This window comes from Balaenoptera musculus, chromosome 15, assembly GCF_009873245.2.
Source record: "Balaenoptera musculus isolate JJ_BM4_2016_0621 chromosome 15, mBalMus1.pri.v3, whole genome shotgun sequence".
Taxonomy (NCBI): Eukaryota; Metazoa; Chordata; class Mammalia; order Artiodactyla; family Balaenopteridae; genus Balaenoptera; species Balaenoptera musculus.
In genome coordinates, this window is record NC_045799.1 from 12,401,287 (window position 1) to 12,654,842 (window position 253,556).

At 50.1% G+C, this 253,556-nt stretch overlaps 1 protein-coding gene across 2 annotated transcripts; it reads left to right on the forward strand.

Moving 5' to 3' along the window:
• Nucleotides 1-19,741: 19,741 nt before the first annotated feature.
• On the forward strand, nt 19,742-212,618 carry PREX1 (phosphatidylinositol-3,4,5-trisphosphate dependent Rac exchange factor 1). 2 transcript variants are annotated; one of them, XM_036826534.1, is made up of 40 exons: nt 19,742-20,072; nt 99,032-99,103; nt 104,880-105,002; nt 113,913-114,017; nt 120,478-120,579; nt 137,348-137,509; nt 144,875-145,008; nt 150,762-150,880; nt 152,408-152,557; nt 154,743-154,890; nt 161,872-161,972; nt 162,510-162,613; nt 162,806-162,855; nt 165,116-165,191; nt 173,065-173,137; nt 177,740-177,882; nt 179,592-179,684; nt 180,621-180,769; nt 182,508-182,593; nt 184,391-184,527; nt 185,226-185,337; nt 188,609-188,796; nt 189,086-189,247; nt 189,919-190,129; nt 190,570-190,846; nt 193,444-193,650; nt 195,009-195,097; nt 196,389-196,471; nt 196,632-196,722; nt 198,736-198,864; nt 200,507-200,548; nt 201,757-201,974; nt 203,882-203,981; nt 205,744-205,887; nt 205,980-206,094; nt 207,555-207,621; nt 208,908-209,080; nt 209,517-209,619; nt 209,878-209,945; nt 211,730-212,618. In XM_036826534.1, the coding sequence occupies exons 1-40, from the start codon at nt 19,860-19,862 to the stop codon at nt 211,770-211,772; spliced, it is 4,962 nt and encodes a 1,653-aa protein (XP_036682429.1). In that variant the 5' UTR covers nt 19,742-19,859; the 3' UTR covers nt 211,773-212,618. The 2 variants fall into 2 exon arrangements, with proteins under 2 accessions (XP_036682429.1, XP_036682430.1); XM_036826535.1 differs by lacking the exon at nt 120,478-120,579.
• Nucleotides 212,619-253,556: the final 40,938 nt, after the last annotated feature.

Below are 253,556 nucleotides of genomic sequence, written 5' to 3' on the forward strand. Positions count from 1 at the left end.
AAAGGAGGTGGGGAGAAGACAGCAGACTCTGGATATTTGCATTTTGAAGGTGGAGCTATAGAATTTGCTGACCTTTAGGATGTGGGGTGTGAGACATTTAGATCTTAGTGTGAAAACTTCCTAGATGTAATTGACGGCAACCAAGTCAAAATCGAAAATATCTCGTTCTGGGTCACTAAAGCCTTGCATAGGCTGCTAGTCTGCAGTCTTTCTTCTAAACCAGGCCTGCCTTCCATGTTTTAAGTCTTTCATTATGACTTTAGCTTTTTCATGTTCCTGTGTCCTTTTCCAAACTAGATTGGAATCCACCCTTAATTAAGGGTGGGGGCTGTGCTCTTTATTTCTTGGTGTCTCATAATGAAATTAGTGAATGTGGGGGGGGGGGGCTTGAGGCACCTTTTCCCTCCCCATGGTTATCTGTTCCATAGAAATTCGTGGAACATCCAACTACAGCAGGAACTTTCTGAGAGGGTCAGGCCCTGAATATACCAGCCCTGGCGCTGTTCCTCTCAGACCCTGTAGTCATGGCTCTTGAAATAATTTTTTCCCCTTAAACCTGCTCAGATCTTCTACACTTAAAAATCAAGACATGTGTTTCTCCTTCCAGATACAGTCCAGGCTGACCAGATTTCTCTGAAGGGCGCTGGTGCTCCTGACCAAGTCCTTCCCCACCAGCACAGGCCCTGGCCCTGGCCCTCTGAAGCTGGCTTCTGCCCCAACATCCCTCTCAGAGGTCACTGCTGACTTTCCCCACTGCCTGGCTGCGACAGCTGCTTCTAGGTCTTCCCTGAACGCACCTCTGGGGCTTTTGTTGCCAGTGAACAAACAGCCCTTGCTTCTGGAAACTCCACTGGTTCCTGTAACTCCCTGGATCCCCTCCCCCTTGGACCTCCACTCCCAGGCCTCTCCTCTCTCCTCTGGAATACATGCCCTGAGTCAGTGGATGGAAAAGCCAATGTCTACAGGCCAGGAAGGTGAAGGAAATGACTGAAGTGAGCCACAGGTGTTCTTTTAAACACAAACACTTGTTGGTTGTTAAATAGTAACAGTGGAGGACACTTACTGAATATTTAACAAGTGCCCATCCCAGCTCTAAGCGCTTTATATGCGTGTTGATTCTCATAACAACCCTTGGAGGTGGCTATGTTTATTATTCCCATTTTTCAGATTGGAAACTGAGGCACAGAGAGGTTGAATAACTTAACTTGTCTGAGGTCATACAACTTGATGGTGACAGAGCCATAATCTGAACCCAGGGCATCTGACTCCGGGGTGTGGGAACATAATCACCCTCCAGCACGACTCTTATGCTACCTTCTCCCCACCACCCCCAATTTGCCAAATAAAAGAAATTCTATCCATTTACCATTAATTTCCCCCCATTCCTCAAGTTGACAATGTGTTGATCTCCTTAGAGTATCTGGTGGTAGAAATCCTGCCTCTTTGGCCAATTTTACTAAAATTTACACTGCATAGACCCTCCGACCCCCCTGTTTCCTTCTGGGATACTGTTCTAGAGAAATACTGTGCCCAAGGGGGCAAGCCCAGGATGTTCATGGCAGCAGTGCTCCTAACAATGAAAAATCAGAAGCAACCTAAGTGCCCATGCACAGGGGAATGAAAAAGAAAATTTGCATATTCCTGTCACAGAATACATGCAGCAGGTTAAGGAAGGAAATAGATTGGTAAGTGCTGACCTAGAAAGAGCTATGACTTACAGAGGGGAAAGAAAACGAGATTCCAGAACAATACTTACACTATCCTTGCTTTCCATAGATATTTTATGGAGTATCCGCTCTCTGCCTGACACTGTTCCAGGCACTTGGAATACAGCAGTGAACAAAACAAACTCCTTACCTTAGCTGAGGTAACATCCTATCTAGGGAGAGAGTAGAGGCAGGGAATAAATTGTATGCTGGGGGTGGTAAACACAAGGAAGAAATATATAACGGAAGATGGTTTCCCATTTTTGTAAAAAGAATCACCACAAAATAATACGATGTGTTTTCTATGGGTATTTATTTATGTATATAAATGCACAGGAAAAGGTCTGCAAGGAAGCACCCCAAACTGCTGATAGTGTTATTCTGGGGGGAGTGGCGGGTGCCTGGTGATTGCCCAAAGGCGCTTTAGCTTTACGGGAGAATATACCCATGTATTCTCTGTGTGATGAAAAATTCATAATAGTAAGCAACTGGAAGCCTCATACTGTGCTGGTGGAAATATAAAATGGTACAACCACTTTGGAAAGCTGTTGGCAATTTCTTCTTTTTTTAAAAAAATTATTTATTTTATTTATTTTATTTTTGGCTGCGTTGGGTCTTTGTTGCTGCACGCGGGCTTTCTCTAGTTGTGGTGAGCGGGGGCTACTCCTCGTTGCGGTGCGCGGGCTTCTCATTGTGGTGGCTTCTCTTGTTGCGGAGCACGGGCTCTAGGCGCACAGGCTTCAGTAGTTGTGGTGTGCAGGCTCAGTAGTTGTGGCTCGCGGGCTCTAGAACTCAGGCTCAGTAGTTGTGGCGCACGGGCTTAGTTGCTCCGCGGCATGTGGGATCTTCCCGGACCAAGGCTCGAACCCGTGTTCCCTGCATTGGCAGGTGGATTCCTAACCACTGCGTCACCAGGGAAGCCCCTGGTGGCAATTTCTGATAAAAGTTAAGCATGTGACTCAGCAATTCCACTCCTAAGCATTTGCTTAAGAAAAATTAAAACCTATGTCCATACAGATGTGTGTCCACCAATGTTTAGAGTGGCTTTATTCATAATAGCCCCAAAGTGGAGACAACACAAAAGACCATCACAGGGTGGCTAGACCAACACGTTGTACGTCCACACATTAAAACATTACTCAGCAATAAAAAGGAACAAGCTATTGATACATGAACGGATCTAAAAGCATTATACTGAGTGAAAGAAGCCAGGCATTTTGCCTGTTGTATAATGATTCCAATTATACAACAGGCAAAACTAATCTATGGTGATAGAAATCAGAAGGATGGTTGCCTGTGGAGGTTGTGAGTTGACTGGAAGGGGACCTGAGGGGACTTTCTGTGATGATAGGAATGTTCTAGATCTTGATTGGAGGGTGTACATGGTGTAGGGATTTGTCAAGATTCATTGAATCATTCACTTCAGATCTGTGCATTTCACTGTAACGAATTTCACCTTAATATTAATAATAGAATAACCACCAAAGCCTGGTGAGGAATACTCTGACGTGTTAAGAATGTTTATTTCTAAATGGTGAAAATATAGGTGATTTTCATTTTCTTCATTTGCTCATCTGGGGTTTTCCAAAGTTCCAGCAAAGCACATAAAATCCTTTAGTGATCCGAAAAAAAAAGTAAAGGACGTGGCCCATACATTTACATAAAAAAAGAACATATGTCTCTTTTGTGCATATTTTATTTGTTTAGTCATTTTGAGGATTTTTTTTTTTTGAGGATTTTTTTTTTTTTTTTAAAGAAGGAAAGAAAGAGGGAGGAGGGCGAGAATAGGGATCCTTTCAGTCCTGTTATTTTATTTTCAACAAAAATTAACTGGCGGACTTCCCTGGTGACGCAGTGGTTAAGAATCCGCCTGCCAATGCAGGGGACACGGGTTCCAGCCCTGATCCGGGAAGACCCCACATGACACGGAGTAACTAAGCCCGTGCGCCACAACTACTGAAGCTCGTGTACCTAGAGCCTGGGCTCCACAGGTGAAGCCACCGCAATGAGAAGCCCACGCACAGCAACGAAGAGTAGCCCCCGCTCCCCGCAACTAGAGAAAGCCCCCGCGCAGCAACGAAGAACCAATACAGCCAAAAATAAATAAATTTATTTTTAAAAATTAACTGGAAAGCAGCAATATTCAGTGCAGATTACTGTGGAAAACGAGAATAATTCAGGGCAATAGATTCTGCAATCAAGAAGCTTACAGTTGTGCTGAATCCTCTCTGCCTTTAAAAAAAGCAGTTGAAAAAGGCCGGCTCCTCCCTGAAGCCTTCCTTGCTTTCTCCCTCAATCCTCCGCCTCTGCACGACTCATCTTACCTCCACCTTGACCCTGGAGGACAGGGTGCTTTCCTTTTTTCTGAATCCTCAGAGCCTAGTGCTGTGCTCTGCACGAGGTGGGTTCTCTGCTCAGGCTCTGTGCACTTCATATTTTTAGAAAGCCCCAGAGCAGGAGCCAGGCGTGGGTAGGTCCCTAGCTTTTCACACTTTCACCCCACACTGAACCCATCCCGGGCTGAGGAGGAACCGAGAGGTTGACCTTCTATCCCCTCGGGGTTGGGGACAGATACTTAGGGGACTCCCAGACGCTTCATAGAAACAACTGCCTCGCCTTGAAAGGTCAAGCTGGTCACCTCCGCCCCGCTTTCTCCCCCTTTCTGGCTTCCTTGAGATGCCTGGGTGGCTGGAGGCTGTAACCTGCGGCAGACAGCAGTGTCAAGCGCGTGTCTTGCTCTCCTCCGGCCCCCTGGCCTCCCCCCGGGAGCTCAGGCCCATGGCCGGGCTGGGACAGGGTGTGCTCGCAATCTTTGGCCGACAAACAACCGGGCCACTCGGGTGGTTTTCTGCCTCCGGTAACAATAGAAGTTTTGCTGAGGCCCAGGGAGCGTCTACAAAGTGCTCTCCTCCGAGAGCGAGGCGCTGCGAGCGGCCCGGCTGGCTTTTTGGCGGCTTTTTATCTTTGGATCCAGGCGAAGCCACTGGAGGGGCAGGGCAAGACCAAGGTCGGAGTCAGTAGTAGCAGCGTTGGGCTGTTCTCAAAAAGGGAGGTGATCATGTGAGATGAACAAGTTGAGGTGCTGCAGGATAACGAGGTTTGGGGTGGGGTGGAGACCTCCATCCATAAAGTGGGCAGGGAGGACACCAGGGGCCAGTGACCTGTCTTCCAGCCAGAGCCCTATTGAAAGTCCTGCTGGAGAAGGGAATCAGAAGGTACAGACAGGATACTGTGCACTCCCTGAGAAAGTTCCTTCCTTTTTGTCTTGACATCACATATATATTATATATATATATTTTTTAAAATTTTTGGCTGCATTTGGGTCTTCATTGCTGCGTGCGGGCTTTCTCTAGTTGTGGTGAGAGGGAGCTACTCTTCATAGGGGTGCGTGGGCTTCTCATTGCGGTGGCTTCTCATTGCGGAGCACCGGCTCTAGGCGTGCAGGCTTCAGTAGTTGCGGGGCATGGGCTCAGTAGTGGTGACACATGGGCTTAGTTGCTCTGCGGCATGTGGGGTCTTCCCAGACCAGGGATCGAACCAGTGTCCCCGGCATTGGCAGGCGGATTCTCAACCACTATGCCACCAGGGAAGTCCAACATTACATATTTTTAAGTTTTTTCTTTATTTTTACTTTATTTTTTATTTTGGCCGGCACCGGGCAGCATGCAGGAGCTTATTTCCCTGACCAAAAATCCAACCCATGGGACATCCAACCCATGTCCCCTGTAGTGGAAGCGTGGAGTACTAACCACTGAACCGCCAGGGAATTCCCATATCTTGACGTTATATTCTTGATCCATCCTCTTCTCTTGTCTCCAGTACTGCCCGCCAAGACCAAGCCAGGCAAGCCCCTCTCATCATATACACCATAGCCTCTAGCTAGGCTCCCTGTTTCCTATAGTCCAGGCTCTGATTTACTCACTGTGTGATCCTCGGCAAGTCACTTTACCTCTTTGTGCCTCGGTTTCTTCATCTATAAAATGGCATCATAATCATTCTCATTGTTATGAGGACACAATGAGTTAATATATGGAAATTGCTTAGAACAGTTCCCGGCACACAGTAGGTATTACAAAAGGGTTGGTTATGGGACTTCCCTGGTGGCACAGTGGTTAAGACTCCCCGCTCCCAATGCAGGGGGCCCAGGTTCAATTCATGGTCAGGGAACTAGATCCCACATGCATGCTGCAACGAAGAGTTCGCATGCTACAACTAAGACCCAACACAACCAAATAAATAAATATTAAAAAAACAAAAAACAAAAACCCAAAAGGGTTGGTTATGATCATTTTTTATTATTACAGGCTATTCTCCACCCAACAGTGTGACCATTTAAAAACCTGAGACAGGGGCTTCCCTGGTGGCGCAGTGGTTGAGAATCTGCCTGCCAATGCAAGGGACACGGGTTCGAGCCCTGGTCTGGGAAGATCCCACATGCCGCGGAGCAACTAGGCCCGTGAGCCACAACTACTGAGCCTGCACGTCTGGAGCTTGTGCTCCACAACAAGAGAGGCTGCGACAGTGAGAGGCCCGCGCACCGCGATGAAGAGTGGCCCCCGCTCGCCGCAACTAGAGAAAACCCTCGCACAGAAACGAAGACCCAACATAGCCAAAAATCAATCAATCAATAAATTAATTAATTAAAAACAAAAACAAAAACAAAAACCTGAGTCAGGTCATATCACACCCTTGTTTAAACCCCTGCCCTGGCTGCCCACTGTGCTTAGCATAAAGTCCATGCATGCATGGACTGTCTCCGCATTGCTAATCTGACTTCAACTCCTACTACTGTTCTCATTACTCATTGTTCTGGCCTCCTTACTACCCCTGGAATGTTCCAAGTGTGGTCCAGCCTCAGGGCCTTTGCACTTGCCATTTTCTTCTGCCTAGGAAGCTCTTCTCATGCTTTGCAGAGCTGGTTCTGGCTCAGCATTCAGATCTCAACTTAACTATTACTTCCTTAAGAGAGTCTTCCTGAATCACCCTATCTAGGTATGTACTTTCCTGTATTTTTCTGTGAAAATACCTCGTTTATTTCTTAGCTATCATTGACTATGTGTTTGTTTGTTTAATGTCTCTCTCCCCTGACTAGAATATAAACTTCACAAGTGGTGAAACTTTGTCTTATTCACTGTTTTTCCCCCTACATCTAGCATAATGCCTAGTATATAGTAGGTGCTCAGTAAATATGATTTGGTTAAATGAATGAATGCAGAAATGAGAAAAGGATTTAGAGTCTCATGAGAGAGACTATACATGGAGATGCCATCCATCTAATGGAGAGTGGATAAGGTCTTTTGGCAACCGCGGCAGAAAATTGGTTCAAGTTGGGACATGTTTTTGAGGTGCCTGTAGGATTGCTTGGAAAGATGTTCCCTCTGCACCTCACACATGGGTCTGGAGTGATCCTAGAGCTACGTTTTTTGAAGTTTCACCATATATGGGGCATATCCATCAGGATAATTTTTTTCTACAACTTAGTGAAGAGCCAACTCCAGGTGGTTTAAACAATGTGTCCAGAGGTAAGGCAGTCCCGGGATTGGTTAATTCAGTGACTCAACAGCAGCATCAAGGGTCCAGGTCCTTTCCACCCATCACGATGGCACAGTCTCTCCTCATGGGTCCAGGATGGCTGCCATGGCTCCAGACATGGAGTCTTCGTGCAACATCCACAGGACAGAAGAACAGAAGAGATCCTTTTCTTTTCCTGAGTCCTGTTCTAAGAGAGAGGAAGGGACTTCCCTGGTGGTCCAGTGGTTAAAACTCTGCTTTCCCAATGCTGAGATCAGATTAATTCAAAAGGCTTCCTGAAGGGATGGGGGTGTTATGGCAGGATCTTTTTTTTTTTTTTTAATTATTTTTTTTTAACATCTTTATTGGATTATAATTGCTTTTGTGGCAGGATCTTAAAAGAAGGAAAAGGTATTGGTAGGAGAATGTATAAGCTGTGGCCACCTCAGTACTCCATGGGCCACATCCTCAATCAGATGCCAAATCAATTATTATTTTTTTCTTTCTGTTTTTTTATTTGTTGAATGCTGAAGAGACTGGGGAAAAGGAGTCCTGGTTAGTGTGACTTGACAGGTTTTGTTGTTAGCGCTGAAATCATTAGCCCCCTGCCAACAGCACCCAGATTCTGCTGGTCTGCAGGCTGGAGATACATACACAATAATGCATTTTAAAACATTCTCCAACAGGAGCTGTGACTCATACACATTTCTGCTGGGATGAATAAAAATACCGGGAGTGAAAGATGGATTAGTCACTGGAACACGGTTTGCTTTTGAGAACTGAGTCCCCCACAGTTGCCCTTGTTCCTTATTAGCTTTTGAAATTTGGAAACTGAACCCCTAAACTGGTGCCTTCCAGACATGTGGGATGAAGCCTGGTTGGGTGGGTGTGGGGTTTGAGGGGCCGAGGGTGGGCTCAATGGAGCAGGACTGGATGCCGCTGGTGCAACGGTTTGGTCCTATAGATGGTTTCCAGTTGGCTCCTGTTCTGATTGGCCTTTGCCTGGGTTGTTCATTAGGACCACCTCTAAATCAATGCCGTTCGTTCTTTCATTCATTTCCTCCTTTATTCATTCCATCCGTCCTTTGCAAGCAAGGTAGTGTGTTAGTCCAAAAGGGACTGAAGAAAGGAACTTACCAAAGAGCTAAGACCAGGAAACATGACGTAAATGTCTACATAGAGATTTAGAGAAAGGAGAGATCTTTTTTGTCTAGCTCAAGGATTGGCAAACTGCAGCCTGCAGGCTATTGTTTGTATAAATAAAGTTTTATTGGAACACAGCCACACCCATTCATTTACATATTGTCTCTGGCTGCTGTTAGCGCTATGGCAGAATTGAGTAGTTGTGACACAGACTTTAAGACCGTGAAAGCCTAAAATATTTACTGTCTGGCCCTTTACAGAACAAGTTTGCCAGCTCCTGATGTTGGGTCAGTGATTTGCAGTTTTAAACAACAGAACCCACTGTAGAATTTTATGAATGGTTATAGGGAGCTCACAGAATCTCAAGGGTGCCCAGGAAGTCAGTCTTGGCAGCCAGGCCCCCAAGAACGATGCCCAAACCACTCTGTGGGACGGCTCCAGTGATGACACTGACACCCCAACTAGCAATTCTGATTCCGGGTGACTGAAAACCAAAACTTCTGCAGTCACTGTCCCCCAAAGATTGACGCCTCTGCCATTGCTTTGGTCAGGAGTAAGCAAAATGCATACAGACCCTATGGCTCAGCAATTCCATTTCTGGTTGACAACCTAAAATATACTTGCTCACAATTACAAATGGAAATATATATGAGCATGTTTGTTATAGCATTGCTTCAAAGAGTTTGTAGTAGTTTCAATAGTAGGAAATGAATAAGTAGAATATAGTTTTATCGGTTAGGGTTAATATTAACTATAATAAATAGACCATAAAGTATGTGAAGTCTCAGACCCCATGGACATTTCATTATTTGCTCACATAAGGTGCTCTAAGGTGAACGTTACTGATCAGTGGTCTGTCTCCCCTCGGTGCAGACATTCAGACCCGTACTGAGGGTGGCTCTGCCACCTTCAACACATGGTTTCCAAGGTCACTCTGGGGTCATCATCCCAATCAGTTTAGAAGGGAAAAGAGCATGGAGGAAAGGACATGGGAGAGGTTCCATGGGCCAGGACTGGAAGCCATGCATGGTATCTGCCGGCATCTAAAGCTCCGTTATGTAGCTCCACCTACCTGCAAAGGATATTGGGAAATGTAGTCCTTCAGTGTGTCCTGGAAGAGGAGGAAACCACATTTGGGGAACAGCCAGCAGTCTACCACTGTGATACATGCACATAATGGAATACTAAGCAATAGTCAGAAGTAATGAGTTATATTTACAAAGAGCAACAAGGAATGATCTCAAAAAAACATGATGCTGCGTGAAAAAAGTAACACAGCATGAATGCATAACTGTACCATTTATGAAAAAATTTAAAAACAATCATAAAACAACACTTTATCTCTTTATATATTTTTTTACTATGTCGATTTGGATACACATATATCCAAACAAATATATGGCAGATGGGTAGAAAGAACACATTTTAAATATACCCTGGTGGGTGTCCCTGGGTAGGGGGGGGGAGGAGGAGTAGAGATGGGTGATGAAGGCAAAAATAAGTGAAAATAAAACAAAGTAGAGGCCATATTCTGATGTCACTGATGGTGTGCCATGGCCTGAGGAGTGTTATTAACTAATCGTGTGCATTTGAGGTCCAAATTAAAAAAAAAAAGCCGAGGAAGCTTTTTAAATGTATTAAATGTATAATGTATTAAATGTATTAAATGAATACAATGTATTCATTGTATTTAATACAATGTATTAAAGAATAAAAGTAATATATATTCATTGTAGAAAATTTGGGAAATATAAGTGTAAAGAAGAAAATAGGGAATTTCCTGGTGGTCCAGTGGTTGGGACTCCATGCTTCCACTGCAGGGGACTCGGGTTCGACCCCTGGCTGGGGAGCTAAGATCTTGCATGCTGCGGGGAGTGGCCAAAAAAAAAAAGAAGAAAACAGATACCCGTAATTCCACTGCCCAGATGTAACTACTCTTGTTATTTTTGTACATTTCCTTCTTGTCTTTTTTTGTATGAATATGTAATATATATTGACAATATTAGGATCACAGTCTATATGTAATTTATTCCACGCTTTTCCTCCCCATTTATCCATGTATCATGACCATTTTTCTATTCCATTAAATATACTCTGATAGCAGACTTTTAAAGGGCTAAATAATTTTCCACATTGTGGGTATACCATAATGTATGTAACTATTTACCTATTAGTGGGAATTTAGGTCCTTTCAAATCTGAGCTATTATAAGTAACACTGCAGTGAACATCTTTGTGAATTAAAGTTTGTGTGAGTGTGTGATTATTTCTGTGGTTCAGATTCCCTGAATGAGAATAACTTGGTCAAAGGGTATGAATATAGATGTGTACGCTTAATTTTAAGGCTTTTGATGCATTTTTTAGGTTGAGAAATGGAGAACACAGAGAGAAAAGTGTAGAAGACACACATGTAAATCATAATAAATTATTATAAAGTGAACCTTTGTGAAATCACAACCTAGGGTAAGAAACACAACACAGCCAGGCCCTTAATGCCTCTGTACAGCTCATCCAAATCCCAGACCCCTGCTCCCTAGTCTGGGAGAAAAGCACTGCCCTGACTTGTACAGTAAATGCTACACTCTTTTCTTTATAGCTTTGCCATCCAAGTGTGCACCTCTAAGTACTGTAGTTTAATATTTTCTGCTTTTGAGCACTGTATAAATGGAATCATACATAATGTGCTTTTTTATATCTGGCTTCATTGGCTCCATATTATATATATTTTTAAGGTTCTCATTAGTTATCTATTTTATACATAGTAGTGTATATATATCAATCCCAATCTCCCGATTCACCCCCCCTTACCCCCCGGTATCCAATACGTTTGTTCTCTACATCTGCGTCTCTATTTCTGCTTTGCAAATAAGTTTATCTGTACCATTTTTCTAGATTCCACATATACGCGATATTATGATATTTGTTTTTCTCTTTCTGAGTTATTTCACTCTGTATGACAGTCTCTAGGTCCATCCATGTCTCTGCAGATGGCATATTAAGTTTTAAAAATTCATCCACATGCTGTTGCATGGAGCTATAAGGAAGTCTTTCTCTGCCACAACTTTTCTTTTCTCTGAAGCTGTGTATGTTTTTTTCTCTGCTTCAGTTTCACATTTCTGAGGACCTAAATTTGGGTGGTAGGGAAAGAAATTCCTTTCATTTGTATAGGGCTCTTCATTTTTTTTCAAGCATTTTGGGGTCTGTAAGATTTCATTGTGTCCTCACATTCCCTTGGAGAGCTGGCGGAGCAGGATTCTTAACGTCCCCATTTAACAGATGAGGAAACTAGACTCAGGACCATGAAGGAATTGACTGAGCTGAGACGGAACCTGACTGTTGCTCCATTTCTCGAGGTCATGGGAGACCCCATCACTATGTCCAGTCTTCCTAGGAAAGCCAGGGAATCTCAACAAATTGGAAATGGACTCTCTGTAACATCTGTTCTGGCTGCCCCAGCTCTGAATGCTGGTGGGGGCCAGGCCTCTGTCCTTGTCCTCTTCTCCATCCACATGCCCTCCCTGGGTGATCTCCCCCAATCCTGTGGCTTTTAACTATTACTTATGTCCTGACCATGCCTACATTCTTATTTCCAGGCTGACCTCCCTCCTGAACCTTGGGATTGCGTCTCTGACTGCCCACCCGACATCTCCACCAGGCTATGGAATTTGCAGTCTCCCATGATCAAAACCAAATTCTCCATCTTCTCCCCCAAACCTGCCCCTCCCACCACCTCCCTCATCCTGGTTAATTCCAAGCCCATCCTTTCAGTTGCTCAGGCCAAAAACCTCGGAGTCAAGTTGAACTCTGTCTCTCTTACCCCCAGCACTTCAGCAAACCTATAGGTTCTAGCTTTTTTTTTTTTTTGTAAGCTCTCTTTTTTTTTTTTTTTTTTAAATTTTTTTTGGCTGCGTTGGGTCTTCGTTGCTGCGTGCGGGCTTTCTTTACTTGCAGTGAGCGGGGACTACTCTTCGCTGCGGTGCACGGGCCTCTCACCGCGGTGGCCTCTCCCGTTGCGGAGCACCGGCTCTAGGCGCGCAGGCTTCAGTAGTTGTGGCATGAGGGCTCAGCAGTTGTGGCCCACGGCCTCCAAGCCCTTGCACTTGCTGTTCCCTCTGCCTGGAACACATGCAGCGCCTGCTCCCTCACCTCTTTCTTCCAGTTCTTTGCTAAAATGTCACCTTCTTAGCGAGGACTTCTCTCCCCCTCCCCCCTCCCCCTGGGAGATGCTCTTGCCCAGCACTCCCTGTCATTCTTCCCGCTTTGTTTTTCTCCATAGTCCTCACCACGATCTGGCAGACTTTGTGTTAGACGTATTAGGGTCTTAACTGGCCGTCTCTTTTGCCACTAGAGTGTCAGCTCCAGGAGGGCGAGGACTCCGACATGTTTTGTTTGCTATTCTCAGTGCCTAGAGCAGTGCCAGGCACTCACAGTGAGCTTTCTCCCAGCCTGGAGTCCAAACATGAGTACTGAGATATTCATTCATTCATTCATTCATTTGTTCAATTAATATTTAGGTGTGCCTGGCATTCTTCTATGATGAGGGAAACAAGATTCTCATAGTCCTCTGGCAACACCAGAGAGGTGGCTTGGCATGGATTTAGGGTCAGACACACCTGGGTGACAAAGCTCTGGCCAATCGGGTGAGAGTGATGTGTGAAACTTCCGGCTTGGGGGTGTTTAAAGAACCAGGCCTCCCCTTCTCTTCTCCCTTTCTCTTTCTGCTGGTTGGAATGTGGCGCCAGAGCAGCCATCTTGGAGCACACAGTGGATTCCACATGTTAAGGAAGTTGGAAAGAACCTGGGCCCTGAAACCTTGAGGCCTCCATACCTGCCTTCGGTTGTTTATGCCTGGGCTATAACATGAGAGAGAAACAACGTCTGTTTTAAAAAATTCATTACTATTTGGGTCTTGTCACAATGTCTATCTTTATCCTAACTAATATAGCCACCTTGATCAGGCTCCTTTCTGAGCCTCAGTTTTCTCATCTGTAAAAAAGGGACAGTAATAACTACCACAAAGGGCAGTTGTGAAAATTTGATGTCACTTCTTAATAGTGCCTGGTACATAGTGAGTGCTCAAAAAATGGTAACAGTTGGTATTAGAACTTTCTCTCTTTCAACGAAGGCTCCAAGCATGGAATTTGCCCAGGAAATTTGGAAGGCAGGCTGCAGTATAAATGGCATTGGAGAGGGTGTGGCTGTTTGTGTTTCTGCTGGCTAAAGAGGAAACCATAAGTTTTCAGTAAAAGTTACTACTGGGATTGCCAGGTGTCTGAAATTGGACTGGGCAGCCCTATTTTTGAGCTTTCAGTCCAGGAAACAACCTGAAAAAAAAAATAACCCAGACATATAAATGTGTGTCCAGTATGTCTGTTAAAACCATCTGGCATCCCTCGCTGCAGAATTTCAAGATACACCATCCAGGTCAATTTCCAGGCTGACTAAGTTGTAGAATTTACCCTTTATGCACCAATCTCTTTCTGAACCTTTTTCTTAACTTTTACCCCCAATCTAGGCTTCATGTTACAAATCTTAGATCTTTGCTTCATTGGGAAAGCAATATGGTGGAGAGCAGTCCTCTCTGGGGCATCTGCATTTTAAGAGAGAAGTAGGAAGTGGGCAATGCTTATTTCAAAGGATTGGGTGACCATAATCATCCAAACAGGGATGTTATTAATAATAGCTATCCTGAGACAACAGGTACAAACTGGGACTGTCCCATGCAAACTGGGGTGTTTGGTCATCCTATGAACAGAAGATTCAGGTCATCCTAGTGGGGAGGAATCTAGCGGAAGGGAAGCATGTCAATTACAATGCTTTTTGTTTCAAATAATGGAAACTTAACTGGCTTAAACAATAAGGAGATTTTATTATCTTATAATACAAGAAATGCAGAGGTAGGATGGCTCTACAGTTGGTTAATTTAGGAGCTCACTGACATCAAAGATCCAGGTTCTTTCCATCTGTCATTTTTGCCATCTTCAGCTGGTCAGCAGTGTCCTCCCTCATGGTGTCAAGATGGCTGCCACACCTCCAAACATCATGGCCTCACCCAATTATAATAGCTAACACTCAATTGAATATCAGGCAGCATCCTAAGCACTTTGGAGCTATTAAGTGTTTTAATCCGCACAATTGCCCTGTGAGGTAGGAACTCTTATTGGCCCCATTTTACAGATAGATACATCAAAGCCGGAAGAGATTAAGTCACTTGCACAAAGTAACACAATGGGAAATGGTGGGGCTGGGATTTGAACCCAGGCAGCTGGTCTCTAGAGCTACAATAATGTCCAAAGGCTGGAAAAAAAGAAGGTACCATGTCAGTGGCCAAGCCAGGACTGGAACCAAGGGTCCTAAGCATTTCTTCTCTCTTTCCTCCGGGCTATATTTCCAATGCTTTCTGGCGGGAATGTGATTTGGCAAAGCTCTGGGGCCCTGGCTTAATCTGATATCTATTATGTTCGAATCAGACCTTGAACCAGAGCCTTCTGGAGATATCTGCTTCTAAGAGCAAGGCTTTCTTTGGAGAAGTTTTGACTTGGGGAGTTGGGGGTGGCTCCACCAAGAGTAGCAGGAAGAGAATTGTATTTTGGTCTGAAGAAATGAACCCCGGCCTGCATGTCCATCCTTGCGTCGGCTGTCCAGCTGTTCTCTCCAATACCAAGGGTGGAGACGCCGCTCTCCTCTTCTCAGAAAGCTGCTCTTGGTGCTTGGAATGGGGAAAAGATTATCTGGGCAGCTGGCCTGGCTTACTGAGAACTTATTTGCATTTGAGAAATGATTGGCTGTCCTGGGCAGTCCGATAACTCAGTACTCACCTGGCTTGTTCAACTTGGGATGGAAAAAACAACCCCTTGTTTTCCCTTGCTTTATCTTAATTATTATTATCATTTTAAAAAGCAGAGCTTGGGAAGGGGGCGCCTTCAAATCCTGAGCCTGCAGAATCTGAGAGAGTCTCATCAGAGAATAAGGAACTATCTGTCTAATGTTTCCAAGCAGCATTAACTTCTTCCTCACAACTGTGAAACTTATGCAACAGAAACGAAATGGTATTTCCCGCTATTTGCAAAGTACGTGGTAACAGAAACTCTAAAATTGTCCCTGTAGAAGAGAATTTCCCTATCATTACCATTGCTTTTTTTTTCTTGCTGAACTGAGAGCCTTTTTTTTTCTCCTCCTTTCTCTCTGTTCTTTTGGTGAATGTTTCCCAGCTATAGCCTATTTTAGGCCCTGCCCTGGAGATAGACAGGGATCTAAGGGCTCCCCACTGAAGATCCTGGAGGGTAGGGATGGAAGTGATGATGAAAAAGGGAGGAGAGGTCAGGCTGACACAGGGATAGATAAAGGAAATCTCCCTGAGCTTTTGATTCCTTAGTCATGTTCGGTTCAGTGAGTTGCTCTGTGCCAGGATTAGCTGGGAGGCAGCCAGCCCTGGACCAAGGGAGTCCCCATTGATCACACCAGCGCTGAGGTCTCTATCTGAGTAATGAGACCTGGGTAGGCAGTGACCTGAGGCAGAGGCCTGGAGGTGCCACCAAACAACTCTGGAGAAGCTGAAAGTATCCGTTTATTTGCTTGTTTATTTTATTTTTTAATAAATTTATTTATTTTATTTATTTATTTTTGGCTGCGTTGGGTCTTGTTGCTGCGCGCAGGCTTTCTCTAGTTGCAGCGAGCGGGGCTACTCTTCGTTGCGGTGCGCAGGCTTCTCATTGCGGTGGCTTCTCTTGTTGCGGAGCATGGACTCTAGGCGCGCAGGCTTCAGTAGTTGCGGCTCGTGGGCTCAGTAGTTGTGGCTCGCAGGCTCTAGAGCGCAGGCTCAGTAGTTGTGGTGCACGGGCTTAGTTGCTCTGTGGCATGTGGGATCTTCCCGGATCAGGGCTCGAACCCGTGTCCCCTGCGTTGGCAGGCGGATTCTTAACCACTGCGCCACCAGGGAAGTCCCTGTTTGCTTGTTTATTGATTGATTGTTGATTTGGTTACTGTTTTTCTCCTCCTGCTCTGGGTTGAAAGCACCAGGAGGGCAGGAACCTTACCTGCTGTGGTCACCGCTGTATCCCAGCCTGGCGCATAGTAGGCCTTCAATAAACACTCATTGAATGAATGACAGAAGGAACTTGCTGTCTTTAATTCATCACTGTCTGCTCCCCCTGCTGGAATGATGTCAGCTCCAGGAGGGCCTGAATGGTGTTAGTCTTGTTCACTTCTGCAGTCCCAGAACCTCACCCCATGCCCGGCACATAGTAGGTGCTTGTGGCAGACGCTTCTCTCTTAACAACAGAAGCCCAAGTTGCTCAGGCAGCCATGTCCCAGGAGATGGAGCAGGACTATTCTAAGTTGATGGTGACAACCCTGCTCTTGGTCAGGGGGTATTTAAAGGTGGCCACGTGACCCAGTCTGCCTGTGAAGTGTAAGGGAGAGTTTGCTTGCTGCGGGCTTTGGGGAAAGTTTTCTCCCTCTGATAAGAGAGAGGCACAGAGGAGCGCCCCCTTTACCCTCTTCTTTCCTGCTTTGGAGTTGTGTTAGCAGGTGGTGTGGCCAGTGCAGCAGCCATCTTGTGTCTCTGAGGCCCCAAACTTCGGGAGAAAAGCCACCCTGATGAGGATAGCAGGGTGGCAGGTGCCTTGATCCTTGATGATGTCACCAAGTGCTCAACCAGCCTGAGGAGCCAACCTCCTCTGGACCTCTTGTTAAATAAATGACGTCCTATGGTTTAACCCATCAGTAGCCCGTTTTTCTCCTCCTTGCAGCCAAATGCATCCCAATGGATTCAGCACTCAGTCCACAAGTTGACTAAATAAACGCCTTCACTTCCAGAGCGCTTACTGTCTGCTCTAAGCACTTCCCATGTACTAACTCAGGAATCTTTGCAACAACCTCACGACGTTGGTACAGTTACGATCCTCAGTTCACAAGTGATGAAAACGAGAGCTTAAGTAATTTATTAAAAGTTGTATTACCTTTCACTAGGGATGGGATGGTGGGGGAGAAGTATCCCAGAGGAATCTGAGGGAGTAAAAGAATGTAGAAGAGATGGGGTGGGCCAGAGGTGGGCTCCACGCACGGAAACGCGGGAACGTTAGGCTGGTCTTCTTGGCAGGGCGGGTCAATTCTTGGGTGAAGCATGGGATCTGTGTGTGTGTGTGTGTGTAATGAATATCTCTGAAGCTGAAGCTAATCTTTCTTGGTCACGGCTGGGAAGGGGGCTAACATTTGTTGAAAGCCTAATATGTGCTGGCTATCTGTGTCAGGTACTTTGTATCAGTGGTTCTCAACTGGGGGTGATTCTGTCCCTCTGGGGATGTTTGGCAATGTCTGGAGACGCTTTTGGTTGTCACATCTGGGGAGGGAGTGCTCCTGGCATCTAGTGGGTACAGTATGCCTCTAAATGTCCTACAATGCACCGGATGGTCCCTCACAACTAAGAATTATCTGGCCCCAAATGTCAATATTCTGAGGTTGAGAAACACTGCTTTACATACATTTTTCTCTTACAAAGATTCCCATTTTACAGAACAGGCAACAGGTTCAGAGAGGTGAAGTGTTTTGACCAAGGTCACCCCAGCCAGTTAGATTTGGAACTGGGAAACAAATGCAAGCCAGTTTCATTCCACAGCCAGGGTGCTCCCACTATGCTCTCCCCTTGTGGTCGATAGGATTAATTTAAGGACAAGGCAGCTGAGGGTCAGAGAGCTGCTGTGACCAGTTGAAGGTCACAGAGCAGAGTTACTCCAGAGCCCTCTTTCTGAGAACCTCGGGAGCCAATCACCTTTCGGACACAATTGATTCCACTACCCAAACCTGGCAGGTTCATCTACCTCACACGCTTGACTACCTGTGCAGGGGAACTTCAGTCACCCAAGGCCCAGGTCAAATGTCATCTTGTCCAAGATCACAAAGAAACAGAGCTCTGAGAGGGCAGAAGACACCCCACTCTCTCCTTGTGTCCTTATGCACTTGCAGTATTTACCCAGAGGCCATTGGGTGAATAATCCTGGGTGTTCGGAACAGCCTAAAGGATGATTACAGTCTACAGGGGGATATTACATGAATCGGTCAATCCACTGCAGAGACACAATCTCTGGCCCTTGAACAGGGGCAGGTTAGGAACTGTGTAGACGGTATGGAGAGTGGGGCTGGGCTAAGAGGGCTGTTCATACATGCAATATTAATTAATAATAAACATTTATAGAGAAATTTCTAGGTGCTGGGCACTGTTCCAAGAACCCCTATAGGTACCATGATTATTCCCACTGTAATGATAACACTGAGGCTCTTGATGTAAGGATACCAGGGCAAGGTCACCCGAGGAAACTAGCAAGTGTGGGAGCTGGGATTTTAACCTGAACAGGCCCCAGAGGGATCTTCCCTTCACACCGTCTAGTGCGGCAGGTAAAGACATTTGTCTAGCAGTTTGCTGATTATCAAGGTCACACAGAGCAGCCTAGACTAGAAGCCGGGTTTCCAAAGACCTTATGGGGGCTGGGGGTGTATGGAAGGAGGCACGGGCAGAGCAGCTGCCACTTGATTAGTGACTGGAGAGCAGATAATAATTTCCTCTGGGAAAGGTTGGAAAGGGCAGGCTCATCTCATGGGGGGCACAGAAGTTATAAAGAAAGAAAAAAGGAGAAGAAGGAAGGAAAGAAAAAGGAAGGGGAAAGAGAAAAGAGGGGGTAAGAGAGAGAACGAGAGAGCCGTGCGTCTTCCTTCCCAAGGTCGTGGCAGCGCCCGAGGGCACCCAAAGGCCTGGGTGTCCCAAAGGCAGGGGCTGGGGTCACCGCTTTCTTCCCGGGGCCGGCGGGGGCGCGCGTGGTGGGGAGGGCTTGCTCCTGAGCGGCTCCGCTGCCAGCTTTTCCAACCGGGTGTTGACTCAGCCCGAGCGGCGGCAGCCGGCGGCCGGACCTGCGTGTTTGTGCTGCGTGCGGTGGGTGTCGCGTGTGTCGGGGTGGGAGTGGCGTAGCCCGCGGCGGACGGGGGGGCGCCACGCGTCCGGGCGCGGAGTTGGTGCGTTGGCCGCGGCGGGCGCGCTGCTTCGGACTCTCGGGGCTCCGCGGGGCCCCTCGCGGAAGATTCTCGCCCAAGAGCCCCCGGCGCCCAGCTCAGGCCGAGCCGAGCTTCCGACGTAGCAGCCCAGCGCCGCGGCGCGTCTCCAAAGGGCCCAGTGCGCGCGCGGAGCGCCTCTGCGGCCCGAGCGCGGCGTGGCACTTGGCAGACGCTCCCTTGGCGGCGGGGGGAGGCGGCGGCCTGGCCGGCCGTCTGGGAGCCCCGAGGGCCGGCCCCCTCCCGCCCCTCGTCCAGCCTCCGCGCGCTGCCTCCGCCCTCGGCCCGGGCCGCCCGCCCCCAGTCCCGCCTGCTCGCCCGCCGCGCCATGCGCCGGGCCCGCCGCTGAGCCCGGCCCGCCGGCGCGCCCCGTCCGGGATGGGGTGCCTGGACGCCTGAGTCGCCGCTCGGCGCGACCTCCGCGCGGGGGAAGGAGCCGGTGCCGCGCGGCCGCGCTAGGATGGAGGTGCCCGGCGGCAGCGATCCCAGCGGCGACGGGGCTGGGGACGGTGCCCACCTGGACCCCCGGGCACCCGGCGCCGCTGCGCCCATCTCCGGCCAGTGCGCGGCAGCCCGGGAGTCGGAGCGCCAGCTGCGCCTCCGCCTCTGCGTCCTCAACGAGATCTTGGGCACCGAGAGGGACTACGTGGGCACCTTGCGCTTCTTGCAGTCGGTGAGTGTAGACCGGGGAGCGCGGGGACAGCCTCCGCTCCGGCCGCCAGCCCCGCTGCGGAGCGCAGGGGCCTCCGGCGCGGGGTGGTCCCCACAACCTGTGGCCACGGCCCCCGGGCGGCGCGAGAATCGCCTCAGACGTGGGGAGGGCGGCCTCCTCCAGAGCTGGGCTGTCGCCTCCCTGGCCGGCCCCGACCCGGGGTCTCCCTCACTCCGTTTCTCCCCACGGCACGCTGCCCTTTTGTCTTTTTCTTTCCCCCTCTCCGCCTTTCAAATAGTTTTAAAATTAGTTACATCCGTGAGGCAGGGTCTCTGGGAGCCAGGCGCCGGGAGCTTGGGTTTCTGCGTTTTTTTTCCCGGGGATTTCTTCGCCACCTAGTGCATCACAGACTACTCATCTAGGACGGACCCTAGAAATCCTAGAGCCCAGAGTCCCTAAGCGCCCAGTAGAGTAGGATAAAACCCAAAGCCCGGAGTAGGGACAGAGTCGACAAAACCCTGGGGTAGGACCCCTCTTTCCCACGCACACGCTTTTGCTGGAGCTTGGGGACAGTGGGTTTCGAACTCACGACTCCGAGGTTCAGTCCCATCCTCCCCATCCCCAACTCCAAGTTGCAAAACCACAGCGTCAGATTCTGTAAAATAACTGAGCGCTTATTATGTGCCAGGAGCCTACGTTTGTCATGAGAAGGTTGAACCTTCACAAGTGGCCCATGAAGTAGGGACGAATATTTCCCTCATTTATTAGATGGGAGAGTTTAGCTCCAGAGAGGTTGAGTAACTTGCCCAGAATCAAACGACTGGTTAATTGGGGATACCGGATTTTGAACCAGGGCAGTCCCAGCCAGTGCTCCAAACCCCTATTCTCGGCTGCATTTCTTTTTTTGTTTCTTCTTCTTCTTTTTTTTTTTCTCTGTGAGAGGGAGGAAGGGGCCACTTCCCTACTCTCCTAGGAAGTGAGAAAAGTGGCTAGGGGGTGGGAGTGGGGTGAGCCTTGCTGGAAATTAGGAGACTCTGAGGTCTTTAATCTCCAAACCTCCTGCTGGGACCTCATTTACTCCCTTCTCTGCTCTAGGAAGTCTTTTAATCCTGGTTCAGGAAGGGCTGGTTGGGGGGGGGCGGGGGCGGATGGTGTTTCCTTCAGAAACCCCAGAGCCAGGCTCTACAGCTCCCAGTCTCGGGGGGAAAGAGGGAGACTCTGGCATCCTCTGGGGTCCCCCGTGGCTTGGGGGTGCAGCTGAGGCTGTGTGAGGTCCGAGTTTTAACTCAAGGAGGACAGAGCCCTTCTCTCTGTGAAAAGAGGTGTGTGTGTTGAGGGGTGGATGGGCGGGGAGGAGAGTTGTGCAGAGGCATTGAAAACCATTTGGCTAAAGGACCCTTCTAGAAAGGCCTGTGAGAATGAGGCAGGGTTGGCCTTTCTTTCCCATCTCTCCCTCTCTCACAGTTAAAAAAAAAAAAAAAGAAAAGAAAAGAAAAGAAAAGAATCTGCTCAGTTTGAAGCTGGCAGTTTCTGAATTAAAGATGTAGACAGCTCTGGTATCTCTGAGCAACGTCAGATTCTAGGGAACTCCTCACTTCTCCTTCTAGCCACTCCCTGCTTCTCAGTCTGGAAGGGAAAGAGGAAAGACAAGCCGATTTTTATATTAATAGGAAAGAAAATATACGTCTTCCTCCCACATCCTTGCTCTGGATGGTGTGGTGCCTTTCAGAACAGATAGAGATGGCATTTGGGTTAACTGTGGTTTGAAATTGTCCATGTGTAGAGTCTGAGGAAGCTGGAATGATGGAAATTGATTGGAATCAACCATCCTTATTATTAAAGAAACAGGAAAAAAAAGATTTCTCTACTTCCATATTATCTCCTTGACACTTTGAATTTGCTGAGCTCATCAGTTTTGTGGGTTTTTTTTTTGTATTGACCTGTCAGTTTTGAGATGAGCTGGTTCCGACTTGGACGTCTTGGATCACTCGTGCACATGTCCTGGCCTCAGTTTCCCCACTTGTCAAATGAGGGAAGGGGAATCCAGGCTTTCTTTCTGCCTTGTCCTTTTGGGTGTCCCCAAGCTGGTGCCTTGGGGACACCTGGTTGTGTAACCTGACTAGCGGTACCTCGTTTGTGAGCTGTAGGAGACCTCTCTTGTTTGGCTCCATCAGAAACGGTCCCTAAACAACCCCAGATCTTTCAGTTTTGAAAACCCAGGGCTTAGAGCTTCACCAACTGCTAATTACCAAGGCTTTCCATGGCAGCGAGGCTGGCAGCTTGCAGGCTGTGATTCTCTCCTGTCTTCCCACTCTCTCCTCCCAGCCTTTATACTTACTAAGGGCTTGTTCCCGCTCGGAAGAATGCTGGGTAATCCCTCCCTGCTTTTAATTCCATGTGGCAGAGGCAGGTCTCGTAGGGTTGCCCTGGCCTCCTTGTGTCCCTTGTTTTAAGGTCCTGTTGCCAGTAGAAATGAAGCCTTTGAGGTAGACTGAGCATTGTGCGAAATGCAGAAAAGCCAGTTCTAAGTTCCTGCTCTAGAGGAGGGCCAGGTTCTAGTCAAGGGTGGTGAAATGGGTGTTTACAGAAATCCAAGTATGAGGCTGGGCTCGAGCCAGACTGCTTGGGGTCGGGTCCTGGGGCTGTGTGACCTTAGGCAAGTGGCTTGACCTTTCTGATCCTCACTTTCCTCATCTGTGAAGTGGAGAATGATAATAGATCTTATAGGGTTTTTAAGAGGATAAGTGAGTTATATAAATATATATAAAGCACTTAGAACAGTGCCTAGCAGGTAGTAAGGCATTTCTAAATATTAGTTATTATCATTAATTGTTATATGATAATTAAATATTACAGATGATTAAGATTATAGGATTCTAGCATCTAGCAAGCAGGAGTAGTCAGGGAGGGCTGCCTGGAGGAAGTGAGATATGAGTCAGCACTGAAAGGAGGACAGGAACTCTGAGTGAATTTCCTTTTGACCATCTGCACTCCGGAACCAGTGGTTTTGTTTGGTTCCAGGCCTGGGGCTCTCTGGTTCCTCTAGAATCTCCCCATCATTGCCCACCTCCTTCAGGAACTGGATTGCACCTCCTCCCCTATCTCCGATGGGGACTGATGACTTTGGTGCCGTATTTTGTGTGTTTATTGAAGAGTCATGGAAAGGCAAGGACAGCCCTCTTGTATGGATGCTGGATTTCTCTTGGGGGACCCCATAGAGATTGTGGGAGAAAATGCCCCAGGTTTTGGCTGAACCTTGGATCTCAACATCTAGAAGCCCTGGCTGTGTTGGGTGCACCGTGTATTTTTTTTTTTTTTTTTGAAGATGAGTGGGTACCAAGGGGTAAGGGGTTAGGAGAGATGCACAGGTAGAGCACAAAGGATTTTTTTTTCTTTTTTTCAAAGGAATTCCTTTATTTATTTTTTTATTATTTATTTATTTATTTATTTATTTTTGGCTGTGTTGGGTCTTCGTTTCTGTGCAAGGGCTTTCTCTAGTTGCGGCAAGTGGGGGCCACTCTTCATTGCGTTGTGCGGGCCTCTCTTGTTGCGGAGCACAAGCTCCAGACGCTCAGGCTCAGTAGTTGTGGCTCACGGGCCTAGTTGCTCCGCGGCATGTGGGATCTTCCCAGACCAGGGCTCGAACCCGTGTCCCCTGCATTGGCAGGCAGACTCTCAACTACCGCACCACCAGGGAAGCCCGCACCGTGTATACTCTTGGGCAGTGTTAATAATGATAATAACAGTGACAGTCATTACTGTGTAGGAGCTGACACTGATTCATTGTTTACCCTTCTATCAATTCATTTGATCTTTCCAACACCCCTACGAAGGAAGTGCTGTCCTTATCCGCATTGGCAGATGAGGAAACTGAGGCATAGATAGTTTAAGTGAGCTGCCCTGGGTCATGGAGACAGCTGCCCACCCCAGAACTCATGTCCCTAGCCACTTCGCAGACTACATCTGGCTTATAAAGGGCTTGACACTTGCCTTATTAGGGTGGCAAAACTGGGATTCGAACCCAGGTCTCTGTGACCCTTACCCTCTGCCTCTGCTTCCTCTGGTTACTTCCCCTCTGTGACTCCTGTTCTCTCTTCCGCACAGCGGGCAGAACTTAGAAGAATGGAAACGTCAGGCTGCTGGGTTCCTCCTTTGCACTCCGTGTCTGTTCATGGCGTGAGGGTTGAATGTGGGGCTCTGGAGCCAGGCTGCTGGTGTTCAAATCCTGGCTTTACTCTGCACCGCCTGTAGATGGCCCCGGGCAGGTCACCAGCCTACTCTGTGCCTCAGTTTCCCCATCTGTACAATGGGCATAGTACAGCACCTGCTGCATCATAGGGGTGTTGTTGAATCCTCAATGAGCCTGAGGTTAACGCTCTTAGCACTGTGCCAGGCACAAGTAGGTGCCCAGAATGCTCTGGTGGCTTTTTGGAGGATGTGCAGCAATGGGGGGCAGTTGAGGTTGTCTCTTTGGGGCTCAAAGTCTTCCCCCTTAAAGAGAGGCCGGGTGAGCCTTGAACCCACTTGCCTCTTGGTTGGATTGGTTTGGGGTCTCTGCCTGCAAGGGGGGTGGGGGGTCTGTCGTCAGGGGTAGGTGCCAGTGGGTCCCCTGATGGGTGAGCCATCCAGCCTGGGCGGATGAGCTGAGAGACTCCTGCATGGGGAGTGAGTGGTCAGCAGCCTCCCCCGAAGGGCTCCCCTTGCCTGAGGACAGAGACCTGTCACTCTCAGGCACCCAGAGGGTCTGCCTGAGCTGGCTGGGCCAGGGTCCCTGAGGATCAGGGGGTGTGGGCAGAAAGCTCCCAGAATATTTTCTGTGGTTCTGCTTTTTGGGGTTAGGAGACAAAAGCTTTTCTTTTCATTGGAGCTCTGCTTGCCAAAACAAGAAACTGTGGTTTTGTGTTGTCACTACTTTTTTTTTTTTTTTTTTTAAGATTTTGTAGTCCTAGTCTGACACTAGGGAGCAGTGCTGGGGAGTGGAGACGGGGGGGGGGGGGGCTACGTTTTAAATTCCGCGGTCACTGAAACAGAATGACCTAACCAGTGATGTGGGGGGTTTTCACAAGCTTGTGTTGTGCAAAGTAGGATGCTAAGAAGTTCCGCCTTGGGAAAAAAAGCACTAACCATAATATGATGTACGTTGTATGTATAACATTACAGGAGTTTGGAGAAAAAGATGGAAAGATGTATATCTTGTGAAGAAAGGCAAGCAGAAAGATGAAAAAGGAAAAAACGTTCTAAGAAAGGCTGTTTGTAATGCCCTTTCCACGTAAAATTATGCATATGTATGAGAATATATTTTTTACAAATCGCCGATGGAAGGAATTGTATTTTCAGCATGATTATTAGATGAATGCACAGCAATAGTAATAATAATTTTGCTAACACTTACGTAGTGCTAGATGTTTGTAAGCCCCGTATAAAGCATTCTCTGTGTATCAGCTCAAAAGTTCCAGGTATTATTGTGCTTACCATTTTACAAATGGAACAAAGGCACAGAGAGGCCAAGTCAGTTTCCCAAGGTCACACAGCCTGACCCAGCTGGGATTCAAACCCAAGTAGTCTGGCTGCATAGCCCCCATTCTTTACCGCTACCCTTAACTGCCCCAACATGGTGCTGTGTTCATGACCCAAATGACTGTCTTTGTGAGGCCTCTGGGCTGCCCAGGTGGGCGAGAATTAAGCCAAAAGGTCCAAATTATCTGAGCTTCAGGATGCTAGAGGGCCAGGACCAGGCCACTTTGTATTGGGCTGAACATTTTCAGGAAGCAAGTGAAAATTTTGTGCTGATAAAACCTAAGCATCAGCAAGAGTTAGATGAGGCCCATCTTTTGTGTATTGCAAACAGAGCTACGTAGAGGTAAAGCCATAAAGAAATTAGACTGTTTTTCTCAGTGTGTATGTGTATAGGGAGCACCTGCTGCATATTCCGGGCAGTGTTTTAGGCCACAAAGATGCAGCCGTCAACAGGGCAAACGTGGTCCTTGTCCTTATGAGAAAGATAACTCAGGGATGCTGGAACTCGTGCATTGGAATGCGAGTGCTCTTCAAATAAGCATCCCGGACACCCATTCACTATTATTCTGGTGTTTGCTCTTGTGACCATTTCTCTGTCACTTTAAGAAGAGATGGATGGGGTTGGTGTCCCTGGCTTCTGGAGGCTTCAAGGGGCATCTCTTTCTTAGAGAGTATCCCCCTTTATCAGGCCAGCGAGCAGAAGAGCTGTTGGGCTTGGGGCCACACCCTCAGATTAAGAAACCCACATCCTTTCTGCTTTATAGCTGCTCCTCTCTTAAAGCTTTTGCAAGAGTTGAGTCTTTGAAGTAAGCCATGCCTTGCTGCAGAACTTTACCTCCCAGATTTCTGTGATTTCTCTTCTTTTTTCCAATAGACACAGGTTCTCTGGCTGGAACCCTAGTGAGAGGTGGGCAACCAGAGTATGGTGTCCCACTGGCTTTGTTTCGCAGGCACCAGGTGAGGTCAGAGCTGGTTCTTGCCCCAGAATTTAGGAGACAAAGAACTTGTGAGCAAGCCAGGGGGTGGAGGGTCTGAGAGCCCCCCTGGAGGGACCCCCTGCAGAAGTTGCGGCCCCAAGGGGGAGGTGAGCCCTGGTGAAGGGTGGCGACTCTGCAGCTGGTCAGGGTTCCAACCCGAGAGTTCTGGGGGGAGAGGGCTTGGGGGCCTTCTCTGGCGATTTGTGTTTTAGCCTGGATTCAACATCCTCAAACAGGTTCTACAGGGGGCATTTCCAGCCCTGCTACCTGGTCTGGGGTGAATCCCTCCATCTTCCAACCTTCGGCACTATTGACATACTGGGCGGGATTATTCTTTGTCGTGGGGTTGTCCTGTCATTGCAGGATGTTTAATAGCAGCCTTGGCTTCTACCCACTAGATGCCAGTAGCGTCCCCTTCCCCCAGTTGGGACAATCAGAAATGTCTCTAAACATTGCCACATGTCCCCTGGGGACAAAATAGCCCCGGGCTGGGAATCACTGGCTAAAACCTCCTTTGACCACCAGCTCTGCTTTCAGACCATTTTAGGGCATTTACAGGCCTACATAGCCATGTATAGCATTGATGTGGATGTGTAAATGTGTATGTGTTTACATACATGGCATGGTACGGTTTGTTCTTTTCACTCCGCAGTGTGTCTTGGGTTCATGGTTAAGAGCACAGACTCTACAGACGAATGGCCTGGGTTTGAAACCCAGCCCTGTGACCTTGGACAAGTCCTTTTGCCGCTACGAGCCCTGGTTTCCCCATCTGTAAGATGGTCGTAGCCCTCCTAGGGTGGCTGCCAGGATTGAGTGTAGTCATGCATGCACCTGGCACAGCTGAGTGCTGAGGGACGGTCGGCCTCCCGGAAGTACTCGCCGCAGAAGGAAGCCCTGAGGAGGGAGGGAAGCCCTCCAGCCTCCCAGCCGAGTGTGGACTTTTAGGTTTATTTGTATTTTCTCGGCTCCTGGAGGACCAGAAGAGGATCTGCCTGCCCGCCCCTCTTTTGTCTTGTGGTCAGACACACAATCTGTGTTTACCCGCCTGGTTCCTTCCCCAGGGTGGAGCTGACAGCCGATCCCTTGTTTCTGGGCCAGGGGAGGTGAGGCTATTTCAGGCTGGCGGGACTAGGGCCACTGAAGGTTGGTAGAGGCAGGTGGCCAGTTGCCACGGAGATCTGAGGTCTTTCCTCCCCTCGCTGGAGAGGGTGGGTGGCTTCTGCAAGGGGCTACTCCCAGGAGGGGTGAGGCCAGGGTCAGAGTGGGGCGTGGGCAGTCAGTGCTTTCATTCACAAATTCACTTGTTCACTCAATAAACGGACGTTAAGCACCTACTAAGTGCCAGACACTGGGCTAGGTGTCGGCATGTGGCCAGTACAAGATGGACAAGGTTCTTGCCCTCATAGAATCTTCGGACAGTACAAAAAGAGGTCACTTGGGAAAGTGACAAGAGGTGTAATAATGATAAACTAGTCCACTGAGGCCCTGCTGTGTGCCAGGTACTATGTGAATTATCTCTCTGAACCCTTGCAATAACCCTCTGAAGTAGAGACCGTCATTATACCTATTTTGCAGGTGGGGAAACTAAGGCCCAGAGAGGTTGAGTGACTTGCTCAAGTCCACACAATTTGAGAGTAGGTGCACCAAGGAGGAAATAAAATGGGGATATGTTGGTGACAGGGACGGTGGCATCTATTGAGATGGGGTGGTCAAGGGAGGCCTCTCTGAAGAGATGGCATCTGAGCTGAGTCCTGTGACAGAGAAGGAACCAGCTGTGGAAAGAGTCGAGAGAAGTGTGTTCCAGGTAGAGGGAATGGCATGTGCCAAGGCCCTGAGGCAGGACCATGTTTGGCTTGTTTGAGGAATAGCAAGAGGCCAGGGTGACTGGAGGGGAGGTGAGGTTGGCATGGGCAGCGGGAGCCTGGTGGCATGGGCCTCACATACATGGTGAGAGGTTTGGGTTTGAGTCTTAGTGGGCTGAGGAGCCCCTGGGGGGTGAGATGGCTTCCTGCTTCCCGGGAGGGAGGGGGCACCCCTTGTTTTCTGTTCAAGAAACTGATTTGTATGATTAAAAACTGTTAGGTGGCACCTTGGACTCCACCCTCCACTCACAGCCGTCATAACAGCACTTTACCTGGTGTCAGCTCTCACCTCTGCCCTTGGGGGAAATGTCTTTTTCAGACCCACTTCACAGATGAGGAAAACTGAGGCACACAGGGTAACTTGCCCAGGGACACACCATCTGGAACTGGCCATTGCCTCCTCTGCTCTCACCCTTGCCTCCCACGGTCTGTTCACCATACACAGCCTGAGGAGTCTAGTTAGCACTTAAGTTAGGTCATGCCGCTGTGCCGCTCAAAGCCCTCCTGTGGCTGCCACCGCCCTCAGAGTAAAAGCCACGTCCTTAGAGTGGCCTGGAAGGTCCTGCATGATCTGCCCCTGTCACTTCTCCCATCCCTCTCCTAGTCATCTTTTTTTCTCATACAGTTTTTTTCCTTTAATTGAGATGTGATTCACACACGGTAAAATTTACCCCCTAAAGCGTACAATTCTGTGGTTTGGGGTGTATTCACAAGTTGTGCAATCATCACCGCCATCTAATTCCAGAATCTCCTGTTGCTCTCAGTCCCTCCCTCACTTCCCTCCAGCCACATTGGCCCTTTCTCAGATGCACCTGGCATGTTCCTGCCTCAAGGTCTTCTCACTTGTTCTTTCTGGAATGCTCTTCCTCCAGTATCCCTGTGGCTCACTCCTTCAGGCCTCTGCTCAAACGTCATGGTCTCCATGAGGTCTTTTCTGCCCCCCCCCCCCCCCCACTTCTAATTCGAAATTGTACTCCACCCCCACTCACCACTTCCTGTCTCCTTTTCTCTGGGTGGTTTTTAATTTACTGTCTCTCTCCAGCACCAAGAACAATGCCTAGCACATAGTAGGTCCTCATGAAATATTTGTTGAATGAAGGGAAAAAAAAGCCTCTCCTCTGTATACATGTTTATATATTTTTTTAAATAATGTGATTATCTTGATTTATATAACTGCTAAATATTTTTGTGTGGACTTTTGGGGCCCAGGGTCTGGCCCAGACTGTCTGGGTCTGAATTGTGTCTCTGCCCCTCAGTGGTTGTGTGGCCCTAGGCAAGGAGCTTCCCCTCTCTGGGCCTCAGTTTCCTCATCTGTAAATGGGTTGGGACACTTTGCTCAGTGTCTGGGACATGGCCAGGCTCCAGTCAATGGTGGTCGTTCTTTCATTAAAATTATTGTTATGTTTTACATTCTTAGTATTTCCCTATTTTTTGTACAAGGACAGTTACAGGGTCTCATCTTGAAAAAAGTGCCTCAGATCATTCCTGGGGCTTGAAATAAGCAACTGAATTCATTTTGACCAAGTGGCCCCTTGGTCCGGACTCCTGGTCTCTGTACTCTGAAGGCAGCTGGGAACAAGGGCATCTCTGGGATGACTGGCATTTGGAGCTAGAAGAGATTAGCCATCTCCTTCCCTAAGGAACCCACTTAAGGATAGAAAAAAAATGGTCAACTTCTCAAAAATGCGTTAAGGCCCCCCCATCCCCCGACTCTGAAATCCCTCCACAGACTTGAGTAGACATGGAATAAACCATTCCCTACTTCCTGGGTGAGGCTGTTACACATCCTGCTTCCTTTGTAGTCTCACAGTTGTGCAGATGAAGAAACTGAGGCCCAGAAATGTGAGGCCACTTGCCCAGGATCACAAGAGAGGACGTATCCGTTATCTATTGCCGTGTAACAAATTACTCCACAGTTAGTAGTTTGAAGCAGCCCTGTTGATAATCACCTTGTAGTTTCTGTGGTCAGAATTCCGGGCATGATGTAATTGGGTTTCCTGCTCCAGGTCTCACGAGGCTGCAGTCATGGTATTGGCCAGGACTGTGGTCTTGTCTGAGTCTTGGGGGCCTCTGCTTAGGTTCTTGGTCGAATTTAGTTTCTTGTGGCTGTAGGACTGAAGTCCCCATTTTCCTGCAGGCTATTTGCTTGTGATGACTCTCACCTCCTAGAGGCTGCCCTCAGGTCCTTGTCATGTGCCCCCATCTCAGGCTTCTGCTTACCACCACGGTAGGTGGTGGATTTGAACTCAGATTGATTCCAAAGTTCATGTTCTTGACCACTGTGTGTTTTTTTTTCCTTCTCTGGCCTGGTCCAGGATGGACCCTAAGTGAGGTGCATTGATTGGTTGGTGGAGTCATTGGGTTCATTTTGAGCGAGATGGCTTAAGTGGGATGTCGGTGGGATGCCACTTCCCTCCCTGGCAGGACCTGGTCTCTCTAACACAGACTCCTGGTATGTCTTGAAGTGATTTGCTGATTGGGTTGTTGAGAATAAGCCCGGAGCATCTGCTCCCCTAGGTCCCCTCCCCACTCCTAGTGGGGGTTTAGGCTCAGACCTGGCCATGGGGCAGGTGTCTGATGGCTCCCTCCTTTAGGAGACATTTGTGTCATATGTTGTCACCCTAAGGGTGGGATAGGGATTGCGGCAGCCATGCTGGTTGGTATTGATTTCTAAATATTGGGGCTTTTTCAGATAACTTATTATTTAGTGACTTTTAATTTAATTCTGTTGTGCTCAGAGGATATGCTCTGTGGATTTCCAGCCCTTTGAAATGCTGGTTTACGACCCAGCATACGTCTGCCTTAGTGACCATTCCCTGTGCACTGGAAAAGAATGTGTGTAGGCAGACCTCAGAGATATTGCGGGTTTGGTTCTAGACCACCGTAATAAAGTGAATATTCCAATTCAGGGAATCACACTAAATTTTTGGTTTCCCAGTGCATATAAAAGTTATGTTTACACTATACTGTAGTCTATTAAGTATGCAATAACATTATGTCTAAAAAAAAAGTACATACCTTAATTAAAAAATATTTATTGCTAAAAAATGCCAAAACAATTGCAATAGTAACATCAAAGATCACTGATCACAGGTCACCATAACAAATATAATAATAATGAAAAGGTTTGAAATATTGTAAGAATTACTAAAAGTGACCGAGAGACATGAAGTAAGCAAATACTGTTGGAAAAATGGTGCCTACAGTCTTGTTCGACACAGGATTGCCACAAACCATCAATTTGTAAAAAACACAATATTTGCGAAGCATGATAAAGTGAAGCGTGATAAAATGAGGTCTGCCTGGACTCCTCTGTTGTTGGGTAGAATGTTCAACAAATGTCATTTAGATCAGGGTGGTTTATAGTGTTGTTCAGGTCTTCTGTGTCCTTACCGACTTTTGGTCCCCTTGTTCTACCAGTTACTGGTAGAAGTCTCCAACTATGGTTGTAGGTCTGTGTATCTCTTCCTTGAATTCTTTCAGTTTTACTTTAAAGTCCTTTTGTTGGAACATACACATTTATGATTATGTCTTCCTGATGAATTGAGTCTTTTATCATCATGAAATACTGCTCTTCACCCCGATAATGCTCATTGTCTTGAAGTCTCTTTAGTCTGATATTAATATAGCCATGCCAGCTCACTTATGCTTTCTGCTTTCCATCTCTTTCCTGTTAGCCTCTTTGTGTCTTTATATTTCAAGTCCATCTCTTATAGGCATCACAGAACTGAATCTTGCTTTTTTATCCATACTGACAGTCTCTGCCTTTTAATTAGACTATTTACCTCACATACATTTAATGTAATTATTGACAGGGTTGGGTTTAGGTCTAATATCCTGCCATTTCATTCTGGTTTGTTTGATGAGGCAATGGCAATCAAAAAGGATCTCCTTCTTCCCCATCCCCATTGCACTAAAGGTAAGGGGAGCAGGAAATTGAGGTTGATTGAATCCAGACTCCTTGCTGTGGCTTACAAAGCCTCTGTGATCTGGACTGTGCTCACCATGCCAACCTCATCCGTCCCTGCATTCACTATGTCCTGGTCCCATCAGCTTTCTTTCTGTTCTTGAACTTGCTAGGCTGGTGAACCTTTTCATTTGCTGTTCCTCTTGCCTGCATCACCTTTAACTGTGCCATGCATCAGGGGTCCTTCCCTCTTGTTCAGCTGTAACTCCAGTGTCACTTCCTCAGACAGCCTTCAAGTCACAGTCTCTGTATCACCACACCTGTTTTCTTCTTGGTCACTGTCACTCCCTGAAATAATCTTGTCTGTTTACTTGATTAGTGTCTGTCTACTCCACTAGGATATAAGTCATATGGTCTGCTGTGTTCACTGACACCCCTCCAGCACCTAGCACATAATGGGCACTCTGTTAGTGTGGGTCGAGGGAGTGAATGTGTGAGTGAAAGGGATCGAATGGGGTGCACTCTGTGGCAGAGGCCCTCCTGGTGCCTGCCACCAGGCCTCTCTGGTTCCTTGACTTTGGGGAGCATGGACCCCAGCGTGGGGAGTGGCTGCAGGCTGGCATCCTTGATCTCCTACCCTTACCACGCTGGGAGGGCAGAGGGAGCTCTGTGTGGTCCCAGCCACTAGCTGATGGCTGGCCAGGCTGTCGATTGGGTGGTCTTTTAAGGTTTATTTCCCCTCGATCACAAAGGTAATAAATACAGTGGGGGCGTGTGTGTCAAAAGCCCATTCCCTTATGTCCGTTCAATTACAGGCTCTCTCTTACGGAACCAAGTATGATAAAATGATGTTTTATGTATGTACCTGGCTGTATATGTTATACGTTTCTACATATGTTCGGGGGTCTAGACGTAGAACTCCAGTGTGCTGTATTTGTGGACATTTTAATGCATTTTTTCAAAGTTAATTTTTTGGTAACTTTTTATTTTGACATTTCAAGAATATAGAGCACCCTGTATACCTTTCACCTAAATTCACCAATTGGCCCTGGGCTACATTTGTTTTAAAATTCTCCCCTCGTCTTTCCCTTCCTTCCCACTTCCCATGCCCTCTACATACACACATATGTGTGCATACACACACACACACACACACACATTATTATTATTACTTTGATCCATTTGAGAGTAATTGCAGACGTGATGTCCCTAAATAATTCAGCATGTATCTCCTAAGAACACGGACATTCTCTAACATAACCACAAGACCCTGAACAAAATCAGGAAATGTAACACTGATAGTAAATTATACAATCCATGGGAATTCCCTGGCTGTCCAGTGGTTGGGACTCCATGCTTTCACCACCGAGGGCCCAGGTTCAGTTCCTGGTTGGGGAACTAAGATCCCACCAGCCATGCAGTACAGCGGAAAAAAAAAAAATTTATACAATCTGCAATCTATATTCAAATTTCACCTATTTTCCCAAAAATGTTCTTTATACCTCCCCTCCCCTCCTTCCCCATCCCCAGTCCAGGGTCCAATCCTGGATCATGCATCATATTTCGTTGCCTTCTTTGGCAATTTTGACTGTGTGTGACTTTTAGCCTTGTGTGGGTAGTAGGAACTCTCCACTAAGATGTGGCTCTGCCAGTGCTTGTCCCAGGCCACTACTTACCTGCTCTGTGGCGTTGGGCAAATGCCTCTTGGGCCTCAGTTTCTTCGGCTATAAAGAGGGGAAATCTCTGTTTCTCCCCCGTAGGCTTCTTCTCGTCCACACATTTCATTGAGTGTCTACTGAGTGCCTGGCTTTGTTGTAGATGCTGGTGAGTCAGCAGTCACAGGGCAGGCAAACATCTGGGCCCCCGGGGGGGGGGCGGCTGACAGGAGAAGGTTAGGTGGAGTAAAATAGTAGGTGCTGGGCACAGAGCTGGCTTCCAGGGACGCCCTCCACGCATTGGCCGTTTTTGCTGTCTCTGCTCTTTGTAGAACATTTGGAAAATAAAGACAAGCAAAAAGATCTCACCCTTCCAAACAGTCACTTCACCTTTTGGTACATTTCCTGCTTGCTCTTTGCGTTCTGTTCGAGCTGAGGTGTGATCACACCGCACACACGATGTTTCGTCTTACTTCTCTTGCCCCTTCTGTGCAGCTCCTCGTGTCCCTGCCAAGCACTCTTCATCACTAAGCCTTTAATGGCTTCGTAGTGAAACGTGGGGCTCTGGATCCGCTCTGTCCAGGTCGAGTTGTTAGGGAACTGTTGACTGAAACCGCCCACCTTGGCCAAGCCTGCTCGCCTGAGCTGTCTCACAACCGGAGGTCCCGATAAGTAGCACGGTGCCGCTGTGGAAAACTAACCGGAAGAATTTGGGAGGGGCCTGAAGAGGGAGGAGACAACCAACCTCCCAGAGTACTTCGCGCTGGAATCCATTTTGGCTGAGAGATGCGTGCGCGCCGAGGAAGGACCCAGACTCAGACTATGGGCCACGCAAGGTAACTGGCCAGAGACAACCCGGAAACTAACCCCATTACCATAAAACCTGAGACTGCGAACCACGTGACAGAGCAGTTCTCCTGGGGTCCCTGACCCTGCTGCTCTCTGCCCAGGCGCCCCTTTCCAGTAAAGTCTCTTGCTTTGTCAGCACGTGTGTCTCCTCGGACAGTTCATTTCCAGTTGTAGACAAGAGCCCACTCTCGGGCCCTGGAAGGGGTCCCCCATCCTGCAACAAAATCCTGGCTACTTACCGGCTGTGTAATGTGGTCAAGCTGCGTTACCTGGGTATGCCTCACTTCCGGAAATAGTGCTCACCTCTTAGATTGATGGGGAATTAGATGAATTAAGATCCGGAAGATCTGTAAGCTCTCAAAACAGTGCCTGGCACATGGTAAGTACTCCGTATTCATTAGCTATAATTATAATAATTATTATAATAACATAATATACTAATAAAATTATTATCAGTTAACCATTCCTTTTATATTGGGCGTTTACATAGATTTCAGCTTTTCACAATTACAGAGTACATGCGTCTTTGTTCAAGTTGCCAGTTCTTTTATTGATTCAGTAACTGGGGGCTGAAGAAACTTTGGTTTAGAGCCTTTTGGTATTTTTTAAAAAATTTTTTAAATTTTTGGCTGCGTTGGGTCTTCGTTGCTGCACATGGGCTTCCTCTAGTTGCGATGAGTGGGGGCTACTCTACGTTGCGGTGCGTGGGCTTCTCATTGCAGTGGCTTCTCTTGTTGCGGAGCACGGGCTCTAGGCACGCGAGCTTCAGTAGTTGTGGCACATGGGCTCCGTAGTTGTGGCTCGCGGGCTCTAGGGCGCAGGCTCAGTAGTTGTGGCGCACAGGCTTAGTTGCTCCGTGGCACGTGGGATCTTCCTGGACCAGGGCTCGAACCCATATCCCTTGAATTGGCAGGTGGATTCTTAACCAGTGTGCCACCAGGGGAGCCCCGGGCCTTTTGGTCTTTACTAACCCAAAGAAATCATTGGCACCTAGAATCCTAGAATCGGGTTGTAAGAGCTGAGAGAGACCATGACATCATCTCACCCATTCATTTCATTTTTCCAGAAGGGGAAACTGAGGCCCAGAACTGTTCAGTGACTTGGTCCAGGCTTACCAGTTGAGTTTGTGGGTGAGATGGAACTTGAAATTGAAAGCAGACTCCTATCCCATGATTGTTCTGCTTTTGTCCAACAGCCCAGATGCTTGGAGGGCAGAGAGGGAGCTTTAAGCTGTGTCCAGACGAGTTGGAGAAATCTTGTGTGCCTAGAGGATGCCTTTGGGAAACTTTATTTTCAGATTCTGTAACTTTAGTGACCATAAATGGTATGTGTGTGTCTGTGTGTCTGTGCCTGTCTGTCTGTCTTACTATCATTCATCCTCCATGGGTCCATGGCACCATGAGTTCCAAACTGGGGGTCCTCAAGCCAGCGCAGGCCCGTAAATAGGTTTTGTCAGGCCTGTACAGTGTTTTAAAATTTTTTAATTGGTTGCCAGCATTGAAAAATCAAGAAATTTCATACAAAAATTTATATTTCTGATTTCTTAAATAATCAGAAGACCTGCCCACATCAAGCTTGCATGCCTGCAGGCCAACACTTGGCTGGAGCTGAACAGCAGCTGCCTTCTTTAGACAGGGCTTGCAGTCTTCAGTTTGCCACAGTCTCCACCCTTCTGTAATGTCCCTGACATTGAAACCAAATATTGGTTGCCATTTATCATTGTGCTTGCTCTGCTTTTTTTTGTTTTTTTTGTTTTTTTTAAAATACAGTTAAGAGGACGTTGGAATATTTTTTCCAGCCGTTGTTTCTATCAAATGGAAAACTGAAAGCCAGACCAAGAGGGTTACATATTTTAAGAAACAAAGGAGGGGCAGGTTTCCCGTTGGAAGAAGGATGTGTTTAATAAGCAAAAAAAGTGCTTTTTTGTTAAAAGGATGTGACTTTCATTGTCATTACGAAGGACACCCATCCAGTCCCCCCTCCTCCCCACTTAGGCAGCTGAGTTTGAGATACATCTTGGTAGTTTGTGGGTGGTCCTTCTATTCTCTGAGGTGAGTAGAGGGGGAGAAGGTGGTTGTCTCTTAGAGGGTGATTCTCTTATCCTGACTTCATTTCCTGTGGCCTGTGGGCAATCATTCTCTTTTCTTTTTTGCAACATCAGCTGTTGAACTGGAGGTTGCCACATTCATCTGTCCTATTTCCTGAATCTTGTTCTGTACTTATGCTCCTTTGGGAGATCCTGGGGTGCAAATCCCAGAGAGGAAGCAGTGAGCTCCTACAAGGGTGTTAGGGGGTCCCTCAGCTACTGTCTGGGGCCTCCTCTTGGACTTCAGGACCCTGGTACCATGCCAGTCAGGCTTGGTGTCTTCCTGCACTTGTGCAGCCCCGTGGAAACCTCTCCCCTGCTTTGTTTCTCCCAAATCTAGAAGGTTTTAAAACAACAATAACTATAATAACAACAGTAATAGCACTGCTCTTGCTCACAAGATCAGCAAATGCTGGTTGTCAAGATTCTTTGGTTGCAAGTGACAGAAAACCCAGCTTAAACTGCCTTCAGCAGAGACGGGAATTGCTTGGCTTGTGTTAAGGAAGGGTCTGTCTGTTGTCCTGGGGTGGCCTCTGATTGGCTGCCTTGAGTCATGTGCCCATCACTGAGACTGACTGGCCAGGTCTGGGTGAGGGGCCCACCTGTACCACATGGCAGTGGGGGAGCCACGGTTTCTGGAAGGAAGACTCCAGGGTGCTGGGACCAGAAGAAGGGGAGGGATGCCAGCTGGGAGCGTCTCTCCTCCTCTGTGCTGGTACCATCATCCCAGATTGGAAGCCTTTACCTTCTCCTGAGTCTTGGGTCACAGGGAACCCTGTTGTCATTTGGGCTGCCTGCAGTGCCCCGTGGCTTTTCCACATCCTACCTCAAAGCGTTGCTCATATCCTGCTTCCTCAAGAGGTCTTCCCTGACTGTTCTGGCTCTTTCCGTGGATCTAATAATAGCATCAGCATCCACATGTGTGAGATGTCTTCAGTGGACATGTCTCAAGCAGCATAACCTCCCAGGAATCTGGCGGGGAAGATGTTCCAATGTTGCCTATTTTATGGATGAGGAAACAGAGGCTCAGAGAGGTTCAGCAACCAGAAAGGCTTGAGGGTCACACAGCATCCTTTTCTCTCATTGGAGGCTCCATCGTGTGTGTTTTGTCTTCTCTAAGGCCATACAACCTGGGTTTGAATCCAGGTTCTGCCCCTTCTAGGTGTTGTCACCTTAGGAAAATGGCTTAACCTCTGTATCTGGGGGAAGAACATTCCAGGCACAGGGAACAGCAAGTGCAAAGGCTCTGAGGCAGGAGCATGTTTCAGGAACAGCAAGGAGGCCAGAGTGGCTGGAGTAGAGTGAGCCAGGTGAAGCGTGAATTGGAGGTGAAGTCAGGGAGGTAACAGAAGGGTGGGGGAGGCTGGTGGGCAGATTGTACAGGGTCTTGTGGGCCATTGTAAGGACTTTGCATTTTACTTTGAGTGAGGTGGGAGCCCTTGGAGCTTTTGAGCAGAGGAGGGACAGAATCTCACTTAGCTGTCACAGGATCCCTCTGGCTACCAGGGGAGAATGGACTGTAGTGGGGCAGGGTGGAGGCAGAGGGAGGAGGTTGCATGGTAGACCAGGTGGAACAACATGGCAGCTGGGGTCTGGGGTGTTCCACAGGTGGCTAGAAGTTAGTTAATTGCCCCTCCTTTGTGCTCCTGTGTTGTTCGTTAGCTGTATGACCTTGGGTCCTGGCTTTATCTCATTGAGCCTCAGTTTTCACATCTGTAAAACGGGGTTAATGGTGTTACTTCTCTTATCAGGCTGTGGGCATGAGTTACATGCGATGATAAATGTAAAGTGTTTCCCGGAGTGCCTGGCACGTTGTAAGCGCTCAGCAAATATTTGTGGAGTAAACCAGTGAGTGAACGACAGGGAGTTTGGGGCTGCTCCAGCTCTGCCCAAGGCATCTACCCATGAGGTAGCCCCAGAGCGGGAAGCATCCCGCCCCCCTGCCCAACTCTACCCTCCTCCTCCCCACACACGGAGATCTGAATGAACAGAACCCAGAATGTTCTGGCAACAGTCGCTCCCTCTTTCCTAGTGACAAAGGCATCTTTGTTATGCCTGGGTGTGAAATCCATCTCAGAAATGAGGATGGTGCAGGCTCAGGAGGCAGCTCGCAAGGATGGGGAGGAGCTTGGGAGGAAGACATCTCAGGGCCCTGCAGAGGGACAGCCTGCTCCCGCACAATCATCTAGCCTCATGTGGGTCCAGAATGCTCTTGAACTGGTAGTACTTTGTGGAACGAGAACTACGTGGAGCCGCATTCCTGCTGAGAAACCACATCAGTCAACAGTACCTTCTGTAGCATTACCATTATCTCGCTCTCACACACAGAGAAAGTGATAATACCCAGTGCTGGTGTGCCTGCTGGGAAATGGACAGTTCCATAGGATTGCTGTCAGGAGTATTAATGTCAGGGTGTCTTTTGGGAAAAATAGTCTGGCCATGTTTTCTTATTTATTTATTTTCCTTCTCGTTTCATTGAGATGTAATTCACATACAGCACTGGATAAGTTTAAGGTGCACAGCGTCATGATTTGGCTTGCGTCATGAAATGATGATCCCAATAAGTTTAGTGAGTATCCATCGGCTCATGGAGCTACAAAATAAGAGAAATAGAAAACATTGTCCCTGTGATGAGAACTCTTAGGATTTACTCTCTTGACAACTTTCATATCTAACGTACAGCCGTGTTAAGGATATTTATCATGTTGTAGTCTGGCAATGTTTTCAAAAGTGAAAACCCAGGATACCCTTTGAATCAGTTCCTTTGGGAATCTCTCCTGTAGAACCAACAAGAAAAAGTATGTAAAGATGTCAGAAAGCTGTTTGTTTCGGTTTTGTTTATCATGGCCCTCCCCCGCACAAAAGGCAACCACTTGGGTATTCATTCGCAGAGAAAAGGCTAAGGTTTTTGCTCACCCACGATTGGGATGTTGGGCAGCTGTTTAAAAGAATGAACTAGATCTCTTCTCTTGATGTGAAGGGCTGTACGTGCTGTACTGTTGAGCAAGAAAGGTTAAGTTGCGAGTCAAGTGTAGAGGGTGATCCCAGTTTTGCAGGAGAAAACCCAACAGCAAAAGACCCTCTGCATGGGTATTTACGAATGTCGAGAGAGGCACTGTAGGATGTATCCCAGGATATTAACATTGGTGGCCTTGGGCTGAGAATGGGGAGGGTTTTAGAGAAAGAGATTTTGTTTATCTTTGTATTTTTTTTTGCATTGTTCACTGGTTATAATGAACACATTATTTTTCAAATTAAGACAAACTGACAATTAAAAAAAGACAGTTGCTGGCTTCTCACTCATGTGTGGCGGACCCGTACATAATATTGGGTCATATAAACCCTCCCATAGTCCTTTGAGAATCAGGATAACGGGGTGGTTGAACAAGATTCTGAATCCAGGCCCCTTATGTTAAATCTGGGCCCCAGATTTGACCAATGGACAAAGATCTTTGCCCCTGTGGAGCTGACATCCTGGTCAGTGAAGAACTGTGCCTAGAACAGGGGTTTCCAAACGAGGGCACGTTTTGCTCCCCAGGGGACATTTGGCAAAGCGTGCAGATGTTTTTGTTGTCATAATTGCAGAGGAAGGGTGCTACTGGCATCTGGTGGGTAGAAGCCAAGGATGTTGCTAAGTAACCTGCAGTGCCTTAGGACCACCTCCATGGCATGAATTATCTGGTCCTGAATGTCAGTAGTGCTGAGATTGAGAACCATGGGCTAGATCAGTGTCTGGCACACATTAAAAGCTCAACAAATATGAGCTGCTGTGATGAAAAGATGACATAAACATGTCTTTGTTTGCCGCCCATCTTACAGACAAGGAAATCGCGGCTTGGAGAGGTGTCGTCACCGAGGTGGGAGTGGGATGCCCCATCCCTGGGAGTGGGAGGTGGAGTTCGGGGCTCGGGGCTGGCCTGTAAGTCCAAGAAGTGGGGAGACCTCGATGCTGGGGAGACTCTGGAGACCCAGGCCTGAGCTGGGTGCTGGCCACCCCTCCTGGCTCCCCAGCTTGGTGCCAGCACTGTCGTCTGCCAGTCACCACGATGTCTCGATGTCTCGGGCCAAGGTATGTTCTCAGCCCCCTCCCCGTGTGTCAGTCTTTGTCACGTCCTCTGTGCTGGCAGCCCCGGAAGGAGGGGCGGGGGGGGATCCTTTTTATTTCCGCTCAGGAAAAGCTGTGTTTGGTAGCAGCACATGGTGTCAACAGCCAGGGGCCTGATTCGGGCAGCTCTGCCAGCTGACAGCCTTTGGATTACCTTGCGACAGCCTTGTCCCTCCCCGAGCCTCAGATTCCTCAGCTGGGTGATGGAGTGGGGCGGGCAGTGCTGTATCCTCCCCTGCCTCTTTCTTGGACACAGGTGAGATGTTGGATGTGCAGCTCCTTTGTCCACAGCAGGTCATTCTAGAAGGAGGAGCTGACGTCATTATTACTCTTTATCACCGGTGGGGGTGGGAGCCCAGTGTCAGGGGGCTGGGGATGGCTCCTTCCTTCTCTCCCTCTGTCATTTTGTCCTCATTCTGTGATTGAGTTCGTCTTGTTCGATCACTTTAACTGCCATCCCTTTGCTGACATTTCCCAAATTTATATTTCCTACTCTGACCTCTGCCCTGACCTCCAGGCATCTGTATCCAGATGATGATGACATCTCTCCTTGGGTGTCTAGCGGGCATTGCCAACACCCCATCTTCACCAGCTCGCCCTGCTCACAGCCCCTTCTGTCTAGGTAGTGGTCCCTCCATCCTTCCACCTGCTCAGACTCATCCCTGGGGCCATCTCGATTCTGTTCTTCCTCTTACATCCTGCATCCAAACGATCAGAAAGTCCAGTTGGCTCCACTTTCAACAAGCATCCAGAATATGGTTACTCCTCACCCCTCTGCGGCTGCCACCATGGTCTCAGCCGCCATCGTTTCCTGCCGGGACTGTTGTGGTCACCTCCTCCCTGGTCTCTTGCTTCTGCCCTTGTCCCTGACAGGTGGTTCTCCACACACATTGTCTGTAAGTCAGGTTACGTTCCTCCTCTGCTCAAAACCCTCCTGTGACTCCCACCTCACTTGCTATAAATGTCAAGGCCTTGATGATGACGTAGGAGGCCCTTCAGTATCTGTTTTTCCTGCTCCACGTGTCTGTCTCTCTGACTTCATCTCCAAACATACCTGACACATTCCTGCCTCAGGGCCTTGGCACTTACTGTCTGCTTGCTCTAGAACACTTTCCAGGTATTCATGTGGTTTGTTACGTCTTTGGGTCTCTGCTCTGATATCCCACTTTCTCAGTGCAACCTTCCCTGACCTTCCCATCTAAAAGCACACCTCGTCCCCATGCTCCCGCTCCCCCTTCTCCATTGCACTTAGATTTTACTTACTTGTTTGATAATTGTCTGCTCTCCCCTCACTAGAATTTAAACTCCTGGAGGGCAGGGATTTTTGTCTCCCTGTTCCCTGCTGCTCCCAGACCTAGAACAATGTCTGGCATACAGAGGGTGCTCAGTGAATATTTGTAGAGTGAAGGAAGGAAGAGCCGCCCATTCATTGTCCCATATCTCTTGAGATTATTTTGTATGTTAGGCTTTCTTCTAGGCATCAGGGACAGCACTAAATCAAACAATGGTTTGTGTCCTCAAGGAGTTCTAATCCAGGGGAGAGAATGGACACAAGTAATGACATTACAGTGTGGTAAGTGCTTTAACATATATATTAGTCAGGACTTTTTGGGTTGTGAATGACAGAAACTCCAAGTCAGAGTCTTAAGGAAAAAAAAAAAAAAGGCTATTATGGGCTCAGTTGACTCAGGAAAAATGGCTTCAGGCATAGCTGGATCCAGGTGCTCTCTGGCCTGACCCTTAGGACATGTACCCATCCATGAACCAAGTATTGCTTATCTAGGAGCCCAGAACTCAGATTGCCTGGCTTGGGTCACGTGTTCATCCTTATCGATGGAGGTGAGGGATCAGCTTCTCCATAGGTACATGTACCAAGAGCAGGGCTCAGGGTTGACTTTCAGGAGGTCACATCTCCGGGAGCTGCAGAAAGGGTGGATTCACATAGATTCTAAGCAGTTTTTGGGGTGTGTGGCCCTGTCTGTTGCAGGCGGCTGGGAGGTGGAGGAGGGGGTGCTGCAGGTTTCCTGGTGACAGGTGGCCCCCTGCCTCTCCCTGCACTTACCTCCTTTGCCCCCTTGCCCCATGCTTTGTAAATATTTCCGGCTCACTGCCTCTCCACTGTCCTCCCTTCCCTGTGTCACAAAGGGGCTCCAGATGGTGTGGCTCTCGGGGAGTCTGCCACACAAATCTGTTGGGTTCTAATCCCCCTTCTCCCTCCCCAGCCACATATGCAAGGCTCTGGGCTTCTCGGATCCTATTTCGGGCCTGAGGGAGGAAGGATGCTCAGGGACCCCCATGGGCCTCACCACTCTTTCTGGCCTGTGGTGCTGGGAGGCCACTTTTTATATGAGGGTGGCTTCATAGGCCTGCCCTGGGTCTTTTGGTTCCCAGGTACACCCTGAACCAGACATGCCTGCTATTGCCTACTCTTCCTGGGGTCTAACCCAGGATGTCTCAAGTTTTACTATACATAGAACTGCCTGGGGTAGGTCTAATTAAAATGCAGATTCTGGATCAGCAGGTCTGGGGTGGGGTCTGAGATGCTGCATTTGTAACAAGCTCCCAGGAGATGAGATGCCCGTGCTGCTGGTCCAGGGACCACACTCTGAGGGGTGAGGGTCTAAAGTACTTTCTACTCCTTGGCTCGTCCCTCCCCCTCCCCGGGCTGGGTCAGATTCCCCATTGCTCTCTGCACTGCCTGTCTTCTCTCAGAGCCCTTGTCACACGGGGAATAGGTGATCTACTGTGTTAGATACATTTTAAGCTCCAGGAATCTTATTTTCTAATGTCTTCATACTGTCAGGAAATACTGATTAAGATCCTACTAGGTGCCAGGCATTGGAGAAGCAACAGAGAGCAAAACAGACAAAATCCTTGCCCTCAAAGACCTGGCATCTAAATAGGAGGAGATGGACAATAAACAAGAAAAATCCTGCAAGTGACAAGTGCTATGAATACCGTAATACAGGGATATAAATTAGATAGTGTTAGGGGCTGTTTTGGATCTGATGATCAGAGAAGGCCTGTCTGGTGAGATGACTTTTGAACTGGGACCTGGTTGCCAAGAAGCCAGCCATGGGAGGAAGGGCAGGAGGAATTGTGTTCCAGGCAGAGGGAGCAGCCTGTGCAAAGGCCCTGGGGCAGGGATGAGCTTGGCCAGTTTTAGGATCAGCAGGGAGGCCGGTGTGGGGCTGGGGTGGAGTGAGTGAGGGGACAGTGGGTGGGGGAGGAGGTCTGAACAGAGTTGTCGGGTCTGCATCACACGGAGCCCAGGGGAGGAGCTGGGCTTTTATTCTAAGAGCAGCAGAGGGTTTTTGGCCAGGGCGGTCACAGTGAATGAGTTATCTTAGAAGAATCCCTCTGGCTGCTGTGAAGAAAGTAGATGGGTGGGGAGAAGGGGAGAGGAGTGGCCAAGTTCAGGATTTGGGCTGGTTTCTGAGCAGAAAGCCAGTTTCCATGTGGCGGAAACTGTTGCCTTGGCTCTCACCTACTAAAGGATCGTGCTTTGGCCAGAACGGATCCCATTAATGGACGGTTTTAGGAGCCTTTTGGGTGCTGCTGCGTGGTGGGCCAGTCTGGACTTGCTTCTGTGGAGACGGCTATTGCTGGGTGGGCGGCTGGGAGGGTCTCATCTCAGTGCTTGTCAGCGAGGTGGAGGGCCCGGCTGGGCCTGGCCTCTCACAGTTTGACATCATTTATCCACACAGACATGGAGAGTTGCTGAAAGAGGGAGTGTGCCTTATCTTGCTTACATGGTCTCCATAAAACTGCGCTGCATGTGATGTCAATACACAGTGATACCAGTACCACTACAGCCATTAATAATAATAGCTGATACTTACTGAGTGTTTCCTTTGTACATCATGTTCTGAGCCCTGCAGTGTGATCTCACAGGACGCTCACTGTCATCTGTGAGGAGAGGACTCTTATTATCCCCATTTTACAGACGAGGGAACTGAGGCCCAGAGGAGTACAGGAACTCGCCCAAAGGCCACCCAGTTTTTAAGTGGCACATTGTAAGTTCATAGTTTTAGAAATCCTGTGACGATTTGCAGCCACAGTAGTTTGGTCCCGTGTCATGTATGTTAAAGGCATCGCTCTTATAAAGGTCAGTGTTGAAAGCGGACCATGGCTCCTGGGGTTGTTTTGGCCCAGTCTAAGAGCCTCAGGACGTGGCGAGTGGGACCCTCCTGCCATCCGAGAGGCTGTGTGCCCTCTGCTTGGTGCTGACCGTGGGCAAGTTGTGCAGCCTCCCCATCCTCAGTTTCCTCATCTGTGAAATGGGGGAGGAGGGGAGGCGAACAAAAGCCCCGCCTCCAGGCCTGTGTGGTGAGGAGTCAAGGAAAATCCTGCTTCAGGGGTTTGGACAGAGCCTGGCACATGTAAGTGCTCAGTGGTTTTCACCCGCTGTTACTTTCACTGTTATTATTATCTTTATTTTTATTGATGGGTAGAGTGGTAAATAGAGTGACCAGCTGCCTTGGTTTGCTTGAGACTGTCCTGGTTTTAAAACTAAAAGTCCCGGGCTTCCCTGTGGCACAGTGGTTAAGAATCCACCTGCCAATGCAGGGAACACAGATTCGATCCCTGGCCCGGGAAGATCCCGCATGCCGAAGAGCAACTAGGCCCGTGCACCACAACTACTGAGGCCACATCCCACAACTACTGAAGCCTGTGCACCTAGAGCCCGTGCTGTGCAACAAGAGAAGCCACGACAATGAGAAGCCTGTGGACCGCAGTGAAGGGTAGCCCCCGCTCGCCTCAACTAGAGAAAGTCCAGCAACGAAGACCCAACACAGTGAAAAATAAAACAAACAAACAAATAAATTACACCAAAAAAACCAAGAAAACCAAGAAAAAAACCCTAAAAGTCCCTCATCCCAGGAAGCCCCTCAGTGTTAGATAAACCAGGATGGTTGGTCACCCTCTGGTTAAAGAGCTTATAAATAAGTTTAGGCCCGCCCTGGCATCAGCTGAGCCTAGACTTGAATCCAGCTCTGCCACTTGAGCAGGTCACTTAGCCTCTCTGTGCCTCAGTTTCCCCACCTCTAAAATGGGGAGTGATTGTTGTACCTAACTCGAAGGATTTTTGTGAGGTTTAAATGCGATCAGGAGTGAAAGGGTTTGGTGGAACAGTTACACTGAAACTACCTGGGGGGCCCAAGTGGACTGGAGAGAGGCTGAGACCACGGTTGAAGGCTGGGTGTGGGTCTTCCCCTCCCCCACAGCTGGCCCCGGCTTCTGAGTCAGGCCGGCTCCATCCTCCACCACATCAAAGTTCTCCCAGGGCCCCTTTATGGCAGGGGCTGCTGGGCCCCTGGTGCAGCGGCTGATGAGGGCAAGATCCTATCTGCATGGGTGGAGGTGCCCGGCAACGGGGAGGCAGCCCTTGCCCCTCCCACACGGGCCCTCGCTGGTCCTCTTGGGGTGGACAGAAGCCTGCACGCCAGCAGGACCCCAGACAAGCTGGTCAACCTCTCTGCTCCTCATTTTCCTCCTGTCTAAATGGGGATGCTAGAGTCTCCCCCATGGGGTGCACGGGAGGGCCCCTCCAGTCTTGGGCTATGTTAACAGAATGTATCTTGGACCAAACTGGGTCCCAGGTGGTGGCGTTTGAAATACTTTACTGTGAACCAACTGATGCTTTGAAAGCACACCAGCTCCAGGGCAGTGGTGGGACCGTGCTGCTCAAAGAAGGGTTACAGGATTTATAGAAGTTGCTCTTTATTCTTAGGAGGCTACAGACAGTGTGTTGGGGAGCACCTTAAACTCGGTGGTTGCGAGGGTCTCCGTGCAGTGAGCCCCTGCCACCCCCAGCCCAGCGTGCAGGGGAGTGTTGAAAATTAAATGGAAGAAAATAAGTGGCTTCTCAAGAAATGGTAGCTGCTAATTTTTTAAAATTAGACTTTTATTTATTTATGTTTACAGATTTAAGTCAGGGTCTCGCAGAGATCTGAAAAGATTCCAACGTAATCCCAGTAGGAGGACAGATACAGAGCCCTCTGCAGACTCATTTGGTCAGATGACAGTGACTACAGGAGATACATTTTACTGAGCACGTACTATATGCGAAAGCTCCAAAGTCCTTGCTCTCCTCTGGGTTTGCTCCAGGGACTGACAGCATCCACAAGGGAGTTTGGACCTACTCCAGCTCCACTGTATCAGAATCTGCTCCTAACAGGCCCCCCGATGATTTCCGAGCACGCTGCAGTTTGAGAAGTGTTGATTTGGCTGTTTTTCCCTCCTTCAGTCCCTCCAACTACCCTGTGAGGTAGAGCGCCTTAAAAAAGGGGGAACTGAGGCACGGAGAGGCTCAGTAACCTGCCCAGGCTCATGCAGCCAGCAGAGTTTCTACGAGTCTATGACAAGAGGCAGAGGCAGGATTCGAACTCAGGCCTCCCTGCGCCAGAACCCTGCTCTTGACCGTCATGTTACCACTCAGCGGTGCAGCAGCTGAGAATGTGGGAAAGGAGTGGGTGATTCTGGCGGGGGAAGGATTGGCCTCCGGGGCACCCTGATTGAGTTGGACCTGCAGAGAGGAGGAGGTCTTGGCCAGCAGAGGGGTGGGGTGATCAGTCCCCAGAGTGAGCCTTCATTTGCCCGTCCCCGCCCGGCACCTGGTAGGAGGCCCCCACCCCTTCTCTCTGCTCCAGCTTCAGGAGCTGTACAGAAACCCTGAAATGCAGACCCTCCTCATACTGCAGGGAGATCTTGGCTGGTCCAGTTAGTAGCCCAAGAGCTGGTCAGTAGCAATTGGTTAGTAGTGCCTGCTTACTGTAACAGAGCATGAGGCAGCTCTTGAATTAAATGCAGTTAAAGAAGAATAGGAGCAATCTTTTGCTAATTAATCAAACTCCCCATCTTTATTGAGCACCTCCTTTTTTTAAAAAATAAATTATTTTATTTTATTTATTTATCCTTGGCCTCCCTGGTTCCCCATCGCTGCGCGCGGCCCTCTCCAGTTGCGGTGAGCGGGGGCCACTGCTCGCCGCGGTGCGCGGGCTTCTCATCGCGGTGCCCTCTCCTGTTACGGAGCACGGGCTCTAGGCGTGCGGGCCTCAGCAGGTGTGGCTCGCAGACTCCAGAGCGCAGGCTCAGCAGTTGTGATGCACGGGCCTAGTTGCCCCACGGCATGTGGGATCCTCCCGGACCAGGGCTCGAACCCGTGTCTCCTGCATTGGCAGGCGGACTCTTAACCACTGCGCCACCAGGGGAGCCCTGTTGAGCATCTCCTGTGTGCCAGATGCTGTACTAGGTGCTGGAGACACAGGAGTGAACAAAACAGACAAAGTCCCTGCCCTGGTGGAGCTGATGTTCTAACGGGGGGTGACAGAGAATAACAAGTGCAAAGGAGCAGGACCATTCCAGATTTTAACACCTGCACGCTGGGATGGGATCAGGGCAGGGAGGATGGTGGGTGTGATGAAGAGCGACCCGGAGGAGGTTTTCCCTTCCGCTGGGTGCTCAGGAAAGGCCTGACCTAGGAGCAAAGCCATGAATGATTCATGGGAGCCAGGTATGTGACACTTTGGGCGGAAGAGAGTTCCAGGAGGAAATGGCAAGTGCAGAGACTGGGAGGTGAGAGAGAACTTGGTGAGTTTGAAGTGCAGCAGGTGCTGGAGTGGAGGGAGGGAGGGGAGGCGATCAGGTGAGGAAGGTAATGGGCACTTGTGCAGAGCCTGGCAGGTAAAGGTGAGCGGGGATGGGGGAGGCCCTTCCTCCTGGCACGGCGGGCAGACCTGGAGGGCTGTAAGCCGGCGGGAGTATGGTCTGATTTATGTTTTAACAGGGGCTGCTCGGGTCAGAGTGTGGAGGCTGGGCTGTAGGACCAGTAAGACTGATTGGGTGGCAGTAACTGGCAAAGGATGGTGGCAGCTTGCACCAGGAGGTGGTACAAAGAGAGGGCGACAAATTCAGGATGGTGATAGAGCTGGCTCAGACTTGAATTGGTGGCAGAGGAATGTGGGAGGTGAGGCTTTTCAGCAGAGGGGAAGTTAGACCTTGACTGCTGTAACCTGGAAGGCTTCCTGGAGGAGGTGTAGGTGGTCAGGATGGGCGTTACAGGCTAGGGGACATTCTGGCAGTAGGAATCCATGAACAAGGGCCAAAGTGGGTTCATGTGAAGGGCAGTGGGTTCATATGGCTTATGTAACCTCCTTCCCACCCTTAAAGGTCACCGGCTCAGAGTTGTCCCTGGGGTTTTGAAGCTAGAAGGGATTAAGGGTCAAAGGTTTAGGTCGCCCCCTTGAGTGCAGGCAAGAAGACAGCTAAGGGAAAATCAGGACACCCAGGCGGAGGAGCTTTGAGTCTCTTAGCCCTGGCCCTGGCTGGACGGCAGCCCCGTCACCCACCGTTCCTGGACCTCGGTTTCCTCAGGCATCAAGTGGGGTTCCAGGGAGGTGCAAAGCAAGCCTGCGGCAGCCTGGCAGGTTGGAACAGAGGTTGCCATTACAGGGCCTGCCGCCCCCGTGCCAGGGCCCAGAGCAGCTTGGTTTGCAAGGCGGCACTTTCTGGGTGAGAACAGAGTTTTTGAGGAGGGCGTGGAGCGGGAGGAAGGGGGGCTCTTTCTTTTTTCTCTCTGGACAGATCATTGAGGAGGAGCGGGCACACAGAGGGGCAGTGAACAGAGACAGCGCTGTGGGCCTCTTTTTTGGGGGGCAGGGAGGGGAGAGGGAGCTAGGTCAGCTGTATGGGCCACTTAATACCCATGAACTTGCAATTAAATGCGGAAGTGGGAGACAGGGGGGTGGTCAAAGGGGATATTGTTCTGGCTCCGGAGAGAAGGGCGGCTGGAGCCCTGGGGAAATGGCCAGCCTCCAACATGAATGGGCTTCAGTGTCCTGGGGGGGGCTGGAGGGGGCAGGGGGCCGTCATTTGGCCCTTTGTCCTGTTCTGCTGGATCCAGCCACAAAGGCCAGCTTGATTCCCGTTTGGTTTCTTTTGGGGGGCCGAGGGGGGGTTGCGCCTCGCAGCTTGGCCCCCTCCCAGGGCCCTAAGCAAAGTGTTCCCTCTGGCCATGGGGGGCTCTCTAGAAATCCCCCTCACTGTGATTGAACTTTGTTTTTTCCTGAAAATTTTTTAATTTTAATTTTTTTAGGCATGTCTTACATGCAAATTTTTTTAGGCATGTCTTACATTTTTTTAGGCATATCTTACGTACAATATTAATGTACGGCTTGATGAATTTTTACATGTAATTTATCTGTGTAACCTTCACTCACATCAGCTAGTAAATATTGCCAGCACCTCAGAGGGTGTTGCCTCCCAAGTCAGTATCCCTCAAAGTAACTACTGTTCTGATTTCAGTCATCACAGATTAGTTTTGCCTGTTTTTGAACTTTATGTAAAGTGGAATCATACAGTATATGCTCTTTTGTGCCTTTTAAATTAATTTTTAAAATATTATAACTATACACATATACATAACTATATATGTATATATGTGTGTACCTAAAAATTATATATACGTATACTATATATTATTTTTATATGTATTGTATGTAATCATTTCCGTGGTTCAAATTAAAAAGGCATAAGTAATGCAGATTAAAAAGTCAGCCTCCCAGAACTATGGAGACAGTGAAAAGATCAGTAGTTGCAAGGGGTTGGGGTGTGTGGAGGGGTGAAAAGGTGGAGCACAGAGGAGTTTTAGGGCAGTGGAACTGCTCTGTGTAGTGGCATAGTGATGGTTGCATGTCATTATGCATTTGTCCAAACCTGTAGAATGTACACAACATAATGTAAGCTATGGATTCTGGGTGATTCTTGGTAATGTATCAGCGCACATTCATTGATTGTAACAAATGCACCACTCTGGTGGGGGACGCTGATAATGGGGGAGGCTGTGCGTGTGTGTGGGGCAGTTGGTAGAGGGGACATTTCTGTACCTTCTGCTCCATTCTGCTGTGAACCCAAAACTACTCTAAAAAAATAAGTAAAAAAAAAAAAAAGTCACCCTCCCAGGTCCCTCCCCAAAGCTAGCCGCTGACCTTGTGCCCTTCAGATAGTCTGGACACACCCCTTTTGTTACATGAAAGGGATGGCTTGTTGTACTCACATTTCTGCACTTGGCTTTGTCCCGCTTTTCACCCTGTATCCTGGAGGTTGTTCCATAATAGCACATAGAATTCCACTGGATGGATGCATGGTGGCTTTTTTTAAGCTGGTCTCCTCTTCATAGACACTGAGGTTGTTCCCATCTTTCGCCATTACAAGCGATGGTATGACAGATGCAGACTACTTCACACCTGTAAGTTCATTCATTTCTGGGAAGGGAACTTCTGGGTTAAAGGGTATATACATCTGTTTTAGTATTTATTTATTTAATTTTCCCTTCCAGTTTTATTGAGATGTAATTGACCTACAGCACTGTGTGTTAGACGTACAGCATAATGATTTGACTTACATCCATCAGGAAATGATGACCACAATAAGTTTAGTGAACGCCCATCATCTCCGGCAGATACAAAACAAAAGAAACAGAAAAAAATGTTTTTCCTTGTGGTGAGAACTCAGGATTTACTGTCTTAACAACTTTCATGAATAACATACAGTGGTGCCAATTGTATTCATCATGTCGTGCATTACATCCCTAGTATTTGTATATCTTATAAGTGGAAGTTTGTACCTTTTGACCAAATTTTCTCTTACCCCCTGCCTCTGGTAACTATGAATCTGATCTCTTTTTCTGTGAGTTTGTTTTTTGAAGTATAATTGGCCTGCAATACTATGTTAGCTCCTGGTGCACATCGTAGTGATTCAGTATTTCTATACATTACCAAGTGATCACCCCAAAGGGTCTGTCCCTGTGTAATTTATCGCTCATCTTTAATTACATGACAAGATATGAATGCAAAATCTCCTTGTAGAAAATTACAGACAAGGGAACCTTTTCCTTCCTATCCCTTGTTGCCCCCACCTCTAGTGTCTCTTGTTACTAGTCTACTGTGCAGCGTTCCAGATCTTTCCCTGTGTGTTTGTGTCGTTGACGTACATAAACATGAACCTGTGGAAAAGACAGGGTGTGTTTTTAAGTGTGTGCATTTGTTTAAGTAAAAGGCCTCAAACCGAGGCCATGTTTAAAGCTGTAGGCTCCGGAGCCAGGCTCCTGGTTTAAATTCTAGCTCCATCCCTTTACCTGCTCCCTGAGGGTAATCTCTTGTGATCACCCAGTATTCTGCAGCCTTGTTCACTGTCTAGGGGATCTTTTTATGTTGTTTTGCACACTTCCAGCTCATTCCTTCTAACTTCTGCCTACTCTTTCACAGGACGATTATACTGGAGTTTAAACATCTGTTCCCCTCTTAATAGGTATCTAGGTGGTTCTTTTTCTTTTATATTAGGAATTCTCAACCTTCACATAATTGATAGTTTGGGCTGTGTAATTGTTTGGTGTGGGGGGCTCTCCTGTGCACTGTACGGTGTTTAGCAGCATCCCCGGCCTCTACCCACTAGATGCCAGTAGCAACCCCCCTCCCCCAAGTTGTGACAACTGAAAATGTCTCCACACATTGCCAAGTGTAGTGCCGAGAAGTGCTACAGGGAGCATCGTTTTTCAAGCCTCCCTGTACGCATGGGCAATGGTATCATTATTGTATTGCTATCTCACAGATAAGGAGATGGAGGCCCAGAGAGGTTGAGTCATTTGCTTAAGGTCACACAGCAAATACATGGCAGAACCAGGATTTGAGTTCATGCTTCTTCCCATTTTGAGGGCACCCACCAAGTGCCAGGCATGGTTCTCGGCTGAGCTGGGTGTTTAATGGGTGCCAGCACCGACCCAAGCCCCTGCCCTCATAGAGCTAGCATTCTTGTGGGAACGGCAGACAGTAAGCTAGTCATCTTAATAGATACCTGACTCATCTGGTGGTGGTTGATGGGTTAGGGTGAGGAGATAGAGAGTCACAATAACAATGCCACCTGACATTTGATGATATTTTACAGTAATAACTGATGTGTAGTGAGGGTTTAAATACGTCAGTTACCGTTCTAAAGAGTTTCACAGGATTGACTCATTGACTCCCCACCAAAAACCCCTATGACATACCATTAGTCTTATTCTCATATTGCAGGTAGGGAAACTGAGGCACAGAGGTATTGAAGTCCTTTGCCAGGAAGTGGCAGGGCTGGTACAAGGAGCTGGGCTGCTAGAACTCTTAACCATTGTGCAGGCCGCCCTCATGCCTACTCTAGGACCTACTTCCTGGGTGGTCGTGAGGGTCACCTGCTCTAAGAACATGACTCAGTGTGGTTTGCATGGAGATAAGGACAGAAACTGAGAGTAAACGTTTAAAGTTTTATAGCAATTTCACAGAGCAATTTTATGCCAGTTTAGTCCAGTACTAGAAAAATTAGGCGTGTAGTTTGCCTTTCTACTTTGTTTTTCTAGTAATTCACTTTTATTGCAATTTTCGAAAGCATTAGTCTCAAACGGATTAGAAATTAAAGACAAAAATAGTTCTTCCCAACAGATAGTTGGAGGAATGCTGTGTTAGGATGGGGAAGGTGCTAAGAGCAGGCCCTGGCCCATGGTATGACCTCCGTAAATGTGAGCTTTATTATTAATCTGTTGTTCTGACATTTGGTTCTCTCCATATAAGCTCCTTACCCCTGGGAGCTAGAATAAGCTGAGGGATCTCCTTCCCATTTAATGGATGAAAAAATTGAGGCCCAGGCAGGTTAGGTGTTTAGGATTGGCTGGCAGGGTCTAGATGCTTGGGGATCTTTTCTTTGCCGACCCTGCCTGGGCCATGATTTTCATGCCCCTCTCCAACCCAGGCAGCTGGATAGGCCCAGACCTGCAGGCTTCCCCTTGGACGTGCGGTTGGCCAACAGCCTGGAGCCCTGGTTAAGCAGGTCCTAGAGAGAGACTGGGCTTCCCTGGGGACTGTAGGCGGCTGGGGCCCCTCATCAGCCCCTCTCTTTGTCTCCGTGGCCATGACAACCTGGCTGGATGCTTGGCACATCCAAGCCCAGCCCCCAACCTGACCAGCCGGCTTCCTCCTTGGCTGAGGCCTCCCTGGCAGGCTGCTGCCTGGCTGGGGAAGCCGCCCCCCAACCCCCATTCCCCTCTCTCCCACTGATGGGGGCTCCTGGGCAGGCCTGGTGCTGCCCTTTCATGTGGGAAGGACCCCCAAACGCAGGCCTCTGGGGGGTCCTCCCTCTGCATCCGGGCCTCTTTGCTGCTGGCTTTGGGCACACTTGTGTTCATTCTCCCCATTTGCTTTCTGTCCCCAGCCCTGCCTCCAGCTTCCTCCTGGGCTCTCTTGTCAACCTGGGTCTGTCCCTTCCCTTCTCTTCCCTCTGCTTTTCCTCCTCGGTCATATTCCCTGTTTCTTTCTCTTTGTCTCTCCCTCTCTCTGTCTGGCTTCTAATGCATCATCATTTGCAGGTTGGTCCCTGCATCTGAGAATGGGGCTGCCTTAGAGACCCCCAATGCAGGACACCCTTGGGGACCCTTCTGTGCTCAGAGAAAGGACTGCACTTTCTAGGTGCTTGTTTGCAGAAAAACTGCAGCTCCAGCCGCCACCAGCCCAGTGAGATCCTGCTGCCCCAAATGGGGTAAGGATGGTCTTCCCATCTTGCGAGGGAGGAGTTTCTGTTGTCCCATGGAGGGGTCTTCCAGGTGAGGGAGGGGTGGTCCTCCCACCCTGTGAACAAGAGGCTCCTCTTGGCTCGTGGGGTTTCCTCCTGCTGAGGGAGGTGGACTTCTAACCCGGTGGGGTAGTCTTCCTGCCTGGTGAGTAAGGCATCCTCGCCTCATGGGACGGTCCTCCTGGTCAGACCCTCTTAGGAGGAAGTGGGTTGCTGAGCCCCCTTGCTCTGACGTTTGAGCCGGCCATGTGGGGGCTTGGACTCAGAAAGCCCGGGGTGTCTTCTTCCCGTGCACCGGGGAGAGGGCCATTTCCCACTGCGGGTCGTTAGAGTCATCGTTTGTTAATGGCCACAGCTGTCCCTACAGATATGAATAGATAATGTTCCACTACAATGCCCTCGTCTTGCAGGATCCCTGAAGACCTTAGAGGGATCTAGGTAAGAGTCATCTCAGTCTGGCCTTTGACTGGAGCCCAGAGAGAGGAAATGATTTGCCTTTGTGAGGCTGCAAACCCAGATGCCCACGGGTTGACAGGTAGAGTAGCCAGGTGTAGGAAAAATTACATCACCTCACCATCTGTCTTTTTGTTTCTCTTGTTTCAGCATCAGCCTGGATATCTTTAATCTCCGTGTGCCTTGGTTTTTCATGTATAAATCGGAGATAAGAATATTGTCTCATAGATGTTTCTTTAAATTTTTTTTTTAATTGAGATACAATTCACACACTGCAAAATTTACCGTTAACAACGTCCATACCACTGGCTTTTATATAGTCACAAGGTTGTGCACCATCACTGCTTTCTAATTCCAGAACATTCCATCACCCCAAGAGGAAACCCCAAACCCATTAGCAGTCCCCCTCCATTCTTTCCCTCCCCCATCCCTGGCAACCACCAATCTATTTTCTGTCTCTACAGATTTGGAATTATACAACGTGTGGCCTTTTGTATATGGCTTCTTTCGCTTAGCATGACTTTTTCAAGGTTCATCCATGTTGTAGATGTGTCAGAATTTCATTCCTTTCTATGGCTGAATATTAGTCCATTATCTGGATATATCACCTTTTTTTATCCATTCATTAGTGGATGGACATTTGGGTTGTTTCCACTGTCTGGCTATTGTGAATAATGCTGCTATGAACATTCGTGTACAAGTTTTTGTACAGACATAGGTTTTCACTTTTCTTCAGTATATATACCTAGGAGTAGCCTCATGGGTTTCTTGGGAAGATTAAATGAGCCCTTAAAAGTACAGCTCTTAAAAAAAAAAAAAAAAAAAGTACAGCTCTTGGGACTTCCCTGGTGGTGCAGTGGTTAGGAATCCGCCTGCCAATGCAGGGGACACGGGTTCAAGCCCTGGTCCAGGAAGATCCCACATGCCACAGAGCAGCTAACCCCTGCGCCACAACCACTGAGCCTGCGCTCTAGAGCCCGCGAGCTACAACTACTGAGCCCACATGCCACAATTACTGAAGCCCGTGCGCCTAGAGCCCGTGCTCCGCAACAAGAGGAGCCACTGCAATGAGAAGCCCGCGCACCGCAAAGAAGAGTAGCCCCCGCTCGCCGCAACTAGAGAAAGCTCGCATGCAGCAATGAAGACCCAATGCAGCCAAAAATAAATAAATAAATAAATTTATGAAAAAAGAAAAAAAAAAGTACAACTCTTAGGACAGGTCCAGGCAATAGCAAGTACTATATGTGTGCTAGCTCTTACTATTACAAAACAGTACCTCAAGCCTTTGGACTTGATGTTGGAGAGACAGCGATGCTATTTAACACTTATTGAGTGCTTACTGGGTTCCAGGCACCTGTCCTATTGGGTGGCTACTCTTTTACAGATGAGGAAACTGAGGCACAGAAGCAGTAATTGGCCCACGATCACACAGTGAGGACATGGCAGGGCTCAGATAGCAGTGAGCCTGGCGGGCCAGCTCCAGAGCCCATGCTCCTGACCCCATGCCTTCTGGAAAACCGGAGGTCCCGTGTCCCATGTCCCGTGTAAAGGGGCAGCTGCTCCCCATCCCCGAGCAGCAGTTCCCGTGTGGGAACACAAGCCCAGTGTTGCCAGATCTCCTGACTTTTTAAAGATATTTTCCAACAGCCGGAAATGTGGAGTTTTGTGTATGAAATCACTCGATTTTTAAAAGTTGGCAACTCAATCATATTTTTAACAAGCACTGTGTTGGCCAAACAAAACACGTCTGTGGGCCAAGCCCGTGGGTTGCCAGTTTGCACACTCTGCCCCTGGGGCGACTTGTTGGGGGGGGAGGGGCGTCGCTGGGCCCCCGACCTTGACTGTGGGCATTTCTGGACCTTGGACTCCCACCTTCCCTGGTAGTTTCGGGCTCATGTCTGTGCCAGTCGTGTTTAAATCTGGCCCCTCACTGGCATGGTGGGCTTGGTGAGGGCCCCAATGGCATCTGGTCGTTTGGGATCCCTGCCTCTCACCCCCAGGGTCGTGAAACCATGGCTCGCTCATAACAGGTGCTCGCTGTACAGCCCCTGCCTTTGACTTTAGGAGTTAACTACCTTTCTACAGCTGGAAGCCCTCTGGCACATCAGGGCCTGGGATCTAGAGTCGATCTCTGGTTCCAACCCCAGCCCTGCCCCTTCCCAGCTGTGACCTTGGGCAAGTTGTTTAACCTCTTGGTGCCTCCGTTCTCTAATCTGTACATCCACAAAATGGGGCTAATCCATTATTTCAGGAATTAATACGTCGCTGGTGATCAGTGTGCATGTGGAGCCTGGCTGGTTGCAGCAGCATAAAGTAGTGACGTGGGTGCAGGCTTGGGACCCGGGCTCCCTGGGTTTGAATTCCAGCTCTGCCACTCACCAGCAGCATGATCTTGGGGCAAGTGACTCTGCCTCCGTGTTTCAGTTTCCTCATCTGTCAAATAGGAGTAATAAAAATACCTACGTTATGGGGTTGATGTAGCACGTAGGACAGTGCCTGGCACATGGCAGGAACCCAGTAACATCAGCCATCGTTAGTATTACACACACACACAAACGCAGACAGACGTGCAGACAGATGCAGTAACCACCAAGGCTCTGCCATCTGGCAGAAACAGCGCGAAGGTGACTATTTCTGCGTGCGTTTCTCTGTGTGTTTACTGCAGGGAGTGATGTTAGCGTGTGATGCGCGAGCGTGAATCTGCATGGGCCTGAGCTAGTTAGCGGGGGCGCTATTTTCTGCATAGGCATCGCCATGCATTAGTAGAGTGTGTACATTATGCGTGCATGTGCTCGCTCTCTCCTTGGCACCTTTCCGGAAATAAACACACGCTGGGGTTCTCGGGCAGTGAACCCAGCCACCTGAGCAGCCAGTGATGTCTGAGCTGATTGGGGAGGGCAGGTGGCCACAGGTGGTGGGGTGGATGGAGGAAGTGTTTGCTGCTCCTGAGGTCGGGATGTGGCAGGGAAAGTGTTGGGGGCGCTGAGGGCTGGGCTGTGGGCCGTGGGTGTGACCCTGCTGGCCGTGGCCTTGGGGGAAGGCTCTGCGATTTGACTTTGACCCTTTGGGCAGTCAGCGCAGGTCTGGCAGGCCCAGCAGACTCTGAGTCTTTCTCTGCTTCTCCTCACCTTCCCTTCTCTGCGGCATATTGCAGGCACTAATTTAGGCAAAAGCCCCTTGGAGGCTAAGAAAAGCTGAAGCACGCAGAAGTAGCAGAGCAGAATTTAGCTATCTGGAGAGGCAGCCTCGGCTACTGAATTTAGCCTCTTTCTCCCCCCCCCCCCCATGTTCTTTTCTCTGTTAAACTTCTCAGATTACCTTGCTGCCCACTGCCCTCCTTGTCCCATAGAGCCTGGGGCCTGTGGAGGCTTTGTTCGCCTCTTTTCTCTTTCATTCCTGGAAAACTTTCTGGGGAGGCCAGTGGGACTTCAGGCTGCTTTTTTTTTTTTTTTTTAATTTATGTTTATTTATTTATTTATGGCTGCGTTGGTTCTCCATCGCTGCACGCGGGCTTTCTCTAGTTGCGGAGAGCAGGGGCCTACTCCTCGTTGCTGTGCGCAGGCTTCTCATCGCGGTGGCTTCTCTTGTTGTGGAGCTCGGGCTCTAGGCGCGTGGGCTTCAGTAGTTGTGGCACGTGGGCTTCAGTAGTTGTGGCACGTGGGCTCAGTAGTTGTGGCGCGCGGGCTCTAGAGCGCAGGCTCCCTAATTATGGCGCTCTGGCTTAGTTGCTCCGCGGCATGCGGGACCCTCCCGGACCAGGGCTCGAACTGGCGTCCCCTGCGTTGGCAGGCGGATTCTCAACCACTGAGCCACCAGGGAAGTCCCATTCAGGCTGCTTTTGAAAAGGTGAAGTGGTGAGATTTTGGGTCATCTTCCTGTCCTGGTCTGAGGATGGATTCAATTACTTTTTCTTACTATTAGCTGATACATATCAAGCACTTAGGGTGTATCAAGCTGTGTCCTGGGCATTCGACACCCATGAGCTCGCTTATTCCTTCTAACACCTTAATGGAGGTAATTCTTATTGTTTCATTTTACAGATGAGGGAACTGAGGCACAGAGAGGTTATGTCACTTGCCCAGGGCCCCACAGGGAGGAGAGGCTGAACCAGGATGTGACCCAGCAGTGTGGTTCTAGGGCTCTGGTTCTAGGGCTTTCAGTGCTTCCACAGCACTGTGCTTCCTTTGCTGACGGGTTAATTCAGTATATTTTTTGAGCCCCTACTATGTGTGTGGCCCATTTTTCTCTTTCTTTCCTCCCTTTCACTTCATTCTTTTTCTCCTTCTTCCCTCCCTCCTGTTCATCCATCCATCCACCTAGCCATCCACCCACCCATCCATCCATCCATCCATCCTCCCTCCCATCCATCCATCCACCCATCCATCACTCCACCCATCCGTCCATCCATCCATCCATCCATATCTATCCATCCACCTATCCATCCATATCCATCCATCCGTCCATATCCATCCTCCCTCCTATCCATCCATCCACCCATCCATCCATCCATGTCCATCCATCCATGTCCATCCATCCATCCCCCTATCCATCCCCCATCCATCCATCCACCCACCCGTCCATCTACCCATCCATCCATATCCATCCATCCATCCATCCTTCCATCAATCCATCCATCCATTAGTGTTTCCTAAGACTTACTGCAATATCAGTCTCATGATTTTTGTCATATTCATATACTGGGACAACATGATTTATATAATATTTTTACTTAATCTGACCCTCCTTCCTTTTTCAAAACTTCAGTCTCTTCTTTTTTTTTTTTTAATAGTTTAAAAAAGTATTTATTTATTTGACTGTGCCAGGTCTTAGTTGCAGCATGCGGGATCTTTGATCTTTGTTGCGGCATGTGGGATCCCCAGTTGTGGCACGCAGGATCTTTTAGTTGTGGCATGCGGGATCTTTAGTTGTGTCATGCAGCTTCTTCGTTGTAGCATGCGAACTCTTAGTTGTGGCATGTGGGATCTAGTTCCGTGACCAGGGATCGAACTCGGGCCCCCCACTTTGGGAGCGTGGAGCCCCTGCCCCTGGACCACCAGGGAAGTCCCTAAAACTTCAGTCTGCTCTTAAGCAAGAGTGTTCATGACTCATGGATTTGATAGGATAGCCATAGTTATTAAGATCAAGATAAAAAAGTATTCTTGAGTACTGCCCCTAGGTTGCCTCTCCCTAGCCTTGCTGGGCCCACCTGGAGAATCCTGTCACGAGGTGAGACAAAGCTCGCAGCTCCACGCCAGACCCAGGGTGGCTGGGTGTCTTTCTGACCAGAACTTCCCAGCTGGAGGACAGCGGGGAGGGTGCCATGCTGTGGTAAAGAACTCTGGGAGGCCACCAGAGGTGACCTCTGGCTGGAGCGTCAGGGAGAGGTGACATTTGAGCTGGAACCCAGCATAAGAGTTTAGATTTTGATTCTTTAAATATTTTTCTAGTTCCTGGTATGGGTGTATGCTGGGCATACAGGGTTAATGGGAGCGTTATTCCTGACCTTGTCGGTCTCACAGCTGGGGTGCTTGGGGTGGGTGGGAGACAGACAGAAACTGAAAGAATGAGTCACAGATCACTTCAGACTGTGTCAGGGCTGTGAAAACTGTAACGCGGGGGGTGGGTTGATAGCGTCACGGGTGGGTCTGGATGGTCTGTGTTAGGAGGGCAGGCAGGGAGGCCCGGCAAGGAGGTGGCATTGTCACTGAGCCATGGGAGGGAGCAGCCGTGTAGAGTACCTAGAGTTGTTTGGGCAAAAGGAATAGCAAGTGCAAAGGCCCTGGGGTGCGAGGTGGGGGTGAGGAGCAGTGTGAGTGGGGAGGTGTCTGGGGCCAGATCTTTCCTGGCGAGGTAAGGAATTGGGATTTGTTTCTAGGTGCTTGGGAAGCCGGCCTTTGGAGGGGTGAGAGCAGGGAAGGAACATGAGTGGGTTCTGTTTTTACAGGATCCCTCAGTTGCTGTGTGGGTTGGAGCGGAGGGGCAGCAGGCTGACCAGGGAAGAGGCACTGCCGTAGTCCAGGTGGGAGATGGTGGTGGCCCTGACCAGGGAGGTGGCAGAGAGGGGACAGGCGTTTAGAAGGTGGCGCTGACAGGATTTTCTGGTGGTTGGATGTGCAGGGAGACCCAGGAGACTAGGGTGAGGCAAGGGGGGTGTGCCTTTAGGGGCTGACCCCATCTTGCAAGACCCTGAGGGTGAGCCCCTCCTCGCCCACCTCCCTCTCCCCCATAGCTGCCCCGAAGATGACTCCAGGGTTTGTCTGAGCATCTGAGTTGGAGGCTTCAGGAGGGAGAGAGGTCTTCCAGGCAGAGCTCCGTGAAGGAGTCACAGAGCATTTGTGGTTCCCACGGCGGCCCGGGGACCCCCTTCTCTGAGCTCTGCAAAGGAGGGTCTTTGTGGGGCCTCCTCCTTCCATTCATCTGTGGACTAATGCTGTGGCTCTTTTTTCTCTCATGGACAAGGGTTGTCTTCCTATGACTGATCCGTGCATGAGAGAGGCTGAGCTTGAGACAGCCCAAAATGGATTGTGAGGCCACAGAGATGCTCATGCATGCATGCATTCATTCATTCACAGACCTGCCTACCTCCCTAGGTGCTATGATAGTGAACAAGGCCAGGAGTTCCCCACCCTCCTGGAACTTGGATATGGGTGGAAGGACAGACAGTGAACAAATAAACAAGTAAACACACAGAGTGCCAGCTAGTGATAAATGCTAGTGAGAAAAACAAGGCAGAGATGGGGATAAAGGGTGCAGGGGTGGGAGTGAGTTGCTCTCCTTAGGTAGGCTGAGTGGGGATGGCTTCACAGAGGTAGTGATGTTTGAACAGGGGCCTTTAAGAAGTTAGCCATGGTAGCATCCAGGGAAGGCATTCCAGGCTGAGGGAACAGTAAGTGCAAAGGCCTGGGGGCAGGGCGGGGTCATGCTGGTGTTGTGAAGGCTGATGTGGCTGGAGCAGCTTGCACGGAGAGTGGCAGGAGGTGAGGTCTGGTGAGAATGTTGGACTTAATTCTCAGTGGGGTGGAAGCCACTAGAGCCCTTGGAGCAGAGGAGGGACATGATCCAAGACTCAGAGAGGCTGAGGCTGCTTGACTGGACAGCAGAGAAGTAACTGATAAGAACAGAGTGAAAGAGCGGAGGAGCTCTCAGTTGTTGAGGGCTGCAGTGCTCCATGCAGGCGTGGGTCTGGGAAAGGGGAGGGGTGGGCAGTTCCTGGCAGTGGACAGGTCAGCGTTTGGGGTGGCTGGGTGTGGGCTGGCTGATAGCCTGGCCCTGCCACGGACAGGCTGTGTGACCCTGGCAAGTGACTTACCCTTCTGCAGCTCAGTTTCCTTATCTGGAGCATGAGGAAGATAACAGTACCTACCTCTGAGGGTTTTGGGAGGATTAAATGAGATACTACATCAGAGTGCTTATGCCTTATGCTTGTGGCTGCTCAGCCGTCCTGAGCTCTCAGGAAGAGCTTCCTGTTGATATTGCCCTCTTCACCCCCTCCCCTCCCCCTCCTCCCCTCTTTCACCTTCCCTCTCCCTTCTCCCCCTCTTTTTTTTTTTTATTTAAATTATTTATTTATTTATTTATTTATTTATTTATGGCTGTGTTGAGACCTCGTTTCTGTGCGAGGGCTTTCTCCAGTTGCGGCAAGTGGGGGCCACTCTTCATCGCGGTGCGCAGGCCTCTCACTATCGCGCCCTCTCTTGTTGCGGAGCACAGGCTCCAGACGCGCAGGCTCAGTAGTTGTGGCTCACGGGCCTAGTTGCTCCGCGGCATGTGGGATCTTCCCAGACCAGGGCTCAAACCCGTGTCCCCTGCATTGGCAGGCAGACTCTCAACCACTGCACCACCAGGGAAGCCCCTCCCCCTCTTCTTCTTCCTCTCTTTTCCTTCCCCTTCCCCCTCCTTTTCCAGAAAAGCACTGTGGTGAGGACTACGGGCAGGGTCTGAGGCTCAGTAGGTTGTCCTGGCAGTGAAGGTGGATGGAGATATTGAGGAAGCCGTTGCTAGATTTCATCGCGATGCTGGGTGAAGCTGGACACTCCACGCATGACACATAAAGGACTTGTTTCATTCTGAGTTGGTGGTTATTTGGAAGGAGTGGGCATAGCCGGACTTCTAAGTTCCTAGCTAAGGTCAGGGTTGTATTTAGTCAATGGATGGTGGACTCTCTGTGTGAGTGACTGAAAATCGAAACCAAACTGACTTAAACAAGAGAGGAATGTAATAGCTCATGCAGCTGGGATGTCAGCTTCAGGTATAGTTTCATCTAGGTGCTCAGTATCTGTCTCTGTTCCACTGCCCTTCCCATTGCCTTCATTCTTATGCCCTGTGTGGCTCAGGTGGAGGTCAGGTAGCACCCCCTTAAGCTGCATTGGGGTGCTTTACTACAAAAAGGGGAAACAGAAGCTGATGGCAAAAGGCAAGATGCTTGAAAGAGGGGAGAGCCCTGTGTGAGGTGGGTGTGGGTGGGTCTTTGGATCCAAGCCCAGTGTTCCGCAATTGAGATTTCTGAAGGATATTTGAGGACTGCTTTCATGACTCATTCTTGGATGAATTCACTTTACCCAGGTTACATCATATCCTCAAACATCTGCCCTCCATCCTGCAAAAGGCTCTAGGACACTGCCTGCTTGGTCCTTGGGTGGTGGAGAACAGGGCTTCATGGTGGATGCAGTCTTAACAGTAAAATGTTCTTGGCTTACAGAACACTTCCCATGGGCCCTTTAAACACATCAAGTGAATTGCAAGTTCCATTTGGGTTTGCACACGACCTCTCGTGGTCCCCTCTCCAGCTTTAGAGGTTTGGGTCTGGGTGCATTCACCGTGAAGCCTCTGGCAGTCCGCAAGTTAAGTTTAGTCACCACGCTGGCAATTTTCTGAGTTTTTCTTTCCCTGGGTATTTGTGACTTCCCTAATTTTTAGGTTTCTTAAAAACAAAGAAAATAAAACAAACCACAGTCGTATTTCCAGACTCCAGCATCTGGAGGCCACTTATAATTTGGGATGTTTGGGAAAAAAAAGTGTTTTGACCCTTCTTCAAAATTAGACTTTAAAAATGTATCATTGGATATTTCTATATTAAAAGGTTTTTTTTTTCCTTTTAAAAACATTTTGCAACCAGGCTTCTTTAGGGATTTTCTTAGTCCTTCCCCTACTCGCCAGATCTGCTTATAAAATTCCTTGCAAAAATGGGTTTTTCTTTTTTGCAAGAGGTTGTTTTTTTTCTTTTTTTTCATTTTTTTTACCTTTGTATAAATCTATAATGTTGTAAGCAGCAGAAAGAGGAAATGAACTAGAGAAGTGCTCAGGTCTTTGAAGCAGTCTCTCGTGGACGCTGGTTGGCCAGAGGCTCTGCTGCCAGCGGATATTTGGGCATCCGTTGCCCCTTCAAACACTTGTTACGTGTCATGTTTTGGAATCAGCCTTTTTTTTTTTTTTTTTTAAAAGGATCTTTATGATGCCTTTTAATAGAACTCATTGGAACTGTTTCACCTGGTTAGAAGATTGGTATGTTCAGAGGTGACGTGTAGTCCCGTGGGCTAGGCAAGCAGACGCAGCTGTCAGTGTTTCCAGGGTTAAAAGAATTCTCTCTGTCCTTCTTCAGGACGCTGGTGCACTGCCCGCCCACCACCATGGTGGGGAAGGAGGGCGTCCTGAATGGCCCACCCAGCTTTGCGAGACTTGCTGGCCACCAGTGAGGCCCAAGGAGTGACTCCCCAGAGGCTCATCAGCAGGCTGTGCTCAAGGGGGTTTCTGAGAGGTTCCCGGAGTATGAGGCAGGGAGTGGGGCTGGGAGGGTCATGGGTCATCGGCCAGAGATGCTCTGACCCATCCCAGTGACCTCTTGCCCTTCCCACCCCTCCTCTCCCTCCCCTCCCCCACTCCCTTTCCTCTCTTTCGTTTCCCCTCCCCCTCCCATCTCCCTCCTCCTCTCCCCACCTCTCTCCCTGCGTATCTGCCTTCAGAATCCTTGCTCTTCACCCCTGGGCTCTCTGCCTCCTTTGCATGTAATGTCTTGGGTCACAGGTGCTGGGGTCTCTGCAGGATTGATTCCAGAAGGGGATTGGTTGGCTTCTTCTGAGGCCATACGGATTTTAGATTTTGGTAGTTGTTGCTCATTTGTCCTGCAAAGGGGTCTCACCACTTGCCCTTCCCCTTCCAACGTGGCACCAAGGTCCCTTTCCCAGGGAACTTTGTGCAAACCTAGATTCCTGGGTCTGCCGAGTGGCGCTCCCCTCCCCCCATCCTCCCCTCTGTCTGGGGGCGCCCCGGGCACAGTCCTGCCTCCCCCTCTTCCTGCTGCCAGACCCCCTCCCCCAGGATCCACCGGACCCTCCTCCTTTAGGCCTCTCTCCCCTCAAATACCCTCTGCAGAGAGGCCCTCCCTGGCCACCCTGTCCGAGAAAACCCGCCTTCCCCAGCTTTATCCTTCCGCGTAGCACCTCTCCTCTGGGTCCATCGGGATGTTTGTCGGCTGGTTGATCATGTGTCTCCTTTCACTAGAAGTCAGCTCTGGGTTTCTCTTGTTCCTGCAACTCCATTGCCTGGCCCATGGTAGGAGGCTGATAAAATATTTGTGGAAATAATTTGGGGGAATGTACTCAAACATTTTTCTCCTGCTGGGACGTTGGGGGATCAAAAACCTCAGAGGTACACAGGCTTAAAGGGGGGAAAGAAGAGGGGCCACTGGCCAGGGCTAATCGGGGGAGGTGAAATCTTGAAAGTTGGCCGTAAAAACCCAGAGAGGCTGGCCAGTTGGGATGAGTCCTTGTGGCCGAGGGGCTGTGACCATGGGGTGAGAGGAGGCGCCCCAGAGTTTGTATCTCAGCAGTGATTCCTGAGCTTGAAACTGGCTGGGACAGCTGTCCTGCCCTGGTTCCAGGCCCCCTGGAAGGGGTTTTGGGAGCCCTGGGTGGCACAGTGGCTGGAGCTAAGCCTGAGCACCACCAAGGGAGGTGCCCTGAAGCCAGTTTCTTGGGGCAGAGTGGACAGCAGTGGAGGACCAGTGGCTCTTAGCGTCCTTTGCATTTTTATGAATGAATCTTAATGGTGCTCTCTGGTGCTGTTGGCCCTCACCGATTACTGGTGGTGGGCTGTTACAGGAGACCCCAGGCAGGGTACTCACAGGCAGATCAACACTTCTTAAATATGTAAACTTTACTGAGATGTAATTTACGTAAAATAAAATGTACCCATTTAAAGGCATGCCTCTATCAGATTTCACCAGGCTGGGCCCACTGGCTACAGGCAGGGGAGCTGGCAGCTGCTTTCTGCCCAGACAGCAGGGCAGGGAGGGGCTGCTGAGGGGTCAGATGGGTTCAGGAGAGGTGCTGGGCACTTGTCACTCAAGGTTTCACACCCAGAGGTCCACTAGGCTTTCTCTTCTGGTGGGTTTGTGGTTCCCGTGGGCAAATCAGCTTCTTGCCCCTGGTGACGAGGTTTCTCCAGGGAAGGCAGGGAGGCCTTTAGGTCCAGGAGGGCCCAGCAATCTGCAGATCTAGGACAACCTCACTGTCCCAGAATGATTTGCACCAGGAAGAGGACTGTGACCAAGAATCCCCTGGAAATAGACCCTAACATAGCAATATTGGGAGTGGGGGGGTGAAGGGCTAGATGAGGACTTTACCTTGTGGAGATACCTTAAAAAGTTGAATTTTATCCTTTCATTAATTAGGATATAGGATTTAGGATACAGTAGCAACTTTGCATGAATTCTTAGATCAGTAAAGAGGGACTCAAGTGTTGGGGTTTTTTCTCCATTGGAGGATGCATACTTTTTCTGATGAAATTAAATGGTCTGATATGATGTAATTTCACGTAAAGTTGCCCTTTTCAGTGTGATGGTAAAGAGTCATTCTGCAAAAGCATTAGAGCTGGTTTTCGGTGCTCACGCCTACCTCCCTTTGATGGTCTGATCATCTCCTGGAACTCTGCTATCTTGTCTCCTTCCTTTCTGTGTGAAGTGGTCTACCTGCTAGGTCCTTCTGTGTTTACAGCTTTGCCTGGCACCAGGTGCTGTTGCCAACATCACTTTCATCGATGTCATGAAATCTAGCATCTTTTGCAAAACTTGCAGTTTCACTTTGCAACTGATTTGCTTTCATTTTGCCTCGTATTTTGACTGTGGCATATTCGGGACAGCAGGAGCTGCAAAGATACGGAAGGGATGCTAAGTAGAGTTTGCTGTTTGGGGGATAATTTTAGAAGTGGTCAGCTTGTTTGGAATATTTTGAAGACAGGATGACCTTTCTCCCTGGGAGGACTTGGATGATGGGCAAATTGGAGTGGACCTTGGAGCATTTTAGGATGTGTCTCTGTTGTGGAGAAGTTGCAGAGTGGTTCAGGGGACCAGTCTCATTCCTGAAACGAGCGGGGACGATTAAGGGGCAGTGCCAGGATGCCGTGGGTTCCTGCTTTTCCTTCTGTGCTACTGCTCAGTCTGTTTGCTGAATCCTTCTCTTCCTCCTGGCCTCTGATTGTTGGGGTTTGCCAGGCTCAGCCCGTGGACCTCTTTCCATCTCAGTACTCTCATCTCTCCTGTGGATTTCACATTCGTGTGGCTACTGCCTCTTTACCATTGCCACGTGGATATCTTATAACATCTTACCCTAAACCTGTACCAAACGGAGTTCCTCATCTTGCCCGTGAAACCAGCTCCCCTCTGTCTTTCTATCCCAGTTAATGTCAGCTCCATCCTTCCAGGTGCTGAGGCCACAACACTCCCAGGGGTTGTGAATACCAGGAGAGGGGTTTCACTGGGGTCCATCTCAGAAGCTGCTAACCTCACGGCTCTCTTGAGCAACGTTGCTGTGAACCTTGTTGAAACATCTCCTGGTGCCTATGTGCCGGAGGAGTGGAGGTGCTGGGTTGTGAGGCCCCCTTTGCTTGTTTTTCTCTTAGTAATGTATCTTGGAGCTTGTTCTCTATCAGTACATAAAGAGCTTCCTCATTCTTTTACACAGCTGCACGGTTTTCTGTGTCTTAAATGGACCATCATCTGTTTAGAACTGTTTAAATTGTCCTGTAGTTAATATCCTTTTTAACAGCATTTTTGTGCCTGTGTATGAGGACGTCCCCACTGGGAACTGGGCTGGGTCGCCTTCAGCTGTCAACAGGAGATCATTGCTCTGCCCTGCATCCTTGCCTTGCAGAGTTCTGATGCCCCTGGAAAGTGCTGTAGGCGAAGTGGGATGTGACTGTGCCTGTGTTCAATTTGAATTTCCTTTTCCTCTCGTAAATCATAGATGAAATGTACCTGTCCTTTAGGCCCTGTATGTGTTGATGTAATGAGAAAATTAACAACACCCAACATTAGTGGATTGTAGCTTTCATAGCAACTTCATAGTCAGGCACTTTCATCTGAGCTTCATGATAACCCCTGAAGGTTGACCCCTGCCCCATTTTCAGAAGAAGAAGGGGAGTCCCTTATCCAGGATCCCCCAGTGAGTTTGTAGCAAGGCCTGGGTTTGAACCCAGATCTTATTTGTAGGCCACTGCCCTTTTTGCTGCATCTTCTAAGTCTGGCCATGAAAAACCAATTGAGAGGATGGGGCTGGGGAACCTGACTTGGGGATTCTTCTCTGCACAAGTTCAGAGAGTTCTGTCTTGGGCCTCCCTGGGGAGGAATGGTGGTGGCAGCCGTAGAGCAGTGTATGAGTCTGCTCAGGCTGCTATGACAAAACACACAGGCTGGTGGCTTAAACAAGACGTCTGTTCTCTCACAGTCTGGAGTCTGGGAAGTCCAAGATCAAAGGGTGTGCAGATTTGGTTCTTGGTGAGGGCTCTTTTCCTGGTTTGTAGATGGCTGCCTTTAGGCTGTGTCCTCACCTGGCAAAGAGAGAGCTCTGTTGTCTCTTCCTCTTATAAGGACACTAAAGCTATGTTGAGGACCCCACCCTCATGGCCCTATCTAAACCTAATTACCTCCGAGTGCCCCACCTTTAGGTACCATCACACTGGGGAGTAGGACTTCAGCATATGAATTGGGGGGCAGGACACAAACATTTAGTCCATAACAACCAGGATTGCAAACCTGTGGTTTCTCGGCTGCATTTGTTGTGTAGATGTGTGTTATTTGGGCAGTAGACGATTTAGCTTGGTCAGCACAGGGTTTGTTCTTTTTTTTATATTTAAAAAATTTTTTTAATATCTTTATTGGAGTATAATTGCTTTACAATGGTGTGTTAGTTTCTGCTTTATAACAAAGTGAATCAGCTATACATACACATATATCACCATACCTCCTCCCTATCCCACCCCTCTAGGTGGTCACAAAGCACCGAGCTGATCTCCCTGTGCTATGCAGCTGCTTCCCACTAGCTCTCTAGTTTACATTTGGTAGTGTATATATGTCCATGCCACTCTCTCACTTCGTCCCAGCTTCCCCTTCTCCTTCCCCGTGTCCTCAAGTCCATTCTCTACGTCTGCGTCTTTATTCCTGTCCTGCCCCTAGGTTCTTCAGAACCATTTTTTTTTTTTTTTTAGATTCCATATATATGAGCGCAGGGTTTTTTAAACTTTTGATTTTGAGATAATTTTAGATGTCCAGCAAAGTTGCAAATATAGTAGAGTTCCTGTATATCCTTCACCCAACGTCCTCTTATGTTAACATTTTATATAAATGTAGTGCAATAAGCAAAACTAAGAAATCAGTCTTGATATAATACTGTTAACTAAACTACAGAATTTATTTGGATTGCACTAGTTTTCCTACTGATGTCTTTTATCTTTCCAGGATCCAAGCCATGTCACCACGTTGCAGTTACATATCAGATCTCCTTAGTCTCCTAATCTGTGACAGTTCCCCAGTCTTTCCTTGTCTTCATGACCGTGACACTCTTGAAGAGTACTGGCCAGGTGTTCTATAGATTGTCCCTCATTTGGGTTTGAGGTTGTGCATTATTGGGAGGAATACCTCAGGGTGATGTGTCCTTCTCAGTACATCCTATCAGAGGCACATGGTGTCAGTATTTACTGCTGCTGATGTTAACCTGATCACTTGGCTAAGATGCTGAAAGTCAGGATTCTCCAGGGCAGTTACTGTCTTTTCCTTTGTAATGGCTAGGTATTTTGGGGGAAGACTGAGACTATGGAGATACCCAAATTAGCTTAAAGTTTCACCCACAAAGTTTAGCATCCATCAGTGTATCTTGCCTGTGTCAGTTCTTAATGGAGCGTTCTAATGGTGACTTTTTATTTCCTTCCTTCCTTCTGCTTTTATTAACTGGAGCTCTTCTGGAAGGAAGAATTCTCCCCTGTTTACTTATTTATTCATTCAGTTATTTATATCAGTATGGGCTCATACACCAGTGCTGTCATTATTTATTCTGTTCAAATTGTTTCGACTTTGGCCATTGGGAGTTTTCTCTGGTTGGCCCCTGTGCTCTTTTGATATGCCTCCATCCTTTTCATTTTTCTTTCTCTTTCTTTTGAGCATTTCTTTACTTGCTGGTACCATGTGATATTCCAGGTTCATCTTGTATTTCCCCTATTAAGATAGGGCTAAGGCTAAGGCCCTGGAATCACCTGCTGTCCAAGGAGCTCTGGTTCCTTTTATTGGAAGATGGTATTTAGAAACCAAGGTCTGGGGGCCAGGTGTGCTTGTTGCTACTCTGACTGCATGTCACTGCTTCTGGGCCCTCTTGGTGGATAGAGCTAGGAAATGTACGTATATGTACTAGTCACACACGCGCACACATCTATATTTCTATAGCATTCTCTCGGTATATAGTCATCCCTTGGTATCCAGGAGGCATTGACTCCAGGACCCCCGCAGATAGCAAAATCCGAGGATGCTCAAGTCCCTTATATGAAACGTCATAGTATTTGTGTGTAACCTATGCACATCCTCCCATATACTTTAAGTCATATCTAGGTTACTTACAATACCTAATACAATGTAAATGCTATGTAAATAGTTGCCAGTGCATGGCAAATTCAAGTTTTGCTTTTTAGAATTTTCTGGAATTTTGGGGGAATATTTTTGATCCATAGTTGGTTGAATCCCCAGATGCAGAACCTGTGGCAGTGGAGGAGCGACTGTACATTAAAAAAAACCCTCCAAGTTCGTATTGATACCCAATGCAAGACTTTTGAAGATTCGATTTAAAAAATTTATAAACAATAAAAATGACTTTGGGGGGTGTAGAGTTTTATGAGTTTTAACACACTTAGAGAGTCATGTTACTACTGGATATAGAACAGTTCCGTCACCACCAAAAAACTCTCTCGTGCTGCCACCCAGAGGTCACCCCCCCCCACACGCACCTACAACCCTTGAAAAACACTCATCTGGTTTCTGTGCCTGTAGTTTTGCCCTTTCCAGAACGTATATCTTCCATATAAACGGAAGCACACAGCACGTAGCATTTTGAGACTGGCTTCTTTCACTTGACATAAGGCCTTTGAGATGCATCCACGGCACTGTGTGTTTCCAGAGTTTGTTCCTTTTCATTGCTGCGTCGTGTTCCATTGTTTGGATAGTCCACAGTTTGTTTATCCATTCATCTGTTGAAGGACATATTATTTGTTTCCAGTTTTTGACAGTTATAAATAGAGCTGCTATAAACATTTGTGTACGGGTTTTGGTGTGAACAGAAGTCTTCATTTCTCAAGGGTGAATGCCCAGGAGTGGGACCATATGCTAAGTGGGTGTTTAACTTTATGAGAAACTGCCAAACTGTTTTCCAAAGTTGCTGTGCCGTTTCACATTCCCAATGGCAATATCTGAGAGGTCCTGTGGTTTTACATCCTCGTCAGCACTTGGTACCATCAGGTATTTTTTTTTTTTTCTTTAGGCCATTCCCATAGAAGATAGTGGTATCTTATTGTGGTTTTAATCTGCATTTCCCTAATGGCTAATGATGTTGAATATCTTTTCATGTGCGAATATACCATCCATATATCCTCTTTGGGGACGTGTACCCATTTTTTTTTGGGGGGGGGTGTTGTTTGTTTTCTTACTGTAGAATTTAGAGTTATATTCTGGATACAGATCTTTTTCAGATATGTCATTTGCAAATGTTTTCTCCCAGTCTGTAGCTTGTTTCTTCATTCTCTTAACAGTATCTTTGGCATAGCAAACGCTTTAAATTTTAATGTATCATTTATTTTCTTTTATGGATCTTGCTTTTAATGTCATATCTAAGAACTTTTTGCTTGACCTCGGGGCACAAAGATTTTCTCTTATGTCTTCTTATAAAAGTTCTGTAGTTTTACATTTTGATCCCCCTGATCCACTTTGAGTTAACTTTCATATAAAGTGTGTAGCTTAGGTTGAGATTCATTAATTTGCATATAATGTCAGTTGTTCCAGCACCATCTATTGAAAAGGCTATCCCTTCTGCATTGAATTGCCTTTGCACCTTCATCAAAAATCAAATGGTCGTATTTGTGTGGGTCTGTTTTTGGACTCTATTCCATTCCTTTGATCTATGTGTCTGTACTTCACCAGTACCGTACTGTCTTGACAACTGTAACTTTATAGTAATTCTCAAAATTTAGGTAGTGTGAACCCTCCAACATTGTTCTTCTTTTTCAAAATTGTTTTGGCTATTCTAGTTTCTTTGCCTTTCCATGTACATTTTATTTTTTTAATTTATTTTTTTGAAAATTTATTTATTTTAATTATTTTTGGCTGCATTGGGTCTTCGTTGCTGCACGCGGGCTTTCTCTAGTTGCGACGAGGGGGGGCTACTCTTCATTGCAGTGCCTGGGCTTCTCATTGCAGTGGCTTCCCTTGTTGCCGAGCACGGGCTCTAGGCATGCGGGCTCAGTAGTTGCGGTGCACGGTCTTAGTTGCTCCGTGGCATGCAGGATCTTCCCGGACAAGGGCTCGAACCCGTGTCCCCTGCATTGGCAGGTGGATTCTTAACCACTGCGCCACCAGGGAAGCCCGTTTTAGATTTAGCTAGCACAGGGTTTTAAAAGTTGGAAAAATTGTTAGAAATATGTAGATTTCCAATTTCTCTTGGAAACCAGAGAGATCTGCCTCTATTTCTGTCTGGTGACAGCTGATTGGAGCAGAGTAGCGGCCGCCCTTTTAGATGAGCATCTGCTGTCCAGTTTGCCACAGTCCCTACCCTCTCCCTTTTGTCCTTCACCTGGCCAGCTTCACTCGTGCACCCTTCTTGCACGGCTTCTGGTATTTGCAGTCCCTGGTGTATGTAGACTTCTTGGGCACGTCTGGCTGTGGGATCTGATCTACTGATAATCCTGCTGCTGCTGATGGAGCAACAGAAGTTCCTCTCAGAGCTTTGTTTTTGGTGCTATTCTGAGCCCCTGGTCCATGATCTCTCCTCAGATCTTTGCCACGATAGGGTACTACTCTCATTATGCCCATTTTACAGATGTGGAAGCTGAGTCTCAGAGAGGTAGGTGAGGCTGCTGGCCCCAGGCCATAACAGCTTGGGTTTGCTGTGACCTCAAACCTGTGTTACATCAGAGTTCATTGTTTGTGGTTCTGGCTGCCTGGAGGCTGAGGGCGGAGACCTCGTCAGCATCTCGGTTTGGTTCTCACTTCCCTACCCGGCTCTACACTGTCAAGGTTTGTTCTCACATATTTGTAATGTGACATTAAGGGGCTATTCATTTCCTCATAGTAGCTATCTGTAGATAATTCTGGGTGGCAGGAGTGGGATGAATATCCAGCCTAGTGGCCAGCCCCGAGGGACACTGGGGTTAGCAGCCTTCTGCGTGGCTTCTTGAGGTTGGGGTCCACTGAAAGTATAATGATGGGGTGTGGCCAAGGTCCCTGGGCCTGAGGCTGGAATCAGGAGAGTCAGAGAACTGGGGACTTGGAGGCTTTTCCAAATTCAGACCCAGATTGTGATTATCGAACACCTGCTAAGTGCCTAGTGTCGTCTGGCAGATTTTGGTGTCAGAATGCCTGCATTTTTGCTGCAGTTTCACCACTTCTTAGTGAACCTTCTTAGGCAGGTTCTTTACCTCCCTGGGCCTCAGTTTACTCCTCTGTAAAAAGGGCCGTTCATAACGGCCACCTCGCAAGTTTGTGAGGATAAAGTGAGCCAATGCAGTCGAGTGCTTAGAAGAGTGCTTGGACCATACAACATGCTCAGTAAACATTAGCAACTATTATTACCATCATTATTAATGCTGTAGAAATACTTGCTGGACTGGACCAGCGGGTGAGAGAAGCACCACGGGCCCTTTACACACCAGAGACAGGATGGTGGCATGGGTGAGAGGCCTGGCGTGGAGGTCAGCCTCGCTGACGCTGCCCCTCGCTAATTGCGTGTGATGCTGTCCCTCTCTGTGCCTCAGTGTTCTCATCTGTGAAATAGGATTAATCAGAATACCACCTACCTCAGGAGAATTAAATGAGATAGCGACACATAAAATACATAGCCCGGAGCCTGGCACACAGGCAGTGCTCCCTATAAATGCTTGCTGTTCTTATTTGTATTTATTAATGCTGAATTCTCACATGTCCCCATGGGGTAGGTGTTGGTCTTCCTTCTGGAGAGAAGCAAAGTGAACCACTCTGAGGTCCAGTGCTAGGCAGGCGAGTGAAGCCTGGGCCTCCAGTCCTGCAAGCGGTGCCTGCTGGCTTTTCTGAGGGCCCATGAGTCACGTTGCTTTAGAGAGGAGCCTGGGAACCCTCCCTTCCCCACTGACTCCCCCACTGAAGCAGTGCCCAGCCTCAGGCCCCAGCTGCCGGTTGCCATGGAGTCCGGCTGCCATCCCAGCACACCGTTGCTAGGCAGGCGCCTGGTTGCCAGGCACCACCTCCTTGGACACCTTAGCTCTCAGAGAGCCTATTTCAGGCTGTCTGAAGGGGGTTGGGTCCCTGGGGATCCAGCATTTCTGTTACACACTAGAACCTGGGAGGTTTGTTCTCGGGGGCAAAGGGGTCAGAGCAGCTGTGAGGCTGGGGTCTGGGATGCCCCAGCCTCCAGTGCCAATGTCTCAGCATGTTCCTCATTGGGCCCCTACAGGAGGCTGGGCAGGGCTTGCATCTCTGTTTTACAGATGGGGACAAATGAGGCTTGTGGCGGGGAGGGGAGGGCCCCAAGGGGGCTGCGGAGTCCTCTGCACTGTCCTGGGGGAAATGGGGCATTATTCACCCCCCAGCACTGAGGAGTAGTGTCTTTCCCCTGCTTGTCCAAGGTGCTGGGTGACCTTCTTCCTCAGGGCCTCGCCCATCATGCTTAGAACACAGTCCGTCTCCTTAGCCTTCATGGTCCGGCTCCTGCTTACCTTTCTGCCTGAGTCCATGACCCATCCCCGCTTAGGTCACCTTGCCTAGTCCTTCTACTCACCTGTTTGCTCTGCTCCAGCCACAGTGGTCTCCTTGCTGTTCCTCAGACACACCAGGCAGGCCCCTGCCTCAGGGCCTTTGCACTTGCTGTCTCTACTGCCTGGGCCATGCTCTCCCCTGGTAGCCCACGGCTCACTCCCTCATTTCCTCAGGGTCTCAACTGGACGTCCCCTGATCAGGGAGGCCTTCCCTGGCCACTGCATTTAAATTAGCACCCGTCCCCCCGCTTCATATCTCCCTTTGCTGCTGAGTTTTCTTCGTAACGCTTAGTATATTGTTGTTTATTGCCTGTGCCTCACCCATCAGCTCTCTGACAGTGGGAGCATCCTCTTTTGTTTGTTGTTCTATCCCCAGGGCCCAGAACAGTGCCTGGCCCTTAGTAGGTGCTAAATGTGTTATTTGCTGAGTGAGTGCATGAATGACTTCGTAGGGTTATCAAGGATGCAGAAGCAGTGTGTTCTAGGCTGCAGAGTGGGTGTGAGCGAGAGTGTGGCAGCTGGCTTGCAGAGGAGCTGGCCCGCGGGCGTCTTGTGTCCCCAAAGCTGAGGAGACATTGGGTTCTGGTTGCCCGCTGACCAGTCCCCCTCCTCTTCCCCAAAGGGCAGTGGCCCCTGCTGCCCTGCACAGCAGTTTAAGACTAAATTCAGCCTCACTGGAAAGAACGCCCCAGCCCCAAGGAAGCTGTACATTTTCAGAGAGTCCCATTTTGAACTGACGGAAAATCCCAGCAGGACCTGCCAGGGCCGCGGGGGGCGGGAGGCTCCCCTGGAGCCAGTGCTCCCGGCTGCTGCGGTTTTAGCCCTGCAGGTCCTGCAGCCTCCCTGACAAAGGAGCTTTCACTGAGGCTAGGGGGAGGCACGCCGTGTGGCGGGGCAGGGGGATGGCATCCCTCTCTGGGTTTCCAGAGCTTCACACCGGCCCCTCCGCAAGCAGGGACAATCACCCCCTTTCAGAGATGAGGAAACTTGAAGCCTAGAGGAGTGAAGTTGCCAGTTCAAGGCCACACAACGAGAAAGAGGTGAGTCTGGGACTTGACCTCACTCTGTCTGACCCCACAGCTCAACCACAGAAGCCACGTTGCCTTCGTTCTTGGACTCTTTCCCTACCGGGTGAGAAGTGGGAGGTGAAGCGATGGGGAAAGTGGAGAACACACGGAGGTAGCGGCTTTCACCGCCTCCCTTGCGTCCCCGGCTCCTCAACCCTCTTGCCTTAGCTCTGATTGTGCCTCCTCCAGGCAGCCTTCCCTGAATGCCCCTGCCTGGGTCACCTCGCCCAGTCCTGCTTCCTGGCACTCAGCACGATTGCCGTTGAGTCCACGCTGTGCAATGTTTTGCTGACCATCTGTCTCTCTTGCCAGACTGGCTTGCATGACAGACACTTAAAATGTCCCCAATTCAACTCTTGTTCTGCATGCTCCCCCCACACCCAAACCACAGTATTTCCTGTCTCAGTAAAAGTGACCTCCATCCTGCCCGTGTCTCAGGCCAGACACCAGGGAGTCAGCCTCCTCTCCCCTCTCTCACCTCTCACATCCCATCCATTAGCACAATCCTATGGGATCTGCCTTCAGAGTACATCTGGAATCTGACCGTTTCTCCCATGCCCACGTCACCACCCTGGTCGAGTCCACCATCATCTTCCACCTGGACTCATGCTGGCGCCCCCCTCCCTGGGCTCCCTTTGTCCGCCCCACCCCCTGACAACTGCAGTCCACCAGGAAGAAAAGCTTGAACTTAATCATTACGAGGGACATTTATGGAGCACATGCCGTGTGTTGGACCCCGGGCCAGTAAGTGCTTTACAGGTATTCTCTTATTTAAATTGTCGTCATAGCCCTGGCGCATAGGCACCATTTGACTCGTTTTACAGATGAGTAAAACCGAGGCCACTGAAGGTAGTGAGTGACCCACCTGTGGACACAGTCTCTGAGTAGACTTGTTTGATTTCTCCAGACAACTTCTCCATCTGCCCTGGCGTGCTGCCACCTGGTCATCCCTGGCTGGACGATGGTGGCCAGATGAGCCCTCGGCCAGTCCGAGCAGCCTCTTCCTCTTTCCTCAGCAGATGTGAAATGATTTGTGTTGCTGTCACCATTCCTCCTGCTGGGAAGCTGACTTCCTTTTTAGCTTGATGCGGCGGGAAGTTCCGCAAAGAGAAAAAGGGAACCGGGCTGTTTGTGTGGAGCTGAGTACAGGATTCTGGGTCTGTGTCGCATGGCTCGTGGCTGGTGGTCGGGGTGAGATTCGGGGCGCTGGGGCGCTCTCCTCCAGGGGCACCGCCTCGCCCGCTGCTGTCTCTGCAGACTCATGCCTTCCTTCAGTCATTCGTTCTCTGCCGTCCTGAGGACGTGGCCCCGGGCCCTGGGCCACGGGCTTGGGCGTCCCTTCAGCAGGCAGAGTCCAGCCATGCCCACGGATACACGTCACCCAGTGTCGCAGGCACCAGGGCTGGCTTGTCACAAGGAACGGCTCTGCCACAGGTTGTAGACTGTTGACCTCTTGTCCCTTCTCGGGGGTGTGGGTGTCCTGCCAGGTTATCTCCTGTGCCACCTGAGAAACCCAGCCAGCTTCCTGGAACCCTGATTTTGCTCAACAATGTGGTTGGACAAATCACTTTTTTTTCCATTTATTTAATTTTTATTGGAGTATAGTTGCTTTACAATGTTGTGTTAGTTTCTACCATACAGCCAAGTGAATCAGCTATACTTATCGGCAAAGCAGAAACAGAGACACAGATGTAGAGAACAAACGTATGGATACCAAGGGGGAAGGGGGGCGGGTGGGATGAATTGGGAGGGAACTCTACTCAATACTCTGTGGTGACCTAAATGGGAAGGAAATCCAAAAAAGTGGACAAATCATTTTTATAGGAAAATTGAGTACAGGTGATGATGATGGTGATGAAACATGCTTACTGAGCGCTCACTGCAGGCCAGTACGTGGTCGTCAGCCCCAGCCCACAGGGTTGTGGTGAGGGTCACAGGAATTCACGTTGGTGAATCACTGAGAACTGCATCCAGCATAAAGTCAGTTTCCAGAGAGCGTTAGCTACAGACACTTTGCTCTCTGGGCCTCGGTTCCTCCTCTGTAAGGTGGTGGGGCTGCACCTCTGATAAGGCTCTACCTTGTGGCCTTGGGCATCATTTGGGGGCAGTAAATTGGTGCAAACTCTTTGGTGAAACATTTAGCAGAGTTTGCAGGAACCTCCCAAACATGATGCCCTGGGATCCCTGGATCCCACACTGAAAATGGAGTCCGAGAAAAGGTCCTAAGCACGGGGGAAACCCCCAGACACTTATGTTCATCAGAGCACCGTGTGTGAGAACTCAACACTGGAAACGACCTAAATGTCCCCAAATGGGGAAATGGTAAGGTGACCAGGCATGCCCCCTTCTCTAGCTGCCGCAGACCGAGGAGAAGGTGACACGCCTGATTATGTACAGCCTGTGATGGCATGTGTGCTTTCAAAAGTGCACAGAAAGAACCATTGAAAGTGACACACCAAAGTATTAACGGTGGGTGTGGTTGGAATGCATGATTTCCAGTTTTCTTATTGTGATTTTATTAAGTTTCGCCTTGAAAGGCAACTGTACGCATTCAAACCAGAAGATTAGACTCAACCAGCGCTTCCTAAACTTCAGTGCCTGCCCAGGCACCTGGGAAAGTGTATTACAAATGCAGATGCCCGGGCTCCACCCATCCCACTGCATTGGAGTCTGTGAGTAGCAGGGCCCAGGAATTGGCTTAGTCTGACTTTGGCCATTTGTCAGGAGCCTCTCTGTCCTCCTCCTCTGAGCAGCCCTCCTTGACTGCCTGCCTGCTCCTGAGTTCCCCATGCTCCCTTGATCCCTGCAGGGTATCTGGGAGCTTCTACAAAGGTACAGGTTCCCTGGCTTTCCCATATCTCTTGAATTAGATTAGCACTTCCTGGACAAATGTGTCTTTTGAAAAGCTCCCTGGGTCATTTTTACACCACCCTTTGGACATCAGACCCCCTGACCTAGGGATTGCCCCCACTTGGCTTTTAAAACCAGACTTCTAGTTGTGCCTTAATTTTAAATTGTAGAGATGACACATGCTCATAACACTGAAAAGGACTGAAATGAGGCAGAAAATTATAGGAAAGTCAATCCTGTGATAAGCCTCTGGTTTACCTCCTTGTGCCTATAAGCAATTTATTGGGCACGTACTATGTACCAGGTGCTGGGGATGCTGCAGTGCACGAGACAGGCAAAAGCCCTCATCCCTGTTGAGTTTTTACAGTGAAGCTAGACCACGAAAATATTAAGGAAGAAAAGTCTGTAGTGTTAGTAGGTGATAAGTGCTGTGGAAAAAAAGGAAGCAAGGTAAGGGCAGTGGGGTACTGGGAAGGAGTGGTCAGGGTGGGCCTCCCTGAGGAGATGTGGAGATGTTTGAGCAAAGACCTGAAGGAGGGGAGGAAATGAGTTGTGTGGCTACCTGGGGACAGGTGTTCCAGGCAGGGGGGACAGCCAGTGCAAAGGCACTGTGGCAGGAGCCTGCTGGGTATGTTCCTGGAATATCACGGGGGGGCCCGTGTGGGAGGAGAGGAGGGAGAAGGAAGTCAGAGGGGTTAGGAAGCAAAGTTGTGTCAGGCCTTGAAGGCTGCCGTTGGGAGTGTGGTTTTATTCTGAGAGTGGTAGGCGCTGTGGGAGGGTTTTAAACAGGGAAGTGCCGTGCAGTGGCTTGTGATAGACTGTGATGCACGGGGCGTGCCCACAGCTGGGGCTCCTGGAGGTGCCCCCTCAGCAATTGTACAGCAAACGTTTGTGGATGTCTCTCTGCTCATGGTGGGTGGGGGACACCTGTCAAATACCTGGATAGCATCCTCCTACAGTATTCAAGGCACTTCTCATTCAGTGGGGACGCCTCCCTGCTCCCAGCTCCCCCCTCCCCTGCACTACCACCCCGATCTTTTTGCTTCAGAACCTCAGAGCAGACAGTCTTCCTGTTCTTGCATCTTCTCAGAAGCTGGGCCGCGGGGGGCAGTGAAGGGGTGTGTGTGGAGGGCGGCTTGTCTCTTTGGCAATAGGCCCCACTGAAGCCAGGGCCGCGTGGGTGAGGGCCCGGTCTGCCTGAAGCCAGAGGGGGGATGTGTTGGCTGCCAGAGCCTGGGAGACCCACGTGTGGGCAGGTGGATGAACCAGGGTGGACGGGAACAGTCTCCTTTCCATCCCTTTGCTGAAAAAAAAAATGTTTGGAATAATTTTTAGAGCAGTATAATTACATCCATTAAAGTACACAGTCTTAAGTGCACATCTCCATGACTTTTTACTTGTGCATCACCACCAAGTGAAGTTCTAGAACGTGTACTCACCCCAGAGGTCACTTCATGCCCCTTGCCAGTCAGCACCTGGAGAGAAAAAGTAATGTCTTTGGTTTTTTGATGAGAAAAATAACCATTTTGGTAACCTCTGTCATCAAAGATGCATTTTGCCAGTTTGTTGGCTTTTGTAGAAGTGCAGTCCCACAGGATACACCCTTCTGTGTCTGGCTTCTTTGGCTCGGGCAGTGTTTTTAGGACACACCCATGTCGTCGTGTGTGTCAGCAGTTTTTCTTTTGATTGCGGAGGTGTATTCCACTGTGTGAATGCACTACAATTTGTGATCCACTCGCCTGTTGATGGACATCTGTGATTTTTTTAAAATCTGAGTTTTTATTGTGTTCTCTTCCCCGTGCTAAGCGCTTTATGTTATACGTAATGTTTCCTTTGATCCTCCAAAGAAACCTAAGAGAAAGAGGCTCTTAGTTATCCTGTAGAAAGAGGCTCAGAGGCTTATGTAACTTCCCTTCCTTTCTTCTCTTAATAAGTATTTTTTGAGCATCTTATATCTGCCTTGTACCAGTCTAAGTGCCGTGGAGACAGTAGTGAACCAGACACACAGAAATCCCAGCCCTCGTGGAGCTGGCATTCCATGGGGAGAAGGACCACTCGTCAGTGTATAAAATAACATGTAGATTGTGATAACTGCCTTATAGAGAATTAAAGCAAGGTGTGGTGGCAGAGAGTGTCCTATGCTGTAATAACCTGGAGGAGGAGCCTTCCAGACTGAGAGAACAGCACGTGCAAAGCCCCTGAGGTGGGAATAAGCCTGGCGTGTCATAGGAAGAGGCAGATTAGCCAGTATGGTTGGAGTGGAGTGAGACACCCAGTTTCGGGGAGATCTGAGGAAAATACATTGTGGTCTGTGTGTTGGCGGTGGGGTTTCTTCTGTCATCACGCACTGACAGATAAAAATAACACCAGTGATGGGGATGTAAGTGCTGGCATTTCACGCAGCCTCACTCTGGCACGATGCTGAAGTTGAGGTCCATTATCTGTTTCATCTCCTGAGGTAGGTGTTTGAATCTCTGTTTACAGAAGAGGAAGTCGAAGTTAACACTTATGCACCTTCTCCCGCTGGTAGGTGGGGTCTTGAACCAGAGCCTCCCCCTCCCCTCCTCTCCCCTCCCTCTCGGAGTCGCTGGGTGGTGGTTGAGTCCCCCAGGAAAGGAGCTGTCGAAAGACTCACTTGGAAAAATCTCTGGTGACCTGTCGGACCTGTCGGTCTGCGGTGGGGCTTGTTTTACTGGTAGGGTGTGGGGTGATTTAAGTGTGTGGGTCTCATCCCCAGTTCCAGATCTGGGGGATCCTTAGGAAGCCTCTCGTCCAACCCCTGCTATCCCCCTTTCACAGAAGAGGGAATAGAGGATGGAATATGGGAACGGCTTCCCCAGGGTCACACAGTGAGTCCATGGCAGGGTCGCATTTGGAAACCAAGTCAGAGGGTCCTGAGCAGTGGACACTGTGTGGTCCCCATTGTGCAGAGGGGGAAACTGAGGCCCAGAGAGGAGGAATCAGTCTCCCCAAATCACCTAGCTAGTGTGCATCATTTCTTATAATCCTCATGGTGATCTTTGTGGTTGGCACTATTACTCTTCATGTTTTATAGATGAGGAAACTGAGCCCCAGAGAAAGGGATGTCTCATTCATTCATTCATGCATTATCACCTATTCATTCATCAGAAATGTATTGAGTGCCAGGCACTAAGTGCTGGGGCTGTAGCTATGAATAAAACAGAGTGAATGAAACAGGAGTAAAACTGTGACTAAGCAAGACCTCTAGGAGTTCTGGTGAGGAAGACAGGCATGAATTGAATAATCTCGTAGGTTATTAGAGCTACGAGGGCTCTAAGAAGGGTTTACGGAGCTGCTGGAGCCTGTACGTGGGCTTTGACCTGGTTGGGAGGGCAGGGAAGGTGAATTGATGTTAACTGGGTAAAGGGAGGGCAATGAGCGTTGTGGTTGGAGGGAACCGCATGTGCAAAGGCCCAGGGGCAGGAGCAAGCTTGGTGTCTTTTCGGAACAGCCTGAAGAGCCTAAAGGCTTGGTGGTGGCGGCGAGGTGGGTTGGCCTTTTTGGTTGTTATCCTCAGAACAGTGGGGAGCCATTGGTAAGTGTGGCAAGGCAATGGGGGACCACATTTGCATGTTGTAAAGATCCCCCTTGTCACTTGCCTAGGGTCACTCCAGCCAGGGATGCCTAACTGACCTAGGCCTCCCGACTCCTGGTCATCCCACCAGGCCACACCACTCCCCCACCCCCAACTAAATTCTCCCCCCTTTTGAACCCAAGAGGCCATCTAGTCCCACGGGAAAGAGTCTTGACTCTGGAGCTCCATGGGCCTGGGCTCAGTACTGGCACCGTCGTTTCCTCCCTGCATGACCTTGAGCAAATGACCTGAGATCCCATTTCCTTGTCTGTGAACAGGGCTACAGCGGTCACCTCCTCATAGACTCTTGGCGTTGGCATACAGTAAGCACTTAATTCATGGTGCTGCTGGTTCTTGTGTGCTACTCCACTGGAAACGTGAGCGTCATATAGTTCAGATAACTCGGCATCCTGAGGTTTCCCACATCTGATCTTACTAAATGGCTTCTTGCGTTCTAAATTCAGGAACTGAATAGAGCTGGGTAGTTAAGGAGAGTTGATATTATTATAATTATTATGATAATTTTTGTTTTCAGACCACCAGTCCTTAATGAATATTTGTTAATAGAGACCATCAGTGGTGGGGAAAGAAGACATTTCACAGCTTACTAATTATAAGACTAAATAGAAATGTATGAACTGTGTAGCTGTTCTACGTAATAGTATCTATTATGTATTCGTAATAATTAACAGTGGAGTATTAGGATTGTGTCAGGCTATTGATGGAGATGTGATGGAGGTTTTGTTTTCTTTCCTATATGTGTCTCCAGGTGGGTGGCTATATCAGTTTCCCTTTGCTGCTGTAGCAAATTGCTACCAAATTGGTGACTTAAAGCAACACAGATTTATTATCTTAGATTTCTGGAGGTCACATGTCTGCAATGGGACTTACAGGGCTAAAATTAAGTTGCTGGCAGGGCCGTGTTCCCTCTGGGGGCTCTAGGGGAGCATTCATTTACTTGCCTTTCCAGTTGCTAGAGGCTGCCCGCATTCCTTGGCTCCAGGCCCCCATCCATCTTCACAGCCAGGGATAGCCGGTCTTTCTCACTCTGTATCACCCGACACTCACTCTCCTGCTTCCTTCTTTCTCTTTTAAGGACCCTATGTCCTCAAAGGGCCCAGTTGGATAATCTGCCATAATTTCCCCATCTCAAGATCATTACCCAGATCACATCTGCAAGGTCCCTTTTGCCATGTAAGGTCACATATTCATAGGTTTGGGGATTACGATGTGAACATCTTCGGGGGGTCCTTATTCAGCTGACCTCGGTGGTCAAGGGCAGCAGGGGCCTCTCTGCCCCCTGGTGTCCTCAGGCTCCCCTTGCAACGTCTCCCTCCCTTTATCTCCGGACCTGGAAGGCCAGAGGCTGTGCTGGACCATGGGGACAAAGGTGACGGCCCTTGTGGAGCTAGAAGGGAGAGGACTTCAACAAAGTGGCCCCATCACAAGTGGGATGTGGGTGGGTAGTCAGTCACGGAAGCTAAGAGCACAAGACTAGGTCAGCAGATTCAGCAGAAGGCCAGTGTTAGGACTCTGGTGGCCCAGAGGTCAGATCCCAGCTCTGTCCACTTAGCCGTGTGCTCTGGGGCTGGTGCTTCATCCACTGAGAACCTCGGTCTCCTTTTCTAAAAGACGGGGGTGAGGTTGTCTGGGATAAGGCAGTGTGTGGGAAGCAGTGGGAGCAGAGCTGACACTCCCTGAATTTAAGACCCCAAACTCCATCTGAGCAGAAAATGTCAGTGCTCTTGAGACTGGCACGGCTGTCAGCAGCCTCTTCGAGCGCCTGAATTCCTTCCCTGGGGCCTGAGCAGGCGCTGGGAAAAATAAACCGGAGGAAACCTCCACGCTGAGACCCCTCCCCGGCCGGTTGCTGAGTGCCACTATTTTTACATTCTCTCACTTTTGTGCATTGTTTCCTGACTCTCCAAAGACAATTCTTCACAAGCCCAGGGGGGGACCGCTCCCCCACCAGCCCGAGGAACAATTGTTTAGGGAAGTGGAAAAAAAAGCTGGGCCGAGGAAAAAACAAAACCTCTTGAAAGTCATTGTCCTCAGATGTCAAGTGTCAGCTCCGTGGAGAGGAGACCACATTCCACCCATTGTCCTGCCACAGACAGGCACAGGGACCCCAGGACGTCCAGCCGCCCCACCCTGCATCCTGGGGCCCCCGAGTGACTTGGTTTGCTTTGTCTGGGACATTCCGGCGGGAAATACCACCCAAAGTGGAGCCCGTTCCCAGACACCACTGTCTCAGTCATTGCGGGCTTTTCCTCGAAGCTGCCCACCCGTCTGCATCCCCTGATCAATGTGGGCTGATGCTGGTAATATGGGCTAAGACTCATTTTGCGCTCACTAAGGCACTTTATCCTAAATCATCAAATTCTCACAATACCCCTGTGAGGTAAATACCGTGTGTGTGTGTGTGTGTGTGTGTGTGTGTGTTACAGCTGAGATATAATTATATATATAATTATATTGAGATATAATTCACGCACCATATACTTTACCCACTTAAAGTGTGTAATTCAGTGGTTTTTAGTATATTCACAGAACTGTGCGACCATCAACTACCCATCTAATTTAAGGACATTTTCATTACCCGCAAAAGAAACTCCATACTCATTAGCAGTCAGGTACCATTTTTGTATCTGCATTTTGCAGAGAAAGAAACTGAGACAGAGAGGCTGCCCAGGGTCACACAGCCAGTCAATGACAGAGCCAGAATTGGCTTGGCTCTAGAGACATTTTCTTAACTATGATGTAATGCAGTGGTTCTTGACTGGGGGAGATTCCCCCCTTGTCCCCACAGGAGATATTGGGCAATGTTTGGAGACATTTCTGGTTGTCACAACTGAGGGTGGGGTTTGCTACTAGTTTCTAGAGGGTAGAGGCCAGGGATGCTGCTAAATATCTTATAATACACGGGACAGCCCACACAGCAAAGATTTATCTGCTCAAATATCAGTGGTTCCAGGGTTGAGATACCCTGCTCTAATCCCACTCTAATGAGCCCATTCTTCAGGAAAAAAAGCTGAGGGGCCCAAAGGAGAAGGGGGAGAAGTTGAGGTTAGAATAGGAAGGATCTCAGATCATGTTATGGGTGTGGGTGATAACAGCTAGGGGAGAGAGATTCTCAACAGTGTAGAGAAGACTGAGCAGGAAAGAGATCTGTGCTCCATCAGTGATGTCTGCTCTGGGTACTGGTATGGGGAGAATCGGTAGGCTTCACATTTGCCAGGTCTAGGATCAGGATCTCACATTCAAATGCCCACAGGGCCCGGTAGGAAGATGACTGTAGCAAGAGGTTGGGTAGTGGAAAAGGAGCAGCACCTGCCCTGGGTAAATTTGGTAGCTGCCACTCTCCTACAGCCAGCTGTGGCTCTGTGGGCTTTTGAGACCTGTGGTCAGCTATTTCAAGAGAAGCTGAGATTTTAATGGGAAATCTGATATTCAAACTTAGGCCTGAATTTCCTCAAAGCCCATTGCTGGTCAAACTAAACATGCCTGTGGGCCACCAATTTGAGACCCATGAGAGTAAATTATAGCTTGGTAGCATGTTGGAGGCACTGGGTATATCGTTGCTGAAGGAATGATGGGTCACGGGGGAATTCAGGGAGATTGCAGGCCAAGCCCCAGCCCCTGGGGTGGGATCTGTGTGGGGAAGAGTGTTGGCTTCCCCTCTATGGCCCCCCCTCCCCCCTCTATTGCATCAGACCTGTTCACAACAGGTTGTAGCAACTAAGTTTTTGCTTTAACTTCCTCCATGGTGGGGAATGGGGTGGGGCTCCAGAGCTCGTGGACACCTTTTTTCAGGGCCTAGAAGCTGTGTGGTGGGTAGCGGGAGTCTTTTCCAGATGATTAGTTGATCAGTCAATTAAACACGTATTTGTCAAGGGTATTCTGTGTGCTGGGCCCAATCCCAGACTCGGGGGATACAATAGTGACGCAGACAAAAACATCATTGCCTTTCTGGAACCCATATTCTGGTGGGCTAGAGGGACAATAGACGGATAAACGGGCACACATAATGTCCACAGTGACCGGTGTTGTGAAGAAAACAGGCCAGGAGTAGGGACAGATATTTTAGTTAGGCTGCTCTTAGATGGATTGAGTGTGCCTCAGGGACTTTGCACTGACTGTTCCCTCTACCTAGAATGCCCTTCCCTCGGATGCCTGCAGAGCTGCTGCTTCACCTCAGTCCCCGAGTATCTGCTCAAATGCTAGCTCCTCAGCGAGGCTTTCCTTGAACATCTCTGTGAAACAGCTCCCTCACCTGATCCCTCTCTGTTGCCTCATCTTGCTTTATTTTTCTTCATAGCGCTCATCCCCACCTGCCATTTAATTTTAAAACCTATTTATGGTCAGTCTCGCCACTGCTCCATGAGGGCAGATTTGGTCTGATTTGTTCATTTACTGATGTGTCGTTGGCTCCTAACAGTGCCTGGCACACAGTAGGTGTGCAGTGAGCGCTGAGTAAACAGGTGAGCGCAGGAGTAATCGATCCCCCCGTGGCAAGGTCATGTCTGTGTCTCCAGCACCCAGCTCCATGTTTGGCACACAGTACGCCCCAGGTCATGCTTGTTGGCGTGGGTGGTCCTTGGTGACAGCCTTCTCCCCCGAGAAGACAATTAAGTTCCTGTTCCCTTGCATAGTCCAGCCCACCTCTCTCTGCCCCGCTTCTGTGCCACTTCTTCCAGGAAGTCTTCGTAGTTAGTTTTTACCTGCATCATCTTGCTTACGCCTCAGCAACTGCCTCTTTTCCTTGGACGAAGAAATAGGCTCCGAGGAAGAAGTTCAGTGACTCTGAGGTCACGCGGTTGGCAGGCAGATGGAGCAGGGTGGCGAGGTGCGGTGGCAGCAGCGGGTGGCTTTGCATGGTGCCAGGCAGATGTGGTGGCACAATGCAGTCTGTAAAGCCTTCCCCCTCGTCTCACCCCGGAGCCAGGGAAGCCGTTGATAATAGGACTGTTTTTAGGATGAAAAAGACAAATAACAAGTCAACATAACGTAGGATAAATGGAAGAGTCTCTGGCGCATAGTAGGAGGTCTATAAATGGGGTTGCTCCAATTCCAGAAGCTTCCTTAAGAAACACAGTGTGTTCATGTCTATCTCCCTATCAGCTCGAGATGGGGCTGTGGAGGTTATAGCAGCTGATGCTTGATTGAGCACTTACTGTGTACCAGGCACCTTTCAAAGTGCCTGCTGTGTGTGTTAGGGTCTGTAATCCTCATTGGAATCCTGTGTACTCATTTTACAGAGGTGGAAACTGAGGCAGAGAGAGGTTAAGTGAGTTGCTCAGGGTCACACAGCCTGTCAGTGGCAGAGCTGGTGTTTGAGCACTTTGCCTGTAGTATTTCGTTTTAGCCTCATGGTAGCCTGTGGTGTCAGTAACTTTAGTATCCCCATCCATTTCATAGATGGGGCACAGAGAGGTGGGGTCACTAGTCTAAGTCACACAGCGGTAGGTAAAAAAGGCAGGATCTGAACCAGGTGGCCGGTTCCAACCTCTGAAGCTCAGCCCTTCTCATATATACTGCTTCCTTAAGAGATGCAGGACCCTTCTGTCATTTGAGAAGGGAGAGTTTCTCAGAGCTGGAGGAGACCTTGGGGTGCTGTGGCCTCATGGCGGGTATGGGCAGATGCCCTGTGACACAGCCGCTGTGCGAAGTCCCCTCCAGGTCTGACCGGGCTTGCCCGCGGCTTCTCAGCTACCTCCTCTGACCTCAGCCCCCGCACCCTGAGAGATGTTGCCAGTCACCAAAGTATTTCACAACCAGGCGGGTCATCCTAGTGCAGACCAGGAGAACATCAGTTTGACCTGGGAGGCCCTCTGTCACAGTAACCAGCTGATGCAGCCTTCGTTTTTCAGAGGCTGGCCTTGTGCCTTGGAGCAGACACAGCCGCTCCCCGACCCTCGGCGGCCCTAAGCCCTCTTTCTTCTGGAGGCTCCTTTTGGCTCCGCAGCCAGTCAGGGCACTGCAGCTGGACTTCCCACTGCCAGTACCTGCAGTGCTCCGCCGGGTGGCTTTATCTGGCCAACCGAGCTGCTTCCACACCTACAGGGCAGACTGGAAGTGCCAGTGAATGAGCGCCCTGCCTCCTGCCCTCCAGCCAGTGACCAACAGGACGGGTGTATAAATGCCCCAGCTCCCTCGGCCCCCTCTCGTCCCACCCCAGGGATCGCTCAGAGGTGACCACTCTGGCTCTCAGGGGGCGTCAAAGGGATTGGGCCCCCATGGTCCACCCTGGCCACTTGCTGCCCTCTCCTCCTGGGCCCACTTCTCCCCTCCCCTGCCTGCGTTTGCCAAGGTCACCTCCCAGATCAACTACTTGTCTCAGATCTTTGTCTCAGAGTCTGCTCCTGGCGAGCCGGCCCAGGGCTCCTGTCGTGGTAAAGCTACTAAGACATGCCTGTGCTCGCCGTGCTCCCCGTATGTGCAGCTGTGAGGGGAACGGATTGGTACTTGATGCGCTGATGCAGGTTATGCTTTGCAGACATTTAAATCGAGATTTAATAATTTTGACAGCAGAGTTTTCTTTCTGTATTTGGGACCAACACCCGTAGTTTTAAAGGGCCCCAGTGTTTTTGTAGGTCCAAGGAACGGTACCGCCTGTGGCCAGAGGCTGGCGGGAAGGGGCCTCTTCTTGTTCAGGGGCGACATGGAATTAAAAGTGCCCACCCCTTCCATGCTCATCTATTCACCGGGCACCTCCTGTGAGCCTGGCACCGAGCCTGATTGGGGGTCCCTGCGTGGGGTGGGGAGAGACCCTAGGCAACGGATTGTTGACCTGCAGTGTGGCATTTAATCCTTACTTCAGCACCTGGCAGGGTGGGGCTCCAGGCACAAAGCTTGACCGTCGGACTCCAGAGCCCCGTTGGTGATTCATGTCCTGGTTTCCTTTTTCCTAAAAAGGGGCTACTCACAACATACCTCATGGGATTGTTACCACGGATAGGCCGGCTGGTCACCAGTCGCCCGCTGAAGCCCTTTTTACTGAGCACCTGCTCTGTGCCAGGCGTTGGTCAGGCCCACGAGGTGGATGCCGTATGAACAAGCCACTGCTCTGCTGGAGCTGATGTTGCAGGGGACACGTAGCAACAAGCAGAGATGTAGATCCGTGTAGGCGGAGGCCAGTGCTGTAGCGGGGATAGAGAAGGATAAGAGGGGGAGGGGGGAGGGTGGGCTTCTGCTTTAAAGCGGGTGGTGGGAGAAGGCCTCTCGGAAGTGAGCAAGGGGCCCTGCAGATTTCTGGAGAGAGTCTTCCAGGAAAAGGGAACAGCACATGCAAAGGCCCTGAGGTGGGACGGTAAGGACGGTGCCTGGGATGTTCACAGAACGGTCGGGAGGCTCATTTTTAGTGCTGAAACGGAAGTCTGTCGAAGACACAATACAAGGCAGTGTATTTGTGCTATTACTATAAAATATCATGACCTATCGATACATAACGTGCTATGTGAGATGTGATGTAAAGGAGGAAGTCTGAAGTTGTAACAGAAACGTTATCTTCTCTCAATCCTCTCAGGTAGGACTGTGTGTGAGTAGGTAACCTTCCTTGGGGATGACGTCTCAAATCTGAAATTTGGGTCTCTTGGGAAAGCTAGTTCTGGGCCAGTGGCTCTGTGCTCCTGGCATAGGCCTGACGAAAGGGGGTGCTTGCAGAGAATAGAGTGGAGAGGTTTTTAATCTCCGCCTGGGTGGTGGTAGTGGCTGCGGGTGGGGGAAGCTCTTATGTTCCGCCCCAGGCCAGCTCCTGGGGGGCTTGGCCAGTATGGGCACCTTCCTGGGGAGCCTGGTGGTTTCCAGAGTCAACACGGAGAAGGAGGGGTGGGCAGCTCAGAGGCCCCACTGCGGAAGGGCAGCCTTCTCATCTCACATGTGTCTGGTTTCGTCTCTGCCGGTGGGCACTACCCTTTCCACCTGGGGACACATGCCCTCCAGGAGGAAAATGCAGACTAGTCTTCCTGATGCTGAAGAAGCGATAATTGGGGTGAGAGCCTGGTACGTGTAGTAACCTCTCCTGTCCAAAATTAAAAAAGGAAACCATACATTTATGTTACAAAATGACTTTTGATTTGGAAGTCGAAATTTGGAAAAAAACAGAAATGAAGAAAGGAGAAAATTGAAATTACTTCTAATTCCACTCTCAGAGTTAGGTTCCATGGCTAGTGATAAAACCCAAACAGTGCCTTAAATGATAGGGAATTTTCTTTCTTACTGAATTATAGGCTGCCCAGGATAGATATGTTGGCTCCACTGTCATTAGGGACATAAGCTCCTTCTGTATTGTGGCTCCATCTTCTTCAACCCCTGGCTTTTACTTCATAGTATAAGATGGCTGCCTGACCTCCAGGCATCACATTTGCTATCCAAGCAACAGGAAGGAGGAAAAGCAAGAGAGAATCCCTGCCCATTGCTCCCATCATCTCCAAGGATACTTCCATGATGTCGTATGTAATACATCCAGTTATACCTCCCGAGCCCAAACTTAGTAATGGGACCACACCTAGTTGCAAGGGAAGCTGGGAAATACAGTCTTTATTCTAAAATCTGGAAAAGGAGAGACCAGATATTGGGCAACAGCTAGTAATCTTGGCCATACTCTCACACAGTTTAGGGTATTTCATTCCATACTTCTTTTTTCTATGCTTACGTAGAAATAATTTAACCAAAAATGAGACTGTATTTTATGTACTCTTCTGTAACTTGGCTTTTTTCCCCCTAGAGTTACATTAACAGTCTTTCTGTATCATTATATGGATTTCTGCAAACCATTTTTAGCACGATGTCCTTTTGTCAAGATGGACAATTTAACTAAACCCTGAGTATTAGAATTTTAAATCAGATACTAAAGTTAAATCTTGATGCCACATGTGAGATTTAGTTTTTCCTGTAGGATAAATGCTCAGAACTTGTATGGATGAAGCATAGCACTTGGGCTTTGTAGGAGTCTGCGCATTTGGGGGTCTTCCCAAACTCTGGCCTGTGTGGGGCTGCTTAGTGCAGGCTCTCAAAAAGCCCCTTCTGCCGTTGTTATTGTTACTTTATTCAAGGCTATTCTGTGACACTCTACTTCCCTGGACCCTGGGCCACCCAGATCACGTAGGGGTTTGGGGTCTTCAGGGCACCCCCTTTCCTCTGTCCTTGTTATGGTCTGGGGGCTGCCCTGCCCCCACCTCCCCTACTTCTAGCCATTCCCCTGGCCCTCTCAGGTTTCGCCATATGTCTGATGAGGTCACCCCAGCCGAGGCGGGGATGTCCTTGGCGGCAGGCGGGCCCTCTCCTCTTAGTGATCAGGTTGCTGGCATCCGTCTCAGAGAGTACCTTCGAGGCCTCTTTCCCTCCTTTTTATCTCCAGGGAGAGAATTATCCTCCCAAGGCTGTGGCTACAGGTTCCAGACAGATGGAGCCTCCCCAGGGGCGCCCCAAAGGGCAGCTGCTATCTGTCTTATGCTTATGTGGTTTATTGTGTACAGTTACTCACTGCGGATGCATGTTGGGAATGGATTGGAGACTCATCCTCAGGCCAGACTGCCTGGGTTTGAGGCCCAGCTCTGCTACCTACTAGCTGTGTGGCTTTGGGTAATCTCTTCACTACACTGGGCTTCAGTTCCCTCCTCTGTAAAATGGGCACAGTAGTAATAGTACCTACCTCCTAGGATTGTTTGAGGAGTAAAACACTTAGAGTAGCACCTGTCACATAATAAGGTCCAAAGGTGTAAGGTATGATAATAATTGCTAAAAAATAGTAAATCTATTATTATTATTATTATTAATATACTTTTCAATTCTGTACCTGTTACTTCTGGAGCCTATTCTGGGGCTCCTTCCTCAGTTTTTCTCCCTCTCTCCCACCTTTCCTCCACATGTTTCTTGAGCACCTACTATGTGTCAGACAGTGTTCTGGGTGCAAGGGGACAGCAGTGAACGAAACCATCTTCCACTGTGAGAGGGTGGACACTCTCTGGGGAAGATGTTACCGAACAATCAAATATATACAAAACTTAGTTGATAAGAGCGCTGCCAATAGTGATAAATTCTGTGAAGGGTAACAGGGTTCAGACAGCTGTGAGGAGTGAGGCGAGACCCTCCTTTATACGGAGTCCAAGAGGGAGACCTCCTTGACGAGGGGGCTCCCCTGCCAGTTGAACATCTTGCAGCGGTAGCTTTATAGGCAGAGAGCTGCAACGGCAAAGCCCTGGGCGGGAGGACAGGGTCAGTGTGTTCAGGAAACAAAAAGGAGCCAGCACGGCTGCACCTGAAAGAGTAAGCCCGAGTGGGGTGGGAGGGCCCTTATCCTACAGGCTCTTGTCGGCTGTAGAAGGGAGCGGATTGTTTCCTAGGTTTTAGTAAGAGCCACTTCTAAGGCAAGGGTTTCTCTGCATTGGCACTATTGACGTTTGGGACCAGATACATCTTCGTGTATTTAGTAGTATCCTTGTCCTCTACCCTTGAGACGCCAGCAGCACCCACATCCCCAATTGTGACAGCTAAAAACGTCTTCAGACATTGTCTCATCTCTTCTGGGGGATAAAATCACCCACCCTGGTCAAGGACCACTGCTCTAAGGCAAAGTGGGGCAGGGACAAGGCTGGGCTGGCATCAGGAGAGCTGGTTCTGAACTGTGGCTTATTACCAACTTTTTGTTTGAACTCAGACCTGTGTCTCTCACCCTCTGGGTTTCTCAGTCAAGTTGGAGCTCGCTGGACATGGCAAACGCACAACCTTGCTACTCTTCTCCTTCCCATGGCCGTGGGAGACATCACTAATCAATTATGCTGTGTCTTCCTGTTCAGCTCTGAGCTCTGGGGACCATGAAGGCACTTGGGTTAGGAGCTCTATGAGCAGCCTGTCTGGTCCCCTCCTCCCAGCAGCAAGCAGGAGCCAGACAGTCCTGGGCTCAGGTTCAGCTCTCTTGGTTTCTGGCTGCGTAACTTCTGTTAGGTTACTTCACTTATGAGCCTCAGTTTTTCTCATCTGTAGAGTGGGACCAAAATAGCTACGCTGAAAGCTGATCATGGGGGTTGCAATGAACTCATGTCGGGACTTTGCAGGTCTCAGCAAATGTTTGTTGCATGAACGAATGAGAGCATGTGGGTCTTGTTCTGGGTATGGAATGGTGGGAACTCTCATCCGCAGCTGGTTGGAGTGTAGGTTGGTACAATCATGTTGGAGAGCCATTTGTCATTAACTAGTCAAGTTGAACATGTCTCTAATCTACGGCCAACCATTCCGTACCTAGGTATACACTTGGGGGAACTTGCACACCTGTGCTCAGGAGACTCAGGTGCGCCTAGAGGATCTTGAGCACCTGAGCCCCCGTGGGCTTCTTCATCACAGCATCATTTATAGAGAGAACATTTGAAACAACTTAGACATCTGCAGCCTGATAGTGGTTACTTACATCTGCTCAGCAATGAAATGGACAACTTGAGGTCTTAGTGTGGGGCTCCCCAGAAACAGATCCTGAGACTGATTCAAGGGTGAGCAGTTTCCTTGGGAGTTCACCCCAGGGAGCACCAATAGCAGAGTCGGGGAGTGAGGCAGGGAAGGGAAGGCAGCTGAGAAAGGTGTGTCATCAAGCAGGTGACCAGTGCGGGCCCCTGGGGCCCTCGAGGAAGCTTCCTCGGGGAAGCAGGCCCTCACGTGCCTCAGTCCTCGTCTGTCTTTGCAGCCTGCTCTGCATGTGAGAGAGGGTCCTCACGCCAAGAGAAGCGGGTGCTGGTGGCTGAATGGTGCTGGGGTGCACCCCAGGGCTAAGAACCAAGGCATGTGGGTGGGGTTCGGGCAGCAGGCGTTGCCAAGTGCACGTATTGATATGGGTAAAGGTGGAAGATGTGATGTTGAGTGAGAAAAGGAAGTTGCTGAAAGGACGTCATTTATAAAAATGTCATAAGCACGCAAAACGGTATTCTTCATTGCTCCTCAATTCACACGTGCCTGGTAAGCGGGCAAAGGCATGTGTGGGAGTGAGGACCACATATCCAGGGCAGTGGGTGCCTTGCAGGACGGGCAGGTGCACAGGTAGCTCACCTCTCTCTGTAGTGATGCCTTTCTTCCTGTGTCTCCATTGAGGTTTAATATTTACAAGGTACATGGGTAAAGTGCACTGATCTTAGGTGCACACTGATTAGGCTTTGCATACGCATTTGCCTGTGTAACCGCCACTCAGATCAAGAAGTAGAATATTTCCAGCCCCCGCCCTGAGGGCTTCCTCGTGGCCCTTCCCTGTCTACACCTCCTCCAGACTTGATGAATTTCTTTTTGAAAATGGTTTAAAGCAAATTTGACATAATGCTAATAAGATTTGCTGAAACTAGGTAGCGATGCATTTGTGGGTGTTTGTTAAATTTTCCTCTGTCCTTTTCTGGCTCCTTGACGTATTTCATCATCATCATAAAGAGAAGAGGCGGACTTGGCCAGATGCAGGGAAGCGGCCCAGGCAGGGGTGCGGCATGGACACGGCATGGACAAAGATTCCGGGGCCGGAGGAGAGTTTCAGGCAGCCCTGGAAACCCTGAGAACGGGCTTGTCTCTAAGGGAGGTTTCCAAGATGAGAGCTGCCTTTGGCCGAGTGTTCCAAAGTTGTCAAGGTTTGGACACGGAGTCACCCCAGAGGGTCCCTTTCACCATCCTGCCTGCACAGAGGGCATTGGCGCCGCCTGGAAAAGCCAGTCATGCCGTGGGCAGCACGAGGGCTGGGCCCAGAGCCCCTGCCTGCCCATTCTTTCCGGGTCACGAGCTGCCCATTATGCCCATCACACCAGCCTGTTTACGGCTCCTCTGTGGGTGGCCCGAGGCTTGCATTGTCCCAGCACAATAGTGGTGGCCGCGCTCTTGTGGAGAAAGTGGGGCAGGAAGCTGTGATCTAGGCCAGCCGCGCTGCGCTCCCAGCTTCCTGCTCTCCCCGGCGGTGCTGGGTGAGGCTGCCTTTGTCGCTCTCCTGTTTGAGGAGGCTGGAGGCTGGAGGCTGGACTTCCCGGCAGCATCACAGGCCCTGTTAAAACATCCTCTAGGAACTCCTGTCTCCTGACCCCTCTACCCGTTGTCCTTTAAAGAGAAAGATCATCAGGCTTCCAAGTAGCCCGAGTTGAGGTTCCTGCCATGTGTCGGGCACTGTGTCAGGCAAATTGTATCCTTCCTTTGATTTGTGAGGGCTTACTGTGTTCCAGGCACTAGTCTAGGCCCTGGGGGTACAGCTGGGAAGCAGACCCTGTCCTCATGGAGCTCCCATTCACTTTATCCTAGTACATTCTGGAAGGTAGGACGACAGTACTACTATGATCTACGTATTTGCGAAGAGTAAACTGAGACTCAGAGAGGCTAATGCACTTTCCTGAGGTCACACCACACGAAGGAGGAGGAATGCAGTTTAAACCCAAATCATTAGTCTCCCAATCTGGCCTCTGTTGTTGGATTGGGATAAATGTTTCATTCCAGCCATGCTCCCTTCTTATTTTGGTCTTTCCCTTAGGCGCTGGTGTAGACTGCTTAATCTTAGTCTTTTTATCTGACAAATGGACTCTTAATGCAAGATGAGAAAGTGATAAGTGCATGAAGACAAGGAGGGCATCCTGGAGGAGGTGACATTTGAGCTAAGGTCTGATGAATGAGAAAAAGCTGGCCCAGGACAGAGCTGGGAGAGAATATCCTTGCAGGTAGGAATAGCATGTGCAAAGGTCCTGAGGTAGGGATGTGCCTGGCAGGTGGAAGGAATAGAGGGGTTGAAGATGTGGCTGAAGATTATTGAGGTGTGTGGGGAGGTGGAATGCTGGAAGGTGAGTTCAAAGAGATTAACTAGTACAGGTCATGGGGACCTGGAGCTGTGGAAAGATGTGGATTTTTTTTTTTAATTTAAGTGTATTGAGTAGCCATGGAAAGTTTCAAGCCATGGATTGATAGGATCTGATTTACATATTTAAAAGGATCCCTCTGGCTCTGTGTGTGGAGAAAGGAGTAGGGAGGAGGTGATTGCCTTAGTCCAGGCAGGAGGTGTTGGTGACTTGGACCAGGTGGGTGGCTGAGGAGGTGGGGAGAAGTGGTCCAATGTTTAATACATGTTGAAGGTGAAGCTGATAGCATTTGCTGATGGATGGAAATGGAGTGTCAGAGAAAGAGGGGAGGTCGAGGACGACACGGGGGGGTTTTGGCTGGAGCACTTGCAAGGCAGAGATGCCATTCCTCAGGCTGGGAAGGGCTTGGTGGTGTGTGGGTTTGGAGGGAAGTTCAGGAACTAGGTTTTGGATGCGTTAATTTGAGACGCCCCTTGGACATCCAGGTGGAGTTGTCGAGTTGTCAGAAATCCAGCTAAGTCCAGGCTGGGGATATATACTTGGGCTGCAGGGACTGGTCGAGAACACGCTGTGGTGAGTGTGGACAGAGAGGCAGGGCCGCTTTGCTGTGTGTCCCTGACTTTCCTCTCTGTGACCTGCCATGTGGAGTGTCAGCGCACCTCTTCCTAGGAAAGCAGAGTCTGCAGGTGGCCGGCTCCCCATAACATCCATGGACGTCCCTTCTCAGGATGGGAAAGGATCCAGCAACCTCCTCTCTGCTGGCCTGCCCCTGCTTCCCTCCATCCTGGGCTGTCCCTTCCACCTCCCCCGACTCGGAGATCTCCCCTTTGCTCTAACCACCCATGGCAGGGAAGGTGACTGACAGGCCACCATGCCGCATCGTGGTCAGTGGACCGTGAAGTCATTTTCGCAGGGGACTCCGTGTGGTCAACCTGGGGACAAGCCCTAGAGTCGGGGCAAACCCGGCAGAGTTTGCTGTCAGCGGGGCTGGCCTCAGTCTCCCTCAGATGCTCCCATCTCCTCCTCCCCTCCCCCATGTCTGTTCTGTTCCCCCGGCCTGTCCACGGGATCTCTCAGTGGCTTGTCCTCTGCCTGCTCTGTCCCACCCACACCAGTGCCAGGCCACTGTCATTGCTCATCAGTGGAGGGGCTGCACCCCTCCACTCTGGTCGCTCCACTTTCATGCTTGACCCCTAAAACCTAGTTCCTCACAAAAACAGATGGCTCTTTTGCCACCATTTAAAAGCTGGGAGACTTTGCTTTAAAACAAAAATCCTAATTTCTGGTTTCTCTTGGGAAATAAAAAAAACCCCACACCCAGAACATCTGGTGATACTGGGGCTGCTGGCCTCCCACCTGGCCGCACTCGGAGGGGACAAGTAGCCGCCCCGCTTTGATGGACATGTGCTCGCCTGTTCCCCACGATCCCTGCCAGGTCCCGCCTTTATCGTCTGTCACATCACAGAGGAGAGAAATGATTTCTCTGTTCCAAGCCCTTGAAAAAAGTGGCAGAACGACTGTGGTCTGTCCATACAGTAGGATCCTGGGCAGCCGTGAAAAGAGAATGACGGTGCTCCCCAGGTAATGATATGGAGAGATCTCTAAGTGGAAAAAGCAGGTGCAGTGCGTCCTGTGTACGCGGCTATCTCTTGGTGTGTAAAAAGGGGAAAATAAGAATATATGTGTATGTGTGTGTGTGTATATATGTGTATGTATATACATAAATATATTTGTGTTTTTTTCCCCAGCTTTATCGAGATACAATTGACATGTAACACTGTGTAAGTTTAAGGTGTACAGCTTGCTTTAGTACATTTGTATATTGCTAAATGATTACCACCATAGTGCAACTTTAAGTATATAATAGAGTATAATTAACCATAATCACTATGCTGTACATTAGATCCCCAGAACTTATTCATCCAATAACTGGAACTTTGTACCCTTTGATCAACCTGTGTATGTTTATTTGGAATAATACGTAAGCCACTAGGAGCTGTGGGTCCCATGGGGGATGGGAAGGGCTGGATGGATGGGGCCTGCGCTAAAGGAGACTTTTCATATTTTTGATTTTTGAGCCATGTGAATGGTTATTATTTAGAAGTTAAGTTTTTAAGCAAGAGGAAAAAAAAGGAAAATGAACTGTAGTCGAAGAGGGTCCTGCGGGTGATGAAGCAGGTGTGGGTGCAGCTCCTGAGGGCAGGGTTTGTGTTGGTCTCTGCAGAGCCTGGTGGAGTAGATGCTTCATAAACACATGTTGGCTGAAGGGCAGAGTAGGTTTTTGCTTATTTCCTGCCCATGTCCCTGGATCGTGGTGCCTCCCAGGGCCTAGTTGGCATTTGAACTTGTAACCCTTTTTTCGAGCCACCTCTGGGGGACTGGAGGCGTGGACGCTCACCTCTCCCTGCTTCTCTCCTCCAGGCATTCCTGCATCGCATCCGGCAGAACACGGCGGACTCGGTGGAGAAGGGCCTGACGGAGGAGAACGTCAAGGTGTGGACCCGGGGCTGGCCCCTTTCCCGACTGTCCCTGCCACTGTGTGTGGAGCTGCCTTGTTCCTCCCGGGTGATTCTCAGAGGGTGCTCGGGTCCACCCCGCGGGCAGCTGCCTCTGGCCTCCCAGTGGCTTGCTCCCTGCAGCCCCTGGAGGGCTCTGGGTCCCGCGAGCAGACAGTGCTTGGGGGATGTGAGGAGGACTCAGCCTCCGGGCCCCACTCCCCACCTCGAGACTCTCCCCTTGCTCAATGCAACCATCCTGTCTTCCAGTCTCCTCATGCCAGGGACCCTGGCTTGGAGCCAGTGGAAAATCCCTTCCCAAGTGCCCCTGGGAGCCTGGCACCTCCATCTGCCCTCCTGGCAACCCTGGCCCCTGCCCTGCACTGGGTGTTGAGTGTCGAGGCTGGGCGGATGAGTAATTGGGTCCAGGCTAAGTCTTGGCTGTGGCTCTGGGGAGTTTTGAAAGGAAGTCAGTAGACCTTCTGTGTGCATGGTGGAGGCCCCAGCGGTCCCCAGGCCTGGCTTTCTAATGTGACCTCACTCTCTGGGAAGCCACCTCCAGTCCTTGGGGCTCCAGGGTCCTGGTCCTCAGAGAGAGGGGAGACGGGGCAGGGGCAGGGTCAGAGGTGCCAGCGTGTACAGCATATAAAGGGCTTGGTCAAGCAGGACATCCCCTTGTGTATGTCCTGGTTAATAAGGATACCTTGTACATTGACAATTCTGAGCCCAGTATTTTGGATAAGAAAGCTGAGGCTTAGAGATGTAAAGAGACCTACACAGGGCCAGAGCATGGCAGGTCCCTGGTAGGTCTGGGATCAAAGCTTTATATGCATTCATTCATTCTTTAGGCAAATACTTACTGAGTACCTACTGTTTATTAGGTCTGTTTATTACAAACTATTACAACTTAAAAACTATTATAATTAAAATTTATAATTTATTACAGTTGGAAAAAATTATCTTTTTTATGAGGTATAATTCACATACAGTAAAGGGTACAATCTTAAGTGCAGGCTCCTCTGTGCCCCCTCCAGTACATGCCCCCACCCCAAAGATAACCACTGACTTCTAGTGGCGTTGATTAGCTTTGCCTGTTCTTGAACTATATATAAAAATTAGCTCTTTCATCATGCCCGGCATCTTTTGCTCACTGTTATGTCTCTGAGATTTGCCCATGTTGTTGTATGTAGCTGGAAGTCATTCTTTTTCATTGCTGTGTAGTATTCCGTAGTATGACTGTGCCGCAATTGACTCATTCATTCTCCCGTGGGTGGATATGCGTGCAATTTCCAGTTTTTGGCTGTGATGACCGTTCTTGTCTATGTCTTTTGGGGGACACAGGCTCTAATTTCTTTGGGGTATATACTCAGGTGATAGATATTTATTTTGAAATTCTGTAGCCATTCCTTGAAGTAAGTATAACAATAGGATCTATCCTATGTGTCTTTAACATAAGCAGATTTAACCATGTGAGCTGGACAGAAGAAGAGAGAGAAAAATAACCCAACAGTGTGGGTTATTCTTCCAGCCACTTCATGTGACAAGTGTCCCTCAGGGCGAGTTCGAGGAGGACGAAGAGGAACCCTGGCCTTCTGGGACTGCAGCTTTGACGAGTGGTCTCCTGCCCCTCGGCCTTCCCTGCCCACTTTCAGGGCTCTCCCCCTGCAGACTGTCTGGTGCCTCCTCAGGGTCCATGGAGTTGGTCTTCATTCCTTGGGACCTTGACTTGAATGTCACCTTCTCAGAGCGGTTGTCCCTGGCCTACACGTTTATTTATTTATTTATTTATTTAAATAACATCTTTATTGGAGTATAATTGCTTTACAATGGTGTGTTAGTTTCTGCTTTATAACAAAGTGAATCAGCTATACATATACATATATCCCCATATCCCCTCCCTCTTGCATCTCCCTCCCACCCTCCCTATCCCACCCCTCTAGGTGGTCACAAAGCACCGAGCTGATCTCCCTGTGCTATGCAGCTGCTTCCCACTAGCTATCTATTTTACATTTGGTAGTGTATATATGGCAGTGCTACTCTCTCACTTTGTCCCAGCTTACCCTTCCCCTCCCCGTGTCCTCAAGTCCATTCTCTATGTCTGCGTCATTATTCCTGTCCTACCCCTAGGTTCATCAGAACCATTTTTTCCACATATATGTGGATTCCACATATATGTGTTAGCATACGGTATTTGTTTTTCTTTTTCTGACTTACTTCATTCTGTATGACAGACTCTAGGTCCATCCACCTCACTACAAATAACTCAGTTTTGTTTCTTTTTATGTCTGAGTAATATTCCATTGTATATATGTGTCACATCTTCTTTATCCATTCATCTGTTGATGGACACTTAGGTTGCTTCCATGTCCTGGCTATTGTAAATGGAGCTGCAATGAACATTGTGGTACATGACTCTTTTTTTTTAATTTATTTATTTATTTATTTATTTATGGCTGTGTTGGGTCTTCGTTTCTGTGCGAGGGCCCTCTCTAGTTGTGGCAAGCGGGGGCCACTCTTCATCGCGGTGCGCGGGCCTCTCACTATCGCGGCCTCTCTTGTTGCGGAGCACAGGCTCCAGACGCGCAGGCTCAGTAATTGTGGCTCACGGGCCCAGCTGCTCTGCGGCATGTGGGATCTTCCCAGACCAGGGCTCGAACCCATGTCCCCTGCATTAGCAGGCAGACTCTCAACCACTGCGCCACCGGGGAAGCCCCATGACTCTTTTTGAATTATGGTTTTCTCAGGGTATATGCCCAGTAGTGGGATTGCTGGGTCATATGGTAGTTCTATTTTTAGTTTTTTAAGGAACCTCCATACTGTCCTCCATAGTGGCTGTATCAATTTACATTCCCACCAACAGTGCAAGAGGGTTCCCTTTTCTCCACACCCTCTCCAGCATTTGTTTGTAGATTTTTTGATGATGGCCATTCTGACCGGTGTGAGGTGATAACTCATTGTGGTTTTGATATGCATTTCTCTAATGATTAGTGATGTTGAGCATCCTTTCATATGTTTGTTGGCAACCTGTATATCTTCTTTGGAGAAATGTCTATTTAGGTCTTACACCCATTTTTGGATTCGGTTGTTTGTTTTTTTGATATTGAGCTGCTTGTATATTTTGGAGATTAATCCTTTGTTGGTTGCTTTGTTTGCAAATATTTTCTCCCATTCTGAAGGTTGTCTTTTCGTCTTGTTTATGGTTTCCTTTGCTGTGCAAAAGCTTTTAAGTTTCATTAGGTCCATTTGTTTATTTTTGTTTTTATTTCCATTTCTCTAGGAGGTGGGTCAAAAAGGATCTTGCTGTGATTTATATCATAGAGTGTTCTGCCTATGTTTTCCTCTAAGAGTTTTATAGTGTCTGGCCTTACACTTTTGGCCTCCGTGTTTAAATGTCCAAATTCTTCCTCCTGCTCCACCCTGGGACTCCCTTCCTGTTTTATGTTTGTCTTTAGTGCTTCTTTTCACCTAGAAAACTATAGTTATTTGTTGGTTGTCTGTCCCCTTCCAGTAGAATGTCACCTCCATGGAGGCAGGCACGTCATTGTTCCCTGCTGTGTCCCCAGGGCCTGGCACACAGTAGGGGCTCAGTTAGTACTTGCTGAATGAATGAATGGTGAGAAACTCTAGAGGGAACCGTAGCCATAGCGACACTGGTGACCCCTGGCTGCCAGCAGCTGTGGGTGGTGAGTGGGGGGATGGGTGGGAGAGGGACTCCGTACCATATTTATTTTACTGTGTTTTGATTTTTGAACCCTGTGAATGCCTTCTTCAAAATTAAATTTAAAATGCCCCTGTTTAGGGAATTCCCTGGTGGTCCAGTAGTTAGGAATCGGCACTTTCACTGCCAGGGCCTGGGTCTGATCCCTGGTTGGGGTACTGAGATTCTGCAAGCCACGCCGTGTGGCCAAATTAAAAAGAAAAAATGCACCTGTTTAAAAAAACAAAACAAAACAGAAAAAGGAATTCATGCAGTTCAAAGGGCTTTAAGTCAGTGAAAATCTCCCCTAGTTCATCTTCTTAGAGGCCATGACGGTTAGCAGCTTGTGTCATTGTCCAGGGGGGTCTCCGCTTCTGCCAGCATAGAGAGGAGTGGCCTTTGTGTGTGTTATTTTACACAAATGGGCCCATATTGGAATCCCATGTGGCACCATGATTCCCCCCCTCCCCCCTGCAGTATGTATCAAGGATCATTTCAGGGCTCCAGATCCATTTCTACAGACCTGCAGATTCTTTTCACAGGCTCCAAGTATTTCAGAATATGGCATGTATTTAAATACAGCCAGTCTACTTTATTTAACTATTTGACGAGTCCCCATCAATGGATATTTGGCTTTTGTCTAATCTTTTACTAGTGCAAATAAGGCTGCAGTATATGGTCTTGGCCATCCACCCAGTTCTCAGCCTCGGTGCAGTGAACACGTTGGGCTGGACGGTTCTTTGCCATGGGGGCTGCCCTGTGTGTTAGAGGATGTGTAGTGGCATCGCTGGCCTCTACCTATGAGACACCGGTAGCATCCTTCTCCCCAGTTTGTGACAACTGAAAATGTCCCCAAACATTGGCAGATGTCCCCTGGGAGGCAAAACTAGCCCTGGTTGGAAATGACTGGTCAAAAGGTTAAATTCTGAAATGTAGAACTGTGGGTCAGATTGTGCATTTCAAACTTTATAGGTTCCTGTGGGGAAACAGGCACTCATATATTGTTTGTGAGAGTTTAAATGGTGCATTTGGAACATCCTTCCCTATTGTATTTTCTTCTATCAGGTGATTTTAATGGGTGCCTGGAAGTACCCTCATCGTTTTAAAAATCAGTCCTATGTGTATGCACATATGGCTGATTCACTTCGCTGTACGGCAGAAAGTAACACAACCTTGTAAAGCAATTATACTCCAATAAAAAAAAAATCAGTCCTATGGTTGGACATACCACGTGTGTCTAGCCGTGATGAAGATTGTGATGGATGTCTTGGTATATATTCCTCTGCAGGCTGAGTGTGAAGTTCAGTTCCGCTGCTTCACTGGACCACGTGACCTTGGGAATGTTAATTATCTTCTCTGAGCATCCGTTCTTCATCTATGAATTGGGGATGATAATAGCTCCTGCCTCGTGGAGTTATAGTGAGGATTAGATGCCATAAGTGCATGTAAAGTTATTGGCACAGGATTAGGCATTAATCGTGTTTAGTAAATGTTGGCAGTATTTTTGTTAGTATCATGATTTCTGTTAGCTCCAGCGTATGAGAGTGCCCGTTTTCCTACGCCCTCCTCGCCTGCACCGGGGGGTTATGTATTTTTTTTTAAAGATTTATTTATTATTTATTATTTATTTATTTATGGCTGTGTCAGGTCTTAGTTGCGGCATGTGGGATCTTTGTTGAGGCATACAGGATCTTTTGTTGTGGCACGCGGGCTTCTCTCTAGTTGTGGCATGCGGGTTTTCTCTTCTCTAGTTGTGGCGTGCAGGCTGGGTGGGTGGACTCTGTAGCCGTGGCACGCGGGTTCCAGAGCGCGTGGGCTCTGTAGTTTGCGGCACGCAGGGTCTCTAGTTGAGGTGCGCGAGCTCGGTAGTTGTGGTGCATGGGCTTAGTTGCCCTGCGGCATGTGGGATCTTAGTTCCCTGACCAGGGATCAAATCCACGTCCCCTGCATTGCAAGGTGGATTCTTCACCACTGGACCACGAGGGAAGTCCCTATGTATTTTTTTTTTTTATGCTTCATTTTGGTCTCTTCTACGCCTTGATTAATGTTTTCCTTGGGCCTCATATTTCCCTCGCAGATCCTGTTCTCAAACATTGAAGACATCCTGGAAGTTCATAAGGATTTCTTGGCTGCCTTGGAGTTTTGTTTACATCCGGAGCCTCAGTCTCAGCATGAACTTGGGAATGTTTTCTTAAAATTCGTGAGTATGATGCCTCAGCCTCTACCGGAGCCTGCAGCTTTTGGGGAGTGGGCTTCTCCCCCGGGTCCCCATTCCGTCCACCCTTGGCCAGCTTCGTCTGCAGGTCTATCTGGGAGAGGGAGAGACAGGTGGGCAGGCGGGTCCAGCCTCCACCCCCGGGAACAATGGGCAGAGGGTTGGACCCAGCAGACTGGGGCTCTTTTTAGTTGGCTCTCCCTCCCTTTAATGTCATGTAGAGTGTGGTCCCCTTTTCCTCAGAGCTCTTTGCTGAATGACTGCGTCCTGGGGCTCCTGTGACCTCCTGGCCTGGCGGGGCCCCTCTGCTGCAGCATGAGCAAGAGGATGGACTCGGGTCAGACACACCTGCATTTGAGTCCCGGTCTGGCCACCCACTGGCCACCGAGGGTGTCTGACCCTTGGGTGCCCCCTTGGGCTGCTGGACAGGGAGACTGATCCTTGTTGTAATAGCCACTCTCTTCCCAAGTCACTTAGAATCGTGAGGGGACAGCTGGAGGAAGGGGGGCAGCCTAGCCCACAGCAGGCAACTGCTTTTCTCCACCCGTGCTGCGCGGGACCCTCCCCACTGGGAGGAAACCCGCACTGGCCTCACGGGCGTGAGGCCTGGGCCAGACTCCTGTCCTCTCTGAGCCTCAGTTTCCTCCTCTGATGGAGCAGTAGGGTTAATGGTGCCTCCTTGGGTTGATGGAAGGACTCAAAGAGGTAAAGCAACAAAGTGTGTAGCCGAGAGCAGCAGTTCTCAACCAGGGGGTGATTTTGCCCCCAGGGGACATTTGGCCACATCTGGAGACATTTTTTTTTTTTTTTTTAAAGGAATGCAAGCCTTGTTTATTTATTTATTTATTTATTTATTTTTGGCTGTGTTGGGTCTTTGTTTCTGTGCGAGGGCTTTCTCCAGTTGCGGCAAGCGGGGGCCACTCTTCATCGCGGTGCGCGGGCCTCTCACTATCGCGGCCTCTCTTGTTGCGGGGCACAGGCTCCAGACGCGCAGGCTCAGTAATTGTGGCTCACGGGCCCAGTTGCTCCATGGCATGTGGGATCTTCCCGGACCAGGGCTCGAACCCGTGTCCCCTGCATTGGCAGGCAGATTCTCAACCACTGCGCCACCAGGGAAGCCCTGGAGACATTTTTGGTTGTCACAGCTTGGAGAGGGGGCCGTGCTACTGGCTTCTAGTGCGTGGAGGCCAGCAATGCTACTAAATAGCCCGTAATGTGCAGGACGGTCCCCACAGCAGAGGATTATCCGAACTCAAGTGTCAGCAGTGCTGAGATGAGAGACCTTGGCCTGGAGCAAGCACTCGGTCCATGTCGGTGCTTACTTTCGTTGTCATTGTCATCGTTACTGACTCCCTTCTCCAGGGAATCACATCTGTATGGTCCGAGATTAGCATGGCAGAGCCGGCCTGCTGATGGGCTGTGTCACCCTTGGCAAGTTGTTTTAACTTGTCTGTGCCTCAGTGTCCTCACCTGTAAAATGGGTAAAAAACTAGACCTGACCCTTGATGTCCTTGAGGATCGAGTGAGCTAATACAAGGAAGGAGAGGGCTCCGAACAGCTCCTGGCCCACAGTAAGTGCTCACTAAATGTTGGCTATTAGCTCTTCACGTGGCCACCGTTCCTCAGCGTTTGAAATAGGATGAATGTGAGAGCGAGACAGGTGAGATGGGCACTAATGGAGGGCGTGGTGCAGGGCAGGGATGTGATCTGCTTTGCATTTAAAGGGCTGCTGCTGGGGAAGTGGAGAGGCCAGGAAGAGGTCACTGCACGTCTGAGATGATGGTGCCCATCGGGCAGGGTGGTAGCCGTGCATGTGGTGAGAGGGGCTAGTGGCAGTACTGGTTAGGGACACATCATTTTTTTTTTTTTCTCTTGCCGAGCCGTGAGGCCGGCAGGATCTTAGTTCCCCAACCAGGGATTGAACCCAGGCCCCAGCAGTGAAAGCACCGAGTCCTAACCACTGGACCGCCAGGGAATTCCCCAGGACAAGTATCTTGAATAGGAAAATAGAAAGGATGGGAGGGACAGTCTTCCCTTTGGGTTCAGAGGAAGGAGTGAGCCCCCATTTCTCTGGAGCTAGGCTGCTTAGGTTCCATTCCCTGTTCCATCACTGAAAAGCTGAGTGACCTTGGGCAAGTCACGTCACCTCTCCAGGCCTCAGTCTCCAACTCTGTAAAAATGGGAGTAATGATAGTACCTGCCATATGGTGCTGTCATGAGGATGAAATGAGTTAATTCTAGTAAAGCACTGAGATCTGGCCTGGCTCCAAGCTGGTGCTGCATGAGTGTCAGCAGTGGGTGTTATTCCAGCTGGGGCACCAAGGAAGGCTTTTGGGAGGTGGTGGCATCGTTGGGGATGCCCGTGAAGTGATGACATCTGAGCTGAAATTGGAATAGTCCATACTTTAGACAAAGCGGGGAAGGGGTCCTCAGGGTGCATTTTCCAGCTTGCCAGTAACTCCAGGCCCCATGCGTCCCCCGACTTCTCTGCCTGAGCCGCAGAGGTGTGGTAAGCAGGCTTAACGCACTGGCCGGTGAGGGTCTCTGGATCCTGAGTCCCCACTTGGGCTAATTTGCTCAGAGATGCAGGGGACGGCTGGAGGAAGGAAGGTGGGGATTTTAGAGCCCAGGAGGCAGCCTCTTTTCCAGACCCTCTCCTGTGCTGCCAGGAGCCCTCCTCATGTAGCCTCATCAAACTGGACATCCACGAGGGCACTGCCTACCCGCAGAATCCTGATGTGCCGACGGTGGATGTTCAGGCCTTTGTGGGGAGTCAAGAAAACTTATTTAAAAGGGAAATTTGCATCATTATTGGACGTGGAAAATGAGTGTCTCTTGCTATTACAAACAAATGCAATAGAAACCAAGCTGTGTTACAGCATTCCATCTAGAAACTCTTGCCCACCTGAGTCTCTGAGCCTGAGACCTGTGCTGGGTTTGATCAAAAGGAAGATGAACAGTGTCAGACTGGCTTTGGTGTCACAGCACGCCTTGCTGAGACCCTTCCTTGAGGTAATTGGAACAGCTGAAAAAGGAGTCAGCTTTCTCCACGTATGATTCAGTGTTTTTAATTTAAAGTCATCTTTTTCATTTAACACTTGCAGTCATCACCCCGCTCCCCCAAGGCTCATGGAAGACGGTGCTGAGTTCTTTTTAAAAGCGGCCGCTGCTGTAGGTTGGGTTCCAGGAGCTGGAGGCCTGCGTACAGGTGGCCTGTTGGAAGCAGCTGAAGAAGGTCGCACAGTCTCCACCTGGCCCGACCCCACCTGGGGTTGGGGGAACTCTGGAGCTGGCGTGCCTCTTCCTTCAGGTCGCCCTGAATCGCCATGAGGTAGCGGGGCCTTTGCACCCCCGTTGGACGTGGGCTGTCCCAGGGAGTGGGTGGACAGCCTCGGGCCGGCCAGGCGGCTGTCTCAGGCTGAGGGCGGTCCCTGGGGAGGGACTCACGGATAGGACACACTCACCACAGCATCCCCCGGCAGCCCCAAAGGGAGGGGGCACCAGGGCCAGCCAGACAGCATCGGGGTTGTAAGGTGGTGACTGGGAACAGAGCTCTGTGGACAGGCTTTCCAGGAGAGGAAGGGGCACACCAGACCCTGTGAGGGGCCCTGGCTTACAGACCAGCCCACCGCTGCTGCCCAGCCAGTGGACAGTGGGGGACTCCCTCACACCCTCACCCCCAAACGCAACCACTGACGACTGAGGTGATTGCAAACGAGCACTCAGTGAACCTTCTCTTTGTGCCGGGTGCTGGTCTGAGTGCTTTACGTATATTAATTCATTACAACGTCACAACAACCTTTAACGGTGGGTGCTGTTATTGTACCCACTCTACAGATGAGGAAACTGAGGCCCAGAGAGGGTAAGTCAGTGTGCAAGCTTACCCAGGCAGTGAGTGTTGGAGCCGGGATTTGAGCCAATGTCGTCTGACTCCTGGACTTGTGTGTTTTTCACCGTCTTACATGATAAAGTCTCTTTATATCATTATTAAGCACCTACTGTGCACCAGGCACTGTACTTGGCCCTGAGGATGGTGCCCTAAATAAGACAGACTTGCTTTTTGCTACCATGAGGCTCCATGAGGAAGGTTAGTCAGTTGAGACAGGAGGTCGTTTCAGATGTGGACGTGGGTTTGTGAAGAATATAAAATGCAGATGTGAGGAGTGACTCTCCTTGAGGTTGTCTGAAGTTGGGAAGTCAGGTTCAGGGTTGCTAGACTGAGCAAATAACAACACCCAGAACGGTGGGTGTTTGGATGAATTTGGATTTCAGGTAAGCGACAAATAATATTTTAGTATAAGTACATCTCATACAATGTTTGGGACATACTTCTACTGAAACACGGTTTGTTGTTTATCTGACATGAGCACTCAGCTGAGTGTCTTGTGTTTTATCTGGCGATCGTGGTCAGGGAAGGCCTCTGTGAGGTGGTGACGTAGGGGATCTTGGAGAAGGATATTCCACATGGAGAGGAAGCCAGGGCAGGGGCCCTGGATGGAGCAGGCTTGGTCCACTGGAGGAAGGCAGGGAGGCCGGAGTGGTTGGAGCAGAGTCAGTGATGGAGGGAATCCAGGGATGTCATGGGGGGCCCTGTCCTGCAGGGACTGCATTATGAGAGTTGGAGGGTTTAGCAAGAAGTGGTGTGGTCTGTGTTAGGTTTTAGCCTCTTCTCCCCACAACTGTGTGGACAGGCGGAAGATAGCTTGCGGAAATTGACCTGAATCTCATACTCCCCTCCCCACCAGAGAGGTCTACATGGCCAGCTCCTTTCCTTCTCCAAGTCTCAGTCTTTGTGGGTGTGAAATGAGTGGTGGGGAGCAGATGGTCTCCGCGGAGCTAGTGTCACCCCCTGGGTACTGTGGACGGCAGCCACCACTTCTGACAATCCTCGAGCCCTCTCTGGGGGCTAGAGCCTCTCCCCCAGCTGTCCCCAGCTGGCAGCTGTCCCCTTCTCCTCCTTCACAGCCCAAATCCACGGCCACACGCCCCCCACCCCCACATCTGTGTGTGTGCACAACGGTTTGTCCATTTCCTCCAAGCCAAACAAGCAAAGCCCCACGGGGCGCCCCTAGGAGGAAATTGAACACTTGGCCTCTTAGCTGTCAAGGGTAGCATTTCCACATTTGCTGCATCTTCGGCCTGCGAAGCAGTTGGGCTTGAGCTCAATGAAAGGCGATGGGAGTGATGAAGCTCGGCGGGGTTTTGAAGAGGGGTGTTGCCATTTGCTAAATTTAACTTCTCCAAGTCTCAAGCCTTCTCCCCTGCCCTTTTCACAGGCCGAAGGAGAGGATGACATTGCACAGTGTGTCAGAGGAGGGGCTCAGGGAATGAGGAATGACAAACCTGTGGCGCTCTTATGACTTATTCCCCTCTCCTGCATCCATGGCAGACATTGCTAGTCAATCACAGCATTCTCCATGGGGTTCCAGAATTCTTCTCACTAGTGTTCCAGCCAGCAGTTCTTACTGATTGGGGTTGGCATGTGAGAATGAACAGATTTGGCTGTGCTTTTTGGTCCAACCCCTTCATGGTACAGATGGAGATGAACAGGGAGACTGTCATCACACCAGACTTGGGTCCATTTTTTTCATTTTCTTCCCCTTTTAGAGTGTGCATATATTACTACTGTCTTCACTGCGAGTGACAAAAACAACTCAAATAGGCTTAAACAAAAAAAGGACTTTATTGGCTTCTACAAATGAAATATTCAGGGTGTGTTGGCATCAGGTATAGCTGGATCCAGGACCTCATATGATGTTTTCAGAACTTGGTTTTTCTTTGTCTCTAGGCTCTGCTTTCCTCTGTTTTGGCTTAATTCTTAGCGTGGTGGCAGAGGTGGCCCTCAGCAGTTTCAGGGTGACAGTCTGCTAGCTTCGTAACAAAAGTTCAAAGAGAGCTTCTCTTCACAGCAGTTCCAACCTGAGTCCTTAAGGGCTCTCACTGGCCCAGTTTGGGTCGCATGGCCATTGCTGCCAGGACCGGGAGCTCTTTGATTGGTTTGGCCTGGGTCACACACTCACCCATGGTGCCTGGGAGTGGAGTGGAGTCAGTGGGGTCAGAGTGTAGGAGGCAGATTCCCCAGGGGAAAAACTGGGGGCTGTGACCAGAACAAGGGGGAGTGGATGCTGGGTGGGTAAAACAACACACGGGCCAGGGAAAAGCCGAGGCTGCATTGCGGTGCACCAGCGTTGTCCTGAAGAAACGTGGGGCTGGTGAGAGGGTCTCGGGCACCACTCAGTTCCTCCCTCTGCTCTCTTGCTTCATTCATCAGATAGTCAGGAGGCCTGCGCTCTGTCTGGGACTTCAGTCCCCCCTGGCCATAGCCGTGACCTCATCAGTTTGCAAAGCCTGCCTCCATGGAGCTCATGGTCCAGGGGGTGGTTGGGGGGAGGTGGACAGTGCAAGAATGAGAAGTCAAATATACCGGGAGGCAAGAGCCACCACAGTCCTCAAAATCTGCCTGGTGCCTTCCCTGGTGGCCTTCCCCAGACCTATGAGTCCATTCAGCTCCCTTCCTCCTGACTCTGCCTGTCTCTCTTTTGCCATCAAAACCTACCCATCCACTGTCCCACCTGTCATAGATGGATTCACCAATGGGATAATGAATTTGCTGAAATAGTAACCATGGTAATAATAGCAACATCAACAACAGCAATAACAATAGCGGCTAATAGTTAAGGAGCCCTTACTATGCACTGTTTTACGCATTTACTATGAATTCACCTGATAACCCTCACAGCGACCTTATGACGGGGAGGTCATTACTGTCTATAATTTATAGGCACGAATGCAGAGCCTCTGAAACATTACATGCCTTGCCCAAGGTCACAGAGCTGGTGAGCTGGGGAGTCGGGCTGTGAACCTGCGTGGTCTGGCTGTAGAACCTGGACTTGCACTTATGAGGCTGATGCTGATCGTAGCCATGGGGGCTTTGGTGTCGTATCTTGGAGCTGTGCTAATAGCAGGGCCTCTAGGCTCTTGGCTGCAGAGCTGGACATCAGCATGGGGGTTAAGAGAGGTCGGATCCTCCTGCCACTTCGCTAGGTGTGAGACCCTGGGCTCATGACCTTTCATTGGTTTCCCATGTGTGAGTGGGTTGAATACAGTGATTACCGTGTCAGGTTACTGTGAGGTGTGAGTGAGTCTCCCGCATTCCAGGAGAGCAGAGGGTGGCGTGTCCTAACTGCTCAGTACGTACTCCGTGTTGGCCATCGACTCTGGCTGTGGGCACTTCGCTGCTCAGGGCATCTGCTCAGATGGTGTACACGGAGCCCCAGGGGGAGCTGGGCCGGGTTGGGGTGGCTTACTGATTCTGAAACCCATTCTCTCTCCTCTTTGGTTTCCTCTTTCCTGCAGCCACCCACTGGCAGGATGACTGGGGGCTTGTGCAGAAGCAAGACGAGCTGCTTACTTTGCAGACCCACCTTTTCCTTCCTTAGCTTCTTGGGGTCTCCTGGCCGCCCCACAGCCCAAGGTCAAGGCCCTTCAGCCACCTTCAGCCCTTCCTGTCCTGCGGCCTTCCCCAGGACATCCTTGTTTGGGGTTTGGTGGGTTGGGGGGAGGTGTTCAGTGAGCCTTTGGGAACCGAGTATGCTCAGTGGAGAGCTTCCTGCTAACTAAGACGGCTCCTGTCCCTTTCAGTCCCGGAAACCCTGACTGATGGTTACAGACCTGGTGACTCACAGGTGACCTCTAGGCTGGAAAGAGTCCAGCTTTGGGCTCAGGGGTATCTGGAGGTCAAGAGAGCTATCCCCCTGCCTCAGCAGTGCCACTGCTGTGTGGCAGTGACCAGAGATGTACTTGTTCCCCCAAATTCCTGAGTCTTATTTAGACTCTTCTGGTTCATATATACAGGGCATTGCATCTAGTAGGTGTGTAGAGTTCATTCATTTAGTAAGTATTTATTGAGGGCCAACTGTGTGCCAGACATTGTGCTAGGACCTGGGGACACCTCAGTGAACAAGAGGATGTGGTCACTGCCTTCAGGGAGCCGACTGCTAAGTGGGAAAAGACAGATGATGAACAAATAATCTGGATAATTCCAGATTGTGAGAATGCTATAAAGAAAATGAAGACGGGGGTGGGGGGGGTGATAGAGTACACCTGAGTGGCCACTTTAGCTAGGGTAGTCCAGGGGTCATTTGAGGAGGTGGCATTTGAGTTGAGACCCGAATGCTGGGGAGTAGCCAGGCTTTGGGCAAAAGTGTTCCAGGTAGAAAGAACATCAAGAGCAAAGGCCCTGAGGTAGGAACAGGCTTGGCAAATTCAAGGAGCAGGTAGAAGGCCAGTGAGATGAGATCAGAGAAACTCAGGGTCACATTGTCTGGCCCTTGAAAGGTATAATAAAGTGTTGGATTTCATTCCTAGTGTAATAGAACACTATTGGAGGGTTTTAAGCAGTGGGGTGACACAACCTGACTTGTGTTTTGATTCTAAAGACATTTATTGAGCACTTCTTGTATGCTGAAACCTCACCTATTAAATCATTTAATTTCAGTAACAATCCCATGAGTTAGGGACTATAATTAACTCCACCTTAACAGATGAGGAAACCAAGGCATAGAGAGGTCCGGTAACTTGCCCAAGTTCACAGCTGGAAATGCACAGCCAGGGTTCAAGCCCAGGCTGCCTGGCTTGAGTCTGTGTACTTGACCCTGGGCCCTGCTGCTTCCTGAGAGGTCACTGGGTGCAGAACTGGGGCAAGAGTGGAGGCTGAGAGGCCTGTAGCGAGTGGGAGCGACTTCATCTGAAATCCCGCCTTGTGGGTATGTCTCAGGGTCAGGGTGTGGGGTAGGCCTTTCCTCCCGGGCCTGCTGGCCCAGGCGTCCGCACATCTCAGAGTGTCTGCCTTCCTGCCGTGACCTGTCTCCCACAGGCTCTGTCCTTGTCTTGCAGAAGGACAAGTTCTGCGTATATGAAGAATATTGCAGTAACCACGAGAAGGCCCTGCGTCTGCTTGTGGAGCTGAACAAGATCCCCACCGTGCGGGCCTTCCTTTTGGTGAGTTAACTGTCACCCCTGCTTCTCCCTTCCTCTCTGCCTCAGCCTTGCCAATCCACACAGACCCATGGTACCTGATCCCTTCCTCAGCTAGGGCAGTCTGTGTACAGCAGGTATCGCAAATGTTTTCTGTAAAGGGCTAGATAGTGAATAATTTTTGCCTTTTTGCGTCATACAGCCCTGTCATCATGACTCTACTCTGCTGCTGTAGCGTGAAAACAGCCATAAGTAATATGTAAGAAATGAGCATGGCTGCATTCCAATAAAACTTTATTTATAAAAATAGGCATAGAGGGCTGGATTGGCTCTAGGGCCAAATTTGCCAATTCCTGTTCTAAAGTAATGATCCTGATAAGACTGATAACAATAGTAGTAATAATTGTATTCAATATTATTAGTATTATTTAATTATAAGTGAAAGAAAATCTGGTTAAAATTGGCTTAAGGAAAAAAAAAAGATTTACTGGTTCACTTTCTTGGAAAGTTTAAGACCTGAGAGAGCTTCAGGTACAGCAGAATCTGGGTGTTCCAGTGACATCATCAGGAGTGTGTCTCTTGGTTCTGCTTTTCTCACCTTGGCTCCGTTCCCAGCCAGGCTCTCCCCATGTTGTGGCAACGTAGCCTCCAGTGGCTCCACGCTTATACCTCTCATAGCCGAGCAACTCCAGGATAAAGAGGGCTCCTCTTTTCTAATGGTAACAACAAAAATTCTGAGTCTGATGCTCATTGGCTCAGCTTGGCTCAAGACCATATCCGTGAACCAGTTGCTGTAGACAGAGGGATTGGCTGGTGCTCAGATTGGTCACTTCTGGAGCTGGAGGGCGGGGTCAACTCCATTCATACTACAGGCCCTAAGGCTGTGGGTGGATCCCTAAAGGATGTTGGTTTGCACTTGTGGAAGTAAGTTGGGAATGGACGTTGGTCAGGCAAAACCACAGACACCCATGATGGTCTTTCCTACAATCGCACGATTCACTTGTATATAAAACGGGTTCTCATTTGTGATCTCCTTGGAGCTTTACCGGCCGCTGTCTGTTGTGTATGAGTTGAGGTATACATTTGTCTGCCTTACAGATATCTCAAGTAACAGTGGTCTAAACAAGGTAGACATTTATTTCTCTCCCATGTTAAGAACGTGGAAGTAGGCAGTCTGGGGGTGGCATGGGGGTCCCAGTGTCAGGGGCCAGTGCCCTAGTATGTGCCCTCATTGACATGGTCTAAGACGACTTCTCACCCCTTCCACACTCCAGGTGGTGGGATGCAGGAAGGGTGGGAAGGAGGGCCTGCCCCTCCCCTTTTAAGGGCACAGCAGGAAGCTGCACACATCTGCTGACATCCCGTTGGCCAGAACTTAGTCATGTGGCCACACCTAGCTGCAAGGGAGGCTGGGAAATGTAGGCTTTATTCTGGGCAGCCCTGTGCCCAGCTGAAAATTCTGTCGCTTTGGAAGAAGAATACATTCAGGGACACCGCATAGCCTTTGCCACAGGTGGTTTTGACGACTCCAAAATATTAAGTGACTTCCTGAGAGTACATACTTGAAAAGTGATTGAGCTTCTCATGGGTTCAAGTCTCCGTCTTTCGCCTCTCAATTCCCTGCTCATTCAGTCACAGACCACCCACCCCCTGAGCCCCCATGCTGTTTTATTTCCCAGCGGCACACACAGGATTCAGCACACAAAAGTAGAACAGTTAACTGCCATGGCATAAGGAGTCTTAACCGTGTGCCCAGAGAGCTAAACTATATAGTACAGTTCTTAACTGCACTTCTCCCTAATGCACAGTCTCCAAGAAAATACTTCCAGGATTTTGATTCAAAATGTGTGTTTCCTTTACCAGTGAGTTTGTGTTGCTTGGCCCACTTCCAGTAAGCATCTGAGGCAGGGGAGCTTGGCCAGCTGATTGCCACTTTTGTCTCAAGCGTCTTAGGTGTTCAGGACTGGTGCATTTTGTTGTTGGTTTCTGCATCTTTACATTTCTGGTTTTTCACTTACATTCGTAAGAGTCTGGGCACAAAGCAGAGATAAGTCTGGTAGTGTAAAGTCACACACGCGGCCACGTTTCTGTGGTTGATCCGGGACTTTGAGGCAGCACCGCTCTGCAGTGGTCCTGCTGCCCAGGCTTGGGCTCCCTGAGTCCCACCGTCTGGACTCAGCTGTGTCTTGGGAGGCAGGAAGATGCCCAGAAGGTGTTTGCAGGGGTGCGGGAAGGAAGCGCTTCACTTCTTCTTTTTTCCTTCCTCTCTCTCCTGCAGTCTTCCTGGTAGGCCAGACTGCCCTTTTCCTGGCAGCAGCTGGGCTGTGCCGGATTGGGCAAGGGGAGGAGGTATGGGGCGCCAGCACACACGCCATCTGTCTCCCTCCTTGCTGGCATCTCCCAGCTTCTGGCCACCTGCAGAAGAGCCGTCTCGAGTCTATTATGGGATGTTAAGGCATTGGGAACAGACACAATCTGGCTTTCCATTCATGATGTACTGTACACTAGCAGAGAGATGGGGCGGGGACTTCGTCTTTCTGTGCCTCAGTTTCTTGTCTATAAAATGGGGATAATTGATTCATTTATTCATTCACCAGCTTCGTTTTGAGCACCTACCAAGTGGTAGGGATCATTCTAGGTACTGGCGATATAACAGTGACCAAGGCAAGAAAAGTCCCTGCTCTCACGGAGTGGCCATTCTCGTAGAGGGGACTTCCATGATATGTCACATGGCATTTAGTTCTCTGCAGGAAATAAAGTGACTTAAGGATGATGGGAGTTTTGAGCAAGTTTGGGTGGTGGCTCCTATTTTAGATGGCTCTTTGGGAACACAGTGTCTTAGGTGACATTCAAGCAGAGACCTGGGTAAAGTTAAGTGAGAGAGGCAAGGAGTATCTAGAGGGAAAGCACTCTAGGTAGAGGACCTGCAAATGCAAAGGTCCTGAGGTCCTAGTGTGTTTGAGGAATAGCAGGAAGGCCAGGGTGGCTGGATTGGAGAGTATGAGAGGAAAAGTAGAAGGACATGGGGTCAGAAAGATTGAAAGAGGCCAGATAATGAAGGAGCATTTAGACAATGGGACGAATCTGAGAGTTTTAGAAAGCTTTGTTATTGCTGCGTAGCACGTGTGATGAATGTACTCAAAGCATAATGAATATTTGCATATGTGTGCACCCATGGAACCACCCCCTGAGATCAAGATTTAGAACACTCCACTCCAGAAGGTTCACTCCAGAAGGTTCCCTGTGCCCTTTCCCAGGCATGCCCCTCTGTGCAGCCAGAGGTAACCTCTATGCCGATTTCTCTCACTAAAGGTTAGGTTTGCCTGTTCTAGAATGTTTCACGAATGGAATCACACAGGAGGCTTTTGTGTCTGCCTTCTTTCACTCAACATAATGTCTGTGAGGTTCGTCCAGGTTGGAGCATGTGACAGTACTTTCAATAGAATAGTCAGTTTTAGTCTGAGTGGGATGGCAAACCGTGGGATGGTTTTGAGCAGAGGAATGATGTGAACTAATTTGCATTTTGAGCGGCTCCCCTTGGCCGTGTGAGGGTAGGAGCAAGGAGACCAGGGTGGAGGCTTGTGTGAGTTTCCCAGGGCTGCTGTGACAATGACCACAAACTGTGTGGCTTAAAACAAAATTTATTCTCACAGTTCTGAGGCCCGAAGTCTGAGATCAAGGTGTCAGCAGGGCTCTGCTTCCTCCAAAGGCTCCGGGGAAGGGTCCTGCCTTTCCTCTTCCAGCTTCGGGTGGCCTCACGTGTTTCTTGCCTTGTGGAACCAGAACTCCAGTCTCCGCCTCCCTCTTCACACAGCTGCCTTCTCTGTGTCCTGTCCTCTTCTTATAAGGAGCCTGTTGATTTCAGGCCCACCCTAATCCGGAATGAGAATGACCTCATCTTAATTGGACTAATTATATCTGTAAAGACCTTATTTCCAAATAAGGTCACATTCTGAGTTTCCGGGTGGACATGGCATTTGGGGGGACACTATTCAACCCACTCTGGGGCTGCTGCAGTGGTCCAGGCAGGAGATGACGGTGGTGAGGGTGGGGCGGTAGCGCTTTGAGAGGTGGTTGGATTTACACAGAGTCTGATTGTCCAGCTGACACGATGTGCCATGTGGTTGGCTTTGGGGTATTAACGAATGGGAAGAATCAAAGATGTCTCCAGGGCTTAGGGCCCAAACAACTGTAAGAATGGAGGTACAATTTCCTGAAATGGTGAAGGTTGGGTAGGAGCATGTAGGAGAGATAAATTAAAAGATTCCCTTTTGGGGAATTCCCTGGCAGTCCAGTGGTTAGGACTCAGCGCTTTCACTGCTGAGGCCGGGTTTGATCCCTGGTTGGGGAACTAAGATTTTGCAAGCTGTGGGGTGTGGCCAAAAAAAAAATTCCCTTTTGGATGTGTGAGGTTTAAGGATGCCTGTTAGATGTCCAGGTGGGGATTTGGGCCTAGAAGCAGAGATGTGAGTCTCGGGTTTTGGGAAGGGAGAGGCCAGGCTGGAGATAGAAAGCTGAGTGTTTCTGCGTAAAGGATGGTTAAAGTGGTGAAAGTGATGGGTCTGGATGAGGTCAGCGGGGAATGAGTGTGGATGGAAAGGACGACCCAGGGGCATGGCTGCCATTAGGAGGTCGGGAAGAGGATGAGGATGACACCTCACCTGAATCAATTCTGTGAAATTAGGATGGTTTAAAGAGAGGATTCTCAAAAGTTCTTCCCATAGTGCCTGGGGCATAATCTTATTAGAATAGTGAATAGCTCTGTATGTGCTTGCTTTTTTTTTTTTTTTTCTTTTTAAATGAATATCTAGGGTGTTTGGGGTGAAGAGGAATTGGTGGCTGTGACAGTCCTGTGAAAACTTCTTGATCCTGGACAAAGAGGCAGGCCTTTCTCCAGCCAAGCCCTGGGGGCGTCTGGAAAGCACACCCCACTCCCAGGCTCCCTCTCTCTGCCTGGAGCTGACATCATCAGGGCAGCTTGTGGGGAGCGCTGGCTTGGAGGACAAAGGCCTGAGTGTGAGCAGTGTGGGACCTGGCACATCCCAGCTGCTGCAGCCCTGATCCCCGATCTGTGCCAGGGCTGGATGTGGGGCTGGGAGCCATGCAGCTCCTGCTAGAGCAGGGACCCAGGGTCCCTGGGACTATTTCTCTAAGGAGAGGGTCCCCGAAGATCCCCGAGAGGCAGAGGACTGAGCTCTGAGACTTGGGCCAGTGCTTCTGGCTCTGAGTGCCAGTTTGCCCATCTGGAATAGGGATCTTGCTTATTCTAGGGCTGTGAGGATGAACTTTACCTATGGGTGAAACACAAGGCACAGAGCCTTAGGCATGGTAAGCACACGGTAAATGTTCTCTGGTCTTATTTTACCTTGACTATAAGCAGGGAAGTTGTCTGCTTTGTTGGGCAGTTCCCCAGTGCTTGGAACTGTGCCCAGCACATAGTAAGCATACAATGTGTATTTGGAGAATGAATGAATGAATAAATGGTTGGATGGGAATCCCTTTTCCCAAGAGTCCAGTTCCATTTCCATTCTGCTAGCATGGTGTTGAGGCGGAAGGCTGAGACCCCTTCATTGCTGGATGTGCTGGCAGTTTGTTCATTCATTCATTAGTCCATTCATTCATTAGTCTCTTCATTCATTCATTCATTCATACATTGGGCACACAGTGAGCCCTAGGGACCCAGGACTGTGAGGGGCGTGGTGGGAGACCATAGACATGTAACTTGGTACACTTCTTTCCCATGCATGACTTTCTACTTTACTACCGATAGGTTCTCCATAAACAATGCCTAGTTTTGTTTTGTGTGTCATTAAAAGGTTTATGTAAATGGGTTCACACCATACATATCCTTTTGTTTTCCTTTTTTGCTCAAGAGCGTGTTTTTGAGGTTCACCCACATTGCAATACATAGCTTTAGTTCTCCCATTTTCACCACTGCGTAGTGTACCATTGTGGAAATCTGCTGCAAACATTTTTCATTCTCCAATTGATGGATATTTAGGTTGCTGTCCACTTTTTGCTGTTTTCAACAAGGCAGTTTTGAGTGTCCATGTTCCTGTGTCCTGTGCATGTGTGTGAGTTTCTGTAGAATGAAGGTTGGCAGACTTTTCTGTAAAAGGCCAGATAGTAAATATTTTAGGTTTTGCAACTATAAGGTCTTTGTTACAACTACTCAGCTCTCAGATGCAGCCATGGACATTGTGTAAACAAATGGGTATGGCTGTGTTCCAGTAAAAATTTAATTGCCAGAACAGGGAGTAGGCAGGATTTGGCCCACGGGCAATAGTTTGCCAGCCTCTGATCTAGGCTTTGTGCTGGGTTGTAGAATATACACATTTCTTCCTCCCCTAGGTATTGTTAAGTTGCTTCCAAAGTGATTGTCTTTAGCTGCATTTTGAGAATGCTTCCCATGATTATTTGAGGGTGGCCAAATTCCTTTGCTGTCCTTGGTGAGTTCTAACGAAGGTCTCCTGTCCCTTTTCAGAGCTGCATGCTCCTGGGAGGCAGGAAGACCACGGACATCCCTCTGGAGGGCTACCTGTTATCTCCTATTCAGAGGATCTGCAAGTACCCCCTCCTCCTCAAGGTGAGACGTTCCCCCTGTTCCTTTCCCCGATTTTGAAGCGACAGAAAATTCAGCTTTGCCTGGCTTAATCAAAAAAAATAAAACTTGTTAGTTCAGGTAGCTGAGAAGTTTAGGGGCAGCATCGGTTTTGGGCCAGGCTGCATCCAGGCCAGGACCCTGCCTCTTTCTCCCTGGTTCAATTCTGCTTCCCACCTTTCAGCGCTTATTTTCAGCATGGTAGCAGATGGCTGTAGTTACTGTGGCTTTGCACCCTCTCAAGTTCAAAGACAATGGGAAAGAGTGAGCCTCTCTTCCAGTAGCTCTGACAGAAGTCCTGAGAGTCACTCAGGCTTTGGTCATCTGTGAGGAGAATGCAATATTAGGATTGCTTTGGTCCTGAGTCATGTGCTTTAATTTGAACCAACTACAGGAAGCCTTTGCTTGTGCTGTTTGCCCTCCTCTCATATGCTTGGACTTGCCTCTACCCCTGACCCAATCACTATGAGCTGGGTAGTGTTGTGCTTTGATTGGCTGAGATACAGTCCAGTGACAGTGAGCAGGGCAGTGTCGTGTTCTGATTGGCTGAGACCACAGTCGGGTGCTCCACCCCTGAACCAATCAACCCTGAGCAAGCAGGCTCTGATTGGCACAGACTTGTGTCATGCGCTCCCACCAGTCACTGGATCCCACAGGCCAAAAGTCCAGTGATGGAGAGAGAGGGACCCCCTCACCCAGATCTGGGCTCTTGGTGGAAGAGGGGTGCGGGTGCAGATGCTGGGGGGGACAAACCAGAGCCATCGACACACCTGCTGTCTCCCTCCCCGCCCAGCCACATTTGACTTAGTCTTGGTCAGGCAGACCAGGGGAAGATGTGCTGCTTGTGGGAGGGCCCAAGAAGTCTCGATCCTCAACTTCCGGGTCAGCTTCCAGGCAGATCTCCAGCTGGGTGGATGGCTCTGCCGCCATCCACTGCTTTCAGCCCAGGCTTTTCCGCCCTTGGAGACGGTGGCCGTTGGCCTGAGCCTGCCCTGGCTGCATCCTGAAGGCCTTCTGTCTGACAGCTGTTTCCTGGGGTCCCTGCTGGTGGATTAATTTGGCTGGTGGTGCCTCATTCATGCACCTGCGCACTGGGGCCACGTGCATCTTTGCTCCATGAGCTGAAAGGGAGAGGGAAGGGGAAAAGTACTAGGGATTCTTGAACTTGCCTTTCTGCTGGAGACAGTGTTTGACAAGACCCTCGTGGGGGCCATCAGCTCTGCCTGTGAACACAGGCCTTTAACGTGCGTATCCGTGGGTGGTGGGACCCAGCTCTCCCTGCGCCTCCTCTGGCCTGCTGCTGTTTATGCCTCCCAGGGAGCTGAAAGAACCATCTGCAGTTGTTCTTGCAGCTGCTTTGATCCCCAGACAGGTGTTGGAAATGCCATAAGTAGCTCAGCTCTTCATCTTGGTGCTGAAGAAGCTCCAGGTGGAACTTGTAAATTGGTAACCTGTGGACTGCAGTGGACCTGCAGATGTGCTTCACTTGATTTGTTTGGTGTGTTTTCCAAACTTGAATCAGTTGCCGGCATTTAAGAGGTAGTATTCTGCAGTGGTTTAGGGCAGGGGTTGGCAAAACTGTGGCCTGTGAGCCAGATCCAGCCCATGGGCTGTTTTTGTACAATCCATGAGCTGAGAATGGTGTTTACATTTTTTTAAGGGTTGTTAAAAAAGCCCCCAAAACAAGCAAAGAAGAATATGTGACAGAGACCAGATGTGGCCAGCAAAGCCTAAAATATTTAGTCTGGCCGTTTACAGAAAAAATTTGCTGACCCCTGGATTAGAGCCAGGCTTTGCAGTCACAGGCCGTCTGGGTTTGAATTCTAGCTCTGCCATTTACTGGCTGCTTAACCTTGGGAAAGTCACTTCCCTGGACCTCAGTTTCCCTGTCTGTGATACAGTGTTTGTATTAATAGTACTGATAGGGTTGATATGATGATTAAACCTTTATTTACTTAATTCTTACAGCAACTCAGTGAAGTAGGCACTGTATCGGCCCCCTTTTAGAGATGAGGCACAGAGGCACAGACGAGGGAAGTGGCCCGTTCAAGGTCTCACGTTAGGTAAGCAGGATGAGCCATGATTGGAACCTGGGCAGTCTGATTCTAGGGTTCTGCGCCCTAACCATCAGGCTACACTGCCTGTTGGGAAGCACTTTGGAGAGTTAAGCCGCCGAAGTGCTGGGGTGTCAGGGATGCTGACCTTCTCAGTTCGCTAGGTGGGGGTCTGGGAAGGTTGGTGGCCTTGTGTTTTGTGGCTTGGTGGCTAGTTTGCTCCTTCTTTCCTGGGTTTCAAAACCTTGAATATCTGACCCATTGGAAGAATCGCCAGCTATAGCCCCAGACCCCATCCAAGGTTCCCTAGGTATTAACACTTCGGTTTCTGGATCTTGGGAAAGTCTGGTATCCCAGTGGCCACTTGGAGTGGCAGTTTCCGTAATGTATTTTGGGGAATATACATTATACATATAATGTTATATATGTATAACATTATGTATGTTATACATATATAACATTATATGTATAATATGTATAAATGTATAAATTATGTACATATATATAAATTATATGTATAACATTATACATATAATTTGGGGAATATGCATATACATATAATGTATTTTGGGGAACCACCCCCGCAGTGGGGCTGGACCTGTATGTCCTGGCGGACTCTAAGCTCTCGATGTGAAGTCCAGGTGTTTCTGAGGCCTGCTCAGCCCCAGGGGCCACAGTCTGGCCCGGTGAGATTCCTGGGCTCTGGATTCCCAGGAGAGCAGAGAGAGAGAGAGACAGAGCCCGCTGGCAATTGATGGAGGAGTAACTGCCCACAGGAAACAATGAGGAAGCGGAGCTGTGAGTTTTCCTCCAGACCAAATGGCTGTTTACACGTCCCGTTTCCTCCATCTCCAGCTGTGTTTATCCGGGGCTCAGAGAGCACTGGGGCACCTGCCAGCAGGGCCTGAGATTCCTGTGGGGACATGCCACGCTCCCCGCCCGACAGAATTGCTCAGAGTGTCCTGGCCTTTGGCACCCACAGCTGGAATGTTTGCATCAGAAAACAGCTGGGATTGAGGGGAACTCTACGTACCCCTCCTGAGTTCCTTTTTTCTGTCACATTTTCCAGTGGATTTTCAAAGATGATCCTATGAGCTTGGGGCAGCTGAGCCCGAACCCTCAGTCCTGCCCACACCCCCTCCGATTCTGACGCCCTCACAGATGTCCCTGTGGCCTTCTGAGCCCCCTTGTTTGAGCTGAACTTTGAATTGAGTAGGCGAAAAGGGTCAAGGAGCCTGGGTGGGAAGGGGGACGAGGCGAAAATGAAAGTCTCTTTGGGAATAGCCCCAAAAAGCTGAACTTGAAACATTGCCTAAGAATAGCCGGAACATTCTATTTCAGCCTTCGGCCCAGGTCTGGGATAGCCAGTTGGCATTTTCAGGCTTTGCTGAGTTTTCCATCACCGTTTCCCAGAAAATGATTCAGGTTTGGGGTGATGCCCCTGGTGCTCAAATGGCAAGTGCCCGAGGGGAGACCCACTGTCACGGACCCTTTTAGTTATTGCCTGGTGACGTGCAGATCTCACTGGCGTGTGCACCAGCTGCTGGCACGGCTCAGGGCCACAGTCGTGAGCAAGACAGACCCGGTGCCTGTCTCTTGGAGCTTCAGTCTCGGACTGGACCCACAAGGGCCTGGTATGTAATGGAAGCGGGTTGAGGCCGGCAGAGGGCAAACAGGAGGGGCACATGTGTCTAAAGGGGCAGCTTCCCCTCCAGTCCCCTGTTCCCTTTGTCTCCTGCCTCTCTGACCCCTTCCTTTCAGTCTCCTTTGCTGATTCCTCACCTTCCAGGCCTCCAAGTGTAGGTGGGCTCAGTCCATGGGCCTTTTTTCTATCCAGATTTGCACCTGCGGTGGCCTCATCCATTCCATGCCCCACCCCCCTTTTAAAGTATATTCCAAAGTTGTGCAACCATCACCACAGTAATTTTAGAACATTTGCATCACCCCCAAGAGAAACTCTGGATCCACGAACAGTCACTTCCCTTTTCCCTCCTCCCTGCAGCCCCCGGCAAGCACTCATCTACTTTCTGTCTCTGTGAATTTGCCTACTCTGGGCATTTCATATGAGTGAAATCATATAATATGTAGCTTTTTGTGACTGGCTTCTTTCACTTAGCGCAGTGTTTTCAAGGTTCATCCATGTTGTAGTATACATCACCACTTTATTCCTTTCTGTGGCGGAATAATATTCCATTGTGTGGGTATACCATGTTTTGTTTATCCGTTCATCAGTTGATGGGCGCTTGGGTTGTTTCCACTTTCTGGAGATTATGAATAATGCTGCCGTGAACATCCACGTAGAAGTTTCTAGGCGGACATTCCCATGGCTTTAGACCCCGTCTCTGTCCGATGACTTCCAGCCTGGACCTCTCGCCTAAACCTGGTCTTGTTCTCCTGCCCACTTGACTTCTCCGCTTGAAAGTCTCACAGGCACCTTCTACCTAGCATATCCCAAACCAAATGCTCGGCTCTCCCCTTCCCCCAGACCTGTCTCCCCTCCCACCTACCGCCTCGTCCTCATCTCCGTAAATGGCCAGATCAAACATTCTGGGCCCAAACTGGGCACGTCCTGGGAACCATCTTCTGGGACAGCAGCTGCAGAGGGGTCGTGTCAGGGATGCTTTTGCAGGATCTCTGCTCAGGGTATAGCCTCGGGACCCTGCATAGGCTCCGGTGTCTTCTGCACCTCCCACGTCTGTCTATGGGTGATGCAGCTGTCACCTACACACAGTGTGAGGACCTTGCCATTTGGTTGTCACGTCTGTCTCCTTGGCCGTCAGGAGTGTGGTGCCCCTGGGGATGGCCCGTGGTCCATCACTAAGGAGGTGTCGGCATCAGTTCTTGGTGCAGGAGGATGACTGGGGAGTGGTGTGTTTCCCAGAGTGTGGGATGTGTACCGCTCACAGCTCACCAAAGGATTTTAGGCGGCACAGGAGGAAACTTTACGTGGGGTGGGTGGTGGGAGAGGGGAGAACATAACACCAAGCACAGTGAATCACACCGTGAGACTAGTACTTTCTTAACAAATCTCTTTCCGTCTTCCTGATTATCTCCAGGAGGAGAGCCACAGTGGGTGCTGCAGTGTCTAGGGTTTTTGGAGCCATTCATGCATTTACCAACCATTTATTGAGCAGCTATTATATGTCAGGCATTATAGTAGGTGCTGGAGATACAAAGTGAACAAAAACTGCCCAAACCCCTTCTTCTGTGGTCTGACATTCTACTGGGGGGGTAGAAACAGACAACAAATGAATGAATAGTAAATGTATATACTTGTTTAGATGGCATGAATACTATGGAAAAAAAAATATGAGGGTTAGTAAGGTCCAGGAGTGATGGATGGAGAAAGTGACATTTGTGCCAAGACCTCAAGGAGGTGAGGAAGGGGGCCCTATAGGTACCTGAGGGAAGAGTCTTCCAGACAGAGGGAAGAGCCAGTGCAAAGGCCCTGAGGCAGGAGTGCATATGAGGAACAGTGAGGAGGCCCGTGTGACCAGAGGGGAGGCCCTGAGGGAGAGAGTCGGGGAGTGAGGTTAGAGAGGTGATGGGCCCAGATTATGTGGGGCCTTGTGGGGTCTTTGTCTGCTCTGAGTGAGGTGGGCACCGTGGGAAGGTTTTGAGCCGAGGAGGGACAGGATCTTAGTTCTCACGGGATCTCTCAGGCTGTTTGTGGAGAAGGGACTGTGGGGTGATGAGGGTGGAGGCGAGGGGCGGGGAGACCAGGGAGGCATTGATACGAGTGGGCCAGGCAGGAGGTGACTGGACCAGGGTGGTGGCAGTGGAGACAGAGGCATTTTGTGAGAGCTGCCTCTTCGCGTCATTTGCTCAGTTTCTGTTGGATAGCTGCCTTTTGTGTTGATTTGCCAGAGTTCTTTCTCTTCATTCTGGCTGCCTCAGGTCATCTCTTTGGAATTTTTCTCTGACCCTGATGTTACGAAGTGAGTTCCTAATCCGCTGGCGATCTGGCATTGTTACCGTCTTGCCGAGAAGGCACAGGAAGTCACAGGTCTCTTTTCTGTGGCCCCCTTTGCCCCCGCTCTCGTCTTCCCCCCAACCACAGTGCCCGCCCTGCATCTTGCCTCTTGGGCTGAGCGCTGACACCTTGCCCACAGATGCTTCAGCACCTCTGACTGCACCAGCCCCAGTTCAGGCTCTTTCCGTGTGGTGAGCAGCAATAGCCTCGGGCTGCTCGACTCCCTCAGGGTGGGGGACCTGCGCTCTCCTCTCCCTTTCAAAGCCAAGCTCCGATTCCTGATCTTACTAGGGGCCCTCCCAGACCACTCTTCCTCGGAGTCCTGCCTGCATTCTGCTTTCTGCCACGCTCTGCGTGATGGTTAAGAGTCTAAGTTTGAAAATCCAGCTCCACCTCTTCTTAGCTGTGTGACTAAGGGCAAGTTGCTGAACCTCTCTGTGCCCCCATTACCCTATCTGTAAAGTCGCTCCCTCCCAGGCTTGCTGCAAAGATCAATGAGACAATGCCTGAGAAAACCCATGAGAGCACTTTGCATTTTACTAGGTATAGTCAGTCATGCTTGGTAAATGTTAGCTACTCTAATAATGTAATGATTTTTATTTTTATTGATCCCAACTCCTCCTCTTACTAGTATTACCTCTTTGAGAAATGACAAACTCTCTGTGCCTCAGTCTGCTCCTCTGTCAAATAGTGCCTTATCATTGGTTATTGTGAAGATTAAATGAAATAATACCTATAAAGGGCTTATAAGTGCCTAGTAAGTATGAGCTATTTTTATTGTCTCAAAGTCTGTTTTGTTCAGTATTAATAAGCTACCATAGATTTCTTCTGATTAGTCTTTTCATGATATATCTTATTTCATCCTCTTACTATTAACAATTCTGTACCCTTAGATTTTTTTAAAATTAATTTTTATTGGAGTATAGTTGCTTTACAATGTTGTGTTAGTTTCTGCTGTGCAGCAAAGTGAATCAGCTATATGTATACATATATCCCCTCTTTTTTGGATTTCCTTCCCATTTAGGTCGCCACAGAGCACTGAGTAGAGTTCCCTGTGCTATACAGTAGGTTCTCATTAGTTATTTATTTTATACATAGTAGTGTATATATGTCAATCCCAATCTCCCAATTCATCCCACCCCTCCTTTCCCCCTGCCACCCCCCTCCCCATACCCGTACATCTGTTCTCTACGTCTGTGTCTCTATTTCTGCTTTGCAGATAAGTTCATCTCTGTCATTTTTCTAGATTCCGCATATAAGCGATATTGTACGATATTTGTTTTTCCCTTTCTGACTTACTTCACTCTGTACGACAGTCTCTAGGTCCATCCACGTCTCTGCAAATTGCACAATTTCGTTCCTTGTTATGGTTGAATAATATTCCATTGTATATATGTACCACATCTTCTTTATTCATTCTTCTGTTGATGCACACTTAGGTTGCTTCCATGTCCTGGCTATTGTAAATAGCGCTGCAGTGAACATTGGGGTGCATGTATCTTTTTGAATTATGTTTTTCTCCAGGTACATGCCGAGGAGTGGGATTGCTGGGTCATACAGTAGTTCTGGTAGTTCCGTCTTTAGTTTTTTAACGAACCTCCATACTGTTCTCCTTAGTGGCTGTATCAGTTTATTGATACCTTCCCACCAACAGCGTAAGAGGGTTCCCTTTTCTCCACACCGTCTCCAGCATTTATTGTTTGTAGATTTTTTGATGATGGCCATTCTGACCGGTGTGAGGTGATACCTCATTATAATTTTATTTGCATTTCTCTAATAATTAGTGACATTGAGCATCTTTTCATGTGTTTGTTGGCCATCTGTATCGTACCCTTAGATTTTAGATACTTCTTTTGTAAGCAGTATGAAGTTAAAGTTTTAAAATCTGTCCTGTCAGTCTCTATCTTTGAACAGGAGAGTTTATGTAGTCTACTTATATTTATTTATTGATATATTTGATCTTGTTTCTACCACCTTTATAAAATTTTTTTATTTGTCCTCTTTTTTTTTAATGCTTCTTTTTTTCCCCCTTTCTTGCTTTATTTTGGATAGTTTTAGTTTTTTTGGTTTAGTTACTCTTGTTTTCTTCCTTCCTTTCTCCTTCCCTCCCCCCCTTCCTTCCTTTCTTTCTTTTTTTTCTTCTACTAAATTGGAATTTAAAACTACCACTACCACCATCATTATCTCTCCCAATTTTACCCTCTCCTCTATAGAACCTGGAATTGGGAGTGCAGGATGTAGACTTTTGCAGTAAGGTGTGCTAGGACCTCCTTTGGAAGTTGGATATAGAGTCACTGCATGTTGGAGCCCCACCACTGAATGTCAGTAGACACCAACCCAGGGTGTCAAACATGGGTGCCTGCAGGGCAGGTGAAAGAAGTGAGTGAGTAGATTGGATGTAACCCAGTGGGTTGGGATGGGGATTCTAACAGACTATATAGCACACATGTTCCGTCTATGGGGGTGGCCACCAGTCAGGTCAGCCAATTGTTGTTGGAAACACAGACCAAAGGTGGCTAGAACTTCTGCTTTGCTGAGAGAGCCTGGCAATAGCATTTGGCCTGCAGCGTCCGGATTGTGACCCAGGCTCTGATCCAGTCATGCATTGCGTAGCCAGGAGACCAAGGCTCGGAAAGGGGATGAGACTTGCCCAAGGTCACATAGCATGTCCTCGTCAAAGCCAGAATGTGAACTCCCAGAACTGAGCCCTCTTCCTGCTGTCTCCCCCCATCTCTCCAAGTGGAAGGAAGGAGTTTTTAAGACCCATGAGCATTATTTCCTTTCCCCCATTAATTCCTACTCCAAGGGGCTACAGTTTTCAACCTGCAGCAGGGGCTGGAATTGTTAAAATCGGAAATACATTGGCATGAAATATATTTCATATAGTTGGCATGCACGGAGGTTTTCTTTACCATGCTGAGCAGCTTTTCAGTTCTGGGTTTTCATGGACTTACAGATGATTTTCGTTTCTCGTTTTTTCTTTTTTTTCTTTTCTTTTTTCTTTTTCTTCTTCTTTCAAGTGGTGGTGGGTCTTGCTAGTGCCTCTTCATTTGCATCTTGCTGTCACCCTAGACAGGGCATGCAGGGACCCAGAACTGAAATACCAGGAAGTTTTGATAACGAGATCAGAGCTTGGCTTCCTGAGCTTTGATGGTGGTGCCTTGGGCAGAGGTCTGTGGACAGAGCCACAGCTGGTGCAGGATCAGCCCCTCCTGGAGCTGGGTGAGGTGTCCCCAGAAAGTGGGTGTGCTCCATGGGATCCAGCCCCCTCTGGTGACATTCCCATCCTCAAGGCTGCCTTTTTCTCTCTGTAGAGAAGACAGCATGACTTTCTAACCCCATGTCTCCTTTTGAGCCTCCAGGAACCCCAAGTCACAGCAAGTAATGGGTATTGTCACTTCTTCCAGTGACAAATCCAGCTGTGTTTTCACTCTGTGGTTTTATGGCTCCATCTTCTTATGGCTGCATCCAGGAGCTCAAGTGATGCCATTGAGAATCAGTCTCTTCCCATCTCCTGGCTCAGATTTCCTCTGTGTCAGCTTTATTCCTGGGAGGCTCCCTTCTCATGGTGGCAACATGGGCCTCCAGCAACCTCAGGCCTGTGTCTGATCAGCACGGCTACCAAGGGAGAAGGGAGCGTGTCTTTCCCGAATGTCCCAGGGCTCGTTGGGTCAGCTCGGGTCCCACAGGGATCAAACCCACACCCGTAGCAGTGAAAGCATGCAGTCCTAACCACTGGACTGCCAGGGAGTTCCCCACTATGCTCTCCTTGAGCCGGTAGCTACGGCTGGGAGATGGAAGGCTCTTGAACACGCCCTGGGAGCTGGCCAGGAGTGGCCCCTCTTGGACTCCAGGACGGGAGAGAGGACAGGGGAGAACCTGGGTCCCATCGCCTCCCTGTCTCGTCCTCTGCACCCCTCTCTTCCTCTGCCTCTGGGCCCTGTGTTTTTCTCCTGGTCCTTTTCTGAATCTCAAGCAAAGCTGAGCAAGAAAGGGGGAGTTGGCTGCAGCCACGTTTCCTTGATGCCCGGTTTGGCCTGGAGTTTGAGGCCCAGTGCCCACACCTCCGGGGACACGATGGGGCCGCACAGAGCGGACACCAGCGGGCACCCTTTTGGTAAATGTGATGGGAGGGGAGCGGAAGCTCTGGGTTCCTCTGCTCTGACATCCTCTCTTCCAGGAAGCCCTCACCTCGAGCCCTGCTTGCGAAACCACACGGGGCTGGCAGGACGGATGTTGGGGAAAGGTTACCCAGCCTGGCTCTAGAGGGGCTTCCGCTGCTGATTTACTGGGTGACCCCTGCACACCCCCTCCCTTCTCTGCCCTCAGTGTTTTTAAGGAATACCCAGGGCCTGCCTCTGCTCAGATGTTTCGTGTTTGTTCTAAGAGCCTACTTTTGGGCGTGTTCACGCCCTACTGGTACTGTTTCTGGAGGGGCCTGTGGGTGTGGTGAGACGTCTACCAGGTCCTGCTTTCTGGCTCTGTGGCCTTGGGCAAGAGGCCTTGCTTCTTTGTGCCTCAGTCTCCTCACCTGTAGAGTGAAGATAAAAACAGTACCTACCTCTTTGGGATGGTTTGAGGATGAAATGACTTATGAAACTGAAGTTTGGAACAGTGCTTGGTACACTTAGTAAGTGCAAATGCTAGCTATTATGATTACTACTATGACTACAGCTTTTACTGTTATTATTGCTAGAAATAATAGTAAATGTAACAGCTATGATTAGTATAGAAATAATTATGATGATAAATATTGTGTCCTTACTGATTACCAACACTTTAACATTCATTATTCCATTCGATCCACACAACAACCTTAGGATCTGATTGTGATCCCATTTCACAGTTGTGCACACTTGGTCCACTTGGACCGGACCCTCTGAGGTCTTACAGATCCAGAGGGTTTCTTCTTAGTTATGTGGTTCTCCCAAGATTCTTAACAAGCAGCTTTTGGGTTCCTTCCAGAAATACTGTTCTCTGGGCCAAGCCCTGTAAGTTCATGTAGCTATTCCACCTTGGATATGGATTCCAGGGTTTTCAACCCCATAGTCTGTCTCTTTTGAACTTGACTCTGTTGTAACTTATTAAGACAGTGTGTTAAGTTCTGAATTGGGCAGGAGCCTCCTCACCTCCCTCCTTTTGCATGTGAGGGCTTTGTTAGCGCAGCTCAAGCTTCCATTAATTTTGAAGATACCCATATTTTATGCTTGTCTGGGACTGACGGGGGACACCTTTGGGATTCCAAATTCTTGCAGTCTCTCTGGGATTGTGAAGCAGTAGAGACTCTTTCAAATACAAGGGATGGAAAAACTAGCTCAAACAGGCTTAATAAAAAAAGAAAAAAAATGAGCCCATGTAACTGAAAAGTATGTGGCTAGATGGTTTCGGGTGTGGCTAAATCCAGCTGTCATTAGGGAATTGCCAAACTCTTTTCCAAAGCTGCTGCACCATTTTATATTTTCTCCTGCAATGTATGAGGATTCCAGTTTCTCTACATCCTCAAGAACACTTGTTATTGTTTGTCTTTTTGATTATAGCCATTCTAGGGGGTGTGAAGTGGTATCTCATTGTGGTTTTGTTTTGCATTTCTGTAATGACTAATGATATTGAGCATCTTTTCATGAGCTTATTGGCCATTTGTGTATCGTCTTTGGAGAAATGTCTGTTTAAATCCTTTGCTTATTTTTTAATTGAGTTGTCTTTGTTTTTAATCAATCAGTCAATTAATTAGTTAAATTTTTGGCTGCGTTGGGTCCTCGTTGCTGTGTGTGGACTTTCGTTTAGTTGCGGCGAAAGAGGGCTACTCTTTGTTATGGTACGCAGGCTTCTCATTGCGGTGGCTTCTCGTTGTGGAGCACGGACTCTAGGCGTGTGGGCATCAGGAGTTGTGGCACGCGGGCTCAGTAGTTGTGGCACGCGAGCTCAGTAGTTGTGGCACACGGGCTTAGTTGCTCCATGGCATGTGGGATCTTCCCGGACCAGGGATCGAACCTGTGTCCCCTGCATTGGCAGGCGGATTCTTAACCACTATGCCACCAGGGAAGTCCCTATGATCCACTTTGAGTTAATTTTTGTGTATAGTGTGAGGAAGGGGTCCAATTTTATTTTTTTGCATGTGGATACCCAGTTTTCCCAGCAGCATTTGTTGAAAAGACTGTCCTTTCCCCATTTAATTGTCTTAGCACCTTGTTAAAAATTTAGTGACTGTAAATGTAAGGATTTATTTCTGGACTCTCACTTCTTTTCCATTGACCTATATGCCTATCCTTATGCCAGTACTGTACCACCTCTTACGATTTGGAGAAAGAGTATGCCAGTAAAGGGCACAGCAAGTGCAAAGGCCCAGAGGCAGGAATGGACCCTGAGTTTGTGGCTGGGCAGAGCAGAGTCAACACTCCCTTGTGAACCAAGACACCAAAGCCAATACCTTCCCCTCAGTTTCGGCCCAGCCAGGAACCTAGCCAGAAGGTCCTGCTCAGTTTCAATTCTCCACGCCCAGCAGTGATCTCAGGCAGGAGGAGAGGTGGAAGCAGCCAGACGGAAGAGGGAAATAACCTTTTTCTCATTTTTACTAGCTACTGGGTGTTGGCAGCCCCTCAGGGAACCCATCAGTGGAGGATCGCTGAAATTCCAACTTCCAGGGGTTTGGGATGTGGTGGCAGTGCCTCCCAGGGTGTGACAGGCCCTAAAGCTCTTAGTCTCAAGAATAAGAGAGCTGAGGGCTTTGCACTTGTGGATGGAGGTGGGAGGAGGTAGGGTCCCAGGGACACAGGCTGGAGAAGCATGGAGTAGCGGTTAAAAACGTGGGCTCTGGACTTCCGTTGCATGGGTTTGAATTTTGGCTCCACCCCTTAGCAATCTTCGACCTTGGACAAGTGACCTCGCCTCTCGGTCCACCTCAGCTTCCTCATCTGTCACATGTATCAGGATATATTTTAGCTACAGTGACGGAGACCCGAAATAACAGTGACTTAACGTGTAATTTTATTTCTGTACAAGGCAGTCCAGGGTTTATGTTCTTCCACCCCTGGGTTCTCAGATGTTCACACCGTGTCCACGTTCCAGCCCAGGGAAAGGGGAGACGGGCAAGGAAAACGGAAGCTGCACACACCCCAGAGATCAGAACCTGTGTCCAGGTGGACGGGAATGCTGCCTTTATTCCGGGTGGCCTTGTGCTCAGCTAAGAATCTGTTCTGTTGCTTTTGACCAGGGGTCAGCAAGCTTCTCCTTTAAAGGACCAGATAGTAAATATTACAGGCTTCACAGGCCGTATGGTCTCTGTCGCGACGATTCCACTCTGATGATGTGGCTACAAAGAAGTGAGGACAGCAGGGAAATGACTGAGCGTAAAGCTTCGTTTATTGCAACAGGTGGTGGGTTGAACTTGGTCCGCAGGCTTTCATTTGACCCCCTGCTTTTAGAAGGAGAGGATGCTGGATCTGCTTTGGCGGGTTGAGCCTCTGTCACTGCTCACTCGGAAGAAACAGGGAGCTGGCTGGGTACACTCCACTTTCGTGCCTTGGCTGGCTTGACAGAGGTTCAGATGCTCAAAATTACTTATATTGGAGCACGGGGCTGGGGGTGCTTTGGGGAGTTCAACTGAATTCCCCACCATAGGTCACAGGCTTCTATTGTAGTTTTATCTGTGGACATGTCTCCAAGCAGGCCGTCAGCTCCAGGAGAGTTGGGGCAGTGTCTGTGTCATCTGTGTCCCTAAAAGAGGGCCCAGCCTGAGGCCAGGTACACAGGAGGCCTCACTGGTTGGATGAATGGGGCACAGAGCTTCCTGGTTCCAGTCTTGAGCTTCTCTTGCCTGGCCCATTGCAGTAGCCACTAGCCAGTCTTCCTGCTTTTACATTCACTTTATGTTCCCTCTAGTACATCTTCCACTTGGCAGTCAGAGGGGTTTTTTAAAGGCTAAATAAATTGGATGGTGTTAGGCCTCAGCTTATAACCCCCCATCACCTCCCCATGGCTCTTGGGATGAAACCCAGAGACCACACCCAGGCCTTACCTGATCTGTGTTTGATGTGTGCCTCCGACCTCATCACCCATCCTTCTCCTTGCTCACTCTGCTGCAGCTTCCCTGGCCTCCTTGCTGTTTCTCACTGCCTCAGGGCCTTTGCTTGTGCTCTTCTCTTGCCTGGAGTGCTGTTCCCACAGATGTGTGTATAGCCTGTGCCCTTACTTCATTTAGGTCTCCACCCTGAGGCCCTTCTCCTCAGAGAGACCTTCTCGGACCACTGCACCTCCCTCACTCTCTGTCCCTTCACTTGCCTGATTTTTCACCTAGCACTTAATCAATAATATAAATTATATTTACCAGAGAGGAAAGTATTCCTATTTAACTATCTGAAAGGTTATAAATAGTATAGACGTTCAGAGTGCTAACCTCAGAGCCAGACTGGTTAGGCTCAGGTCTGTTCCATGACCTCAGGCAGATGACCTGACCTCTCTGTGCCTCAGTTCTCAAGTCTGTCAAATGAGGATAATAATAACTACCTCATAGGGTTGATGTGAGGACTGAGTGAGCTCAGAAAGAGTGTAAGCACTCACTAAATGCTAGCTCTTATTATTACTGTTAGTGGTAACACTCAACTTTTGGACTGTTCTCTTGACTGTGAGCTCCCTGAGGGTCGTCTCAGTCTCCGTCCAGACCCCGGTGCTCCGGCACATACCTGTTGCTCAGTCTGTGTTTGTTGAGTGACGAATGAATGGAAATACATCCCCTTTGTACAAAAAGCTCAACCCTCAGTGACCCGCCTGCCTCTGTCTTACTTCCTCCTTGAAGCCTTTCCGGCCACACTGTCCTTCCCCTTCTCTGATTTATCACGAGCACTTTCACCACTTGGGGCTGTTGTTTGTGCCCACCCCCCTTCCTCCCTTCCTTCCTCCCTCCCCCTTCCCTGTGAGCACCTTTCCCAGCTCAGTTGCCTCCAGAGAGAGGGCTCCATTCTTCCCCACCCCATGCTTCCTTTCTGGTCTGTCCCTGGGCCCAAGGCAGGTGCTCAGCAAACCCACAGGGTCCTGATGTAACAGAACATCTGGTCCTCGGGCCATTAGGATCCGCTCTCCAGAAAAGAGGCTGTTCATATTCAGGCAGAGAAGAAATGAAGTGACTAGAGAAGACCTATTTTTGGAGCTGGTGATCCGCAGGGCGTTCTCAGAACAACACCTGCCTGGCCCGTTGCTGCTTGCGGGCCCTGCTAACGTGTATTGTCCTACGGAGGCAGGACTGATAATGGCCAGCGTAGACTGAGTGCTTACGAGGCTGTACTTTCCCCCGGAGCTGCTTTTCCTGCAGTGTCTGATTTACCCCTCACCATGACCATGAGCAGAACCAGATGGCTGGGTTCAAATCCACTTTCCTCCTCTTACTTCTTGGAGACTTTGAACCATCCCGCGGAGCCTCCATCTCCTCCTCTGTTAAATGGATAATAACAGAACCTACCTCCCAGGCACAGAGTAAAGGCTCATCGTCACCATCCTCCCCCACGTCACTGGTTTTCAGTTGATGAACCTGAGGCTTGGCATGGAGGGCATCTGGCCCAAGGTCACCCAGCCACAGAGGCCCAAGGTCATCCAGCTGCCCAGGGGCGGAGCTAGCCCTGGAACCCATGTGAGACTGTACTGGGAACCAGCCCACTGGAGCGTCATATCTGTGATTTTTGAGGGAGCAGAGAGATGGAGAGATACTGGAACATCTGGGCATGTCAGGGCCAGATGATTAGAGAAACTTATCTCTGCCGGCGCGGTCCTGTCAGTTGAGTGACGCGGCCTGAAAATCTTCTCTGATATCTTGAGGCCCAGCTGGTCTCTGCCGTCTCAGTTCCTTTCTCATCACACTTACTATGGGGCTGAAACCCTCTGATTAAGACCGGCCTGACCTTTAGAGTGTCCCAGCCTGTGCCGGTGGTGAGGTGCAAGAGGAGAGTGAGAAACAGTGGGGGAGGGGCTTGCAGATTAAGCCCCCGACTGGCCTCTTTGTCCTCTTTACATGTTTCCTCCACATCCCTGTGAAGGCAAGGGGTTCTTTATACCCATTTTATAGATGAGAAAAACTGGGGGCTAGGGAGAGGCAGTGTCTATGGCCACCTCTCTGGCCGACCGGTCTCTCTCTGTCTCTGTCTCTTTCTTTCTCCTTCTCTCTCGCATTTACTCTCCTCCAGCCACGCTGCCTCCTGGCTGTTTCCCTTACAGACCCCATATGCTCCCACCATGCCCCTTTGCGTTTGCTGTTCCCGTTACCAGGCATGCCCTTCCCCCAGATTTTTGCAGGACTCTCTCCCTTGCTTTATCCAGACTCTCTGTTCAAATGTCACCCCCTCAGAGGGGCTTCCTTGACCTCCCTATTTGGAAGAACACCTCCTTTCCCAAGACCTTCTAGCCCCTCGTTCTGATGTGTCTTTGTAATATTTGTCACTGATTTTTCTTTATTTTGGCCCACCTCCTTTATTAGAATGTAGTAGCCACCAGATGAGGAATTTTTCTGTTTTATTAACACATTTGTCCGCAGACTCTAGAACACTTCCTGTTGTGGAGGAGCTGCTCAGGGGACATTTATTACATGAATGAATGAATGAACGAGTGAGTGATGTTCTCCAGCTCCAGATCACACAGTTTGTCCAGAGTAGAGCTGGGACTTGGTTCAGGCCCGGGTGTCCTGGAGGCTGTTTGGTGCCCTCTGGGTTGATGTCCCTCATTCCTGCCCTCTCCTCTACCCTAGGAACTCGCCAAGAGGACCCCCGGCAAGCACCCCGACCACCCCGCGGTCCAGAGCGCCCTGCAGGCCATGAAGACCGTCTGTTCCAACATCAACGAGACCAAGAGGCAGATGGAGAAGCTGGAGGCCCTGGAGCAGCTGCAGTCGCACATCGAAGGCTGGGAGGTGTGTCTGGGGCAGGAGGAACCTTCTGGGCTGGGGACGGGCCCGGGGGGGGTGCACAACTTGGGTTCAGACTGTGGTCTGGGCACCAGATTTGGCCTGTAGCATATTTTGTTTGGCCTCCATGGTGTTTGCAAAAAAAAAAAAAAAAAAAAAAAAGTTTAATTATTTTTCAATTAGGTCCACATAAAAGTCTAGATTTAAAGTTTCTCTTAAAAAATTGGTAACACTGGGTCCCCATTTTCCATGGTGACAGCCTCTGGAGCCTCTAGTTTTCCTCCATCCCCACCACTCCCCAGTCACTCTCCTTCACATGTTGCCTGCCTGCCTGGTGTCCCTTGAGCTTTGGATGCCAAGGTCAAGGGTAGCTTTTAAGGGTTCACCCCAGGATAGAATTCTGGCGTTGACACTCCCTTACTGGGTGACTGTAGGCAAGTGTCTTAACTTCTCTGAACTTTGGTTTCCTTATCTATACCTGCATATAGTCAGTACTCAGTAAGTGATAGGTATGGATATTACTATGATGATTATTAAAGGATGGGATTCTTGAGATCTTCTGTTGTGTCTTCCTTAAATTATTAGAGCTGTCCTAAAAAATCTTCAGAATGAAATGGGAAAATCTGAATAAATAAAAAAGTCAATATCCGAGTAAGTACAGCTGGAATGGGAGATTAAGACTAAAGAGGAAAGACTCTTGGACACATAATTCTCTGAATCATCTGCCTTAGACCCTTTGGATTTTCTGGCACTTGCTACATTTGGGATTTCCACTTCATCTCCCTGGGTTGGGGAGTCCTAAATGAGACTGTATAGCTACGAGGTTGAGGGTATGGCTGCAGAGGGGAGGGACCTGTGTTCTGGAGGAGGTGGGTGTTGTGGAATAGTGTTTGTCATGTACCCACTCTCCTCTGCCTGGCCTTCCTGCCCGGCTGAGGCTGGAGAACAAATAGTTGCATTTCTCAGACTCCTTTGTAGCTCAGGTTTGGGATATGATTGGCCAAGATCAGATCCAGCTGCTCGAGATTTGGAAAGCAGGAGTGGGACGGAGGCTACCCTTGTGCTGTTTATGCAGCGAAGCACAGCCGTGGTTGTGTTTGGCTTTCTGTGATAGCATTTGCAGAGGGCCCGGTTTCCAGCTTCTGAGTGTCAAGAGGAAGGGCATCCACTGTGTTGTTGTTGGTGTGTATCTAGCAGGATGGGGTGGCTTTGTAGCTGATAGTTGAGGCAACAGCTTCTGAGGGCCTGGAAGCAACTTGGGCAGCGTTTCCCTAGAATATCAGCTCGGGCAGGTGGTGGTCTGATTCTCCTTTTCCCCAGTTGGAGCAGAGGCAGTGGCTCCCCTGGAGGGCCAGTTCTACAGTGTTCTTGGTTTTCTGGCAGCTGTGATTCTAGGCTCTTCTAACCCCTCCAAGGATTGGATAAGGCCTCCATTTCTTTCTGCTTAAAATGCATAGCTTGGTTTCTGTTCCTGCACCTGAAAATTGTGTCAGGATGTGTCTGCTAAGGAATCACATTTCACCTTCATGATGTCAGAGCTCTGATTTGGTTTCTTGTGATCCTCTCAGCCTTCCCCTCTATGGTTCCATGATGGCAGCAGCTCCAGGCATCATGTGTTCCAAAGCAGGAGGAGACAGGGGCTCAGCCAGGGCAGTGAAGGGGAGCGCTCCTCCCTAGTGGAGGAAAACCTTCCCCAGAAGCCCCTTTCCAACTCATTGGCCAGAAGTGCATCACTTGGCCACTCTCAGCAAATATGCTAACCTAAAGAGCACATAGAGTGGACACATTTAAACATCTGCCTGTTTGGGCTTTGAGCTTCCTGGCAGCCAAGGTAAAAAGAGCAGGACACCTAAGTTACTTAACATTCATTGTCAAAAAAGGAACAAGCTGAGCAATTCTTCTGCGTGATGGAGAGTTTCCTGGCATCCAGCTAGAAAGGAAATTTCTCACGTGAGCCCCTGTGGAGAGAGTATTAAGCAAGCAATTTGGCAACCAGAGCAGAAGTGATTTCCAGATGCCTCCTGGTAAGGGCCTAGGGAAATAGGAACTAAGGGTCTTTGGGGCCCTTGTTGACCCTGAAATATCTGCAATTTGAGAATGGCCCTTATTTTGATCTCTGTCGCTGGGTACAGTAGGAAATAAAGTGACCTAGAATAAGAATTGCTGGCAATTTATTGAGCACCTATTACACATTTTCAACACTAGAAGAGAGGGCAGTTGTTATCCCTGTTTTACAGATGAGAAAACTGAGGTGCAGGGTCTTGGCTTTGGGTCCCAGCCTTTTTTTTTTTTAGTTTATTTAATTAATTTATTTATTTTTGGCTGCATTGGGTCTTCGTTGCTGCATGTGGGCTTTCTCTAGTTGCGGCAAGCAGGGGCTACTCTTTGTTGCGGTGCACAGGCTTCTCATTGCGGTGGCTTCTCTTGTTGTGGAGCATGGGCTCTAGGCACGCGGGCTTCAGTAGTTGTGGCACATGGGCTCAGTAGTTGTGGTTTGCGGGCTCTAGAGCACAGGCTCAGTAGTTGTGGCACACAGGCTTAGTTGCTCTGCGGCATGTGAGATCTTCCCGGACCAGGACTCGAACCTGTGTCCCCTGCATTGGTAGGCAGATTCTTAACCACTGCGCCACCAGGGAAACCCCCAGCCTTTTAACTTACAGATTATCCTGCCTTACGCAAGTTTGTCCTACTCTCCTGGCCTCATTTTCCCCTACTTGTCTAATTTCAGAAATAACATCTCTGAAGTTATCTCCTGGCGTCATTGTGAGGGTCAAGTGAAGGGTAGAACACGAATGTTCTTTGGAAAATGTGAAATGGTTTTCTGAATAGTAGAAAGGTTTTTAAGTTTAATCCTCAAGGTGGCTTGGGAAAATAATACGTTCTAGCTAGAAAAAATAATGTTTAACAGTGAAGCTGCTTGTAATAGCTTCATGCCCTCAGTAGTTAGAACCTTAGGGGACAGTATGACTTACAGGTGTAGTTCACAGTGAATGATGGTGGTTGCAAATCCTGATTTCTGATTCTCTTCTTGATCCTTTCTAATCTATTTGTTTGACCTCTTGCCAATCTGATTAGAGGGCTGTCATCTCTCTTGGAATATGGCTGACAAGGGACTTATTTCTGGAGGAGGGGGAGTCTTTTCTTCTTGGCCACTTTCTTGCTGTGCGCTTGGGCTTGCATCATTAGTTTGATCTCCGATCTCTGGGGTTTTTTTTTTTTTTTTTTTTGGCCTGATCCTCTGTAAGCCAATTGTCCTTTTTAGTTGTGGGACTGGTTTAGTTAAAACCGGATAAGTTAATCCATAAATCCATTTTACTGAGCACAAGTAAATGGGAGTATGTCGCAATACTGTGGATGTGAGTGTATGAGCCCACCCCGTCTGCTTGATGGGGTACCTTTGCCTCAGTTTCCTCATCTGTACAGTCTGGCTAATGGCAGGATGCCCCACGGGTCACTTGAGGATTCAGGGAGTGGATACATGCAAAGCGCTCAGAACGGTGCTTTCTTTATTGGATCAGAGTAAGTGCTCAATAAACGTCAGGAGGAGCCGTGGCAGCAAGGCAGGATTTCTTTCTTCATTTTTTTTAGATGAGAAAACATCATGCAACTTTGCCTAGGGCTCATACCAGTGTGGGCTGACCCTCCTGCAGAGGGACACTCCGGACGTGGGCCCCGCAGACTTTCGTGAGAAGCTCACGGTCATAAAAAGAAGTGCATGTTCTTAATAAGAAAGAAATAGAACACACCACTCTTGCTGGCTCTGGAAGCCCTGCTTTAAGAGACCATCAACTGCACTCACCCACGAGGGACAGAAGGAAATAGGGGTGAGGAAACATAAGACCATTAAAAAGAAGGACCATAAATAGAAGTTCTTGTATGTTCTTCCCACCCTCCCTGGGACGCCTTGTGCTCTCACCCCTTCGAAGACCCCTGCTGTAGACCAACAACTGCATAAAAAAACCTTCAGGTTACCTTCTAGGAGGCAGCACAGGGTAGTAGAGGTGAGTGGATAGGATGGTGGGACCACCTGTCTGGGTTCAGGTCCCAGCTCACTCACTGACCAACTCTATGACCTTGAACAAGTCCCTTCACTGCTCTGTGCCTCAGCTTCCTCATCTGTAAAATGAGAGTTGTAAGGATTAACGGAGTTTTGTAAGATCCTTAGAACTGGAGTTGGTGGGTGGAAAGCCCTCTGCCTGTGTTAGCTTTTGTCATCTTCTCTGAATGTCACCACTTCAGTTCTGCACTGTCTGAAGGAGGACTCCAGCCCTGACTGGTGGACACCTTGGTGCTCAGCCTCTTCCCTGTGTATCCGATCCTTAGCACCACCCCTGACCTGGGTTCGAGGATTCCGGGGAAACCGAGTGTCAGCCGGGCTTCGTAGCAGGCCTGGGGTGGAAGGGGCCTCCCCCTGTAGTGTCCTTGGCATTTCAGATGCAGTTTGCTGGGTGGTCCTTGGCCGAGGCCAGGGAGGCAGCTTCCCAGGCTGGGTGTGCTTCTTCTCTGCCGTCCCCTGACATTGGTCTAGGTCTGTGTGACCTCCAGGCTCTTGGGCCCTACAGCTGGGCCAGGTACTAGGTTCATATACAGTAAGTCTCCTACATACGAACGAGCTCTGTTCCAAGAGTGCGTTTGTAAGTCCAGTTTGTTCATGAGTCCAACAAAGTTAGCCTAGGTACCCAACTTTTTTTTTTTTAATTTATTTATTTTTGGCTGTGTTGGGTCTTCATTGCTGCACGTGGGCTTTCTCTAGTTGAGGCGAGCAGGGGCTACTCTTCACTGCAGTGCGCGGGCTTCTCATTGCGGTGGCTTCTCTTGTTGCGGAGCACGGGCTCTAGAGCGCAGGCTCAGTAGTTGTGGCACGCGGGCTCAGCAGTTGCGGCTTACGGGCTCTAGAGCACAGGCTCAGTAGTTGTGGCTCACGGGCTTAGTTGCTCTGCGGCATGTGGGATCTTCCCGGACCAGGGCTCGAACCCGTGTCCCCTGCATTGGCAGGCAGATTCCTAACCACTGCGCCACCAGGGAAGCCCGGTACCCAACTTTTACAGATAACGCCAGACATGAAAACTAAGTTACGTGATTGGACACGCAAACACATGTTCGCATCTTTGAAAGTTCGCAACTTGAAGGTTCGTATGTAGGAGACTTACTGTACAAGCAGCCAAAATCTCCCTTTGGAGCCTGGAAGGGCTGGTGGGTGGACATGAGTGAGGTGGAGGAGACAGGAAGCACATGGTCTCGAAGGAACTGTCGAGTTGCTCTGTGCTCTGAGCTGGCCCATGGGCCACTGATGGAGTCTCATCAGCCAGGGAGTCATACTCTCCCTGTTTGCAAGGATGCTGGGGCTCCAAGGGGCTCTTCATCCCCTAGCCCAAGGGCAGCAGGGGTGCTACCTCACTGGGTCGCTGTGCTGTGGGCATCACATATCTGTCTGTGGCACGCTAGCGTCCAGGCTGTGATTTCTGTTAACGGGTGTGTGCTTCTGTCCTGGGCTGCACAGCTCTTGATTGCAAAGAAGCTGGTTTCCCAGGACCCCGAGTGGGCCCCAAAGGGGGTCTCTGGCACCATTGGCCAAATGGATTTGCTGCTTCTAGCCGGCCCGTGGGCACAGAGCAAACTAGCTCTGACAGCAGTTGGGGAGACTGTAGTGGGCAGTTAGAAAACAGCCTGATTTCTGAGTTGCCAAAACCAGTTTCCCATACTGGGTATCAGAAATAATTGAGTTAGCAGATCTTTCTGGGGTATGAACTCCTTGTCAGTTCTGGGCATTGAGTGTCTGGGGAAAGAGATTCTATGAAGAATTCTCCTTCTTTCCTCCCCAAGTTCATTTCCAGGCAGAGATAGCATCACGTCTCTTTGTTTCTCCCTTCACCATGATCTGCAGGTTGGTGAAATGAATTTCCCCTAAAATGCCACTTTTGCATAATATCCCCTGGGCCTAAATGTCAGAGGCACCCCCTTGCCCACCTATTGATGGGGTCTCCAACCTTATCTTGATGTATTTAAAAGTACATCAAGTATTTAAAGTTGGCGGCTGTAAGAACGAGAGACTTCAGTGGCTTAAATGAGATAAAAGTTTATTACTCAGTAGTGATGCAGGCTTGGGGTGGGTCACCTCTGCTCCATTTGGGCCCTGGTCCCTTCCAACGCCTTCCTCCGTCCTTTGCTACGCTGTATTCCACTACCGTGGCCATCTTCCAGCCTATGGCAAGAGGAGGGAAGAGAGGAAAGGGAGGGAGGCAGTTTTCTCAAGGAAATGATGTAGAAGTGGGGCATACTGGCCATAATGTAGTCACGTGACCACGCCTGGCGCAAGGGATGCTGGGAAGTGGAGACTGTGGTTGGGCAGCCATGTGCCAGCTGAAACTCCATTCCTGTGACGGAAGAGGAGCACGGATTTGGGGACCCTCCAGGGGCTTCCTTAGCCGGCATTCTGTGGCCTCCGAAGTCTCTTTCCAGCTTCCTCTCTGTTAGCACTTTGGGATCTCTCTGCCCCTGCCTTGGTCCCCCCAGAGTTCCAGATGGACCTGTGTGGTCCCTGGCTCTGAGGACTCCTCCCAGCAGGGACCTTGTCTATCCCTATCCTCAGCCTCTTTATCTTCGCCATCCTCCCAGGCCCACCTTGCTCCTCCCCGGTGCCTTTCCTGACGACATCGCCCTGAACCCCATGGAGGTTCAGTGAACGTCATGCACACCTAACATCTTGGTCATTTAGCATAGATGACCAGGTAGAATTTGGGAACTGTTCCCATCTATTCTCACATCCTGAGCTAGAGAGGGTGCTCTCAGAATCCTCTGCCCCTGGTGGAACTCACATTGCCTTGGTCACCTGTTCTGCAAGCATTTATTGAGCACCTACTGTGTGCCAGAGAGTGCAGTAGGTGCTGGGAATACCGTGGCAAACGCTTGATAGATGCTTGATAACGCTTCCTGTCCTTATGGAAGTGGCATTCTTGTGGAGGAGATGAAGTAACAAGTCAAGACACAAATAAATAAGGGGGGGAGGAGAGAGGCAAAAACCCAACCAAGCAAAAAACCAACAAAACCCATAACAAAACCAGATGTCAACTAGGGCCGTGTGAGCTGAGTGAGTCCTTTCACCTCGCTGAGCCCCAAGTCCCTGTTCTGTGAAATGGTCATCTCTGTATGCTCCTGCCAGCATTGTTCTGGCACACTCACCAGAGGGAAGCCGTCGATCAGGTTGTGTTGGGTTTCTGTCGGCTCACAGATGTGCCTCCAGTGGTGCATTGAGATTTTGGGGGTGCGAGGGAGGCAGGTGCAGGTTCTGTCTGTGGGAAGGAAGGGGGGCATTCCCAAGGGAGCTCCTGGATTTGCCAGCTCATGCACCGCAACCCCCCATCGCTCTCCCAGGGCTCCAACCTCACGGACATCTGCACCCAGCTCCTCCTGCAAGGGACTTTGTTAAAAATCTCCGCGGGCAATATCCAGGAGAGAGCCTTCTTCCTCTTTGACAACCTCCTTGTCTATTGCAAGCGGAAATCCAGGTGAGTTGCTGGGAAGACTGGGACAGGGCTGCCTGGGTGGGCTGGGAGGCTGGGACAGGGCTGCCTGGGTGGGCCAGGAGGCTGGGATTGGGTTGAACTCTTGACATAGGCTTGTCACTTCCCTCTCTGGGCCTCCCTTTTCTCTTATGAGTTGAGGGATTTGTTCTAGATCAGCACTGTCCAAGAACATAGGTTATTTAAAATTTTCTGGTAGTCACATTAAAAAGAGCAAAAGAAATAGGTGGAATGAATTTAAATAATGTATTTCATTTACCCCAATATATCCCCAAATATTATTATTTCAACTTAATCAACTTAAAAAATTTATTAAATAGGTATTTTGCATTCTTTTTACAAATTTACACTAAAGCTTCAAAATCTGGTCTGTATGTTACACTTATAGCACATCTCAATTTGTACTGGGCACCTTTTAAGTGCTCAGTAGCCACCTGTGGCTTGTGGCTGCCACAGTGGACAGTGTAGGTCGAGACGGTCATGGAAGTTTGGAGAGTCTTTGTGCCACCAGAATCCTGTGATTCTAAGATCCAAAGGTAGATGGTTTGAGGGGAGGGAAGTCCTCTCCTGTTAAGTTTTTTGAGGGAAAGATAGTATCTTTGTCATCTTTGTGTCTTTCACTGGAGCTTCTTAAACTTTGTAGAGTGAATGGATGGGTGGATGAGTGGTAGACTGGTGCGAATGTATGTATGGTTGGATGTGTGGGCAGATGGGAGGAGGGATAGATGGGTAGTTGCAGGTTTGGGAGATGAATGGGAGTGATTGTGGCTGTGTGTATGAACTGATTCGTGGATGGATGAACGAGTAGATGAATGAGTGAGCAGTCAGGTGGTTGGAGGTTTAGGAGATGGCTGGATGGAGGGGTAGATAGAAAGTTGGGGAAATCTGTGAATGTTTGGGTAGTTGGAGAAATGGAAATGAAGACATGATGAGCTGGCAGAGGTTGTATTTATTTATTTATTTAAATATCTATTTATTTATTTGTATTTGGTTGTGCTGGGTCTTAGTGATGGCTCGCGGGCTCCTTAGTTGTGGCATGCGAACTCTTAGTTGTGGGATCTAGTTCCCTGACCAGGGATTGAACCCAGGCCCCCTGCACTGGGAGCACAGAGTCTTAACCACTGCACTACCGTGGAAGTCCCTAGGAGAGGTGTATTTAAATGAAAGGTGTGTTGGGGCCTTTATGTATGGTTTGTTGAGTGAATGGGTAGATGGATGGATGGTTGGATGGTCATAAAATTGGGAGGCTGAGTGGGTGGTGGAGGTTTGGAGATTAGTGGATGGATGATCAGTTGGATGGGTGTGTTGAAGGATGATTGGTTGATAGTTGCCAGGGTGGTTGGACTCTGGTATGGGAGGTTGGTTGATAGGATGGTTGCGTTGATGGATAGGTGGATGAATGATTGGAGAGAGGGAAAGTTAGGAGACGGAGGGGTAGGGGCACGAGTGGATGGTTGGATGCATGAGTGGGTGGGTAGATTGGTGGACCAAGAGAATTCTTGCCTTTCAGTTTTCTCGCTGAGGAGGTAGAGGACAACTGACCAGTGCAGCCCTTTTTGAATTAAGCTTCCTGTTATTTTGTTTTAGGGATGAAATGGTGAATTTCCAGAGGCTTCTTTGCTCTTTTATCTAGCAAAAGTTAGGGCTGAGGGGAGGTCCAGATCCTGGGTCCTACTGTCAGCATCACCTCCAACTTCCATTGTGGCTCTGGGCTTGTCACTTACTGTCTGTCTGAGCCTCGTTTTCCTTGTCTGATTCTGCTGGCCTCCTAAGGTGGTGGTGAGGAACCTTTCCACAGGATGAATGATGGGCTTTCCGTGTGAGTGTAGGGTAGCTTCTCATTGTCTTCCTCCTCCAGCCTGACCTCTCTGAGCCTCAGTTTTCTCTTCTGTAAAATGGGGTTGATAAACCCCTCTTACAGTAGCGTTTGCTTAAGAGCCAAGCTCCTTACTGTTGAATCCCTGTTCAGCCATTTCTCTACCTCTGTGACTTTGCCTCTCTTCGCTTCAGTTTCCTCATCTGTAAACTAGGATGAATTATCATATATCTTGTACCATGTACAAGGGCAAACGTGTTAAGTGTGCCTGGCACATAGTAAGTGCCCAGAATAAGGAGGAGCTGCTATTACTGTTAACTTACCTCCACACGTGATGTGTTCCTATTCAGTACGATCCCACGGGTGCAGCACCTGGCACATAGTAGGTGCTTTAGCCACAGGCCCCTCCCCTTCCCCCCTTTCCTCCCTGTTCTGGAACTTGGTCAGAGACCTCCATCTCCCTCTTTCACCATCTCTGAGTGGCTGGGTCAGTGTGTCTCTTTCTCATTTGATATTTTATTCCCGTTAGTCTGTCTGCATCTGTCTCATGTCCTCCTATCCCCCCATCAATGCCCTCCCTTCTTCTTCCTCCTTGCTTGCTGCCTGTTCTCACTGGAGCCATCCTGAGAGTCCTTCGGCAATGCCAAGGCCACTGCCAGCGTCCACCCCTAGTCCTTCCCCACCACCCACCGTGGGCTCTCTGAAACAGGCACTTTTCCCAGAACACTGGGGTTTAGAAAGCAGAATGTCCCTTCAGGCCTCTGTGACCTCCCAGCCTGGGCCACGTTTGCTCAGCCTTCAGCCCCCCTAGCGTGGGCCCTTCCTCCGTTGGAGCAGCAGCAGCTGATGCCGATCGTACTGGACACCCAGTGGGTCGTCTAGGGCGCACGCACTCTTGTAGGGCTGTTTCCTGCCTCGGGCCTGCAAATGAGCTGGGCTGGCTAGAAGGAGAGGGCACATCTGTCGCCTGGGAGAACCTGGCAGGCGGCCTCCGTCCCTGCTCTGGGTCAGGAGCCAGAGGGCTGGGCTCTGAGAGGTCTCGGAGGGATTGCGCAATGGTGGATGGAACTCCCAGCCTGGCTCTGATGTAGTCACAGGAAACGCCTGACGCTGGTAGGTGTCTGTCTACGGTCGTGTCTTTGCCTGGGTCATGCCAGGCACTGCCTGTCCGGGTTGTGGGTCAGGGGAGGTCTCTGACTCAGAGTGCTTCTGGTCTGATTCAAAAGCAGAGGCTCCTTGGATGTCAGAAGTGGAAGGGAGAGTTTTAAAAACGCACCTCCCCATTCTTCAGAAGGCGAAACTGAGACACAGAAGAGCTAAGTCTCATGTATCTCGACTGCTTGTTTAACATCTTAGAGGCGTCAGCAGCGTGTAGTTGTTAAAGACTCAGAGACGCTGCCGCTTGCAAGCTGTGTGACCTTGGGCAAGTTATGTCAGCTCTTTGTGCCTCTGTTTTCCTGTCTGTTTAATGGGGATGAAAGCAGTCTCCATCTCATGAGGTGGTTTTCATAGATTAAGATAAAACATGTAACATGGTTAGAATGATGCCTGGCACATGGTATGTAAGGTAGAAGAAATCTAAATCTGTATCTTCCCTTGGGTGTGTCACAGACAGCTTACACTTAACTTGGGTCTAAAACAAGACTGTTCATTTTCATTGTAACTCCTGCTCCAAACCTTTTCCTCCTTGAGTCGTCGTCATTCCCAGTAAATGGCACCATCATTTACCTAGGATCTCAGGCCAGAATCTTAGTTGTCCTTGACTCTGACCTGCCTCACCCCCCATCACCAGCAAGTGCTTTGCATTCTCTCATCAAACGTTGGTCAGAACTTCAATGTAATTACGATAAAAATTCCAGGAGGGAGGTTGTGTGTATATGTATGTAAATGATTTTAAAATTTACATGGAAACAGAAAGAGACAAAAATAGCTAAGACAGTTTTGAAGAAGGACAAAGCTGGAGGACTTTTATTACTGATACCACGGCTTACTATAAAGCTATAGTAATTAAGACAACGTAGTATTGGTGTAAAAACAGAGAAAAAGATTAATGGAATGGAGTAGTGAGTCCAGAAGCAGACGTACATGTAAGTGGTCATTTGAATTTCAACAGAAGCACCAATGAGGTTCAATAAATGGTGCTTGGTCAGTTTGATATCCAGTGGGAAAAATGAGTCTTGACCCCTTACTTCACACAGTATACAAAAGTCTTCCTCAGATGGATTATTGATTTAACTGTGAAAGATAAAACAATAAAGCTTCTAGAAGAAGGCATAGGAAGCTATCTTCATGATCTGGGGGTAAGCAAAGATTTCTTAAATTGGACAGAAAGTATAATTATAAAGGAAAAATAGATTTATCAGACTACCTTAAAATTAAGAACTTCTGTTCATCAAAAGACACCAAGATGAGAGTAAAAAGGCAAGCCACAGAGGAGGAGAAGATCTTTGCAATCCACTTTGCAAAGGACTCATATCCAAAATATATAGGCAAATTTGGCCCTCTGCCTATTTTTATAAATAAAGTTTTATTGGCACACAGCCATGCCCATTCATTTTTGTGTTGTCTGTGGATGCTCTCATGCCTCAAGGGCTGAGTTAAGTAGCTGTAACAGAGACCATATGGCCCACACAATTGAAAATGTTTACTCTCTGGCCCTTTTTCAGACGACGTTTGCCGAGCCCTGCTATAAATCATTAAGAAAAAGACAGATAACCCAACAGAAAATGGTCAAGGGACAGTCATTTCACAGGTGGAAGACACCAGATGGCCAATAAACATGAAAAAGTGCTCGGCCTCATTACTCATCAGGGAAATACAGATGAAATCTTTATTAGAGACACTCCTCTCTGCCGCCAAAATGAGAAATTCAATACCAGTTATGGAGGATGTGGAGCAACTGGAATGTCCCTATGCTGCTAGGGGTGGGAGAATTGATACGGCTTGGCAGTATCTACCAAAGCCGATCGTATGCATTCCTTATAACTGAGCAATTCAACTCCTAGGTAGATAACCGGAAGAAATGCACACATATGTTCTTCATAAGACATGTGCCAGAACATTCACAGCAGCACCAAACTGGAAGCAACCCAAATGTCCATCACCATCACCCTGTGTGATTCCATGTATGTGAAGTTCCAAAACAGGCAGAGTGAATCCATGAGTTTAGACGTCAGGCTAGTGGTTACCCTTGCAGGCGGTAGTGACCAGAAGGGGGCGTGATGGAGGGCTTTTGGGGTACCTTCTGCCCTCCTGTATTGGAAGGTATATTCTCAGAGACTTTGTTTTGTTCCCTGCTGCAGCCCTGGCACCTAGAATAGTGCTTGGTGTCCAGTAGGTATTTTCTTGAGTGCCTGTTGAATGCGTGGGTGAGTGACTCCCCTGGTCCCAACTTGGTATCCTTCCCATACGAAGCACTGGTCAGATTGTTGAGTGACTAAATGGGTGGGCAAGAGAATTCACCTGAATGAATGAATGAATGGTGGGTAGGTAGATGTAAGTGGATGGATGGATGGACTTCCTACTCCAAGTTCCTTCCCATTCTGGTTTTATTTCAGGAAGTTCCTGTTTGTTAGACACCCTGAGAGTCTCTACCCATTTTCTAGCCTAGAAGAGTGGGTTTCTTTTGCTTCTTGTTGGTTTCACATCCACATCTCCTGTTGGCTCAGAAGTAGCTCTGGGAGGTCAGCAAGGCTATTAGCCCATTTTCCAGATAAGGAAGCTGTGGCTGAGAGTGGAAAAGTGACTTGCTCAAGTCACCCAACCACCAGCCAAAATGCCATACTTCTGACCTGGTTCCCACACTTCTCGTGTCCCCGGGCGCCCTTCTGTGTTACTGCCTTGCTTCCCTTTGCTCTATTGAAGACGGTTGAGCCCCAAGGAGAGGAGGCATAGGGGACATTGACTTCCCACTGTCTTTCAGGGTCACTGGGAGCAAGAAATCCACCAAGAGGACCAAATCCATCAACGGCTCCCTGTATATCTTCCGGGGTCGAATCAACACTGAAGTCATGGAGGTGGAGAACGTGGAGGATGGGACAGGTAGGTCCCCCACCCATGCCCTGCCTGAGCCCAGCCCCCCTGCACCACAGCACAGTCTCTGCTGCGGTTCACCAGTTTTTTCCTTTGATCGGGAAAGATAACCTGTCCACAGAAAAGTGCCTAAAACATACGCACATAAAGCAAACCCCTGGGTGGTCACCATTCAGGTTAAGAAATAAACTGCTGCCTGCACCCCAGAAACCCCCTCACACGTCCCTCCCTGGCCACAGTGCCTCCTTCCCCCCAGAAGTAACCACTCTCTGAATTTTGTGGTGATTATTTTCTTGCTTTTTAAACATATTTTTACCTCCTAAATATGCATTGCTAAACATTTTAATTAAAATTTCTGTTTTTGAACCTTATTTAAATGGTTATATGATTACAAATACATATAAAATTATATATATGTATTTATTATTATTATTGCTTCTCACTGTGTTTCTCTGGGTAGCACTGGTCCAGAATGTGGATTCTTTTTTTTTTTTAAATTGAGGTTTAGTTGATTTACAACATTCTATTAGTTTCAGGTGTACAACATAGTGATTCAATATTTGTATAGATTGTACTCCATTTAGTTACTACAAAATAGTGGCTATATTCCCCTGTGCTGTACAATATATCCGTGTTGCTTATCTATTTTATACGTAGTAGTTTGTATCTCTTAATCCCATACCCCTATCTTGTCCCTTCCCCCTTCCCTCTCCCCACTGGTAACCACTAGTTTGTTCTCTATATTATATAAATGGTCATAAAATATACTGTATATTCTTCCGCATCTTGCTTCTTTCACTCAACCCCATGGTGGTGAGAGTCATCCGCGTTTCTGCATGTAGCTCTCTGTAGCTTGTCGGTTTCCATTGCTGTGTAGTTTTCTCTTGCACAGATAGTCCCCAGTTTACCCATTCCTTTTGTGAGGGACGTTTGGGTTGTTTCTGTTGTTCACCATTATAAACAGTGATCCTGTGAGTATTCTTGTGTGTACACCTCTTGGTGTATTTGTCCTTGAGCTTGTCCAGGACAGGGGTTCTGAATTGGTTTTGAGACACAGACCCCTTTGGCAGTCTCACGAAACCTGTGGACCCCTCCTCAGATTCAGGGTATCGCTGGCTGCAACGTTCCTGGATAATGTCAGTCTGTTTTCAGAGAGGTTTGCCAGTTCCCATCCCAGCCAACAGTTTGTAAGGGCCCGTGACTTGGCATCATCAGGCTTACACTAGGGTTTTATGTAGCCCAAGTGCCAGCATGAGATGGGCAAGGAGACATCAGGTGTCTCCCTTTGCAACTGAGGGGTTGGGAGGGTTCTTTGCTTGAGGTCTTCGTTGCCCACCAGAGAATAGATAGGAGAGGGAGCATCTGGAGGATAGTAAGTTCAACTCCCAAACCCCGATCCCGTCGATGCCTCTGCCGCCCTGTCTTTCTGGAGCAGGAGGGGCCGGTCCTGTGGCCTCACTCGGAAGCATGTAATGATGAATGTTGGTTGTATGGCTGAGCTCTTGCTGACCCCGCTTCGCCTCCTTCCCTTGCCAGCGGATTATCACAGCAATGGCTACACCGTCACCAATGGCTGGAAGATCCACAACACGGCCAAGAACAAGTGGTTTGTCTGCATGGCCAAGACAGCGGAGGAGAAGCAGAAGTGGCTGGATGCCATTATCCGTGAGCGGGAGCAGCGCGAGAGTGAGTGGCTGGGGGCTTTCCCAGATCCCCGGCCCGTATGTGGCTTCCTGCAGTCTGGTCCCTTCTGTAGAGTGAGCTGTGTCTCGGGGAGGGGTGTAGGATCCTTTCCAGAAAGGTCAGAGCTTCAGAAAGCAGGTCTCTGAAGGGGCAGGGAGCTCTGGGACTGTTATAACTTGGTGGGATCTCAGCTCATCTGGTTTGGCCCACCAGACAGATGGGCAAACTGAGGCCCCATGGAAGGGAATTGCCCAAGGTCATGCCAATGTAGTTGATCGTCCTGAGATTCTTTGCTTCCTTCACCCTTGAGGGTTAGTAGTCAAGATGCTCCCTACGTGCCTCTGTCACCTCCACGGTTCTGTTCCCTTCACCTGGGGTTCTTTTTGTTTGACATTCACCAAGTCTTTGGGAGGAGGATCTGTGGGGGCTGCCCCTAACTGTCGTCATGAATGCTTGGGCCCAGGCACTTCTGAGGCCTCTTGCGTTAGGAAGTGCAGAGCTGGGTGAGAGTTGGGTGCAGTTTGGGGGTGGGAAACTCTGAACTGCTGTACAGAGACCACCGTGCTTGGAAGGGGAGGCCATGGTGTGTTTGGGGGTGAGTTGCTTCAGCTTTCCAGACCTCAGTGATGTGGCCTGATAAATGGGGATAAAGCTCCTACTGCAGAGGGTTGTAATGCTGCTAAATGAGGTTTGGATTTGATTATAAATACTTGCAGATTTGACTCATGATCCTAAAAATGGTACGTACCTCCCAGCTTTACAGAGGAGAAAACAGAGGCCCAGTTTCCTCCATATCTATATTCTGTTCTCTTGAAATCACTACTTGGATGCGTCGTGGACATCTCACACTTACCATGTCTAATCAGAATTCTTAATTTCCACCCTGTCTTCTGCCCCAAACCCACTCATTCCCTTGACTTCCCCATCTCAGTAAGTGGCTCCTTCAGTCATCCAGGAGCTCAGATTGAAACTGTTGGTGTCACCCTGATGTCTGCCGACTCCCCAAATTCGGTAGATCAAGTCCCTTTAATTCTGCCTTCCACTTACATGCCAAGTCCATCCACTCCTGTCCTCTCCCTGCTTCCACCCAAGTACAAGTCACCATCATCTCTCAGGAATGAGTATGGGCCCAGCATGGCCAGGTCCATTGAATTTTTTTGTTTGTTTGAGAAGTTAGACATCAGGATTTTTAGGTGACATGTCTTGATTTTAAATGTTGCATCAAAATTTATTAAAATGCCATTAGGCCAGGTAAACAACTGAACTTAGCCCCTGCTGGGGCAGGTTTATGACTTCTGACACTGATCAGGGCTGGGTGTGGGGTCAGGACTGGGGGTGGGGATCAGGGGTGTGGCCTCGCCTGGGTGGGGCTGATCAGTATCTTTGTGGTCGGAATGGATGGCTGTGGTCAGTGCTGGACATATGTGATCATGAGTGGAGTGTGGCCTGAGTAGGCCTTGGTTGTTAGAATCGGGGTATCGCCCAAACCCTGAGCTCAGGGCTGAGTTTCCAGGGGTGGTACATGCTGTGGTCAAGAGCACAGGTCTGGAGCCAAGCTTGAGGGTCTAAATCCTGGTTCCACTACTTCTAGATGGGCAACCTTGGACAGGAACTTAATTTCTCTGGACCTCAGTTTCTTCACCTGTAAAATAGGGATAATGGAACTTGCCTTGTAGGTTTCCTGTGAGGATTAAGTGGCATAGAGTAGGCACTATAAAAGCATTTGCTATTATTATTTGTCATTGCTCTTATTGTCAGGATTGGATGGGGTCCAGGTAGAAAATATGGGGCAGTGATTGGGATCATAGTTCTGTGTGAATTGTCTAGAGAAACCGGGAAATTTCCATCCCTGGCCTGGAAGGAAGGTCTCAATAGGTTTTCTCATAACCTCAGAATTTGGAAGCCCATCCTCAGATTGAAGGGTCGACTGCTTATTACCCTGGGACTTAGCCTCTCTGGACCTCAACTTTGCAATCTGTGAAATGGGGGACTTACCCACCCTCCTCTACAAGGTCTTGTGTGGGGTCACTGGCAGGTGCGTAGAACAGTGTCCGACATGCAGGGAGTGCTCTATGGGTGACCACTGGCTGTGGTGGTAGTTGGGGGCAGCTGGGGGAAAGGCTTTCAGGAACCACATGCCCGCCTGCTCTGCTCCCCAGCGCTGGTGCTGACCGTGTCCCCTCCGTAGGCCTGAAGCTGGGCATGGAAAGGGATGCCTACGTCATGATCGCGGAGAAGGGGGAGAAGCTTTACCACATGATGATGAACAAGAAGGTGAACCTGATCAAGGACCGTCGAAGAAAGCTGAGCACCGTCCCCAAGTGCTTCCTTGGCAAGTGAGTGACCCCATCCTGGCTTCCGCTGTGTCCCTGGGTCTCGGCTGGAGGCTGGAGGTGGGCGGACCATCTGCACCCACGTGGCTTTTCCCAGCCCTGCCCCTTCCGCCATGAGCCCTCCTGGGCAGAGCCACTAAAGCACCTCACATCCTTGTGGAACAGCCCTTGGAGATCAAGGATAGTGGGGTGCCCATATCAGGGCTTTCAAGTGTTTTGATCACAACTCACTGCAAAATGTAAGTTTTATATCGTGACCTGGTACACACATCCATGTAATATATGATTGAAGCCAAAGTTTCACAACATTTACTGTGCTTGTTACACTCTGAAAATATCTGTGTCTATTCTGTTCTAGTCTATTCTATTCTACTCATTTCTTAATTCATTTCAAAAATAGTGTGAGTGAAACCCATGAAATTGATTTCACAAACTGTGAGTGGGTTTTCCACCATGGATTGAAAAACGCTGCTCTAGCATTCAAGCAAAGAGAAGCCCCTATAGATATGTCAAGCAGAAAGGTATTTAATGCAGGGAGTTGATTTCAAAGGTTTTGGAAGAGCAAATGTAGACCTTTGAATTAGCCTTTTTGGACTGTCATAACAAAGTATCACAGTCTTGGCAGCTTAAACAGTAGAAATTTATTTTCTCATAGTTCTAGAGGCTAGAAGTCTGAGATCAAGATGTTAGCTGGGTTGGTGTCTGGTGAGGCCTCCCTTCCTGAGATACACAAGGGGAAGGGGAGGTCCATATGGTTTCAGTACTTAGGGCTTCCAATTTCTCTGTCTGGGAATTACATTATTTCCTAATAATAAAACAGTATTACCCCTGCCCCTATTTTATAACCAAGGATCAAAGGGTCAGAGCACAGGTGAGATGGGATTGGATCCTAAACCCAGGTTTAAATCTCATTCACCTGGAGGAGGGAGAAGCAGGAGAAATGCAGTCCCTGTAAAACCATCAGGCTGTTTCCAGGCCCTACTGTGTATTAGACCCAGTGGTCGGTGCTCTGGAGAGGGTAGAAGAATGCCCAGGGCTCCTGACCGCACGAAGCTTGTGGGGAGAAAAGCTTGCCTGTGAGGCTGGGATTTTGTTGAGAATTTATTAACTTACACCCTACCCGCTTCCCAAAAGATTTTGAAGAGTCCTGGGGTAAAAGCAGCTGTAATTATTATACTGCCATAGACCAGGTGAGAGGTGCCATGGACTGGGGTAGTCCCCGTGGAGATGGGGGCAAGTAGTTGCATTCTGGATCGTGTGGAAGGTGACAGCATTGGCTGATGGGGTGGAGAAAAAGGGAATTAAGGATCGTGAGCACCTGGAAGGGCTGGAGTGCTGATTGCTGCGAAAGGGGAGGCAGAGGCAGGTGTCAGAGGGTGGGAGTAGAGCCCAGAGGCTCTATTTGGATGCTTGCCCTGAGACAGGCTCCCGGACGGAGATGGCGACTTGTTAGTTGGATATGAAATCTTGACTCGGGGAGAAAAGTCTGGCTTGGAGACCTAAGTGCAGGGGATATGTGGGCATTTAGATGGTTTTCAAAGCCATGAGACTGAATGAAATCTGCAGGGGGATGGGTAGAGAGAGGGATGAGGCAGGGACTGGGCCCTGGGGAGGACGAGGAAGCAGCAAAGAAGGCTGAGAGGGAGCGGGCAGAGAGGTGGGAGGCACGCTGGCGAGCGCAGTGATCTGGAAGCCAGCTGAGGGAAGATGCAGAGGCCGTTTGGACGTGTTGAGGGCGAGATGCCCAGGAGACGTTCGCGTATTGAACAGATGTTGGATGGGCAGTTGGAGACCAGTGTGAAGCCGGGGGCAGGGGGCCAGGGGGAGCTGATCGGTCATGGCTTGAGGCTTATGGTTGGCGGGGCAGCAGGCAGGGGATTTTGGGGTGGTTGGGCCCCTGGGGTTGGCCTGGATGCCTTGGAGTCAGGCTGCCCTTTTGCCCTCAGGGTTAGTTGACCCCAGCTCCATGTTCCCTGGGAGGGTCCGTGGAGGGGAGAGTGTGGGCCCCAGACCTGTGGGAAGCAGGGAAGGGGCAGCGGGCTGGGCTCCATCAGCTGATTCCTAATCCCTGGGCAGAAAGGAGGTGTTTCTCGAGGAGGGGTTTGCTTCCGGCCCCCCCAGGGTCAGAGGACCTCTCCGCCTCTTGCCAAACCCTCTGGAGAGCTGAGTCCGGCTGGATGGGCTAACCTGTCTGTGATTAGGGCTTCAGCAGGGTGTTCTGTCTCCTCAGGAAGGATTAGGGGAGATTTCTTTTACTGCCCATTTGAAACAGGGCCAGGATTGAAGCTGGTTTGGCAATCATCGGGCCCTTAAGGACCAGACTTCCTGCAGGAGATCGTGCTAATAAAAACCCTCCTTGCGCGGCTTTGCTCTGCATCCAGCCCCGGGCTTGTGGTTCTCCTCCTTCCTGGTCAGGACCCAGCTCCTCCTCCAGGAGCAGCCGGGCCCCCTCCGATGGAAGGAACCAGCAGCCACAGGGACACAATCGTGGAGCCTTTCTCTGCTCCAGGTGCTGCCATGTGACCGTGCCTTTTAATCTTTGTGTGACACCGTGAGGCAGTTTACTGCCATTGTTCCCGTTTTAAGGGTGAGGACACTGAGGCACAGAGAGGGAAAAGGTCCTGCACAAGGTCACATGGGCACAAGTTGGGGGCTGGGATTTGAACCCAGGACTTTCTTTCACCACACTCTGCTGCGTTTATCCATTTTTATCTCTATTCAGCACATTTCGTTTTTCCTGGATTGTTACCTGTCTCTACAACTAGATGGGGGACTCCAGGAGTACAAAAAGTGTCTGATTTATCTTTATAACCTTCAAGGGTTAGGCTTTGAATCAGACTTGGACTCAAGTCCTTCCCCCACCTTCTAGCTGTGTGACTTTGGGTAAGTTTCTTAACCTCTCTGAGCCTCAGTAAATGACCAATTAACGAGAGAGAATGAAATGTTTGCCTTGCTGGATTGTCGGAGGATACAGAGAGAAAACACATGTGACATGCTCAGCACACTGTGGGCAAGAGTGATGGAAATGTGATGGAGCTTAAGGAGTGGCCTGTTTCTGCCCTCATCAGGGACAAAACTCATGGATGCCATGAGAAGAAAAACCAAGAAATAAAAGCTGTGTCTTTTTGTGGAGGCTTCATGGGAGGAACATGGCGTTTGCCCTCTAGGATCCTCGGATTCTAGGGAGACGAAATTGATTCCTTCATCTATCCCAGTCATTGTTTATTGAGCCCTTACTGTGTGCAAGCAGTGAACAGGACAGAGGAAACCCCTGCCCTCGTGGAGATAACTGGCCAGTAGGGGAATCAGAAAGTAGATAAATACAAATAAGGGAATTTCAGTGACTTGATGAGTGCTTTAAGGAAATAAGTAGGTTGATGTGAGGAGGTGAGGAAAGGGGGTGTGATTTCAGCCAGGGTGGTCAGGAAGGGCCTCTTGGGGGAGGTGACATTTTAACCAAGATCTGGATGACAAGCAAGAGCCAACCATGAGAAGATCTGGGGGAACAACAGCATTCCTGGCAGAGGGAACAGCAGGCGTGAAAGCCCCAAGGCTGCAATGAGCCTTGAGTAAATTGAGGAACAGCTTGGAGGCCAGCGTGGCTGGAGGGAGTGAGTGGCTGGGGGGTGTTGAGATGAGGCCACAGTGGGTAGCAGGGGCCAAATCAGGCAGGTAAGGGGTGAGGGGTTCAGATTCTATCCCAGGTGCTCTGGGAATCCATTGAAAGAGTTTGTGCAGGAGAGTGAGGCAAGCGAGGATGAACTCATTATACAGGCCCGGAATGAGGGCAGTGTCAGAGCTTTAAGAACTCAGGGCACAAGGTGTGATGGTCTGTCTGGCAGGGCAGTCAGGGAAGGCTTCCTGGAAGGAGAAGGCCTTTGGTTGTACTCTAGACAGAGTTAGATGTCATTCATTAATTGAAGTCTGCCAGAATGGGAGCACCCAGGTGCAAGAGGCCGCACTGTTTCATCCACCTGTGGGCATAGGTACAGGGTGTGTAATAGCTGATCAATAATGATTCGTCAGGCATTGCTGCAGACACCACCCGGAAGCATCTCAGGCAGTGGAGTCACAGGGATGAACATAAAACCCCCAGTTCCTGCCCTTGTGGAGCTCAAGGCCATGGAGGAGACAGGCAAGAGAAATGGGATTCTTGTATTGGGGGTGAGTGGACATTGGATCTCAGCTTGGGGGCTTTCCCGGGAAGACTGCCAGGGTGTACCTGTGTGTCCCCTGTGCCTAGCCTTGGACTTGACACTTGAAATTCATGTTTACTGGGTGCACGATACTGGGGGGCAGGAAGGAAGAGGGATGAAGGCTGACACATGCTAACTCTCAACTTGTCCCCCATTCCCTGCATCTCAGACTCCCCGCCAAAGCAGGCTGACCTGCTCCCTGTGTCCGCAGCGTACCTCACGCTGCTCCCGGTTAGGTCTTTCTGGAAGACTGGATCTCCCTTCTCTCTGCCCCCACCCCCAGCAACTGGCAGATTGCCGGTTCCCTAACCTTACTTCTTACTCAGGGCCTTTGTATATGCTGACCCTCCTGCCTGTAACACATTTCCTTGCACCCAGCGGTAGCACGTGGCGCCCCACTGACACAGCGTGGTTCGCAGATGTGTTTTCCATGGCCCACACGGTGCTTTCAGAAAATTTTGGATTCAATATCAACATTTAACAGTTGGGAGATTTCACAGGAAATGCTGGATCTCCAGCTTCTCTTGAAAAGTCGTAAGATGCTTTAGTCTTCCCACGCGGCCACAGTTGGCCGCAGCGAGTGGCTGCCGTCTTCAGAAGCTCTGGCTGGTTCAGCAGAGTTTCCACCTGGCCCCTTTTACTCATTTATGAGAGTTTAAGGTCCCTGCATTAGAGGTGAATTTTGTCTGGTTTTGTAGGCTGGATCCCAGCTTAGGATTCAACATGATTTGAAAGTTACCGACGAAATCCAGAAGACCCCTGAATGAACCACTTGCCAGATGGACCCTGCTGAGGCCCAGAGAGGGACAGCAGTTTGCCCAAATTTGCCCAGTAAATTGATCCTCAAAAAGGCTCAAGACTCAGCTCAGGGCAGAAACCTGGGTCACAGTTGCTGTCCTCTGGGCTGCATTCTTCTGCCCTTGCAGCTGCTGTGGGCAACTCCCTGTCCCCACACCCTGGCCACAGGGCTGCCGGTCCGTGCCAGAGGTGGCCCCCGATGGGTCAGCTGGTGGGCAGCCGGAGGCCGAGTTTCCAGCTTCCGAGAGTGGGCACTCAACATCTGTTCACCTCCCCCAGCTGCCGGCAGCTTTCTTTCTGCCTCTGATTTTTGGGACTTCAAGAATAGAACTGGGGGAGGACAGGACCCAGAACAATCTCTTCCCCACTCTGGGCTCCTGCTCCACAGAATAGATCCGTTTCTTCTACGCACCCGCCCCCTCGGCTCTCACTGGGGTTCCCTGAATGCCTCGGCACACACCGCTACCTACACACAGGGCAGGTCTTTGCTCAGCCAAACACTGCAAAGCTAAAAATAGCCCTGCCCCCTTCTGGCCCTGTAATTGGAGGCAGGACAGCTGGTTTTGATAAGCTCCCCACTCTGGCCAGCTGCCACCCGCTTTCATTGAGTACAGAATGACCACATCCCCAGCTCTCCCCTGGCCCGCTGACTTCCAGTGGGTTGAGCTCTGCATGGAGGCCAAACGCTACTCCGAGAACCAGGACCCGGGCTCTGGCTGAGCCTCTGCCCCTCTGGGTAGTCACGTTGGATTTGCCTCATTTCCTCTGGGCTTTTGAGCACTTCTTTCTTGCTGAGACGTTCCTGCTTACCCCAGAACATTCCTTCTTGTTTGATGGTTCATTCCTTTATTTGTTCAAAAGAATATTGAGCCTTGCTGTGCTTTGGACCGTCTTCCAGGTGCGGGGCCTGTAGAGCTGTGAATCAGTCAAAGCTCCCCATCAGCATGGAGGTGACATTCTGGTTCGGGGAGATAGTTGATAAACACATAAATAAATCTGTAAATAGTATAATACAACTCCAGTGATAAGTGCTAAAAAGGAAGTAAAACGGAAAGATGGGGATGGTTTGTGTGGGTGTGGGGTGTCTTGATGAGGTGGTCAGGAAAGGCTTCTCCGAGGAGGTGATATTTGAGCTGAGACCTAAAGATGAAAGAGAAAGGCTGTGTGAAGAGCTGGGGAAGGGTGTTTCTAGGCAGTGGGAACAGCAAGTGCAAAGGCCCTGAGGCAGGCAGGAGTCTGGCAGTTTTTTTTAAGCAGGGGAAGATGGTGGGTGAGGCTAAAGCAGAATAAGTGAAAGGTATAGGAGATGAGGAGGGGGCAGTTCATGTCAGGGCCTTGTCATCATGTGGGCAGAGTTTGGATGTTTCTCTGAGAGTAACCAGGAAGCCCGCCGGAGGGTTTTAAGTGGGAGAATGATATGACTTGATCACCCTTAGCTCTTCTGACTCTCCACAATCATCTTTCTGGGTCTGTATTTCTTCCGGCTTATTGGTTTCTTCATTCCTTCTGTCTGTCCATCCATCCATCCAGCCGTCATCCATCTCCCCACTCATCTACCCAGTAATCTCTCCACTTATCACCCGCCCATCTGTTCCCCTCCCCACCCACCTACCCACTAATTTTCCCAGCCACCTAGTCATTTATCTGTCTGTCAAATCATCCAGTCATCTCACTTTTCATTCATTTATCCACTCATGTGTCTATCCTCTCTCTCTGTCTCTCTCATCCATCCTCCTATCCATCCATCCATCCAGTGAGCCTGAGGCGGGGCCTGGGGTTTGCTCACACCTGCCTCTCTGCCACTGGTCTAGGGGAAAAGCAGCTGGCCTCAGCACGACCCCCAGGCCTGTGGTGTCCTAAGCTCTGCTTTCCTGTGGGCAGTTCTGGCTGTCACTTCTGGGAGTTGGAGGGGGCCAGGCCAGTTCAGTGCTGGCCCCTGTGGTCTCAGGACTGGGGAGGTCCTCTCAACTGCATGTTATGTTCCTGGCAGTGAATTTGTTGCCTGGCTTCTGGAAATTGGCGAAATCAGCAAGACGGAAGAAGGCGTGAACCTGGGCCAAGCCTTGCTGGAGAATGGTATTATCCACCATGGTGAGTGTGGGCCAGGCCTGGTGGGCCGAGCAGCAGGACCAGGTCAGACCTCCACAGTGCTGTGCTTCCACTAACTCAGAGGCCATTTCTGCACTTCTGTGTGGCCACCTGTTCCTTCATGCTTTGAAGGAAGAGCCTACAGGATCGGCTAATGGATCCAAAGTGGGGAGTGAGAGAGAGAAGCACTAGGGGTGACTCGGGCCCGTTGTGTAGAGATAGATTCATAAATCTTGACAGTGGAGTCTCACACCCCAGCCTGCTTCGTGATCTAGCTCCAGGGAGATGCTGGGCAGGTGGGCCTCAGGGCAGACTGGAGCGGGCATTTCTGGGCCTCTGATGAGACCGGCAGATGCCCCAGCCCCCAGCTGTGGGTCTCAGCGGGGCCCTGCACGTAGCAGGAGGACCTGGAGTGTGGGCACGGGCTTTGGTGAAATGGCGCTTGGCACGGAGCCTGGCCGAGTGGAGGGTGAGGATGGTGGGCGTGGGTCAGGAGGGACCGAGGGGGCACCCAGCCTCACCAGCCCTGGGTCCCTCCAGTCTCTGACAAGCACCAGTTCAAGAACGAGCAGGTGATGTACCGCTTCCGCTACGATGACGGCACCTACAAGGCCCGGAGTGAACTGGAGGACATCATGTCCAAGGTGGGAACCCCTCCACCCTGACCCCATGACCTTGACCCCACAGTCACCGCAGAGCAGGCCTGTGCCCCAGTGGCCTGTTCTCCACTGCCCTCACCAGTCTCCCCTCTCCCTCCACCCTCCCTCCCAGCAGCCTGGATTTGGAGGCCCCTGAAGGATGTGGCCTGATCCCAGACTCCGTTTTTTCTCTTTCAGGGTGTGAGGCTTTACTGCCGTCTTCACAGCCTCTACACCCCTGTGATCAAGTAAGTTACTCTCTCCAAGCTTCAGTTTCACCTCTGTCTCTTCTCAGCTGTGTGGCCTTGGGCCAATAACTTAACCTCTCTGAGCCTCAGTCTCCTTCTCCATCAAATGGGGCTAATAACTGTACCTACCCTGTAGGTTTGTCATGAGGGTCAAGTGAGTTAATTTGTGGGAAACACTGCAGTGTGGTGGTGAAGGGTGTTAGTTCTGGATCTCAGCCTGCTAGTCAGCAGCTATGTGCTCTTGGGCAGTTATTTAACCTGCTGGGGCCTCAACTTTTCCCTCTGTGGAATGGGGATAATAATAAGATACACCTCAGGGCCTTTGTACTTGCTGTTTCCTCTGCCTGGGGTGTTCTTCCCCTACATATCTGCATATCTGCTTCCTTAGTTACTTCAAATGTCTCCAGGTCAGAGGGGCCCTCCCTGACCATGTGTCTAAAACATCACCATCTGGAACACGCTACCCTCCTTACTTCAGTTTGGTTTTCTTCTTGAAGCTTGTCAGTAGCTGACATGGTTTTCTTCTTGAAGCTTGTCAGTAGCTGACATACTATGTATTTATTTCTTAGTCTGTATACTGTCTGTACCCCAGGGAATTGTACACTCACCAAGGGCAGGGAATTTGCTCACTGCTGTGTCCCCAGACCCTTGACAACACCTAGAGCGGTGCTGGCCAGTAGAACTTCCCGCACTGATAGAGATGCTCTGTGCCCGTGCTGTCCAATACAGTAGCCACTAGTCACACGTGGGTTTCACACTCTTGAGACTGAAGAGTGTAATCTTAACTCTGATTTAACATTAATTGGTTGAAAAACCGCCATGTACTGGAGAACACAGTCCAGGGCAAAGGAGCCCTCAGTAAATGTTTGTTGAGTGATTGTTGAAAGGTAATTAACTTCTTTTGCCTCTGTTTCTGCATCTGTGAAATGGGCATAAGAATAGCTCACACCCCTTGGCTTGTCATGAAGATTAAATTTGACTGGTGCCTGGCACTGGTGAAGGCTCTATCAGTGCCAGTGACTGGTGGTTGTCTTTACCTTGAAGCTTGTGGCTGTGGATGAAGGGACAGGGAGGGTGACCTGGTCCTTACCAGCTGCAGAGGCCTCTGCCCTCTGTCTTGACAGCTCTTGTCACCTCTCAGGAGCGGAGAGGAAGGGTCTTTTCCCAGTATTTGCTGGCGGCTAGGCCCAGGGAGCCCCTTTCACCTCCAGACCTGCCCCGTTGGCTCCTCCCCTGCTGCCTTTGTGCAGGCCCAGAAGGCAGGTGGGGCTGCCCCGGTCCAGCCTTGGCCCTTGCAGGAGAGGCCTCTCTATCAGCCCCCAGAGGAGGAAGTGACTGGGCTGGCAGCGGGTCCCCACTTACCGCACACGTGATCTGCTGGGCTCCTCAGTTCCTGAAAGCCTGAGAAGAACTCCCCAACCGGCCTTTCTCAGCCCCGACAGGGGCTGGCCGCAGAAACTCACTTTTGTCAGCTTCAAAGGCTGAGAAATTGTTGCCGTTTGGCGGCAAGGTCCGCACAACCCTTTGTACCAAGACTTGGCAGGAATTAGATGCTACAACAGGTCAAAGCAAAGAACCAGGACCGTCACAGCCCCCTGCATTCTGCTGTGTCCTGATTGCCCACACCAGCCCACGGAGAAGCGTTTCCATGTCGGTATAGTTTTGTTACCTTTAGACACATGAATGTTAACAGCAAAACAGAAGAAAAAAGGAAAGAATTGGAAGTTTTTCTCATTACTCAGAGTAAATCAGGGTTCTGCAGGCTCAGCGTTTTTGACGTTTTGGTCTGGATAACTGTTTGGGGGCTGTTCTGGGCAGTTTTGAATGTTTAACAGCATCCTGGTGTCTATCTGCTGGTTGCTGGTAGTACCTCCACACTCCACCCCCCAGCCAGGTCATGGCAGCCAAAAATGTCACTAGACACAGCCAAGTGTTCCTTGGGGGGCATAGCCATCCCTGCTTGAGAACCCCAGGCTGGGGGAAGCTTCCAGAGCCCTAGAGCCACCTACCCCTGCCCCTTGATGCTGTTGGTGACGATGGGGTCCTGGGTTGGGACAGACCTGCCCTCAGTGACACTGCGAGTGAGGTGTGGAGTCGGGGCTGGACTCCCTGCCTGGTGCTCTCTCCCCGGCCCCCCTGCCTCTGACCCGTGGCTGGAGAGCCTGGAAATCCTCGGACCCCGAGCTCTTTGAGTAGGGACATTGGGACTGTTTCCCCTCCCTTCTCCCCGATCCGCTCACGGCGTGCTTCCTCCCCACAGGGACCGCGATTACCACCTGAAGACGTACAAGTCGGTGCTGCCCGGGAGCAAGCTGGTGGACTGGCTGCTGGCCCAGGTGGGAGCCCCTCCGAGCAAGTGTGCCCCGTCGTCCCCCTCTGCCCAGGCCTGAGGGGCTAACCAGGATGTGGGCCTTTGAGGTTTAAAACAGAATTTTTTTAAATTATTTTTTTTAATTGCGGTAAAATACGCATAATATAACATTGATCATCTTAACCATTTTTAAGTGTACAGTCCAGTAGCCCTAAGTCCATTTCCATTATTACACAGCCATCACCCCCATGCACTTCCAGAGCTCTTTCCATCTTGCAAAACTGAAACTCTGTCCCCATTAAACAGTAACTTCCCATTCCTCCCTCCCCCCGGCCCCTGGCAGCCATCCTTCCACTTCCTCTCTCTGAGTTTGCCTGCTCTAGGTGCCCTGTGTAGGTGGAATCATGCAGTGTTTGTACTTCTGTGTCTGGCTTGTTTCACTCAGCATAATGTCTTCAGGGTTCATCCACGTTGTAGCCTGTATCAGAATTTCCTTCCTTTTAAAGGCTGAATAATATTCTGTTGTGAGGATAGAGCACATTTTATTTATCTGTCAGTTAAGGGACACTTGGGTGGCTGCCACCTTGAGGCTTTCCTGTTTAAAAGTGGGACGGTCCCGGGCAAACTGGGACAAGCTGGTCTCATCCTGCCATCAAACCGGAGCCTCCATATGAGGCTTGCCGAGTTATTCCCTTATCCCAGGTTCCCAGTGAGTCGGGGCCGGGCAGAGTCTTGGAGAAATCTCTGTGCTGATTTTGCTGCAACTTCCCAAAGGTGATGGTTCCATCGAGGTGCCATGGACACTTTTACCTACCTGCCTCGTATACTTTGTGGCTTCTGTTTGCAGGGCGCTTACTCTGGGCCAGGCCCTCTCTGGGCTTTGTGTAGTATCTCATTGAGTCCTCCAACCCATTTCCAGACAGGGAACTGGGGCCCAGAGAGGCCAAGTGCCTGGTTCAAGGGCACACAGCCTGGCAGCAGTAAAGCTGGGACTCGGATGGGCGCATCTTACGTACTTAGGCCTCATTTCTGCAAACTTTTCAGGGAGCTTGCAAGAATGTTCATTCATAGTCTATAAGAAGAACGTAATGTCTCCAAAGACAAGAAGACAACTGTGAAATCTAAATGTTTAAACTTTCATAGAGTGCAGCTTTACGGCAGCCTTATTAATTGTTAAGTTTAGCATTCATAGAAACTTCATTCCATTCAAAAACAATTTGCTGCCTGGATTTTCTCATGTCGAACAGATTCCTGATGATTGCCTAGAAATCATAGCCGATCTATGTAAAGTAAATGCTTCTCGGCATCAAATAACTTCAAAAGCAAGTTTAGAAAAATTCTTGAAAAAAAATTTCAAGCCCCCAAAATGTATTTAATGTAGGATGTGGGTGCATTTTAATATGTTTGCTATGATGTGGGGCCCTAAGACGCGGGAGGTCTTAAAATGACCTTGGATTTGAATTCAGATTTGCACAGCTGGGAAGCACAGAGATGCTAACCATTGTACTACACCGCACACTGCCCCCTCCTTAGGATCCCCTGAAGCCAGCTCAGAGCATGTGCTTTATTTATAGCCAGGCAGAACTGGGTTCAAATCTCAGCACTGCCACTTCTCAGCTGAGTGATCTTGGACAAGCCACTTAACCTCTCTGTGCCTCAGTTTCCACACCAGTAAAATGAAGCTCAAAACAATAGATTATTTTGAGGATTCAGTGAGTTAATCATCTAAAGTGCTTAGAACAGTGGCTGGCACAGAGTAATTGCTTAGTAAATGGAACTGTTATTGTAATAATTCCTCATTTCCTTCCCAAAGGATTCAAGGTGCCTCAAAATTACATGCAGTGTGGAAGGAAGGTGAAGAAATTACAGAGGGACTTGGGGGTGCAGGAACAGACAGCTGGGGAGGGCCGAGGGACGATCTGTTCGGGGTCCCATCTTCTGAGTGGGCTGTGACCGGGGAGGGGCGATTTCTTTTGTGGTTTAGGTTCTTCGTTCAGACCCCAGACATGCCGGGGTGTAGGGCTCTCTGAAACGCTGCTTCTCCCCACCTTGGACCTTTGTGGCCTCATGTTTCCTGAGCTCCACGGCTGACTGTTGGTTTCAAAGCGCGATGTGAACTTTGCCTTAAGTGGCGAATCCCAGGCCTGAGCTGGGAGTGGGGTGGGTTACCGAGCTGACGAGAAGTCAGTGAACCTGGGAAATACCTGGAGATGGAATGCACAGGATGCACCGCTCTGGGGCTGGGAAGGGGTCACGGATGGGTCCCGGGGTTTTGGTGCGGTGGGTTTTCCCTTCGTTCACAGTGATGGGAAGGTGCGGGGGGAGAAGCTGAGTGTTCTCCTTGGTTGTGGGAAGGCGCTGCCTTTGGGGTGCCCACTGTACTCCCCAGTGGAGTGGAGGAGGTGGGCGGAGGAGGGGCAGGCTTTGCACACCTGCTGCTCAGGAGGCATCTCTGCCGCAGATACTCTGTTCCTTGTCAGCTCCTGGGTGGTATTTACAATGAGGGGGCAGAAGAGAGTGTAGAAAAATCCGACAAGAGGGCTCATGGGCTCATCCCTTTTTTCCTCCTAACACCTGCTGTGTGTAAGGCACTGTTTTAGGTTCTGGGGGGACAGCAGTGGACAAGACAGACAACGCTCCTGCCCTCATGGATGTTAAATTCTGGTGAGGGGTAGGAGAGGCATTTAATAAACAAGGAAAAGTAGTAAAATACTTTGTTAGCTGGTGCTAGGTGCCAGCTCGGTGGGAGCTACGGGGGGGGGAGTCAACCTTTCACATGGGTGGGTGGTGATGTGGTTTTTCACAGGGGGCAGAGAAGGTGGTGTTTCGAGCAGGGACCTTTGACTAGAGACCGGAGGGAGGTGGGGAACGAGCCAGGGGGACGTCTGGGGCCGGAGCTTTCCCTGAGGGGACAGCAGCTCGGAGGCTGTGAGTGGGGTGAGCTTGGAGGGTCTGGGGGTGGGGAGAGGCCAGTGCGGCTGGAGTGGCGTGAGCGAGAGGGAGGGTGGTGGGGAAGCTGGTGGGCAGCCAGCCCCAGGAGGCCTTGTGAGCTCTTGGGAGGTTTTGGGCCAGTGCAGGGCTCTGAGCACAGATGGGACAGCATCTGACTTCGGTGGGATAAGATGCTCGGGCTGTCGGGGGACGAGGCTGGCAATCGGGAGACCAGCGAGGGGGCGGTTTCAGAACTGCAGGTGGGGAGCGCGGTGTCTGAGAGCCGGGTGGCCGCGGGGGAGGTGGGAAGAGTGGTCAGGCTTTGGATCTTTTGAAGGTAGACCTAACGGAGTCTGCTGTTGAATGGACGGAGTGGGCGGGCAGTGGTGAGAGACACAGGAGTCTTGAATGACTGCAAGGCCCTTGGCCGAGCTGGGGAGGCTCGAGCGCGCCCTGGACCCCGGCAAGGAGGAGAACCAGCCAGAGCAACGGCCTCTGTTGGTTTCTCTTTGTGATCGGTGTTGGGCACGGCGGGGGCCTGCTTGTCGCCAGTGCTGTCACATTAGCTGTGATCCTGGCCGAAGGCCCCCTGGAGTAGCCTGAGTCATTGTCAGTTGGTCCAGAGGACCCCCTCCCCGACCCCGCCTCCCTGCCGCCATCCCCCAGCATCCAGTCACAGTGGAGGCAGGGGGTGGACGGTGGAGTGAAGGTTGCAGCTGACCCTCTGTCCACTTCAGCAGGCCTCGCATGGCTTGGCCTGGTCTGGGGACACAGGGAAGCTAATTGGAGTTGACATAGGATGGCTTCCATGAGATTGACCGAACGACAGCTGGCATCTGGCTCCGGGTCAGGGAAAGCGGGGGACAGTGTGCGTGTGGGTCTCTCTGTGGGGGAGAGGTTGGTGATGAGGATGTGACCTTGAAGACTGCTTACAGCAAGTCTTGATTCCAAGAGTCATCCCCACCTGCACTTTAGCAGGAAAGTCAAGAAGAAAACATAGAATTGTGTAGTTCAGCAGGGTTATTTTGCCTTGAACACATCTTCATTTCTAACTCTAGGTCATTCTGCTCCTTGAAACAAAATGTTGATTGAAACCCCCTAGATCAGCTAGAAATACTTTTGGCTGCACATAGTAGGAAACCTGACTTACACAGTCAAGACATTTATCTCTCACATAATAGGAAATCTAAATTATACAATAAAGACATTTTTTGCTCATATAACTAGGTGTCCAGAGTTCATGGTCCTAGAGCTCAACAATGCCATTTATACCCATGCTCTTTCAATCTTTTTGTTCCGCCATCTTGCCAGCTGCCTCATTGTCATCAGACGGCTGCCGCAGCTCCAGGTATCACATGTATGTAGACCTATGGCCAAAGGCAGGCAGCAGGGGTAGTTGGAAAGAGCTTTCTCACTATGTTTATTAGGAGAGGAAACTTCCCCCAGTCCCCTCCCTTGCCCAGTGGTCTTCCCCTTAGGTCTCATGGCCAGGTGGGTCCCTCATGTACCCCTAAACCACTCTCTAGGGAAAACAACAAGGATTGCTGAGAGTACCTTAGAATTCCTCAGAATTCATCCCTTGAGGCTGGGGGAAGGGCTCCCTACCAACTACTCAGATGAATGAGAATTCTTTTAGCTCAGAGGATAAGGAGGGTATTAGTCCTTTGATTGACAAGCTATGTACTGTATCACTTCTGATCTTCTGTGTGTATTATCTCATTTAATCTTCAGAAAACAGTTGTTATCCGCATTGTACTGATGAGGAAACTGAGGCTCAGGTTATGTAACTTGCCTCAGGACACACAGAAATGAGGTACTCCTATAAGATTGTTGGGGGGGGCCTTCATGATGCCTTGGTAGTCAATAATAATAGAAATTGTAATAATAATCCTCTGTATTGATTGTAGCTTGTACTGTGGAGTCTGAGTGGGGAATACCACTGAGAGGTGGCAGAGGCCTTGGAAAGTCAAGGGCAAAACTGGGGATAAAAAGTACAAATGAGGAAATGAAAGTCAGAGAGGTTAAGGAATTGCCTACGGTCACGGCTTGGCCAAACAGGGGTTTGAACCCAGGGGATCCAGCTCCAGGGTTTGCTCTCCTCACCTCTCTGCTCATGGTTTTTTGGTGTGTGCTGCCTGGGCTCCGAGATGCCCTAGGCTATGGCCGTCAAAAGGAGGGCGGGGGTCGGTGGGCTGGGGCAGGAGAGAGCAGGGACAGGCCAGGAGCCAGGTGCGGGAGGGCTCATATCTGCTGGCTCCTGTGCCGGCTCTGCAGAAATGTGCCCTGAGCGCCCGCTACGCTGACCCCCACGCTCAGGCAGATGGCAGTGCTGACGGCAGCGGGGTTTCTAGCACCCGGGGTGGGGTGGCAAGGCTGGGGTGGGTGAGCAGGCAAAGGGCCAGGCCGGCAGCTCAAGGCACCAGCAGAGGAAACAAAGGATAAACAAGGACAGGACAGGAGCCCTGGCAGTAACCCTGGGTAACTCTCCTCCCCTCTTGGAGTCTCAGTTTCCCTATTTGTAACTTGGAGGGAAGGTCCGGTTGTAAAAGGATTCCATTCTCATGCTGTAAACTTGGGCAAGTGCCAAGCCTGTCTGTACCTCAGTTTCTTCATCTGTCAAATGGGGTTTATAAGAGTGATTGCCTCTGGGTTGACCATCAAGGTAGTGAGGAGGAGCTGACATGGGCACTGAGACCTGAAAAGCCAGGGCAGGGCATGCCAGGGGGAGGAAGGAGTAGGTGCAAAGGCTCTGAGGTGGGGTCACATGTAGTGTGTGGAAGGAGCAGCAAGGAGGCCGTTGTGGATGGAGCCCCCAGCGAGGGGGGCGGGTGGGTGAGTGGGGGATGAAGGGGAGGTGTGCTGGTGAGGTCGATTGCACAGGGCTGTGTGTGCCTGCGCCTTCCTCTGGGAGGGGAGAAAATGGGGACTGGATGACTTTCGGTTTCCCCACGGCTGGCAGGATGTGGGGTGGGGGCTTGCTTTTCAGGCGGTGGACACATCCAGGGTTGGCGTATTTCACTCTTGACCAGAGAATCCCTCTGCTGTTCTCACTTTGGGAGCCACCCCGTGGGTCACCCCAGGGCCCTTTGGAGAGAAGAGAGGCCGGGACGGGCTGGGATGGGCTGGGAGCCCAGGTTGTGAGAGCTTCAGAAAGCTAGGTGGGCTCCAGACGCCTGCCCGGGCCCCCTGGGCTGCAGAGCTGGGCCTGCCCGCCTCCTGGGCCCCTCACAGCTGGGGGCGGCTGCTCCGGATGCGGCCTCTTGCATGGATGGCCGCCCCGCTGGCAGGGCTGTGAGCGTGCTGGCTCTCCAGGCGCCGGCCCGCGGTCCCACAGGACAGATTTGTCATCTGTGAGTCAGCTGGGGCAGCTAGAGCAGCTGAGGCCAGTGGCTCCCCCAGGCTCTGCTCTGGGGCCTTGGCAGGCTGAGGCCTGCAGCTCTGAATTCATTTCTCCTGTAGCTGCGGAATTCCCTCCCTGGCCCCTCTGCTGCTGGCAGGGGCCTGGGGGGGATACACCAACAGTGGAGGCCTCTGGCCTGGCCGTGTCGGGCCAGTGCCTCTTGGAATAACTTCTCACTTGGGCAGTATTTTAAACAAGAGGCCGGCTGAGCGGAGCGAAGCTCATTGACCTGGCTACAGACTAATGCATGAGTTAGTCCCTGCTGACAATGTCTTTATTCAGTCAGCAAGTATGTACTGAGCACCTACTGCATGCCAGGCTCTGTTCTAAGCACTTAGGATTCAGCAGGGAACATAGTAGATCAAAGGCCTTTTCCTTAAAGAGCTGACCTTCTCACTCACCCTGTTTTTGCCGGCCATGTTATTCTCTGTACTCTAAGCTTTGTCCACCTCTGGACCTTTGTCCTTGCTGTTTCCTTTGCCTGTCACTTCCCCTACGTACACACACAACTCACATACTTTGCCTGGATATACTGAGATTATTTGGGTGGCAAGAAACAGAAACAGAATCTGGCTAACTTAAAGAAAGTAAAAAAGAGAAGATGACTTACTGAGAAGGCCGTGGAGCACCCACAGAGTCAGGGGGAGACCCAGGAGCCAGGTCCCAGGAGGAACTGGCACCAGGAAACTCCCAGCTTCTCGGGAGCAGGCGCGGAGGGGCACCGTCTCCAGGGCACACTCTCGGGGAGAATCGGCACCAGCTGTTCCCTGACCTTGGGTTCCTCTGCTCAGGGAGGAGCCAGGTCAGTTAGGAGTTGAACTTGATTTCTAGTATCAGAGAGCCAACTACAGAGGCTGAAACAAATTAGGGGTTTATTTTTCTTTGGTATGAGAGGAGCCTGGAGGTTGGTGGTCCAGAGCTGCTACTACAATCTCATGATATCTTTGAAGACCACCCCTGCTCTTTCTTTTTGCTCTGCCATCCTTAGTATGTTTCTATTTTTGAGGTCACATTGTGCTCTAGGATGACTGCAGGAGCTCCAGCCATCACACCTTTGTTCCAGGCAGGAGGAAGAGAAAGGAAGGGCCAGGGACAAAGGGTGTTTTGCCAGAGCTCCCTATCAGTGATTTCTGCTTATATCTCATTGGCCACCTCTAGCTGTAAAGGAGGCTGGGATCTGTGGTTGTCTAGGTAGATGAATTGCTGTCTGTAAGAGTGAGGGTTTCAGTACTAGGGTGGGATGGGGCCGGGGAGGGTTGTTGCTGGGCAACCAGCAGTGTCTGCCACGTAAAATCTCCATTTCTCGTTTGTGGTGTTTATGGCATGGTACACCATGCATTTCTCACATGTAAATAATTAACATGCAATTAAATACTTTTCTTGTTTGGGGTTTATTAATAACAATCAGAGACATGGTTGGGGGATACCACAGTAAACCAGACAGGCACACATCCCTGCCCTCGTGGAGTCTCCATTCCCGGGGTGGTGGTGGGCTTTTCCCCAGCCTGGCTCAGCCTCTTGGCTCAGCGGGTCCACCTAACACGCTCTGCTTCTTGTTCTGTTCCAGGGCGATTGCCAGACACGCGAGGAGGCGGTGGCGCTTGGTGTGGGCCTGTGTAACAATGGCTTCATGCACCACGGTAATCCGCCCCTTCCCCTTCAGCCCAGCCTCCCCGGGGTGGGGTGGGGGTCCTGTCCTGGAACAGAAGAGCTGGCAGGGACCCTGGTCCCTGGTGCATTTTACGGCCGGGGGGAACTGAGGCCCAGAGAGAGCAAGTGGCGGGCTGGCGGCTGCCCAGCGTGCCCGTGGGTGAGCCCGGGCTGGATGCCGGGTGGGCCTGTGCGGCAGCTCGTGGATTCCACCCTTCCCCACCCCACCCGCCCCGTTCTGCACTGATGGGGACATCACTTCAGGTGGCCAGTGGGGACCAAGGTGGCTGGTAAAGATTGGCTGCAAAAAAACAGACCGGATGTGAGGTCAAATCCATGGGCTTCCTAAGCCCTTCCTCCCTCATGGGATGTGGCCTCCCAGGGTGGGCAGTGAGGGTGGACGACGCGGACCTGGCCCATGGGCTTCCGGGGAGGAGAGGAGAGGAGAGGAGAGGGGTCCGTGGGGACAGAGGACGGGCGGGTTGTGAGCATGAGAGGAAGGAGGCCGGGCGGGGCCTCGCCCCTCAGACGCCTCACTCCTCCCCGCACAGGGAGAAGCACCTAAGAGGGGAGAGAGGCGGACGGTCCGAGATGGTCCTGGGGCAGGAAGCTGGGGAGAGGGAGGTAGAAAATGGTTCCACTGACGCGATTTTCAGTTCACACAGAAGTGATACTCGGCGCGCCTGGCCTCCTCCTAAGAACTCTCCATGTAGTAATGAGTTTCGTCCTTGGGATGATCGATCCTTTGATGTTGGTGTGAATGTCATCCCCATCTGTAAACGAGGAATGGAAGCTCAGGCAGCTGGGACACTTGCTCAAGGTCACCTGACAAGGAGGGACTGGGATTTGAACCCAGGCAGGCTGGCATCGCAGGCCACATGTCAACCACTGAGCTCTGTGGCCTGTCCTTGCGGCCCCGGGGGAGCCCTGAGGCTCCTACCCTTTTGGGACGAGTGGACTTTGAAGCCCCACCGAGGAGCCTTTCTCCTGTTTCCAGAACACTCCCCAGGGCCTTGTCACTTGCAGTTTCTCTCGCCCAGGTGTCCCTACCTCCCTGCCTCGCCCCCTCACTTATTCAGTGTTCCTGCTCAATTCATGCCTCCCCAGCGAGGTCACCTGACCACCTGCTAGAATAGCTCCTCTCTTTCCTCACCCCCGGACCAGCTCAGATTCACTTTTCTTCCTGGAGGTGCTCTGTCCCTGCGAGGCTGATTCCACACCTCCGTCTGTCTTAGTGCATCCCGCCGTCTTCCGGAGGGTGCTTTCTGCGTGCAGGCACCGTGCTAGGCTCTGGGGACCCGGGTGAACACGATAGATGCAAGTCTTGCCCTCGTGTGCCTGTACTCGCGTGTGTGCGTGTGTGAATCACACGACAGTAAATAAGAACATTTTCTGGACTATTACGAGCATGTGAGGAGGACTTTGGCTCTTATTCCAGTGAGGTGGGCGTCCTGGGAGGGTTCTGAGCAGGGAAGGAAGGACGTGCCTGACTGGGCTTCTTACAGGTCCCCTCTGGCTGCGTGTGGAGAGCGTCTGTGAGGGTGAGGGCGGAAGCAGGGAGGCCAGGGGGAAGGCGGCCGTCATAGTCCAGAGGAGGGACCACGCTGCTTGGATGCATGTGGTGGCAGCGGAGGCCTGAGACTCGGGAAGGGCTTCTGGCCATTCCTCCTCCCGGCATCTGCTCTGTGCTCCAGCTCAGGGGTTGGCAAACTCTGTCTGCAGAGGGTCAGACAGTAAATACCTTAGTCCTTGTAGGCCACACGGTCTCTGTCACAGCCCAGCTCTGCCTCTGTAGCCTAAAAGCAGCTACAGGCGATGTGTAAACAAGTGGGTGTGGCTCAGAGCCAGTAAAACTTTATTTAGAAAAACAAGTGTTCTACCCCTGGTCTAGCTGCTGGATTTACTCTCCCTTCGGCAGGGAGAGAGAGGCACCCCTGGGGTGACAGGTCATCGGATTTGCCCCCTGCCTCGTAGCCGGCAGGCCCGGTTCTGGGCCTGACTCGGCGGAGTGCCGGCAAAGCCCTGCTCCTCCCCGGCCTCAGTTTCCCCGTCTTTCCCTTCCCATCTGAGCTCAGCGTGGCCACGGCTCTGTGGGGTTGGGACTCACTCTGGGGCAGGTTGGGAGCCCGGCAGCCTCGGTCATTCCCGAAAGCCGCTCTGTTCCCTGCGGGGGGCCCTCGCAGCTCCATCCCCCCCTCCCGTCAGCTGGGCAGAGCCTCTCATTTGTGGGTGAGAGTAATTAGGGGTCCACCCCAGCTACTATTTCGGGAAGGCGGCTGGCTGAGGACATCGTGGAGGGGGTGACCCCCGGCAACAGCACCACCCTCAGGGTCGCTCGGGGAGACAAACTGCAGGGTGTGGCCCTTGCTCCCTTGTTCCTGCCACGAACTCAAAAATAGGCTGAAAGGGGAAAGGGCCAGATCCTAGGGTTGTGGCCGCTGCAGAGTGCAGGTTAGGGTGCCGGGTGGAGCGTGGGGCGGGGCCTGTGTGGCGCCTCCCGTGGTGTCCGACCGGAGCGCCCGGGGCTCTGAGGTGTCCCCGGGGAGGGACCCAGAGGCCAGCGGTCCAGCGCCTTAGGCACATACAGGGAAACTGAGGCTCACCATTTAATCCTCGCAGCCACCCCAGGAGGTTGGTGCTGTTATTATCCCCACAGATGAGGAACCTGAGGCTCAGAGAGGCTAAACGGCCGTGAAGTTGGGAGGGGCCGGGCAGGGATTTGAACGTGGATCTGTGCCCGTCTCACGAAGCCTGGCCAGTGGCCTCAACTGGAAGTTGGGAGTGGTTGGCTCTCACCTGGCTGAGCTCCCGGACTCCGGGATTCCAGATGTTTCCCCACATATTTCAGCCGAGACACGAGACACAACACGGTGCTTCCTCTTCCCACTCCCTGAGTCTTTTAGCCTCGTGTTTACAGTGGAGGGGAAGCCAGCCGGCCTCCTGGGGCCTGGCTCCCAGCTCTGGGGAAAGCAGCAATTTGTGTGTCTGTTGTCTCCAAGGAGGTAATAGAGGTGGCCTGAGAACGATGCTCACAAACAGCTAGCTGTCCCGGGAAAGGCAGGAGACAGGAAGGAAGGGCTCCTGATGCTTTTCATGTCACCAAAGGTCTTCGGGGATGGCGGGGACATCGTGAAGCTAAGGCAGCTACTTGTCCTTCTTTAGGGGGCCTGCTGACTTCAGACGACTGCCTCGATTTCTCCCCTTTATTTAATTTGTCCTCGCGCCCATCTATCAGGCCAGGCTGGGCAGTATGGTGAAGAGGAGGAACCTGGGCTCTGTGACCTTGGGCAGTTTATTTAGCTCCTCTGGGCTTCAGTCTTCCTATCTTTAAAAGGGGTGCAGCAGGTCCTTCTTTGTCTGCGGAGTAAGTGAACTTAAGCCTGTATCCCCGGCGTGCCCTGCATGAGAAGGTATTTAGTTAAATTGTAATCCACAGGGACCACATCACATGCTGATTGTTACTGGTTCTTTTTATTCATTTTCCTGCCTTGTCTTAGAACAGAGGTCAGAAGACTTTTTCTGTAAAAGCCCAGCTAGTAAATATTTTAGATTTTGTGGACCATACAGTCTCTTTCAATTATTTAATTCATGTCATTGTGGCCCCAAAGCATCCCCAGACAATATGTAAATAAATGGGTGTGGCTGTGTCCCAATAAAACTTTATTTATAAAAAGCAGGAGTGGGCCACATTTGGCCCACAGGGACTGAGTGTGTTAGTTCCTGGTCTAAAGGGTTTCACTGTGGTCTGTTTCTGATTATCAGTGAGGGAGAGTTCCTTTTCATATAATTGTTGCCTGCTTAGATTTTCCCATATGTTAATTGCCCATTCATATCCTTTGCCCTTTTATCCATGAGTTTCCCAGCTTTCTCTGGTTGATTTGTTGGAGTTTCCTGTATATTCTAGGTGTTTATTCTTTGTTGGTTTTAGACAGTACAGTTAGTTTGGAATCTGCGGCCTGCCTATGGCCTTCCTACTGAATGGAAGTCTTTAATTTTATCATAGTGCTTTTTGGGGGGTCTTGTATATGAACTCCTTTTCTGCTCTAGGGCAGAGATATTCTCCTGCATTTTGTTTGGTGAGCTTTAGCTTTTCTGTTCCTATTTAGGTCTTTAATCCAAAAGGAGTTTATTGTTACATATGGTATGAGGTAGGGATCCGGTTTTATTTTTTTTTCCTTTGAGTCAGTTTTCCCTGTACCATCTGTGGAATACTCCACGTGATCGTTCATCATCCATCACATGCTGAGTTCCCATAAACAGTGTCCTCTTATGTGATTGCTGTTCTCTTCTGCTGGCTTTTAATCTGCTTCTGCTGTGGTTCCACACAGGTTTTGTTACCATGGCTTTGTAATATGCCTTTATAGCAGGTGGGGTGAGTTCAGATTTTTCAAGGGAAGTCAGAAAGGCAGGCTTTTATGTTGAATATCCTAATATGTTAGTATTGGCACAGGATTTTACTTAAAAGAGCACCGTGCTGGCCAAACCAAACTTGTCCAGGGGCTGGTTCCGGCCCGTGGCTGCCAGTTGGCAGGTGCTCCTGAAAGCTTCCCGTGTGAGCCTGACCTTGCGCTTGCATGTCTGTGGGTTCACAGTGCTGGAGAAGAGCGAGTTCAAGGATGAGTCCCAGTACTTCCGTTTCCACGCAGATGAGGAGATGGAGGGAACCAGCAGCAAGAACAAACAGCTTCGCAGCGACTTCAAGCTGGTGGAGAACATTCTGGCCAAGCGCCTGCTGGTAGGAGCAGAGCTGTGCTGCCGCATCTTCCTTCCCAGACCCGCCTGCAGGCCCGGGAACTGGGCAGCCTTCAGGTTATGGCTGGAGAAGTTGCGGTCAACTTGGAATACCCGAGAGTACGGGGGATTCTAGGTGGTGGCTGGTGGCAACACCGCCCAGAGGCCAGGTTGCTTTACTGGACAGACTACCCTCTTGACAGATGAGACTGGGCTCGCTGGGCTCCTTTTCTTTGCCTTCCCATCTCCCCTTGTCTGCCCCACACCCCAGCCTAGCCTTGTGCAGGGAGGATGGCCTCCTGAAATGACTCCTCCTGCACACCAAAACCTTGTGTCTTCTGGGCTGTCACCCTGCCCTTGTTCAGTTGCTGTAAATAGCCTTGCAGTTAAGGTGGAACACTTACCAGCCTGTTGAGATATTTTACTAGCCCAGCCCACCGAACCCTGTCTCTCTCCCGCTGGCGGGCAGTAGCCTGCATCTTGAGGCCTGGCCCACAGCAGGCAACCGGGGGAGAGGCTTGCAGAGGTTAGGTCTCTGTCATTGCCAGAGTTGAGGCCGAAGTCCACCTGATGGGAAGGCAGCTCCACTGACTTCTTTCCTATAGTACTTATGGGGGCTGCTGTTCCGATTCCCATTTATTGCACAGCAAAGCCCTCCAGTGCTCCCCATCACACTTAGGGTAAATCCAGTCTCTCACCGTGGCCTTCAAGACTCGTCATGCTTCTCCAGCTTCATCTCCTGTGCTCTCCCCTTCCTCATCCCACCCACCCCAGCCACTCCAGCCACCCTGATCTTCTTTCTTATCCTCCAGTACCTTGGAGCCTGACTCAGGGCCTTTGCACATGCTGTGCCCTCCACCTGAAGCACTTTCTCTACCCTTTAGAAACTTCTGTTCCTCACTTCATTCAGGTCTCAGCTCAGATACCACCTTCTCTGGCCCCGCTGCCACACCACGTCCTGTCCCTTTAAGTCATTTGTTTTAATTCAAACGACATACACCTCCTGCACCACGTTCTATAGTTCTTTATTTGTTTGTAGTCTGTCTCCCCCAGTAGATAGTCAGCTGCACGAGGGCAGGAACCGTCTGTCTTGTTCAGTGCTGTTTCCGGAACAGTAAAGTACCTGGCCCATATAATAGGCAGCAGCTCAACAAATATTTATTGAACGAATAAATGCATTTCCCTGTATCCCCACCACCACTGACCCCCCCGAACCCACCAACCTGCCTGTCATCCTGTGATGGGGAGGGACGGCTCCTCCCTAAACCCCCTTCCTGTCCCCAAGTTCTTGGTGGCTGGATTCCTTTGGATCTATTTTATTCATTAAGTCAGCAAGTTGTTATTGAGCACCTACTGTATGCCAGCAGATGGGGAGACAGTGGTGCATAAATAAGGAGGCTCTGTCCTCAGGTTGGGGAGAGGAAGGGGAGACAGGCAATGAAAAGTAAACAAATACGTGTGGTCAGCACCAGGCTGAAGCACGAGCCCAGTGGTGAGTCTTCACGTGACAGATACGTATTGAGCATCTTCCGTGTCCTGGGTGCTGCTAGTGTTTAAATCCATCCTGCCGCACCCCACCCCCCAATCTGTACCCTGAGTAGATCTGGGGCACGAGGAGCTGGCAGGATCACGGTTCTCACCATGGGGGCCAAGGTGGGGTTGGCTCCAGGCCCCCCTCCCTGCCTCACCATCTCTCCTGCCTCGGACCCTCAGATCCTGCCCCAGGAGGACGACTATGGCTTCGACATCGAGGAGAAGAACAAGGCCGTGGTGGTGAAGTCGGTCCAGAGGGGCTCGCTGGCAGAGGTGAGGCCGCTCAGAGGGGCCACCCTGGCTCGGGCTGGGTGCGGATGGGAAAGTGGGGCATCTCTCCTCGTTTCTTGAGGCAGGCCAGCTCAGAAAGCCCTGGGATGTCAGTGGTCCCTCCTTGTTCATTGCCCTGGTGGGGAAACTGAGTGTGGGGCGGTCTTGTCTGCAGAGCCCACGGCTTGGGGCTGCCCTCCCAGCATGTGCCACCACCTCCCTCTGCTGGCCTTATGGGGTGGTGCATGAAAACGATCCGAGGGTCTGAATCAGCTCCGATTATGGAAAAAAATATGCAGGGTTGCTGTGACATGGATACAAGGTCTGGAGGAGGACAGCCAAGGATTCAGCCCCGGGTCCTCTCAGCTGTTCGCAGGGGGTGTGCAGGTGGGTGGGAGAGAGGCACCTGCCGCTTTGTCCGGGGGCTCTGGTTGCTTCCTCGTAGCGATTAGCAATGTGTACGGCTGCAAGTAGCCACATGCCTCACAGTGGCAGGAACCGTGGGGGTTCATTTTTCTAATAACGTAAGCAGTGAGAAAGAGGTGGTTGTGTCTTGGTTCGGGGTCGATGCCTCTTTGACTTTCCTGGCCAAGCCCTTGTGGTCACAAGGTGGCTGCCCCGGGTCCACGCCTCGTGTCCTCACTCGGCTGGGCGGGAAGCCCGGGCGGACTGACGGCTCCTCCTCAGGGGAAAAGCGTCTTTCCCGTTAGCGCCCCCTGTAGGCCTCCCTCCATAGCTCGTTGGCCAGAACGGGTCTCCCCAGCCCCCTAACCGCTTACCACAGAGGGGAGCGGGGTTGCCCCGGGGGGCTCCCGCTGGTTGTGCTTGGTGCCGGCTCTGTGCTGCCTGAATGCGTTCAAGGCTCCTTAGCGAGGAGGAGAAGGGAGGGGAGGGGGCCAGTTAGCCGGTGTGCTTGTCTCCCGCTCCACCGCCGCCCAGATGGCCGGCCTGCAGGTGGGGAGGAAGATCTACTCGGTCAACGAGGACCTGGTGCTCCTGCGGCCGTTCGCAGAGGTGGAGTCCGTCCTCAGCCAGGCCTCCTGCTCCCGCCGCCCGCTGCGCCTCCTGGTAGCCACCAAGGCCAAAGAGTGAGTGTCCCCCCGGGTGGGGTGTCTGGTGACCTTCCTCTCAGGTTGAGGAGTTGCCCGAGTCCTAGGGGTGTTGCTGGGGGCCCGAGCCGTCCCGCTTCCCCGTGGTTCGGGCTCCTTCTGCAGGCACGTGACACAGTGCTGCTGCCTCTGTTCAGTCGACAGATGTTCGAGCGCCTGCTCTGTGCCCACTGGTGTTTCAGGCTCTGAGGATGCAGCCCCGTCTGGATAGATTCATTTCTACCCTCGTAGATCTCAGTCTGTTTGGAGGGTAGAGCAGGAGACAGACAAAAACAAAGCAGAAAAGTAAGAGACATACTGAGCCAGGGAGTTCAGGTAGTAGTGAGTGTGGACCAATATATAAAGCTGGGACGGGAGACGGGCGTGGGGAGGGGTGGTGGTCAGGGAGATGCCACTGAGAACTGAGGTGAAGACCTGAAGGAGGTAAGGGAGCGAGTCAAGGGGACTTCTGGAGGAGGAGGGTTCCAGGCAGAGGAGACAGCGAGTGCAAAGGCCCTGGGGTGGAACTGTGGCTGGTGTGTTTGAAGAACAATGAGGAAGCTGATGGGGCTGGAAGAGAGTGAATGAGAAAGAGGGGTGGGCAGTGAGGTCAGCCAGACCCTATAGGGCCTGTGCCCACGGTAAGGACCATGGAACCACTGGAAGGTTCTGAGCAGAGGGGCGGCATGATCTGATGTAGGTTCTGGCTGAATCTCTCTGGCTGCAAGTGGAGACTAGATTGTCAGGGGCAGAGGTAGAAGCAGGGGGAGTGGTAAGGAGGCTGGTGGCCCAGCCCCGCGTGGCAATGGTGGCAGCAGCTCAGCACTTATTCGTTCAATAAGGAACGAATGGTGGGGTGGTGAGAAGCGGTCGGGTACCAGATATAGGTACAGGGAGAAGCATTTTCTATTTTATAACCTGTGGATTTGGTTTTCACTTCTCCCTTCTATTTAAGGCAGATGCTCTCTGTTTTCTATTGATGAGAGTGATGGAAAGTTTTAAATAGGATTATTTCAGTAAAAAGACATGTCAATTTAAGGAAAATGATTGATAGTTTGGTTGGTATGTAGAAGTGACAGAAATCACCAAGGTGGAACGTTCCCGCTTCAAGTTCCAGAAATACCTGGGGTTTGAGAACAGGCTCTCAAGACGACTTTATCTGGCAGGTGGGGATGATCCAAGGCCCAATGTAGGGGGCACGCCCTTGGTAGGGAAGCCCCTGGATTAATGACACCTGCTGTATGACCCTGGGCAGGTGTTGCCTACTCTGCCCTGGTGACCCACTGCAGAATGGCCAACACCTGGGCCTTCAAATCATGCTCTCTGGGGGACACGTGGGCATTTTTCTAGAGTCAGCATCAAGATGTGCTGGGTCAGTTGTCACTCTCCCAAATCTGTGATTATTGAATAAAATGTTCACTGGCCAAGGTGCTGGTCTGGCTGCCACGAGGCCTCCTCTCACCAAGGGAATGATGGAGAGGGGGTAGGATGGTGATTGGGAATTTCTGTGCATGGACTGAATCTCCAGGGGTGGGCCAGCTGGTTCTGATCAATCAAAGATCCTGCTGCCATGGACTTTGGTTAGATGAGGTTTCTCTATACATTTGGACAGCGTGGTGCTGCTGCTATTTGGGGTTTGATTTCCCAAAAGCCTGTGGGGCAGGGGCTCCCAGGGTAGCCTCCTGGGGCTGTCGGGAGTGGTACTGCTTTACCTTATGGTTGCTTTTGCTTCGTGCAGGATCATCAAAGTCCCTGATCGTCCAGAGGCTCTGTGCTTCCAGATCCGTGGAGCTGCCCCACCGTACGTCTATGCTGTGGGGAGAGGTGAGCGGGAGCCTAAGAGGTGGAGCGGGGAGCTTTGGGAGGTGGGTCTGTGTGTGTGTGGAAGGAGTTCAGAGGTGCCCAAACCATTACCTCCAGGCCTGTGCCTCTTAGTGCACCATTAGCACTTACCTTCTTTGCTTGAAGCCAAGGCTTGCAAACGCTTGTGGAGGGGGGTCAGGCAGTTACAAATGGGCAACTAAAAGGAAGGCACTAGGGAGTGGTGAGGACTATGGCAAAGTGAGAAAAATACATGTTCACTCAAAAAGGGGCAGTTTTTCTTCAGCTGAAACTCATTATTGCCAGGCAGGAATGTGGACCTCCTCCTGCCAGGTTTGATTTTTTTAAAGAAACCAGAAATAGGAATTTTGGCCACACTTCTGTGGCCAGATAGATCCAGCCCATAGGCCAGCAGTTTGAGACCTCTGATTTCTTATTGCCTTCTCCTTGTGTGCTGCTTAAGAGGTTACTCTGTCCAGGAGATGAAACCAAATTGACCTGAAATACGGGGTTCCCAGCCCTTTTTGCATCTGAGGGCCCTGTTTTTAAAGTTCAAACATTCATTGCCCACTCTTGTGGTCATAGCTGTACTTTTAATATGTATTGATCGAAAATGCATGTCACGATAGAAAGCTACTGAGAATTTGTTAATATCTTAAAGTAGGTTTTAATTTTATTTATCCCTAAAGCAGTGGTTCTCAACTGGGGGCAGTTTCACTCTCCAGAGACATCTGACAATGTCTGGAGACATCTTTGGTTGTTATAACTTGGGGTGCAGGCGCTACTGACATCTCATGGGTAGAGACCAGGGATGGTGCTAAACATCCTACAGTGCCCAGGACAGCTCCCCACAACAGAGAATTATGCAGCCCAGAATGTCAGTAGTGTTGAGGTGAGAAACCCTGCCTTAGAGCAGAATAGGTGTTTATAGGCAAACTAGGCAAAAATAGTAAGACAGCTGATATTTCTTGAGTCCTTACTAAGAGCCAGGCACGGGGCTAAATGATTAACATGTTTCAACTCACCGAATCTCTCAAGAACCCTATGAGTAGATATTATTAGTGTCTTCATTTTACAGATGAGGCAGCCAAGGCACAGAGAGGTTATGGAACTTGCCTGAGGTCACACACTTGGTCAATGACAGAGCCAGAATTTGAACCCAGGCTCCTGGGGTCCAGGCCTGTACTTGTCCCCATCACACCACGCAGGCCTGATGTTTTCCTGTGTACGAAGCTTGACATTCACTTGCATTTCTAGACCCTTCATATTAACCACACAAAACCCTGGGGTCCAAGCCCTGCAGTTTGGGAGTTGTGGTATAGCTGAGAAAACATGCCCTTAGAGTCTGGTAGACCTGGGTTCGAAACCTGCCTTATCCTAGGCACGTGACCTTGAGAGAGTCACTTTGCCTCTTCGAGCCTCTGTCTCCCTGTCTGCAAAATGGGGCTGATCCTGGCCCCAGTATCATGGGTTGTAGTGGGACTTTAAAGGAGATGAAGCTCTAGAGTGAAACGTTGCTGGGTTCAAGTCCAGCCCCCCTTGCTGCGTGACCTTGGGCTAGCTGCTACTTCTCTGAACCTCAGTCTCTTCTTCTGCAAAATGGGAATGCCAGTCCCTGTCCTGCCCACTGGCATGGGGTGGAGAGTGGCTGCAGGGTGCGGGGGATGGAGGTGGCGTTTGGGGGAGTTGGGGTGGCGGATGGGGTGGGGGACAGGTTCATCTGGTTACTTACCCTTGCCTGGCACTGCCCCGGACTCTCTTCGCCTGGCATCCAGCCTCGAGCACTCTTGTCCCCCTTAGGCTCTGAGGCTGCGGCCGCAGGCCTCTGTGCTGGCCAGTGCATCCTGAAGGTCAACGGCAACAACGTGATGAACGATGGAGCCCCAGAGGTCCTAGAGCACTTCCAGGCTTTCCGGAGCCGCCGAGAAGAGGCCCTGGTGAGCCACCCGGCAGCTAAGGGGATCAGGGAAGCCCTGCTCGTTGGGGTAGGGGCTGAGGACCACGTCCCCTTCTCTGGGGAAAAGCCTGAAGGCACCACAGCGTTTTAGGTGGGGCGGGGTGGGGCTGCCTACCTGGCAGGGCTGAGCTGGGCTTGGGCTCTAGGACCCCTCTGCTTCCTAAACCTCATGGCCTCAGTTTTCACAGCTGTGAAATGGGTGTGATAAGACCCTCTTTTCTTACCACATGGGCACGTTGGGCAAATAGTCACATCAGCGGTAAAAAACTGATGTTATACTTGGGTTGGGGACCAGAGTTCTGTGGAGGGTGATCCTCATTGGTTCATTTAATAAGTGTTTATTGAGCACCTGCTGTGTGCCTGGCATGTTTCGAGGCCCTGGGGCCACGGGAGAGACAAGGTTTCTGCTCCCATGGAGCTGACTTACATTTTCTAAGGCTCCTCCTTCCCTGGCTTCTGTGTGGAGCATAGACTATAGACAGTGAGGGCTGAGTGTGACTGCAGGTCCCTCAGGAAGGTTCCAGAGTGAAGTCTGGGAGGGCTTTCTGAAGGTGGTGTCGCCAACAGGCTAAAAGCCTGAGCTTTTGGAATTAGGGAACAGTGTGCACCTTGGCCCCTTCCCTTCCTCCCTGGGCTCCTGGCGTCGTGGCCGCCCCTCTTACTCTACTCCCTGCACAGGGCCTGTACCAGTGGGTCTACCACACCCACGAGGATGCCCAGGAGGCCCGGGAGGCCCCCAGCGAGGACCCTAGTGGCGAGGGGGCCCGAGAGGAAGACCAGTCCAACTCAGGTAACAGGACAGGTGGGCCGTGTGACGGAGATGCCAGCAGGGACCGGGTCCTCCTCTGTGTCCACACTCCTCCCGATTCCATCCAGTCCATCCCGACGCCACGGGTTCTGTGTTAGTCTCTGACTGCTGCTGTAACAAAGTACCGCAAACCTGATGGTGTAAAACAACACACGTTTATTATGTTACAGTTCTGGAGGTCAGGAGTCTGAAATGAGACTCACCAGGCTATAATCAAGGTGTCAGCAGGGCTGCATTCCTTTCTGTGGCTCTATGGGAGAATCCATTCACTTGCCTGTTTCAGGTTCTAGAAGCTTGGCTCGTGGCCCCCCTTCCTCCATCTTCAGAGCCAGCAGTGTTGGCCTGCGTCCTTCTCACACTGCCATCTCCCTAATTCTAACTCTCCTGATTCCATCTTCCCCATTTAAGAACCCTTGTTCACTGGGTTCACCTGGATCATCTGGAATAATCTTACTGTAAAGTCAGCTGATTAACAACCCTATTTCCAGCTGCAACCCTAATTCCTCCTTGCCAGGTAACATAGCGTACACACGGGGCCCAGGGATGGGATGTGGGTATTTTTTTAGGGATTGTTATTCTTTTTCTTTTAATATTTTGTTGCAGTGTTTTGTTTTGTTTTATAAATTTAGTTATTTTATTTTTGGCTGTGTTGGGTCTTCATTGCTGCACACAGGCTTTCTCTAGTTGTGGTGAGCGGGGGCTACTCTTCATTGCAGTGCGCGGGCTTCTCATTGCGGTGGCTTCTCTTGTTGTGGAGCACGGGCTCTAGGCACGCAGGCTTCAGTAGTTGTGGCTCGTGGACTCTAGAGCGCAGGCCCAGTAGTTGTGGTGCACGGACTTAGTTTCTCCACACACAGCATGTGGGATCTTCCCAGAGCAGGGCTCGAACCTGTGTCCCCTGCATTGGCAGGCAGATTCTTAACCACTGCGCCACCAAGGAAGCCCCAGGGGCTGTTATTCTGTCCAGCACGAGCTCCCATGTTTTTCTCTCTGCCCAGCCTCAGCCCTGGACCCCCAGACCCATCATTCTACCTGACATCCCCGGATGTCTAACAGGCATCATGGCCAAAGTTGAACTCCTGACCTTCCTCTGAAGCCTGTTGCTCCCCTCAGGGTCCCCTCTCCATCCTTCCAGATTCTCAGGCCCCAAACTCAGAGTTCTCCCTGACTGTTCTTTCTCCTGTATCCCGCCACCTTGCTTCCAGCATCCAGGCTCATTGCCTGTACCTTCCCCTTGCAACCAGAATCACCACCTCCATCGCTGCCTGGTCCGAGCCACCATCGTTTCTCACCAGGACTATTGTAGTAGCCTGCTCACTCTTCTCCCTGCCCTGCCTTACCTCTCCTCCTATAGGCTAGTCTCAAAAAATAGAACAGAACCTTCCAGTGGCTTCCACCCTATGCAGGGCAAAGACCAAGTCCTCGTCATGGTCTTCCAGGCCCAGCCTTGCTCCCCAGCCTCACCTCTCGTCGCTTCCCCACTTGCCCTCGCTGCTCCATCCACTCCAGCCTCTTGTTCTTAAATACCAAATGGACTCCTGCCCCAGGGCCTTTGCACTTGCAGTTCCCTCCACCTGGAATGCTTTCCCCCTGAGTACTTCTTACCTCATGCTCTTCACCTCACTCAGCTCTCTGCTCAAATGTCACCTCCTCAGAGAGGCCACCTTGAGTGCTGTAATTAAATAAGCCCTTCCTGTCCCTCAGTGTCTCCTTATCCTGTTTTATTTTTCTTCACCATGTGTATTAGTTGACATATATCATACAGTTATTTATTGCTTTCCTCTGTTTTCCCCACTAGCGTAAGCTCCCCGAGGGCAGGGATTTTGTTTGTTTTATTCCTTGCTGTATGCTCCGAGCCTTGAACTGTGCCTGGCGCGTAGTAGGCGCTGAGTGAATACTTGTAGTTTGAATAATAGCCCCTCCTCTCCGGTTGCTTCTCTGGACTCTGCCCCGTACTTCTGCTGGGCTGGGGGTGGGGGCAGACGCCATGGGTAGACCAGGGGCTTTGGGTGCCTCTGTGTCCAACAGCTCTGGGCTCCTGGCTGCTGACTTTGGGGTCAACAAAGAACCAGGGTTTATGGGGTTGGCTGGGGAGCTGTCCCACGCTGCTGAAACACCCACAGCCTGGCAGAGGGGTCCTAAAGGGGACAGGCTGATGGGGAGGGGGGAGAGGCCAGCTGGCAGCTGTGAGCTCAGTTTGTGCCCCTCTGAGAGGAAAGGGCTGTGGCCCTCCTTCCCCAACATGTGGGCGACCCCTGATGATGACCGTAAACCACGCTGAGAGGAGCTGGCGGTTTCTACTCTTCTGTTCAACAAGTAGAAGCACCTACTATGTGCCAGGTTCTGTTCTAGGAGCTGGGGAGAAACGAGTAAGCAAGGCAGACAGGGTCCCTGCCCTCAGGACACTGATGTGAGGGGAGCCAGACAATGAACAAAAGAACGAAAAAACTGACAAGTGGCGACACAGTATGAGGGTGAGGGGAGAAAGAGTGATGGGGTGTGTGTTGAGAGGTCCTCTTTGGAGCAGGTGGGGAGGAAAGCAGTTCACTCCAATAAAGTGTCTGCTTTCTCCCTAGATACATCACTACCTAGCTGTGTGGCTCTGAGGAGTCACAGCCTCTCTGGGCCCATATTAATCAGAACTGAAACTGAGCTACATAAAAACATTGGCTCAGCAAACTAAAAGGTCTGAGTAGGGTCAACAAGCTTCAGGTCTGGCTCAATCCAGCACTTTATATAGTGAGGAGGCTCTTTCTTTTTCTCCAGTTCTCAGCTCTGCTCCCTCTGTGTTGGTTTCCCTCTTACATGCTGTTTTTCCCACCTGGTGGCTCTAGTAACTTGGAATCCAGTTGAAAAAGAGAATATCCCCTTCTCTTTGTAGATCCAACAAAAGTGCCAGACTTTACTCTCATTGACTCAGCTTGGGTCACATGCTCACTCCAGAACCAATCACTATGAATAGAGGAAATCAAACATGCTGATTGGCCAGGCCTTTGCCTCTGGGGGAGGGTATGGTTGGGGGGGCCTTTTCTGAGCCACATAGACTGAGAAAGGGGCTCAAGGGTAGATTCCTAGAAGGAAAATCTTCTAGAACAAGAGGTGAATGATAGCGGGCTGGCAAAAATGAACAGAGCTGCAGCACTTTAGTCCCCCCATCTGTCCAACACAAGCCATCTGCGGTGCTGGGTCAGGAGGCTGGCTTGGTGTGGGGTGGTGCCCCCTCCTCAGGGTTGCCTGTCCCTCTGGCTTCCAGCCTTCCCCCTGCTGTCCCTGGGTCCCCAGCTGAGCCTGCACGAGGACAGCGCTGTGGTCAGCCTGACGGTGGACAACGTGCACCTGGAGCATGGTGTGGTGTACGAGTACGTGAGCACAGCAGGCATCAAGTGCCACGTGCTGGAGAAGATCGTGGAGCCCCGTGGCTGCTTCCGCCTCACTGCCAAGGTCTTGCTGGGTGCTGCCCTGCCCTGGGGGTGGGGCAGCCTGATTCCCATGTCCTCAGAGTTAGCCTGGAGCCCTGCATCCTAGTTCCTCCCCCTCCACTTGGTAGCTGTGGGGCTTAGGAGACTGACTTGTTATCTCTTAGCCTCAGTTTACTCATCTGCTAAATGGGCCAGTAATAGAGCTGACCTCACACACGTATTATGAGGCATATAGTAGTCACCCCAGATAAACCCGTTAAGACCCTCCCAGGTGCACAGCGAGTGCTCAGTAGCTGTTAATATTTCTGCAGATCCTTGAGGCCTTTGCCACCGATGACAGTGTCTTTGTGCAGAACTGTGGGCGGCTTATGGCCCTGAGCAACAACATAAGGACCATGTCCCACTATGAGTTCCGCAACATCTGTGACACCAAGCTGGAGAGCATCAGCCAGAGGATCGCCTTATACCAGGAGGTGCCTGCACCCTACAGGGTCTCAACTCGGGGTATTTTGGTCGTAAATGTCAAAACCCAACCCAATTTAGCTTAAACAAACAGGAGAATTTATTGGTTTATATTACTGAAGCGTCCAGAGGTGAGCTTCAGGCATGGTTGTATCCAGGCACTCAAACAACTATCACACTATTACAAGAACGGGGCCTCTCTCTTTGTCTTGACTTTATTTTCCTGTATTGGCTTCACTCTCAGGCAGGTCCTTTTCGTGTGGTGACAAAATGGCCCCCAATGGCTCTAGCCTTAGCAACCCCAGTAGAAAAGGAACTCGAAGAGAGCTTTCGTTGGCTTGGCTTGGGTCCCTTGCCTAGACCTGTACCAGTGTCTGCAAGGATGGGGAGGTAGCCTTACCTGAACCTCACAGACTGTGGGTCAGGGAGAGATGTTCCTCAAGGACAGCTCAGGTGCAGCTAAAATGGAGAGGTACTTGGAGGCCTCACATTTCTCCAGGCCTCCCCTGAAATCTGGGTCCAGTAAAAGGCACTGCAGGGCAATTTACTTTTCCATTTGGAACTATTGGCATTTTGTCCAATTTTGGATTGTCTGACCTAGGCCAGGATAAAGTGGGTACTGGTGGTGGGCCAGAATTTCCAGACCCCTGTATCACGACTCCATGTCCCCCACCTTTCTCAGTTTGCAGCTCAGCTAAAGAGCAGGGTCAGCCCGCCCTTCAAACAAGCACCCCTGGAACCCCATCCGCTGTGTGGCCTGGACTTTTGCCCCACCAATTGCCACGTCAACCTCATGGAAGTGTCCTACCCCAAGACTACTCCCTCGGTTGGCAGGTCCTTCAGCATCCGCTTTGGTCGCAAACCCTCCCTCATCGGCCTTGACCCAGAGCAAGGTAACTGTGTGTCTGTCAAAAACTGTGTCCAGATCTCACACTACGGATACTTACAGAAGCATGTCTGAAGGCCAGCAGTCCAGAGCTGGAATGATAGCTCCACGGTCATCAGGGATCCAGGCTCCTTCTATCTTTCTGTGCCACCATCTCTAGATGTTGCTTTTATCCTGAAGGATGCCTCATGGTATATAGAATAGCTGCTGGAGGACCAGCCATCATGTCTACATTCCAGGCAGGAAAAAGATCACAGTAGTTAAAAGCATATTAGCACCAAACCGAAACTTTCTTATTGAAGTGATTTAATGTATTAAAAGAATGTTTAAAAGAGAAATCTCTCTCATTGATTGAGATCCTTAAAATGAGTTTGTATACCTCTGTCTAAGGGGCTTGTGGGTGTCTGGGGGCTGTTTCCAAGTGAACTCTCCCTCCCTCCACTGTAGGTCACCTGAACCCCATGTCCTACACCCAACACTGCATCACCACCATGGCTGCCCCATCCTGGAAGTGCCTACCTGCTGCAGATGGGGACCCCCAAAGCCAGGGTCCCAACGACAGCAGCTTTGGGTCAGCCAATGGAACCCTTGGCCAGGAGGACCGGGGTTTGAGCTTCCTACTCAAGCAGGAGGACCGTGAGATCCAGGATGCCTACCTGCAGCTCTTTACCAGACTGGATGTGGCCCTGAAGGAGATGAAGCAATATGTTACCCAGATCAACAGGTGAGCCCCGGGCCCAGGAGGGAATGGCCCGAGTGTCAGGGTCAGGCTTTCTCAATATCAGCGGCCTCAACATTTTGGGTAGGATCCTTCTTCGGAGTTGGGGGCGGTCCTGTACATTATAGGCTGTTAGCGGTATCCCTGGCTTCTACCCACTAGATGCCAGTAGCACCCCTTTCCCCAGTTGTGACAATCACAAATGTCTTCAGACCTTGTCAGATGCCCTCTGGGGGGCAAAATCTCCCCTGACTGAGAACCACTGATCTAATGAAAGGATGGATGTAGGCGGCATCATCAGTAGAGGCTAAAACTATTTGTTGAGAGGTTTGGGGGGGACTTTATCATTTTAATGTTGCAGAAAGAGAGACGGCTAGACGTGATGTCCCTTTTGGTGCGAAGCAGCAGGACACACACACCGCACCACCTACAAAGCGTTCTTGCCAACACAAGTCGCACCGTTCTCTGATCAAAGTTCTAGGTCTCACTACTCAGCTAGAGGACTGGGTTTTAAGGGAGGGTGAAATGCCACCTCAGGGACGCAGTTGGCTAAATCCAGAGGGTGGGTGATTCTAGATGACAAATGACCCAGTTTCTTTAACAAATAAATGATTGGAGGGGAAGCAGGTACAGGGAGGGGGAGGAGGAACTGTTAGGGAAGGGACTTGAGAGACACATCAACCAAATACAGTGTCTGGACCAGGTTCGGGTTCTGTTTCTAACATACCATCTGTGAGAAGACACTTTGGGGAGCATCAGGGATCCCGTGGACTGGGAACCAGATGGTATTATGGAATGACTGATTTTGTTAGGTGTGGTAATAGTGACTGGTTATGTTTACAACAGTGTTTCTCAGCCTCAGTACTGTTGACATTTTGGGCCCGATAATTCTTTGTTGTGGGGTACTTAGTGGCATTCCTGGCCTCTACTCCTTGGATGCCAGTAGCTAGCCCACCCCTCCCCGCCCTGCTTCAGTTGTGACAACTAAAAATGTCTCTGGACGTTGCTAAATGTTTGCGCCTGAGGAAACTTGCTAAATTGCTAACCGTTTCCTGGGGTGGAGGAGTGGGGGACAGAAAGCACCCTCAGTTGAGAACCGTTGCTTTAAAAATAAATCCTTATGTGCTAGAGACACATATGGAAGTGTTTATAGGGGAAATTATATGATATATCTTAGGTTTGTTTTAAACACTCCAGAAAAAGAAAAAGCAACAGGAAAGATGGAGGAAAGAAAAGTGGATCCTGAGTTGCCACTGTTGAAGCTGGCAGCTGGGTACCTGGGGTCCATCATACTGGTCCCTCTCCTTTTGTGTATGATAGAAATTGTCAATGAGAATAGGAAAAATAATGTAGGGTCTGGAGGCAGGAGGCCTGGGTTTGATCCTGGCCCTGCCACTTATTAGCTGTGTGACCTTAGGCAAGTCACTTAACCTCTCTGAGCCTTGATGGTCTCACCTGTTAAAATGGGGCTAATCATAATACTGACCTCGTTGAGATGTAGTAGGATTATATCCGCCAGGGTTTACTGATCACTTACAAGGCACCAGACACTCTTCTAAGCACTTTACATATTTTAACTCCCTTAATCTTTACAGCAGCTTAGGACGTAGATAGTGATATTACTCCAGATGAGGAAACTGAGTCTCAGAGAGGTTTAATAATTAGCTTTAGGTCTCTGAACTAGGAAATGGTAGCATCGGGATTTGAACCTGGGGTCTGTCTGTCTTAAAAACCTATAGTCTTAACAATTATACTCTATGCCAGGGATTGACACACTAGGGCCTATGGGCCAAATCCAGCCCACTGCTTTTTTTTTTTTAAATAAAGATTTATTGGAACACAGCCATGCCCAGTTTTTTACATGTTCTCTATGGTGTTGTCACAGTACAGCAGCAGAGTTGAGTGTATAGTTGTAACTGAGACCATATGGCCCTTATAGACCACGTTTCCCAGGTGCCTTCTTTTCTCTGGAGCCTGTGTAGCTTGGCTGTGAAATAAAGAGTATCCATATGTCACGCTCCCTACAGGAGGGACAATGTATTCGCATCTGCAGAGTTGCTGGTGGGATTTTCTTTCTTATTAATTAATTAACTAATTAATTAATTAATTAATTAATTTATTTTTGGCTGCGTTGGGTCTTCGTTGCTGCGCGGACTTTCTCTAGTTGCGGCGCGCGGGGGCTACTCTTCGTTGCGGTGCGCAGGCTTCTCATTGCGGTGGCTTCTCTTGTTACAGAGCACGGGCTCTAGGCGTGCAGGCTTCAGTAGTCGTGGCATAAGGGCTCAGTAGTTGTGGCTCGCGGGCTCTAGAGCGCAGGCTCAGTAGTTGTGGCGCACGGGCTTAGTTGCTCCGCAGCATGTGGGATCTTCCTGGACCAGGGATCGAACCCGTGTCCCCTGCATTGGCAGGCGGATTCTTAACCACTGCGCCACCAGGGAAGTCCTGCTGGTGGGATTTTCAGGGAAGGGACACAGAGCATTTGACGGCTCCCTCTGCTTAGGATCAAAGGTGAGACCTGACGTCAGAGCCTTGCCTGGGGCCTCCATGGAGGCAAGTGGAGCCACGGGCCTCTGCCTTTAACTTCAAAGTCTTTGCTCCTGCAGGCTGCTGTCCACCATCACGGAGCCCACCTCGGGTGGGTCCTGCGATCCGCCCTTGGCCGAGGAGGCCTCATCCCCCCAGCTGGTCAGCGAAGAGAGCGAGATGGACAGGACCGACCACGGGGGCAGCAAGAAAGTGTGCTTCAAGGTGTCTGAGGAGGATCAGGAGGACTCGGGTCATGACACCATGAGCTACCGGGACTCCTACAGGTGGGGACAAGCTGGGGGTTCTCGTGGGGTTTGGTGTGAATGGCCAGTGGCACAGTTGAGGCCCCCGCCGTGGGAAAGAATCAGAGGACATTTCCCAGGAAGCAGTGGGACGGGGCGCTGTTGCCTAGCCATGTGGTTCTGGGGGGTTAGGCCGAGCCCCACAGCATGCCCCAGATGCCCCCTTCGGCTCCCCTGCCCCTGCGCTAACGTTGCAGGGACCGTCCCCTGGTGGACACCACCCATCCTTTCTGCCTTGGTTCCACTCCACACACGTTGATGGAATGTGGTCCAAGGAAAAGTCAAGATCTGCAGTGTGTTTTAAAATCAGCGTAAGACCTCTGGTCTCTGCAACAAACACTATTTTTACTTGATCCAGGGAGTAAGACCATTTTTTTTCCCTGCTGACTCAGAGGATCTGAATTGTTTTTTCCTGGTTAAGTTAACGATTAACAAGATCAGAGAAGTTTTAATTAGTGGGTTAAATGACTAAAAGCCCAATTTCCTGTAATAAACCATAGAGTGAGTGAATGGAATTCCTTACCACAAATAAACAAGCACCATGGCCTCCAGTGAAAGGTTATATAACATCTGACCATTGTAGTTAAAGTAGAATCTTGGAGGGGCACTTCAATTGTTCGTGGGGAAAATACAGAACTGATAGAATTTGGCAAGAAAGGCCTTGGGCCCCATCCTCCCAGCTTTTATATCCTTTCAGTCTTCAAGGGACCGGATTGGTTGGTGTTTCTTGGTGTCTGTATTACGAGATGGTCTGGCTGACTGGGTACCGTGTGTTTTTGGAGCCTCTTGTCCACAGACCAAGATCTCTCCATCTCTCTGGGTTTCCATTCTGACATTTTTGGGTCCTCCGATTTTTCTTTTAGTTGTCAGAAAGGTGAAGGAAAGAATGTCAGGGTTGTGGTTTTTGATTCCCCGTACCTTCTGAGTTCCTGGGATACAAGCCAAGCAAACACAGTCCTTGTTCATAGGAGGTTTCCAGCCGGGCTGGGGAGACAAAACATGGAACCATGTGGCCAAGCGTGGCGAATGCAGGTGTGTCCAGGGACAAGGCTGTCCCACGAAGACAGTGACAGGAGTTACACCCGAACGAAAATGATTCTTTGTCCACCTACCACTTCTGTACTGAGGCCTGGAAATGTTTCCCCAGCGTCAGACCTAGAGAACGCACCAGGGCAACCCTGCCCGTCTCTGGCTCCGGCGGTTGGCGCATGGTGCCTCCTCTGGGCCAGTCATCCACCCAAGGGTTTTTTGTCTACGCTCCAGAAAGTGGGTTCCGGGTGCTGGGAGCAGAGGCTGTGAGTGGGAGGGTGACTCATGCCTTCCTCTCTGCTGCTTTGCAGTGAGTGTAACAGCAATCGCGACTCCGTCCTGTCCTCCACCAGCGTGAGAAGTAACAGCTCCTACCTGGGCAGCGACGAGATGGGGTCTGGTGAGTGCAAGGCTCGTGCTCCAGGAGAGGGGTCCCCCAGCGTGATTCCATTTTGTTTATTTTTATTTTGTTATGCTTTACTCCATGTTATATTGTCTTCTATTACTTTGCCTGGTGTGGTAGTGGTTTTCCGTCAGTCCTTTAGCAAACATTTATTGCGCACCGGTTATGTGCTGGGACCACAGCAGTGAATGAAAAGACAAAGATCCCGGCCCTCACGTTCTCCGTGAATGCCACGGACACGGGACAAATAAAAACATACACGATGCAGTTACATGTTGTGGTGAGGGCTCCAACGTTACTAAAATAGGGCGACCTGATGGTTGCCGTGAATGACACATGCTCGAACCAAAAATTCAGACAACACAGGAAAGTTCAAAAGAAGTACATGAAAATAAGTCAGAATCTCAACCTCTCCCCCGGAAGTGACTGTTGATTATATTTGGGGATTGCTGGTGAACATGTATTTCTGCACAGATGTGGAGAAATGTGGGTGGACGGCTGGAGGGACAGACAGACATAAATAAGATTTTATAAATTAGATTCTGTTACTTGGAACTTTTACTGAAAGACTGAAATTTGTTTTTATTTTAGTTTTATTGATTTCAGCCTTTAAAATTTTTATTTTGTGAATAGGACAGACATCCACATTGTTCATAATTCAAAAGGCATGAGAGGGTGGGTGGTGACAAACCTCCCTCCCACCCTTGTTACCCGGCCTCACGGTTCCCAAGCTCCCACTGTCACTGCTGCCCCTATGTGTCTTTCCAGAGGTAGAATCTGTGCATAAAAATTTAATTTTAATTGTACTTCAGTTTAACAGAAGAAAAAGAAGCTCAGGTAAAATCAGAGATATTTCTGAACTTTAGATAAATATTTCATCACATAAGATATTCAGCTGCAAAAACTATCCCTGGGGAGGTTTTAGGAAGGCGCTTACATGTGGCAGCTGATTTAAATGAAATGGCTGGGGGATGAATCAGGAGACTGGGATCCGGTTCCTTATCTCTGGCTTTCTGTCTCCTCGTCTGCAGAGTGCAAACTAATAACATTGACTTACAATTGTGTAATGTTTTAGTTCCTGTTGCCCATTTTGCAGATGAAGAAACCGAGGTGCAGAGAGGTCAAGTGATTTGTGCAGTGTCACACAGCCAGGACCTGGGTCTATCAGACTTCAAGTCCACTGTGGGTTTTGGAGCTCTGTAGCTACATTGCTTTCTTGAGAAAGAGGCTGGGAAGGTGTGAGATGGGGCAGGAATAGTTGATGGCTGTGGTTTCTTCCTTCTGCAAGGGGACGAGCTGCCCTGTGACATGAGGATCCCGTCAGACAAGCAGGACAAGCTTCATGGCTGCCTGGAGCACCTCTTTAACCAGGTAGGACCTTTGTCCCAACCCTGGCCTGACCTTGAGTTCTTCCCATCACCCCTGGTAAGAACCCATAAGCCAGGAGCCGGGGCAGCGGCTATGAGTAATGGGTCCCTGCAGCTTGGAGGGCCCTGTGGGCCAAACTAACCCAGAGCTTCCTGCCACCCAGGTGGACTCCATCCATGCACTCCTCAAGGGGCCAGTCATGAGCAGAGCTTTTGAAGAGACCAGGCATTTCCCCATGGACCACAGCTTACAAGGTGAGCAGAGAAGAGTCCCCAGGCAGGGCGAGGGATGACATCCAGCATCCGTCAGGGAGACAGGCTGCAACGGGTGACATGTGCTGGACAGGCGGCAGGCCACCTGGGCCACATTCTCAGCTTTGCCCCTCACCTGTTGAATGGCCGTGGGTCAGTCCAGGGGCAGTCAGCAGGTTCAGCCCGTGGGCCAAATCCAGCCCATGACCTGTTTTTGTACAGACTGTGAGCTGAGAATGATTTTTCATGTATAATGGATTGTCAAAATGGAACGAAAGAAAGAAAGAAAGAATATGTGACAGAGACTGTATGCCCTGCAAAGCCTAAATCAGTTCCTATCTGACTCTTTACAGAAAAAGTGTGTGGACCCCTGGGCTGGTCCCTGAGCCTTTCTGGGACTCCGTCTGCCTGTTTATAACATGAGGGGAAGGACTAGAGCACAATTTGCCAAACCTCAGACACCCCCAGCCCCCTTCATCGTTTTAGACACATTCATAGAATCTGCCAACATCTTTACATTTTTTAAACCATATTCATTTGCTGCCCATATTATTGATAGATCAAAGTGTCTCCTTTTAAAAAATTCAATTTTGAAAGGAATTTATTTTAACTCCCCGTAAATGGAAAACCAGTATAAAATGTCATAAAATAATGATAAATCCAATGGAAACAGCAACAAAAATGTCATTGTACTGTAGTTAGGCACTGTTGCCTGCCCAGAGCTCTTTGTTCTTTATTCCTGAGGGGGATTAGTGAGTTAAAGAAGTGTTAAGGACTTACCAGCACCAAACTGAGACCTTCTTCTTGAAATGATTGAGAGAAAAAGATTGACTTTTATGTCCCTCTATTTACTTCTCCTCCTATTTACCCATCTACCCACCTACCCATCCACCCACCCATTTATCTATCCACCCATCCGTCCATCCATCCCATCCATCCCATCCATCCATCCATCAATCCATCATCCATCCAATCCATCCATCCATCATCCATCCATCCATCCATCCATTAATCTATCCATCCATCCATCCATCTATCCATCCATCCATCCATCCATTAATCTATCCATCCATCCATTCATCTATCCATCCATCCATCCACCCATCCACCTACCCACTCATCCACCCATCTGTCTACTCCATGCATCCATGCATTCATACATCCAGTAAATAATTTCCAAGAACCAGCTTGTGTCAGGCCTTGTGCTGGGCCCTGGGGCCCATGAGATGAAAGAGGCACTGCCTCTGACCTCAAGGAGCTTCCAGTAGAGTTCAGGAGATAGGAAAAGAAAGAAGCAGTTGCTCCGAAGTGAGGGTCGGAAGTGGTGAGGAGTTGGGGTGCCCTAGCTCAGCTCTCCCTCCTGCTGTCTCAGGATCATCTCTCCCTGGGATGAACCTTAGAAAGAAGAAATGTCAAACTCAGAGGAAACAAAACCACAAATACCTCAGAAACCTGGGACTTTGTAGCAGGGAAGAGGCCAAAGGAGCGGGGACCTGTGTATGCTTGTCTGGGGCCAGGTTCAAGTCCCTTTTCTGTCACTACCCTGCTGTGTGACTTTAGGCAAGTCACTTTTCCACTCTGTGCCTGGACTTCCTCCTCTGTGTAGGATAAAGGTTACGCTAGGTTACAACTCATGTGCCAGCTCGATTGGTTGTGGCTGTGAGGAGGTAGTACCCAAGAATCCTTCCGTGACTACATCCAGGCTTAGGAGACAAGAATGCCCTGATTGATTTGTGATGCCTGCATTGGATTTGTTGCACCTGTGAGGAGTCACAGCCTCAGACGAGTGGGAAGGAGTGCTGAGATTGATCAGCAATGTCTGCCATGAGTGTGATACTATGAATTCATAGCACACTTACCATGTATTTGCCTTCCGTGGACCAGATAGTACCCTAGAGTCCTGCCAGTATCCTTGACCTAAGATTCTGAGCTTTGGAATCTAGTGATGGGACAGAGGCCTTTGTGCCACCATTTTCCAAAGCTATCTAATTGCCCTCATGTCACTTTCTGCCCCAGAGTTCAAACAGAAAGAGGAGTGTACAATTCGTGGCCGGAGCTTGATCCAGATCAGCATCCAGGAGGACCCCTGGAACCTCCCCAATTCCATCAAGACCCTGGTGGACAACATTCAGAGATACGTGGAAGGTCAGCTGGGCAGGGAAGGCTGTAATGTGGAGGTTTTGTGGCCTTTGGTTCCTGATGTGGAATGTGGAAGGATCAGGAATGGGTCCATCTCCGTGCCCCATGTCTCTCCAGGCCCAGGGAGAGGACAGGAAGAGCGAGTGTCCCTTTCTCAGCTGTGTGCTGCCCTGGGCAAGGCCCTGGGACAGTACACACTTGATCAAGGAACCGCTGATTTGGGGTGCCTGGGGCTTCCTTGCAGAGTCAGGAGGCTAAGAAGGCTGAACTTGTTCCTTCTCAGCTTCCAAAATTGTGGATGTAGTTCAGTTCCTTTTGTTTACTAACCAGGTTACTAGTTGGGGGGGGGGGGTCCTGATCGGACTTGGGCCCCCAGGTAATTTTTGATGCCACAGCATTAAAAAAATGTGAATCTGCTGCCAGCATTTATAATCTGAGACCCCACATAAAAGTCTAGATTTCTGGCTATTCTTGAACAATCAGAAGATCTGGCAATAACAGGCCTGCAATTCCGCATTCACACTTGGCTGGAGATGAGTGGTGGCCACCCTCTTTAGGTGGGGGAGGGGTGCCTTCCAGTGCACATGGATCCCACCAAGCCCTGTGGCCTGGGGTCTGCTTCATGCACCTTATGTTACCTGCCTGGCCCTTGGCAGCATTTGAGCCTGGGACTCCTGGGTTAGTTAGAAGGATCCCAGGCCAGGGAGACATCTGACCAGGACAGCAGGAGGTGCTTGGCCCCAGGGTCATGACTCCAGGAACAGCACCCTCTGAGTTGGAAGTCTGTGTTGGCCCTGAGATGTCCTGTCTTCCAAAATTGTCATTGGTGAAGAGCGTGGACTCTGGAGCCAGATGGCCAGTGCTCAAACCCCCCTCTCCCACTTATTGGCTGTGCAACCTTAGCAAGTTCCTTGACTTCTCTGTGCTTCAGTCTCTTCATGTGTAAAATGGGTTCATAGTGTTGTTGTGAGGGGTGAATGAGTCAGTACAAACAAGGCACTTAGTACAGTGCCTGGCACACAGTTAAGTCCTCAGTAAGCACATGCTGGTGTTACTACCACACCCTGTCCTGCATCTTAGTGCCTCCCCAGGACAGAATGTATCACAAGAGGGCAAATCCAGGGGCCCTTCAGATTTTTCTTTTAAGCCCCTTCTGGGCCCAAGAGCCTTTATTTGAAGGAAAGAGACCAGGGTGTTAGGCCTGTGTCTGGAAGGTCTGAGCTTTGTCTACACGTGGGCAGGGCTTGGCTGTGTAGGACGATGTGAATAAGTACCTGAGTACACGTGTGAGTGTACATGGTCTGAGTGTGCTCCCACATGTACGTACACACGTGTGTCAGGGTGTGCCCATGCACAGGTACAGGGTGTGGGCTGGGGGCTCTGGCCCAGGAGTTAGAGGGGCTGGTGTCAGTCTCTGTGTGGAGGGTATATATAGACAGTTGGGGTGCAGTGAACAGTTGGGGTTTCATCCCCTGGATGTCCAAGGGTTTCTGGAATCTGCTCAACATTCAGCCAGAGCTTCTTGAGCATGGCTCTGTGTACCCAGAGCTTCACTACGAGAAGGGGTCAGGCACGTGGGCTGTGGGGAGGCCTAGCTCGGCTTGCTCCTTCTGCTAACCCCTCTCAGCCCATCTCCTTCTCCTTCCAGATGGAAAGAACCAGCTGCTCCTGGCCTTGCTGAAGTGCACAGGTGAGGGCTTTGAAGGGGCAGCTGTCTGTGATTTGCACACACCCAGGTGCATCCAGGAGAGGCCACCCTGGCAGCCAGTGCCCATGACCGCAGCCCCGGGAAGGCCTCTTCTGCCAGCCAAGGTTGACTTTCCCCTGGTCATCGGAGTCTGCACAGGGGGAGGTAACACCATGGCCTCTAGCCCCTCCAAGAACTACTCAGACCTCACTTCTTCCTCTTGTGTCCAGGGGAGAAGTCTCAGGGCTCTGGAGCCAGGAGCACTATCTCTTGTCACTTCCCAGGCCTGGGCTGATCTTGATGAGGACACAGGATAGAGCACCGACAATTAGGGAGGCTCTTTGCTGGTAGAGCCCTCAGCCCCAGCCTGGGGCTTCCTACCCTGAAGACGGTGGGGAGGAGGAGGGACTGACAAGGGCCTAGGGGAATCTTGGAGGTGTCTCTGTCCCTCCCTTCCTTCCAGAAATTCCCAGCCAAGGGGCAGCTAGAATAGGATCTGGGTCAAAATTGGTCACTGAAAACCCATTGGCTAGAGCCAGTCATCAAAAATAATCCCTTCCAGGGAATTCCCTGGTGGTCCAGTGGTTAGGACTCGGTGCTTTCACTGCTGGGGCCCGGGTTCGATCCCTGGTCAGGGAACTAAGATCCCGAAAGCTGCGTGGCACAGCCAAAAGGAAAAAAAAAAAAATCCCTTCCAGAATATTAGGACCCTGAATGACTGATTGCCCAAAATTGGCCAGTTCTGTAAATCACATCACAAGCAGGGGGCCAGGAAGTGGTGGTGGGGGAATGATAAGAAGAAGGCATACTTCTCAAAAATGGAGAAAATGCGAAACTGCATTTCTTAAAACATGGAGCTGGCGTCATCACTCTCAATCAATGCCGAGAAATATCCTAATAAATAAACAGCTGAGGGTAAGGGTTTGGGGAAAGCCTTTGGAAAATCACAAGTTGTTTTGTTTTTTTACATAGGGAGATGGGTCACTGAGAGAGTTGAGTTTTTCCACAGATTGGCTTGCTTTTGGAGAGCTGAGTTTTGTGGAGTTGCCTTTGGTGCCTGGGATGAATTAATGCTGTCTGCCAAGTTGGCCCCGGATGGGTGGTCGCGTCGGGGAGAGGAGGCTGGTCCCGGGCCCCGGGTTGTGGGGTACAGGCCTGCTGATGGCGAAGGAGCCCCCCGCCCAGCGCGGCCCCGCCCCCTCTGCCCACAGACACGGAGCTGCAGCTGCGGAGGGACAGCATCTTCTGCCAGGCGCTGGTGGCCGCCGTGTGCACCTTCTCCGAGCAGCTGCTGGCGGCCCTGAGCTACCGCTACAACAACAATGGCGAGTACGAGGAGAGCAGCCGGGACGCCAGCCGCAAGTGGCTGGAGCAGGTGGCGGCCACTGGCGTCCTCCTGCACTGCCAGTCTCTGCTGTCGCCGGCCGCGGTGAGTGGGGGGCGGGGGAGGTCTTGCTCAGGCTGTCGCTCACCCCGTTCATTCATTCAGCGGCTGTTTATCGAGCACCTACTGTGTGTCACTGTTACAGGCACTGGGGACCCAGCAGTGGACAAAACAGAGAGTTCGTTTACTCAGGGACCTTATACCCTGCTTTTGGGGAGATAGACATAAACAACTAAGGACCAGGGATGGTATAGACCAGTGGTTCTCACCAGGGCAGTTTTGCCCCCAGGGTACACTCGGCAATCTCTGGAGACATTTTTGGTTGTCACAACTGAGGGAAGAGGAAGTACTACTGGCATCTGGTGTGTAGAGGCCAGGGAGGCTGCTAAACCTCCTACAGCACGGAATGCTCACCCCCGTCCCCACCCCCCAGCACAGAATTCTCTGGCCCCAAGTGTCAGTAGTCCTGCAGTTGAGAAACCCTCATTTATAGTGTTAAGGGCTAAGGGGAAAAACTAAGCAGGGAAGGGGACGGGAAGGGGACAGGAAAGTCTGGGGTGGTGGCAGTTGAAAGTTTTGATAAGGCAGCCACTGAGGACCTCAGTGAGAGGTGACATCTGACCTAAGAACCGAAGGAGGGGAGGGGGTGAGCCATGAGGACACTGGGGAGGAGCCCTCCAGGCAGAGAGAACATCAGGTGCAAAGGTCCTGAGGCAGGAGGATGCATGCAGTGTTTGAGATACAGCGAGGTACCCAGTGTGGCTGGAATAGAGTGAGTGAGCCAGGAGAAGGTGGGGGAGGTGAGTCCTGAGAATTAACTGGGGTCGGGTCTGACTGTGCGGGGTCTTGCAGGCTGTTGTAGGACTTTGGCTGTTACTCTGAGTGGGTGGCAGTCAGGGGAGGGTTTTGAGAAGAGGAGGGACAGGATCTGACTTTGATACTTAAAGGATCACCCAGGCTGCGGGGTGGGGAAGAGTGTAGAGGGGCAAGGGCAGAAACTGGGAGACCAGTGAGCAGGCTTTTGTGGTAATCCAGGTGAACTTTGTTGGTGCAAATAGCATCTTGTTTAGTCCTTGCAGTAGCCCCCAGGCAGGTCCTTTACCACCCACTTTTTAAGGATGAGAACACTGAGGCCCAGGGAACCTGTGTGAACCTGGGAGTCTGACTCTAGACCTGGTTGCCCCAGACTGCCCTGCCTTCTCCACTTCTCTTTTATCTCTGAGTGCCCTATCCATCCACTCTCAGGGCTCAGAATCAGGGTGGGTCCTTCTACCAGCCCCGGGAGGAGGCAGAGCCAATGACTCAGCATTTCGGGGTACTGGTACCCAGAGCTGATGCCTCCCCAGAAATCCAGCCAGCAGCAGCACTTGCTCTGTGCTGTTTGCTCCTCCACCCGTGTGCCCAGGCCTGAGCTCCCCCCACCTTGCAGCCCTGAGCCTCCTAGACATTTTCCCCGGGCCGGACAGGAAGCCACAGCTGCGGCGGTTTGGGAAAGAGTGGCCGTGGTGCGCCCTCTGCTGGCCGATGTTGCAGACAGGTGCCTGCCTGGTGGAGACACCCTCCCATTGGTTTCTGGAACTGAGCGCCCAGCCCTCACTTTCTTCTTCTCTGATGAGGACACCGGGACCCAGTGTGTTAATTCAGCAGTTGCCAGGGTATGCAGGCTCTGAGCTGGGTGCTGCGTTGGAATGGTTCAGTGGGATTGGTGGATTGACCCGGGTAAGAGGGCCACCCAGCATGTTAGAGCAGAGATGGGCTCTGACCTGGGAGGTGCAGGACAGGCCTGGAGCAAACATGATCTCACGTCCAGCCCCAGAGAGACCTGCGCAAGACCTCATGCCTGGTAGCGCCACATCCTGGTGTGTCAAGTAGAGTTGAATCCCAGCATCTTGAAGTGAAACCTGGGGCAGGGGTGGCACCTGTGACTCCTCCACTCTGTCTTGCTCTTGCAGAAAGAGGAACGGACCATGTTGGAGGACATCTGGGTGACCCTGTCGGAGCTGGACAACGTCACCTTCTCCTTCAAGCAGCTGGACGAGAACTATGTGGCCAGTGAGTGATTCCTCCCACCCCACCGTGAGAGTCGGGGTTCTGGGGTCACCCTGTCCCTCCCCCTGCCACCAGGCCAGCTGCCTAAAGTTGACCCAGGACCCAGTGCTTTCAAACCCCATGCTCCCAACATACAGGGAAGGAGAGGGTCTCTTTTTTTTTATAAACCCAGCCGTCTCCAACAGCGCGTAAGAGGGAAAAACAGCCAGTACCCAGTTCTTATTAAAACTCCTAGAGATAACCTTCTGTGGGATGAAGACGTGTTAAGATTTTCTAAGAACTTACACCATAATTTTCTTCTTTCCTTTCTTTCTCCCTCCCTCCCACCCATCTTTCCACTCGCCTACCCACTCATCCACTCATTCATCTACTCATCCATCCACCCATGCATTTATCCATCCGTCCATCCATCCATCACCCATCCACCCACACACTCATCCATCTATCCACATACCCATAATTATGAGCACATGATACGTGTCAGGCTCAGTTTTAGGTTCTGGGCCACAGTGGAGAGATATACGGCCATGGTTTCTGCCCTCCTGGAGCTCACATTGTGGTCCAGTGGGTCTCAGCCCTGGCTGCACTGGGATCACCCAGGGAGCTTTTCAGATACTGATGCCTCAGTCCCAGTCCCAGCCCTGGTGATTTGGATTCAGTCTGTGGGGTGGATCCTGGGCATTGGGATTCAAGATAAGCTTTCCAGGTGACTTCGATGTATAGCCAGGACTGAGAATCACTGCACTAGGTTCTAGAGCCATGGTTCTCTGAGCGTGATCCCCGGACCAGCGGCACCTGGAAGCTTGTTAGCCTAATTCTCAGGCCCCATCCCAGACCTACTGAATCCAAAACTGGAAGTAGAGCCCAGAAATGTGTGTCAACAAGCCCTCCTGGTGATTTTGAAGCATGCTAGTTTGAGAACCCCTGCTTTTTTTGTTGTTGTTTTTTATTATCACCTCCCTAAGGAGCTTGTTTAGACAATTTTTTCCTAATCGCCACACCCCTATGAAATTTTTATGTCATGGATATACTATATATCTGTTTATGTACTATATGTATATATGTGCTTTACATATAAAAAGAGTAAGTTTTTTTTTTGCCTTTGCCCCCCAAACCAATTTTTACCTCCTTGGAGGTGATATCACCCTGTTGAGAATGTGGAAACTACAGTCTAGAAGCACAATGGGTTTCATTTCGGGTACCAGTTGGACTTGGTTGGCAGTGGCTGCCTGTCTGTAGGCCAGCTTGGGCTCAGGGAGAATTATCCATCAATTAGTGATGTCTGCTATGGGTGCAGGATGGGGTGTTAGTGCCCCCCCTGCCACAAGCTCTTCGCTCTGGGTGTAAATAAGATGCAGGTGCTGTTTGAGGGTAGCTTTTGCCAGGTAGAGGCCCTGGGCTACCAGGTGAGAGGTAGAAGGAGCATTGGTGTGGCTCTGAAGATAAACACAACAACTCCGCAGCTGGGCAGAATCAATGTCAGGTGTAAGAATTAAGCAGTAGAAACTGGGACCTGTCAAGGGAGGTGAAAAGGGAGGTCAGAGGCTGCTCCTCTGAGTGGTAGGGGGACGGGGCTATCTGAGGTGCCCCGAGACTGTGGGAGGGCAGGAAGGTCTGAAGCCACAGCTCTGGGGTAGGCAGACAGGAAGGTCCTGGGACATCACAGAGGCGATCTGAAGGAGGTCTGTAGCTGCCCTCGCGGAGGTGGGGCAGGGCCCCTCCAGCCTTGATGGTGAGCCCTCTGCCCCACCATGGCCCCCAACAGACACCAACGTCTTCTACCACATCGAGGGCAGCCGGCAGGCACTGAAGGTCATCTTCTACCTGGATAGCTATCATTTCTCCAAGCTGCCCTCCCGCCTGGAGAGCGGGGCCAGCCTAAGGCTGCACACCGTGCTTTTCACGAAAGGTGAGCCGCAGTGATGGGCTGAGTGGGGCCCACTGGGGATGGCCGTGCACGCCGGGAGCCAAGCACCTGCCCTCGCTCTTCTTCCTTCACAGCTCTGGAGAACATGGAGGCGCCGCCTCCTCCAGGCAGCCAGACGGTGGAAGATTTGCAGCAGGAGATCAATGCCCAGTCCCTGGAGAAGGTTCAGCAGTATTACCGCAAACTCAGGTATCTGCACGGGCTACATGATGGGGGCAGGGTTCTGAACACTGTCACGGGGAGTGAGCATTAGCGTGTAAGGCACCAGACAGGCCCCCAGTGCGGGGGTAGGCAATGCCCTTTCTTGAGCATCTACTGTGCTCCAGGCCCTCTGCCTACACGAGCTCATCAGATTCTCACAACAGTCACTGGCAGCCATTCTAACCCAGCCATTCTAACCCACTTTGCAGATGAGGAAACCGATGCCCAGAGAGCACACCCAGCTTGCCCAAGTCACGCAGCTAGACTGGGTCTGCTTGGCTTCAAAGCAGGCCCTTCCATCTGGGAGGAGATGCCTGTTTCATTCTGCATGGGGGTGGGAGCTGGGACAGGGGCCCTGGGATTCTTGAGCCTGTGAGTGAGGGACATGACCCCAGAGCCTCGGCCGTGCTCAGGGGAGACCCCCAGAGAGAAGAGAACAGTAGGGTCACATCCGCCAGGAGGAAGCCTGGGGCCCAAGGAGGCAGCTCCCACTACTGCCGCCCCCATCCCAGCCCCTTCCTACTTCTGCCTCACCTTCTCCCTCTGTGAAGAAGGTGGGCTGGGAATTAGGAGATCTGGGTTTCAGGGTGTGGTAAGGGCTTTACCATTTGGAAATGGGAGAATGATGCTTTCATATGTCTGTTCAGGGAAAACATCTACCTGTATTATTATAACTGGCATCTCTTTGGATCATTCGATGCCATCAATCTGTTCTGTGCCACTCACTGAATATTTAAAAAGTTGCCTCTGTAATCATTTATTCATTTCCTCTTTGATTCAGCACCTGTCAGTCACGGCCTTCCATAGGCCAGGTTCTGTTCTGGGTGCTCACTTAGGAGTCAACAGTGACCAAACAAAGCCTGTTCTTCATGGAGGGTAGATTCTAGAGCTGCTGTGGTCTGGCCCGCCCCCTGTTTTGTCAATAAAGTTTTATTAGCACACAGCCACGTTCATCCGTGTGTGTATCGTCTCTGGCTGCTTTTGTGTTGCAACAGCAGAGCTGAGTAGCATCTTGATAGAGACTGACTGGTCTACACAGCCTAAAATATTTACTCTTTGGCTCTTTACAGAAAAAGTTGGCCAAGCGCTGTTCTAGAAGGGGAGATAAGCAATAGCCCAGTAAACAGAGCCGCGTGACGTGTCAAGTGATGAGGGCGCTCGGAGGAGAGACACAGCAGGATGGGAGAGAGAGTGGGGTGTCAGTGCCGATTCTGACGGCCAGTCGGGGGGAGGTGGCATTTGAGGAGTGCCCGGGGGGCCCCTCCCTGCTTCCCCCAGGGCTGCTGGAGGAACAGGTGACTGTGGGCGTGGAGAGCTGTGCCAGCCGCTCTTAATGATTTGTTTCCTCCGGTTGTTGGAGGGCAAAGAGGCTGCGGCTGCAGTGGGGCAGGGGCTGGGAGGACGGTGGGCGTGGTGGCCCTACCCTCACCCCCGTCTTTCTCTCTCAGGGCATTTTACCTGGAACGGTCTAACCTGCCCACGGACGCCAGCACCACAGCGGTGAAGATAGACCAGGTGTGCCCTCCTTCCCCTCACCTGCCGTGGAGCTTGGGCAGGGCTGGGGGTTCGCGCGGTCAGACAGGGCCCAGGGTCACACCCCAGCCAGAATCCTGGTCTTGATGCCCTGGAGGCCTCTGTAGTCCCTCCTCCAGGAAGTCTTCTGGGATAACTCCTTCCCCATTCGAGAAATCCTGACATCTTCCCCACCCACTTCAGAATTCCTTAGATGATGTATTCTCACTGGCACCCACTCACCTGTGCCTCTTGCATCTCCCTTGTTCACCTCAGCATCTCTCTGAGGCTGGAGCCCCACACCAGATGCGGCCATGCAGTGCTCTTTTTGTGTGTTTCCAATTTGTTGCCAGCATTTAAAAGTCAAAAGATTTCCCGCAAAACGGAGGCTTCTAGTTTATTTTGAGCAGTGGAAATACCTGGCTGTCTGGGCCACATTCCCGCCTGCTGCAGGCCTTTCCCTCTCTGCCCAGGGTCTATCAGGCCTCGATTTCTTTTTTTAAAATATTTATTTATTTATTTATTTATTTGGCTGCATTGGGTCTTCGCTGCGGCACACGGGATCTTCGTTGCAGCGCTTGTTGTGGCGCATGAGCTTCTCTCTAGTTGTGGCGTGCGGGTTTTCTCTTCTCTCATTGTGGTGCGGGTTCCAGAGCGTGTGGGCTCTGTAGTTTGTGGCACGCGGGCTCCAGTTGAGGCGTGCGAGCTCAGTAGTTGTGGCGCGCAGGCTGAGGTGCCCTGCGGCGTGTGGGATCTTAGTTCCCCGACCAGGGATCGAACCCGCGTCCCCTGCATTGGAAGGCAGATTCTTTACCACTGGACCACCAGGGAAGTCCCTATCAGGCCTTGATTTTGACAGTGGTTTTGGGGCTCCTGGCCTCGGACCATGAGGCTGGGCTTCAAGAGAAGGGCTGGGCACAGCCCTCCGGGAGTTTGTATAATAGTCTGGCTGGCAGCGTCTTGAGACGACACAGGAAGCAATGGCCAGTGTTCTGTACCTGCACAGGCGACGCAGGAAAGGGGAGGTGGGGCAGAGCAGAAGGGACGCTGTTCCTGGGGAGGTGCTGCTATTTGGAGAGGACAGGAGTGGGTATTTGCTGAGGCTTGGTCGTGGGCACACCTGGGCATGTGAAGAGAATTAGATGGGAGGGTTAGACCTGAAATATATCGTGAGCACACGAGGTGAGCCGAGAGGACAGCTGCTGTAACGGAGCTGGATTGGAGGTGGTGACGGGGAGGAAGGACAGGTCGGGGCCTCCTCCGACCGTCCGGGTGTGTGTGCCTCGCAGCTGATCCGCCCCATCAACGCCCTGGACGAGCTCTGCCGCCTCATGAAGTCCTTCGTCTACCCCAAGCCTGGTGCCGCTGGGAGCTTGGGCGCCGGCCTCATCCCCATCTCCTCCGAGCTCTGCTACCGCCTGGGGGCCTGCCAGATCACCATGTGCGGCACGGGCATGCAGAGGTGCGCGGGCCCTGAGCGGGGACGGGCCTCTGGGCGGTTTGGGGGCCCAGGACGGGAGGACGAAGGCCAGGTTTGAATCCTGGTTCTGCCGCTGCCTGTTGAGCCCAGACGAGGCCGTGGCTGCCCCCGCCCCCCGCCGAGCCTCAGTTTGTCTGCTGTGAAATGGGACCTCGGGAGGAGGTGGTCCTGGGAGGGCTGCTGAACTTCCCGGTTCTCCCACCCTGGTTGGTGTGACTGAGCGTCTCTGCAGCCTGGTTCTGCTGGAGCATCCATTCAACCTGAGCAGGAATGATCGCGCCTCTTGGTTGGGGCAGATCTGGACACTTTCCCACTTCTGTCCTTTGTCCCTGCTGCTCTGATTGGGGTCTTGGGGGCCGTGGCGGGGCAGGCAGTCGCCCCCGTCTCACCTGCCGCCCCTGTGGCCGCCCCCCTGCAGGAGCACCCTGAGCCTCTCCCTGGAGCAGGCGGCCATCCTGGCGCGGAGCCACGGGCTGCTGCCCAAGTGCATCATGCAGGCCACGGACATCATGCGGAAGCAGGTGAGGGGACCCATCCCCCGGGGCCCCGCCAGGCTGCGTGCGGGGCACCCAGATCCGGGCCCGGTGGGCACAGGGAGAGGTGGACTCACAGCCCGGGTGGGATGAGGGGTCGTCTGGGCACTGGGCTGATGCCCGTCTCCCCATCTAGAGGGCTGAGGACTTCAGCTCCCGTTACGCCCACCCACACCCACATGCTTCCTCAAGCGCCCTGGGCTCCGTGCAGAGGCAGCCCAGGGCCTCACCGTTCTTTCTTCCCAGGGCCCCAGGGTGGAGATTCTGGCCAAAAACCTCCGAGTCAAGGACCAGATGCCCCAGGGTGCACCGCGGTGAGTGGCTGTCCCTCCCCGTCTCCTTTCCTCTCCTCCCTTCCGTGAAGGCCAGGACTTGGGCTGGGCTTCACCCCAGACAGACCCGCTGGTGTTCAGATGGGGCTTCCCCTCTCATCTACGGGACCCCATTTGGGAAACAACAAATACGACTCAGTCTGTTACCTCCCAGAGCTCCCACTTTGGCTGGGAAAGTGCGGCAGGGCCCCCAGAGTGAGCCATGGGGCAGTAATTTGTGTGCCCCCCACCGGCTCACCCACCGCCCTTCTCTGCCGCCCTGCTGCCCTCAGAGCCCTCAGCCCACCTGCTTCATCCTGTCCTCACGGCCCATCATCTCCACGTTGATGTCAGACCTTCTCGTGGTACTGTGTGCAGCCCCCTTTCCCAGGAATAACTCATTTTTGTGCGTCTTCCCTCTCCATCCACACTGCCCTGCTTTGCTGTTGACATAGACCCACAATTTTTAAATAACTTTTTAATTTTGAAATAGTTTGACTCGCAGGAAGTTGCAAAAATTGTACAGGGAGTTTCCATGTGGTCCTTCACTCAGCTCCCCCTGCCAAGAATAATGTCTCACGTAACCACAGGACATTGTCAAGACCAGGAAACGGTGTTGGAGCAATACAAGAACTCATACAGATCTTATATACGTTTCACTAGTTTTTGCATGCACTCTCTTAGCCCTCGTTATTGTTACTATTATTTTTAGGCCACGTGGCGTGGCTTGTGGGATCTTAGTTCCCCGGCCAGGGATTGAACCCGGGCCCTCAGCAGTGGAAGTGTGGAGTCCTAACCACTGGACTGAGAGGGAATTCCCCTCATTACTTTTACTTTTTTATTTTTATTTTTTGGCCTCACTGTTTGGCATGTGGGATCTTAGTTCCCTGACTGAACCCGTGCCCATTGCAGTGGAAACATGGACTCTTAACCACTGGACTGCCAGGGAGGTCCCTCCCCTCATTACTTTTAAATACTTTTATATGTCGCTTCCCCTGCTCCAGGCACCATTCTAGTATCTTTACCTATATTAACTTATTTGCTCGAAACAACAACTCTGTGAGCAAGGTACTATTACTATCCCCCATTGGCAGGTGGGGACACTGAGGCCCAGAGAGGTTAAGTATCTTGTCCAAGGTCACACAGCTAGCACACAGAATCACAGAGATGCGCTTCGGAACCCAGGCATCCTAGGCCCAGAGGCCACACTCCTGACCACTGTGCCACCTTGCTTCCCTGTCTTGTCCGTGTCACCACAGCAGCCTCCTGTCTGGTCCGGTCCCCCTGCCATCATTCTCCCCACAGCAGATCTACCGTCTCCCCTGCTTGAAACCCATTAGTGGCTCCTTCTTACTTGAGGGTAGAGCTCAGAATCCTCCCAATGCAGAAAGAAAACCAAGGTAGCTCCCCACGTGCTGCAGAGAGAGGCCCCAAGATATATTAAGTAAAAGACTCCAGTGGCAGAGTGCTGGGTCTACTTTGCCACCATCAGTGCGGAAAAATGCACACACACCCACACAAGTACCTTAACACAAACATGCGCATGTATATGTGTCTGTTTTTGTAAACCCCTTGCCAGTCTGGAGGGAGCAAGACTCCTGTGGGGTGGGGACTGTACCACTAGGGGAACGTGGGCGGCATCAGTAATTTTTCACTCTGCATCTTTTTACACCTGTTGAGTTTTGCTGTCTGGGCGTGGATTACACGTTCACATAAATCACATGTTGCAATAATAATAGTAGGCCTTGGCCCGCTGGGCTGCTCCTCACCCTCTTCACCTCCACCAGGCTCTACCGCCTCTGCCAGCCGCCGGTGGACGGAGACCTCTAGACGCCGAGGTGCCTCGTGCTTGGCTGCGTCCTCTGGAGCTGGGATTTGGGAGGACACAGGGGGCCGTGTGGCCTTCTCCAGAGCTGGCCCGAGACCTCCTCTCCCGCCTGCTTCAAGATCTGTCCGGCCTCCTCCATCACCTCCTGGGAGGATAAGCAGTGCCCCCACTCTTGGATGAGCTGGTGGATCGGCCCTGGGCTGGCATGTTCTTCACACTTCTGCCAGAAGCCCGAGGGGTGCTGGGGACCCACAGAACTGATGGGTGCAGCCAGGGCCTGGGCTCCGGCCTGCAAGTCCGCAGAACACAGGGGAGAAGTCACGGGCACTGCAGCTGGAGGCCCGCGGCCCCAGCTCCCTCGGGATGGCTCAACCTGCACTTTGGAAACCTCTGGTTTCCTTCTCTGTCCACATTCCAGGCGACCACATGTGTCTGCTCCTCTTCCTCACCTTAGCTTCCAGATTCCCCCCTAACCCTGTACTAATCTGCCTGATGGACTCGGAAAAGCCGGGCCTCTGCCGGTAAAGACAGAGGGACAGGGCACAACGCCTGTTACCAAGAGGACGGTCGAAAGCCACACCGGCTTCCGCCATCAGCGCCATTGGAACTGGAGCCATCAGCCCTGGGCACGAGATTTGCTCTGACTTTATTTATATGGCGTGGACTCTCTATGGTTTATTTTGGGGTTTTTATGTTGTCGTTGGTATCGTTGAGATTTTTTTCCCCCCAGGTTGCGTGATTATATATTTGACATTTTAAATTTCAAAGAAAGCTATATTGTCTAACAGGGGACCAGCATAAGGTAGTATTGACAACTTTTCCCAGTTCTACTAAAAAAAAAAGAAAAACTAAATTATTGAAAATTCAAAAGATGTCAGTATTTCATCTTTTTAATATTAGGGTCTTAAGATATGGCTTACAGGTATCGACTAGGGTTCCTTTTCCCACCCACCCTCAGTTCTCCAGCAGTTGGTCTGTATCAGGGTGAATTACTTTGTTCTTTGAACGACTGCCTACAAGGGTTTGAGAGGTGGCTGGGCCAGGCCTGGGGGCTGGCGGGGGTTGAACCATCCATTGGAGAGGCAGTCCCACACTGGTGCCTGCCCTCTGCAGGTAGAAGGGCCGCCGGGGAACACTGAGTGGTACCTTCTGTAATTTATTTTTTGATGTTAACTCAGAGCAGGGCATTTGGGACTTCTCAGCCAGCTAGAGAGACAGGAAGCTACCCTGCCCACCTGGGCACAGGGACCCACACAGGATCCCCCCTCTGCCCCCCAGCAGTTTGTCCCCTCTAGGTTCTGTTGCCAGCGGGGAAATGTCACAGCTGGGACAGAAGGGAGGAGTCTTTCCAGCCTTGGCTGATGGGTGAAATCAGGTGTGGGTTTCCCACTGCCCTGGAGGCTTGAAGACCCATCAGCATCTTGGCCCCCTGCACCCCCAGGGGCCGCCTTCCCTCTCTTGCCACCCTGCACCAGATTGCAAGAGGTGGGCTTGTTGCAGGACAGAGGTGGCACAGATACAAACGAGGACCCTGTGGCAGAAACGGAGAGGGGGCCCCCGAGGGCAAGGGTGTCGTGCACTGGTTTACTTTGAAATGTACAGATCTTCTCATTCAATTCATGATAGATTTTTTATTATTATTATTAAAAGTCGGTTTATAATACAAAGATCCTGATCTGTGGCGAGTTCCTTTGGGGCCAACCCTGGTCGTGTGGAGGTGGTTAGGCCGGCCAGCATCACAGGCGGAGTCAGCAACGGTTTTGAAGATTGCACAGAGGACGATCGCTTCGATACCGTCAGGGTCCTTGAGGCAGCGACCCCTGCTCAGTGAGTTACCACTCTGAACCTCAGTTTCCTTCTCTAAAATGGCAGTATATATATTCCCTTGCAGGGGACTGGTGAGGAATACCCGAGATTGTACCGCGGCTCTGCCATTCAGGTGTGCCAGGAAAATTACCGTCTTTATATGTATTTCACCTTTATTTTGGATTCTCAGTTCCTATTTCACTGTGATGGTGGAAAAATGTGACTGTTCTTCCAGGCATTCCCTTGCCTCCTTCTGATGTCATGCCAGGACTCTCTGTCTCACATGTGCCCGCGGATCAGGGTGGGTCTGAGGGACGAGCCATCCTCCGCCCCAACTTGCAAGGCCCGTTTGGTCTGGAATCCGCGGGAGTGGAGTTCCAAGTACTCAACATGTGGTTGGGCTGGTTGCTGGCCAATCAGAATCCACGCTGGCCGCAAACGGACCAATCAGAACAGACGCCAGCACAGATGCTGTTCCTGCATACCGGGACCTGTGGTCTCGGTCCCATGCTGTGAGCGCCTTATCACCGGCCCAAGCCCGAGCCATGTTTATAAAGCTGCCTGAGTCCGTCTGCCGTGTCAGAGAAATCTCATTCCCCGGGCCGAATTGGCCTGCAGACCTGTTTTGCCAGGCCTGCCCCATGCCTGTCTTTCTTCGTCTCCCTCCCTCCTTGCCTCTCCACTCCTTCATCCCGACCTCTTCCCTCCTTCATTTCTTTCCCTCCTTTACCACGCTTTGGAAAACACTGACCTCTATGAAAGGCTTCTTTCGGGTGCCTTCCTCTTTAGGCCCCCCACTATCATGGCCACACTTGGGACTCCCCTGAGTCCTGCCATTTTGGAAGAGAGCCCCTTCTCTTTTAATCTCTTTTCCTTCTAAACTACCTGTCCCAGAGCTCATTCTCTCCAGGCCCAGACTGGGTTCCTCCCAGAGAGAGAGCCTTGTGTCTTTCAATTACAGGTTTCAAAAGACTCAATACTGTAGTTGATGAGAGTGAATCCTGGTGGGATTTCGGGCACAGTGATGGACTGATTGCTTGGATTATCTGAAGCCAGTGTTTGGATACAGGGAAAATCACTCTAAGGGGAGAGCCACCACCTCGCTCTGTATTTGGGGTCAAACAGGGAGGGTTTGATGACTTCCTCCAGGCAGACACTTTCACAGGAAGCAGGAGTGTCTGCCTGTCCTGCACCCTGAGGGCCTGCAGTGAGAAAAGTGGGTTCTCCTGCGGTGATGGACAGGGGCAGCTTTGGTTTAGGAGCTGAGAAGTGGGGTCTCTGCGGCCTTGAGCGAGCCACTTTCCTTCTTAGACAACAGAGCTGCATCAGCAAACAGGGTGGAAGCCCAGGGCTGTTTCTTTCTCTGGAAGGCCTTTCTCTCAGTACAAAGTGGAGTACGAAGGGCTGCTTACAGCAGGAGAGTGTTTTGTAAGAGACAAGAGATCTCAAACTGGCAGCCAGTGGACTGAAACTTGGAAATTGACGTGGGTTTTGTTTTTGTTTTCCCGATATGGTGTTTTTATTATTTTGAATTAGTTACTCATACTTAAGAACCAGCAGCTTTCACTTCCAAATTCTGATTTGGGGTTTGTCTTGAAAATTCAGAAGCTCTGGTCCCAGTGGCCCTTGTGGTACCACGTGTCCTGCCTGGTCACATATCCACTGGAACTGAGGAGTGGCCACTGCTTTTGGGCAATGTGCCAGCTTTCCATCCCCCACCTGGCCCAACACACTCCTTTACCTGACCTGCTCGGCTCCAGGATGGCCCTGCCAGCGCTGGCCTCTTGACCATTCAGATCTTCAGCTCTGGAGTTGCCATGGTGATGTTGGCTAAGAGAGGAGCTGGTGACCAGGAGTTGCAGTGCTGACCAACGGAGCATCAAGAGGTGGGTGAATCCCCGCAGCTGATGAGTCTCTAGAACCCTGGTTCTCTGCTCCCTTTGAGCCTCAGAGCTGACTCGGATAAGGTCCTTTGGTGTAGGTTGTGTCAGGGGCCACTCAGGAAACCAAAGGTAGGATGGAGTGTGTTGGCCACTTTGTGATTTTATCTAAATTTAACTGTTTATATATTTACCATCTTCCTCTTCCATGAGTGAAGCACCCTGAGAGAAGGAGTCACATCAGTCCTGTCTGCTGTGTCCCAGTGTCTGGCCCAGTACCGGGCATCAGTGAACCACGGCTAAATGAAAGAAAGAAGGCTCATAACTATTAGAGCCAGGAACCCACACCCCAGCTGTGTGCAGCCAAGGCACATGCCTCTAACCATGTGCTCTGCACCTGGCTTTGTTCCGGGACTGGGCTGGATTGTTGAGAACTGGGAAGGCCTGGGCTGAGACCTTTGAAGTCAGATACCCTCGCCTGCCCACTGGCCTGGCAGGCTGCTGTACTTGTAGGAAGTCACCATCTCTCTCAGAGCCTCAGTTTCCTTCTCTGAGAAATGGAGACGTTCACACCCAAATTTAACTTTCAGGGGGTAAATGCCATGCCCTATCTGTCCAGCAGATGGCGCTAGGGACCGTGTAGTGCCCAGAGCTTGCGGTTACCTGGGTTTGAGTCCAGACGCGTCCTGCCTACCTGACTTCAAACCCAAACACTTGTTCCTGGGTGCCCACATTTGGGACAGAGGCAGCCTGGAGGCAGGGGCTGGGACTGTCTGGATGATGGGTACTGGCCCCTGCCCTTCTGGGCTGGGCTTGGCCTAACTTGGTATGGGTATTTTCTTTTTCTCTATTAAACATTTTTTTTCTTTATTTCTCTTTCTTATTTTTATCTCTTTCCTCTCCATTTTCTTTCCTTCCTAACTTTTTAGTTTTTTTTTCTTTGTCCCGTAACATGTCTGTGAGCTGCACTCTGTTTTAATATTCTCTTCCCTTGTGTGCTTTTCCTTCTCTCCCTTCTTTCTTCCCTTGCAATTGGATGTATGAGAAGGATCTGAAAGACCCTTGTAAACTGTAAAGTGAGGTGCTCATGAGGGCTGTGACCAGGAACCTGCAGTTACTAATGTCCACCCCTCCACTGCCGTGAGCCCTGACCTGCCTGGAATCGCTGACCACCAGGTGGCGCTTTGGGCCGGGCTGTCCTGACCGAGCCTCTGAGAGCAACTGCAGGGGCTTCGGTTTTAAGTTCCCAGGGTTTTGGGGCTTTGAGGGGAGGTGAATCAGAAAGCCTAGCCAAAAGCTGCCCCTCTCTGGGCAGCTAGTAACATCCCTGGAGGGTTGGGAGAAGGAGAGGAGAGCAGGGCCCAAGTTAGAGTCCCCTGATGAGCTGTGTGACCTTGAGCAGGGCCCTGTCCTTCTCTGTGCCTCAGTTCTCCCACCTATGATGAGAGGACATACAACTCAATTCCTCAAAAAGGACTTCTGGTCTTCTAGCCAGCCTGTCCTAGACTTCTCTGAAGGACCAATAGCAATGTTCAGAATCTCTCATGTGTTGTTTTTTTTTTTTAATTTTATTTTATTGCATTTTTTAATACAGCAGGTTCTTATTAGTTACCTATTTTATACATATTAGTGTAAATATGTCAATCCCAATCTCCCACTTCATCCCACCTCACCCCCCCCCCCCCACTTTCCCCACTTGATGTCCATACGTTTGTTCTCTACATCTGTGTCTCTATTTCTGCCCTGCAAACCAGTTCATCTGTACCATTTTCTAGATTCCACATATATGCGTTAATATACGATATTTGTTTTTCTCTTTCTGACTTACTTCAGTCTGTATGACAGTCTCTAGGTCCATCCACGTCTCTACAAATGACCCAATTTCGTTCCTTTTTATGGCTGAGTAATATTCCATTGTATACATGTACCACATCTTCTTTATCCATTCGTCTGTCGATGGGCATTTAGGTTGCTTCCATGACCTGGCTATTGTAAATAGTGCTGCAATGAACATTGGGGTGCATGTGTCTTCTTGAATTATGGTTTTCTCTGGGTATATGCCCAGTAGTGGGATTGCTGGATCATATGGTGATTCTATTTTTAGTTTTTTAAGGAACCTCCATACTGTTCTCCACAGTAGCTGTATCAATTTACATTCCCACAAACAGTGCAAGAGGGTTTCCTTTTCTTCACACCCTCTCCAGCATTTATTGTTTATAGATTTTCTGATGATGCCCATTCTAACTGGTGTGAGGTGATACCTCATTGTAGTTTTGATTTGCATTTCTCTAATAATTAGTGATGTTGAGCAGCTTTTCATGTGCCTCTTGGCCATCTGTATGTCTTCTTTGGAGAAATATCTATTTAGGTCTTCTGCCCATTTTTTGATTGGGTTGTTTTTTTTTTTAATATTGAGCCGCATGAGCTGTTTATATATTTTGGAGATTCTTTGTCCGTTGATTCATTTGAAAATATTTTCTCCCATTCTGAGGGTTGTCTTTTTGTCTTGTGCAAAAGCTTTTAAGTTTCATTAGGTCCAATTTATTTATTTTTGTTTTTATTTCCATTACTCTAGGAGGTGGGTCAAAAAAGATTTTGCTGTGATTTATGTCAAAGAGTGTTTTTCCTATGTTTTCCTCTAAGAGTTTTATTTTTTTGTGTATGGTGTTAGGGGGTGTTCTAATTTCATTCTTTTACATGTAGCTGTCCAGTTTTCCAGCACCACTTATTGAAGAGACTGTCTTTTCTCCATTGTATATCCTTGCTTCCATTGTCATAGATTAGTTGACCATAGGTACGTGGGTTTATCTCTGGGCTTTCTATCCTGTTCCATTGATCTATATTTCTGTTGTTGTGCCAGTACCATATTGTCTTGATTACTGTAGCTTTGTAGTGTAGTCTGAAGTCAGGGAGTCTCTGATTCCTCTAGCTCTCTTTTTTTCCCTCAAGATTGCTTTGGCTATTCGGAGTCTTTTGTGTCTCCATACAAATTTTAAGATTTTTTGTTCTAGTTCTGTAAAAAATGCCATTGGTAGTTTGATAGGGATTGCATTGAATCTGTAGATTGCTTTGGGTAGTATAGTCATTTTCACAATATTGATTCTTCCAGTCCAAGAACATGGTATATCTCTCCATCTGTTTGTGTCATCTTTGATTTCTTTCAGCATTGTCTTATAGTTTCCTGAGTACAGGTCTTTTACCTCCTTAGGTAGGTTTATTCCTAGGTATTTTATTCCTTTTGTTGCAATGGTGAATGGGATTGTTTCCTTAATTTCTCTTTCTGATCTTTTGTTGTTAGTGTATAGGAATGCAAAAGATTTCTGTGCATTAATTTTGTATCCTGCAACTTTACCACATTCATTGATTAGCTCTAGTAGTTTTCTGGTGGCATCTTTAGGATTCTCTATGTATAGTATCATGTCATCTGCAAACAGTGACAGTTTTACTTCTTCTTTTCCAGTTTCTATTCCTTTTATTTCTTTTTCTTCTCTGATTGCCGTGGCTAGGACTTCCAAAGCTATGTTGAATAATAGTGGTGAGAGTGGACATCCTTGTCTTGTTCCCGATCATAGAGGAAATGCTTTCAGTGTTTCACCATTGAGAATGATGTTTGCTGTGGCTTTGTCGTATATGGCCTTTATTATGTTGAGGTAGGTTCTCTCTATGCCCATTTTCTGGAGATTTTTTTTTTTAATCATAAATGGGTGTTGAATTTTGTCCAAAGCTTTTTCTGCATCTATTGAGATGATCATATGGTTTTTCTTCTTCAGTTTGTTAATATGGTGTATCACATTGATTGATTTGCATATATTGAAGAATCCTTGCATCCCTGGGATAAATCCCGCTTGATTATGGTGTATGATCCTTTTAATGTGTTGTTGGATTCTGTTTGCTAGTATTTTGTTGAGGATTTTTGCATCTGTATTCATCAGTGATATTGGTCTGTAATTTTCTTTTTTTGTAGTGTCTTTGTCTGGTTTTGGTATCAGGGTGATGGTGGCCTTGTAGAATGACTTTGGGAGTGTTCCCTCCTCTGCAGTTTTTTTGAAGAGTTTGAGAAGGATGGGTGTTAGCTCTTTTCTAAATGTTTGATAGAATTCACTTGTGAAGCCATCTGGTCCTGGACTTTGGTTTGTTGGAAGATTTTTAATCACAGTTTCAATTTCATTACTTGTGATTGGTCTGTTCATGTTTTCTATTTCTTCTTGGTTCAGTCTTGCAAGGTTATACCTATCTAAGAATTTGTCCATTTCTTCCAGGTTGTCCATTTTATTGACATAGAGTTGCTTGTAGTAGTCTCTTAGGATGCTTTGTATTTCTGCGGTGTCTGTTGTAACTTCTCCTTTTTCATTTCTAATTGTATTGGTTTGAGTCCTCTCCTTCTTTTTCCTGATGAGTCTGGCTAATGGTTTATCAATTTTGTTTATCTTCTCAAAGAACCAGCTTTTAGTTTTATTGATCTTTGTTACTGTTTTCTTTGCTTCTATTTCATTTATTTCTGCTCTGATCTTTATGGTTTCTTTCCTTCTCCTAACTTTGGGTTTTGTTTGTTCTTCTTTCTCTAGTTCCTTTAGGTGTAAGGTTAGATTGTTCATTTGAGATGTTTGTTGTTTATTGAGGTAGGATTATATTGCTATAAACTCTCCTCTTAGACTGCTTTTGCTGCATCCCATAGGTTTTGGATCGTCATGCTTTCGTTGTCATTTGTCTCTAGGTATTTTTTGATTTCCTCTTAGATTTCTTCAGTGATCTCTTGGTTATTTAGTAACATATCATTTAGCCTCCATGTGTTTCTGTTTTTTATGTTTTTTCCCTGTAGTTTATTTCTAATCTCATAGTGTTGTGTCGGAAAAGATGCTTCCTATGATTTCAGTCATATCAAGAGAGGCATGCGGGCTCTGGGCTGCCCCCACCATGTGTCCCAAATGATGTGCCTGTCACCAAAGCGGAGGGAGAGGAAACCCACTTGAGACCTGGCAGAGTGGGAAGGGCCACAGACGCTGACAGCAGCTGTGCCGTGAGCACCTATTGTGTACCTGCTGCTGTGCTGGGCGTGTTAGCACAGTGCCCGGTCAGTACTTGTTGTAGATGCTCAAGCAGTACATGTTGACTTTAGTGGAATGAATCAGTGAATGAGTGGCCGTGGCCAGGAGAACAGCTCAGCCCCACGGACAAGGATTCTGATCACTAAACCTCACCAGTTCTCATGGTGACTGTGAGAAGAAGACAATTATTAGTCCCATTTTACAGATGAGAAAACAGAGACCAAGAGTGTAAGTGACCTGCTTGACGTCATGTAGCCTTGGGGTTTGAACCGAGAGTGACTGACTCCAATGCACCAGCTGTTTCAACACCACCAAGGCCTCCTGGGCCTGCCGAACAGCCAGCAGGTGGCGCTGACTTTCCAGCCTTACCCCTCACCCTCTGCCTCGCTGCCTCACTGGGCTGGCTGTTATCTGCCAGGGCCTTGTTTCTGTTCCTCAAGCTCTCTGGTCTCATTTCTTGTTCCACCGCAGGAGTTTTGCCCTTGCTGTTTTTTCTGCCTGGAACCCTCTTCCCACCTGACTCTCCCATGGCTGCCTCCTTCCTGCAATTCAGGTCTCAGTTGGAACCACCTCCTCTGAGAAGCCTTCCTGACTGAGTAAAAATAGCATCACTTATTGACTCCGTAACACAGCACGCTGTTTCCTTCTGCCATGGCACAGATCCCAGTCTTTAGTTTACTTTTGTATTTTTAACCCCATGTATTGTCCGTCTGCTCCAACCAGACTGCAGGTTCCAGCGGGGCAGCGGCCCAGCCTGCCTTGCTCCCAGCCACATAGCAGCTCCTAGCACAGCGGCTGGCGCATCATAGGGGCTCAGTCAATCCTTGCTGACTTTGGTGGAGTGAATCCGTGCATGAGGGAGGATTCCGATCAATATACCACCACCCCCCGCCCCACCCACGAGAGGTGTTGATGCTAGTTTTATCTTCAGGTTTTGGAAAGTCCATGATTATGTCTCTACTGGCTGCAACAGTTCGGGCCCTCACCCACCTTCCTTGAAGTCTTTCTGCTCTGTTTCCCTCACTGGTGATCGACAGCTGAGCTGCCACCCTGACCGAGGCCTCAAGGCCCTTGCAGGAAACCAAGATGGAGCTGAGTGTCCCCACAAGAATATTGCTCCTTCAGGCTGGGTCTGAGTCACTGAGTGCTGCGTCTAATTTGGCAGGAGGGCACAGCTGATGATGCAGAGCCACTTGGGCTGAGGACACCCACTGTGGGCTGAGGACACCCACTGTGGGCTGAGGACACCCACTGTGTCTGGAATGTGTTAGCAGAAACCTATACAGGCTTTTTATCGAGCTTTGCTTTATTGCACTTCGCAGATACTGCGTTTTTTACAAATGGAAGGCTTGTGGCAACCCTGCATTATCAGATGATGGTTAGCGCTTTTTATCAATAGAGTATTTTTAAATTAAGGCCCGTGCATTGTTTTTTTAGACATAATGCTATTGCACACTTAATAGACTGCAGTATAGGGTAAATACAACTGTTATATACACTGGGAAACCAAAAATTCACGTGACTCACATTATTGCGACGGTCTGGAACCCAACCCACAGTATCTCCGAGGTTTGCCTGTATGTCATTCTAGGTCTGGTGCAGCAGCTCATTTGGGCTCACCTCTTACCCTCATCGGCATCATTAAAAAATATTTATTGAGGGCCTACTGAGTGCCAGGCACTGTTCTAGGCCCACAGTCACATCAGTGAAGAGTTTGTGGAGTTTATTTTCTGCTGGAAGGAGACAGACAAAAAAGCCAATGGACACATGGGTGTGTAATATGTCAGATGGCATAAATGCCAGTAAGATAAATCAGGCAGGAGGAAGGACAGGGGCAGATGTGGGAGCTATTTTAATAAATGGTCAGGGAAGGCCTCTCTGGGGCAGACCCATGAATGGAGACGTAAGGAGCAGATAGCTTGTTCCAGGCAGAAGAAACAGCAGGTGTAAAGGCCCGGAGGTGGGAATTCTCCTGGTGAGTTGGAGGAGGAGTGAGAAGGCCACTGGAGCAGGGAGGCTGGTGAGGAGGATATGACAGAGCAGGCAGGGACCAGGGCACATAGGTGGCTGGTGGTTTTGGAGTTCACGTCTAGATTCGGGAAGGCATGGGGGGTTTTGAGCAAAGGACAAGCAGTTTTCTCATATGAAAACCGAGCAATCATAGCTCCCCACCTACCAGACCTGTCCATTTGAGTGCTTTCAAAAGTTAAGCCGAGAGTACTCTCCAGAGTGAAAGTGGTATTATAACATTTTATTTCTATAATACGTTGTTGTGCTTTTCCTATTATGTTTTATGAAATATGTATCATTATGGTGACATATAATTATATATCTGTCTATTCTCTGCGGCCACCTCTCTGATGAACTCCAAAGCAGGGGCTTTAAGGCTCTTCTGGAAATGACGTACGTGACTGATTGGGGAGTTGCAGGCACTCAGGCTGGTGGTGGGGTGGGGAAGAGAAATTCTCCTGGAGTCCTGGGGTTACAACTGAGTGACACCAATAGGCTGGGAACAAGGCAGATCTCGTCCCTAGAGGTAACGAAAATAATAAGTGACACTGTTCTAAACACTTGATATGTGTCGCTCACATCTTCCCAGCAGCTCCCTGGGCCATTACCCCATTATAGGGACCAGCAAAGCCGGGCACAGTAACTCATGTACCCGGATCTCATGCTGCTGAGGCTGCAGCCAACACGGGCGCCACCTCCCCACTGCCCTCCCTCCTGCAGTCTGTCTCAGGGGGGGGCCATGCTCAGCCCAGGGGGTGAATCATGGGGTCAGGGCTGCCTTCACTGGTGTGTGACCTAGTCAGTTCCACAGGGATCTGTGCTTAGAAGAGCCCGTGATTGGCTTAAGGCTCTGCTGTCACAGTCTTCAAATTCGTAATAATTTTTGAACACGTGGCTCTACATTTTAAAAATTAATTAATTAATTTTTTGGCTGCTTTGGGTCTCTGCTGCTGTATGCGGGCTTTCTCTAGTTGCGGCGAGCGGGGGCTACTCTTTGTGGTGGGTGGTGCACGGGCTTCTCATTGCGGTGGCTTCTCTTGTTGCGGAGCAGGGACTCTAGGCTTGTAGGCTTCACTAGTTGTGGCATTTGGGCTCAGTAGTTGTGGCTCACGGGCTCTAGAGCGCAGGCTCAGTAGTTGTGGTGCACGGGCTTAGTTGCTCCGCGGCACGTGGGATCTTCCCAGACCAGGGATCGAACCTGTGTCCCCTGCATTGGCAGACGGATTCTTAACCACTGTGCCACCAGGGACGTCCCAGGGGCTCTACATTTTTATTTTGGATTGGACCCCACAAATTATGAAGGTGGTCTTGCATGAGGATACAAGCCAATTATAGGATCCCTCCCCTTTGCTGGGATTGGTGGATGTTAACCCACGTCTGACCAATGAGATGTAAGCATTGTGCTCTGGGGGATTCTGGGAAAGTCTTTTCTCCCTGGAAAGAGACGGCTCGTGAGGAACATTCCTTTTCTCTCTGTGCCCGGTGCCTTTCTGCTTTGAATATTGGACTCTTGGATACTTCTGTCCACACCTACTGCTACCACTCTGATCTAAACTATCATTTTTGCCTAGAATATTCCAGTCTCCTCACTGGTATCCCTGCTGCCACGCTCACCCATCACCCCCACTGCAGCCAGAGGGATCCTGTTAAGTCTAAGTCAGGCCATGTCCCTCCTCACTCAGACCCTCCAGGGACTTTCCATCTCACTCTGAGTGAGAACCCAACCCCCCATCCCCTACAAGACCCCACTCGACCCCTGTCCCACCCCCTCCCTGACCTCCTGTCCTGCTTCTCTCCCCCTCACTCACTCTGTTCCAGCCACTCTGGCCTCGCTGAAATCACCAGGCAGCTGTCTCAGGGCCTTTGCACGAGCCGTTCCCTCTGCTGGGAACGCTCTTCCCCAGGAATCCCCTCGGCTCCCTACCCCGCTCCTTCAGGTCTCTGTTCTCGAGTCAGGCAGAGCTGAATGGGGAGCCTGGGCGGGGACCCCGATGACTCAGCAGAGCTCCTGCCAGCCATGGCCCTCGTGTTCCAGATTCTCCTTGACGGAGGTGAGGAAGTGCCGGGGGTCAGCACCTTCACCAGTTTCATCTCCTGTTATTGCCGCTGAAATCCTCTCACAGGCACAGTGGCTGGGATTTGAGCCCAGGGTTCCGGTTGGGGTGTGGCCCAGGGGCAGGTCCTGGGGTGTAAGGGGCGGGGGGAGGTCGGTTGGGGTGTGGCCCAGGGGCAGGTCCTGGGGTGTAAGGGGCGGGGGAGGTCGGTTGGGGTGTGGCCCAGGGGCAGGTCCTGGGGTGTAAGGGGCGGGGGAGGTCGGTTGGGGTGTGGCCCAGGGGCAGGTCCTGGGTGTAAGGGGCCGGAGGAGGTCGGAGGCTCCTCTCCCTGAATCCCTGCAGCAGCGGTCAGCCCTTCTGCCTTCCTGCCCAGAAGTCCCGAGGGGCCCCAGTGAGGGGCCCGGTCCCACAAGTCACTCCCCTCCTGGGCAGGCTTTAGCCAGCCTCTGCCCAGCATGTGGAGAGGGCACTGCCCTGTCCTCTCTGCTGTTTGCCTTCCAGCAGTTTCCAGGCCCAGGTTCCCAGGACAGAGCTGCCCCAGAATCCCCACCATGGGGTCCATCCCTGCTGCCCTGGGTTTGGCCTCCAGATCTTTCCAGATGCTTTTGGCCATGTCACCCTCTCTCCAGTCAAAGCCTGTCCATCCTCTGTCCCCCTCCCTCTGGCCCTGCTGAGGGACATGTACATCACAGCGCACGGGGGCCCATGGGTAACGGGGCGCTGCCCCCAGTTACCTATCTGTGCCTCACCAGAGTCCCCCTTGACTGTGGGAGCGACAAATGGGGGTCTTTCAGACACCATGACAGGGCAGGGGATGGGCCGCTCTGGGGACAGGAAACTGCAGGCCAACAGGCTGGAGGAGGGCCAGCCCTGGGGGCCTGCACAGACTTGCCGCTCTCTTTCTTGGCTTTTGGCCCAAACAGCTCTTAGGAAGAGAACACAGGGTTGACCGTGGCAGGTGGGACTTGCTTCCATGGTGTGTGGCTGACACTGGAGGACGGTGGAGCTACAGGCTCCTGGGGACCAGCCCGCCAGGAGCTGGGGCTGGGGGAGTGCAGGTGCGGGCGGCGGGGCTGCCCCGCCATCCATCGTGCCACCCGCTATCGGGGAGCTGGCGGGGGTCCTGGCCGCCGTCGCCTGGGGGGCTGTGGGAAGGGCTGCCAAGCCTGTGTCCTGGCAGGGGCCAAGCCAGACCAGGGTCCTGTGGGCAGAGCCTCAGCTGTAAGAAGGGGCCCAGGCCACGGTGCCTCCCTCACCCATGAACCGCTTCTCTGTTCCAGCTGGGTCCGACTCAGTGGCAGCGGCCCAGAATGTCTGACCCTGCTTGATAGGCATCAGAGGAAATCTAGCTTCTCTCCTCCTGATTAATAAAGGAGTGGGATCCCCGTGCCTGTCTGGGACTGGAGAGTCGATGTGATATGCAGTGTTATTTGAACACCTACTATGTGCTGGGCTTGGTGTTCACATGTGCATGTCACTTCCTTGATTCCTCCCAAGGAAGGGGCACTGTGATCACCACCTTCCTGCTGTGGAGGAGGAGGTGGAGGAGGGGGAGGAGGTGGAGGAGATGGAGGAGGGGGAGGAGATGGAGGAGGGGGAGGAGGGGGAGGAGGTGGAGGAGATGGAGGAGGAGAAGGGGGAGGTGGGGGAGGAGGTGGAGGAGATGGGGGGCTGGAGGGTTTACTCAGGGTCACAAGGTTCAGGAGCATCAGAGCCAAAGTTTGAGAGCATGGCGTCTGGTCCCAGGATCTTGCTCCCAGTCCCCAGGCCTGCCCGCCACTCGTGGAATGAGAGTCGCTGCTGCTGAGCACAGGGTCCATCAGAGAGGGGAGCCTCAGCGTGGTTCTCTCCTGGGGGCCTCCTGGTATATAAAAAAAGAAGAAATGGCAAAACAGGGTGGTGAAAACCATGGGCTGTCTGAAATGTTGAGGTGGACAAATGAACACTTTCCGTGGTGCTGTTCACAGAGTAAGAACTACATTGATTAAAAACAACCACACTAATTCCAGGTGCGCTCAGGCATGAGGACGGGGATGGAGGGACAGGTGAAGACAGAGAGACGGGTGAAGACGTAGGTGATTTAGCGCTTGAACTCTGTGGCTGGACTTCCTGGGTTCAAATTCCTGGGTAAGTGACTTGACCTTCTGTGCCTCAGTCTCCCCATCTGTAGCATGGGCTCACAGCAGCATGTTCCTCACGGGGCTGGTTTGGGGCTTGGCTGAGTGAGCACAGGTAAAGCCTCAGCAGCGCTGGGTCACAGGAACTGCTCAGGTTGCTGCGATGGTTATTCGGCCACACAGCCCACAGTTTGTTTCTCTTTGACTCAAGACGAAGCCTCATTTGGAGGCAACTCCAAAAGTCTAAGATTCACGCCTTTTGTGAAGGTGAAGCCCAGGGCCTGGGATAGGCTTGGGCCCTGGGGACTAATTGCATTCATTTATTTTACAAAGAGGTGTGTTTATCTGCATTTTCCACCTGAATGCTCCAGGGAAACGTTTGTGAGGTTGCTGCTCCCAAAATACCCCATGATTTCATTTGAGGAGCTAATTAGGAGGAATCAATGAGGTTAACTCAAAGGAGGGGTCCATTCCAGACCAAGAGGCGTGGAGATTAGTGGAGGAACACCGCTTGGCTGAATGCAAAGTGGGTGAAGGGTTGTGCTGACCACACAGCCCCCTGCCCACGGGTGTCACCTCCTTCCAGTCGCCAGGAACTGCAAGATTCAATCCTGTGCTGCTCCTGGTGGGCTCCCTCAGGGTTGGATGTGGCAGAGGGTGTAGAACACACAGCCCCTGGGCATCTGCACCCTACAGCCTGTCCCAGCCCTCAGGTCACCTCCAGTGCCCCAGGGTGACTTCAGCAGGAACCAGAAATGAGGAGTCAGATGGGCCTAGGTTCAGATTCCAGCTCTGCTACTTACTGGCTCTGAGGTCCTGGGTACACGCATGACCATTCTGAGCCTCAGTTTCCTCCTCTGTAAAATGGGAATAAATAAAAGCACTTCCCTCCCAGGCCTATTGTGAGGCTTGAAGAAGTTCTGTTAAAGTGCGTAGCAAGTCCTTGCCACGTCGTCACTGCTCCGTGGATGTGGACTGTTATTGTTATTTCCTCCTCTGTAAAATGGAGAAGACTAATTACCACGCCAATATTTGTCATACATATTATATCCATTATATGACCGAGCACAGTGTCTGCACCCTGTGGAGGGCTCAGCAAATGGGGACGGTTCTCCTCTTGGGGGGGTGGATCCGTCTGAACACCCGATACCCAGTCAGGTGGGCTGGGTTATGCCGCATAACAAACAGCCTCCCGAGCTAGAAGGCCTGAACCATCAAGGCTGATTTCTTGCTCAAACTGCAGGTCCCCAGAGGGGCGGCTGGGGCCGTGCTCAATCTCCTCCTCGTGACCCAGGGTGAAGGGGCAGCTGCCCTCTCCAGCGTCGCCACTGCCTCGGCGGGAGGAGGACGAACTTGGGGGAGGAGTCTCACCCTGGCAGTTAAGCGCCCCCGCCTGTGGGCGACGTGATCACTGCTCACAGCTCACTGGCCAGAAGGAGTCCCATGGCCACAGTCACAGGGGACCAGGAAGTGCAGCCCTGTGTGTGCCCGGAGTGGGGACCGCGCCACTGACTTCCAGCTTCCCTGGGAACTAGAACTTGGTAGCTCCCTGCAAGAGCACGCCCAGCGGTAGGCGGTGCGGTCCTGCTCCATCAGGGCAAGCCGAGGAGGGCAGCGGGGGCTCCACCTCCTTCTCCTCACTCGTGCCGCAGGTTCAACAACAGACGCCTCAGTGGAGCGCAGCGTGGCCTGTAGCTGATTCTCCCTCAGGTCTCCCCTCCTGGATAATCCCTGTAATGTCGGAAAGCTAACCTTGTGAGGAGGTAAAACCAGGATTTGTTTGATTCTGCAGGAATCATGCTCTGTGTACATGTCAGTTCCCAAAGAGAAGTGTTTGCTGCAGGAAGAGCTTCTGTTTTAATTACAGCAATTAATAAATAGTCTCACTCATGGCTGTGTGTGTGTGTGTGTGTGTGTGTGTGTGCGTGTGTGTGTGTGTGTACATATGGGGGTGTGCGTTGAGACTTTCACAAGCCTTCCGAGCTTGCACAACCCCTGCCTCTCATCAGTGCCCCTGGCTCTCGGAGGCCCGATTAAACACACACAAGAGCCCCGAGAGCAGACGTGGTAAAGGAGCCCCGTGGAGACGTTGCTTTTTCCTCCTCACTTTGGACAGTGAATCTCCGGCTCCACTCTGCACACTGGAGATGCCAGCTTGGGTGCAGAAAATTCCAGAGCAGAGACAGTTCAGCCTGGCTCTGGGTTGCTCTGGTGCTCCTTCCTGACCCCTCAGTGCTCCCAAATTTCAAGCCCCTTGTGGAAGTGTAGATGAGGGGGCTCATCTCTGGCCTCCTGTGTCACCCTTTATATCGGCTTCCCCCTCTGCCTGGCATCACCCGTTCATTCCTCAGGCCAGGCTCCCTGGGCACAAGGGGCCATTCTCAGAGGCCCACCTTGACATGGGAGAGGGGCCTGCCCATTAGGTGGGTCTTAGCTCCTCCAGCTGGGGTCTCCCTGACCACCTTGTCTAAGGAAGCCCCTGTCTCCTGTGGAGTCTCTTCCTGTTCCGTCACGCTGTACCATTTTCTTCATGGGGTTTATCAAATCTGTGATCCTACTCACGTGACTCTTGACCATCTCCCACTTGAAAGCCAGCTCTGTGAGGGTGGAACTGTGGCTGGCCCAAGGCTGGGACTCCAGGACATAGGATGCACTTAATAAATTTTCACTGAGTGAGTGAGTGTAGGAATGAATGAATGAATGAAAACTCACCCTGATACTATAAGTAGATTCAGCTCAAAACTTACCTGTCCCATGTCCTGTTTCTTTCAAAGCTTGCCATATCTGAGAACTAATGAAGAACTCATTTGTGCTAATAAATATGTATTAGTTCTTTCAAGATGAAACATACATATTTTAATGAGGACTGTCTAGAGACTCAGGTTTTTAATCCAGGGAAGTTTCCCCACTAATGAGAATGTAAAGTGGTGATGATGAGGGGATGTGGATATTTAGGGCATGGAGGCCTGGAAGACACATCAAATCACAGGACTGAGGAAGCCTCCTGGATGCAGTGTGGGGTGGGAGGAGCTCTGCAGTGGGACTCAGCACAGGACCAGAGCAAATCCCAGCTCAGCCTTTGCCTGTGTGTCTGACTTCCTTGGCCTCAACATTCCTACCTATAAGTGGGGATCATAAGCCACACCTCACAGAGTGATAGGAATGTAATTCTGGTGCTTTGTAAATTACAATCTTTGCTCACCAAACAGAAGGGATTATGGTAATGAGCAGAAGTGGCCCTGCCTATCACAGATGGGATATTTTTGGCTTCAAGGAACAGAGAACTCCCAAACAAGTAGCTAAATAATAAGGACAATTTATTACATCATAAACCAAGAAATCCAGGGGGCATTCCAGGTAGCTCTGGGTTTGGCTGGCTCAGAGGCCATGTCTCAAGTACCCAGGTTCTTTCCAGTTTCCGGCTGTGCTGTCTTCCTTATGTTGGCTAGATTCTCAGGCTTTCCCCCGGATCACTGCAGGAAGGTTCCACAGCTCCAGGTATCACAACCTCATGCGACAGTGTCCAGAAGCAGAAAGAGAAGAAAAATGTGTTTCTTCTTACTGATTCTTTAGAAGACTCAGGACACCTGTCCCAGAAGCCCTCAGCAGGTTTTTTCTCAGGTTACTTCAGCCAAACTTGCATCCCGTGCTTATTCCTGGACCAGCTGCTGGCAAGAGAAATGGACTGAGCACGATTGGCCAGGGGTTTCCTACCAGAGAGGTAACCCCCCAAAGACGTGTTAGAAATAGGGGGTGTTTTGGCTGGTCTCAATGATTGGTGACACTGCTGGCATTTAGGAGGGTGGGGCTAGGAATGCTGGATGTCCTACAATGTGTAGGACAGTCTACACAGGACGGACTGGTCGTTCACCTGTGTGAAGAGCCACTTTAATCATCTTAGCCTAGAACCTGTGTCAACTTTATATCCAAACAAAATATTTTTGCAAGATTTTAATATATACAGAATATGCTATTTATATTTTAGTATCTCTTTCATTTTCCTGCCCTTCTGTTGTGGGTGACTCCTGATCTTAACTTCTCTTACATCCAAACTTATTCTCCAGATGTCGGTAAGGATCTAACTATTCATCATGTGTTTTTGTGTGTCTGTGCCTGTTCATTTGCATACTGAAGTATGATTTATTTTATTACAAATTATTTTCCTTTTATTTCTTTTTTATAATCCACTTAGAGCATTATAATTGGTTTTTAAGTACTTGTGATGTTGTAGGTTAATTATTTATGACTTTCATTTCAAGGAGGTAGAAAGGTCATTAAGTACATTTCTTCTTTGGAGAGGTCATTGGGTCTGATGGGATTGAGAACCACTGGCTTGAGTCCATCAAGATTCACATCCTGGGGCTGGGAGGGGAGTCTGCGTTCTGAAACTCGTGGCTTCCTGGTACCTGAACCACGTCAGAGTTGGGTTGAGATTGGAGGCTGGGAGTAGCTGTTGGCTTGGCACCCATGATGTCAGACCTTATCACCCATGTACAGCCCCTTAGCTGCCACTGAGTCACAGTACGTGTCTGGGAGGGAGCGCCATGGAGAGGCTTCAGGATGCCAAAAGGGCCACTGAGGCAGGTCTGGGTTTGTGTTAAGCCCTGAGACCCGATGGTGGAAACCCATCACGCTCATGGCCTGCCAGCTGTTGATCGTAGAACTGCAACAGTTTACACCTAGGAGAGAACTTGCTGGTGGAAATGAAAGATTAGTTTATCTCTTTGAGTACGACCCAAAGAAGACAGGGCAGCAGAGGTGTGACCAGTACCCAGCAGAGATGGATGGTTCTGGAAGAGGCCTCTGGAAGCAATCCCCCACATTCATTCACTCAGCCATTACTGAGGATCTATTAGGTGCCAAGAATGATGTTCCCAGATGTGAAAGTTTGGGAGGCCCCAGGTCTGAGCCTGCCCTGTAGGGGCTTCTCATTAGTCAGAGAGAGGACTTCTGAGGAGCTGGACAGTTGGGGGTTCTGTTTAAAGGAGGTTTAACTAGAGGAAAAGGCTAAGTTTTGGTAGTTGCTTTATTACAAATTAAAAATAAATTAGAATTTCAAATGCTTGACTCTTACCTTAAAATATTATTAATCCACCCAAACAATATTTATTGTGTGCCTACCAAGTGCCTGCCCTTGTAGTGAGCACTGGAAATCACACAAACATTGAAAAGAAGGAACAGGGACCAAATAGAAGCAGGTAGAACTAAGTAGAAGCAGCCTCCTTCCCAGGTCTCCCTACAAGGTTGTTACAAGGTTTTCTTGCAAGCAACTACCTACTCCCATCAAGCCCCACCCCCAACTACCCTTGTTGCTCCTAAACTAGAGTCAGAGGTCAGCATGTTCCAGGGGGACAAGTACAAAGTCTTGCCTGGGAGGAAACAGCATATACACCAAAGTGATTGCAAGATTGGCTGATTCACACTGGCAGAAACCTGGGGAGTATGTCTACGAATTATAAGACTGTTAGACTAAGGAGGACAGCTAATAACATTGGATCAAGGGAAATTTTTGATATGGATACACTTAGTAGGTTAAATTTAACGGTTAGCTCGTGAAGCTGAAAATTGCCTGTTTATTTTGGTGGCGACGAACCTCGGTTTCAACGGTTGCTGTCATTTAACGAGGTTGGGATGACGTAAAGGAAGAAATGCAAAGGCTTGGGGATACAAGGATGCCGGAGTGACTTCATCGTGAATGACATGCACAACCATTCCCCCATCCCACTGTATGCCCCCAAGGGTCTGGCGGACACTCCGTTCACTAAGGCATTAAGGAGTACGGCAGCAGGGGGGCACCTGCATCCTTGAGAGTCTCCCTGTGTCTGTTCTCAGTAGGTCGGATGTAATGGTGTAGATGCCAGAGGGAGATGCCAGATGGGAGATGTAGGGATGAGGACAAGTGACAGCATTTGTCCCCCAGACACAAGATGGGCACAGTTACCATATTTTCCAGAAGAAAAGAAGTGGTAATCAGAATGTCTCAGGAAGTCTTTTCATGGCTTACTCATCATGGTGTCCTTAGAAATGAAATAGATGGGCAGTGAATCAAAATATAATTTGAACTGTATAATAGAAAAAGATCTGGTGGCCAGAAACCACTACAGTGGAGAGTCATGACCTCTTGTCTAATTGTTTTTGAGAGATCAGGTAATAAATTGAATTTTGACCCACGTTCAAATCCCAGTGGACCCAGTAGGTCTGCAGATCCACCCTATGCCATTTCCCGAGCTTCTTGGCAACTAGAAGGACTCATGGAGTAAAGTCCATGATAGTAATAAGACCCAAGTGAAACCCTTTGGTAATTTTCTTCCTAACCAGGATAGCATTTTGGGGTGAATTGCAGAGATCAGTGCCACCCTCAAAGACTTGAAAGATGCAGGGGTGGGGAATCCAATCACGTCTCCATTTCACTTGCCTGTTTGGCCGATCCAGAAGCAGATGGTCCTTGGAGAATGACCGTGGATTACCATAAACCTAGTCAGGTGGTGACTTCAGTTGCAGCTGCTGTTGCAGACATATTATCTTTGTCTGAGTAGATCAACAACCCCCCTGACACCTCCTATGCAGCTATTGACCTGGCAGATGCTTTACTTTTTCTAGACCAGTTTGCCAGGACCTAAGAAGCAGTTTGCTTTTATTGCTCAGAGCCAGCAGTACACATTCAAAATCTTTCCCCTGATCTATGGCAACTCTCCTGCTTTTTGCCACAGTATTGTCTTCAGAGATTCTTTTCATTGTACCAAACATCACACTGCTCCACTACATTGTTGGCATTCTGCTGTTTGGACTCAATGGGCAGAAAGTAGCAAGCACATTAAATGCCTTATTTAGTAAGTCAATTATGAACCCTAATCTTGGTTCCAGTATCCGTAGGAGGAAGAGTCCAGTCAGGAGACAGAAACCATGCCAGTTATTTTAAGAACAGTAAAAATAGTATATTTGTATAATTGTTAACCAGGTGTTGAAGGGTTACAATGCAAAGAGAGGCAGGGATCAGCAAACCACTGGTCACGGGTGAGCAGTCTGCCTTTGTAAATAAAGTTTTATTGGCACACAGCCACGCCCACATATTGTCTGTGGTATGTAAAGTATTTACTGTATGGCTCTTAAAAAAACTTGCCACCCTTACACTAAGGTGTCACAGACGTGGCAACTGCAGGAATCAGCTACTGCTTTAGGGCTGGGGAACCAAAGACAGAGCTGTAATGAGTAAAACAGAAGCTTGGAAGAGGGACCTTGCAGAACTAGAACTGTGGGGCTCAGAATCATCTAGCCCTGGCTGGTTGGTGCTGGTATGCCTGAGGGCGCAAAGGTGATATTAACAAGGACAGTAAAACAAACAGGAAGAAGCAGCAAAACTGGGGCAGGAAGCAGACAGGAAAGAGCACATCCTTTCTTCCAGTCTCCAGGTCTTCCTCTAGCCACCCCTGCTGGAGCGCTAACAAAGGCGAAACATGGTTTGCAGAGACAACCCCAGTATCCCAGAGTAACACATAGAAGGGAGGGTTCTCAGCTGAGGCAATAGTTTAAGAACTGGTAAAAGGAGCAAGGCATTCCTTTCCTTAGTCGCCCAGGCAAATGAATTTAGAGATGGAAGATAGGTATGTATCAAATAGGAATGTCTTGCTGGTTATAGATTCCACAGTAGGTCTCAGTTTCCTCATCTGTAAAATGGTCATGAAAATAGTAACGATAATAATATATCTGTTAATGAATATATTTGGTAGCATTCAGTCCTGACACCCAGGAACAAAACCCAGCACACCCATAGCTGGTGGCTGCTGGAGACCAGATCTGCATGGATTTTTGGCTCTAACAGGCTCTGACGACCTGGGCCAGAACAGAGGGCTGTTCTCACCCACACTCACTGTCACATTCCTGGGCCTGACATGTTATCTGGCTAATGTTACTGCCCCTCTCCCTAGTCACTGTCACAGGTCCTGTTGCACTCACTTCCCAGACCTTATCACTGTCTGTGCTTCCCCAGGCAGCAGGCTTCTTCCCTGGTCTCTTCTCTCCAAGCACCCTGAGGTCAGGGGCCTTGTCCATCCTGGTGTCTCCTGCTTCCCCAGAGGATAGACCAGGGCCTGACACAGAGAAAGTGCCCAACAAAGATTCCATTCAGAACTGCATTTAACCCTCCACCACCTGTTTTGGTAGGTTTTGTTGTCCCCAGTGCCAGGTGAGGAAACTCAAGCCCAGAGGGGTTAAGTCACCTGCCTGATGTCACAAAGCAATGAACGTGCACAGCTGGTCTACAAAGCCGTATCTCTCATACTGTGCTCTTGCTACAACCCTGAGCATCCCCCTTTCCTGTCTTACCTTCCAGGGGCCTTTCTTAGGCCAGATTGCCCCCAGTTCACAGAGGACCAGGCCCGCCCCAGACAGCACAGGAGTTTGCCTGAGACAGAAGTCCACTGTCCTTTTCAATTTTATAGCTGAACGAAGGCCGTAAATCTAGCAATATGTGTGTGGTCAGCTGCCCCATTTTTTCCCCTAAGAAGCAGATTTATAGGGCATCCACACTCAGGGATGATTATTCCCCAATAGTTCATAGTATCAAGGCTCCTTTATTTTCCCCCAATAAATCTAATTTATACGGACAGGCAGATTACGCCGTGCGTTTCCTGGAGGCAGAAGGCCGTGGATCATCCAGGGGGCTTTCAGAAACTTGAGATTAAGGTTTTGCATAATGCAAATTGGGAAGAGAAGATGATTGCTCTGCCTCACTGTGGATGCAATTAGAGCAGTGAACACCAGGAGAAATTCATTTTCCGGGGACAGAGAAAGGTCTGCTTGGTATGCAAAAGAGCAGAGTTATTTGCAACACAGGAGCCTGGAACTTGGTGAGCAAAGCACCCAGTGACTGTTTGATTTGCGGCTTTAAAGAATTTAAGGATGAATAAAACACTGAATAAATTTTCAAAGAACTGTTGTCAGACAGCATAAGATCTAAGCATCTGAGGGGGGACAAAAAGGAAGTCTGTACCTGTGATATCCCAGCTCCAGGCCCTGGGGAAACTGCGTTTGGTTTTGAATCCTTTATGCTGCCTGGAATTTTCTCCCACCAACTTTATGCCTTTCCTAATCCCATCAGTCCCAACTAAAGTCCCCTCTACCAGGAAGTCCTCTCTGTTTACCCCAGCCTACTTACCCCAGCTCCTTTGTCTGGCCTCCAGTTCACTCATTCATGTGGCAAGTTTTGTTTGTTTGTTTGTTTGTTTTTTAATTTTTTAAAATTTATTTATTTATATTTATTTTTGGCTGTGTTGGGTCTTTGTTTCTGTGCGAGGGCTTTCTGCAGTTGCAGCGAGTGGGGGCCACTCTTCATCGCAGTGCGCGGGCCTCTCACTGTCGCGGCCTCTCTTGTTGCGGAGCACGAGCTCCAGACGCGCAGGCTCAGTAGTTGTGGCTCACGGGCCCAGTTGCTCCACAGCATGTGGGATCTTCCCAGACCAGGGCTTGAACCCGTGTCCCCTGCATTGGCAGGCAGATTCTCAACCACTGCGCCACCAGGGAAGCCCATGCGGCAAGTTTTTACTGACCGTCTACTGTGTTCAAAGAGCATGGGATAGAACAGCCAATAAAACAGACAAAAATCCCTTCCTTCTTGGAGCTGATGTTCTCATGGAGAGTGAGAAGCAATAAACAAAGTAGAGAAGTTATTATTACATTAGAAAGTGCTAAGCGCTATGGAGAAAAGAAAGCCGAAGTGGGGTTGGGAGGGTAGGAAATGCCAGAAGTTGGGGGCCCTTTGTGATTTTAGGCAAGGTGGTCAGAGAGGGCGTGAGATGATGGCAGTTAAACAGACACCTGAAGGAGGTAAGGAGTGGGGCATGAATATATCTGGGGAAGAGTGTTCCAGGAGCAGGAAAAGCAGGTGTTCCTGGGTGGTCCTGAGGCAGGGGTAAGTGAGAGGGAGGGAGAATGGTGTGTGCTGAGTCCAGGTCAGGAGCAAGGCCAAACTTGTATAAAGCCATTCATTCATTTATTCATTCATTTACTTAATCATTCCTTCAACAAATACCTTTGTAGCCTCACTATGTGCCAGGACTTGCTGTTCTAGAGCCTGGAAATCCAACTGTAGACACAACAGACAAGGTCTCTACTCTCAGGGGGCTCATTCTGGTGGGAGAATAGAGAATAAGCAAATAAACAAATAAGGTAATTTCAGGGAGTGACAAGCTAGAGAAGGTAGATAGGGGAATCCAATCACCATCGGCTTCCAGGAGAGCTTGGGCCTGAGAGGACACGCTAGTGACTGTGCCCTCGGAGCCAGGCCCTGCCAGGGGCTCCCAGCACCTTCGAGTTAATCCTCCAACGGCCCTTCAGTGGGGACTGTGGTCCTCCTCCCCTTCTGGTTGGGGAGCCCCCATAGCACTTGTTGAATGAATGCATGATAGAATGAATGAATGAATGAATGAACAGTGGGGTGACCCCCTTCTCCGCTGCCCCGGGGGCTTGTGATGGAGCAGAGGAGGGGCTTGTGATGGGCTCAGGTGGGAGTCCCTCCTTGGGGGCTGTTGCTACTCCAGCAGAGATGCCCGCTCTGCTCTTCACTATGTCGGGGGCACTGGGTATCCCCTCACAATGGGAGGCCCTGCTCACACTCACCGGGCCCCAGCCAGTCCGGCCCACTGGGTGATCCCATCCTGTGGCCTCAGAGGCGGGGCTGAGGGTGGGGGAGGGGGAGGAAACAGGTGTGATTTTTCTGGGTAGAGGATGGACAGGGCTGGGAGGGAGCGAGGCCACGGGCAGGAGAAGCACCGACCAGAGGCCATTTGTCCAGGGGCCCCTCCAGGCACCCGGTGTGGACATGGCCTCGGGTCCCCACTGCCCGGCCAGGCCAGCTTGGTGGACATCTGTCTGGCTGTCTCCCCCCATTTTCATGTGAAAGGCAGGCGGGATGTGCCATGGGGACTGGGGGCCACCATCTGCTGGTGGAGCACATTGTGCTGAGACCCCAGGTCCCACCACAAGGGCGGAGGGTCGAGGATGACGAGGAAGCCGACAGAAGGCGCTTTCAGGGACGAGGGTGGCTCTCAGGGGCGGGGCCACTCGGGGCCGCTGTCACCATCTGTGCCCGTCCCTCCCAGGTGGTTCTGGGCTCAGCCCCGCTCAGATGTCCCCTCCCCGCCCAGGGCCAGGCTGCTCCGATGCAGGGGCTGCTCAGCCCTTCTCAGGGGGCAGCCACGGAGCCAGAATCTGCACAGGCTCCCTCTGGCTGCAGGGTCTGCCCACCAGGCCATCCTGCCTCAGTCACTTGGTGGCCAGAGCTGGGGACAGTCCCCAGGAAGCACTTGCTGGCTGCCCCCCTGGGAGTCTCCCTTCAGCACTGACCTGGCCTGGAGCCTGGACACTCCAGCCAGGGGCGGCCCAGGTCAAGGGCGCAGGGAGGGGCTCTCCCAGGGAGCGAGCGGGAGGGGACGGTCCGTCCTCTGCCAGCGTCACTGCAGACCCACGTCTCCAGGAAGGAAGGTCTGCGGTCCCTCTCTCTGCAGGGACTCTGCACACTGGGGCGGGCTCCCCACTGGCTTCAGACGCCCCTGGGTCAGGATGACCCGCTCCCTCACTGTGGACGCCCCTCTGGGCCGGAGCCTGAGCCCATCTGACAGCGCCGACCTCAGAGTGATTGCTTTTCCCTGTTTTAGCTGAAACTCGGCGGTGCTCCCTCTGGAGCTGCTGCAGGCCTTAGGAGCAGGCGGGCTGCGGGGAGGATGTGTTGCCCACGTGGAGCAGAGCCCGAGGGAAGATCTGAGGGGTCTGACTGGTGACCGGCAGGAGGGGCACCTGGACACGCTCACGACCTTCAGACACGACGGAGGAAGGGACCGTTCTCGCTGGGCCCCAGCAGGGCGGCCCGTGTTGATTCTGACGTGCGGGAAAGTGGCCGGGAAATGCCAGCCTGGCCCCTTCCTGCTTAGCTGTCTTCATTTCTCTCCCTCCACACCCGCCTGAGCCCGCTCAGGGGAATGCACACATATTCTGTTTGTAATTAAAAAGTAATTTAATTATCTGCTGAAAATGAGGTTCCAGAATTCGTATTGAAATGAATTCTAGCTGTGTTCTCCAACATCTTTCCTCCCTGCTTGTTAGAAAATTGGGGGAATGGCGGGAGAGGAGCTCCAGGGGGAAGCGTGCGGGGTCCTCCGCTCCTTCCTGGCAGCTGCTGCAGCGCCCCAGAGCTGGGGAGGGGGGAGACGCAGCCCAGGACACCCCCAGACCTGGAGCACCCCGAGGGTCTGAGGGAGACAGGGGAGGAGCAGAGTCACAGCCAGTCTGCAGGGGCTGGAACCGGCTCTGTCCCTCAGCGGCTGTGTGGCTGTGGGATAGTAACTGACCCCCTCTGAGCCTCACTTTCCTCACGTGGAAAATAAGGATGATGGTGGTCTCTCCCTCATAGGGTTGTTGGAAGGAGCCAACAGCCTCCTTGAGGTCTTGACTCAAAAATCACTTCTGAGCGAGACTGTCCCTGGCCACCCCATTTAAAGTCCCAAACCTGCCCCTTGATACTTCTTCCCCCCTCCCCCCCTCAGTTTTCTCCATGGCCCTGACCCCCATCAGACACACCGTGTGTTGTACTTCTCTCTCTCTTGCTCTTTGTCTGGCTTCCACCACCAATGTAAAGGGATTTTTGTCTATTTTGCTCATTGTTTTAACTCTAGAACCAATAATAATTGCTGGCATGTAATAGGTGCTCAGTAAAGACTTGTTCGGGTGAAATAATGAATGAATAGTGAATGAATGAATAAGACGTAGAGCGCTCAGAGAGGTGCCTGCATGTAATAGGCTCCATAGGAGTGTTACCCAGAGCGCCATCCATATCCTGCTCCCTCTGTATTCATTTTCCTCCCTTCATTTATTCCATTATTGTCTGCTGACCTCCTACTAAGTGCCAGGTGCTGTTTCTAAGCACTGTGTGAATACAGCAGTGGGGGAAAAAGCCTTAAATTCCTGCTCCAGCAGCTTGAGATCCAGGACCTGCAAGTTCCTGTCCCTGGACTCCAGGCATTTGTAAAGCACAGAGAGTAAACTGCTGCTCCTATTAATTACTTATAATAAAGATTGAAAAGTAAGAATGCCAACCTTTGGGGCCCAGATGGTGGCAGGGCAAAACCCTGGGTCTTGACTCCCCTGGGGTCCTCTTCCTGTGCCCACCTACCTCCTACAGAAGCCTCCAGGATGCTCCCCTGGCCCTGAGAGGATGGTCTCCTGGAGCAGAGGGTCACAGAGGTCTAGCAGGAAGCCTGGGCAGTTTAAGGCTCCCATCGACCAGTACTCTGATCAATACTCTGTCAGCTGAAGCTTCCCGGCAGGGGACTGCTTCCCAGAACTGGGCACTCAGGGCAAGGGCTGTGACAGGCAGGAACACTGGGGACCTGGCTTCCTGGATGCCCTGGCAGGTGGGTGGACACAGGTCTCTGAAAGTGGCTCTGACAAGGGCCTCATCAGTTACAACTAGAGGGTCCCAGAATCTGCAGGCAAATGAGGGCAGGACGACAGGGCATAGGGCAGAGCAGGTACTTACACGGTGGGCACCCGTTGGGCAGTGCCACTTATTTAGGACTGCTGTGCATCTTCATTTACCTGTTGTCTGAGTGTTGAAAACCCTCTACCCCTCGCACACCCGAGGGTTAGATTTGCCCCTGGGATGCCCAGCCGTGACCCCTGCACATCGGGCATTCGGTAAATGTAATTGAGTTGGTGGTGAGGCCTGTCATGGGGCACCACGGGCCCCAACACCTGCTGAAGGGGGGCCTTCTCCAGGGCCTCCGAGGGTTTTCTGCCCGTCTTCTCTTTCTCACTCTGCCCTCCCCCACCTCCCTCTCTGATCAGGCACAACTGACACTTGAGCCCTCAAAGGTCAGGGATTGTGGAGTCTGGGCAGACACATGCCTGGGGCTGAGGAATTACCTGGCAGCTGTTGGGCCCCAGGCAGCTGCCGGGGGTGGGGTGGCGCCACCTCTCAGTCTTGGGGTTGGGGGGATGTGGCCTGCAGACCCCTCACTGGGATGTGCCACATGGAGACAGTGTGTGTGCACCCCGGGGCTGGGGCTGGGCTGGGTGCTGGGGACGCAAGGAAGAAAGGGACTCTGTCCCCACCCTAGTGACAGTCCTGTCCCACAGGTATGAGCGTAAGTCAGGCTGTGGGTTGAACGCAGGTCCATACAGCTAGGTGAGCAGGAAATGCATCCTGTTCCCCTCCCTACCTCAATTTAACTTCTTATTCCAAGCCACCATTCCAGTGGAAGTGAGAGAATTTTATAGTTTTCTGTTTTACATTTAGATCTATGATCTATTCTGAGTCAGTTTTTATACAGGATGTGAGGCTTAGGTTGAGGTCCATTTTTTTTCCCCCATACGTATAACCAGTTGTTCCAACACTATTTGTGGAATGAACTGTCTGTTCTCCATTGACTTGTTTTCGTACTTTGTCAAATACAATTGGTGATATTTATGTGGGACTGATCTGGACTCTCTATTCTCTTTCATGGATCTGTGTGTCCATTCCTTCATCAATACCACACTATAGCTTTATAGTTAGTCTTAAAATGGAGTAGTGAGTCTTCAAACCTTATTATTCCTTTTCAAAATTGTTTTAGCTTGTCTAGTTCCTTTGCGTCTGCCTATACATTTCATGATTAGCTTATCTATATGTATAAAAACCCTGCTGCATTTTGATTGATACTGTGTTAAATCTGTAAATAAATTTGGGAGAATTGACATTTTACTATGTCAAGTCTTCCCATCCATGAACGTGGTATATCTTTTCATTTATCTAGGTCTTCTTTAATTTCTTTCATCAGTGTTTTGTAGTTTACAGCATAAAATTTTGTACATGTTTGTTAGATTTATACCTAAGTATTCCATTTTTGGAGAGTTTCGTAAATAGTATTTAAATTGTTTTTTAATTGTACATTGCTATTGTACAGAAATATGATTGATATTTGTGTGCTGGCCTTGCTAACCTCACTATCAACTTGTAGGAGATTTGTGTGTGTGTGTGTATACATTTTTTGGTATTGTTTATATAAGCAATCATATGAATGCAAATAAGGACAGTTTTATTTCTTCTTTTCTAATCTGTATGCCATTTATTCTTGCCTTCACATGCTGCTTTTTAAGATTGTGTTTTTGCCAATATTGACAAAAACGAGTTTATTTTGCATCAAAATCCCTGGCTTCATTCAAAACCAGAGGAGTAAGCAGCACAGGACCTGGCTTCCCTTACACAACAGCCTGGCAGAGTTGAGGAGCAGCCACTCATATACACGGGGCACATGCCCTCCTGCAACCCCTCACTGGCCCATTCACTAGCCCATCCCTTCAGGCATTTGCAAACTTTGCCCTGAGCAGTCAAGTATTGGAGCATGGCAAAGAGTGCCTGTTCCTCCCAATGCCAGAGCTGTGGGGTGATTTCCATGTGCCCCAGATATCATGGAGATAGAGTGAATGGTCAGGCGAGGAGGGATAGGCAAAAGGAGTGTCTCCATGGCAACCACTTGAGCCATCACTCAGGACCCTGTCTGAAGGGTGGATGTCTCATTGAGTTCTGGCTCAGAGAGATGGTGCCTGAGGACCACGCTGGTCCCCTTATCATCTGCTACCAGGTAAATCCTCAGAAAAGGGGAAGGGTCAGCTGCAAATTATCTGAGGTCAAGTCGCCACCATCCATGCAGAAATGGGACTCAGATAGAAATAAAAGTAGCCAACGTGGCAGGCATTGTTCTAAGTGATTTTATGGGAACATGTTTTTAATCCTCTCAGCCACACTAAGAAAAAATATTATTGCCCCATTTCATAGGAGAGGAAACTGAGGCACGGAGCATTCAAGTAAAGGTGGCCAAGTTCACATAGCTGGGAGGAAACGGATGCAAACCAGGTGTTCTGGATCCAGAATCGGTGCCCTCAGAGGTAATGGGCTTCTCAACACTCCATGTCAGCTGCCTGCCCTTCCCCTCCACACCTGCTCTAGGGTCCTGGGGTCCTTGCCCTAGAAGCCTGACTCAGGGTCTGCTTCTGAGGAGACCAAACCAAGACCCAGTTGAGTGAGACTGTGGCTCAGATCCTTAGGGTGTGTTCACTTCCGTGAATGTCTGTCGGGTATGGGAAGTCCAGTGGGCTGGACACAGGTCCTGGTTGTGCAGGACTGCCCTGCACACACTAAGGGCATTGATGTCTGTCTCCCCGTCCCCACCCATGCTTGTCAGTGGGGTCCCCTATTATTAAGATGATCAAAAATGTCTCTACAATTCTCAAACCGTCCTGGGGGTCAGGACCACCCAGCTGAGAATTCCTACAACTGAGCCCTCCCAGCTAGGAATATGGAATCCACAACCAGCATCAGGCGTTCGTGAGTTCTGGTCCCCCCCCCACTTGCAGCTGTCTCCTTCTCCTGTCCCCTTCCGCACTTCAGGCAGGAGGGGAGACTCACTTCTACCTGCACACCTTTGCCTGCGCTGTTCTGCTGGGGACCAGGACACACACCTATACCAGGCGGTTTTATACACATCGACCCCCTCCACCCTGTGGGGTCGATGTTCCCATCATCCCCGTTTCACAGAGCAGCACTCCGAGGCTCGGAGGGGGGGGTCACACAGCCACCCCGGGTCACACAGCCAGTGAGTGCCAGAGGGAGGCCACGCACTCAGGTGTGTTCGGAGCTAAATCCTGGCTCTGCTCGCATCTCCGCCCAGCGTCTCCTCCGGGTGTGAGTGGGAGGCCAGGCTCGTCCCCAGGGGGGCTGTGGGCTCAGGGAAGGTTGCGGTGAGGCTGTGAGGGCAGTGTTTGGGGGTTCCCCCCTCCCCATAAGCTCCACTGGAGAGACTCCAGACAAGGAGACTGGACCCGCGCGGCGGACGCGGCTCGCTCACACGTTGGCAAAGTGACTCTGAGGCTCTGACGATAAAGCATCAGATGCATCTTTTTACAGATGGGGAGACTGAGTCCTCAGAGGGGAGGCGACTCCTCCGGGTCACACGGCGGCAAGGGGTGGGGCTGGGGTTTGAACCCGAGTCAGGCGGACGGTGCGGCTCCAGTCCACGCTGCAGCGGGTCACCTTCCTGCAGGGCGGGGCGGCCCTCGGCGAGGCTGCCGGGCCCTGGGGCTGAGGGGGTGCCCTGCCAGTGCGGCCCCGTAGGGAGGACCTAGGTCCGGCCTGCGGTCCCTCCGCAGGTGGAGTCTTGCTCGGTCCAGGCCTGTTCTGGTGACTCTCAGGCAGGGGCGGGAGGCAAAGGCGACCTCTCAGGAGCCGTCGCTGCTCCAGCAGGACGCCTGCTCTCGCCCCAGCGCGTGTCCTCCCGCTGGACGGCAGGATAAACGTGAGGGCAGCGCTGCCACGGCGCAGCCGTCGGGGGGCGCCTCACCCTCTGCTGCCGCTCCTTCCGAGGCCAGAGGTGGACTTTCGCGGGAGGCACAGGGCGAGAGGGGCTCTCGGTCAGGCTCCAGCTCTGACTCCCACCGTCTCGTGACGCCGCAACCCCGCCCCCATCTGCTCAGGCGTCCAGGCTGCTTCTCTGCACGACTGAGCCGCCACTCACGTTCAAGACGAGCCTGAGCCCATCCCTGGTCCTTGTGCCACCGGGAAGCCCTCAGTGTGGCCTTTCTGCTTTGACTCCAGGACAGGCCCCCCTCCCAGCCCCCAGGTAGTCCGAGCCACCGTCACCTCTCCCTGGACCCTGCAGATGCCTCCCCACCGGCCTCAGTGGCCCTCTATAGTCCACTGTCCCCACAGCGGTGAGATGACACTTCAAACATGCAAATCCGACCTTGTCATCTCTCCGCTCACTGCACCGTGTGGCTCCCCACCTAACTCAGAATAAATGCCAGGGCCCTGGCCTTGGCTGCAGGCCTGTGCCACCCGTGGTCCCTTTGTCCTCCACGTCCACTCTCCCCTCCTCCCCCTGCTCTGTGACCCGCAAGGCTGGTTGAGGTGGCCCACACCACCGGGCTCTTGCTCTGGCTTCGTGTCTGGTCTGCTAGTGGGGAGCCCCAGCAGGAGGCCAGCAGGACGGGGAGGGTGGTGGTTTGCGTGTCTCCCTCCCTCCCAGGGGGGTCACCTTGGCCTGGCTGTGCCTGACCTCCTCTCTATTCTTCCACTCCAGGAAGATTTTGCCTGCCCCAGGGCCTTTGCACTCACTGCTCACTGTATCTGGGTTGCTTCTTCCCTGGCTCTTCCCATGCTAGCTCCTTTCATCTTTTAGTAAATAGTGGGGCCACAGACTGAGCTGGGGAAGACTGAGGTGGGGAAGGGCAGGTTTGAAAGCAAGAGAAACAGGAGCTTCCCTTCATCCGCATCAGTGGTCCCCAACCTTTTTGGCACCAGGGACCGGCTTCGTGGAAGACAATTTTTCCATGGACGGGGGTGTGAGGTGGTTCAGGCGGTAATGCGAGCGATGGGGTGTGATGCAGAGCGGCAGATGAAGCTTCGCTTGCTCGCCCACCGCTCACCTCCTGCTGTGCGGCCCGGTTCCTAACAGGCTGCCGACTGGTACCGGTCCACGGTCTGGGGGTTGGCGACCCCTGAGCCACATGGACCTGGGGTCAGAACGGACCTTGGGGGAGATATTGAGTTAGCATCTGGAGCTCAGAGCCTGGAGCCATGAAAAGGGTCTGAGCTGGAGGCAGATGTCTAGGGGTGTGTGTTTCCTTCAATGTCACCTCCTCAGGGACACCCTCCACAACCCACCTGTCCTTAATGGATGCCTCTGTTTTCCCCATTGATCCCGAAGGGATCACACTGTTTATTGTCTTCATCACACTAATGTCATTATAATATTATCGTACTTGGCTATTGATGTACTTGGATTTTGTCCATCTCTTCCATTGGACTATAATTCCATGAGGGCAGCAACCTTGACTGTCATGTTAACTTGCTGATTCACAAGTGTGCAGCACAGTTGCAGGCATACAGTAGGTGATCAGTAAATATTCACTGAATACCTAAGTGAAGTAGTGAATACACACGTGTGTGAGCATACACACTCATGCTTAACCCCTGTCTGTTCACACACACATACACATCTCTAAGACATTCATGGCCCATACTTACTCATTCATTTGTTTTTTTGTTCATTCATTCATTCAGCAGTATTTATGGAGTGGGTGCTTAGTAACTGATAGCAAGCCCTGTTACAGACACAGGAAGGGACACATGCACACAATATACCTAGGGGCATAAACACTCATGCACAGTATGGAAGATACTGTTAACTGTTTCTCCAGTGTTGTTTTCCCTTTCTTCCTTAGGGAAGAAAGAACTTAGCTGGCACACAGCTGCCCAAAATAATGACTACATTTCTCAGCTTCCGTTGCAGTGAGATGTGGCTATGTATTAGGTCATTGTCAATGGAGAACAGAAGTACCATGTGTAATTTTCAGAAAGTGTCTTAAAGGAAGAGGAACACACATTTTTGTAACTTCCTCCTCACTGCTGACGGGAATGTGAGTGTGATGGCTGAAGCTCAAGCAGCCATCTTGGATCATGAGGTGGAAGCTATGTGTTGTGGTTGACAGAATAATAATATAAAAGGAGCCTGAATCCTTGATCAGAGTGAAGCCATCCCATTAGCCCTGGCTGCTTACTTCTGGGCTTTGTTTACCAGAGAGGAAAATAATCTTGTGTTTTGCCTAAGACACTTGTAAAATAGACTTACTGTCACTTGCAGTTGAATCTACTGCTGATTCACACACACACACACACACACACACAGACACACACACATGCGCGCGTCTCTTTTCCTCACTTGTGGAAACCATTGGGAGGATCCATTCTGTCCAACGACATCACCCAGATCCCTTGGAGGGAGTTGCGTACTGATCCCACTTTGTAGCCAGTGCCCACCCACATGCCCCGCTGGCAACTATGCACCCAGAACAAGGTATTCGTTTAGACTCTCCTTCCTCTGAGCAAAGAGCGTCATCATCCCCTTGCGGGTTTATGTTCTGTCCCTTCATTTCTTTACTCCAGGAGCATCTGGGGAAGATTTATGGAAGAAATAACAGAGTGAAACCTGAGCTCCTGAGAGCTCGGGGACGTCAACCATGGCATCTCGGGAGGGAAGGAAACCTTTCCACGATGGTAACTGTCACATGGATAATGTCACATGGTTCCCTGGGGAAGCTCTTCCCCCAGCTCCTCCGTCTCCTGAGGCCCCACTTGCCCTTCAAGGCCTGGCCCTGTGCTGCCTCTTCCCCCTGGCCTGCTCTGCAGTTCCTGGTTCGCAGGAACGGGGGTCTTCTCTGAGCCCTGAGGCAGCCCTGCTGGCCCACTCACTGGGGCTGTATTTCCACTTAAATGTCCTCCCTCCTCCCCAGGCTCTGCCCTTGGACACCGCCTCCCTCCAGGGTCATCAGAACACTACTTGTGCCCACCAAAGGCCCAAGGTTCTTCTTGGAGGTTGTTTTCTAACCAAGGGCTTAGCATCAAACAAGTCGCAGATAGGACCACGTTATGTCACAATTTGCCTTAAAGGCAAAGCTACACCTTTGAAGCTCTGTAAATATTGAAAAGTAATGAAATTATCTTCCAAGGTTTATAAAGATAGTCATAAATCAGGAGTTCATGTTGATTATATGTGGGTCCTCCAACGTAATAAAAATGTACACATCATACATTATAAATGTACCTCTCTAGGTCCATAAATTTGATGTAAAACTAGCATATGAGCTATAACAGGCATTACACATTTCATTAACACTAGCTTTGCTTGTCTTCTTAGAAATTAGGAGGTCTATTTTGGAATAATTGGGTGGCACAAGATTGTGGTAAAAAGCTGATGTGGGAAGGTGTGTGAGTTTAGCAAGCAGGGAGGTATAAAATTCCTGTTGTTGACCTTGGAATGTTGTTGATTTGAAAAAATAGCCTGCAGCCACTCCCACCCCTTTTCTTCTTACTGGCAAACTCATGTGTGAGTCTCATGTGGGAGGTGAGCAACAAATATGGAGGACCTACTGTGTGCTGTGTTCTCACATTTAGTTATAACATTTGTCTGTGAAGCCATTTGTCCATGAAGAATCATGGAGATTGCCACTTGCTTTAGAGTGTTGTAGTCTCTGTAGTAGACAGAAGGTTTTTTGATTGGAAGGATATAAGCCAATTCAAACTGACTTAAGCTAAAATGGGAAGTTACCGGCCCAGCCATGGGCAAGTCCAGGGGTTTCAGGAGGGGCTGGATCCAGGAGCTTGAATGTGACTCTAAAGTATTTGTCTCCATCTCTCATCCTTCATTCCCTGGAAGGCTCTTCCCTCACAGTGATAGAGATGGTCCCCATTAACTGTAGCGTGCTAGCCCACCAGCTCAGCAACCCCAGTAGAAAGATACTTTCTCCTTTGTGAGAGTTCCAGCAATATCCCAGAGTGACTCTCACTGGACTATAGTGAGAATCACTCACTCTGGCTAAAGGATTGTCTGCTCTGCCTGGCCAGGCTTAGGTCACATGCCCATCCTTACATAGGGTGTGGGAGTCATCTCCTCCAAAATACATGGACCAGCTGTGGGAGATGAGCTATCCATTTGGTTTCCTTGTTTTCCAGTAACAGAAACTGAATTCAGCTAACTGAGGCAAAAATGGGAATTTACTGGATGCAAAAAATTTGTTCAGATGATCAGAGATGGCTGAGAAATAGACTTAGAACATGTGAAAATCAGGAATGTTCCAGAACAACCCTGCAGCAGGAATTCCCTAAGTGGGTGACCGTGAGACCAATACACAATGGAATGAGCCCAGTGAGTATTTGTTGGTTGAATGAATGACTAATTAATTAAAAGGAGGGGGCTTAGAAACTGCTCAGACAACACCACAGATATCCATTTCTTCCCAAATTCTTTCCCCATCACTTATTTTGGACTGTTTTGCAGGATCCAACCCTGGTAATGACCTCCAACTTCCTAATGCCCATTACTCTCCTGGCTTCCAAGATCCTGATGTCAGGATTTTCCTCCTTCCTGTCTCGCTTTCTCCCTCCTCCCACCCCTAACATCAGCATGTCCCAGGATTCTGCCTCCCCCTCTCCTCCCTCCACCTGCTCCCTTGGGCAGCTCCTCTTTGCTCACAGCTTCAAGTGTCACCTCATTTCTGGTCTCTCAAATTCTAATCCTAGGTTTCCACAAACTCAGATTCCGATTCCATTTATTAGGCACCTACTATATGCTGAATCCTTTGCTAAGCACATAAGTGTCTCATTTAACCTCCATGACAACCCAGAGAAGAAAATTCTTGGGCCCATTTTACAGATGGGTGACAGGAGGCTCAGAGAGGTAAGGGGTCTTGCCCAAGGCTGCTCTGCCAGGTGGTCACAGATTCAGGATTCAGACCCCAAAGTCTATAACTTTAGCCCTGCATTAGTACTTCCAACTAAGTCAACTGAGACTTAACTCTTCACTCAACTTCTTTAAGATGAGCAAACCATTCCTTTAGATGCCAGGGTCAAAATTTGGTCACATTTCCTAATTGCCTCCCTTTGCCCACCATGTCCAAGCAAACACTTAGTCCTATTCTGTTACTCTTCATGGGCCCCTTCTTCCTAAAATAAATAAATAAAAATGATGTTTTATGACTATGTTAGTATAAAGATGAATATATTCCAGGATGGATTATATTCATTTTTTTTCTTCCTGGTTTTCAAAGAAATTAGAATATTTTTATGGGCTTTCAGGAGTATCATGAGCTCTAGGCACTGTTCCCACTCTGCCTTGTTCATCTCTCCACTGGCCTATGGCGTAGTTGACTTTTCAGCTGCAGCCCATCCCGAACACGCTGGCAGAGCAATCCTTCAGCAGTGGTCACCTGATGTAGGTGCCCATCAAGCATCCATCCCTCCTTTATCTTCTGGAGACAGTGACCCGGGTTTCCTTTGGACAATCTCCCCTCCACACTCTCAGGCTGATTCTACTCTGGCTCCAGGGGAGGGCATGTGACCAAGGTCTAGCCAGTCAGAGTACTGCATTCCCGTAGCCTCAGTGATTAGCTCAGGAGGTGGAGCTCCTGGAACCAGTTGGAAAGAGGCACTCCGTTTCCTTGAGGGTACTGAGAGGGTATGAGGGAGGCTGGGGGCTTCCTGTGGTGCTACTCAGAGTGGGCTTGTGGGGAATAAAGTTAATAGAAAGGAAGGTAGAGCCAAAAGGAGTGAGAGAGAGAAAGTGAAAGAGAGGGAGAGGGAGGAGGAGAAGAAGAAGAAAAACAAGAAGGAATAGGAGAAGGAAGAGGAAGAAGAGAGAGAAGAGGAGGAAGACCAGGTCTGATGGTATCATGGGAACCCCTGGATCCAGCCATGCCTGAAGCAGTACAATTCTTGGACTCTTCAGTTCCATAAGCCAAAAATCTACCCCTTTTGCTTTGGGTTTCTGTGACTTGTAACTGAATAACAACATACTTCCTAACAAATATCTCCTCACACCCCAGCTGCCCCTTCATTTAGACTCTGCTCTGACTGCACAGGTTGACAGGATCAAGCCCCAACTTTCCATCTTGGCACTCCAGCTCCTCACAGTCAGGCCCATCTTCCTTTACCTCTGACAGAGCTTAAAAAATCAAACAAAAAAGAAACCACCCAGATGTCCTCCATAGGTGAATGTTTAAACAAACTCTAGCAGATCCATGTCATGGAACATGGAATACAACTGAACCGTAAAACGGAGTGAATTATTGATATGTGCCACTGCCCCGATGGATCTCAAGGGCATTATACTGAATGAAAAAGACAATTGTAAAAGGTTACAAACTGTGAGATTCCATTACATGGCACTCTTGAAATGACAAAACTACAGAGACAGAATAGATTAGTGGTTGCCAGATGATAGAGATGGGAGTGGGGTTTTGAGTGGAGTGGGTGTGAATATAAAGGGGCAGCACAAGGGATTTCCTTTGTCATGAAGTGACCATCCTATATCTTGATGGCTGTCGTGGTTACGTGAACCTATATGTGCAATAAAATTGCATAGGACTATGTGCACATGCATGCACACACACACACACACGAATGAGTGAACATAAATAATGATGAAACTGCCTAAGGTTTGTAGTCTAGTTAACAGTTGTGTATCAAGGTCAATTTCCTGGCTCTGCTTTAGAATTACAACTATATAAAATGTCACCATGGGGGAAGATGGGGGAAGGGTACACAGGACTCAGTGTAACATTATTTGCCGCTTCCTGTGAATCTATAATTATTTTAAAATTAAAAATTAAAAAATTCCAACGAAATATGGCTACTTCCCATTCCTCAAGCATTCCCATCCCTTTCTGAGATCCTTGTCCCTATTCATGTGTTTATACCTCCTGGGAAACCCTTACTACCCCCCTTGTATGCTTTCCCAAAAAAGGCCGTTTAACTTTGTGGTTCAAAGTATGGGCATTGTTTTGGGTGACAACAGTCCTAGGTTTTCTGGGACTCAAGGGGTTTCCAGGATGTGGGACTTTCAGTTTTCAAGATGGGATAGTTCTGGGCAAACTGGGACAAGTTGATCACCCTAGCTTTAGATAAGTCATGTGGACCTGGGTTTAAGTCCGAACTCTGCTGCTTAAGAGCTGTGTCACCTTGTGAAAAGTGCTAGACTTCTCTGTTCTTCTGTTCCCTTATTTGTAAAATGGAAATAATAATGAGACTCAGCAGAATGGGGTCATCCTGAGGAGTCAATGAAATCACACATGTGAACGCTGACACGGGACCCGGCATGTAGTATGTGCTCATTAAATCAGAAGACTTCGTTGCTATTTGGCTACCCAGCAGACCATCCCTCTGCCCCCTAGGGAGCGCCCCTAGTGCCCCGGGCTCTGCTGAATTCTCCGGGTGCAGAGACCCCACGCTGTACCTCCATCTCCATCAATAGTTAAAACAATGAACATACGAACTGGGACTTAATAAAACATATTGATTACACAAATTTATTTTATGTAATAAAACACATACACACAGCACTTTAAAATACAGCTCTCTCTGGCCCATACATTTGACCTACAACGTGCACATGAGCTGGAGCAGACATCAAAGGTTTCATTAACACTTGTTTGCCCTCTTAGAATTCAGAAGAAGGTCTGGTGACACCTGTCACTTTCTGCTGGGCGATTCAGTTCCCTGTAGGCAGTCTGTCGCCCCTGTCTTTGATCTGCATTTCTGGAATTTGGCGTTTATCCCAGGCTCCTCTCCAGTCAACCCAAGGGGTTTTCCATCTGCTCAGGACTCAGGGGATTCACCCTTTGATAAATTTTTCTGGAGCACTTGCTGTTTTTCTTACCCACCCCATTCCCCAGACCAGAATGTAGCTCCACCAGGCAGGGTTTTTTTCTGTCTTGTTTATTGCTGTATCCCCAGGGCCAAGAATGTGGCTGGCGCACAAAAGACGTTCAACAGATTTTTGTGGACTGAATGAATGTGAAGGAGATAAAAAGCAGTGACATTAGCCTGCAGGGGGTGGGGTGGGGGAGTCACATTTGAGCTGAGATGTGCACAATAAGAAAGGGACAACAGGAAAAGATGTGGGTAAACAGCAGGTGCAAAGGGCCTGGGGTAGGATTGAGCTTAGTGAGTTGGAAGAACAATAAATAGGTCGGTGTGGCTGCAGTGGACTGAGCCAGGGGAGACTGGAGGGAGATGAGTCTGACAGATGGTTAGACCACGCAGGGCCTTGGAGGCCAGGATCTGGAGTTTAGATTTTATTCTAAGAGCAATGGGGAGCCATTGAAGGATTCAGAGCAGAGGGTGACATGATTTAATTTAGATTTCTAAACCTCACCCTGACTGCAATATGTGTTGAATGACTGGGGGTTTGGATTAAAGGGAGCTGGGTGGAAGCCAGGAACCAGGGAGGAGGCTGTTATAATTATCCAGGAAGAAAAAAAATTATACAGGACGGGCCATGATGGATGATGGGGCTCCACCCAGGGAGGCAGTGTCCATGGAGAAACGTGGGTGGACAGAGGACATGCTTTGGAGACTGACTCAGCGTTCCAGCTTGGCTGAGCTGAAATTTGGAAACAGTGAGGTGTGGCCTTGCCTGGAAATTCTCTTGATTCCTGGAAATATTCACCTCGGGACCTCGTGGGATGGAGAGGGGATGAGATGTAATTTTAATAGCACCCACAAATCCCCACTTCCTCCGAGAGGCTCCAGGGATCTTAATTCCTGGGCTTCCCTGCTGGGCTTCATGCTTCTAAGGTTGTTCTTCGAGTTTGCACAAAGCTCATGTTTATTTTTGCTAATTGATATAAATGACTTGTCTTCGCTGTCGTACTTCAGTGCTGTGCACTTTCATATTAATTGGTTTGGAGGAGGAAAATTAAGTGCTTCAGTTTGCCGTCTTTCCAGATGACAAAATGGGAAAGAAGAAAATTGCTCGGCCAAAAGAGAGGAGCTGCGAGTACCTGAAATTCCCTTTGGAGGAGGAATCAGTGGCTGCCCTGGGGAGGGGTCTGGACTCCTGAAGAGAGCAACCTGGGGGGAGAGGAGGGATGGTGGGGATGAGGTCAATGTCTGGCAGCACCTCCAGCAGCCCTTCTTATATATGAAGTGCTTAAAATAGACAAAGTGGTTTTCAAGGACTGGGTCTCATTTAAGCACACACTTGCCCTGCAGGGTATCATTGCCCCACCTCCTGGGTCAGATAGAAAGGTTTCCAGCTGATGTCAGTGATATAAAATCCAGTGCCAACAGATGTGAGCAAAAAGGGGATGGATGATTGGGCTCATAGAACTGAAAAGGCCCGAGGATAGTTCTGGCCTCAGGTAGCGCTGGATCCAAGGGCTCTAGTCAGTTTCGCCGTTCCTCTTCCCTCGCTGGGGGAAGAAGACCCCCACCAGTGCAGCAACCCTAGAAGGAAGATGTTCTCTTCCTTCCACCCTCCTGGGTCCATTCCGAACAAGGGTCCTCCTGCCCCG

Coding starts and splice junctions, on each gene's coding strand:
- PREX1 (XM_036826534.1), top strand. CDS start 19,860: ATGGAGGTGCCCGGCGGCAGCGATCCCAGCGGCGACGGGGCTGGGGAC. Junction 195,098..196,388: donor CAGCGACGAGATGGGGTCTG/GTGAGTGCAAGG, acceptor TCCTTCTGCAAG/GGGACGAGCTGCCCTGTGAC. Junction 209,081..209,516: donor TGCGGCACGGGCATGCAGAG/GTGCGCGGGCCC, acceptor GCCCCCCTGCAG/GAGCACCCTGAGCCTCTCCC.